We start from the raw sequence: 288,358 nt of genomic DNA on the forward strand, positions 1-288,358 counted from the left end.
GAGGAAAGAAGGGTCATTAGCCAAGGGGAGTTGGAAAACCAATTCTGGAACCACCCAAGCTCTTGTTCTCCTTTTCTTTTTCTCTTTTTCTAGTCCTTTTCTAACCTACCATACTGACTACCCCGGTGTGGTCTGTAAAGAAGCAACATTCCTCTTTGAGCACAGTACAATAAATCACAACATCTGTCAATTCCTGGGCCCTGTCAGCTTGTCAGCATTATGATTTTTGTTACAATAAGATAGTTGTTGTGGGAGTTTGTGGGACCCTCAGCTGATGGGACCCTGCTAGAGGAAATGGTACTGTGAGGGGTGGGTCTCAGAGATTAGGGCCCTGCTTCCAGTCTGCATTCAGAAGCATTCGCTCCCCCAGTCCCCCACGGCCTCTTTTATCTAGTCATAGAGATGTACGACATCCCAGTCATATGCTCCCGCCACCATTAACTCCATCATGCCTTCTCCACCATGGCAGACTGGGCCCTTAAACCATGAGCCAAAATCCATCCTTGCCCTCAGCTGTCTCCTGTTCTCATTGCTACCACAGGGAGAAAAAGGTGAGTGACACAAGGCTTAACACCGAGTCTTTTGCTTTGAGATGTTGGACATCTTGTACCTTGGCAGACATGGTACTGCATGCTTGTGATGGTAGCTGTCATAGCTGGGCTGAGAGGGTCGTTTGAGCCCAGGAAGCACGGTGAGAGCTCCAAAGCAAGAAAACAAACAATGGACAGCCCGTAGCTTGCCGCTCCATCCGTTTTACACCTGAAGTCACAATGTTTTTATACTAATGGGTCAGTCAATGAATGCTTCAGGAAAAACGAGCTAGACGTGCTGGAGGTTGGACGGTAGGAGGGCTCGAGGTAAATTTTCCGGAAGATTGGAAACTGTTGGCCTTCCGACAAACTATTCTCAACTAAAGGTTAGTCAGCTTCCTGACATTGTATCAAACACTCAAGATAACTTGCAAAGAGAGAAGGTTTCCGCTGACTCGCAGTATTAGAGTCCTCAGTTCAGCGGCCATCTGCCTTTTTGATTTGGGCCTGTGATAGCACATGGTGGCAGGGTTCATGGAGAAGAAAACCCACACATTTCATCGTCAGAAATTGAAGAAGCCTCTTGGAAGGTGCTTGGGTACCATTATCCCCTGCAAGGGCACAACCTCAGTGACCTGAAGACTTCCCACTAGGCCCCAAATCTTAAAGTTGCTACTGCCTCCCTTAGTGCAAACTAGGGTCAAGATTTCACTCACACACACTGTGGAAGCATGAGGCTTCCACACCCAGTGAAAATTGACTATAATTTCTGAGTTTGATGTAATGATACAGTGGTAACTGAATATAATTTGGGTTTGGTTGGCTTGATATCCTTAACCTTTTTGGGATCCACAGAACTGTCTCCCTGAGATAATGTAAACTATATATATATATATATATATATATATATATATATATATATATATATATATATATATATAAAGATTTGGTCAGGTGGTGATGGCGCACGCCTTTAATCCCAGCACTCGGGAGGCAGAAGCAGGCAAATCTCTGAATTCGAGGCCAGCCTGGTCTACAGAGCGAGATCCAGGACAGGTACCAAAACTACACAGAGAAATCCTGTCTGAAAAGAAAAAAAAGAAGAAAAAAAAAGATTTGTTAATAAACACTGTAATTCATATACAATTGTGAAAAGCTGACCTGCCTATGGATTACACAGTATACAACAACAGAGAAGAGTGGATCACCAGTAGTGCTGGGTATGCACACACACACACACACACACACACACACACACACACACACACACGCACATACACACGCGCGCACACACACACACACACACACACACACACACAGAAGGGGGTGGGGAGGGAAAGAGAGAGAGGAGATCGATTCTTATGTCACACGTGTTTCCCTTCCCAGTTCTGTCTACTTGCATTTAGAGCTGGCTTGTGCTGCTGCCTGCACAGACGTCTATCAGCCGACCAGTGGGTTTTCAGTTAACTCCACATTGCCTCCTGACATGATTCTGAGAGCAGGCTGAGTGCCGTTTGTGCTTTGATGTGTGGGTTTCCTTTCAAGCCAGGGAAGGTCTGTTCCATTACTGCAGCTAGAAAGAAGAGATTTCTTTTTCCACAGGAATCAGAGTGGCCTATTGTCCCTTTGATACTGCTGGAGTTTTCTTTCAGGGACCTTTCTCATTTTAGCACCATGTTCCTTTCCTGCCCCAAAGATCAGCTATTTTCTAAGCCAGTATCTCCCTTAAAAAGACACGCTACAAATCTAACACATTAAATGAAACACAATCACATTAAGTGTTGAACTGTACTATTAACATCCGAGTACAATGGTCAGTCATATAGCTGCGCTTTCTTTGGCAAGTCACACCCTGCAGTTTATTTAAACTATGTGTCTTATCTGATGCAAGGCTCTGGAATCGAATTGGAAGCAGGCTCTGGTTTGTGGGCTTCATTCTAGTCCTGGGAACTCCTCAATGTTAACTTGATTATTGCCCTCTAATTTCCGAACAAAGGTTGATTACAATATTGATACGGTCTGTAGGGTTTTATTGTTCTCTAACTAGCAATAAAGATCCAATCATTCTAGTTTTCTTTTGTGTGCTGGTTCTCTCACTCTCCCCCCTTCCTCTTGCTCTTGCTCTCTCTTAGCAGGAAGAGACTGTTGTGTGACAAAATTTTCCTGGGGAGATGTAACACAAACATCTGTTTATTCCAGATAGGAACCTCACTAAGACTGAAGTAGGGATACCACCACCAAAGTCCAGTTTGGTGAACCAATGAGTTTTATTGCGGTTACCTACATGACTATAGGTGACAGATTACTTGTGGGAGCAGAAATGGCTCAAGACAGCTGCATCACCAAGGTCTGCCTCAGCGTGGATGATAGCTCACAAAAGCTGGGAACCTAAAGCACACTGCACAGCCCATAGTCAGCTCAACAGGTTAGAGTGTCCTTTCTAAGTGACTCGGTTGGTCTAAACCTCTTCCAAGCAACTTGGCTGATTTCTGCTTCTTTCAGACGGCTGGCCTGATCTCTTTGCAACTTGGCTCCTCCACATCTTGGCTTGTTTACTTTGGCGAAGAAGGGGGCTAGAGGCTCTGATTGGTTTCAGGGACCTCCTGAAACTGTTTTGAGATATTTACCTTCAAGTTTAAGGAGGAAGAGGCTCTGAAGAATGGAATGTTTCAATTCCCTAGGAAATTGTTACACAGCAGCCACCTGTTCAGTATGACTGTGCTGGGCTTTCAGTCCAGTCTCCTGACCTTATACTACTCTGAAACACACATATATGTTGGCTCTATTACCTAACTTCGTAGCAACCACCATTCCTTCAATTGCCAATCTGAAAACCTGCCCAATCTGATAAACCCAGGGCTAACTGATCTCTGTCAACCACCACTAACTCTCATTTTGGAATGATTTTCCTGGTTATGTTTATCCCAATTTACTCATGGATTCATATATTCAAAATATATATCTGAAATCCCTCTTTTCACCCCAGGAGTAAACCCATAATCCAGGAGTCTATGATAATTCCATCTCATCCTTTATACCAGCTAGCATCTCAGCTCATTGCCACTCATTCTTTCTAGACTATCCAGGTGTTGGCACATTTGAAGGTAGGGCTTACCTGATTGATTATTAGGGAATATTTCACTACAGCATAGAAACTGTTGGCATGAAAAATATTGAAATGTGATGCTTCAACAGCTTAATTTTCTCAGTGTCTTGAGCTTCTGAAGATTTTAGCTAAGCATTGTAGAAGCCTAAGAGATAAGTGGGAATAGTGAAGAAAATTAATCTGATATCTTTACCTCATTCTAGATTGTTCCTTGACTCTCTTCTTGGAATCCTGGCCAATAAGCAGATATTACCCTGGCCTGCCCAGCATCCCAACATCATCCTACATTTCCATTCCCTTTAAGAAAGGACTCCTCTAAAAGCCTGCTCATGCACCAGGGATGGATCCTGATCCAACTGCCAGAGGCCCCTTAAGCAAATCAAGTTACACAACTGTCTTGCTTATGCAGAGGGTCTAGTCCAGTCCCGTGTGGGCTCCACAAGTGTTGGTGTGAAGTTCATGAGTTCCCACTAGTTTAGTTTGGTTGTCTCTGTAGGTTTCCCCGTCATGATCTTGATGCCCCTTGCTCGTAGAATCCCTCTTCTCTCTCTTCGACTGGACTCCCGTAAAAGAATATAAAAAAAAAAAAATCTTAATAAAAAAAAGGACTCCTCCTGCTTTGCTCTCTCTCTTTCCCCTCTCCACACAAGGTAGCACATACTTCCCCTCCCTTCTCTCTCCCTCCTCTCTCTCTCTCTCTCTTCTCCCCCCTCTCTTTCACTCTCCCTCCTTATCTCTCTTTTTCCCTCTCTTTCCCTCTCCCCTCTCTCTCCCTGCCACCAAATAAAACTCACCACTGAGTGCTGTCTGCATGGTATCTCTTTCTCTCACCTGCTGTGGGGCACCTTGGCTCCACCCATCAAGGCCTCTTGCACACCATATCCCAAAACTCTAACAAAGGGCATTATTTGAACCTTTCATGAGCTGCAGTGGCCCTCATTCCTTGCTACTCTATCCTAGATTCCTGGCTAATAGTTTGACCATTTCCAAAATGTGTCTGGGTCAGTGGGTAAGGGCAGATACGGCTCTTGTAGTGGACTTGAGTTCAGATCCCAACACCCACATGGCAACTCACACTTACCTATGACTCTAGTTCCAGGGAATCCAATGTCCTTTTCTGAACTCTGTGGCACCTGCATTGAGAGGGTCGGGGAGCTAGACAAGGGCAATGATGGGCTCCTAGCAGCCCTGCCAGAGATCAGGCTTTGGTTTCGGTTTACTGGAGCTGGCTGGAGCTGAGCAAGTAATTCTTGGGACAACTACAGCTCAGGGACAACCAATCATCAGGCACCCCACAGCCTTCTGGTAGCTAAAGATAGCTTTCCCCCACCCTGCCATTGGAAAGTCCCTAACCACTAGAGCCACCTACCAATCCTATAACAACCTGTAAACTTGTTGTTTAAATCCACCAATCAGCCCCCAGACTAATCTCTCCTCCCTGGAATTCCCCTAACCCTGCTTAAGAGGAGCCTGTGAGCTTCTCTCCGGGTTGCTATTTGCCACTTTGTCAGATGGTTTGACCCCAGCATGCTGGTAATTCTTAATAAATGCTCTTGTTGATTGCATACGTGATTGGTGGTCTTTTATGAAACTTCTCACAGATCCTAACACATTCATGTGCACAGAACCACATATAGACATACACATATGCACAAAACTAAGAAAAATAAACATAAATCTTAAATAAAATGAACTTGGAAATCAGAACTTGGTTGTTTTTGTTTTAAATCTTGGAACAGCCTTTTTCTGTCCCATAATTGGGAAAATGCACCCTTTCTCATTCATATAATCATATGAAGTATCATTTGAAGGATTGTTATGAGAAAGAGGAAGATCAAAAGAAATCACATATTCATGTTGTGAAAGTGTCAGTGGAACTAGCCCATTTATGTCAGGGCACTTACCACTTCATGCAGGAGCTGGTCATGTGACTCATCTCCATATTGGGCCAGAAAGTTCTTGAAGACAGACCACAGATCTTATTTATCTTTATGGCATCAAGGCTGGCATGATGCTTGGCATAGCAGGAAGGCTCAATCAGTGTCTATTGTCAATGACTACCTGTCTTTCCAGGTTGACATAAAAAATGAAAAGCATTTCTTCTTTTCACACACACACACAAATGTCTCTAAAGGAGTAAAAGACTTTTTTTCCCAATTCACTTTAAAATACAAAAAAACAAAATCCTTTTAAGAAGGCTTACTAAAATCTAAATTGAATTTATGTGAATGACTCTATTATTCTGTAGTACCATAAACACACCAATAGTATTTGGCAGATAATTAATCATTTGGAGCAACCTGGATATTTCTAATTTTATACTTTGTTTTATTTCTTCTTGACTATGAAAAACTAAATTTAAGTTATAAATTTACTTTGCCAGCTTGTACATAATGATCAACTGCTGTGATAATCACTAGCAAAGGTTAGAAAATCAAAATTAATATTTCCATGTAATATTTCTATATATTGTATTTTACAAAGGTATTTTCCATGCATTAAAAAATATCTTAGAATATTTTTAAAGCTAGTCCTGCAGCAGATCTTTATCAGGCCATGGTGGAGATGAGAGTGAATGTTGACAGTGACTCTTGGCTGACATGTGGTCACTTCATTACCAACCAGTATTACTGGGATATGAATTCAGGGCTCCTGGCTCCCGACACTTAGCTTTCCAACCCACTATACTCATTCTGGCTACTTACAATCCCATTTAAATAAGCAGAGCAATGTGTTTCTCTTTCATCTGTTCTAGTTTCCTTCTGTTGCTGTGATACAACACTCTGATCAAGACCAGCTCAGAGGAAGAGAGAGTTTATTCTATTTAACACTCCAGGATGAGGAAAGATGTGTTAGTTACTATTACTGGGATAAAATACCGTGACCCAAATCAACATATAGAATGAAATTTATTTTGGTTTTTGGTTCCAGAGAAAGGGTCCTTAATTGTGTGGAAGCATGGCGGTCAGTGGCAGGCAAGACAGCAGAAGCAGGAAGCTGATAGATCACGTCACAACGGCACAAAGAGAGCAAATGGAGTGAACTAAATGTGATGAGAGGCAATAAACTTCCAAAGCTCACAGCCAGTCATGTGCTTCCTCCAGCAAGGCTCCACCTCCCAAAGATTCCATAATCTTCCCAACAAAGCTACCAAGTAGGGACCACGTGCTCAAATATGTGAGCCTATGGGGACATTTCTCCTTCAAACCACTACAGAAGGCAAGGTAATAACTCCCGACAGGAAGCTGGAGGCAGGAACCATGAGGGAATCCTGATTGCTGTCTTACAATCAGGCTCATGCTCATGTATCTTTTTATACAACCCAGGGTCACAGCCCTGGGGATAGTGCTTCCCACAGAGGACTGGTCTCTCCTCTATCAGTTAGCAATCATTGGCATTCTAAAAATAATATGTATAAAATGAATGTTTGTTATCACTATTATGACATTCAGCTGATTTACCTGGTTTCTCTGTATCTTTCTCTCTGTGTGTCTCTCTCTCTTTAATTGTGATGTGCAAGTTGACTTCAAACTGGTGGTCCTCCTGCCTCAGCCTCACAAATTTTAAGATTACAGGCATAAACCACCACACCTAAGATTATTTTTAACACATCCTTTAAGCATCTTAGTGATCACTGCTCTGTACCTCCAATAATATGAAGGTAAGGTATAGATATGCTAAGCCTTCTCAACTAACATGCTCTCAGAGTTCTCTTCTCTGCTTATTGCCATGACCAATTAGGTTCACAGCGCAGTGGTGGGATAAATAAAGGGGCAGGAATCAAATTTTAAGTTTTTTGACATGAATTGAACTAGGGACCATTACTTTAGTAAATGAAGGAAATTCTTTGTATTTGCTCCAGGAAGATTTTACGTATATACAAACAGTCAGGAAACCAAAGGCTGTGAATGGTGAGCTGAAGGTTGCATTTAATTTTGAATACATTAATAAATATTTAATATTTAGACACAGAGATGTGCATTTTGCATAAATCAGATGAGTTTCCCTTCTCAAATCTTGTATTTCTCACCTCTTTTATTTTTTGGACTTCTTCGCTTCCCAGTGTTTCTCTATGTGAAAGCCTAGTGAGTTTCCCTGTTAGCTTTCCTGCAGTCAGTAGGGCAAGCACAATCCTCCCATGCATGAATTTATTGCTGCCAGTGCTAGGTCATAACAATAACTGCTGCTGTGAACACCTTTCTGATATTCTTCAGAAATGTCTTCCTCCCATGTCAATCTGCACCCTCACCATAATGTTTACAATGATTCCATACCTGATTTCTACAAAGCACCAACAACACATGAAATGATAAAAAAAGAAAAAGAAAATCTGCTCCTTCCCCAGACCCCTCCATATCGTCTTTGTGATGGAAATGGATAGGTAGTTTATTTGTAACACTACAAAATGTTAGTTGAGTAATCCATGTTTCCCAGTGTGACATTTTCTTTATGCTATTTAAGTGTGCGTCTTCTCTCACGTACACCTCACCCTCTCCTTCAACATCTCAAATGTTGCCCTACAATGCTATTTCTTTTTTCAATGACTTTTTCCCAAGGAGTTGTCTGCTGAGAAAGAAACATTTCTTTTCTCAAAGAGAAATTCTTATTGGTGGTTTTAGTTTGTGTTACTACTCCTCATGATAAAACAGCTAAATTACTAATGTCAAAAACAAACTAATAGGCATTCATTATGTAGTGACTCACAGAACCTTCTGGAGAACTGAAAAAAATTACTTCTCTATTTTTGAGACTGTTGGTGGCAGACAACCCTCAGTTGTCAACTCTCTTCCAGGCTTGTCCCCACAGATCAAAAATAATCCTAGAAACTGTACGTGTTCAGTGGTTGGTGAACACGAAGCTATCAGGCATTGCCCTCTTGGCCTCCATTTGACATAAAGCCAAAGAAACCACTGTAGCTTTCTAGCTTCCTGACATGTCAACTTGAGAGCACTTGATGATGGTCAATGACAAGGCTTCATCTATTCCTGGCCAATCCAGCTCCTTTCTTCTTTGATAAACTTTCTGCAGGCTGGTCTATATCTCCACCTGTTTCCTTTGGAACCCACCCCGGGTAGGCTCTTAACTAATATCCTTCTAGACATGACCAGATGAATCAGATAAGAACCTCTCAACACTTTTAGGTAAATTCAAATTACTTCTTCTGTTGAAAATTTCTGCTTTGTAGGTTCAGTTGCTCGGACAGTGGTCTTAGCATGGAAGCCAAGTGCCAGTATTTTCAAAATATCTGCAGAAGCTCCAATTCAAGTAAGTTTGGGGGGCTAGTGGTCAACCAACTTGACCATTCTTCATTATGTCCTTCTACTGTCCTGGGTGTCTTTGTCTATGAAAGTATGTTTGCTAACTTTTTGAAGTTCATTCTTGTCTCTTGGAGTTCATTCTTATCCTTTGCTGCTTATCCCAGGAGCCAAGGTTTTCCACTTGGAGTCTATTCACTGACTTCAGGTTTCCTGAGTGTGGTTACTATTCATCTGTCATTGAGGCTTCTGTGATTTGGATTTTTCACATATCGCATGATTCTTGGAGGATTAGTTAAATTAGAATGTGGCATGGCGATGGAAGAATCAACTTAACAAGCAGAAAGAGCAAGACATAGTATCCTGCAAAGGACACAAACATCAGCTGGCCACACTGTTTAATAATTCTATCCCCTGGTTAATAGGTCACAATTACAACAAATCATTTATTTATTTTTTATCTTACTTATTATTGTTGTATTATGGAGGGTGTGGGTAACATGCACATGCCATGGAACACATGTAGAGATCAGAACAGGACCTGGGGAGTGGGCTCTCCTCCCACCATGTGTCCTAGGTATCAGGGTTGTACAGTGGGCACTTTTACCCACTGATCCCACTTGACAGACATAAAATAAATTATCTGAGGAAATAAAGTGAACAAGCAAAGACAAATAGATGGAAAAATACTTCCATCCCTGTCCTCTCTCTAGGTTGTGGCAATTCTGTACTCTGAAAAAAATGTCCTACTTGTTCCATCTATAACCAAATTCCATTACCTGCAGGGAACAATCCAAAAGGTATACAAAGAAATGAAATTTGGCAGATGGATGTGTTTCATTTTGCAGAATTTGGAAGATTAAAGTATGTACATCATACCATTGACACCTATTCAGGCTTTCAATGGGCAATTCCTATGAGTTCTGAAAAGGCTGATTCTGTGATTACAAACCTATTAGAAGTTATGGCCATCATGGGAATACCTGTACAAATTAAGACAGACAATGCCCCAGCATATGTCTCCAATAAAATGAGACAATTCTTTGCTTATTACAAAGCATGTTATAGGTATACCACACAATCCCACAGGCCAAGCAGTCATAGAAAGATCCAATCGAACTTTAAAGGATATGCTAAATAAACAGCAACAGGTAACAATGACTCATAGAAATAGATTGCATAGTGCTTTATTAACCTTGAATTTTCTCAATGCTGATGAGAAAGGAACAACAGCTGCGGAGAGACATTGGACGACAGACAAAACTCCTGAGCTAAACCAACCGGTTTATTTCAAGGATGTGCTGGCCTCAGAATGGAAACCTGGATATGTTCTATGTTGGGGAAGGGGTTTTGCCTTTGTTTCTGCAGGAGAAGAAAAGTTATAGATACCAACAAAATTAATAAAAATTTGATTTGAACAGGAAAAACCCCTTGATGAGGAGAAGTAAAAGATCATCCACCAATGTGACATCTCTACAAGTTGTAAGAAAAATTTAACAATCAAAGGTTGGGGTAGGGTTCTGTTTTTGTCTTTCCAGGATAATGGAAATACCCATCTTCCAAAAATCATAAGGCCTTGGATATTCGGACGTTTACAGCAGAAAGAAAGAATCTATTGGTACCAATCTACACATGGTAAAATCTCACTGTCGAACATCTATCTCTCTATCAATCTAGAAAAGTTGTGGTTCCAATTCAATTATAAGCCAAGCTGGCTTTGGAGATGGAATTGGCTCACTCCTTCTCTAAACCCAAGCATATTGCTAAAAGAAAAGTTTGAGAGATTCTTCAGTCCCATATCAGAAGAGCCCTCTGGTGTGGGACAGAAGGAAACCAATAAAACGGGGCCATTGTCTTCTAGATTCTAATTCTCTCCATGCTTACTCTTGATTTCTCAGAATCCTTTCTTACATGTTATGTCCTCTTTAAATCAAAACCTTCCATTTTGATAACAAATAAGTTTTTCCAATAGCAATCTTGGAAGTCTCCAGAAGGAAGATGGGGCCCCAACAACAACTCTACCCAATCCAGAATGATGCCATGGTAATCATCATCATACTACACTTCTTGCCAGAATTTCAGACAATCTTACCCATTACTCTAAGACTTGTTGCAGAACCTTCAGTTAGTCTAACTGAGATTTAACTATCTGAGCTTTCTCACAGTACCCAACAGAGATAACATCACCCCCTAAACAGCAGGAAGGACGCCCCTTCTCCCTTAGGTTTCATAATTCTCAGGGTTATGGATGATGGTTATAGGGTTGGGGGTGTAAGAAAATATTAAACTCAGTATTTAAAAAAAAGAGAGAGAGAGGAAAAAGGGAAAAGAAGAAATGGAATGGATAGGTATAAGATATTATGGTAGATTATTGTATATACTAGTATACAAATTTAGTAAAATAGCAGCCTTAGATAATTTGCACTGTAATTTGCACTGTTATGGATTCCTATATGTTGATACAAATATAAACTATTTTTATATTCCTGTTTAAGATAATTTGTATATTGATACAAATACAGAACTATATTTGTTAATAATGTACATATATTTCTACTCTTATTTGAAATATTTGTATATTGATACAAATGTAAATTTATATCTGTCATACTTTATGTATGTTCTACTTCTGTTTAGGATATTCGGTATATTGATATATATTTAAGATTATTGTCATATTGCATATCGCACTATATATTCTACCTCTGTTATAAATATCTTGTGTATTGTCACAATTTTGAAGTCATCGTTCTTTACCATACATTTGCTTATAGACTGTTTACCTTGTTTATGTGAAGCCTTAGTCCTTAGGTTATTTCGGTAGATAAGACTTATAGATTTATAGTCACCTATGCTTGTCATCTCTATAGTTACGTTAGTTAAGTTATCCACATTTACGGATACATAGGTCAGATGGACAAGTAATCTTCAAACACTTCATAGACCTAGAGAATATGGCATTTAAATAACTTAGAATTCTGTTGACGTGAGACACAATTGCTCCTGGCTGCACCAATTTGATCCCAAGAGAATGTTGGGCTTCTAAGACATTTCCATTTGGAAGTTTGTCTTCTTGGCACAAAATGGCCTACTGGGCAAAGAACTGCCCTTGCCTCGATGGCTGACAGTACAAATGTAATGCTGTCCTTTCTGGACAAGCAGGACACAAAGAAAGTGACCACTGTACTCTGCCAAGACAGAGTAAGATGGTCTTTCAGGATTCCTGCTTCTGAAAATGGTCTGTCAGATACTTTAGGCCTGTAGTAAATTTGAATGCACCAACAATGCTGAGAAACGTTAGGTGACTGTCCAGGCTGCCAGCTGTCTCGGTCTACTCTTGCAAGATTCCCGAAAGTTGCTTGCATCCATCTACCATTTCTCAGGTACCATTATATTCCTTCTCAGGTCTTTGATGGGATTGAAGACTAGCAGTTATAGTTACAACTTAGTAGATAGAACATATTAAGTATTAGATTCAGGTTCTTTAGGATAGGACACCTTTTGGAATGATCTTTGTAACATTCCATTTACCTGTGCTCTATACCTCTCTGGATTTTAGTATGTGTTTCTTGCTTGATATTGTTTGCATTGGTTGTAGTTCCATCTTATCTAGGTGATTATCCCTCATTATTCCTGGACAATATTTGATAACCATTCCTTTGTATATAGTCTTGTATTAGGTTAGAACTTTCTTATTTAGACAAAAGGGGGAGATGTAGTGGGTAGCTATTCCAGCTTTGATCTGGAAGTTCCAACCCCCATTGAGACTTCGGCAACTGTCACGCCTACAAGGCAGGGCCAAGGGAGGTGCCTGGAGACCCGAGATCTGGATTGGCCAGCACTCTCTCTGTTCTGGGACCCTGGACAGTAGAGGTGGGCCAAGCAGAGCTCCAGAGAACACCGCTGGACTGTGATACACCTTCCCCAGACCCCGCGACCTACTTATCCCTTAATTTGTAAGTTATGCCATTAAATAAATCTCCTTTTAACTATGTGGAGTGGCCTTAATAATTTCACCAATATCAAATAGGAGCTTTCAGGAAAGGAGACATGCATGGTTGAGACTTCAATCTGTAGGACACCATTTTAAAGAAACACATACCAAATTTTTCTGAGTCATTAATACTTAATCCTTAGCATTTATATAGCACTTCTGAGTTTATAATGTATCTTTATATCAGTTATTTTATTTCATTGTCTTTACTAGTGTGAATAATTCACTAAAGTGGGAGGTACTGTGTGGTTGATATATTGTGTACCCTAATAAATTTATCTGTGGGTTAGACAACAGAACAGGCACTAGATTAGACATAGAGGCCAGACAGTAGTGGCACACGCCTTTAATCCTATCTCTTGGGAGACAGAGATCCATTTGGATCTCTCTGAGTTCAAGACCACACTGGGAACAGAGCCAGGCATTGTGGCACACACCTTCAATCCCAGCACTTGAGATCTCATGTCTTTGCTTGGAAAGGACACACACCTTTAATTCTGAGGCAGGAAGTAGAAAGGTATATAGATGTGAGGTATATAAGCAGCAGTTCAGCTGAGACACTTTTGGTTGAGGACTCAGAGGCTTCCAGTCTGAAGAAACAGGATCAGCTGAGGAGGTGTTGAGGTAAGGTTGGCTGTGGCTTGTTTTGCTTCTCTGATCTTTCAGCATTCACCCCAATACCTGGCCCCATTTTTTTTTAAATAAGACTTTTTAAGATTTGTGTTACAGTACTGGTGTTAAGTTCTTATTAAAATATGATTAACAAAGACAATTTGATGTATTTGTTCTATGATCAATATATAAAGTCATTAAAGTTTAATGTTACATGATGACCTAATTTTTAAAAGATTCCTGTACACACAGTCAATGGGTTTAAGAGCAATGGTGCTATTAAAAATGAAAATATTAGAAAGTAGATATAGAATCAGGTGAGCCCAGCTAAAATAAATGATTCTGTGAAATAGCAGAGTTATTAAGTCTACATTTTGAACGTGCAAGCCCATATGGAAAATCTTCAAAGTAATAAAGTTTGATTTCTTTAGGATCTATCATTTCCAGGCAATTTAATCAATTTTTAGCATTTTTATGTTTCCAGGTTTCCTGTATGTACTTGGACTTTCTTCCCAAACTGGCAATTAAGGAAGAGAAGACGATAAGTGTGGAAACTTTCTGGCCTCTGGTGCCTGGAATCATGCCTAGCTTGACTCTAATTAACCTTACCATGAGGGCCAAATTCTTCAGAACACATTAATGCTGTTTTTAATAGTGGTGTATGTTTGAAAGCTGCTTTTTCCTTGCAATTTTTGATTTTAAAGACTTATTTCTCTTTGTGTGTATATGTCTGTGTGTGAATGCATATGCACGTTAGTGTGCACATCTGTGTGCGTGCGTGTGTGTGTGTGTGTGTGTGTGTGTGTGTGTGTGTGTGTGCCCAGAGTCCTCCTCTATCACTCTGCATCCTCCTTTGAGGCATGGTCTCCTCTTGAACCTAAGGTACACATTTTTTCAGCTAGGCTCTTAGCTAGCAAGCTGCAGTGATACTTCTGCCTGTGTTCCCCTAGAGGGTAACATAATAAGCCTGGGACCCCTGGCTTGTTAGGCCACTTCTATGATCTAAACACACAATCCTAATGATTGTGTAGCAAGCACTTTTACCCAATGGGGCATCTTTCCAATGGTTTCTTCATGTTGACAAGTGTTTCATGTACTCTGGGCTAGCCTAAAACTTGCTCTACAGTTAAGGCTACTATATTCCTTATTTTCTTTTCTCTGCTTCCCAGTGTTGGGATCACAAGAGTGTGCCACCAGACCCAGATTTGGGAATTTATGTTATAGAATAATAGAATGTAATGGTTGCCTTTCTGAATAATGAAACCACTGCTTTGTTAACTAAAAAAAATAATTTTTAGAAAAAGATTAAGAAGTAGTTAGTTGTAACCATGTCACTAATTTCAATATTTGGGAGGCTTTGAATTCCTTGAGTGGCTGAGACAAGAAGATCTCATGAGTCTAGGGAACCCAAGCTACATCATGAGACACTGTGTGAGGGTAGGGCATGGTGGTACATGCCTTGACTCCAGTACTCAGGAGGACCTCTGAGTTTGAGGCCAGTCTGTTGTACAGAGTAAGTTCTAGGATAGTCAGGGCTATACAGAGAAACTCCATCTTGCAAAACCAAAATAAATAAATAAAAATTAAAATAACTTATGAAACAAGAAAATACTATGAGTTTCAACTAGCACTAAATATAGTAATCATTTAACATGAAAATAAGCTATACCTGGGGCTATTGTTTTCTCCCTGACCCTGGATATTAGTTAACACTATAAATACCTTGACCACACAGAATCAAAAACCCCATGAGAAACTCTATAAACTTCAACTTTGCTCTATACAAACTGTTCCCACAAAGTCGATTCTGAAAGAATAAAGTCTCACTGATGACTTCATGAACCCACAAGACAAAGACTGGCACTCTTAGATGTGAAAATTTGTATGCAAAACCAGTTAGTTGTGGAGAAGATCAAACGCAAAGCAACTGATAGTTGAAACTGGCATCATTAAGTAATTCAATTTAACACGGTTTTTCAAGCCAGAAATAATCTGAAGTATTCATCTTGAGATCAACACGTTCAGACTTTCAAAAGAGGAATAAATGAATCTACTACATTAAATATATATTGATACAGACCAACAGAATAACTTAGACATGTGTCCATCACACTTCTGATTGATACCAGTGTTCCCAGTCCAGAGAATGTAACACCAACCCTGTCCCATCATCTGAGATTAGGTATAAGATATAACATTGTAGTTCTCAAGTGGACTTACATTTTTATTAAAATAAGTTATAAAAAGGAAATGTATTCTCAAACTTATGTTTACACAAACTCATCACAGGCGTTTGTTGTAATAGCAATTAAGGGAATTTGAATTATTTTTAATCTATGCATAATATTTTTCAAAAACATTTTATAGATATCCCTTCATGTTATTCTCTACTCACTGGTTAAAAAAGATGTATTCATTTTTAATTTTTATAAGAAGGAGGATTTGTTGACTTATGTGTTTGTTGTAGAGATTATAGCAGAAACTTACTGCCTGGTATTCTATATTTGCATTTTATCAAACACATCTCCTATCAGTCAAAAAGTGACAGCTCAGGACACCAGTTTTTCTTCCAGTATTTCTTGTAAATATGAAAATGACACTTTGGCCCCAATGCAGAGCAGCAGCAGTAAATTCCACATGAAGCCTTTGAGAGGTAAGGCTCCCTAGAGGCAGAGAGGATGGGGCCTGGTACCTGGAAATGCCTTTGAGTTTTGCAGTATTGAGGTCACATCACCTGCTGGTGGCCTGGACACACCATGAACAAGGTGAAGACACATTCTAAACACAAGATTGGAGGTCCTTGATTTCCCAGCACCAGATTTGTCCAGGCTGGTGCGATTGCCAATCCGCTATGATATTGCCTGTTGGAAAACGGCATTTGAATAATTTTGTTTTGCTTACAAAGACAGGAAACAACAACATTATCAGAACTTCATTTTTGTTGTGGATTTTGGTTGTTGTTGATACAGGGTCTTGCTATGTAGCCCTGGAACTCATTATGTAGACCGTAGTGACTTTAAACATTCAACAGTCCCTCTCCTATCTGCTCTACCACATCCCACCAGCAGATCTTACTAGTGAAGAGATATGCTGAGTTTAATCAGACTAAAGTCAAATATGCCTTTGGTAAAAATAAAATAACAATAAACAGAACACTCAGAGAAAGAAAACAGATGTGCTTATGCTGATATCAAATGAAATGAAATTTAAAGTTAAAAGCCCTGAATGTCACCCAGAAAGGCACCTTCCATTGATAAAAATAATCATGCAATGGTTTTAAGCATATTTTCCCCTGCCCTGGAAATACACAGATCCAAAGTAGTGTCAGGGCCACTAAAAAACCCCTGGGAACTAATAACATAATCTAAATAAAATTCTAGTTATTGTAAAATAAACTACTAGGCTGAGACAGGTCATACACAAAAATACTCAAATGATCAGATCTCCACACTGCTTAATCAAAAACCTTCTAACACAATACTTTTTTCATTGATAGTGGCAGTTGTTTTAGAGACACGGTCTCAGTCTGTAATCCATGCTGGCTGGGATCACACTCTGTAACTGGTCAGCAACAAAATCATGGCAGCTCTGCAGTTACAGCCTCCCAAGTGCTGGGATCATGACCAGACTAGTAAAAACAAATTTTGGTACTCAACTGAAAACAAAAACAAAGGGTTCTGGGAATGAGAAAAAAATCCTCAAGAAATGAGGCAGACTATTCAAAGATAATGCAGAGTGCAATTTTCTGTCAAAATAGGTATGTTTGGAAAAAAATGCAAACTGTTAAAATTGGTCAAAAAGAAATATAACAACTGAATTATTGAGAAATAATTCAAGTACTTACTGAGACAACCTGATCCAACAAGGGAAAAATTAAAGATTACTAGCAAAATTTTTCATGAACAGAAAAACATGATCTATATAAAATATTCTGGGGCATAGTGGAAAAGAGACAATCTTCCAAAGCATTTATTTTAGGGTAGCATAAGTATATATTTTAGTGTAGCATAAATCTGGGACTAAAACTTAGCAAGAATCATGAGAATGAGAGACACATAGAAAAGTACATATAAGGTGAGTCTTTGTTCTTGTAGCTGATCATTCCAGGCTCTAGGCTTTAGGTCCAGTAGCACAACCAGTGCCCTCATACCCTCACCCATTGCAGCTCCAGTTGCAGGTCAGCAGGGAGGACTCCTGCAGAGAGGCCTGACTACCACTATTCCCCACTCGACCCTGTAACCTACAAGCCCCACTCTACCCCCCAAACCTACCCATCCTCCGAGACCACAACTGCTCCCTGAGACACAGACTCTACCAGCTCTGATTGAACCAAAAGCTCCAATTGGACAAAGAGTGCTGACTGGACCAAGAGTGGCTCCCTGAGACACAGACACCATTTTCACCAATTGGAGGAAGAGATGGGTAGACACCAGTGCAAGAATGTATTCAACAACATAAAGAGCAATATGGTACCACCAGAACCTAGTGGTTCTACATCAGCAAGACCTGAACATCCCAAAGTAGAAGAAGCAAAATAAAAGGACCTTAAATATGACTTTAAGAAGATGACAGAGGCCTTTAAAGAGAAAATGAAAAATTCCCTTAAAGAAATTGAGAAAAAGACAAAAAAATAAAAGCAATCAATAAATCTATTAAAGAAAGCCAAGAAAACCAAGAACAAGCAATCAAACAGGTGAAGGAAAGAGATCAAGACTTGAAAACTGAAGTAGAGGCAATAAAGAAGACAGAAACTGAGGGAAGGCTGGAAATGGAAAATCTGAGTAAACAAACAGGAAATAGAGATGCAAACATAACTAATAGAATGCAAGAGATGGAAGAGAGAATCTGGCATTAAAGATACAATAGAGGAAATAGATTCGTCAGTCAAAGAAAATATTAAAGCCAACAAAGTCATAATATAAAACATCCAGGAAATCTGGGACACAATGAAAAGACCAAACCTAAGAATAATAGAGATAGAAGAAGGAGAAGAGTATCAACTCAAAGGCACAGAGAACATATTCAACAAAATCATAGAAGAAAACTTTCCCAACCTGAAGAAGGAAATACCTATGAAGATACAAGAAGCTTACAGAACACCAAATAGACTGAATTCAAAAAAGAAGTTCCCTCGAGACATAATAATCAAACTACTAAACATACAGAAGAAAGAATATTAAGAGCTGCAAAGAAAAAGGCCAAGTAACATATAAAAGCAGACCCATCAGAATAACACCTGACTTCTCAATGGAGACTCTGAAAGCCAGAAGGTCCTGGACAGACGTTATGCAGACATTAAGAGACCATGGATTCCAGTCTTGACTAATATACCCAGCAAAACTCTAAATCACCATAGATGGAGTAAACAAAATATTCCATGATAAAACCAGATTTAAACAATACCTATCCACAAATCCAGCCCTACAGAAAGCACTACAAGGAAAACTCCAATCTAAGTAAGTTAGATACCCCCACAAAAACACAGGCAATACATAATCCCACACAAACAAATCCCAAAAAAAGGAAACACACAACACTACAACCAAAACATAACAGTAATTAACAATCACTGGTCATTACTATCCCTTAATATCAATGGACTCAATTCACTATAAAAGGACACAGGCTAACAGAATGGATAGGAAAACAGAATCCATCCTTCTGCTGCATACAAGAAACACACATCAACTTCAAAGACACTGCTTCAGAGTAAAGGGTTGGGAAAAGTCTTTACGTTCAAATGAACTTAAGAAGCAAGCTGGTGTAGCTATCCTAATAGCTACCAAAACAGACTGAATTCAAACTAAAATTAATCAAAAGAGATCAAGAAAGACATTACATGTTCTTAACAGGAAAAATTCATCAAGATGAAGTTTCAATTCTGAACATTTATGCCCCAAATACGAGGGCACCAATATATGTAAAAGAAACATTACCAAAGCTTAAATCACACATCAAACCCCATGTACTAATAGTGAGAGACTTCAAGTTCTCACTCTCACCAATGGACAGGTATGCCAGACAGAAACTTAACAGAGAAATAAGGGATCTAACGGACGTTATGACTCAAATGGACTTAATAGACATCTATACAACATTCCACCCAAACACAAGAGAATGTAACTTCTCATCACCCCATGGAATCTTCTCTAAAATTGACCACAAACTCGGTCACAAAGCAAATCTCAACAGATACAAAAACATTTGAATAACCTCCTGGATTTTATTGGACCACTGTGCCTTAAAGTTAGAATTCAACAATACCACAAATTATAGAAAGCCTACAAATTCATGGAAACTGAATAATGCTCAACTGAATAATCACTAGATCAAGGAAGAAATAAAGAAATTAAAGATTTCCTAGAATTCAATGAAAATGAATGTACAACATACCTAAATTTATGGGACACTATGAAAGTAGCACTAAGAAAAGTTCATAGCTCTAAATGCCTACATAAAGAAGTCGGAGAAATCACACACTAGCAATTTAACAGCACCTCTGAAAGCTCTAGAAGAAAAAGAAGCAAACTCACCTTGGAGGAGTAGACACCAGGAAATAATCAAATTGAGGGCGGAAATCAATAAAATAGAAACAAAGAGAGCAGTACAAAGAATCAGTGAAACAGAGTTGGTTCTTCGAGAAAATCAACAAGATAGACAAACCCTTATCCAAACTAACTAAAGTCAGAGAGAGAATATCCAAATTAACAAAATCAGAAACGAAAAGGGAGACATAGCAACAGACACTGAGGAAATCCAGAGAATCATCAGTTCATACTTCAAAAACCTGCACTCTACTAAATTAGAAAATCTGAAAGAAATGGACAATTTTCTGGATAATACCCAAATTTATACCATATACCCAAATTTAATCAAGACCAGATAAATAATTTAAATAGACCTATAACTTTTATGGAAATATAAGCAGTCATTAAAAGTCTCCCAACAAATAAATAAATAAATACATAAAAATAAATAAATAAATTCCCAGGACCAGATGGTTTCAACGCAGAATTCTACCAGATCTTCAAAGAAGTGGTAATACCAATAGTCCTCAAATACACAATAAAAACAGAAGGAACATTGCCAAACTCTTTCTATGAGGCTACAGTTACCCTGATACCCAAACAACACAAAGATGCAACAAAGAAAGAGAATTACAGACCAATCTTCCTCATGAACATTAATGCAAAAATACTCAATAGAATACTTGCAACCAAATCCAAGAACACATCAAAAAAATCATCCATCACAATTAAGTAGGCTTCATCCCAGAGATGCAGGGATGGTTCAACATATGAAAATCTGCCAATGTAATTCATCATATAAACAAGCTGAAAGAAAACAAAAACAAAAACACATGATCATTTCATTAGATGCTGAAAAGGCCTTTGACACAATCCAACACCCTTCATGATAACGGTCCTGGAGAGATCAGGAATACATGAAACATACCTAAACATAATAAAGGCAATTTACAGCAAGCCAACAGCCAACATCAAAGTAAATGGAGAGAAACTCAAAGCGATTCCACTAAAATCAGGAACAAGACAAGGCTGTCCACTCACCCCATATCTTATTTAATGTAGTACTCGAAGTTCTAGCTAGAGCATTAAGACAACAAAAGGAGATCAAGGAGACACAACTTGGAAAGGAAGAAATCAAGCTTTTGCTATTTGCAGATGATATGATAGTCTACATAAGTGACCACAAACAACTGACAAACACCTTCAGTAATGTGGCAGGATATGAGACTAACTAAAAAAAAAAAAAATCAGTAGCCCTCCTATACACAAATGATAAATGGGCTGAGAAAGAAATCAGAGAAACATCACCCTTTACAATAGCCACAAATAATATAAAATACCTTGGGGTAACTCTAAGCAAGCAAAAGACCTGTATGACAAGAACTTTAAGTCCTTTAAGAAAGAAACTGAAGAAGATATCAGAAAGTGGAAAGATCTCCCATGCTCATGGATAGGTATGATTACCATAATAAAAATGGCAACCTTACCAAAAACAATCTACAGATTCAATGCAATCCCCATCAAAATCCCAACACAATTCTTCATAGACTTTGAAAGAACAATACTCAACTTCATATGTAAAGATAGAAAACCTAGATATCTAAAACAATCTTTTACCATAAAGCAACTTCTGGAGGCATCACTACCCTTTACTTCAAGCCCTACTATAGAGCTATAGTAATAAAAACTGCTTGGTATTGGCATAAAAACAGACACGTGGACCAATGAAATCGAATTGAAGATACTGACATTAATCCACACACCTATGAACACCTGATTTTTGACAAAGAAGCCAAAACTGTATGATGGAAAAAAAGCATCTTCAACAAATGGTGCTGGCATAACTGGATGTCAATATGTAAAAGATTACAAATAGATCCATATCTGTCACCATGCACAAAACTCAAATCCATGTGGATCAAAGATCTCAACATAAATCCAGCTACACTGAACCTGATAAAGTAGTAAGTAGCCTAGAATGCATTGGCACAGGAGACCACTTCCTAAATATAACACCAGTAGCACAGACACTGAGAACAATAATTAATAAATGGGACCTTGAGAAGCTTCTGTAAGGCAAAGGACACAGTAAGTAAGAGAAAATGATAGCCTACAGAATAGGAAAAGATCTTCACCAACCCCACATCTGACAGAGGGCTGATCTCCAAAATATATAAAGAACTTAAGAAACTAGACAGCAAAATACCAAACAATACAACTTAAAAATGGGCTACAGATCTAAACAGAGTATTTTCAACAGAAGAATCCCAAATGACTGAAAGGCATGTAAGGAATTGCTCAACATCCTTAGTCATCAGGGAAATGCAAATCAAAACAACGCTGAGATAGCATCTTACACTTGTCAGAATGGCTAAAATCAAAAACACTGATGACAGCTTATACTGAAGAGGATGTGGAACAAGGGGAACACTCCTCCACTATTGGTGGGAGTGCAAACTTGTATAGTCACTTTGGAAATCAGTATGGCGGTTTCTCAGAAAATTGAGAATCAATCTGCCTCAAAACCCAATGATATCACTCTTGGGCATATACTCAACTGCTGCTCAATCAAACCACAAGGACACTTGCTCAACTATGTTCATAGCAGCATTATTTGTAATAACAAGAACCTGGAAACAACCTAGATGTCCGTCAACCGAAGAATGGATAAAGAAAATCTGGTAAAAATCAATGACATCATGAAATTTGTAGGCAAATGAATGGAACTAGAAAATAAATCATCCTGAGTGAGATAACCCAGACTCAGAAAGACAAACATGGTATGTACTCACTCATAAGTGGATACTAGATGTAAAGCTAAGGATAATCAAACTACAACCCACAGCTCCAGAGAAACTAGGTAACAAGGAGTACCCTAAGAGGGATGTACATATCACCTTGGTAAGGGTAAACAGAGGAGATCTCCATGAGTAAACTGAGGATGAGGGGGTGTGACAGAGGGGAGGGGATGGCGGATGAGAACTACTAGCTACAGTGATTAGAGTGCCTGAACTGGCCTGCCCTGGTAATCAGATTGGTGAATATCCTAACTGTCATCATAGACCCTTCATCCAGTAACTGATGGAAGCAGATGCAGAAATCCAAAACCAAGCACCATGCCGAGCTCTGGGAGTTCAGCGGAAGAGAGGGGTGAGGGATTATATGAGCAAGGAGGGTCAAGATTATGATGGGAAATCCATAAAGATAACTGAACCAAGCTCAAAGGAACTCATGAACTTTAGACCAACAGCTGTGGAACCTGCATGAGACCAGACTAGACCCTCTGTATAAGAGAGACAGTTGTGTAGCTGGGTCTGTTTGAGGGGACCATGGCAGTGGGATCAGGATCTATCCCTGGTGCATGAGCTGGCTTTCTGGATCCCATTACCTATGGTCAGACATCTTGCTCATCCCTGATGTAGTGGGGAGGAGCTTGGTCCTGCCTCAACGGAATGTACCAGGATTAGCTGTTCCCCCATGGGAAAACTTACCCTGTTGGAGGAGGCGAGGAGAGGTAAGGGGGAAGATGAGGAGGTAGGGGGAGTGGGAGGAGGGATGAGACAGGGATCTGTGGTTGGTATGTAAAATGAACAAAAAAAGAAAAGAAAAGAAAAGTGTATATATTAAGGTAAAATAACAGCAAACACATCAGTCCATTAAAGGAAAGACATTATGACCAGCTGAGTTCATGCCAGGAAAAGTTAGATTCAATACTAGAACATCTAAGAGTAATAACATAATTCAGCAAATTAATATATTAATAATCATCTATGTAAAAGGAGATAGTTTAAACAATTCATCATGCACATTTAGAATCTGTTACTATCTATAGTAAATGTGAAATACAGTTTTCCAACTACAGACAAGAACAATAAAAATAATTATTACCATTTTTAACAGTGCAGGGGAAAGTCCAATTGTTAGTCTTGGAAACAGGAAAAAACTGTCAATATTATGTTGGAGTATTGAAAAGAATCATCAGAAAATGATTAGAAACTAGTGGAAGGGTAAACTAAGGCAGGAACAGGAGAGATGGAAGTCAACGTGCAGAAGAGCAACGAGAACTGGTCAAGAGGCTGCAGTGTGAAGGAAAGTCCTTTCTAAGAATAATGCAAAGAACCAACAAAATACAAAAATGAGACTCTTAGTAAAACTCTATGGTATGCAAGTATGTAGAACTGGATGGGAATAAGTGACTTCGTTCATTTTCCTACAGCTCAGTAAAACCTGAAATGTCTGTTGTAGTACTTGACAAAATATTTCTGAAACTCATGTGAAGAAAAATTCATCAAAAATATAGAAAAGCTTTCTTGACAAGAACAGCATGGGAATAGCTCATCAAAATGACATGTTAGCATCAATCAGCACTGTGAATCAGTGAACCAATGGAACAGACTAAAATACTAAGAAGTAAATGTATAGGAGGAAGGTTCCATGTCTCATGACTGGGTCGAGGTTCAATTTTTCAGAAATGATGTCTGAATATCAGACCTTACATTTAGCCATTTTGTTCAGAAGGTGACTTCTGACATGGCGATTCTTGATGAATGAAAGTACTAAATGTCATCGTGAAAAAAAATTTCAGAAATCTATCTTTGAAACATAACAACCCCCACAAAAAATATGAAAAATTTCTGTGCTACAAAAACACTGTAGTGACCTCAAAAGATTAGTAAAATTCCAGGAAAGCAAGAATGTGAAGAGCATTTACTCATTAATTGAAAAAAAAAAAAAAGGCCTGAAAGTCCATAGGGAAATGGAAACTGACCTGGAGGAGCACAGATGGCATGTCCATGCAGAGAAAGAACAGCCTCTCCAGGCTTCAGAAGGATCTCTTGATGCCCATGGAAAGGGCAAAATTTTGAATTATTTTTATGTATTGTTATTGTGTGTGCATGTGTGTGTGGTGTACTACTGTACATGTAGAGGTCACAGGATGATGATGATGATGTGTGTGTGTGTGTGTGTGTGTGTGTGTGTGTGTGTGTGTGTGTGTGTGTTTACTGTACATATAGAGGTCAGAGGATAGTTCTATGGAGCTAATTCTCTTCTGCTATGTAAGGGTTCTGGAGATTTGACTCCATGTGTTTGGCAGCAAAGGCTGATTCTTGCTGGGCCATCTCACTGGTTCCCGCCTGACAAACCTTTAAGGTGCATAACATCCAGACTGCTGTGAGTGAAGGAAGTGGATTCTTGTGATCCATTGTGATGGTATGAATTAGTGTTGTCTTTAACTAGGCAATTGTTGGTCATGCTGAAATTTATAGCACACATGCTTTTATCCCACTTTATCCCCTTTACCACGGGGACTCCCTCTTCATGCATGTGCTCACTGCTCACACTGCAGCCAGACCCGAGTTCCCAAGGAAAGCCAAGGAAACTGTGCTTCCGGATGGGGTCCAAACATGACACTCATAAACAGGATTTTCAAGGCTTCATTGCATTCCCTGTGTACGCCATTTTCCAGAACACTTGAAGCTACTGCCAGGACTTAACTCCATGGCTAATTTCCACAGGAAAGGGAGGAAGGCCTTGGTTAGATCATCTTGCATTCTGCTGCTGCCTTTTGGTGAGCTGCTTCTTTTAGCTAAAGGCTCATTCAAGTAACACTAAACATTTATAATTTTAGCCATGTTTAATTAACTTCCCTTTGGTTTCTTGAATCGTGTAATTCCATCTCCAAGCTTCTAATTTGGAAAAATACTCCCACATGCAGAGGCTTGCACAAGTGTGTTTACTGTGGAATCATTTTTAATCATGAAAAAAGGAAACAAATTAAGAAACGATTCAATAAAACTATTAAGTCCATATTATGGAATTCTATGTAGCAGTTAAAAAGGATGAAGTGGAAATACATATATAGTAATATGGAAAAAAAGTCCTTGATAAAGTGTTAGCAAAATAAGAAAATCACAGAAAAATACATAGTGTGTAAACCCCATTTTCTTGAATATAAATTAAAATAAAATCTATATGCAAACATGTGTATAAAATAGCTTGGATAACAAGAACCATGAACTATAAGTAGTTGAATAGAAAAATCCATTTGTAGCAAAATGAGACGACCATCTACTACTCTTCACTGCTTTTCGGGAACTTGTTTTAGAAATGCTTTTATAGAGGACCACAGCTGTAAAAAGGAAAGTTTTGAAAACTATTAATTAACTCATGTATATATAAGGGTGGTTTTTCTTGTTTGATTGATCTATCTGTCTATCTATCTATCTATCTATCTATCTATCTATCTATCTATCTATCTATCTATCTGACTACCTATCTATCTATCTATTTGGGGGGCATGGTCTTGCTATGCAGCCCTGGCTGGCTTGGAACTTGCTATGTAGATCAGGGTGGTCCCTAATTTGTGATGATCCTCTTGTCTCTGCCTCCAAATGCTGGAATTGCAGATGTGCACCACTATTTCCAGATCATTTGAAAAAGTATCTACTTGACAGAAATTTTACACGTTTGAATTTGAAAGTCAGTTCAGTTTTCATTTAAATGTACAAACAGCATGGGGGCACTGTCTATGAATCCATTTTAGGCAAAGCTGATCCAATTTAGTATGTTTTCATTATGGAAATTCCCAGAGCCCTAGCACCTAAGGATCAGAAAAGGGACAAGGAAGAATTGCCAACCAAGTCAGTCAACAGAAAAGCACATTTCACTGTGTGTGCACAATAACCTTTACTTTATGTTGAGAAGAAAAATAGCAGATTTACTTAGAGGAGGTATGTTGTATGTGTTTCCTAAAGTCTACACTGTAAGAATATGTGGTGCTGTGACTATGAATCAGATAGAAAAATAGTGAGAGTTCCTTCCACTCTCATACAGTTCACTTATGAATCACAGCAGGATACATGAACAGTTTTACAAAACTTAGCATGACTGTTTCTCTCTCTGCTCCTCACACAACACACATAACTTAAAGGAAAGGTCGAGTTAGAGTCAGGAGCCGAGCCTGAGCATCCTTCACTAGGAACACAGAGCAATGGCTGCAGTGGGGTATGGGAGACCCAGCAGGTGTCCACTGCTGTTCCCAAGGCCACGCCCACCACCCACTTCAGCATAATCAACAGCTCGGGTGGCATCAAAAGGTGAACTAGCAATTTCATGGTGGCCAATGAAGTTCATGACGTCATTTTTATACCATGGCCACCGTGTTCCTTTCCCAGTCAATTGATGTCTTTCTTCTAGGCAGATGTAAGGTTTCAAGTGGCAGTCGCCACAATGACAGGCATTTCAGTGGGAAGGGACTAAGAGCAAACACATAATTTGGCGCTGCTGCTCCCAAGGATCCCCTAGCTCTTGGGGTTTCTGCGACACGGAAAGCAGCTCCATAGGAGAAAGAAAAGGTTCAAACCAGTCACCAGATCCAAAATTAGCATTTTATTCAGAACGCTGGGGTCAGAGGTGTATTGTTTATAATCTGGTACACAACACAGACGCAAAGCCGTTGTCAGGGTCTTTCCAGTTTAAAAGCTTTTTTTTCTTTTTTCTCTTTTTATTTATTTTTTTGTTTGTTTGTTTTGTTTTTAAAAAACACACACTTGCTAGTGCTGCCAGTACCAGGCCACCCCTTTTTACTTTTCTTTTCTTTTTTTTTGTGTGTAATTTTTTTTGGTACAAATTATGTAAAACATTTGTGCTAAGAACTTTTATCCCTCCCCCAAACAAAACAAAACAACAACAAAAAAAGAAAATAAAAAAGAAATTAAAAAAATTAAAAATTAAAAATTGAGTATTCTAACTACAGCTCAACAGTTGAATCAAATGTCACTTTGTTTTGTAAATACTTTATCCATAACGAAAGATATTAACATGCAAAAAACCTGAATCCAAAGTCCAAATAATACATACACATGTTCCGAGTTCTCTGCACTCCTCCATAGTCTATGCTGATAAAACATTATGTACACACACCATTTTTACAGCGAGGTGGAAAAAATACAGGAAATAAAAAAGTGTACATGGATTAAGACCAAAATGTGTCTAACATTCTAGTTTATGAAAAAATTCAATTTTGCTACAAATTGGTGATATGAAAACTCCCTTTATCTGCAACCAGCTGCGTAAGTTTTAAGATTTTAGTGGAAAAAAAAACTAAAGTCTAAAACTAGAAGTAATGTACATTTTTCCTATCTCATGGTCTCACCCCCCCTCCCCAAGGTAACAAAATCACTCCATGAGTTAATTTTTTTAATCTGTTCATTTCATTCTGTATCTTAACAAAAGCAAATGCATTGTAACAAAAGTGTGTTGAAGCATATCACGTTTAACTTTCTGCTCCCGCCACAAAATATTTTGTCTTTTCCTTATTGTTTCAGAAATCAGTACCATTAAAGCCTTAAACAGAAAACTAATTCCAATCTGAAAAAGGTACAAAAAGGCACATAAAATCCCAGTGCTTCTGTACTGTAAAATTCAAGTGTAGCTGACAGTATCGGATCACTGATATTCCCTGGGAGCCCAAACTGGTTCGCAGCCTACGCCAAAGCCTCCAGCAAGCACGGTGCTAGTGACTACAGAGTTAAAGCCTAGCTTCTGTATGCTTTTTGGGAATATCAGGTGAAACTGTTCGTACTTGTCCAAAAGCCAAGTCCGTCCCGTCCTGCCGGTCGGTCAGTCGTCGCCGCCACCGTACATGTCGGCCAGCTTCTTGAAGCGGGGTCCCCAGTCATTCAGGTAGTCATAGTCCTGGTCCCCGCCGCTACTGGAGGAGTTGAGAGAGCTCAAGGAGCCGGCCGTGGAGCCGCTGCCCTCGTAATCGAAGACCAAGAGCGAGTCGTACGGCGGAGCTGTGGGGTCGTTGTCAGCAGCTTTAAGGCCCTAGGTTGGGAGAGACAGGAAGGAATTACTGCAGGGTTCCAGGTGCCAGAGCACAAGGTCACCCCAGAGCCCTCGAGGAATCACAACTTGCTCAAAGGTTCCCATTGGCAAGATCACAGCCATTTCAGCACACAGGAAAAATAAATGGGTGGAGGGGGGGGCAATTGGGGCTTCGAAGACAGACAATTATCTTTTTCAGGGAATCAATCCTAAGGGTACCCGTGACATAAGAAGAGGGTGGTGACCGGTTGGGGCGTATGTTTGACAGATGGAAGAAAGGGGTCATTTGTTGGTAGCTGGTAAGAGAAGATCTTAAATGATGTGATATATGGAGACGGATGGCTAGGTCAAAAGAAAATATTTACCAAAATGCAACTTAAATTTTAAGGTGGTAATTACTACGAGAACAACAAAATCAATCAATCACTGAACATGAACAACACTTTCCTTGACAGAACATGTAATAAATGTGACTAAAAGTCCATGGGATAAGAGCAGTTTTGAAAGAGTAATTTAACTTACTAGTAGATCAGATAATATGAAACAAACACAAAGGTCCTTGTGATACATGGACCTGGAGAGGGATTTTTTTTTGGGGGGTGGGGATTAAGAAGATGAACACAAACTACTCGTGTATCAAAGAGGACATAGATAAAGAATCAAGTGGTCCTTGGCCCTCTGTCTGTTCAAAATGTACTTTAGAAGGCATGATCACACCAGAAAGCACATGACAAATATCAGAACTATGAAATTTAGGCAAACACCAGGAAATTGAAAAAATGAAAACTGAGATGACCACGAAGACCGAATTCACGGAGAAAGTGACATTGACCTGATTTTGGAAGACTATCAAAGGATGACTGATGAGAGGTCAGATGTGACACTACACAGAGAGTCACATCAGATCACCTTACTATTGGAACATAATTAAGTGTGGAGTTAATTGATAGAGGGTGAGAAGATATGGCAACTTCTAGGTATTCTGTTCATAGCACAGGGGATCCACCCAGAAATAATCACAGAAATTAAGACAGTCTCAGAAAGACAAATGTGTATTATCTGTAATTTGTGGTTCTTGGATTTGATGCGTATATACAAAACTGCGTGTGTGTATTTATACACACGAATTTATGGTATGAAAGTAGAAGTGAATGGCTGTGGAACAAAGACCAATGGGAAAGAAGAGAGTAAAAAGGGTGTGGGTAAGGGGTATGGGAGTAATATGCCCAATGCACAACATATGCTTGTATGAATTGTCTTATATAAAACACTACCATGTACAATGATTGTATATCATGAAAATTTAAAAGTAGTTTTTTCAATAAGAAGTAAGGTGACATCTAGCTTTCATAGGCCACAGAAAGCCATGACTCAATACTTGTATATAATATAAATATTGGGGAAGGGAGAAATTTTGTCAATCTAAAATGAAATATATATATATATATATATATATATATATATGAGTCTTAAGAATAAAGAACAGAAACTAAGGAGGCAATTAGCATCCACATTCTTAACTCTTGCAAACAGGTGCTTTTAAATATGCAATTGAAGTATCTACAGCTAATTGTTAATTATGCACCACAAAACATCAAAAAAAAAAAAAAAAGCCTTAGGTCCTTTGGGAATTTTCTCAATTCTATTCAGATGCTCCATAACACAGCAACAACAGTTTTCAAGCAATTAGTGTCTTCTTAGAGCTTCGGCTCAGCAGAAGCTGATGGGTGTGTGGTGGCCTCCTTTTCTCTGAGATGTGGAGATTTGTCATAGATTTTCTTCCTTGAGAGATTAGTCTTTACAATCCATATGTTTTCCAGTACATATTAACTTATATAAGTGTGATGGTTAGAGTCAATGGTCAATTTACAGAACCCATAATCAATTGGAAGATGATCCTCTGGACATGTCTGTAGGGAAATGATCTGCTGTGGGTGGCACCAGTCCCTAACAGGGATCCTGGACTGTATAAATGGAGAGGGAGGGAACTGAGTAGCATGCGCTTGTTCCTCTCTCTGCTGACTGAATGTGGTGACCCAGCTACTTGAAGCCTGTGCTTCCCGCCTAATGGGCTATACCCTCCACCTGCAAGCCTGAATAAGTCCTTTCTTCCTTGAATTGCTTCTGTCAGGGTATTTTGCCACAGCAATCAGAAATGAAACTTAGAAAAAAGAAACTTTTTTACAAATGAGAATGTTCAATCCTCACAAGTTTACAGATAAGGAATAAGGAAGAATCAGGAAAGACTGGAGTCAATATGCTGTAGTGTTTCTGAGACTGGATCTGAGTCAACACCTCAGCTTTCACCTTGAGTCCCCAGTATCAGCTTATGTGAGACTGTAACAAGGTTATCTGAAGATCAAAAGAGACACGAGGTTCAAGCCTTCACCACTGTTGGCCACAGAAAACCTCAATGAGCACCAGTTAATATTTTAATGGTTACTTTGAAAGAAAAAAATCTTGCATTGACATTTGAAATCAAAGTTAAGACATGTTATTTTAAGAAATAAAACTGCAGCTGCTAGACTCCCATCAAAAACCAGAGCCAAAGCCTACCAACCCTCCCACATCCAAGAATTTCTTACCAACAATCCTAACCACTTATAATTAGGCACAACTTTCCCTCATATCATGTTATACTATTTCCACCCCAGAAAGGGCTGTTAAATAAAATTTTAAAAGTCTTCAGCAAACCACTTCAATATGTAAAACAAAAATAATTCTGGACGAGACTTTCCTTGCCTTATTTTTAGAATAAGCTACAGTGCAGTCTTGCTAAGACTGAGAACCACAACCTACACTTTCTCAGGATCCCTGTCTCCTCTCTGTGGCAGATTGGGTTGCTGTCCTCAGTGATCCCCAGGGGAGCACACGCCCAAGATGCCACAAGGGCCTCTCTAGAGTCCCAGTTTACTTGCTCCACCCAGCTGTCGGGCTTGGTTATGGCCAATGCAGTGTGAGGAGCAGGAAGAGAGGCCACTTGAAGGGCTCTGCTGTGCTGCTGATAGTCCTTTCTCTGGTCAGCCTGGAGGATGGTCTGTCACTCACTCAGCCTTTACTTTCCCCCAGTCCTTGCAATGAAAACTACATGTCGATACAGAAGGAGGGCCACCGATGGACTTGGGACTCGTGCAGGAAGTACAGCCATCACTAATTCAGGTCAGCAATAGCTATCGGTACTACAGCCCCAGGTCTGCAAAAGCCGAAGAATTCACTCTCATTCATTTTATGTAGTTACTGCAAGGCACGCCGGTTCGGTTTCGGTAACTCTAATGCACTGGAGACCAGGGTGTGAACAAACTGGATTCAAACCCCACTTGGGGTTTACAGTCACTCAGTATCACCTCATATTCCCCCCTTTCCTACAAAATCTACCAACTACAAATACAGTGAGTAAATGAGTCCTCTAGTTCAGCACCGTCTAGCTTTGGTCTACACATGAAATAGACCCCAGGAGAAAACCGAAAAGCTTCATGGAAATTCCAAGTACAAAGGACTTCCTGAAAACAGGTATTAAGATTTTATTATAAAGAGATGGGTTGGGGGATGCTACACAGTTGCTAGAGAGCTTGCCCAGCATGTAAGAAGCCCTGTGTTTGATTCCTCAACACTGCCTTAACTAGGCGTTGTGGTACCTACCTGTAATCACAGCACCCCACAGACAGAGGTGGTAGGATGGGATGTTTAAGGTTATTCTTGGAATGGCTGCAACACCAGTTCAAGGAGTTCAAGGCCAATCTGTGATATACAATACCCTATCCTAAAAGAGTCAATGGCAAGGTGGTAGAGTGTCAAGTATATCTGGATTCAGGGATTGAAAGGTAATGACATAGATTTCTGTGTCAAGTGATTCATGCTACAACTCTCTGGTCCTCACTGGTATGTCAGAAGACTGAGAATCTTCAGCAAATTTCTTAACACATTTAATTCAGCACTCTTTAAGATCAGTGTAATGCTTGAAGGAATCGATCCCATACCTGGTGCTGAGAATCTTAAAAATATTCTTCTCATCTTTAAAAATACACATTTCAGCTTGTATGTTGGTCTTTTGACCACCATGGTAGTTTTGAATTTGTTTTCTTTGCTTTTGCAAAGGAGTTAAGGCTATAACATGATAAGTGAGAGACAACTGTGCCATGTAGGGCATGGTGTGTTGTCTCTGGGTTTACAACTATGAAAGAGTGAAATCACTGACCCGGAAGAACTCTTGGTGAAGCTATCATTTCAGGGAGGGGTCAAGAACTTTAAGGCCCTTTCACCTGCTTAGCATTGGTTTGTACTTCAGAACAGAATGGGATAATTCTGAATGAGGAACTTACTAAGAAGATCATAGCCAAGCTGAGAAACCGGCAATTACAACCCTGTGGTCAGAGACGGCAGGATAAATCTGGGGGAGCAGAGTCTTCTGGACCCCTTATGGATTCCTTTATTCTTGGATATGGATACTGTGTCACTTGATGTATAAAGTAAACCGTTACCAAATTTACAAGCCAACCACGTGTTTCTCCTCTCCAGGTTTGACTCAATTTGGAAAGGTGTGCTTGGTTCCTTGGTTCACCTTTCATGGGGCAGAAGATCTTGAACTCTAGATAAATTTATCTGGGTGCCTTTATCAGTTTTCTGCAGTCTCGGGTCCTCTGCAGAGTACAAGCTGTGGCTACTTCTTGCTGAGCTTGTATTTATAGATTTTGGAGCCTATGCTTTTGGGGTGGAGACTCACTTTGATGGGAACTATAAAGACACGCTGCAGAGAGGAACACAAGAGGGACGGAAGGAGAAAAAGCCACTGATCTCCTGACATCGTCCTCTGTAGTCTTTGTCCTAGCTTTACCTCAGCTCCCCATGTCCTGCCTACAGCCGAGCAACGGGGCCTTCTCGCTGTTCCTCTCATCTCAGAACTCCAGCTCCTCTCCTTGGATGAGTGCTGGTCTCTCACTAATATGGTTTCACTCCCTGTAGGCAAAACGTGCTTTTTAAGGCCTGCATACCTAAGGGGCAGGTTTACCCAGGGTTTGAAAGACAGTGTTCCATAGGTGAACAGCCACCTATTGGAAAGAAAAGCAACTGCCTTTATTTAAGAAAATTAAACTTAAAATTGATTAACAGTTTAAGTAAATAATAGAAGAGAGAAGCCGAGATAGAAGAATTAGATGGTGTTTTCCCAAGGCCTAATTGATGTCTGGGTAATCAACAAGACAAAAAACAAATCTCTGTGGAGAAACACTGTTTCCCCTCACCTCAGCCTGAACACCCACACCTGAATGGAGCACCAGTTTCCCAAACCTGGAAGTGGAACTCTGCACACAGCGTCCATTTTCATGTTCATTTCCTTCTAGCTGCAGTGTGACTGAAATGCTTCTCAGCATATTTCTATATGATTACCTTATCCACCCATTTACAAATCATCTACCTACTCATCCATCCAACCATCGACCTATCCAGCATCCATCTATCCACTCATTCATGCATGGAAATGCTATTTCTGCTGTTGAGTTTTTCTTCTCCAGCCATGGGAGTCACACCTGTGGTCCCTCCAGTCACTTCTTGCATCATCTTGTTTGAATCACTGCAGAGTGTGAGGCCCCTTCCTGCTGAGGCTGTTTTCACGTCCTGCTTTTCGGGACAATGTCTGAGTTCCAGCCTCTCTTCTACAAGAAATCTTTTCCCTAATGCTCCAGACTTAGAATAGATTAGGTCTGTCACGATATCTACTCTGTTAAGAGGATCTAAATTTAAAACACAGTTGGAGCCAGGGGTGGCGGCCCATACCTTTAATCCTAGCACTCAGGAAGCAGAGGTCATTGGATCTTTGTGAGTCTATAGCTCCAGTACAACCAGGACTACATAGAGAGACCCTGTCTCAAAAGTGAAACATAAATAAATAAATAAAATACAGGTTGACATAATAGTACACCATTTTACATTATATATCTACGCTAACATTACTAACCTCTTTGGTTATAGAGAATTTAATTTAAGATGTGATTATTTTTATAACTAGAGATTTAATTGTTTTATTTTCAATTAAAAGACCATTGGGAATCTTTTATTGATAAAAAATTTTGTGCCATAATCATTACTGCATTTTTAACAATTCAGAGACTCTATTGTATGACATGTACATTTTACACATATCGTCTAATTTTGTAGTTGTTTTGGTTTTCAAGACAGGGTTTCTTTGTGTAGCCCTGCCTGTCCTGGAACTTGTTCTGTAGACCAGGCTGGCCTTGAACTCACGTAGATCTGCCTGCCTCTGCCTCCAGAGTGCTGGGATTAAAGGTATGTGCCATCACACCTGTCCACACATGCCATTTTATTAAGCTCTCATAACAACCTTAAAAGAAGGTTCTATTTTATTCCATGCTTACAAAAAAATTTCTTAATTAAAAAAAAAAAGAAAAAAGAAGACAATTGGAAACTCAGAGACTAACTGCAAGGATCTGGACCTTGTACCAAAATCCCAGTGCTTTGAGATGAGCTGGATTTGAACTCAGACAAGCCCCTCAGTCCTCTAGGAGTGAAATGATACACTTTAAAATAGACAAATTAATGTAACTAACAAGAGAAAGAGGCAATTTAAGCTTTAGTAGTTTTAACAAATTCTTCTAGAAGGCCTTTCTGGATGTTTTAAGCAATGTAAGTCAGAAGTCAGTCTTTTCACAGAAGGGCACACATGATTTTAATTCCTCTAAGATAAGGGCATGTGAGATTAATACAGTTATTGGAGATATGCTAATATCTACTAAGGAGCTGAGATTAAATGAATTTATTTCAATTTTCTCACCTACTGAAGGTCGTGTTTAAAAATGCACACAGGATAAAATTCTAACTATAATCTGAAAACAGGTGTTTTGTTCTACTCTTCCTGCTTGACTAGAAATGAGTTCTCTTGTGAGATTCAGGGCAACGTTCATTCATTATTTAAATAAACAAACTAGAGAATGTTCTCATGAGCTTCCCTACTCCTTATATCTGTAAAAGCGCTCCAATTATAATCACCACTATATTATTCTTCCTTTGGAACATTTGGTCCTCTGCTAAATCAAATAAGACCTGGAGATAAATAAATTTGTATGTATTTGCAATGTTTTCACAAAGTGTGCTGGAGTTCTTTCCAGGTGCCTTCCTATGTTTCAAAATACATGTATTTATTTTTGTTTGCCAAGTTAATGAAAGATATTGAGCGAGTTGTAATGGTTACCTGGGATGGAAGATTCTTCATGGCGCTTCTGAGAATTCTGTAACTTCTAGGGAGTATTGGTCTCGACTCCTTTGCCCACAGAACTAACTATTATATCCTGGTACTCTCTTTTGTTGCTTTTGAGACACCTTAATCTGCTTGGAGTTTTCTCCTACTTCTAACTGTAGGACTATTTTGCTGTCATTGTTTCGGGTTTTTGTGAGACAAGGTGTCCTTTAGCTAAGGCTGATATGGAAACCATTATGTAGCCAAGAATGACCTCGAGCTGGTGCTCCTGCCTCTACTGAGTGCTGGGACTATAGGTGTGTGCCACCACCGACAGTCTAATGTGGTGCTGGGGATTGAACTCACGGCTTTGTGAAAGCTATAGCTACAATCACTTCACTGGTCCTTGGACATTTCAAGGCCTGTTTGTGGTTACCTTTCTTCTTTCTCTGTATCTTGAGATAATACTCAGTTTCACAGATTTGCTGCTATTTTGAAAATGACTACAAATGGGGCCCTTTCATCCATTTATTCATTCATTAACCAAAGTATCTTGCACTACCCCATCCAATCACCCCAGGAATAAGGACCCATTTCCCGGGCCACAGGAGACCTCAGAGGGAGGCTGAATGGAACTATAAATGGTTTTTAATGAATGGGGTAAGCCTCAGGTAGTGTTGGGGTGACACTGGATAGTATCTATCTCTACTCTGTGTCCTGCCCCTTTCTGGCTTGGTAAGGCCTCATAAAGGAAAAATGAGTTTAAATCTGGAAGAACAGAATCCAATTACAAGCCAAGGGTGCAAAGCACAAATAAAGCCCCCCTTCAATGCTCTGCAATATACAGGCTGGTGAGGGACCAGAGGTGGAACTGGAACATGTACAGCCCCGGCATGAGGGGCCGGCTGTGCATGTGAGCATCACGTCAATACTGAACAGAGGCTCCTTGACTGAGGATGGGTGGAGTCATGTCCCCACCAACACACTGACAAGACTGTAAGTGAAAACACACTTAATACATCTAAAGTACTGAACCTCACAGCTCAGCCACACAGAACAAGAAATAGCCTTTGCTCTAGAGAACTACTCATATACTCAGGTGAGAGACAAAAATATTGACAGTTGCACCCTCAAATGGAAGAGAGAATATTGACATTCACACTCTTCAATGGCAGACAGGATATTTACAGTCACACTCTAGGCAGCTGGGGAGGATTATGTCGGGAGAGGCATCATTTGGTCTTTCCAGACATATCAAGGACAGTTTCATAGACAAGGTGTTCGCACTGGATCCTTATGGCTACAGTAGCCTTGCAGATCAACAATGTGTAGGTTTTTCCTGTTCAAAGGGTCATGCTTTGGGGGATTGCAAACATCTTAGGGCTGCAGTGTAAGAAGAACTTGGGGAATGAGGGAAATGGCAGGAATCAGGACGTGATTAGCCTTATAACTGCACTTAGTGCTTGATTTTTATTTCCAAGAGAAGACTATCAGAGCTGAGATTGACTCCCACAGTGAACTGATACCAGAGGGCCACACAGAAGCACCTAAGCTTTTAAATTCTACACATCAACTCTTGATTGCAAGGAAATCCAGTTCTCACACCTAGAGTTCTAAAATTCATTATATCTTAAAACTCAACAACCAAGAGGATAATTCAACCACATTTTCTCAGAACAACACACAACAAATCCAGACACAAGCCCATTGGGTATTCTTACATAAAGAAAAACCTCTAAAGCTGTTCATAATTTCCTGCAATTGTCTCTAAGCAGGTCTATGTGTAAGAACAGGGCAAGTTGGAACATAGATTATAGAAAAAGGGAGATACTGGCATTCTTTTTTTTTAACCTCCTATATAATCTTAATCTATAGCTGCCACAAATTAACCTGTTACCTACTTAACAGAAATCAGCATGTTTAGAAGCAGCCTCTTTTCACTCAGGAACAGACAGCAATAGAAAGTTATACATGCTGTGAAATACTCCAAATCTGTTTTAAAACTTGGTCAAATAAGTAATTATTCTCACACTTTATTTATTGTGTGTGTGTACATGCCACTGTGTTCATATGGAGGTGAGAGGACAACTTGTGAGGATCAGTTCTCCCCTTCTACCATGTGGGTGTCAGGATCAAACTCAGATCATCAGATGGTGGCATGTGCCTTTATCCACTGAGCAAAATTGCCAGTCTCCATTTCAAAACTTACTACATATGCACCTCTATAGTAGACTGCTGACATTTATATATTTTATAGCGATGCCAATAAAGCCCAGGAAACAAGAGGCTCATGTTGTGGAATATTACTTTAAGTAGGCAAAGATGTGTTACATTTGTTTTTGTTGCATTTGTTTAATATGTGAAGATGTGTTGCTACTTCACCTTGCCTGCCTAAGGCACCTGACTGGTCTAATAGAAAGCTGAACAGCCAATAGCTAGGCAGAAGAGGGATAGACAGGCTGGCGGGCAGAGAGAGTAAGTAGGAGGAGGAATCTAGGTTCAAAAGGGAGAGAAGAAGAAAGAACTAGGGAGACAATGGGACCAGCCAGTCAGGCAGCCATCAGCCGGCCAGACAGGGAGTAGGATGTACAGAATGAAAGGTTAAAAAGCCCCAAAGTCAAAACGCAGATAAAGAGAAACAGGTTAGTTTAAGTTATAAGAGCTAGTGAGACAAGCATAAGATAAGGCCAAGCATTTATAACTAATATTATCTCTGTGTCATGATTTGGGAGCTGGTTGGTGGCCAAAAGAAAGCCTGCTACAGGCTCATCAACACATGACTAAAGTCACATGCAATGGCCACCTTGCACGTTGTGATGTATGGAGACCAGTGTTGACTTTGGAGTGCCCAGCATCTGAGCAGTGAACACAGCTCCTGCTACACATTCTGTCAGTAGCAACAGCCATCCCTGTCTTATATGAACAATAAAAATCCTGGGAGAGAATTTGAGTAAAAGCCTGGCCAATATCTAAACAGAAGAAGCACAAGTCATTCTCTGTCAAAACTTTAGTATCAGCCATTGGACTCTTGGGAGCAATGAAATAAAGGAACGACAGAGAACTCTGACATCCGACAGAGAATTCGCTCTCTTACGCAGAGGCTTTTAAACTTCCTCCGCAAGGCCAGTGTTCAAATCACATGGTATTTAACTTAGCCACTCTTTCAACTAATGCCATGTGATGAGTTGATGGGGATGTGGTGAATTTTCAGCAGCTATGGGTTCAAAGGGTACAGTGTAGAAAAAGGCAAAGAGAACTCCTGTTAGATTACTAATACTAATAAATGAAGTTAGAGTGCAGGGCAGTACTAGTCTGTTTGTTGCTTGTAGTCTAGAGGAAAAAAAATCCTTCTTGGAGAGAATGGCTGCTACTTCTAATGTATGATGAATGTCATTGTACAATGCAGCTTGATTGAAACAATTCAGGGTGCTGGGAAGACAGTTCAGTCTATAATGTGCCTCCTCTGCAAGCTTGAGAACCTTAGTTTGATCCTCAGTGTCCACGTGAAAAAAAAAAGTCAGTCAGTCTGGGTTGCATATGCTTATAATCCCAGCACTGGGGAGATGGAAACAGGCAGATGGTCCTTGGAGCTTGATGGCCAGCCAGGCTAGTCCACATGGCGAGTTCCAGGTCAGTGAGAGATTCTGTCTCAAAAAATCAAGACAGACAGTGCCTACGGAATGTTACCCTAGGTTGTCCTCTAGTCTCCAAACAGGTATGAATGTAGGTTCACACATACACCAGCTCATACATGTACACCTTGCACATACATTAAAAAAAAAAAGTTTGCTCTCTGTCATTGGAGTCATATCTGTTTTCAGATAAACATAAACTCAAAAATAATGATATTTTAATGAATTGTATTCAATACATTCAACACATGTGTCCCAAATGTGTTGCTCACAGAGACCTAACATTAAGCACACAATAAAATGCTTTACAAGAAAGTGAGTCATTTTCTTCAAAGGTGTAGCCCCTGGTTAGTTGCTAATGCTCCTATATATAACGCCCAACTCATGCCATGTAACTAATCCTAATTAAACACTTGGGTTCACCACAAAGAAAGACATGAAAGCAGAAAGGGACTGTTTGGGAGGAGGAGGGGGATGAGTGAGTGGGGGGTGTGGTCAAGAGATGTAATGGGGTGAATAAACAAAACACATTATACATGTGCATACAATATCATAATGAAACTGATTCTGTATAGTTAATATGTGTTAATGAAATAAAATTTTAAAAAAGAAAGCGAGTCTCTGCACCTCATTGATGAAGTCCCCAATGTCCCCAGGGTGTGGGGCTGCAGATCGGACAGGGTACTGTGGCTCGGCATGGATGGGCCTCTCGTCTAGCCGTCTGATCCCCACAGGCTTGATGGCATCAGGCTCTACAGTATCTGGTTGCTGGAGCTGGCTCAAGTCATAGTCCTGCAAGGGAGGGAATCATAAATCCATGGGAGATGAGCACCAAGAAGGAGGAAGATTACAACCTTTGTTTTTAAACACATATTCGGAACGCATGGAAATGAGTGTAATTTAACATAATGGAAAAGTTGCCACTAGGAGTTTTTCATGTTATGATTAAATATTTCTTTCACACAGCTCTTTCTTCTGTGTTTTCCATCTCTGCAGTCTGTGCTCCATCTGTTTTAAAGCACTCCTCATCAGCTCCCAATGGGAAACAGCAGTGTGATGAGGTCTCACTACAAGATGACTAAAGATCCAACTACAGCATGCCCTGGATTAGCAAGGCACTAATGTCTTCAACATCAAAAACAATGGGGTATATTTCTCTGCTCTCTGAGAAAGCACTGGTGCATCAAGGTTGAAACCCAACCTTCCATCTCTCCCTTCCTTCCAGAGTCTTGAATTTCTTATCCATAAATTATGGTCTATGGGCCAGTCTGACTTGTGCCCTAGTTTTCCTTAAGAATGGCCTTCATATTTTCAAAGAGTTACTTAAAATATCAGACAAGAAAAATAAGCCCCAGGGACTCTGTGTAGCCCACAGAACCAAAATACTTTCTTGTCTTTCCTTTAGAGAAACAGTTTGATCTAGGCGTGCTAGGCCAGGATGAGTCTGGATTCCTTTCTATGTAGCCCTGTAGAATGTTCTGGAGAAATAGCCTGTGCATTTGCAGAGAGGCAAGGTGATGCTGTGAAAAGGGTCCTCTGGGCATAGGCTGGGCTCTCCCAACTGTTTTCAGTTAATGCACCAGCCACCTGCTCAGGAGTACACAAGGAAACCAACTATACATTGAAACAGAATCCAATTCCAGTTTGGGCAAACACTGCAGTTTTCAAACCTCTACATCAGTGGTTCTCAGCATGTGGGTCGTAACCCCTTGGGAGTCACAGATCAGATATTCTGCATATCAGACATTTCCATTACAAGTCACAACAGTAGCAAAATTATAGTTATGAAGTCATAACAAAATAATTTTATGGTTGGGGGGGTCACCACAACATGAGGAGCTGTATTAAAGGGTCGCAGCATTAGGAAGATTGAAAAATACTGGTCTACATTCTGATTACAAAACGACAAGTCCTGAGCTTACCCAAAGTGCTTAACCATTTAACACTGACACTCACAGAAAACACCAACTTTCTAGTATTGGTTCAGCCTGTGCTGCTTTGTTTAAACTCAGCTTAAATGCTTTCTAAGTATCTTCACAGTGGGTCTGATTTATTCAGAACTCAAACAGTTACTATGTCTGGCAGTGTGCTAGGTGCTGTACATATGTCTGCTCATTTAATCTTTTTAACACATTTTATCATCTCCGTTTAAGATATGAAGACATAGAGTTGCAATGAACCCAAGTCACCCACCCATGGTCCTGGAGATATTAACACACAAAACAGACTTGGACTGTGGATGTGTTAGATTCCACAGCCTGGCTCCTTTCACAGCCTACGACAGTGAGTCAAGCCCAAGCTACAAGAATGGATTTAAAGAGAGATGAGCTGCATAGATCATCTGGACAAAGAAAGGAAAGCCGAGGAACAACTGAAGTATCCAGGGACACAAAGGGGAGTTCAGAAAACCTCATATCCACAATGGGCCAGCCACTCTGCCAGGCTCTTCATGAAGAATTTCTGCCTGTCTAATTATTAACCAGTCTATGAAGAATGCTTCATTGTTGCCTTTCTAGATTGTGGGTGACAGATTCTGAGGGGGCTGAGTAGCTTGTTCAAAGTCACACGGTTAGTAGGTCAGAATGCAAATTAAAACTATGGTTCCTATCTTCAATGTGTCTGATTTTACATGTAACACTAGGCCATTGGAGAAGTATTTCTCACAACATTATACGCTGAGTAATTATTTACCTACAGTTTGATGCAGCTGTGTGGGTAATGGCCCTGGGGTAGGTGGATGGAAAGCCACCTCGACCAGGAATGTGCCATGTGGTATATGGAGAAGGTCAAGCCATAGAGGGGCACAAAGGGTAAGACAGGAAGGTCACAAACTTTGAATATCACTCATGTTTAAAAGATCCAGTTGGACAACTGGCTTTAGGTGTGAACCTTGAACTACATGTTGGCTAGAGAGATAATGTTGTGGAAGGAGACGAACAGCATGAACGATGACGTGGGAAGGATGCCTCAAGTCATCCATAAACAACCAGGGAGAGAGGCTTTAGCAATGACGTGCTCCAGTTTCAAAGTTAGAGAATTTATGAGCTATCGAGTGTCTTAGAGGTCTAGAGTGACATGCCTTGAGGAAGTCTTTAAATCAGTGCAAAGAGAGAATGATTTCAAGAACGTTAAATGCTTTCACAGAAAGAAATGAGGTTTTCAGGCCATGTTTAATTGTTCAACTAGTGAATGCAGGAGAGGCCAGTGAAGCAAGGGTATCCTCAATCAATACAAGGGTATCCTTGTCCTAGAAAAGGGAAGGGAAGTGGTAAGAATATTGGCAGCTAACAAACGCTTCTACCCTCAGCATGAAATCACTTTATTAGGAAGTCTTAATTACAGAAAAACAGGTTAATCTTATGTTTAAAGACGGTCTTTTATCAGATGATAGTCCCTGATACTCTTGGATGTATCTCATGATACTTTAATGTGACAGTAATGAGAATATACAGGATGTGGTAGTTTGATTAAGAATGGCCCCCACAGGCTCATAGGTTTGCATGCTTAGTCATTGGGAGTGGCACTACCTGACAGGTATTAGAACGTGTAGCCTTGTTAGAGTAGGTGTGGCCGTGTTGGAGGATGTGTGTCACTGGGGGTGGGCTTTGGGGTTTCAAATGCTCAAGCCAGGCCCAATCTCTCTCTTGCTCTTTCTGGAGCCTGCAAGTCTGGGTGTAGAACTCTGGGCTCCTTCTCCTGCACCATGTCTGCCTGCATGCCACCACACATCTCCCCATGTTCCCCACCACAGTGGTAATGGACTAAACCTCTAAAACTGTAAGCAAGCCCCAAATTAAATGGCTTCTTTCTTTCTTTCTTTCTTTCTTTCTTTCTTTCTTTCTTTCTTTCTTTCTTTCTTTTTTTTATAAAGATTTATTTATTATGTATACAGCATGTATGACTGTAGATCAGAAGAGGGCACCAGATCTCATTACAGACGGTTGTGAGCCATGTGGTTGCTGGGAATTGAACTCAGGACCTCTGGAAGAGGAGTCAGTGCTCTTAACCTCTGAGCCATCTCTCCAGCCCAAATGGTTTCTTTTTTAGGAGTTGCCATGTTCACGGTGTCTCTTCACAACAACAGAATACTGGCTAAACCTGAGGGGTTTCTTTTCTATAGCAAATGAAGTAAGCGTGATGGTTTAACTTATGATATTCTACCATTGGACAGGCCCCTCTACCCTGACTTCCCAGCAATGTCCACTGTATCTTTAGGTTGCAAATTCAAGCACATTTCAACTGGCTAGCACCACTTAAAAATACTCAGATAAATCGCTAACCATTAGACACATTTCTGATAGGAAAACTGAAAGCTCTATAAAATAGGGGAAAGCTCCCATCCTTCCAGGGTGACACACTGCAGCAGCTCCTGCCTCAATAGCACTGTCTCCTGGCCAGCCTCACTTACAAAGCATAGGTACACACTCAGACAGCAGGTTACCAACCTGCAGGTATTCTTTTTGAAGCGCTGACCTACTTCTGTAAGAACGAGAGAGTAGGATTGAGGAGATGGCTCACTGGGTGAGAACATTTGCTGTGCCAGCATGAGGACCTGAGTTCAGATCCCCAGCACCCACACCAACAGCTGTATGATGCTGTCATCTAAGTGCTGATGTGGGTGCAGGTGGAGAAAGGAGGATTGCTGACGCTGGTTGGCTTTCTGTCCAGCTTCAAGTTCAGTGAAAAACAAAACTGTCTCAAAAAGATAAAATAGGACACGCCTTGTCATCCACTTAGCTCAGCATATGCATACACACACACACACATATATACATACATATGTGCATACACTACAAATGCTCATACATACAACACACACACACACACACACACACACACACACACACACACACACACACACACACACACCCTTTTGTCCAGGCTTATAGAAAGTGTTGGTTGGAAGCAAGTGTTGAATATAATTGCAGGGATGATGTTCACGCCAGCTATCAAAAGAACAGCTGATTCAAGAGACGTGACTTGGATCACATTACAGTCCTTGGCAGTAATTCACAATGGGGAAGGAGAGACAGGACCCCAGTCCTGTCACTGAGAACAGTGCCAGGGTGACTTATCTCCCCATGATGATAAAAACCTGGTAAGTTGTTCAGTTATAATGGGATCAAAAAGAATCAGAAAGCCCTTGATTTACAGCAAGCCAGAAGCTGGGTTTCAGGGGAGACTTAAGAGTTTCTTTGTTATGGCTTCCTCTGGTCTATGGCAAGGGCACACTATAAGCATCTGGTGGCAGGGAGGATGTGGCAAGGTCTAGGGGTCAAGGGACAGGCTTTGATATTGATGTCATCCTGTGTTATATGGCAAAAAGTCTTGCCCTGAGGGTTCAATTTTAGACATTTTGATAAAAGCTCACTCTATATGAATCCCCTAAATTATATATCTTTACAATCCCATCATGCTTTCCTTAAACACAAAAATTATAGCATGTAGGATAAGAATTAAAAGGAGAATTACAGAGACCCCAAATTCTCTACAGGTCTTTGGGGTCCGTAGTCTTAGCCTTGACGACTGTAAACAGCGAGAGAGCTTGATTGCGATCCCAGAACTCTGGAGGCTGAATGGCTCGGATACTTGTCTCATGACTGTCAACTTTTACAATGTGAACTTCTCAAAGAAATTTGATTTTCACATGGAAGTCAAACAAAATTGTACTTCAGTTCACCTCTGGGATGCGTGTTAATTGGCAAGAATCATTAACAGTAGGCATGGAGTCAGGCCTTTGGACTACTTGTGCAGTATTAATACTTGCATTAAAGAGCTAAACCTTTTTTCTCTCTTAAGATTCAGAATGCTTTAAGGGTGATTTAATTTTGGGAAAGTTAGTGGGAGGTTAATAGCAGCCGAGGCTCTGGCTCTGGCTTCTGTTGTTAAAATTCCACTGACTTGTAATGATTTATAGTTGATTCATATGATAATAGCATGAATCTACCTTAAGGCATATGGTTGTGCTAATAAAATAAAATAAAATAAAATAAAATAAAAAATAAAGCAGAACATCAGAATATATAAAATTCTAGGCTTTCAGGCATATATTGTAGGGAAGTAAATCCCAAAAGAATGTATAGAATTTCAGCCTCTTTGGGGGAGTGATGGAAACATTCATCTGGCATATTCCACAGAGACTCAGGGAGCGTCTACTGACTGCCAAATGCCATTTTTAGCTCTAAGAAGATAAAAGAAAGAAGTCACCCTTCATCCCGTGGTCTGTGAAATCACATTAAGTTGTCCCCATATGGCATCTCATATAACCAAACAGAAACTTTTGAATGATGCTTTTGTTCAGATTCCATTGATTTCTGAAGCTCAGCAAGGTCCATGTTTGACCAAGGTCACAGACCAATCTGACTAACTGTAAGACTAAGGCTTGGAGGCAGTGGAAACACTCAGTAGGTCAAGTGTTGCCATGTGAGCAAGAGGACCTGAGTTTCACTCCTCAGAACTGCATAAAATGTTGGGCATAGCAACACTGCCCAGAATCCCAGTGCTGGGAAGTGGAGACAGGGGGATGTCCAATGAGTCTAGCTGAATTAATAAATTCTTGATTTACTGAGCATCCTCATCTCAAAATTCATGGAGAATGAGCTAGGAAGACACAGGATGCTGATCTCTGGCCTCCATACACACTTGAACATACATGTGCATGCCTTGCATGTACATATGAATATGGTCATGCACATATCCATCCCTTACACACAGATAAAGCCCTTAGATCCCACAAGTATCTGGATATAGAGAAGTTGGAAAATTTTTAAGTCCATGACCAATGATCAGGCCATTTGGTCAGTGAAGAATTTTGCCCTGACCTAGGCCAGGCCTGTTACTAGAGAAAGCATGTTTTTTTATTAGAGCAAAATGGCTTCAGGATGGCAGGACAGACAGACAAAGTAGGTTCAGGATGACAGACAAAGCGAACACATTGTTTCAGGACCAAGTGACTATGAGAAATAAAACAAACGTCCACGTGAAAAACTGAAACTCACAAACTGAAGAGAAGCTGACCATGGCATGGGTGAAGCAATCTCCACACCAACGTGGAAAAGAAAAGGAGACTGAAGAAATGCGCATCCTTCCACCACCCACAGAACCTGGTGCTAAAATAACCAAGGCAGTCACAAGGCGTTAGTGCATCACCACGCGATGTCTGATTCCCGTGCAATCGTTATGTATAGGACATAAGAGCTGACCTTCCCCAGCCGGACAGTTAGGATAGGCACCATACAGAGGCCAAACAGCGCTAACAGCTAAGCAAAGCCCATGGGTTATTAGGTCTCACCACATGAAAGGTTTGCTAAAAGCTTTTCTGATTGAATTGTAAACCTACTAGAGATCAAGTAATGGTGGCATATTTTTTTTTTTTTTTTTTTTTTTTTTTTTTTTTTTTTTTGGTTTTTCGAGACAAGGTCTCTCTGTGTAGCTTTGCGTCTTTTCCTGGATCTCACTTGGTAGCCCAGGCTGGCCTCGAACTCACAGAGATCCGCCTGGCTCTGCCTCCCGAGTGCTGGGATTAAAGGCGTGAGCCACCACTGCCCGGCGGTGGCATATTTAAAAGACACTCTCCCTTCTCGTGTTCACTCCAATCTCACGGGGTAGCCAGTGTGGCATTTCTCACTGGAGAGGCTAAGTCCCCACTTTAAGGGAACGCATTCACCACTCCCTTTTCCTTGGCTTACTGGGCACACTCCTGGCAGCTTGGAGATGCTGTGTTTCCAGAATTATGAATGAGTTGACACTTCTTTCTTTAAAGCGCTAATCACCGTTTTGTTGCAGAAACTGGTTTTGGTGAAATTTTGTCACAAACTGTCTCCAATAGTGAAATTTGACATATTTTTTTTGGCGGGGGGGGTGGGGGGGGGAGTAAAGCAAATGTACAACTGGACTCAATAAACTCTTTTGAATCACAAGTATGGTTATTGAAGTCATAGACTATGTATGCACATGTGTATGTACGTATGCATGAATGCATAAGTCTGGGTCTCAGATATCCCTACACTGGTCTTAATTTAATTTGTATCTGACACTGGCTTTGAACTCATGATCTTTTCACTCCACCTCTCAAGTGCTAGCACGACAGACCTGCTACCTGGTGCTCATCTATCATCTAGTCTAATGCCTTTTATAAAGATATTTATGAATTTTGAAAAATAAATTTTCTACAGATGCATGGAATTTCCTGTTCTTCCTATGAAATGTGGTCATAGGCCTACAGACATAAATCACTCCTTACCCTCTAAGTCTTGTCTGTCTTGAGAGGTAAGTGTCACCACTAAAACTGTCTTCTGTTCCGTATTTTCACCCCAACCTACAACTTTTTACAAAAAAATAAAAAATTTCACCACTCAGATAAACATCAGAGTGACCTATTCTTGGACCTTGGAGAAACATAAAAACAGCTAAAGAAAGAGCAGTATTAGCTGAGGATATGGTGAGACAGACTTGAAATTCTTCCCTCCTTTCTATGCACTATCTTGGAGTATCTTAAGAAAGACTATTCTATGTTTCAAGATGAATTTATGCATAAAGTCATTTCAACAAAGGAACCCTAGTATTCAACTTTATAACTCTGGATTCTGAAGTCAAGTGATTTTTGTTTAGATGTTGGTTCCATCACAGCTCAAATATGTGACTAGAGTAGATGACAAGCATATAATTAATACTGGGCATAAATTAATACTCAGAATTCAAACTCTGTAGGAAGAAAGAAGGATGGAAAGAAAGGAAGAGAAATAAAGAGAGAGAGAAAAAGAAATTGACCTCAAATCGACAGAAAGTTTTATTAGTCACTGAAATAGCCACAAAGGGCTAGACAGTAAGTATTTCAGGATGGCTGGGCACACAATCTCCTATAACTCCTCCGCTCTGTTGCTGTTGTAGTGGGTATAAGATACAAACAGAGGGACTTGGCTCTTGGCTGTGCTCCAAAAAGTCTTCATGCATTAGAACAGGCAGAGGGTGGAGCTGGATGCTGGCCACACTCTGCTCTACAGCATTTTAGCATCATATGCTATTAGTCCTTTTTCCTCCTCTTCCACTCTCCCCTTCCTTTCCTTCTTCCTTTTTAGATCAGTGCTGACATTTCCCTGACATTCAAGTTATTATTTTCTATTGGTTATTGATACATTTCATTTCCCCTATGTATAAAATAGTACACTTATGATTAGCCATAAAAAATGAATATTAAAACTAACTACATAACATTTTGTGTTCATTCACATGAAATGACAGGAACAGAAAGGTAGGAAACATACCAATTACATGTACATTAAAGATATTCAATGAGCAGAAGGAGATAGATGGACACTGACCAGTCTGTATCCCATGCTTTCCCTAGCCCAGGAGTGTGAAGCTGCCATCAGTGGGTTTCGAACAGCATGGCAAAAGGGACTAAGAATGTGCTGATGCCATCTCTGATGATGTACCTCTCCTCCTGTGAATTCAGGTTTGCTCTTAAAATAACTAACATGTGCTAGCATTTGCAGGTGGGGATCCACTGATGGGTGACTTGGAGCCTCGTTAGGAGGGAGCTTAGCCAATGATAAAGATGCAGAAAGTGGTCCTCACAGTCATGTCCAGATCCTGCCATCTGGTAGTTTGCTTATGAAGCAGAAAGATTTTGTAAGATAATGATTTCAAGGGACCAACTACACCACGGTTAAATAATACTCTAGTTCCGTCAGATGGTCAGGCCTGGTTGCCCACGGAGACTCCCTGGCACAAACAGAGAAAGGGCCTGGATGGGCTTCAAGGGGTTTTCTTGTATCTGTGTCCCATTGCTATGTCTAGGCAGCATGCCTGGATTCTAGATTTTCCTTCTTGTCCAAACTGTATATTTAGACTTTGTGTTTTCAGCAATTTGGTTGGTCATATTGAGTCCCTGGTTTTTAAACTTTGTGTATGTACACAATTTTGCAAGTCACATTTAAACATTTAATTGGATCTTATCCTTGGCCTGCTCTAAAGACTAACGACCAGTGACTACCTACTATGTCACTAGCCTTGGTGATCATACACAGGCGCACTCACGAAAACATTACTGTGTCTGATCTCCAGCACAGGGAATAAGGGCAGGTCTCACAGGCCCGGGTCTGAACCTGGAGGAAGCTGCACCACCTGCTTCCTAGGGAGGCAAGCAGTGCAGTGACTGACAGGGACAGGTATTCAGTAAGGGTCAGCATTTATACACCAGATGTCAGGATCTCGTGTGATGAAAGAAAAGTTATTAGTGGTGTTGAACACGTCTTGTTGGTACAAACTAGGTTAGCAACTAAGGAAGGAGGCCCAGTGACATTCCTGAACCAATATTCTGTGAGTGCTGCTAGATGCCATGATGGGAATAAACAACAACTACGAGAAGTCTCTGCTCTTCCAGAGCCCAGGTTCATTGTTAGGGCCTGGCACAGGAGCTCTGTGGAGAGGAAGACCTGAAAGCTGGCAGGACACAGTGCATACACAGCTGATTCAGTCAGGATTTCCAAGCTAAGGGGCCTTGAGATGCTTCCTGAGGGGTAAAGGTAGACAGGCTGGTTACAAAGCATGCCAAGAAGTACACTGTTTGTGCAAGTCAAAGTACAAAGCTGTGGGGTGAAGAGAGGAGAAATGAAGCTATGGGATTCATCACTTCCCTTGGTCGTGTGACAAAATGTCTAACAGAAGCAACATAAAGAAAAGTTCATTTTTCACTCAAAGCTCGGGCATATAGTCCATCTTGGGGCAGGTGCATGCAACAGTTGGCCACCCTGCATCCACAGTCAGGAAGCACACAGCAAAGAATGCTGGTACCCAGCTCACTCTTTCTTTTCATTCAGTTTGAGACCCCCAAACCATGAGATGGTGGACCTTGCCTCCTCAACCCAATCTAGAAACAACTTTATGGATATGCCAGAAAACTGTAAATCTGTTTCCACAGTAATTCTAGATGCCATCAAGTTAAAAATCATTACAGGATTAACAATTAAAATGTCCATACCAAAAAGCCAGATCCCAGGTCATGGCCATGAACTCTGCTGAATGCACTTTTGCTGTTATGGAGAGGCTGAGTGAGAATCTACTCCAGTGCTGACTCAGCAGATCTAATAATTACTTTTGGATCGTTTTGGTGCTTGAGACATGAGCTACTAAAGGAAGCTGATCACGACTGCCTGCACACATCCTGAAATTACATGTGATTCTTAACACAATTGGGTCATACTCAGAGAGAGAATTCTAGTCTGCAGAGAAGATCAAGGCTTTCTCCCATAAGGAAAACTGGCCTCCGCATTCCTGGTGCACTCTGCATACAATGCTCATCTCATCTACATGAGCTGCACTATCTGCTTTGTTTCATCTGTGTGCAGGGATGCATATCCCTGTGCCACGTCTGCTAGGCCAGATGTGTGCAAATTCTCATGAGTAGTGTCAAAACTGACCATACAGAACACATCAAAGATTTTCCAGGCATAAATACCTAACCTGCTTTGGCAAAAGGCCAACAGATTTCTCTAAACCCATTTATTACTCTTCCCAGGTATATGGCCCAAGGAATCTTCTTAGGGATTTGGGAGCATAAGTGATGAGTCACCACTTGTAGGCCTATACCTTAAACCCATATAAATTATCCTTCAATATGGATGCCATCAGTGACTGCAAATACATGTGGTCAGGCGAGTGGAAGGCACATGCAAAAAAATGGCAGTACTGTGAGCACACTGGGTCCTTGAGGAGTGAGACAGGCTTCCCTAATCCTCTTCACATGCTCACAGCCTGACGCTCAGTTACTGTTAAGGAAGCAAGAAATACATTTTATTGAGGCTTCACTAGTCAGAGAAGTCATTGTGTGACAGAAGCAAACTTCTTTTCAGTAATCAATCTGTGGAAATATATTGGTGGGCTTTCTTTCTTCTAAATTCAGCAGTATAGAAAGCTATCTTATGCCTTCAGAACATAATAGAGCCTTCTCATAGAAATCTGGTTTTGTTCATCCAAAGCCCAGTAATTAACATATAATGTAATCAGGGTCTACAGAAATAATCATCCACAAAGTACAGGCTAATGATATAAACCAATAAAGCTACTCCAGTACAAAGGAGTAAAAGGAAACTTACTAGAACATGCTCAGCTTGCTTAGAGAAAAGCATCTAGTTTCTAGTGATTGTTCCTGTCAAGGGTGGATATTTCCAGATTGTTCCATTTTCAGGAAAGATCAGGAAACAAGAACTGCAAGTGGTTCCCTCCTCCATGGTTTTATATTCTTCAGACTCATCAAAACAGCCATGAGTGCAGGGCATGAATTGATACTTTACTTGGTGAATGATCCACTGTCCCTCAAGCCATCAGAGTTGGTATTAGATGTTTTCTAAGAACAATCTCACTGTGCTTAGCCACAAACACAATGTCTATATCACAACACACACACACACACACACACACACACACACACACACACACACACACACCCCTAGGAACCATTGCAGAGGAGGTGGAAAGATTGTTAAGAGCCAGAGGTCAGAAAGAACAGGACTGAAACTGTCATCTGGACATGACGGTACCATGGCACTCATGGACTCACAGCAGCTTTGGTCAAGATCAACCCAGTCAACAAGCGAGTATGGAACTGGAAGGCATTAATACCCTTAACTGAGGAGCTGTTGATGCTCAAAGGGTTCTTGGGGAGGGTTGTCTTTTTTTTTTCAAGGATATGGTCCCTGATAGATTGACCAAGTCATTGGGTTATTTAAAAAACATACAAACAAAACTGTGGAGGCCATAGAGTTGGGAGGAGACACTGTGAGAGCCAAAGTTATATTTTAAGTTTTAATTACTATGCCTAAGAGATCCATGAAACAAAAGTGCCTCTAATCTGTAACCCCTTGCCTAAGAACAGATATCTACTGAGATGCTGAGATTATTGTTTATGGGAGGTAACAAGTCACATGTTTTTACTCCCCTAAATAAGTTTGTTTGACCCAACTATGCTGGATGTACTTGATCACATGTGGGCAGGAGGTACATGGGCAAGAAATTCGTCAGGATGTATGCTTGCCCCTGATTGGATGTGATGGGAAATGTGGTGAATTGTGGGTTTGCCTTTCTAAGCCATTTCTAGGAACCCAGAGATGGACCTGGCCAGAGTCCATCCTCCTGGCCACTATTTAATTAAAGCTTGCTTCAAATTTGGCTTTAAATTGTGGTAGTGGTCTTATTCTTGTACAGTGGGATTAACAATAGAGAGGAAAGGGTGTAGAGCTGGGAAGAGCTGGAGGAAGAATGGGAGCTAATATGATAAAAATGCATCGAAAGAAATTCTCCAAAGTTAATTAAAAATTACCACATTGAAACAAACAAAAAAGTCCCATCGAACTGATGCCAACAAAACAAAACAAAACCTAGCTAGCTCCCAAGCTGTCTCTAAGATCTAGGAATTCACAAAGAGTTGTTGATCACGGAAAGTGAAGACTCAGTGTGTGCCAAGCCCATGGTGCTTATCATGTGAGCCACAGAAGGGACAGAGCAGCTGGTAAAAGTATAAGGCAGACCTGGAATATAGTGGGCAATGAGAGCCAAGAACCCAGTAGTTAAGAGAGACTAATGTTGACTCCTCAGTTCTTACCAGGGCCCTTGCCACACCCTGCTCTGGCCCATGTTAGCTAACTCTGCCATGCTCACTGGGGCTACCCTTCAGGGTCTGGTGGGTTCTGGTGACCGGTGGGCATTAGTGATCTCCACCATCACCCCTTCTTACAGACTGAAAATGCCTGCAGCAACTGTGGCCCTGAGTGAGAATGGCAACTTTTTCCAATCAAAATTGAGAGAAGAGGACACTGAGGTTTTCTGTAGCCCAAGGCAAGAACAGGACAGCCCACATAACATAACATAATGTAGGGCAGTATGTTAGTGGCCTGGATGATCATAAGCTTTGTGGAATATGGTATGAGGTAGGTAAACCTTTCATCTTCCTTGTCCTCAAATAGACATTTAATCCTACTTCACTACTTTCCAAGGCTGAATGTCTACTCTGCCTTACGTTCTGCATGAGAGACTAATGAGAATACAGTCACAAACCACCTGGGTTCATGTCTAGCACCTATCATAACAGTAGCTTAAACACTATATTGATACACATGTGACAGCTTTTACTAAGGTGAAGAATAAGGCTACCTAATAACATGATTTGGGTAAGAGAGCATCAAGGATGCTGTAAACATAAGCCACACTCAATAAATGTTGGCTTTAATGAAAGAATTATCATAGAAGAGTCTAAGCCTTAAAGAGTAGAAAGCATCTGCCCTCTATGGGCGGGGGAGGGGAAGGGATACAAAAGGGAAGGACCCAGGGGAAGTGAGAAATATCCTGCATTGTACATTCGTCCTGATTTTATTAGAGATGCTAGAACTAGACAGAGATCATTGAAAGTGATACAGGATCTGCAACCAGCTTTGCTGGCCAAAAGGGCACTGAAGGACATTAACTAATGAGGGTAATTAAACATGCCTTGATAACCAGCAAAGCCTGGCTGGCGATAGCAGTGAGCCAGATAAAGAGGGAGCCTCACCCCAGGAAAAGAGACCAGACAGTATACTAAAAGGGTCTGTCCACCAGCCAACAGCCCCAGGCAGAAGGAGATAATAGGCCTGTCAAAACACAGGGAAGGCCTCTTGCAAATGCAGTTTCAAATATGGCCCACTCTGGCCTTGACCATGACCATCCACACTGGGGCAGAATAGCTACAAGCTCCCTTCAATGTCTCCTCTTCCTCAGATAAGGAAAATAGCACCAAGTTCCCGGTCCCCGCTTTCTTCTCTTAGGTCTTTCTTAATTGTTAAAGAAATCAGCAATCCTGGCAGAGAACTTCAACAGATAGCGATGGCAATCTGAGGAGATAAGACCTGCCCTTGTGAAGGGCTACTTTGCTTTGATTTCTTCCTAATCAGCTAGCTGCCAGGAAGAAGGCTGCTTTGTGTCTGTAAGAAGAGCTAGAGCCTGGGTAATCCAGCCACAGGCTAAATTTAACATACCTACCCTGTAGAAACCAGTCTGTTGTCTCTTGGCTTCCACCCTCTAGTTGAAAGGACATCTCAGACCTCTAAAGGTGGGCAGGTAATATGTGGTGATTTTGCTAAGATAAGACAGATAGCAAAAGCAGCCTGAGACTGCCTACCTAAGACAAACTGTGTTCACTTCCAGAGGTACAATCCCCACTCACACCTCCGGCAGTATACATGCTCCTTAAAATGCCTCTTTCCTTGTTATAAAAAACAAACAAACAAAACCAACTAATACTTGTCTCAGATGTATCAAGGCCCCAGCTCCATTTCCAAGGTCCATCTTTGTCAAGATCTATCTTCGAGCAACTAATAAAAATCATGACTCCGACTCTATTGCCCATTCTACACTCTAAAAAAGCATTTCTAACAAGGACCATGGGAGAGCTATAGAGAAGAGAAAATGCTTTATTTCCACAAAGCCAGGCTTCTTACGAACTGAGCGTGGTTTTCATATTTGAAGTAAGAGCACCTTGGAATTGAAATTGGAAGCATTTGCATTAAATACACTGTAATAGGAAGGCCATTACGTACTTCTGTTTTTCTTAGGGACAGAGACAAAGAGTAAAAGAATCCATCAAAAAAAAGAGGGCCAGCAAGATGGCTCAGTGGGTAAAGTTGATTGTCACTAAACCTGATGACCTGAGTTTGTTCCCGAGTTGCACACAGTGGAGAGCTGACTCCTGCATGTTGTCCTAGGCCTCCATATGACATGTAGGCATGTGTATGACCCCATTACCCTTAATAAATACATGTAAACCAATGTTTTGGAAAATAGTTTTGGTATTTATTTTATCAGATAGCAAGACATTAGAAAACAACAGTAATTTAAGCAACATGGTAATAGAACAAAGACAAACAGAGTAAGTAGTGCAAAATAGTGGGGCCCCAGACCACAGAACTACACACACACAATCATCTGCTATGAACCATGATTATCTTTCATTTAAGTTAACAGAGGATGAAAACAGAACATCCTGATCCACATCTTATACCCAACAGAAAATCAAGCACAGATAGATCATAAGTGTGATTGACAAAATCATAAGTACCTCTCACAATTATGACAGGTAAAATGAGAGCTTCTATAAAGGCATACAAAGTTGTGTTTGTGAGAGTAGGGTTCATTATAGTGACAGAAAAGGTTTTCTAAATAGAATACAAAAGCCTTACCACAACAGGAGCAATGACAGGCTGGCTGCCATTAAAACTAAAATTCTGCTCATCATAAGACATCATTAGGATACTCTTAAGAGCAGGCTATGGGATGAGATGAGATCTGCAATTAACTTATCTGACAAAAGCTGTGTCTATCACGTATAATGGTTCCATCAGATCAATAAGGAAAAGACAAGGCTATAGAAAGAAAAAAGGCAAGTTGAATTAAAGCTTCATGAAAGAAGATACAAGTGGTCGGTAAGCCAGCAGGGAGATCCCAACTAAACAGAACGAGACCCACTGCAGCAGAGGGGCTGAAGTTTAAGACTAGAGAAGTCAAAGTGATGATGAGATTGAGGATGCCGGGTAATTAGCATCCATACCGTGGGGATGTGAGATGTAAACTGCACAGCCACACACATGCTCACAGCAGACATATTCCTAACACATGCCAAAGAATGTTTACCGAGGGTTTACTCATAATACTCAACTGGAGGCCAGGTATGATGGTGCATACCTTTAAGTGCAGCATTCGAAACTGTGAATTTGAGGTTAGGCTGGTCTACATAGAGAATTCCAGGCCAGCTAGCCACACACAGTGAGACCCTGTGTCAAAACAAACTGGAAACATTTAAATTTAAGTGCAGTAGAGCAGATAAATAACATGCAGATGTTTCTTACAACTGAACGCTATTTCTCAATGGCAAAAAGAACCACTTCTATACTACATGGGTGGAGGTTACAGGTCTACACACAGAAAGTATCTAATGTATGTTGTTTGTTTATATAAAGGTAAAAATAAGTTGAAAAATAAGTTGTGATATATTGTGTACTCTAATAAAATTTGCCTGAAGATCAGAGAGACAAAGGAACAAGCCACAGCTACCTCTTACCTCTAGGACTCCTCAGCCTGAAAAAGCCTCAGTTCCTGTCTCCTCACGCCTAATATATCTTTCTCCGCCCAGCCATCACTTCCTCCCTAGTGCTGGGATTAAAGGTGTGTGCCACCACTGCCTCGCTTCTATGTTTAATCTAGTGGCTTGTTCTGTCCTCTGATCTTCAGTCAAATTTTATTAGGGTACATGATATATCCCTACGTTATATAAGGGGTGAGGAGACAGGAACTGAGGCTTTTTCAGAATGAGGAGTCCTAGATGTAAGAGGTGGCTGTGGCTTATTCCTTTGTCTCTCTGATCTTCAGTCAAATTTTATTAGGGTACACAATATAGCACCACAATAAGTATTGTTAATCTATATATCTATATTAATCTATTATGACAGAAGTAAAAAATCTGCTTTTTTTTGTACCAGTCACCTGGCTTGGTGAAATGAGAAAGGGGGTTTCTAGAATGTTGGAAGCGTTGTTATGGGGGGTGGGTGCACTCTTAAATCTGTAGGGAACCTCCTCTTCCTGGCAGGCTACTCAAACTTTTGAGACTAGTATTCACGTTCTAATGTCAAGAGTAAGTCAGATAAGTGAACAGGTCACAGCTTCAGAAACGCTACGCTGAGAACAAAGTGAAGCCTAGTTCCATGACAGCAGGAACAGGTAAGCCTTTTTTACGAAAGACCCCCCATAGCTGCTTTTATCTCCCCACTCCCCCAAGTAAGAGGATGCTATACAGAACAGCCATCAAAAGGATACATCCCCTGACGTTTGAGGGAGACAGGAGTGGCCATGAGAGGATCTGCAAGCTGAGGGGGCTTGCTCCTACCACCAACTCCTTCCCTGGGCCTCTGCTCAGAATACACAGGGGGTTCATCAAACATGGTGTGCAGTATTGTTGAACTGGGAGCAAGGGAGAAGTTCAGATTTAACTGCCAAAGCGAAGATGGAGGTATTAAAGGGACACGATGCCTGTTAGGAAGCTCTTGCAAGGCAAAGGTAGCAACCCTGGTACAACGTTAATACTGGATCCTGCGGGCACTGGAGCCTCTGATTTTATGAAACTACTTTCGGTTACTACTATTCTTTTTCTACTGAAGCTTTGCTGAGGTGGTTTTAGGTTTACACTTCCAAAGGGATAAACGGGCTGGAGAGATGGCTCAGTTGGTATGAGCACTTGCTATGCATGTATGAGTACCTGAGTTCAAATCTCTGGCACTCATCATAAAAAAGCCAGGCATACAACTTCAACATTGGGGGCCAGAGACAGGTAAATCCTGGAAGCTTACTGCCTGGGCAACCTATCTGAAACTGCACTTCTCCTTCAATGTGAGACCGTGTCTCAAAGCAGGATGGCAGAGAACTGTAGAGTTAGGTACTCAACTCGACACCTTCCTCTCTGGCCTCTTTCTTGTATGCATAAGGGTACACACACCTGCATACTTACATGCATCACACACACATACATGAGAGAGAGAGAGAGAGAGAGAGAGAGAGAGAGAGAGAGAGAGAGAGAGAGAGAGAGAGAGAGAGAGAGGGAGAATCTTTGACATGAAACGCCTAAGAACGAAAGCAGGCTTATGAGAGGATGTGATCAGTAAGTGAAAAGGTAGATTAATTAAGAATTAAGTCACATGTGAATTTTTAAAACCTAAATACATTTATGTAAGTGAGAAACCCTGGGGTATATTTACAGAGCCTCTTTAATTAGTCAGTATTCAAAACAGCTTTGCACACTTGAGTCAAGTTTTCAAGACATTTTAAACACGCCTCTCTTCTAAATGAGAGTTCAGAGTTTGTAAATCACAAACAGAACCTGCAGTTACCAGTTCAGCGTAATTGACACAACTTTGTAAATGTGCAAAAGGAAAGTCAAAGATGGAGACCAGACATGGATGTGCTCTGCTACACAAAAGGCATGCACCAGTTCTTAAGAGGTGCTGGGAAGTGACAGGTTCAACTCAGGTCCTAGAAAGCAAAGCTACTCTTAAACAGATTAACCCACCACCAAACACACCCAGGCAGAAAACAATTTATTTATGATATGAATCCCACGAAAGCCAGGTTCTTTTCAGATTACTATTTCTGACATGTTTCAGAAAGTAGAAATGGCATAACTATACTATCAAATGTACTGATGAAATACCTGGTGTGATTTCTTGGGAAATACTTCGTTGCATTCCCGATCATTTCAAGATGAACTATTTGTATGGATGTCTGAAATAGGCTGTGACACCAGACAGATCTAGACTCAAATCCTCCTTCTGTGACCTAACTCTTACACAACTACCTAGAATCCAACTGTCATCCAAAGTGGAGATGTTCTCAGGAGAACTGCAGATTATATATTTGAGAGATATTTAAGGTTGTGTGGCCTAATGCCTAGCATGCAGTAAAGAACTAAATTGCTCCTACAATGTCTAGAAGGCTGATTCGGAGCAAAGCAGGACCCATGTTTTCCATGTATCCCTTACTCGTTCTCACTCTTGGTGTGCTATATACAGCTCTGTATGTACATGGCACACAGAAGCAAACACTATTTAATAGCAAGAAGAGAATCTTGTCGTCTATTGAACAACCACTATAAGCCAGGCACCAAGACAGACACTGCAGATAAATAAACGAAGTAGACGTGGTCTCTAAATGCAAGTTTTTCTCAATAATAAAGACTCTCAGAGGCAAATATTTGCTGGCTCTGCCCCTTTTATGTCACCAGGGATTTAAGTCATTCCCTAGAATATTGAATGTGCCTGGGAAGTATTTACAAAATAAGCAAACAGTGCTTTTTATACCAACCTTGTGTATCTAGAGCCCAATATAGAAATGAATTTTACTAATATTTTAAATATCCAATGGGACAAAAAAAATACAAATTTAAGTGGAACTAGATTCAAGTTGTATGCTTCCTAAATTAATGACATTCACATAAAATATTGATATTTTATAAACAGCCAAGAAATATGTGACTTTATAATTAGAATACACCAACTAAATGATATTGAGTTTCTTAATACCTAAATTCTGAAGATTTAAAACACTGCTCACCTGGTCTTCTTCTCCTCCACCTTCTTCATCATATTTCAAAATATTATCTCTTACATCATCTTCTGGGTCAATTAAAAGCTGCTTGGCCTGGCGCTCTTTATCCCGGCGTTTCATCCATACCACAAACATGAGGACAAGGACTGGACAGAAGGAAAGTCAAAATGCACACTGCTGACATTCTGAAAGCCAGACGTATATAACCTCAGTCTTCCACATTAAGGGTCATGATACATGATTCACACTGGTACTGATTGTGAGCCACACCCTGGCCACTCAGAGCAGTCCTTCGCCAGAGCACAGAGTGAAGATCTGGACTCTAGTCTCCAGTGTCTCGTGAATATGCTGGGTAAACCTTTTTGTCCTGTGAAGTATGATCTACTGAAGGGACTATATGGTTTCTGTCTTCATCTTGGCTTGTTAGAGGATCAATATTCTAATAGAATGCTTCATAAACCCCAAAGACATAAGACAGCAGTGAGTTAACTGTGACATTGGCCAGTCACCATTATACTCCCAAATTCCCTGAGAAAGCATTTCTCCTGGGGAACAAGTGTTTGTTTAGATGGCTAGGGCAGGAAATGAAAGCTGGATATGCAATTGGATTCTGGGTTGTTTTTGACTCACAGAGGCTGGCGTTTCTCTGTCATGCTATTCTGCATTTTTTTTTGCTACCTCGCTGCAGCTATGAAGGCATGGGGATTAGTGTGAGCACTGAAATAATATTAGGCTTTCATCCTTCACACTCAATGCCAGGTCTGAAACCATAAATTCTCCCAAGCTGATGTTAAAATCAGTGCCAATTCATTTTCCTTCAAAATGCTAGTGTCACTTTGTCATGGCTGAATCTATCATCCCTAAGTCTGTCTCGATAAGGTTGGCGTACACGGCATATTTTGGTTGAAAGTGAAATGCATCCCTGAACACACATCTAGAAATAAATTCTGTCTAAAATCTGAGGATATCAGTTTACATCCTGAAACAAAAAGATTTAATGACTCCTATTTGAGCACATTTTTATTATTGGCCATAAAAGTAAATATCCTCCTTTTAAAGCCAGATATGTGATCTCATTTGCCATTGTTCAGGGCTAAATCTAGCAAGTGGATTATTAGTACGGCATGCAGGTTTCAAGTTATAGCCAAAGCAGTCTCCACACAGGAAGGGAAACATGCTCAGGTTTCTATAGTAATTGCTTAGAATAAAGGGACAGAATTCTAAATTACCCGAACACTTGTAAATGGAGAAAACATAAAAGAAATGGCCAACATTTTCAAGAAAGTGATTGGTGCATAGCGTGATCACACAATAAACTGAGTCCTGCTGCTATTCCACAATAAAACACTGGGCCCAGGCAATTTATTCTTTTAACCTGAATGCTTAGAAGTGGTTCCTAAAGTACTTTCCGGTGGTTAATTTCTTGCATTCCACTGAACCAAAGATTGCAAAGTATCTTAAAAGAGGAGAAATTCCTTAATCTATACTTATGCTAAAGACAGACAATTTATTGAGCTGTGTAATCATTTCTACTATCCAATGTACTGTATATGAAGTACAATCTCACAATTTTGTGCAGCTCTTCAGAAACAAGTACCTTGATCCTCTCAGGACTGGAGCAGGCTGCTGGCTGCACTTTACAGGCAGGGAAGTGAAGGAAAGCAATACACCTATTTTCCGAAATCATCAGCTATGTGCTATAAATTCATACTCAAGCCAAGATAAGTGCTCGAACGGAGGACTGTTTAACATTTCCCTGCGGAAAGGGCTTCCTGTGGCCTCCAGCAGTCAGCACCAGAGAAGGCATGGGAACACAATCCTAGGAGCTTGCTGAAAACACAACGGCACTCTAGCTGATGCTCATGGTTGTTTTTCGGCTAAGGGGACCCTGGCTGCCCGCATGTGATGGACAGCACGGTGCTCAGGGGTCCAATAGTCTCGCTCAGTTATTTTGAGGCGGTCCCTAGCTGAGCTTCCCAGAAGTGGGAAGACTCACAGGCTGCGGGACGCAGTACTCACTCAGCAGGATGATGATACAAAGCAGAATCGCGATGATGGCGCCAGTGCCGAGCCCTGCCCCCACAATCCGGTCCACATCTGTGCAGTCTCCATTGGAGTCACACTGGCAAACCTTCACACGCAGGATGGAAATATTGGACTTGGGAGGATTCCCTGAATCTGTGATGATGATGGGAACTTCATAGATACCAGCTTCCAAAAACTTTATCTTCAAATTGAGTTGAGCAAAATCACCTACACAGAAAAGGGAGGAAAAGAAAACAAGTTTGACAGTCAATACCTAATAGGATTTAATGAAAAAAAAAATCCATTACTTTCCAGAATATATTTCCCTATCTAACTGTAGCCCATCAAACAAATCACAATTATGCTGTATTGTGAAAAGTTGTTTGGGGTTTCGAGGGCTTTTAATATCTAAGTTATACCCTTAAATAGCATTTACAATATATTTAATGAGAAGATTATGAAGAATGTAAAACTAATTTCCCATTCCAGGGTTCCAGACTACTCAACTACACATCCGTTCAAACAATTAACCTGTTCTTACCATTAAGCCGGGTTATGGTCCAGTTTCTTTTAATAGTCACCGGAGATAAAGGAAGATCAAAAGCAAATGGCCCAGCATTTGGATCGATGTCATAATCAAGTGCTGTGATGTTAATTGAATTGGGTTCTGGAGTTTCACAAGTCTCAGCCTCTTGAGGTAACACCTGAGGGGCGTTGTCATTGATATCAAGTAAGTAGATTTGTAGTGTTCCTGTTCCACTCATCGGAGGGATGCCTAAAAAGAGAGAAACATCACAGCTGAGGGCAACAGTTTCTCAGCTGAGCCTCAATTGTGGTATTTTTCAAACCTCTTGTCCCTATCCCCATATCATATGGTAAAATGCTCACTGTCCCAGTAGCTGAACGGATAGGTTTTGGAACAAGTTCACTTCTTCCCTGTTACAGTTGGTCAGAGCTGCTGGTGCAGCTATGGGAGCTGACATGGATCTCATGTCTTCCCTGCTCTAGCTGTCCATCACTTGGGGCTCATGAGTACCCCACTCCTCCACAACAGAGGGAAATGCCAGAGAAGCACAGCGACTCATGAGACTATGAGCCCCAGCCTCTTGATGGAGAACCAGGACATGTACATGTCTGCAGGAGAGTTCTGAAAGTTCTGATCCAGCTGCAACCATTTCAACCATTTACAGGCAACTGATAAAAGACCATATACTCTGGAGGAGAAAAATGGGTTTCATTAATCAGCCAACCACACACATGAGAAAGAACTGGGGCTGCTCTTTTTACACTAATTCACGGCATTACTATGCAGTAGGTTTAAATATATGAGGGACCCCAGTCTCTGCAGACTGCTCATGGCCACCACGGGCTTTTCTGCCCACTGTGTAGACTATACAAAACTGTATACAACAGTTCTGCCTGACCTCAAATCTGTTCTCGTCCACCCTGAAATGTCATCTCTCCCAGCTCATGCGATCCTTTACTCTGGCTTCTGCTGTATTATAATATTCACATATATCTAAGAAGTTTTATGCACATGCATTTATATATCTTTTTATGTGTATGTGTTTTATAAACTAATCCCAGGTAGTTAAGTGATATGGCTGAAGGTCATGAAACTAGGAAGGTGTACACATCTACAGTCCTGAGAAGGAAGTGGATAAGGAAAATGGGGAACACAGTGGATCAGAGGGCAGGAGCATTGGAGGGAAGGGTGTTTTACTCTCCTCACACTTTCATTCACACCATTTGCTTGATAGCTTGAGTAATGTTTACATGCACTACTGCTTTAAGATTACTTGCCCAACTCATTACCACTTTACAAAGCGGCCAACAGTGAAGCCATTTCTAATAAGGAAACTGAGGCACAGAAACTAAGAGCTTGCCCTTCCAAGTTCTCTCTTCAGCCTTGTGATTTGTAAAGTCCATCTGTGGGGCTTCACAGCTCCAAATGGCTCACTTCTCTCATCTCAAATATTCCTCCAATTAGAAGCAATACCCCTTGGTGAGTGAGAAGCCCAGTTGTGCCTCAAAGCCATCCTGTGTCCATGTCACTTCATGACTCTTTAAGTCTTTACACGATGGAACTTTAAGTTCCAGTGGAGAGGAAAGGGGTGTTTCCCTACATCCAGGAATCCTTCACCATCATAGCCTGATGCTTTACTACCTCTGTGGCAGAAGCTGGTCCTACAGATGTCCAACACTAAATGACCAAACAGAGTTCCTGTATTAGAAAGGATACAAAATACTGCCTTGGTCTGTTGCTAAACACAGTTTTTGATATTCGTTCATTCAGATGGGTCTCATCACCACACTGTTGTAAAACTGCACATCTTGACCACCAATTTGAAGTTTGTAATTTTTTTATTAAGCAAACACATCCAAAGCCTAACACTAAAATATCTAAAAAACATGCTTGTGGTTCCATTTTGAAAACTATTCACAATGACAGAAATATTTCTGTGAATATTAGTCTGTGCCAAGTACTGGTTTAAAAGCTTCATTTGGACAATTACATCTAAATAACAGTACAAATTAGCTATTAATACCATTATAGCTTTATTTCACAACAACAAAAAAGAAACAGGGTTGAAACTGTTTTACTAACCCCACAGAAAGAAGAACTGGAGGATGGGCATATGTGACAGCTAGCAAAGCTCCTACTAAATACCTCTGACCCAACTGAGATCAGATGTCAAAATATGTTTTAAAACCAACACCTTCATAAATTGCCTAAAATCACTTTCTGTAGATGCACAAAAATAAGTTTCCTATCACATTACAGAAAAAAGACAGAGAACAATCTCAGAGAAAGGAGTGACTAAAAGAAACACAAGGAGAATAAATCAATAGCACATTCTGGGAACACCTATAGCTCATACTCATAGGGCATCCATGTATGTCAGGGCTGGAGAAAAAACATGGAGAGCCATGATCTCAATACCAGCCACAGCCACTGCCTGTGTGCAGACAGCACAGGCACTGCGTGTGTACAGAAGCACAGGCACTGCGTGTGTACAGGCGGCACAGGCACTGCGTGTATGCAGACGGCACAGGCACTGCGTGTGTGCAGACGGCACAGGCACTGCGTGTGTGCAGACGGCACAGGCACTGCGTGTGTGCAGACGGTACAGGCACTGCGTGTGTGCAGACGGTACAGGCACTGCGTGTGTGCAGACGGCACAGGCACTGCGTGTGTACAGAAGCACAGGCACTGCGTGTGTACAGGCGGCACAGGCACTGCGTGTGTACAGGCGGCACAGGCACTGCGTGTGTGCAGACGGCACAGGCACTGCGTGTATACAGAAGCACAGGCACTGCGTGTGTACAGAAGCACAGGCACTGCGTGTGTACAGAAGCACAGGCACTGCGTGTGTACAGGCGGCACAGGCACTGCGTGTGTGCAGGCGGCACAGGCACTGCGTGTGTGCAGAGGGCACAGGCACTGAGTGTGTGCAGACGGCACAGGCACTGCGTGTGTACAGACGGCATTTCTTAGAGAGGGTGAAAAAGAGTGCTTTAGAGAAACTGGTGGGAAATGGGAAGAAGATTCAGGACTCCACAACGAAACTTTGGAGCCTTAAAAGAATAAAGATCTGCAGGGCAGTGGTGACACACTCCCTTAATCCCAGGACTTGGAGGCAAAGGCAGGCAGATCTCTGTGAGGATAGCCTGGTCTACAGAGTGAGTTCCAGGACAGACAGCCAGGGCTTTCACAGAGAAACCCTGTCTGGAACATACACACAAACACACACAAGAAAGAGAGAGAGAGAGAGAGAGAGAGAGAGAGAGAGAGAGAGAGAGAGAGAGAGAGAGAGAGAAAGGGAGGGAGAGAGAGAGAGAGAGAAAGGGAGGGAGGGAAGGAGGGAGGGAGGGAGGAAGGAAGGAAGGAAGGAAGGAAGGAAAGAAAGAAAGAAAGAAAGAAAGAAAGAAAGAAAGAAAGAAAGAAAGAAAGAAAAGATCTGCTTTCCATATAATTGAGCACTGCAGAAAACCTCGATTCCTACATAAGCACAAGAGGTTCTACTCTCTTTAACACACGAGGATGATCCAGCAAATGTATTTAATTACATACCATTGTCAGAAGCAAGGAAGGTAGCATTATATATGTTGTTTTTTACATTTGGTGATTCTCTATCCAAAACAGCAATTGTAGTGATCTGCCCATTCACAGGATCTATTTTCAGCCAATTGGCAGGGTCAGATAATTTTGTGTACCTACAAAATGAAAGCACAGTGACAAATATTTTTATAAGAAACTTAACAAATAAAGCACATGTAAACTTTTACAGGTTTCATTACAAAAAGGCAAAACCTTCATTAGAGTTTTGCATGGCTGTAGATGATGGCCAGAAATAGAATTTTAACGTGGAGAAACATTTCTCTGGCAGTGATTTTAGGATGTATGTAAAGGCCATGTTCCATCTTACTTTAGGACACTCTGCAAAGGTTTAAGGAGTTAGACAAAGTGCACAGTCTCCCTGTGGTAGATTTAACTGATCTCAATTTAGGCCCTTGCCTACTTTAACACATAACCTATGTGCTGATAATAGGGTTCAAACACACTTTCTAAGTTAGAGCCCTATCCTCCAGAACCTGGGGGAATCAGAAGCTAAATTCCACATCACAAGCCACTCCTAAAATGCCTCATCACCTTATCATGGCGGAGACGAAGCCTCACCAGAGAGATCCCATAAAATCCCATTCCTACCAGGATCCCCCTGATGGGGCTAAGCCTCAGAGCTGTATCCTCCAAAGAGTCCCACAGGCTTTCCTCTCTATTAGCAGATTCATATGTTTAAACTCCTTTTTAAATGTGAGGTGGGCTGAAGTTTTTAAACTCAGATAACTAACACATAGAATGGAGACACTATGGTATATTTTGAGAGGTAAAATCTACAAGATTTTAATGCACCTATTAATTAGTCATTTAACTATCCTAGCTTCCATGTATGGAGAACCAGGGATCTGAGCAGTTATCTGTTAGCAGCCGATCCGAAAGCACTTAAATAAATTACGAATTAATTTTAAAAATTATCTTCAGCTGCTACGAGAATAGTCACATGGGGTATGCCCTCCCAGTCATCCAGTCCCGCCTCAGGATGAATTAGGGTTTGCTGAGGAAGGTTTTCATTTTTGCTGAAAGTTTTTACAAATATACCTTATGGGTTCCTTGCACAGGTATGGGGTACATCACTAGCTGCCCCATTTTGGACTGGCATGAGTGTTCACTTTCCCGGATATCTGGAGAAATGAGGGTTTATAATCTTCTGAAGGTTTGTGTCCACTCACTTTGTTGCTTTTTGATGTGTTTGTTATAAAAGCAGAGGCTAAATAATTAATACTTTTAACTAAAAAGACAGAGTGGTAGAAAGTTTTTTCTTCTACTAATACATGAACAGACTCATTCTTAGCATTTTTTTAAAGCTAATGAAGTCAGGGATATCCTGAGAAGAAAATACACCAAAGGGTTTTTAATTATTTTGGAAAACACACATGTCACCATGTGACCTTTCTATGGGAGCTGAGGAACTGAAGAAGCCTATTTTTGTAGAACAAGATTCTTTTAATCTCAGAAAATATAGGCTATTTTCTGTACAACATGGCAATGTTAGAATGAAATCATCAGTTTTCTTTAGGAATGCAGCCCCAGGTAAATTACTCCTGTTCCAGAGGATGAGCCTCCACCCACGCATTTTTAGATAGAGCCAGCTGGACCCAGTGGTCATAAAACAGTACATTTAGTTGGGAGAGTAAGGTAGTAGAGGAACCTGGAAGGCAGTGGAAGGTGGGGAGCAGGTATGGATTTGAATATATGCATTAAATTCCTAAAGAGAAAATAAACATTATATTCAAAATGAACAAATGAGAAATAAAGTCATAATATCTTCCAGTCATTACTTTTAGTTGTAATGAACATTTCTTACAGGGTGAATTTAATAATGTGCACACAGGGCACAGAAGAGAATCTAATCTGGTACCACCGTGGTATCTCATACCTGATACTCTGCTGCATATATCGATCGGGGTCCTGAGCCGTGAGTGTGGTCAGCATGGTACCGGCGTGGAGGCCTTCTTCTTGGCGAATGATTTTGGGATTTGGGGCAAAATAAGGGTTTTCATTGACATCAATAACTGTCACAGACACAGTAGCTGTCGACTGGGGTGGGTGCTGAATTCCCTTCGCTAATGGCACTTGGTTTTCTGCAGCTACAGTAAGGACAAACATCCTATTCGTTTCAAAGTCAATTGGCTGGAAAAGAAAAAGAAATGGAAACCATATTTTTGCAGAAGTAAGAATGTTTGCATTCTGTCACTTGTCGTCTTGGAGTCCTGTTTCCAAAACATTAGCTTTTATCCTTCAGTATAGCATAACGCTCTTCCCCAGTTTCTGGAAAACGTGCAGGAATGTCTCATCGAAACATCCCAACAGAGAGATTTATGTTTTTCCAAGATTGTATGTGATTGCTGCATGGACTTGTTTATTTAGATGGCTGTAGAAACAACTATTTTTTAAAAAATCAGCATGGAAAACAAAAACTACTAAATAATCTGAGGTCAGGTAAGAACACAAGGATTTATACTCACAAACACTGGGGAAAGGACACCTCTCATGCAGGGAAACTTCTACCAGTTAGTGATGAATTGAAAACAAAATCGCTCCCCCCTTGCAATTAAAGTTATTAATACTACATGATTAAAAGATACCACATAATTTTTTCTTTAATGGGGTTAAAGCCTTCTTCAGTTTGGCAGTGTCTCTCAGGGCTGCTAAGATGGTTCAGTAGGTGAGGTGGCTTGCCATCAAACCTAACTGACCTGCACGATGGAAACAAGTTATCCTCTGATGTCCCTCCCATGTGCCTTGGCACTCAACTCCCCCCACCCCCAGCACATACCTCAATACAACCAATCATCACTCAATGTAAATAAAAGGTAGTTTTCATAGATAAATACAGACTGTGGAGTGAAGCCCAAACACACACACACTCATCTTAAAATAAGAGTTCTATAGGTAGATTTATGCTTCTTTCTCCTTACTGGGCAAACTGAAAACCTGGCTCTCTTCCATAACGATTCTGAATATTTTGCAGGTTTTTACAAACTCCCACATGAGAGCACTCCAGATGATTAATGCATTGCACAAATAACCCTTTATGTACACATTAACTGCGAACGTCTCACTGAAGCCTGCTGTCACCACAATGCCATAGGGATTTCGCTCTGATTTCCCCGGGTGACTTAGTAATGGAAACGGTGTGTCGGAGGGTGCCTTGGGTTGCCACTGGTAGTCTAAGACTGACCAAGAGCTGAAACTATGTGATTAGTACAAAACGTAACAGTATCCTGCCCTAGACATCCTCAAATCATCAAAGCCACTGCCGTATGTATTCTCTTCTTCTAGAACCTTCCGTTCAGCATGCCCAGGCAGGAAAGTGGGCAATGTGGCTGTAACATGTTGAATGAGTGAAATGCCCCTTAGGCACATTTACTCATGTTAGTGATGTACAGGCAGTTTGAGTCCTTTCATGTGTATCTATCTCATTTGTCCTTCACAAACGTGTGAGCACTTGGAGGCTGTACTCAAGCCGCACTTTTGGCAGGAGAAAGCCGAGGTTCTCCAAGGCTGAATGAGTGATGATAGATGCACAGCTTTCCGGGGCAGAGCTGAGCTATGAACAGAAAGCTCAGTCTGGGCTGGTACTGTTGCTGACTCTTCCACGTGTGTGGGAGATGATTTCCAGCCGATCTCTTTCCCCTCATGTGCACATAGATCAGAATTCCCGGCAAGAAGCACGTCGATTGACCATTTCCCTGTCAGGCAGACACGTGGGTTCACTTAATCAAGTGTTTTGGTGGTTAAAAGGCTGGGACACTCACTTGGAAGGCTTTCACAAGACTGTTAGGCGTTTGCCGCCACTGAAGAGCTTTTGCTTTGTGCCTGCCACCATACTGTTCTGTAATTGAATATCGTGTGGCAATTAAACAGCAGAACGCTAGTTTTGTTGTTTGTTTGTTTGTCTGTTTTTGTTTTTTGAGAAAAGGTTTCTCTGTGCAATCCTAGCTGTCCTGGAACTTGCTCTGTGGTCCAGGCTGGCGTCAAACTCAGAGACCGGCCTGCCTCTGCCTCCTGAGTGCTGGGATTAAAGGTGTGAGTCACCATGCCTGGCTAGGCTAGAAAACTAGTTCCTTAAAGTAATGAAAATAGAATTTTAAAATAGCCATGTAAATGCAAAATATTTATAAAATGTAGGCTCTCTCTTCTGCCTACTCATTCCATTTCACTTCTGTGATTTTTCTTTTGTCTTTTGAATCGTTTACTATCTGCCCAAACTCCATGAGAATAGGAAGCATTGTACCCCTTCCTTCCCCTCTCTGACTCCTCCCACTGCCCCGATGGGGACTGGACTGAGAACCTGGTGTGTGTTAGGCAAGCACTCCAGCTATCAGCCAATGGTCTAACCTGCAAGATGCGAAAGGCCTTGAATACATCAGCTATATTCACTCCACTTTGCTGAGGACCCCCATGTCTTCAGATGGATCAGTCTGTCCAAACTGATTTTAATTGTAGTGATAATGGGAGAGAATTTGTGTTATCCTCAATTTCAACATAAATTAAACAGTAATACATAATCCACTAAATAGTTAGGAATTCCAGACTGGGAGGTATTTAAAATAAAAAAGCTCCCATGATTCTACAGTAAAGCAATGGGAGAGGGCACAGGCTGGTGCCCATTAAGTAGCTGTCTGAGGTCTGTGGTCCAGGGGATACTTACTTTTACCACAGTGACCAGCCCATCGTTGCTGTTGGGGTCTGTCTGGATGGCAAATCTCCCCGTAGGGTCTCCACCGCTGATTCTGTAGACCGCATTCCAAGCTGGTGTGTGGGGCTGATCTTTGTCAGTGACGGTCAGGTTGGCTACAATGACATCCACTCTGTTCTCAGGGACTTCGCCGTAGAACTGCAAGAAAGACCAACCTCAGTCTGAGGTGATTGTGGCCCCACTGAAGGACAGGCTGCCTAATGACCACACCACCCTAACTTTACTGCCCCATTAAACTTTTATGGTCTACACTAAACAAGGAGATAGGTATATGCTGATAATCACTCACTTTATGTCTCACTGGGAAAAAAATGCTGGGATATTTTTCAGCCAGCCAGTGGGTGTGGGTGTTTTTTTTTTTTTTTTAAACATTTATGCTTCAGTTTCATTAGCATTAAAATTAACATCCATTTGTGAGTATCAGTGTGATTAATGTGAGGTCCATAGAAAGGACTTATACACAGGAAATAATTTGACTTGGGATCTAGGTAATTACACGCTGGAAAAGTAGCACAAACCAGGCATGTATTTCAGGCATTTGGAACATCAGAGGAATTCTGTTACCACTGCACCCAGCTACTTGTCGTAGGCAGTGCATTTTAACTTCTTTAACAGTAACTGGAGGGTGCTGAGGAAGTAAAGTACTCCGATGCCTGCTTTAAAGCCCACATGATAGAAACATCAGTCAGCGGCCATTCCACTATCAGAGCAAGTTACATTTCTATCTAATGCATTTATTATTCATAACAAAACTTCTTCCCCATGGTGCTGAAGTCCTTTGAGTGACAGGTTGTCCTTACCGTCATGGCCATAAACTCCGGAGGATTGTCATTGACATCTGTCACTGTGATGACCGCCGTGGCTGTGTTTGAAAGGCCGTAAGTGGGATTGCCTTCCATGTCTGTGGCCTGAATTATTAACGTATACTGTTGCACTTTCTAAAAAGACATAAAGATAACAAGTTAAATGACGCTAATTCCTCAAGAAGACATAACAGTTGTTTGGCAAAGGGCTCTTTATTACCCACTGAGAGCACAGCGTCCTTCATTCTGATCAACATGACTTGCAATTTCCCACATGGAGTTTACTTTAACTCAGGAAACACGGGTCTGGTTCTTGTCTGGGGAGCTTTAACTGTGTATATTCACTTTGACTCCCAAGAAGGAACGCACTGAACATATTGCAGATGTGGGAAATTCATAGCTGAGCTGAATCCTCCATCTGGTTTCAACCTTTCCCTTTTGCTACAAGATCACAAGTTAGTATTCAAGCCTTTTGGTATCTCATATATTAATTTCTAAGTTTAGGACAGTAAAGACAACATGGAAGCCAAGAGAAGAGGAGGAAGCATATGTAATTCACAGATTCACAAAGTATGTCTGCCTTCCCCTAATAGTGTGTGTGTGTGTGTGTATTATATTATCATATTATTACATATATTCTTTCTGTTATAATTAGTTAATAATATTTCTCCCACTCCTTATTAGTACTAATTGTTCAAAATTATGTAAGAGATATATGGTCTTTTAAAAAGATCAAAATTGGAGCTGAAGACATGGCTTAGTGGTTAAGAGCGCTTGCTGCCTTTGCAGAGGACTGGGGTTTGGTTCCTAATGCCCACAAGTTGGTCTACAAACATCTCTAACTCCTCCAGTTCAAGGGGACTGGGTGTCTTCTTATGGCTTTTGTGAGCACTAGGCATTCATGCAGTACACATAGCATCATAAAGACAAAACATTCATATACATAAAATGAAATAAATAAATCTAAAAATGTTTTAAATAAAAATTTAATTAAAGGGAATACATTTAAATTATTAGTCCTGGACTATAATAGGTCAAAAATTTAATTGAATAGGTATGTAATGAACGGATCAGTACTGAGATACAATAGAGTGTCTATTGTTTTGAGCACCAATGTATCAAGGATATAGACGCAGACATTTACATTCAGGTGTTTTTTATCAGGCAAGCACCCATTACTTGAAAAGTACAGATTAGCTCTGTTAACAAGGAGCCAATTGAAGCTATAATGCATGTTCAGTGAAAGTCTTGAGATTATCCTAGAAATCTAGACTGCCAGCTGACAGCATTGTATTTGCAGAAAACCTAACCAAAAGCACTATCTAAAGTCATTTGGAATCTCTGTGAAATTTGGCACAGAATAAAAAGGATCATATTCCTAAATGCTAAGCCATTCTGAACAACAAAACTCTCTTCTTCATACTAAACAAAACAAGTGTCACTGCGAAGTGCAGTCCCCCCTGGTTCTAAATATAGCTGACATTATAAACGGCCATTCTTAAGGGATTCCTGCAGCTTGGAGGAAAGAGGCACAAATTGTGGCTTTTGATGTAGTCATTAGAAGGGAGAGTGAGGACCAGAAAGAAGTCAGATGAAAGGCCAACTTCACACATGAGAATCTAACTGTCCAGTTGATTGAATGCCAATCTCTAGCAGATATTTACTCTCGTTCCCTTATTTCTTCCTAAAAGAGAATATGCCATACTTTTTAATTAGAAAAACTTCCAACACACAGTGCAGGATGAACCATTTTAAGATTTTATAACCCACATTTCAATACAATCCAGAGTGGGCTGTATGTTTCCTCAATGGCTTTCCTTCTCAAGACTATTCCTTTGTAGAAAATCTCATGGGGTCTGACCTCTGACAATGAACTACAGACAACTACTGGCTGCTAGAGAGACAGAATTAGTCTCTCCCAGAGATGAGCCCTCTAACTGGTTACCTGATACAAAGTGGTCAACCCTGAATCATATACATACAGGTAACACTAATGGACTCAGCAGGTTGTATCTGTGTTTATATGTAGTTAACAATAACAATTAAAGAAAGAGGCCATCGATTTGAGGAATGAGGTGAGGAGAAGAGAGGGCTTGGAGGGAGGAAAGGGAAAGGGGAAATGATATAATTATGTTTTAATTAAAAGATAAATCTTTATAGATGTTCATTCAGTTTCATCCTTTTGTGGCTACTGAGAAAACTCAGGGGGACATTCAAACAGCTTCCCAACTATGAAAATAAAAATGTACTATGACTGAGGCTGAGAGACAGTTAAGCAGTCAGGAGCACTGAATGCTCTTCTAGAGGACCTGGGCTCAAATCCTTACACCTACATGGCAGCTTACAATTGTCTATAACTCTAATACCCAGGTCCTGACACCCTCTTCTGGTCTCTGAAGGTACCAGACATGCATGTGGTACACAGACATGTATGCAGGCAAAACATTCATGCATAGAAAATTAAGTTATATTTTAAAATTGTATAACAACTTACGAATTGCCATTTGTAGAGCTACTACAGTTCTGTTGACAATGAAAAATCCAAGTTTTCCTTTTAATAATGTTATAAAACATACAGTGTTTCCTAATGTTTATTCTATAAAAACTATTTAAAATTATACAAGCATCAGCACATATAATTTTGGATGGAGCTGAGATGTTTGGATCAATTACTAATCTTTGGAATTTCCTATTGCTTCAAGCTAGTTCTGAAATGTTTTAAGCTTTACAAGAACCGTGTGTGGGTGTAGTGGTGTGCACCTGTCAGCCTAGGACTTGGAAGCATGAGCCAGGAGGATTGTTGCTAACTTGTAGACCAATCTGGGCTATAAAACGAATTCACAGCCAGCTTGGGCTACAGAGGGAGACCCTTTCTTGATAACTACAAAAAGTCAAAACTCTAAAAAAGGACATTGTTATTTCTTAAATACAATGTCTATTAGAATCAAAGTTACCCACTTGATAAATAACATAGTCTCCATTTTCAAATGCCATGGTGGTAAACCGATCTTGCATTTGGTAAGGAAGTTGTGGTGGCTTATGATTTTAGCAATTGAACTGTCCAGAGTGCCTTGCCTGACTTAGTCATGTTTGTCTGATGCTGATGGGTGACATTTCAAATCTCTGCAAGGAGTATGGCTTCCCACTCTCACAGTGCTACACTGTATGCAGGAACCCTTCACTTCCTGTTCCAGATGACATAAGTTCTTTCCTCCTTTGCTTATTTCCACCCACTGCCTGTTCCATTGATACATCAATTCCTCTGATTGTATCAGCAATTCTCCACCAAGGTGACTGTGCCCAGTGAAAAGCTCTTTAATAATACTTGGGAAGTACCATTGGCATATAATGGGCACTGGCTAGGGATCCCGTGGATCATGCATAGGACAGACCCTACATCAAGAATTAGTTCAAAGTATTGGTAGTGCATAGTTGAGAAACCTTGTCCTTGAACAATGGCCTTTCTTTGTTCTGGACCTGATAGTTGAATGGCTTGAAAGTCAACTAGTTCAGAACTTCTGAAATTTCTTGAGGTACAACTGTGAGGCAAAGCACCCCACAACACATTTCTATCACTATTTCTAACTTTTATGTTCATTCATACTTCAATTTGTGTATGCACCCCCAACACATATGCACACACAGGAAAAGTGTCTAAAACTATTTTTACAAGGAGTTGCATATGGTTGTTTGAGTGATGGGCTTTATTATTCCAAAGTGGGAAGCGAGGGATTCTGGAAGGTTTAGGCCAAGAAGGCATTGCAACCATAGCCTTAAAGGGTCTGAGATGCCAAAATAAAGAGCTTTGCCTTCATGCTTGGAGGTGTGATGAGCCATTTTACCATTGAGGAGACACATCATGTTTGCAGATTATAAAGGGGGCTGAGAAGAAGGAAGAACTGAAGTCAACAGCAACTGGAGACCACACACCACACCAAACAAGGAGTCCAGGGCACAAGTATAAGACGTATTTGGCCTAAGAAACAGCAAGCATTGGTTTTTCTCTGCCAGGAAAATATGATGCTGTAGAATAAAAGTAATGGACAATGCTCAATCAGAAAAAGGAGCTGCCAATTATGCCAATGGGGGAAAATGGCTGCAAGGACTTACTGGGCACCATGTTTACTGAATGTTTCATGTACCGTGCTACATTATCCTTCCAACCCTTTCGTGATATCCCTGTTACAGGTGTGGAGGATGGGGTTATAGGTTCATGACAGTCCAAGAGCGCACACCAAGCAGAATCCCAGATTCAAACCTGGTAGAGGATCTATGAGAGGTGCTGTGGTTTTAATGTGAAGTGCTTCCTATAGGTTCATGTGTTCAAACAACTGGTCCTCTGGTGGTGGCACTGTTTGGCAAGACTGTGGGACATTTAGAATGTACAGCCTTGCTGGGGGCAATAGGTCACTGGAGGTGAGACCTAAGGCTTTAGAGCCTGGGTCCTCTTCCTGTTTCTTCTCTGCTTCCTGGCTGTGGATGTGAAGTGACCAGCATCCTCCTGCCACCATGCTTTCTTCACCATCATGGGCTGGAGCATCACTTCGAACTATGAACTCAAACAAACGCTTCCTATCTTAAACTGCTGCTTCTCGGTTATTTTGCTGTGGAAGTGAGGAAGATAACCGCTACAAGTAATCCAGAGAGGGTAGAGGATAGGCATGAAGACAAAAGGCTAGAGAAGGTATAAAAGTCAGGAACAGCCACCAGCAGATAATGGAGTTAAAGAGTCGGGAGTACATAAAAAAAAAAAAAAAAGGCTGATGGGGGAGGGACAGTGGCTCTAGATTTCCAGACCTTAAAGAATGGACGTTTTTTAAACTGCAGATTAAAGAAAAATTAAAAGGTGACTCTGGTAAGCGTGTCAACGGTTAGAGGCTCCGTCTCTGAAAGGTGTCATACATCCTGAGAGAATGATAGTGAAAATTACTTTCTACAAAAAGGAAACTGTGAATTTTAATAGAAATAAAGGAATTCAAGCCTACATAAAAAGTCAAAGTAATTTATGCCGGGCCTCGGGCAGAATTACCATAAACCATCCAAGATAGATGTATTTTTTTTCTTAGAGAAATGACTTTCAGAAAATGGAAGGCTTTCCATAATTTCCTCTGGTAACTCACTGTTGATTTTTAATAATTCCACTGTCAAGAAGTGATTCCTCATATCAAATCTAACCCATGATCCCATAGCTTCCATCCATTTCTGCATTACTGTTATCAAGGGTGGTGGATGGCTTCCCCCATGAACTGTAGGATATACTTAACTACAATTACACCCCACTTCAAGCTTTTATCCTGTAGGCTAAATATAGTCTCTGTGATTTTTAAACATGGTTGGTCTGCATAAGGAAAATTGTCTTTAATTCTTTATGGCTCTTTCTCCTTGTGAAATAGTCAGGATAAATATGAGGGGAATTTCAGGGAGAAGCCAAGAGAAGCCCTGACTTCTGTATCTCACAATGGCTGTGTGAGTGGAAGCAGAAATATTACAGTTGCAACCTGCACTAAGTCGTCTTGGTCTGACCAACCTCACCCTGGAGGGAAAATACTGAAACAAACTCCATCATCTCATACAAAGCATGGCATTCATATTGAGTCCATGGGTGTCTGAGTGTTTCATACTACAGTGGAAGAAGCAGGAATACTCAGACTATGAACTATCTTTTTCTGTTTTTCTCTTTTGAGTATGGGTGGTGTACACATGTGCCTGCGCAGATACACACCCTTGTATAGATCAGAGGAGGATGTCAAGTATCCGTCTACTACACTCCATCTCACCCTCTTGAAACAGGGTCTCTAGGCTGGCACTCAGCAAGCTCCGGTGATTATCCAGTCTCTGCCCCTACATCGTATTGAGATTATAGAAACCTGGCAATGACTGGCTTTTTATGGAGATTTGGGGATCTGAACTCAGGTCCCCATGCTAGCACAGTAAGCACATTTATCCACTGGGCCATTTCTCCAGCCCCCTGAACTTTGGAAGTACTACAAAAACTAAATTCATTTTTAGACTTCTGAACGTTTTCAGATGCAAAACATTTTTAGAGAAAGAACCACCAATAGTGGAAGCCAAGGGTTAAATGTCACAGGTCATACCTAATTTCTAAGTAGACTTCACAGGCATAAATGAACTCATCCTGACTGGTTCTGTTACTTGATTATAGTGTTTCTAGAACAATTTTGCTGATGTAACTAATAGTGGTGTGTCTTCTCTTCAATTCATGCCAACATTACTGTTGCAGAGAAAGCATCAAACTCAACTTCTCACATCCTTGTCAATAATATACATTGTGGTGGACGTAACGTTTCTGTTTGACGTAATCTGAAGTTCAATTACAGCAAAAGCTGGCTCAGCCTGAAAATTGCAAACCACAGATCTCTAGGTGTTGTCATTTGGAGAATTCACTTGAACAATGATTCTGGATGGTCAATGATCTTGAGAAGCTGTAAGACAACTTCCGGGACACAGAACAGAGAAAGCACGTGAAAGTTTCCTGAGGGTAGAGTTTCAGAAGGCACAAGGAAGTTGGAGAATGAGAGGGTTCAATGTCTAGACAAACAGACTCATAAGGCCTTTTCAAGATGGGACCTCATGAGCAAGATGCTGCAGTGCTCAGGACTAAACATCCCCTGGCACTTTACCAAACATGCATATTCTCTCACACTGTGACGCTACGTGGTGGTGTTTAATGCTGTCAGTATTGATGTTTCAACAGAATATATTCCGGAAGTGTGATTCTCTACATCACCAGCTTTAAATGCTCAATAGCAGAATTAACACAGTTACCAGTGTTCAGAAATGGAAAGTAAATTCTCTTAGAATTCAGAAGCAAGTTCAAATAAAAGATGATAATTGCCTGGCGCAACACTCACCAGGCAATTCACAGAAGCCCCAAACACCTGACCACATATGCATTATCTGTAGTCTCTTAAAATGAATTCACATACATATCACTTGACTGTGATGTCTAACTTGGTTCCCCACAAAAACCTTTGACTATAAAGAAAAAATAGGAGGAACCTTAAAAACTTTACAATTGGAAGAGAGTATTGGCTTAACTTAGTCAAATATCACTGAAGGTGACATTACCTTATGCCATGTGCACACATCATTTACAACATGAAGGTCTGTGAAAACTCCCACTGCTGACCAGTGAATGGAAAGGAGCATGTGAATGAGAGTTTGAATCCACCCCGGGCTGCCTCTAAGACTATGCACACATTCAGAACAGTTTTGGGTCTGCTTACCTCTCGATCCAGACCAGCTGCCACAGTGATGATATCCCCAGTCTCATTGTTGATTGTAAACATGTTGGGTGAAGGCGTGCTGGGAGCCTGGGACAGGATCCTGTACCTCAGCATCCCATTCTGGGCATTTGGGTCATCTGCATCAATAGCAGTGACCGTCATCACATATGTCCCTAGAGAATGAACAGAGAAGGAGGACCATCATCCTTCATCTCAGGGACTCTAAAATCAGGCATCCTTACTGTGTTGGCATGTCTCATTTTCACTTTTCACACACAACAAAAACATGTTAAGTCCTTCAAACAAAAAAAAAAATTTTAAATAATCAAACATGGCAGTGCAGAAGCCAGTCAGTAAAATGTTTGCCATGCAAGCATAAAGACTAAAGTTCAATGCCTAGAACCACGTTAAAAAAAAAAAAAAAAAAGCCAGTTCCAGGAGGTGTGTGCTTCTATATCCAGTACTATGGAGCTGGACACTGGCAGATTCCCGAGGTCCACTGCATAGCCAAGGCAGCCTAGTCTAACTGATGCCAATGAAAGATCCAGACCAAAAAAAGATAATATGGGCTGTTCTTAAAGAGTGATACCCACTGGTCTTGCATGCATGTTCATCCCCAAGCCCACACACGTCATCATAATAAACATAACCTAGATGTAAAAAGAAATTACAAAATACATATATTTATAGACTCAATTCTTCCCACACTTAGAAAACAAATCTACTCTATGATCCCCAAAGGACTCATGGCCAACTTTAATTTCATAAAACGCAAAGGACAAGAAATACAGACGCTATTGCAGGCATATTTTATGGCCACCCATTCTTCTCTCTGATTCCACAGTAGCATTTCATGGGAGCTTGCTGGGTGTAGTTCTTCCCAGCACCCAAGTCAATTTCTGACAGTGAGCTTTGTGAAGGGCACTGCCCATTCCACTGCCTCGGGTCAGAAGGAAGCATGCTAGGCAGTACTGCTCTGCTACACTGGGCAAAGACTTGGCACTGTGCATTATTATTTCCTTAAAGACTGGAAGAACACTGTCACTGGTCTGGAGACTTTAACCCACTGAGTATTTTACAAACTAAATTTGGAAAGCAGAATATCCAAGCAGACAGTATGAGAACCCCAGTCACTTTTAGACTAGTTTGTTTTGTTAGATCCACTTAGAACAGAATGAAGAAATGTCCTGTGTCTGTCTTCTATGATATCCAGAGCCTGGGTTTACTTTAGAAATGTAGGAAATTCACCCCAGAACTGGCCATAGCTTAGCTGTATTATTCAAATGTCTCTTTAGAACTTGTTCCTTTCAACAAGATATTCTGTCTGATTAAGCAGCATCTCCACACCTTACTATTTTAGACACTTTATCTCACAGGCGTGAGCTCACTGGCTTTCCCTTTCTCTCCCCTGCTAGACTGAAGCTCCTGCAGGTAGGTCCCCTGGCACTCCTGTGGCCAGTGCCAGGGCAGAGCAGAGCACACAGGTCCTGCTAAGCTGACACTGTCTGCATATATGAACAGACTGTTCAAACACAGCTTCCAGTTTCAGAACCTGGAGTCAAAACGCTGATGCCACAGTTTGAGTTAGCCCTGGTTGCAAGGGTGCTTCCAACCCCAGGGAGTACGCCCTGGAGACTCCAGCCCTGCCTGCAATGGTGCTTCCAACCCCAGGGAGTATGCCCTGGAGACTCCAGCCCTGCCTGCAAGGGTGCTTCCAACCCCAGGGAGTACACCCTGGAGACTCAAGCCCTGCCTGCAAGGGTGCTTCCAAACCACAGGGAGTACGCCCTTGAGATGGCTTTCTTTACAGTGATCACTCAGAGGCTTTAGTTAATGGGATGCTTAACTGGAAACTCATGGTCAAATGTGCAATAAATATAGTTTGAATGGCTTATTTCACGTAACAAAGCTTGCAAAGAACTGTATTATCTCAAGCTTGCAACAACCAAACAGACAGGCAAATGATACTTAACAATAAAACTTGTGTAGTCAAATTGCCCAAAGTTTATTTATATTGTAGGATATTTGCATGAGATACATGTTATTTACTTACTTGTATGTTTGTGTGTGCGTGCATGTGTGTGTGTGCATGTGTGCATGCACGTGCGCATGCACGTGCGCATCACAGCATGCATGTGGAGATCAGAGGACAACTTGTAGGACTCAGTTCTCTTTCTACCAAGTGAGTTCCAAAGGTTGAACTAAGTGCTTAGGCTAGCAAGTGCCTTCGGCTGCTAAGCCATCTCGCCAGCTGCACGAGATCCATTTCAGTAGAGATCTTCTCCATATGCTTTCATGATATTGTACTTAAAATGGGTAAGACTGGAGGGCAACAATGTCTGAAAATGAGTCTGAAGGAGCCACAGAGGACAGAGTCCCCTCCATGCCACTCCCTCCCTCCAACTTCTCCCTACACCTACCTCTCTTTTTCTCTGAGGATATAGAGAACACTTGGGCCTAGAGTTTAAGGCATAGTTGTTTCTACCCACAAATTAGCTGACGCCTTAGGGAGCTGCAGACATTGGTGGGAGAGCCAAGGTACTACCAAGTGCAGTTTTAAAGGCTGATATTTTATAAAACAGAATAATTAAATTATCTCAAAACACCAAATCTGCCCAAGAAAGCTGGCTAAACATTTACTTCTTCACTCCTTTATTGACTGAGTGCTTGGGTCTGCTGGGATTTCAGACTAAATAGTCCTCTCTGGCCTGGCTATTCTGTGACTGAAGCCCTTAGTTTCCAGGACAAGCCTCTGAAACGTCAGTCAAACACCACTTCACAACGGCAAGAGCCTTTCCACAAGGGCTGCCTCAAGGCCAGGCCACTTTCCTTATGCTAGCTGAAAGAGGGTTGTGGAGGACATGTGGAGGGGCACTCTGGAAGTAAATACCCAGAGTGCCACAGCTGTCACCAACCCTGCCTTGCTTGTGACCTCACTGCCTGGTCACAGGCACCCACCACGTAGCTTTCGCTGGTGCTCTGTCCCTTGAGAGGGAATCTGCACTCTGTACACCGAAAGCCTCTCTCAAGTAGCTCTCTCACTGTGTCAACTGCAAAGCAAGGAAAGACCACTATAGATTCTGTAGGTTCTGGCTTCCAAATGAGGCAAAAATCATGCAAAGATATTTTGTGGCTTTCCCTCTTCAATCAGTTTTCCCTCAAGCTGCTTCCTTTTGCTCCAAAAGCATCATAAATGAAAGATACGTTAAAAGCTACTGTGTACCTTTCCTTTTTTGACTGCTATAACAGGGTCAGTTATAAACATTGTTCTTTATGAGGAAGGATATCTGGTAGAACAGGTTGGCCTTGAGCTCAATACAGCTTAGGATAACCCTGAATTTCGGCTCCCACTGCTTCCACCTCCCAGCTGCATGGATTGTAGGTGTGAGCCACCAGGCCCAGGTCCACTTCTTAGTCGGTAAGTGTTAGCGATCCAACTCAGTTCCTTGTGTTTGCTCAGCACGCATTCCACCCACTGGGCTACATCACCAGCTACTACACAACACTTCCTTAAGTCATGAGCATACGACTATTCTGACTTACCAGGCTTTGATCCCTCAGGAACAGACCCATTCCAAACCTGGTGCAGAAATTCAGGTCTGTTGTCATTCATGTCAATGACATTGATGACAATGTCGATGGGGTTCTCCACTTGATTGCCATTGATGTCCACTGCATGTGCCCTCAACTGCAAGAGCAACCAGAGGACAGAGCCACTTAAAGATCTGTCTGGGAGAGGTACAACATGTGCTCACCATGCATCCACAGTAGCCAGAACATCTTGAGGACAGGCGTACAAGAGCTGCTCCGGTCCCCCAACCTAGATGGAGCTAGCCCAACTCTGAGATGAGCGGAGGTGCTGTTGCAGAAAGCCAGGCATCCTCTAGGAGAGGCTTCGTGCTTAGTATGCAGCTTTGAACTCATTGGATCCACAGACAGAGCACCAGAAATCCAAGAAACAGAGCTTTGTGACTGCCACATCGCTCTTCGCGGACAGAGCCCAGGTCTAAAGCTAGCTGTGTCCAGATCTACAATATCTGTTTGTTAAATGCAGTAGTGTTGGTAAATGACACTTTTTTTTTCTAAGTTTAAGGTTATTCAAAGCAATGGAAAAGGCACGTGCGTAGAAGACACTCCTCACTGTAGCCCTAGAGGTTAGTATCAGTGGTTCTCCTTGAGAAATTTTATGTTGTTTTTCACTGTAAATACAATCACTCAGCTACTCTGGACTGACTACCTTCCTAATGATTTCTTCTAGCAAACAGCCATTGCATCTTTTTCAAAGGCTACACATATTCCACTGTACTGTTTCTTTCTAACTGGAATGCTTTCACCGTTTCCCTGTAATCTCTGATGCTGTAGGCTACTTTAGGGTATGTTCTTATCCACTGAAAGCAGCATCAACACTTCCTTTTGATTTCTAGATTACTAAAGACATAACACAATGTAAATTTTATTATCGCTTCTCAATCCTTTTAAAGATATTTTCGTCCTGATTTACTTAACACAATATATTCCATTAACAAATTTTTAATACTGAAATTTAATTATAGTTATGTAAAGTAATGAATCTTAATGACTCTAAATACTTGCAATTCTGTAATTAATTCTATTTTGCTGGTGTTGCTTTGAATGCATACGTACCAAGCATTTGAGGAATAATTTGCTCCAGTCTCAGCTGAATGTATTTATTTTCTGAATTTTAACCACAGGATCTTAGATGGAGAGAAGTCAAGCAAAAAAACCACACTGGTGTGTTTGCTCCTGTGTTCATGATCATCAATAGAAACTACCCTAACTAGAGTGTTATATGCTACCTCAATCCAGCTTCCCCAATTAATGCTATGTAGTCCGTGTCAAAGACTTTGAAGTATTACTTCCATTTTTGCATGTTAGAACAATATAAAAAAATTAGAATCTGCTGTTCCCTCATGAATTTTAATACGATGGGCTTGTAAATAACCAAAGTAATGATTGAGTTCTGAGTCACAGAACTCACAACACATTCAGCTTTTCACACACTGTTCAGTTCTAGGGGAATCTAGTGTAACTGTAGGACATAAGTGATTTTAGAGGTTTCTGCAGGAATCTAAACGTCATGTGGTGAGCAAATTAAGACTCCAGTAACGCCATGCAGGGGGGAAGGTGACTGAGTGATGGCAGCCTACAGGAGAAGACAATGTAAGACTCTAGTAACGCCATGCATGGGGGAGGGTGACTGCGTGATGACGACCTATGGGAGAAGACAATGTAAGACTCTAGTAACACCATGCATGGGGGAGGGTGACCAAGTGATGATGACCTACGGGAGAAGACAACGCAAAAATGGTGTTGGGTAACAGGATGGCCAAAGCCAACCTGGGTCCAGATCCTCTCCCCTTCCATTAAAATAATTCCATGGAGGTTAAACATTTTAAATACAAAAGGCAAATATGATAGACAAAACCCGAGAAGATGAGCGAGCAGCTTAGGTTAGGGAGGGTCCTGATCAATATCCCTGGAGAGCTGCAATTTACATTATATATGTACTTGAATAAACTGTATGATGCAAAAATAAAGTAACTGATGTCTTTAAACAAACAATAAAAAAGAGGAAATATGGGAAGACTAGGCATGGACACCCTATTGAAAAAGTTCTTCGTAATGGAAAGAAAAGAAAAAAGAGGCAATCTGAAAGGAGATTCACCATGAAATATAAAAAGGCTTGCTGTGATTACAGCACTAGACATGTACAAATGCTGGAATCTGGATCTTTACGTACTGCTGCTCTGATCCTGTCCATTCAAACCTGTTGTAGTGGGCTCTCTCAGCCTTGTATCTGAAGGCAAGTACTGGTGTTTCAAAAGTAACGATGTCTCAGGCTGTTTCCCTTTCTTCGTTGTTATTTTGGTATTACTTATCTTACAGCATGCATCAATCCCATAAACATACTTACTGAAGGAAGCAGAAAGCCTACAGATACATTTCTGGTGTTAAATCTTAGTGGTAAAGCTATGGGAGTGGCACAAGCCAGTGGAAAACTATACACACACACACACACACACACACACACACACACACACTCTGAGGACTAGGTACAAAGGCTCAGCAGCCGGCTGGAAGCTTACATGAAACCGTGCTATCAGCTCGCGATCCAGAGGCTTGGTGACAGACAGCTGTCCTGAGATGGGGTTGATAATGAAGATGCCCGTCGGAGGCTGGTCAGCTCCTGGCCCAGTGACACTGTACCTCAGGGACAGATTTTTATCTCTATCTGATCTGATCTGGGGGTCAAGAAAACAATCACATAAGCAGAAGACGTGAGCATATATGTTATGGGGTATACCACATTTCTGATCCTTGCTTCATTCCCCCATAGTATCACTGACCTCTCCCAGGTCATCCCTTCCTCTTCGTTCTTTTCTGTTTGTGTGTGTGTGTGTGTGTGTGTGTGTGTGTGTGTGTGTTGTATGTGTGTCATGCATACACGCATGTGGGTGTCTTCTGGAACTGACTTCAACCTTGTTTTTTGAGGCAGAGTCTCTCTGTGAATCTGGAGTTCACTGAATCATGTTGATGGGTTAGCTAGCAAGCCCCAGGGGTTCCTGTTCCTGACTCCGCAGCACTGAAGTTACAGATGGGGATCTGAACTCACGTCCCCACGCTGCATGGGAAGCACTCTATGACCATGCCATCTTGCAACTCCGTTCTTTGATTATTGATGATGGACTTAAGAAGAGACATTACTTATCCCCAGAAAGACTTGGGGGAACCTTTTCATCTAAAAGAACACTAGCTGGGACACATGCAAAATATCAAAACTTAGCAGTGTCCACTTTTAGACAAAATTGCCAGGGTAAAATATTTACAACAGAGTAACAAGTGTCTAATTTAATACAAATCATAGTGTCTTCAGACATCAGAAATGGTAAGAAATAATAATTACCTAGCCACAGCTTGAAATAACCTTACGGAGGACTCTGTTATTGGGGACAGCCTCCACATCGGCTTTCTTCGCTTCCACTGTCCTGACTCAGTGCAGCCACAGCTTCCTACATTGTTTTCAGGTGGCAATGAAAGCTGCCGTTCTTTTCTCTAACAAAGCATCTCAGAGAGGTTCCTTGGGTATATTTTATATATATTTTATACCCCTAACCAAAGGAAATCATGTCAGAGCACAGCAGGTTGGAGAAATGGAGTAGGGAAGAGAGGCAGAGACAGAGAAAGGGCAGGCTGGGCAGTAATACATATGGATCTTTATGTACTAGGGAAGTGAAATTAATCCATGCATTTGATCTAGAGATAGTTCCGCTTTCAGTCATATTTTGAGTGTTGATAAAAAGCAACTCTATTAGGAATTGTGTTCATTGTTAAATTGAATTATAATACACATTACAGTAGAATATACAATACAAATAAGTGACTTATTTAAAAAAGCTCACAGCTTTTGATGTACGTGTTGGAGTGCTAAAATAGTCATGGAAACATTTGCATTTTAATAAATGGGCATATGATGATCCATATTATTGTATCTTTAAATAAATAATACCCTGTTGATTTTACGTGCTTTTTCCCATGTCTGATGGTATGCGATGTAAGTCACTGCAGAACTCTCCCTGCTCAGATTTGAAAGCCTCTAGTTTGCACCGCCCCAGGGATTCTGTTAATGGTGTCACAGATCATTTTTTCCCTTAAAAAAAACTATCAAGTGCACTTGGTGCTGGCAGTTTTAGCAATAATTGCCCTTTATTTTTTTCCCGTCTGTCCCAAACTATCTTTAGAGGGCAGAGATCAACATGGAAAGTCCTGGATAAGACTACGGTTTGAAGAGTGAGAGCTGGTAGGGGAGGGATGGAATGACCTTAGAGTTCATGAATTCACAAAAGCCCTATCATTCAGTGCCCAGGACCCAGGAGAGCTGTGTGTATAAATAATCCAAGCGATAACAAAGGTAAACAAATGAAGCTTCTTAGGAATTCCACTCCCACTCAGATTCAATTGCGTGTATACATGGTATACTTCGTATTTTTTAAAAAAGGCAAAGCCATTTCTAATGTCTCCTAGGCAGAGAAATAATTACAATGACAGCTTCTTACCCTGACAAGTTCTTGAGGAAAGGGTCCTCTGGAGTTTTCTGGCAAGTTGATTGGCGGGATGACCCAGTCTCTCTTCTGCCTTTGGAGGGAACCACTGTGCTTGGCGAGTTGTCTGGGGAATACTATTTCTTCGATTTCATGTGGGTCCTTTGCATTAAAATACAAGAAGACATTCCTGAGGACTAGGAAGAGCACTCTCTACGATCATATCAATATTAATGGATACCTATGTGTGTAGGAACCACAGTGTATTACAAACAAAAAGAATATCTCAGGAGGCCTTTTCCTTGCTCCTGTTCAATAACAAAAAATGCCATAAAGTATATGGGTTGCCCTATTCACTGAAAATTGAATTAGAAACAATTTATTATATAGTCCAGTTGAGTAAACTACTTGCCGTTTCTATAAACCATCTTAGAAAGTAGTTAATATTAAACAAAGTTTAATAGCACCCTTTTATGTATTTCTCATTAGTTTAGACCACAGTTCAGGTAATGTGCCTACTGTACATTAAAATCACATCTTGATGTGCTGAGATATAATTTGAATTCCAAGAGAAGTTTAATACATACCGCTAAAGAATGTCTCAAATATTTATGACCCTATTAAATCCCACAGAATTAATGCTGTAATTATTCTAAACCTATGTCAGCCGTGATGGATGCAGTAAATGACCCACTTTGCACACTAGGCATTAATCTCTGCTATGTGTCAACATTTTCTTCTGTTTCTCTCGATGTCTGTGGACATCTTAGCCATTAGCCCTTGCTGTCTCTGTGCAAACATCCAAGACAGGTTGCTGGAACATACAGAACCAACAACAGATGCATCTTCTCACCCCATTAGGTACCAGCCTCCCACTTTATATATCACTCAAGTGGCTTGAGTCCTTTCAACAGTTAATGACTTAATACATTGTATTTTACATGATTTGAAACCTCAACTCTAGTATAAGAGAAAAGCAAAATATTTTTCCTAGTACGAATATGTATGCACACTACATTTATAAATAAATATCAGGATGGCCTGTGCTCTTATCTGTGACTGTAGCATACAACACATAATGGTTTAAAGCCATGGCTTTCAAAGTATATGGGTGTGTCCCTGAATCTTTGTTTGAGTAAACTCAAAGAACCTGGTATTTATAGGATTTTTGAAGTCACTATTCCATCTCATTTAAAATTCTTATGTAGGTATTTTCACAGAATAAGTGCTCAATAAACATTTACTGAGCTGAACAGGTCTCTGTTGGAAACACACTTCATTTATTTCACCCTGGCTCACAACTGCTTCCACGAGAGGGAGTATACCACTCCCCAAAAGCACAGTGGCAGGATGGATACTTCATGCTCCCCAGTTTGCTCATGAACTAGGACAAAACTCAACCGTCGTTTCCACAAACACTCTCCTGTCCCCACTGTACATCGGCACCTCCCACCTCATAAATGCGACTGGTGACATCTCCCAAAGATGTGTTTATTTTGTGGTTATACTTAACAGCTTGTAAAGCATCTCAGAAATGTAACAGAAACTACTTCTAATTTGAATTCAATTATAAATCTCAAAATATAAACAAACCTCTCCAAGGCAATTTCTGGTTGCTTGAAATGCACAGACTATCATGTTAGAAACACAAGAAAGTGCCACTACAGAGACTGAGGTTGATAAAAATTGAAATACTGGCCATCCATTTGTAAGGTAAGAATTAAACCTATATTCAGTCAGAATCATAAAACGAGTTGCTAAGCATCAGTTGCAAAGTCGTTTGTGGTACTATACCTTCGCAGGCTCTTCAGTGAGGGTTGGCTCCAGGCTCAGGTTTACGGCTACCTGCCACTTTTCCTGGGTCTCTTTGTCTTGGGCATATATCAGGAACTTTGCCTGCTCTGCGGTAAGAGGGAAGCTTCTCACAGCATACACCGTGCCGTCCTCATCCACCTTGAAATCTGCTGGCTCGCTGCTCTCATACTGAACTTTCCTTTTTCGATTGCAGTTGCTGAATTTCACTGTAAAAGAGTGTACATGTCTGGTTACTCCACCAAGGGGAGCGCAGCTAATGCCAGATTTTGTTAAATGATACAATACAGCAGCTTGAAGACACAGAGGCTGAGCCTCACACTCAACTAGAGAGGCATCCCAATCCTAGGTTCCTTTGCTGTCTGTAACCCTGCTCACCTTCCTTACTTCCTGGCATGAGACCTTATGTGTTATTACTCTTGGACAAATACTCAAGAAAGGAAATTCTGGGCATCTTCATCAATACCCATAATATGTACCCGGAAACTCTCATTAGTGAAAGGTGGAAACTAATGATTTCTATTCCTTAGGGTGTTTATGTACTTTTGCTTTCTTACTATAAATCATGAACATAAACATGTATCTTGAAAGTTTTTAAATAAAAAAAAATTAGTGTCTTAGGATGAGGATCAAAACAATTTCAGTGTGTTATTTATGCCAGTCATAATTGTGTTGGCTTAAAAATGAGGAAAAAAAATCAGCATTTCATACATGCAATGCCAATCAGCCTGCATCTCAACAGATAAGGAAAGTTAGATTCCACGTTTACAAAGAGAATTGAACATGTTCAAGACAAAAAGAAAGAGCCTCTGAGGAAGACCATTTCCTGTGCAGTCTGCCTTCCATCCTTCTGAACAAACATTCCATAGGAGTGGCAAGTGAAGTCATCACATAAAAAAGAGTTTTCATTTCCCATGTCATTGATGTTGCAGCCTGGCCGTGATTATATAAGATACTGTTTGGCAAGTGAGAAATAAAAACATCCACAATAAAAAGTGCACTCACAGGCAACTTTCATGTTTCCCAAGTATTCAAGTAAAAGCTTTTTTTTGTTTGTTTGTTTACTCATATTTGTTTTTTTAGTGACAGGGTCTCCTATAGCTCAGGCTACTCTCAACTGACTTATGTAGATGACAGTGACCCTCTACCTCCTGAGTGCTGCGATACCAGACTTGCATGACCCAAGCTTAAGAAGTCCTCTGTGTCACACAGTGACTGAAAACTGTCCTTTCAGCTCCATTCATATAGATTCACTGAGACAAGCAAGGACTATAGCCAAGTTCCAAACTTGCTCATTTTTCTTACTAACCATAAAATATGTGATAGAAGTAATCAAATATTTTAAGTACTGGAGATATAACTTTTCACATAGTGCCATGTAAATCATCCTTCAACTTTCAGTCATTAAAAGTGAAAATAAAAGTTTTAGCTGCAACTAAATTATGTTAAAATACAACATTGGTCGTTGGAGTGTAAATATCCCCAACGATACTTAGTTACCACAATCTTTCATTTGACTTAAAGTATTTTCCGGAGAACAATGGCATTTATGTTCTTTGTAAGTTAAAAACAAACAAAGAAAAAATTATTTTGGGGACCTTGCTGAGAAGTCAAAATGCAGACTTATACCATCTTTTATTAACAGAAGTAACTGGTTTTTGGTATCACAAAAAGGAATTCATGACACTTCAGCTGGATCATAGATGTTATCTGGTCTCCTCTGCATTTTCCTGTATTTCAGCATTGCAGCATGAACCTCCCAGGCCACATCTGGATTGCTGCAGCTGTGCCCTGTGTGGTCTTCTCCCAGCTGAAGCCCACCCAACGCTAAATGCAGGCTGACTTTATCATGCCTTCACAAGTAGCTTCTGACACTAGTCATACAGTGTTTATCAGGCCTTTATAGTTAAGCTAGGGCACTAGTCATACACATGTTTATCATGTCTTCACAGACATGTAACCAGGGACAGTAGTCCTACATGTGTCTTTCATGCCAGTTTATAATGGTCCTAACTTCTTTTTTAATATTTATTTTTAGTTTTTAAGATGTATGTGTCTGCGAGTGTCCACTCTAAATTTTTAATGCAGATTTTAGAGAGAAGTTGCATTAACCCTGTGCCCATTACAACAATCATTTTAATAAGTACCCTATTTCTTAATGGTGTCCTATGACTATGCCTTTTCCTCTTAATAAGACACTAACTTTTGAGTTTCTTAATAGGGATCCTTGGTTTTTGTTTTTCTGTGACATCTAACAGTGATGAGAATTGTACAGATAAGTGATCATAAATATCTATCAATACCCTACCACTTAAAAAAAAGTAGAAGAAGGAGAAGAAAAGAAAGAAAATGGTCTCGAAACTTAGAGAATTTCTAAAGTATACACAGCTGGCTATATCAAAAAGCTATAACAAAAGCCAAGGATCTATGCCAATTCAAGTCCTTCAAAGAAGCTGTAGTGAGTATTCCTATTTAAGCTGCTGGCAGGAATAATTTCAACTATTTGTTGATGGTGAAGATTGTGAAGCAGAGTTAAAGGGGGAGATGGCTCAAGGGCTTCAAGCATAAGGACCTGGCTCTGGATTTGGGTGCCAACATAACATGCTGATGTCAACACCTGGCCTTCACATGCCCGTGTACAAACACAAAAACACATGAAGATGGGCACTCATGCACCACATATGTTTTAACCTCAGCAGTGAACTTCTATGTGAGACTCATTATTCCTGCTCTGCAGAAGAGGAAGAGAGCCCCCTCCTTGCCCCGTGTCTATGACCTCAGGCATTTCCCAGCAAAGGTGTAAAAGAATCTGACTGCTCAACTCACTGAAACCTAAAGTTTCGATAAACAACACAATTAGATGACCAAGAAACCCAATAAATGCCAGAGAAGAAAATAATGCCAAATTTACAGCTCTGAGAGTCCCACGGCAAAGTATTTTAAAAAGTAATTCTTAAGTCAAAGTATTGCCCCAGTGTCTACAGAAACAGGAGCTGAGGGGAAAGGGTGTGGTCAGTCAAGAAAGAAAAAATAATAGGTTTTTTTTTTCAAAGAGTCAATGTATTTCCTATGAGTAAGAAGAGGTTGGTCTCTGAGAATCTGACACTGGAAAGAACGACTTGGAGGGAGGTGAGGGAGGGAGGGAACAGTAATTTAAGGTGAGCCGGTTAGCTGTTCCAGTCCCGGCCTCTAACTTAGAACTCTTGTGAATTGATTTAATAGACATTATTAGTATTTGTGGTTTTGGTTTTTTTGTTTTTTGTTTTGTTTTGTTTTTCTGGAGTTTCAAAACAAACCCTAATTCTCATTTAATCTAATATTAAACAAGGACAACTTCTGGTTATCATTCAGGTTTGTTAATCTACTTACCTGTACTAGGGACTGAACTCAGGGTCTCAGGCACTGTAAAGCACATACAGTACTATGGAGCTGCATCTCCAGCCCCATTCAGATGGAAAGGAATGTATCTCTGTGGGGCTGGGCAGATGGTCTGGTGTATGTCATGTAAGCATGAGAACCTGAGTGTGATGCCCGGCTAGAGCTTGTAAATCCAGTCAGTGCTTAAAGGATGGAGATGGGTGGATCCTTGACTCACTGGCTAGCCAGGCTGTCAAGATTCAGATCAGTGAAGAGACACTGTCTCAAAAAAGTAAAGGTGGGGAGAGGAGACACACACACACACACACACACACACACACACACACACACAGAGAGAGAGAGAGAGAGAGAGAGACAGAGAGAGAGACAGAGAGAGAGAGAGACAGACAGACAGAGAGACAGAGAGAGAGACAGAGACACAATGACAGCAGAGACAGACAGAGAGACAGAGAGGAGAGATCTGATGTTGAATTGATGAATTCTGGCATACATAATCACATGAGTTTGCCAAGTACGCACACATAAACACAAGAATACACCCAGACCAACAAATCTGCATACCACATATACAATGTTTCATACACAATTTGTTTAAAACATGCACTGTGCCAAAAATTAACACTTTAATAAAAAATAATGAACAAGAGCTTCAGTGGGAAATAGTCTCCAATAAATGTCAGTCCGGCCTCTGGCTCACCATGTTCGGCGGGGTTAGCCACCTTGTATTATTTTAAGTCATACACATTAAAATGCCTCCTCATTTCCAGGAGAAATGTGTGACTTCCATTTGTTGCCACCTAGTCAGTGTTCACTGCCTGCTGTCAGGCTTGCCTTGGGCCTGGCTGCAGCGGCCTGGCTGCAGCTAAGGAGATTTTCTTCAGCTTGACAATGTGCTAGGACCAAGAAGTGAAATTTACACTTCTGTATTTGTATAGAAACTGTATCACTAAAAGTAGAAAAGTGCCAGGCTTGGTGGCACACGCCTTAAATCTCAGGAGGCAGAGGCAGGCAGAGCTCTATGAGTTAGAGGACAGCCTGGGCTACAGAGTGAGTTCTCAGAAAGCCAGAGCTACATAGATAACTTGTCAAAACAAAACAAACAAAACCCAAAGTAGAAGAGTAGGAAACAGCAACTATGGTATTTATATGGATAATAGACTATTGGGGGGGGGCAGGGGGTGTTAAAACAAAAATAAGAACCAGAAAAATCATTTCAAAGGAGTAAATAGCCTACAGATATGGTTTAATTGTTAAAATTAGAATTAAAATTTACCTTTGAGGATGAAGGGAAGAAAGCAAACGTTATAGACCTTGACTTGTGTAAAACATACATACATATACATATATATATGGACACACATATATGTATATATGGACACACATACATATGTATATATGGACACATATATGTGTATATACAAACACACACACACACACACACACACACACACACACACGTCAATTCCTCTGGAGCCACCTTGCTCTTATTGTAAAACATGTTTCTTATGAATAGTAGATAGATCAAATAATGATTGAGAATTTAACTTATGTTTTCAAATCATGAAGCAGTTTTACCACAGTTCATTATGCAACTTTCAGAAAATGTGGTGCAAAATTTATCTTAACCTTTAGGAGTGAAACATTCTTACATATTTGGGGTGGATGAAAATCCTCATTTTTTTGTCAAAACCTACTGAAGTTCACAACTTACAGTGAAACTTACTGTAAGCTATAGACTCTAGCTAATACTAACAGGCCACCGTTCACTTACCAGTGATAAAGAAGGTGTGACGTAGACATAGGATGTTACTAGTAGAGGACACTTTGGGGAAGGCTAGATATGTGTGTGTACCTCCGTAATGAAATTCCAGCTTTTCCCTCAGCATGAAACTGCTATGAAGAGTCAGTTTTACTTTTTAAAGTTTTATTTTTATTATTTTTAATTACACGCGTGCATTTCTGGGGGGGGGGGCATGTGCACTGGAGTGAAGTGCCCACGGAGGTTGGAGGCATCAAGATGCCCCAAAACTGTAGTTACAGGTGATCTTAAGCAAAGCATTGTGGGTTCTGTGAACTGAATGAGCTCTTCTTCAAGAGCAAGAAGCTCTCTTCACTGCTGAGACATCTTGATAGCCTCCCAGTTTATTTTTTAACAAAATCTTTCTTATAGATGATAGCCTAGCCTTCCCCATTGTAAAAGACATGCCAGGCAAGGAGAGTTGTGACTGTCCCCAGAACCATCCCAGCATTCCAGTGAAGCATGTCCATCTGACATCACTAAGAACTGGATGATACAACTCATCAGTAATTTACAGAATGCCAATGATGAAAGTCATAGCAATTTATCAGACAAACGGAATAAAATTGAAATTCTATTGTTTTATTAACAATCAAAGGATCTGACTTGAAAACTTTCTCTGATCATTCTATCACCCATATACTGAAATATTAATTTCACTTAACTGCTCAGACAAAACTAGAAACTGTGGGAATGGAGCATGAGAGGAAAGGAAATGCATTAATTTAGGTAAAGGGAAGCATAAGTTTGGCACCAAGGATTCATCAAACTTAGTAAGTTTGGCTACACACATCATAACACTAAGCAGGAAAATGTAATTAGAGCACTGTATAGTCTTCATATATAACAGGGAGTTACTGCATTCTAGCTTACATAAAACTTTGTAAACATGATTAATATAAAATTAAACACTGGGGAAATAATTATTTTAAAGTATGTTTTTTCTCTTCAAGCCATACCTCATGTTAATGGTAACCATAAAGCCATAATATCCTTATAAAGTATGAACAGGAAACCACAGATTGTACGTATTAAATGTATTAGCAGTTAATCGTCCCACATAAATGCAAATACAAATGTATAAATATTCACATGTGGTTTACAGTTTTTCTTCAAGAAAAACATCACATCATATTTAGAAGCAATTATAAGAAAATATTCTAAAATATTTTCATGCTTAAATATGCTTTTTGAATTTCTGTTAGATTTTTTTCTACTTTAATAGCTACTTTTGAAGGCCTATTAGGAAAAGATTCTCAGTGAAGACTATAATATTTCCTCAAACAAATGCAATAGATTTCAAATCCCATTATTTTATGAATAGCCTTAGCTTAGACTTGACTTGAAAACTTTTTCTGACATCTCTACCACCTGTATCTTAAAATGCTAATTTCATTGAAGTGTTCAGACAAAACCAGAAACGTACGGAACTTGCCCTGCATGGGCGGAGAACACTATCTATTAATGAAGTATGCATCTGTGAATGAAGACGTGAGAATGAAGGAAAGTGGGTGGAGGACTCACTTCTCCATTTTGCAGTGTTTGAATACATAGCCTGCAAGGCAGAATGCTTCCCAAGACACAGGTCTCCTCGTAAATCTGAAAAGTTTGTTGCAAATTCTTCTTGCCACCCTAGGCCATCCCAAAAGACTAATTTCAGATTTTTTTTTCTTAACAGTACAGTAGCACTTCCAGAATGTATTCATTCTGAACAGATGCATTCATGATGAGATATGTTGGGAGATGCTTTAGGAATGACCATGGATAGTTTGTTAGAAAACTTATATTTACTTTAAACATAAAACTATGTAAAGAAAAATAAAACATGGAATTTAGGCAACGCATTAAGTAATATTTAATACACATGAATCTTTCAATGGAAGTTGTTTTTCTTCTCCCGAGATATGGTTTCTCTCTATACCAGCCCTTGGCTGTCTTGGAACTCTCTTTGTAAACCAGGCTGGCCTTAAACTCACAGAGATCTGCCTGCATCTGACTCCCGAGTGCTGGGATCAAAGGTGTGTGCTACTACTGCCCTCTCAGGAAATTTTTGTTTTTTGTTTTTTTTTTAAAAACTCTCAAGTGATACATGAAGCTTCATGAAATCCCCTTTTTTTTGTAACACATTTTATGACTGAAATATCAAGTTATTCATTGCTACCAAAAAAAATCATCTACAAAAGCTGGTGTTGACAAAGGATAGTATAGTGTTTTATTTTTTCCTCCAAATGTTGAGAAGCCCTGTTCTGTCACAGGCCGTAAGGGATGAGTTTATTCAACTTCACATTTCTCCTTTTCCTCACCCTGGCAAATGCAACGCCAGTATTCCTCATGGTTTTGAAGAATTTTCTCTGAGGATTTCAGAACACTGAGTGAAGCATTACCTCGGGCACTCACAGCTACCGTTCTCCTGGGCTTAATAATTTCTCCCTGGGATTTAAAGCATAACACCACCTAAGAACCACAAGTCAACTTGATCCTCTTCTGAATGCTGGATTTTTGCTTCTAAACTATGTGCTCTGTGTGTGCAATGTTTCTTTACAGGCTTTAGCAGTTTTCAATTAAGTTCATTCAGGTGCTCCGAATGCCAGGCTACATTTTCAAGTGAATGACTCTCCTTCAACAAATCTCTAGAGAATAACATTTAAACACACCATTAGAAGTGGTGGCAGGGGGTGGGGTGTGTGTGTGTGTGTGTGCTCTCCTAGGGTAACTTGTGCACTTTGATGTATATCAGTTTCAGGGTACCCCAAAGCCTTATCTTTGCATAAACTGCAACCACTTAGTTTCCCATTTTCTTATAAATTTATGTGGAAATAAAATTAATGAGCACACTTTCATGCACAAGAGATTTTTAATGGGACTAACAGTTCATCTTAAAGTACAAAAAGAAGGAAGAAATTAAACCAAATGAATAGAGGGGGAAGTGGGGTAGGGGGATAAGGAATTGGAATGAAACAAATGAATGATTCTGAAAGCTGAACCAATCAAGAGATGATGAAACTTATGTGCACTTTGTTTTAGAACTAAAGAGTGGACTGACTATATGAGCACACTTAAACTCAAACGCAAATTAAGTTGAAATATTAATAGAAACTCATCGATTCTAAGGTAATGATCAGGTTACCTTGTAGGATTTGGTGGGAAAAATATGAACACTTGGGTCCTCATCCACCAGCACATTTTGTAGTGGAAGGGTAGGTGGTGTTATATGAGAGACCTGCCCTGAAACTGGCCATCCATGTCTTCCTTAAAACACAGCAGAGTGTCTACATAGAGAGCTCAGTCAGTCAAGGCTTGCTCTGCAAGCATGTCAACTTGAAATCAAATCCCTAGAATCCACTGGAAGGGCAGCTGTGCCAGCAGGAGCCTATAACCCTAGTGCTAGGGAACAGCAGCAAAGCCCCAGAGCTCAGTGGCCAGTGAGTCCAGTCAATAGTGAATGCCAGCATTTGAGAGAACCTGGTTTTTAAAATAGGGTGAAGAGAAATAGAGGAAGACACCTGACATGGACCTCTGATTCCCCACACTCATCTACCTAAATGTACATATACACCCACATAATTAAAATATAACTTTTCAACTGCAAGAAGGTTTGGGAGACACCGTAAAGGAGTATTCAAATATAAATTCAACTCTTTTTATCATAAAATGGTTAATGCTACTAGAATGTCTAAGGGCAGCTGAAAACCAATTTGAAATCATTATTCTATTGCCTAGCCAGTGTCTTATTCACTGGGGATGGGATTCTAATGATTAAAGCCATTAAACTTCACTTACGAGTAATACTGTTGGACAATAAACAGCTTTATCAAGAAGCTAGAAACCTGGCTTGAGTGAAACTTCAAATTGTAGAGACGGAGTCATATGCTGATAACCCAAGCTAGGGCTCGGGCATGCTGTGTTTGGCTCAAGCTGCACATTCAACAAAGTCTGTCCATGCTCTAATTAGTCTACCTCCCACGGGAGGCCAAGGAAGAAACCTAAGGCTCTAGTGTGCTCAGAAAGCAACACTAGTGAAGTTTTCCTTTGTCCTCTACTGTTCATTTACCCCTCTCTAGTCTATCAGAGGATAGAGGTGATTTGGATCAAAAGGCAACTATGGGCTGAACCAACTAAGAAATTGTGGTGCCATCTTTGGTAAATGGCAGTGAGTGCTATTACAGAGAGCCTTCTCTGAACCATACAGGGATGGCAGAGGTGACAAGGACAAGTATACAGTGTCCTCTTTAGGACATCCACACCTGAGATACAGTCCTTCCACCTAGAGACCACCCTGGAGATAGTACATGATTCAGTGGGGACAGGCTCTTGCCACCAGGTCTGACCACCCAAGTTCAAGTCCAAGAGCCTATGTGGGAAGGAGAAAACTGACCTCTGACCTCCACACACCTGCCTCAGTGGATGCACTCACATATACACACATATGCATGTGTGTGCATACACATACACATGCACACAATAGATACAATAACGGTTAAACTGAAAGTTTAAAGATGATTATCCTTCAGGTACTTGAGAGTTGCTCTCTCTGCACGTAGTGCTCCCTGCTAAACACTGTGTGTGTGTGTGTGTGTGTGTGTGTGTGTGTGTGTGTGTGTGTGTTGGGGGGGGAGGTAATATTCAGTAGAGATACAACATGAGCCATTTCTGTTGTATGCCTACAGACTTGTTATAAAGATACAATAAGGGCCTTCCAGATACAGCTCAAATGGTCATGAGCATGACTGTTCTCGAAGAGGACTTGAGTTTCAGTCTAAGCATCCATTTGGGTTGCTCAGGCCTGCTGTTTAACTCCAGCTCCAGGATACAAAATGCCCTCTCTGCCCTCCGCAGGCACTGCACTCATGTGCACAGAGCCACACACATATACACAATTAAAAATAAAATATATCTTAGAGGGGGAAGAAGCTTCCAACAGTGAAACAATCAGAGGCAACTTCGGTGTCCACTGATGACACTCCACGTAGGGTGTGGTGACACAATGCTCAGTGATTTCCAAGGCATCCCACCTTTGTAGACATCCAGAATGCTAACACACGCCTTTCGTGATACCAGACAATCTAGGAGTTGGAGTAACACATATCTCTTTCTAGCAAGGTTATCTGGGAATTGCTGCCCTCTTCCCCTGCTGGTACAATTATGAAAGAACATGTCAGAGAAAGGTAAGACAGAATCAAAGCAGGAATAAGGGAGCCAGTGTTCATCTTGGGAGGAGCTGCTGGAGAGTCAGACCACACACAATCAACTGTGCAGGGATGAGGAATCTGTGTGGGTGAGGGAGCTCAGGAAACCTGTATGAATATTGTTGCAATCCATGCTAGCCCACCATGTCACAAGAACGAAATAAACCAGAATCAACCCTATGGTAGGTAGAACTCAAAGAATTGAAATATTTAAACATCTCTAAACATTTTGATATTTTTCCACCAAAAGAAAATTTTTATTGTGGTGTCCTAAATGTTACAAAATCTGTTAGGAAAAGCTTTATTTTTCTTTTCTCAGCTAAGGCCAGTCATGTAATATTAAATAACATCTCTATATATAAGTCAACAAGTGTAAAAGAAGAGAATGAAGAAGCCCCATGGTATTCTGGAGAAGGAAAATGAAAAAAATCTAAACTGCAGCATGGATGCTACAGAAATAATTATGAGATCAAAATATGAAATTTAGGTTTCTGGTGTTTTAATGTTGCTATGCTTACACTGTTATGTGTTAAATAATTGGAAAGCCAACAGGATTCCTGCCCTCTCCCTTCTATGTATCTTAGTGACTCAAAAGATGCTTCATTGATGCTCTTTCCTCATGCCATGAAATTATATCAATCCCTTTTTGTGACAAATCAAGCTACAAATATGTAACCTTTTTAGCACTCAACTAAGTTTCTCCAGGCTCTTCTCTGTCACCTTCCTTTCCCTCTCACCCCTCAACATGACCATTAAGAAATTACATTAAAATATCACTAATTAAATCACATGAAAAGGGTATGGATCTTAGCCTCTGAAACTTGATGCGGTAGTTCAGCTAACTCCATATTTCAGACTACTTAGGTTGACAAATAATTTTATTTTTTTTATAATAGGTTTTTATCAAAAGTAAAAGAAAAATAGGAACGTCCAGCATAAACTTTACTGTCTTCAAGTGAACCATAAGAAGATAACATTTAGACTAAACCTAAATTTTAATCAGTTTCAACAATGTGGCCTCAACATGTGGCATGGGAATAGTTAAGAGAAAATGTGTCCTCAGAGTGCAGCACTCAGAGGTACAGAAATGACCAAAAATTGTTAAGCTTTTCATGAAACTTGGATGAAAGGAAGAGACATAAAGAACAAACTGTTCATTAGGAAAGTTTCAAAAAGCACATCGTATCAACAGATAGCAAAACCACCGAAAGTATCACTACCTCCCAGACAGTGAAGTTAGAAAACAAATGTTTATTCCTTTACTTGATCAAAGGAGGAAAAAAAGTATGATCGTGTATGAAGAACTACTAATTCTACAATAGATCTCTTGAAAATTTGTCATGATATGAAACTCATTTTAAAAGCCAAACTCCCAATTTCTACTGCTAATCTGCCAAAAATGCATAGAGACTCAGTAGGGGCTAGAAGGACCTTGGTAAGTTGGACTATTCATAGAAAGGCAACTATAAGCATTCACCAAAATAACAGTAGAGTCATCGCACTTAAAGTTGCCTCCGCTTTCTGAATATTATCAAGATGATACATATATTAAGCATTTAATACATAAATTCCACAACAAATTCAGAAATACTACTCTATTTCTTCAAGGCAATGAGGTTAAAACTCCTAAACTGCTAACAGAACAAGTAGTGAAAAAAAATGCACACGCTTAAATGAAACATCATATATAAATAAATATAAATTTATTAATGCACTAATAATAATTATTAGCTAAGAGATATCAAATAACTTGGAACATACAGCCTCATGGTACATTTTTATAACTGTGTTTGCCTCATTCTAGCTTTCTATAGAATTACTACGTAAGTTCTAGGAAGTGTCTGTGATACCAGAATGCATTGTTCCAACACCTAATGGGACAATATTGCTCATAGCTGGTTTGAGTCATTCCAGCATGACATAGACACAAGGAATATAAGGGCTTGTCATCGACAGTGCATAGTAAGATCTGGGATAAAATGTTTAATATATTACTACCACTATCATCATCATCATCATCATCATCATCAAAGCTTATTTTAAATTAAGTGATTTCATATACATGTGCAAATGCTTAAGTTGAGTTGTGTTCTTTTTAATGCCAGTTAATTACATTTAGGAATTATAAGATGTTAACTAAATTTTTAATATGGTATCCTATAAATAGCATTTATGTCATCGCTAGGAGAGAGAGAGAGAACAAAAGAACCAGTATGTCTCCTACTTTTTTGCTACCCAAAATAGACGCATATCTTCAAACACACCAACTTAGCAAATTCAAAAGCTGTTACTTCAAGTCTGGTGCTTCTATTGGTGATGACAAGTCCTCTCTTCATTGCTGGGGTGACAATTCCACTTGGAGCTATGACTGTACCATTCTCATTAATTACATCAATGTGAATGGGATTACATGTCATACCCTATAGCATTATGGCCATCTTCACATCCTCCTACTCTGCACCCTGTGTTGAACCTGGCTGTCTTAGAGGTACTCTGCTGCTGGAGTAGTCCCACTCTCCCCCACATGCTAATGTGGCAGAAAGCCTGGCTTTTAGGTGTATGAATCAAGGATTTAAGCATCTTTAAGTACTACAGTGATAAGGATTTTTCCATATTTAATAACCCTACTTAAACACACAAGCATGAATTCTGGGAGTTCTATTGCATTAACTAAGATGATGTCAAGGCAAGCATCCCCCACACAGGTAATCTGCTTCTGATGTACCATTTCCCACTCTGTATGTGTTAGTTGTTTTTACCTGCTAAGCCACCATTTTGATTCCATATCTTTTTTCAAACTAGCACTGGATTATTAATTTCTAGAAGCATGAAATAAAGGGAGGCACAGAGGTGAATAAATGAGTCCAAAGACACAATAAAAAACAATAGAGCACAAGGTATTTAAAAAAAAAAAGAAAGAAATGGAGGAGGGGGTGAAGAGGAGGCGGCTGCAGTGGCTAGTCAGACCAAGTAGATATGAATATGTATATGAAAATGTGGACCAGAAATAATGGACAAGTATGAATTGTCACCTGGATAGAAAGCCAGCAGGGGCAGCTGAAAGTTCAGCCTCAACAGGCTTAGTAAAGGGACATGTGAGGTGAGGGTAGAGGTAGAGAAGCTAGTATGTAATCTGAATACAAAGAATGGAGCAGAAGCTGAGCTTGGCTTGGGGTAAGGACAGAATGAATGATGAGAACAAAACTCACCCCATCACAAGGCACCCCAAGGCCAGAGGTCAGCCCACAAATCAGCACAGCCTCTAAAGCTCTCCAGGTAAGCCTGACTCCAGGGAGCACTCTGGTGTTTGTCCATCTCCTTCTGGGCCTTGGGATTTATCCAAAGACCTTCCTTCCTCACACCCTCAGCCTAGGTAATTTTAACCAGCCCTCAGGGTTGAAACATCGCTGTTTCAAGTAACAGGATGAATCTTGAGCATTTATGACCAGATTTTGGCCACTAAAGTAAGATCCAACTGCCTCCTTGAAATCTCCTCATAGGTGTGTAACAAGCATCTGAAATTGAACAAAAGCAAAAACAAAAAAAACAAAAAAACAAAAACAAAAACAAAAACAAAAAAAACCTGTAGGCTCAGCCCTACCTTTTCACCCAAGTGCTTGGGCCATACTCTGAGTCAAATTTGACTCCTGTCTTATACCAAATACATTTGTTCTGTTTCCAAATCATATCAGCTCTGCTTTCAAAATACATTCCCTATATGGCCATTTGTTATCACCTCCCAGCTACCATCTTACTATCATTTGTTATCTGGGGTAAGTCACAGTCCAAGCCCATTTCACTCATCAAAACACCTCAGGTTGCCTTTTAAACCTGTAAGGTGACTCATGTTCAAATGGTTCCCACTTTATCTAGAGCAATTCCTTAGCAAAGCCTATGTATGGTTTAGGCACCTCATCCTGTCTCCTTCTTCTGGCTCACTAGGTCTCTCACAGGTCAGAAAAAATTCAAGGATTTGTTGCCAAGCCAAGCTGGTTCCCACCTTAGGTATTTATGCATATTTGAAATATGCATAATAAGAGTGCAGAAGAAAGAATAGAAGGCAAGGAGACTGGAGAAACCAAGCAGGGGGTGTAAACAGCTGTGTGAATAACAAGGGTCCTTGGTTCGCTCTCATCTTCTATAGCTGCATGGTTAAAATTATCTATCATCTGCCTCCATTTACTTCGTTTCTTTCCTTTAGTAACATGGCTATTTAATAGATGATTAGAGTTGAGTTTCTAGTCTAACCAGATGATAAACACAGACTTACTAGCTGGTTTGAGCAGAAAGGAGTGAATACCGTGACACTTAGCCATGATGCTGTAGTCGACTCAGGCTATACTGGTTCTATGGAGCCTCACAAAGCCAACAACAAAGGTCTGGTGCTGGGCTGGCGGACACTGATGCTAGTAACAAGCTATGTTAGATAAACACAGGTGAGCCCATTGTTTTATCTGTCATGTGTCACCCTGCCTCCATGGAACATGTATGAGACACAACATAAGGAGACAGAGGGCAAAAAGAGATGTTGCCCTTACTGTCCCAGATTAAATGGTGGCTATGAATGCAGGACATTAACTCGGTTTTTTTTTAACTCTCTTATCTATCTTAACTTTCTTATCACTTTGCACTTTGTGCAAAAGTGAAGTCATCAAATACCACTCCCATTAGTAATGCTTCTGAGTCAGGAGTTGGGAATTAGAATGTTTGTTATATAGCATCTCCTCTGGACATGACCTATAGCCTTCCTATTCTTTCAGGTATGTGTGTACTTGTGTATTCCCATGGTTTTGCTACCATTTCACATGGGCAAGTGTGTGACACGTGACACATACAAAATTGAAAGTGGCATGTGCTCAAGATTTTGAGGGCATCCTGGGAAACACCTACTGCATCTAGGTATCAAGGTAAACAAAGTAAAAGCAACCAAATAAATCTTTATCTGCCAAGGTCCCCAGTCATCAGGAGTTTCAATTTAGGGTTGGAAGATCTTTTTTTTTTTTTTTTTTTGGTTTTTCAAGACAGGGTTTCTCTGTGTAGCTTTGCGCCTTTCCTGGAACTCACTTGGAAGCCCAGGCTGGCCTTGAACTCACAGAGATCTGCCTGGCTCTGGAAGATCTTTAATAAGTAAGGTTTAACAAAAGTGTTTGCAAAATATCTAAAGAGAGAGATCACTGATGACTGAAAGATCTATCAAGTGGCTTTGGATGTGACCCCAGAAGGGGACAAGTTAGGGGACCATTTCAGCAAGAAGGGGATGGTAAGGAGGCAGGGCCAATCCATCCATAACAGCTTGATAGAAAGGGTAGTGCTGGACCCTCACCCCTGTTCTCCATCTAGTGCTTTTGTGGAGGATGGGAACTGGGAAAGGATTTTCCCTCCTTGAGGAAATTTGTTTAGAATGGTGTTTTAAAGATACATTATCTTTATGGGGATGGGGTTTTATGGACTAAAGTGTCTTACTGAGAAAAGCAACCTCCAGGTAGGCTGAAATCCATTAGACTAAAAGGAAAAATGTCAACAGAGGTGAAAACTACAGCACTGGTTATGGATGTGTGTGTGTGTGTGTGTGTGTGTGTGTGTGTGTGTGTGCGCGTGTGTGCATGCATGTGCATGTAAACATGTAGCATACTCTCTGACAGGAGGATTGAGAGAGAATGCTCAAGTGCTACTACAGTTTGTCCAAATGGCTATAGTATTGTGCCTCTCCCATGTCCTATGAGTTTGAACTATTAATACAAGGAACATCATTAGTGGTACCTTTTAAACCAAGAAATTATTCAAAAATACACAATATAATATGCAAGATGTGATTATGAAGACATGAGATTGATTTCATGAGTCACTGAGAAAAATAAGATTCATTCTATAACAATCACGCCTTGTATAAATTACAGTCCAGTCAACAGGGACACCAAATATGCACTTTAATTTGGATTACAGTACAAAAGTAACTTCACTATCTAATGAGATGAATTATTAATCAATGCTAAAAGATACTTTTAAAAAGCCCTGCTTGAATAAAGGCCAACTCTAATCTCATGTATTTTACAAGTAATCTTCAGCAAGCCATTATCATTTTATTCTCAATTAAACCACACCCCTAAGTAGGACACTTTTTGTAAGTTAGAAGTTGTATCAAGACTGGTGGTGCAGGCCTGTAATCTCAGCTACTTGAGAGAGTGAGGCACAAGGATTGCAAACTCAATATCAGAGTGAGTTCAAGGCCAGCCTGGGTAACTTAGTGAGGCAGTGTCTCCAAAGTGAAAGGGTACAAAGACAGGTAGGGACACAATTCAGTACTGCTTACATATCTCCAGGAGGCCCTGGGTTCAAACCCTAGTACCACAGGAGAAACAAAAGGAGCAACTTGCATCAGTAATAAAAATTTTGCAGTTATATTCCTGTTGGGTGGAAAGAATTTAAAAAGCAGTATGCTTTAAGAAAGGGAGTCCAGCCTGCAAGATCTTCAGCAGGCAAGAGTGTTTGCCACCAAGCCAGAAGACTTGACCTTGATCTGTAGGACCCACATAGGAGGAACAGTCTGCGAGACCTTCAGCAGGTCAGGGTGCTTGCTACCAAGACACATGACCTGAGCTTGAAACATAGGCCCTACATAGTAGGAGTTGTCCTCTGACCTCCACACAGAACCCCCCCCCCCGTCTCTCTCTCTCTCACACACACACACACAAATGAGCATAATGACAATAACCAAGAGAAATTAAGTCACCCCTTTGGATATTCATTGCCTGACATGTAATTGGAGGGAGTCTCAGTGGATCACGATTCTGCTGACACTATGCACAGCATGAAACATCTATATAGCCACTGTCTGGAAGTCTGTGTTTTAACAAGTTCCTAAGCCAACAGCTCCACTGAAATTTGAGCTCGAATTCTGATTGGCTTATTGCAGTTGACCAGGCCCTGTGAAGTACACAGTGGCTTCTCTGGGACAAAAAGCAATAAGGCAGAAGAGAGAGCACATGCAGTAGCGTGCTTGCTCTGAAAGCATGAGGACCTGACTTTGATCACTAGCACCCATGTAAAAAGCTGGGCATCGTCTCGAACACCCATAATGCCAGTGCTTGGGGGCGGGGAGACAGAAGGGACTCCTTGGCTAGCCAGCATAGCCTTTTTGGTGAGTCCTGGGTCCCAAAGAGAGAAGCTGTCTCAAAGGCAAGGTAAATGGCTCCTGGGCCATGATACTTGAGGTTGACCTCTTGCTTCCACACATGAATGCCCGAATTAGACCATGTACCCCCCAACATACACACATAGGCGCACACCACCTCTCTCTCTCTCTCTCTCACTCACTCACTCACTCACAAGCATTTAAGAAAACTTATGGAGTAAAATTATTTTAAATCTATGTTTCTTGATTTTAAAAGACAATTAATTCCTAAGGTTAAATCCAAATATAATATTCCAGGAAACTATAGAAGAAAGGGGCAACAATAACTACAGAGATAAAAATGCCAGTTATTCAACTGTCAGTCTTACTTGCAATTATGCACATGTTAATGAGTTACAATTTATAATGTAGGTGCCTTTCTTTTGCTAAAATTCACATGTCATCACAGAAGCAAAAGAAATTCAAGCTCTGCTTGAAACTCAAATACTCCTAGAATAGATCAGATCAGTCACCTTTTGTGAGTGAAATGCATTTCATTTCAACAGTCATTTCAACACTGTAGTGTCACAATGAGTTTACATCCTTGAAGATCAAATGATGCCACACCTACCTGACATTCCAAATTCTGTGTCTCATGTCTTTTAAAAGCAGGGGATGTTAAAAGGAAAAGGAGAAATTCAAACCTTTTGGAATATACTTCTCTAAAAGGGTGCCTCATAACTACTTGGCAAGGAATAAAGCAAGTGGGAAATGAAGCCACGCATGGAGACACTTAGGGACGCAACTCAGAATGTCTAAGAAGTTCACATGATGGATACATGCTGTTCAGGCATGATAAACTAGAGAACATGGAAGTTTTTAAAGGTACTGGAAAACCACCATTAGACAGTATGTTAGGTCTGAGCCACAGATGAGTAAGCTGTAACGTCATTGTTACACAGTTACTTCCTTTCAAGAGATTCTAATTAGCTCCATGACCTGGCTTATGCACACAGGGCAAAACAAAGGAGTACTCTGGGTTTGAAAATAGCCTGGGTTACATAGGGGGAGACTTGTCTTAGCAAACCAAAGGGAGAAAGGAAGGAAGGAGGGAGAGAGAGAGGGAGGGAGGGAGGGAGGGAAGGAGGGAGGGAGGGAGGGAGGGAGGAAGGAAGGAAGGAAGGGAAAAAATGAGATTCTAAAAGTATATGAACTCAGTATTTGCCATATTGGAACTCTTCTTTCTATGTTAAGTTTTCTTACCATAATGACTCTATCGATTTATCTATCTATCTATCTATCTATCTATCTATCTATCTATCTATCTATCTATTACCTGCCAATCATATCTTCATCTAGCTATATACATTCTACTACAACTTATGGTTCTTAATAAGTACCATTTCTTTCCCTCAGGTTCAAAGTCATTTGCTTTATTTTCTCTTTTATATGCACACATTCCCTTTTGATAATTCTTTCCTAGTTTACAGTTTAGACTCTACAGCAAGCAACTTTGCTGAATATCTTATTGTTTTTCTAGGCAGTTTCAAACCCCCTGATATTTGGCAAATTGTTACAAAATTAATGAGGTTAACCTTCATTTTTGGACTCTCAAAGTTCCTTTATGTTTTCATAGGCCTCTCATTTAAAGATCACTCACTCATACTCAAGAACTTTTATGTTTGACTTAGAAAATATGGCTAAGCTCAAAAGAGACCTTTTCAAAGGCAAAGAAGGATGTAGCACTTCCTTACCCTTAAGCACACTCACAGGGCAGGTAAAAGATAGGTTCAATCCACTCAGAATAAATCAGAGTGAGAAAATTCAAGACCTCTGAATTAGAACTTGGAGAGATAGGAGGCTGCCTCTCCTTTTGATAAATTTTCTTTTCCTATGTGCACAGCAGCAGGCATCTTTCTTGTTTTTATATCTGACACAGTAATACAAATGTGACACCCGCTTAACCATCTTGGTCTTCTATGTGAATTTCTTCAGTAAATTACACAAATGAGACTCAAGATCTACTTCATGGTAATTAGAGGATGTTAGTCCAAGAAATTTGGAAGCTAAAATTGACGTTTTGCAACGTAAAAGTATCACATCCAAAGTTTGAAATTTTCCACGTAAATATTTAGTTTCTGAAATGTTAGTGGGACTGCAGTTTGCAGAGAAATGTCTTTCACAGAGAAAGCAGCAAATATAATTAGCTTGTCACAACGTGTTACCAGCTAGGTTTGGAAAGGTTGTACTTTGACTGGAAATACAAATAGGCGACCTAGTTGAAACCTACAGTTTTTCAGAACGCAAAAGAGAAACACAGTCGCCGAACATTCCTTCCCTAAGCATCCCCTACCCCCAGCAGCTGCCTTCAGAGAATACATTTCCAGAGGATTTTTTACGGTGCATGTGGTTATCCTTCAGTTTGATTTTCAAGTAGCAGAAAGTGCCTGGCCCACTGGATTTCATGTTTAAAATATAAAGCGTACTTTGTGCATAAGCCTTCTCATTTTATTCTACTTTGTTTTCTAAGTTACCCAAATCATTCCATTAAAGGGAATGAGCAAAGCACTTTAAAAAAAAAATTGAAAGGAAAACACAACTCTGCCTGGTTCTTTAATATCTCTGTGAGAATCTACTTTGCTCCTTAATGAAAACATGCCATCGAATTTCCATGTCTCATACTTCCTCCTGGTCGGGGGAACAAAGTCACAATAGGTATGTCACAATGAAAAGAGGGATAAAGTTCTTCAGAGCGGACGGAAATGCCTGTGCAGCTCTTTCTAATTGGAATACTGACCGTCAGCAAATCAGAGATTTGATGGCTCAAACAGCCCATATTACATCTGACTCACTGATCCCTTTCAAAGTCTTGCCCCCAACCTTGGGCACAATACAAAACCTTACTGAACCCAGCCGGTTCTTTTGTCTATTTGCAAAACAAAACACAACCCGAAGAAGAATAAACTTTCAGGGGGAGAAATAGCATTTACATCGGGACAGATCTCTGCCTTCTGTTTGTCTTAGGTGCATATTCTTTCTACTTTTCCTCACAAGAAACAGTCCCTTGTCATTCAGCCATCTTAGCAAAATTATCTGCAGTTCCCCTAGCTCTCTAATAAATTCAATAAAATCATGTGAAATTCAATATAAAAAAGGTACAAAATGTGCTTTGTGCACCCATCAGTATTGGAAGTACTTATGAAATAACTGTGATTTAGTAGAGCCCTTTGTTTTATTCTGGTATGAATTCATTCAGGTATGAGTTCAAGAGTATTGTCAAAAAAATGGATCTGAATTTGTGCACTAAAATACAAAAGTTCTTATCTAATGATGAGCACCAAACATTAAAAGAAAGATACAAACTATGCCAAAAATATGACTGTGCTGATAGGTGCAAGATTTTTTTAAACAAAGATTTAGTGGTGTGTGTGTGTGTGTGTGTGTGTGTGTGTGCGCGCGCGCGCGCGCGCATGTGTGCTTGCGCATGTATGCATGCAGGAGCCAACAGAGGACAAAGAATCCTTGAAAGCTGAAATTAACAGACATTTGTGGAATGCTTCAAGTGGGTGCTGAGAACCAAACTCCAGTCCTCGGGAAGAGCAGCAAATGCTCTTACCCACAAAGTTTGTACAGAGTGCTTTTTTTTTTTCTAAGCAATTACAGATGTTAAACAAAGTGAAACTCTGTGAGGTTTTATTTAGCCACCAGCCTAAAGGTAAAACATTTTATTGGATTTCTTGTTTTTAATCATTTCCTCCTCTCAAACAGTCTGCTTTCTAGTTCATACCATAACTGAATTGTTTTGTATTATACAAGAATACTGTGGGAAGCAGTGTGAAAGCTCAGAGAAGTTCACTGGGGCAATGCTGAAACTCACGGTGTGGTTCGGAAGAAAGGCAGCTCCTTTCAATATCATAAATAATAGAGCATAAGAAAAGGAGCATTGATATGTCCAAGAAAATGCAAAGCCAGCATTGCTTATGGTACAGAATTCACATAGCCAAACAGTGTATGATACACCCACAAACTGAGAAGTTTGCAAATATATGGGCGGTGGGTACTCTGTGCAAATGGAAGCAGTGTTTCAGAACCAATGACAGCTTAACATGCAGGCTGGACTTATGAATGAAAGAAAACCCACGACTCTCAGAGCACTAAAAAGGTTACTGTTTGAAGATGAATGAAGGATCTGAGCCAGAATGATGGGAACAAGAATCCCTAAAGAAGAAATCTATACAAAGGGCTGGTACAGGAAGAATCTGTGGGAATTAGTAAGTAATTGGATAACTGACGAGCTGGGCCGATGACGGAAAGGGAAAAGTCTAAAGGATTCTGGATGATTGGTGGAAGGAGACTGCAATTAGGTAGAATTTGAGGGATGGGGCTGTTTCATGAGGAAATGCTTTTCAGAAGAGTTGATTTAATTAAAATATATGAGTTGTGTATTCTCTGAGCTTGATATTAGGCTGTGTACAGAGGACTCATAAATTATCAAATAGGCCTTGCCCTGCAGGAGCTTATAGCAACCCAAATAGAGGAACGGACAGAAATTATTTGTGTAGTTGAGGTCCCAGAAATGAGGCAAAATGTCTCAGGGAGAAAGTCATGTTTAGTCTAACATTTTCCTGCAGAGATTATCTAGTTATTTGTCTTATTGGCAGAAAACAACCAATAGCCCCTTCATATGCAGGTTTCTCTTCACAATATATTAAAAACTTACTGATGCCAGCCTTCATATTGACTTCTCCCTTTATTGAACTTATTTATTTATTTCCTCTTGTAGGTTCTCTCCTCTTTATTATATTCTAACATTATACTACCTATTTTTGTATTACTATTGATATAACTTACTGCAATCAACACTTGAGCACTGAATACAAAATACTTTTCAACCTTCATAACACCTGTGAAGGCTTGGCAATTTCTTGCAAGAGCTTAAATACCTTGGGAGTAGTTAACAGTAACTGTGCAACCCATGTATCTCTGGAATTGAGCACAGAAAGGAAGCTCTAAAGGAGTCGATTCTGGTTCCTTGCTCCTTATTCCAGCAGACAGGGTCTCACATACAGACCAGCGCAGGCTCTTCATTTCTTTCCTTTCCACAGCCATTCGGAATTATTTTCCTACAAGCTTATGCTTCTTTGAATCTAGTGTGAATCCTCAAGAGGTAGAGCTGGGCTATACGATGCATGAGATGTTGGGTGTCTGGGGTCAGATGCTGTGGCACATGTATTTTTTTGCTCAGCTGCATTTTTGGTGGAAGTCTGCAGGGCCTGGATGGATACAGCAGCGATTTCACATGACCACTTCTGATCCTTGCAATTCCAGCCAGAACAGGCAGCAACTCTTATTTCTACTCTATAAAGGAATTAATTATGGCTTGAGGAGATGGAGTGATTTTTCCCTAGGTCCCACAACTGCCAAACAGAGTAAACCACCACCATGAGGCACCAAATGAATGTATGATCATTTCTGTTTTCTCTCACAATTAGTTACTGGCTTGTTATAATTACCCATTTTCTGCACTCCCCCAAATCAGGATCTTATGATCTGCATCATGTGTTTTGTTGTCAACTTTATCTCATCACTAACTTGTAAGGAGAATTATTTTCCAGTGTTATGTGTTGCAGAATAGTATGTTTTTGGCATGAAGTGTGCCCCACCCCCTGTCCATCTCAAAGTCTCATATATTAAAAGGTTGGTTGCTAGCTAGTGACACTATTTACTCTTGTAACTTTGGAGTGATTTTCCCTAGGTCCCACAACTGCCAAACAGAGTAAACCACCACCATGAGGCACCAAATGAATTTATGATCATTTCTGTTTTCTCTCACAATTAGTTACTGGCTTGTTACAATTACCCATTTTCTGCACTCCCCAAATCAGGATCTGCACTCCCCCAAATCAGTGTATCCTAAACCACATACTGATAAAAAAACATAAAAGCTGGTAATACTGGCAACAACTGACCAGCAATGCCCAAACCAGATACAAATGTCTTCCTGGCTAACTGAATAAAAACACAATTGTATTATGTAACTTTGGGGGTTCTACCTAGACAGAGTATGTCACTGGAGGAAAAGTACTGCTATTGTGCTCCCTGCATTCTGCTCACTGTGTGATATACACACTGTGTGGTGTACACACTGTGTGGTGCAGACACTGTGTGATGCAGACACTGTGTGATGCAGACACTGTGTGGTGCAGCCATTGTGTAGTGCAAACACTGTGTGATGTAGACACTGTGTGGTGTAGACACTGTGTGATGTAGACACTGTGTGGTGTAGACACTGTATGGTGTAGACACTGTGTGATGCAGATACTATGTGATGTAGACACTGTGTGGTGCAGACACTGTGTGATGTAGACACTGTGTGGTGTAGACACTGTGTGATGTAGACACTGTGAGTGCAGACACTGTGTGATGTAGACACTGTGATGTAGACACTGTGTGGTGTAGACACTGTGTGATGTAGACACTGTGTGATGTAGACACTGTGTGGTGTAGACACTGTGTGATGTAGATACTGTGTGATGCAGACACTGTACTGATGTTCTGTGTCGTCAGACCCAGAAACACTGAGCCAAGTGACCATGACTGAACTCAATAGAGACTGTCAATAGAGACATATCTTTCCTCCTTCAAGTTGATTCTGTCAGGAATTTTGTCACAGTGATGCAAAGAGGTATGGTAGGTAATTCCACAGGAGGAGAGTGCTTCCTGGCTGTGCAACACATCCTGGTCTTTCAGCAGGGGCTAGAAATACAAATGGCAAATGAGGCTCTTTCGACCATCATGGCTCATAACAAGGAGGACACTGGGCATGCAATAATCAGTGTATCCTAAACCACATACTGATAAAAAAACATAAAAGCTGGTAATACTGGCAACAACTGACCAGCAATGCCCAAACCAGACACAAATGTCTTCCTGGTTAACTGAATACAAATACAATTTCAAGCAGTTGTTATTATGATATTATCTTATTATGGTGAATGTAAAAAACAAATGATTTTTTTCATCTAGAACCCAACATCTAAGTGAAAACTGAGAGCATCATTGTTTAAAGGGCCTTAGGTTAAGTGTCCCACAGCTGTGACTCCGCTTCTGATCTTTAGCACCTTCACTGCTTTAGATTCTACCCTGTAGTAAAGAAAGCTATCCCAGCTTTCCTCTCTAGTCTTAAGCTACAGAGCATGTGAACAGTTAAAAACTGTCTTCACCTAAGCAGAGGGAGAATCAGGATTCTTGCCATGGCAATATGCCAAAAACTGGAACTCCCTGGAGCCAAGTCCACAGCACCAGAAAAATAATTAACTCACTTCCAAAGAGAGAATACTCCACTACGAACAGACAGTATTAGTTGTCTCAGGTCACTGTCCTGACAAAAGTCATATTCTTATGATACGCAGTCAACACAACACCCCTCAGCATCAACTTCTGTTCACAGAAATGTCGAGAAAGCCATCTTTCATAGTAAAAGTGGCAACTGCCTGAAAAGTATCAGATGCAAAGAGCAGAGAAAATGACATAAAGTGAAAGTTGAACTAACAGAGTCTATCCAAACTTTGATGTAGAATTCTGCAAAGCACCATCCCCTAGTGAATATCAGTTTAGTGCCTGTAATACATAATAAATACAGAATATGAAGATGGGGAGTGCCAGGATTAGACCTCTAGAGAGTCTCGATGTACCTTCAAGGATTTGAGTTCATTATTCTCACAAGAAAGATCACTGGCCCCTGGCTCAGTGATTGTGTCAGATGCAATCTGTACTCCTTAATGTAAGCCTAGAACTACAGCTAAGGTAGATGATGATGGAGATAAAACATACCTAAGTCATAGGGAGAGGACTGTCTGGCCTAAGGTGACCTGGCAGTAGAACTGATGCTTGCACAATGCTGTGTGATTTTCAAAAGTCTATGTGGCCTTTTAGTTACCGGGAGAGAAATACACATAGGTGAGTGATGAAATGAGACATGAGCTGTTAACTAGTAATACAAGTATTTTTCCTGGGGCTGGAGAGATGGCTAAGCATGTAAGGCAGGTAAAGTGCCTGCCATACAAGCATGAGGACCTGGATTCAGATCCCTGGTACCCATGCAAAAGCAGGGTGTAGTCAGTCATGCACATCTGGAAACCTAGATACTGTGGAAAGGGTAGGCAGTGGCAGATGGATCCCTGGAGCACTCTAGCCAGCCAGTCTAACCAACTGATAAACTCTAAGTTCAGTGAGAGATCTTGTCTCAGAAGATAAGGTGAAAAGGGACTGAGAAAGAGTTTTAACTTACAGCCATGGCCTTCAAATGTATGGGCACACATAAACACTCCCCCACATATATATCCTATACATGCATACACATACATTATACATACTAAGTATTTTCCTTAGCATAGCACTGGATTACAAATTTATAAAATAATGAGATTCAGTTGATATAATCTTTAAGCAATCTCTCCTAATTAACAAGCTTATAAAAGTGATTTCCAAAGTAAAAAACCTGGCTACTATAAAATAGGGCAACTATAGGCACCTGGGCTACATAAACACATTAGTCATTTAGCTCCTGGAATCACACATCAGGTTTCAAGTGAGTTAAGGAGAAGGGGTTTCTCCTGAATACTTTGTATGTTAATCAAAGAGTGAGATCAGACTCAAGTCCCAGCAGGCAGCTCGCAAGGATGGATCATCAGTAAGCATCTGTGTGCTTTCAATGGATGAGTGTCCATGACAACAGCAGAAAATGCCTCAACAGTGTGAGCACCACTGTTAGCAGACCCGGAGATTAGGGATGGAATTAGCCTAGCCATCAATCTACCCCTTCTCCGTTTTTCTTACAGACGGATCATCATGAGCGGAAGGGAGAAGCATCCCAGGATGCAGGAATCTGCCCTCTGTTGTATTTCAGCCCTGCTCCTGAGCTGATGGAGAACTTGTCTCTAAGTGCTACCAGATGGAACAATCCGACCTTTATTCTACCCTCCTTAACCTGAGAAACAGCTTCTCAAGTTCCCAATAACTGTTATAAGTACATGAATATATAAATAAAGAAACACATTCATTTTCTAAAAATGAACATGTAGAAGGGTGCCATTCCAGTGGCATGTTTCTAATTACCTAAAGAATTTTACTTTGATATCACTTAAATATAATTTCCTTATACAAGAAATAAATTAACACCAGGGAATAATTTTCTCTCTAAATACCTGTCCTAACTGCTATTATGTCATCTGTAGTTACAATTGAGTAACTGATGAAATCTAGGAAGGCAGTCACCACAGTAAAAACAGCAAATAGTGTAGTTGTAATTGAAATATTTGAAATACCAAACTGCTAATAAGCACTTTTCATTAAGTGTATGCATTTTTCATTTTATTACATTTCATTTTTAAAGTTCTTTTGACAATATGAATAGAGGAAACAAAGCCAAAGTCTGCTCCAAACAGTTTATTGTTTTCTGTTTATTCACAGACAAGCTTTTCTGCTGTTAGAGTATTCAATAACACAGCATAGGAATTACTGGAATAATGCTCCATTATTTTACTTTGAAAGCATTCCAGGTTAGAGAAATTCATCCATTGAAAGCAGATTAACCTACATCAGATGACATTTAAGATGCTGTTTGATACTCATATTCATTCTTGGTAGATGCTATTGCAACTAGTCCATCTATATGGGTGGTCCGACATTCTGCTCTGAGAACACTTACAGATTTTAAATGTTGATAGATTTTGTTTCATTTTCATGTTGAAAATAAGGACATGACATATCATGTTAATATGTCTTACAAAAATCATTGATTCATTCCACAGTTACACACTACAGACTTACTATTTACCTGGCATTATGAACTGCAGGGATACAGCTCTGCACAACAACAAAATACAAACACACATGTTAGATGCTAAAGAAAATGTAGGGTGGTATTTGGCAGTGACAGAGTGAATTATTGAGAATTAAAGATTTAAATGCACAGTGTCATCTTTCTTTTCTTCAAAGTCTATGACATGAAGGGGTTTTACCACAAGCCATTAAAGAAAAACTGAAACTATTAGCTGGAGATAAGAAACTTGCTATCCATAAACTGACAATAGGCCCTATTGATGAAGACAACACTTACATATCTCACCAAACACAGAGAAGTTGAATTGGTGCCTAACTAGAGGCTTCAGCCCTACTGAGTAGATGAGTTCATGGTACTGGAGGGAACTCTGTATGCTACCACAGGAGAAAAAGTAATCATCAATATAGCTACAAACTCTGCAACCTCCAACGATGACCTGTCTGCGTGACACATCGGTCTAACAGTGACACAAACGTAGGAGTAACCAATCACACTCTGATTGGAGGTAAGGACCACTCCATGAGATGGAGTCCATGCCTCACACTGTAGGGTGGCCAACAGACTGCACAGGCCACAGGCTTAGCGGAAAACCAATACTATTGTCCTGCTAAACTGGAACACAGGACAGCTGAGAGCAGTTTTGGGAGCTGGACCATTCCTTAATCTCAGCCTTCTTTCTCAGCCTCTTGGGCTTCTGAACAGGACAGATAGATGAGAACCTGTAGTCAGCTCTCCTCTGGGTGTGAAATTCCACACACTACTCCAAATCTTCACCTGTGGTCCCAAGAGTTTCAAATAGGGCCAAACGTACATTGTGTGTGTGTGTGTGTGTGTGTGTGTGTGTGTGTGTGTGTGTGTATGTATGTGTGTGTGTGTGTTTACAACATACAAAACAATCTCATAACACATACTAGATAAAGCATAATACATTAACAGCAAGGCCTGACACTGGCAATGTTTTTGATAAAAGCGAGTCATGATAATTTAATTATGACATAAAACCATAACTATATTCTAGAACTCTACAGGACTGAGTCTATTTCTCTAAAATACCTCCATTACTTCTTGATGTAGACAGACCTCAGATTCCAAACTGAAACAGGGCAATCAACCTCCAGTTTTCTTTCCTTTACCTTGAATAATAACACTACCCTACACACTCTTTCGGCTCTATTGCAACCCCCCCCCACAAACACACACACACACACACACACACACACACACACACACACACACACACACACTTCTCTCTCATCCATGGATCCTCTCAACTCTCACCAGGCTTCTAACTGACATAGTTTAGCTGTGTTATAGTTCCCAATTTCACCCTCTCAACAACCTCTGCATAAGCCTTTGCTATAGCTCCAAAGCTGATCAGTTTGATTCTAAGAATAGCAGTCTATCGATCAGAGAGTGAAATCTGTTCTGCTGACTGGGACATATGCCCTTCAGGACCACGACCTTGGCCTAGATGAGTTCTCTCATCATGTCTTGTTAGTAAGCTCCATCCTGATCATAGACTATTGCTATCACATCTAACTGTCTCAGGTTTTTGTGTTCCTATTAATGCTGATCCATCTGAGTTGAAGACCCAAACTTAAAACATCTGAGCAAGACTCCCCATGGGAGCCCCTACCCTTTTGGAGGAGGGGATGGTGTGGGAGAAAGACTGGGGGGTGCTGGAGGAGGGATGAGAGGGGGATCTGTGGTTGGTATGTGAAATGAATTAAAAATTTTCTTAAATAAATAAAAAAGGAGAAAAACCCACCTCAGCAAATGGCTACTCATCATTCAAAGATTACTTCCTTTACGAAGACAGGACAGATACAATTCTCTCTAGTATTTGTGCTCCCGCTACATGCCTTCGCAACTTCCATCACAGCATCAAAACCTGAACTTGACACACTTGCTTACTGCTCTTCTCAAATAAAGCCAGTGCTGTGCTGTATTTCTTCACAGGCTCTGGGATTTAGCACAAGAATGGCACAAAATGGTCCTTCATAGATGCAGAGTCTGAGGCTAGACCGGAAGACAGGGGCAATGTATGGATGTAGGAAGGGGCAGGAGCATCTCACAGTGGAGTCTGGTGGAAGCCTCTTCCCGACTGAGAAGCCAGAGTTCTAGCACAATGAACTGTTGAAGGCTTTCTCCTTCCTAGCTCAACACAGGCCGTTCTCCAGGACTCTCACCCTGTACAGCTCTGGGGACTCTGGGTTTTTTACCTCATCGGATTGTGATTCCATCCAACGCAGCTCAGCAGCTACCCTCCAGTCTCACTTATCAGGAAAGAAAAGGAAAAACTTTTTTTTCAGCAACCTTTTGAGAGGTAACTTGAGAGCCATCAAAATACCATATAGTGAAGCTATGATGCTTCATTTTGAGTCTCCCAATTCGGAACCCCATATCCACACTCAGGGATGCCTTACTGTTTCCTGTGCTTAGACACTATGTTAAAAATGTCCTTCAATAAACTGTGACACTTCTTTGAGAAGCATGCACACTCTCACGTGTGCTTTTGTTTCCTTGAGTACTTTTCTATTTTTAATAAAGCACTAACTCTGCTTCATCCTGGTAGGTCAAGGTCCCTAAAACAAGAAAGGAACTCCTCAGGCTACTCAGTGTGACAGTGTGGAGCTGTGCCTATATCCCCTCACCACTAAGAAATACATGTAGGTAGGTATTCAAGAGAATCCTATAATTAGAAGCCGAGATGAAAGTATGTTTTAGAGCCTCTTGTCTATCACAGAGCCTACAATAATAACAAATAAGATACCTTCATCATTATCATTTCCACCTATCAAGAAAACACAATTCTATGGGATGTCTTATGTAAGTAAAATCTTCATGAAGCCGACACAGTGCTCACAAAGGAGCCGAGACAAGCCTTCCTTATAAAGTGGCTGTCGCCTCCTAAATGACAATGGCAGAGATGGCGTCAATAGGAGGCTATGCTAATAAAGTGTTCTGCACATTTACAGGACACATGCTAAGTAATAAATATATGAAATTCTGTCACTGGCCCGAGGAAAGCAGATGCAGCTTTATCAAGACTCAACCCTGTCAGTAAAATATCTAAGGGGAAGAAGGAATGGGCATTCTGATACTTACAGATGTGTTCTTTCAATTATGTTCTTTCACTCCCTCTCTTCAAAAAAAAATGGCATTCCAACTAACTTCGCTCAGTAAAACTGTAGCTTTGCCTTTGAAATTTCACTGCTGTTGAACTGGAGGACTGGTTAGAAGTGACAGGAGCCATGAATGATCACACACGCACATGTTAGCTTTGTGGAATCTAGTGGAGAGTAGACTATGAATTTCAAGAATCAAGCATTTCCAGAAAGTGCTGGAAGCCAAATGATTGCATTTTCCATGATTCCCAGGGGGCTACTTTTACACTTCACATCATCTGTAGCCTCGTGCTCGGTCGGGCTCCAGGCAGTTCATAAACAAATTACTATCACTTCCACAGGAACTGAGTTCTTAGCTGTGGGACAAGCTACTACATTACCAAAGAGGGCAAAGAGATTTAAATACCTTCAAGCTTCCTAAAAGCCAGGAAGAAATGAGAAGGTGATAAAAGTCTGCTATCTATCACAGAAAAAACCCTGGCCCTCTACATTCATGTCTGAGCAAGACAACTTATCAAAAACCTCTTCATTTTCAATCCTAAGACGTTTTAAGACCAGAGGGGAGTACTGGTCTACAAAGATTTCAAATCTTCTTAGCTAAAATATTGCTATGCTTAACATTTTACTTTCTTAAAATAAAAGAAACAATTTGTCTTCTAAAGATGTCCTAGAGTTTATTTGGTTCACTAGCTGTCAGAAAAAAAAAAGCTATTTTTCAGCTGATTATTAATGTTTGGGTTTTTAAATTTTTTTTATTATTAAGAAATTTTCTATTCATTTTACATATCAACCACAGATCTCCCCCCTCCTCCCACAACCCACCCCCCCACTCCTACCTCCTCCAAGTCAAGGTCTCTCATGGGGAATGAGCAGAGCCTGGTACATTCAGTTAAGGCAGGTCCAAGCCCGGGTTTTTCTTCTTTTAACCATTGAATGCATGGTTTTGTGTTTCTGTATGTGCACACAGGTTTGCATGTCATAGAGCACACATGGAGGCCAGGGAGGGTAACCTTAAGTGAGTCCCTGTCTCCCACCTTGTGGAGAAGGCTCTCCTGTGTTCCCGCATGCTGTGTCTCCATATGCTAGACTAGCTGGTCCACAGGCTTCCGGGCATTCTCCAGCACCTTACCTACAAAAATATCGTTCTAGCCCCCGAGTTTGGACATTATAAGAAATAAGACTCACGTACACAGATCATCTCCCTGTGGAGAATAGGGACTTTTAAAGTTTGAATGGGACACATTAAAAATAAAAACAGGAAAACCTCTAGGGTTTGTATTAAAAACAACCAAATTAATAGTAAGTAAATTGGACAGAGACCAAGGCAAATTTTTCTGGGACATTTTTGTTTGTCACTTACCTGTTTTACACTGAAAACTATGCCAGAGATTTTACTGCATTAAGAGTTTTCCTAATACCTGGGGACTAAGCTGAGTTAATAAAGTGTGCTTGCTACTCCAGCATAAGGACCTCAGTTTGGATCACGAAGAACCCACAAGAAAAACCAGACATGGTGGTGTGCACTAGTGACCCTGGTGCAGAGAAAGTGGATGTTTGGGGCTCACTGCCCAGCCGGGCCAGCCTACTTGGCAAGACCCTTGCCAACAAGAGATGCTGTCTCACAAAACTTTGGTCATGTCCTCTGAGGAGTGACACCAGGTTGTCATCTGACCTACTGCAAGTACACACACACACACACACACACATGCAAGCACGCAAGCAGGCACCTAAAAAGAACCCTCCAGAACTACACCTCACAGGAGTGGTAAAAACTAGATGGCTTTTATACAGAACCACTGCATCTGATATGTAATGTGGGTCAAATGCTGCCGAAGCACAGAAAGAAGCATTCAAGTTTGTTGACATTTTTTTTCAGGACCTCAAAGTTATTCATGGTGTTGCTTCACAGCCTATGTGAAGGTGTTTCCATTTAAGAAATTGGGAAGCATCCTAACCGTGAGATGAACGTGAATGGGAGGGAAGACTGCTGAGCCCCTAACTACATGCAGCCGCCTCTCTACTGTGCAACAGGCAAACGCTGCCAGCAAAAACAAGCAACTAAATTTCTGTTGAAACAAAAACGGCAGAGTGTGAAATAGCAGCCTGCCATCAGACACTGGGAGTTTGATTTTCATCAATGGCAGCTGAAACAGCCCTCGCCTCCCACTTCACTGTGGGAAAAATGTAGCATGAAGTAGACAATGCCATCTGCAAGTAAGTAGGAGGACTAGGCTTATTGGTCTGCTCGATACCTCCAGCACAAAATCCACAGCACCCGGATGCCTGTGTGGGCTCTCCTTCCTTCTGGGAACATACCTGCTGCTCCTAGCAACTGTGCATTCAGGGAAATACACAGAGAGTTTTTAGAAAAAGATTCTACAGTGTGATGTCATGTTGGAAAACTTCAACCTGAAGGTTTCTGACTGATTTATTTGGGTTCACAAGGAAGTAAAAGGGAAATTTTGGGACAATGAAAAGATAAAGCCAGCAAAGTGTATCGGCACAAAAATGCACTGTGAAGGTGGAGTGCGCCCACCCGAACAGCCGTCACAGGGTGCGACTCAACTACTTGTAGTTCACCTATTGGCGATGTTAAGCACAAGCCTGAAACTCTCTACCTCATGTAAGAGGTGAATGTCTCACAGAGATGGAGTCAACAGCGCAGATATACACTGTGATAGCACCGAGGAGAAACTGAGGTCTAATGAAGCATATGAGCTGACTGAAGTATTACTAACTCTGAAGAATCACCCGTGGGCTTGAAAGCTTTTGTGGGAGTTGCACGGAGAGTCAGGGTATTGATATGACTAAGTAAATGCTGCAATGTGCTTCACCACAGAAATTGTCCTCTTGGAAGATGCTATCACCAGGAAAGGCACATGTTCTTCCAACCCACTGCATGAAGAAAGAGGAAGTCCTGAGAAGTGGGTCTCGACAGCCTGCACATCGAACGGCTGGAGTCAGCTGAGCACCGCCCCACCCACACACTCGGAAGCAAGGGAAAGTGACTACTGCTTACAGTTTGGGAGTGGTCGGTAGGTAGCATCACCATGGTAACACCTGAGCTAACAACAGTGCCTAAGTATCAAACAATTAGTGCAGAGAAAAACTGAAATAGACATTTGAGTACGGACAACACACATGGTTTATCTTTTAACTAGCCTTTGCTACCACTCGATTGTGTCAAATTTATCCTGTCGGATTTTTCTTCCACCACATAATCTACTGCTTCTCTTTATTAATTATTGTCTCAGGCCCAAAAGCAGTCTCTATTCACCTGACTCTTAAAATAATTCTCATACTGTAACTGCCAGACCCTCTACCCACAGCTACTCTTCTGAGATCCCAGAGCTAAGAGAGCAGCTTCAGGTTTCAGAAAAGGGTTTCCTTAATACTTTCCATATTTCAGGACATTTTTTTTTCTATTTAAAAATGCTTAAAGAGGGAATAAGCAGGCTCCATAGGAGCGATATTATGTCTGTTTCCCGTTTGTTGTTCTGCAGGGACTCATCCAACACTGAAAGAGCTCTCCATCCCCAGCCCCAGATGGTCCACTTGATAAGGAGAGGCCTCTGGGGAAGCCAGAACGCTCTCTCCTCGCAGAGGAGAAGTACCAGCTACAAAATTCCTAGCACAGCCATAAGTTTTAGCTCAGGAGATTCTTTTCTTGGTGTTGCTTTAAAGCTTATCGCTTGCTACGCATGACCACCACACTGATTCAGTCCTGATAAGGACGACACAGGGGAACTGTTCCCCCAAATTCCCAACGTATCCAAGACTAAACACTGACAGACTTAATTGTCTAAAATAACTTCCTATCCGAGTTCTAATCCATTACATTGTTAAAATAGGTTAACTCTGAACTCTGAGCACTTTTGAGGTCACACAGCTTATGGAAGACACAGATGCAGGCATTCTCTCCAAACACTCCATAAAATGATCATTAATATTTCTGTAGCTCACACACGCTGTCATCAGAGGTTTTTCCCAATATTTTAGGGTAGCTAAGGTTGTAGAGTTATCTTATTTTTTGTGTGTGTGTGTGTGTGTGGTTTTTTTTTTGTTTGTTTTTTACAGGAATGTAAAACAGAGCTTAAAATACATTAGGCAAAAATCAAGACTTTGAGATGTGGCAAGATCACAAACTAGACATAATAATTAGGAGTAACAATGACCTTGGGAAAATAACAAAGGCACTCATGAGGAACTGATGCATAATTAATAAGATGAAATTATCATTGCAGTCAGTACTATGAGACATGCAACAACAATAACCAAAAAAAAGGGGCTATTCACCCTGAGAAATACAGTCTACAGTGTAAGAGGTTCAGAAACATGACAGGCTCCATGTCACTCACAATCATTACTCCTTGTCAAGACCACTTGACTTTTAAAACTAAGGTACTGAGGGTTGATCAATTTAAATAAAAATAAAATAACTGAATCATTTACCCAAATGGACTATACTAAAATAAATAAATAAGTAGCCCCTTGCCAAGTATAGAGCCGCCCTGCCCTGGATAACAAGACTTGCTTATGAATGAATTTTCCAGCATCTCTCCTATTGATAGTGTTTAGAAGATGGTTAGAGATACCTCAATTGGAAAATTAGACTATACGGGAATCAACCTCCTCAAGTCATTAAATATTTCATATTACACTATGTCCAATAAATAATCCTATGCAATACTAATAATTTTGTCTGTACTAATGCTACTAACAGTGATTGGAAAATATACAGGAAGAGATACTAGTACCAGTTATTCTCTGGACAATTACCAGAATGCTGTCACGTATTTTTTTTTTTTACCTATATTCTTTGCTTTAGTTGCATAAGTATTTTTAAATATTATATGCTACTTATTTATTATGTATACATGTGTGTGCATGCATTCATGTGTCGCCACATATATGTAGAGGCCAGATACCAACTTTCAGGAATCCTTTCTCTCCTCCTTTCACCCTGTCAGTTCTACAGGTTTAATTCAGGTATTCAAGCTTAGAAGCAAGTGCCTTTCCCTGCTAAGTCATGGCCCTACTCCATGCTTAACATTTTTAAGGCCAATATATCTCCCATCGGTATGTGTCTCTAACCATATGAACACTTTCTGAGAGGCATTTCCATTAGAGACCAAACACAGTTCCTGAGGATGACGTGCTACCACGGGATCACTGGTCTATGAAAGCACAGGAAGTTTCTTCCATCATAATATATTGAACAAAGAAAATTATTTGTATTTCCCAGCTCTGCAATACTTTTCCAAAAGGAAAAATAAAGAAATGAAAAATAATTAGAAGAGTTATAATTTTCATCTTCATTTTATTGCACGTGGGAAGTAATTTGTGTAAGGGAGGTGTAGCTGAATGAAGGCTTAGGAGCAGCACTATATCAAATTTATAATTAAGCAGATGAAGGAAGAGAAATCATTACTTGAATTTTAGTTTACAAGCTCCAATAAGACAAATGAAAACTGAGTTTGAAGTCTTCCATCTGCTTAGTCATTTAGAAAAGTCCACAGACTTCTGCAGAAGACCTTCCTCTCCTGTTAAACCAGCAGCCACAAGGTGTGGCTGCTTGTCTCCAGGTCTTCCTCCTATTTGGAAAGGCAGAGTATCAAAGGCTGCAGAAGGGGTTCAAGGTCACTGCAAAACTCTAGCTTAGTGTGGCAAATTCTTCAAAACTACCAATATTTGGGAAAAGAGAGGGAAAGCATCCTATGGGGGTGGGGATGGAGAATCAAAAACTGCTGAAGGGTAGAACTGAAAATGTATGTCCTGATAAAGTGGCCAGACGGACTCCAGGTGCAAGCTAATCACTCAGCATCAAGAAAGAACTTTTTGGAGACTCAATGACCTCTCTTCAGTGATTGGTCCTCTTTGACTCAAATTATATTCCATGTATTATGGGGTGAATAGTGATCCCCTAAAATTTACACACTGAACTCCTAACTCACAGTACTTCAGACTACAACTGTTATGTGGAACTAATGGCTTTAAAGAGGTGATGGATGCCCTGGAGCTGAGCTTACAGGTGGTTATGAGCTACTTGACGTGGGTGCTGGCACCCGAACTGGGGTCCTCTGAAAGAGCTGTATGTGCTCTTAACTGCCAGCCATCTCTCCAACTCCAAGTTCTTCCCCACCTAGGGGACAGACAAGGTTACGCTGGTGCAGTTCAGTTCAATCACAAGGGTTTAGCAGACTGATTCTCTCTGTGTCATTCATTTGTCTCACAGCCTAGATCCACTACTGAATCAAGAGACAGAACACGGTGGTAATTTCTGTAATTCCTCCACTCATTAGCTCAACTTTTTATAAAGAAAAATCTGCCTGTTTTTATCTATCCATTATCCAGAAATGTAGTCACTATTAAAAACAAACCAAGCACTTAACTCCTTTGCTTTTTAAATAATTCTCAAACTAGTGACCTTTTATCCTCCACTGCAGTTACTGACCATGTGAAATTGCTGGCCCTGGATGCCCAGCCCCGGCTTTTCAATGCCTGACTAAGCTGGCAATCGCTGACTGTCCCTTTTTCTGTCGGGACAAGATGACCTCATATAAGTCTGACCCTGTTCACAACGTCAGCCATTTCTTGGAGTCCCAGCACCTTCTGGGAAGCCCAGAACAGACTGTGAAGGCTCTCCTACATGGGCATTGTTCTCAGCCATTTTTTTCTAAAAATGGATGAATCTATGTGATCAGTATTTTGAAAATACACCCATCATGATATTTTGCATTCAAATTAAGAATTTCAATAAATTTACTTCATCACACTGATCTGACACTTCTTCCTTCCAACCAAAACATTCATTCAAGCAAAACACGCGCACACATACACACACAAACACATACACATATACACAGACAGACAGACACAGACAGACACACACACGCACACATGCACACACACTTTCAAAGATAGGATTACCAGTAACTATGACTGTGAGAAGCACTAATATTTCACCTTTATTTAAAAAATGTTACAGTGACTCTCACTGAAGACACAGCATCAAATTTCTGGATATTAATAGCATTTAAATATTCTCTATGGGACTGGGAGTAACAGCAACCTGATAGTCAATGAGATCTCATTCTTTGTATGGACTGCTTTTTAACTGGTGTAAATATGTGCACGATTGTTCTGAAGACCCTATGTGGTGGTTTGAGGAGAAATATCTCTCAGAGGCTCAGGAATTCAATTAGTTTGTTTCCAGTTTGTGGTACTGGATGAATGTTGAGAGTTCAGTCTCACCATACTTAGACTTTACTCTCTCTCCTTCCTGCTTGCAGTTAAAGATATGATCACTTGGTCTCCTGGCTGCCATATTGTCCTCATCATTATGGATTCAAACCTCAGGACTTGTAAGCCAAAATAAAACTTTTCTATTGCTGCCTTGGACACGGTGTTTGATCACAGAGAAAGACAACTAACCAACACCCCGCCCCTCAATAAAGCTGTAGTAGTTTATTAAACACATTCCTCTGCTGTAACACTTTCATTGAGTAATTTGTCTTAGCACAGCAGGACATAGCTATTTCCTATCCTTTTCGACAGCTGCATCGTATCTCCATAGAAGAATGTAGCACAATTCATTCAACCAGCCCCTGGTACAGTCACTCGGTTTGTCTTGGTCATTACATTTTACTAACAGCCACAGTGAATAGCCTTGTATTTTTGCAATAATCTTGCAACACATTTAACACTTTCCTATCCATTCATATCTTTACATTAAAAATTAAAGTGAATAGTTATTTCTCAAGAGGATATAATTCAATAATATTCAGCTATTTGTCCACTAAATGAGAAACTTTTTCAACTTTTACAACTGAAAATATGACTTATTTAACTAAACACTTTTATAATCTAATACATTCAACGTGAATCAATATCTAGAAGATCAGTTTTGCCTATTTCCATTATTTTTGTAGCACAACATAGAAGAAAACTTATTCCCAGGCCCTTTTTTTTGCACTTCATAATAGGTCAAACAATCTACATTTCGCAACTGTGCTTATGATAGGGATATTAACCACATTTGTGTGTTGCAAGAGCTACAGGTGTGAAAACTTTCCAATTCTTAATGACACAACACTAAGAGGAATGGAAAAAAAACACGAATGGAAAAGTCACATTTAACAAAAGCTTAACGGGTTCCTGGACTTTTCAAAGTATGTTACAACCTCATAAAGAGTTACCAGAGCTTTCAAAGCAGTGCATGCTCTCAAGTCATTCCTCTCAAATCATGTTGATTTCAGAAAACAACAACAAACCGCATATAGCCTCATAAAATCCTATTTGTTTCATTTAAAACCGTGGAGAGGCAAATCAACATACCTAAAGTTATTACAGAGGACCAGCAACGTTTTTCATAGTTTTTGACATCTTGAATATTGACCATTTTCTGAAGATCCTTACGACTAAATGCTTGCTTCCAATAATAGTTCTTGTTTTAAAGGAGAGAGTGAGCAAGCAGCCCAGCAACCAACAACCTGGGAAGAACTTTGACTAGAGGAGAGCAGATGGAGAGGGAGCCTCCTGTCAGGACTGCTCTGAGAAGATGTGGCGAGCACTCTTCTCTTCTCGGGAGACTCTGCTGCTCTACTGATGCTGCCTTGAGCCCCCCACTTCATCAGCTTGCTCTTGTCCACTACGCAGAACACCCAAAGGGGTACTGATAGGGCCTAATAAAAACTTTTCACTGGGACTCCTTTCTAACCTATGTGCGAAACTAAATGTCAGCAGGAGGCCTTCAGCTTCAGGAAGTCATCTAGGAACAAACAGCAGCAGGGTGTCTACATGGAGGAAGCCTCTTGACTGGGACAGGTCCTGAAGAAATAGCTGAGCAAGCACGTCAAACTTCACAGGTGCATTAACATGCTGAAGCTACACAGCCCTAGGAAAGCACCTTCTGCCATGCTTCAGTAAGCAGCAATGGCTGCTCTCTATTTGTTCTTAAAGGACTGTGGTTAAGGATTCCTTAGCCATCTACATCTTACAGTTTTCAAAACCCACCAGCAGCCCAGAGCACTGTACCCAACCACTTTTATTCTGCCAACGAGATGGGCTCAGGCACAGGAAAAGGTAATATAGCATTTATTACTTGCTTGAAAGGAGTTAACAACCAAAGCATGTTAAAACATATGCTGTCTCTCATTTATTTCTCCAGTCACATCTGATGAGAAACATCTGGAAATCTCTTGAAACTATGAATTCTTCGATGGAGACTGAGTCGGGTTTCACTTTCCCCTATCTCAGGAAGGAACCCCATCTCTGAACACAGCTTTTGGATAGAAACAATCTGCCAATTAGGTCAGTTTTCTCTCCCTTTCTTTGCTCAGGATCTGAAAGCTTTATTTTCCAAAGGTCACCAAACAGAGCATGTGGAGATGTACAAACTGTGATGACAAAGGACAGAAGAAGGAAGGAAAGAAGGAAGGAAGAAAGGAAGAAGAAATTAGAGCTAAGGCAGAAGGTAGGCCTGATACAGGCATGTGATCACAGCAACTCAAGAAGCTGAGGCAGGAGCATTGCAAGTTCAAGGCCTACCTGCAGTACAGACAGAGTCAGTTCAACAGTTCACGGTGAAAGCTTCCCCCAAAGGAAAAAGTACAAAGAGGGTTAAAAATGGGGATGTCAGGCTTAGTGGTGGGGTACTGACCTAGATGAGAATGTGCAAAGCCCTGGGAGACGGAGGGAAGGAGGGAGGGAGGGAGAGAGGGAGGGAGGGAGGGAGGGAGGGAGGGAGGGAGGAAGAGAGGGAGGGAGGGAGGGAGGGATGGGGGAGGACAGAGAGGGAAAAGGAGGAGAGGGAGAGAGAGGGAGAGACTAAAGCAGAATAAAGTTAATCATGTTAGAAGCTGGCTACGCTTACTTCCTGAGAAGGTTTAAGGAAAGGTTGGGGGAAAACAAAAAGGATTCAGAAATCTAACGTTCAATTCAAAATGGTATAAAATTATAAATAAACTAAGCATTCTCTTAAATGAGCAGACATCATCTTACTAGGGACTTGAGATATTTACGTCCCTTTGTTTTAGGTATCAGGTGATTTTAGCTGTCTCCTGGTTTCTCCTCCCTCTCCCCTGAGAACTCACGAAAACAACTCCAGCAAACTCATTACCGACCTGAAAGTTTAGGCCCTCACCTTCAACTCCCAGCTTCATGACAAACCTGCTTGTCTCTTTTCTCTAGGCCTATTCTCTGCAAGAACTAAGAGTTTCCAACTACCTTCTAGTATCCACGTGCCGTGCCGTGATAAGATTTCTCTCACCTAACTAAGTACGTCTCAAATTCAGGTGTCATGCTTGGTGGCTACGAAAAGACTGTAAATCCTCAGCGCCTCCAGCCCGGCTGGCTGCTCACTTTAGCACTCTGAGTCCCAGTTATAAAGGAACAGCTCTTAGGAGCTGTGCCAGCAGTTCACTCACCAAGGCGCTTTATCTCCTGCTGACACTTCATTGTTCAGCCAGCTGACAAGATCGAAGGCAGGGTCCCAACTCTATCAGGCTCCACAACAGATAACACCCAACTATCAAGGCTCAGGAGTAGGCGGAGTAAAAGGAATGTGTGTTCAAATCAGAGTTTTAATTAAAAATAAAAAAAAAAAGACCCGATCCATCTTATCTCATGTTAAGAACACTGCAGGGCAATGTCATAAAACAACTTTTCAAAGGAACCTCTATCTTGAACTATATATGTACGTATATCCCAACATATCTTGTGGTGGTATTTTGTTTGTGATCTAACAAATAAAGCTTGTCTGAAGATCAGAGTGGGGAGCTAAGCCCTAGTTAACCACAGAGGCGAGGCACACACCTTTAATCCCAGCACTCGGGAGGCAGAGGCAGGCGGATCTCTGTGAGTTCGAGGCCAACCTGGGATACACAAGACTGATCCAGTCTAGAAGAGAAACAGAGCCAGGCAGTGGTGGCACATATCTTTGATCCCAGTACTAGAGAGGTGGAGACAGGAAGTGATATGGCTGAGCAGAGAAAGGAATACAGGAGCTCAGTCCCTTTCAGTCGGAGGATTCCTAGAGGTAAAAAGTCTTTCTAGTGGCTGGCTGTTCTGCTTCTCTGATCTTCAGGCAAGCTTTATTTGTTAGATCACAAGCAAAACATCACCACAGTTATCTCCTTATATGGAAGAGGAATTGCTGTTCAACATTTTTTTCAGATGCTGTCTCAAGGACCAAGAATTCAGGCTACATAGATATACCAGTCATTGTCAACCTCTAAGGACACCCAGGGTCACCAGCTACAGAATGGGCTTCCTGTTTGCCCATAGTACTGACATTATCAGACATATTACATCGTCTGCTCCTCACTGTCCATCTCCCAACATTAAATTCTACAGAAGACCATGACTGAGGATGTCTTGGAGGTCTAGAAACCCCAGCAGTTTCCATTTGCCAAGTGAGTAGTGACTCAGAGGCCCAAGACAATCATCAGCTTTCATTATTTACAAGCAAATCAGACTGAAGTAGGGGGTTCAGAAGATCCTGAGATTAAATAGCTCTCATTATTACCCCCAGTGATAAGCATCAGCTTTGGTGAAGAAAGTGACCTGGGGCTTTCTGATTATGTCAGCCCTCTTTCTGTTCAGGGAACATCCAGAGCTTGTTTGTCTTAGGACTTGCATGTCAATTTACACACAGTGGTCTTCCACAGCCACCATTTGAAAAGCACTGTGTTCCAAAAAAGTTGTTCATCTTTTAAAAAAGTATTATGTAGAATTACATAAAGTCACTTTAATGTAAGGAATTAATGTAATTTGCACACATTTACCCCATTTTCAACTGCACTGCGCTTTTCTCCTCCACTCCCATCAGCCCCTCCTTCCCCTAGGCAGTTTTACTTCTACTTATCATATCATCTAGACCTACACAATTATATGTGTGTTATCAGTAAATGTATATATATGTATATGTTTCACATATGGCCTAATCCCACATAGTTATATGTGTGTGTTTAGTATATGTATGTATATATGTATATGCTCCACATATCATTTAGTCCTACATGACCATATTCATGTGCTTAGTATATGCATGCATATATATGTATGTATGCTCCACATATGGTCTAATCCTACACAATTATATGTATGTGTTTAGTAATATGAATATATATGTATATGCTCCACATATCATCTAGACAAAGCATGACCATATACTTGTGCTTAGTATATGTCAGTGTACATATGGATATGCACCACAAAGCCACATTTCCCATTATAAGACTGACTTAATTAACTTAATATAATTGTGTATAGGTCCACACACACACAAAATTGTTCTTAAGAATTTTAACTGTTTTTCTGAAAAACTATAACTCAGCTGGTCTGAAGTGTGTACTCCCTATACACAGGGAGAAAGAAAAGCCAAGCATTGTAGTGCACTCAATATAAAATGATATTAATTACAGACAAAAGTCAACATATGGGCATTTCATGAAGGGAAAACTGACTTAATCATTAAAGTACTAGGAACCAGTTTCTAATCGGAGTATTTTAAGGTGTTTTTTAAGTTGACAACCTTCTGTGCGATCGTTGTAGCTAACAAAGACTTTCCTGTTTCTTGCATCAAGAATTTGCTAACAATTCTCAGTAGGAATGCATGGAATTGTATTGACAGCCCCCTCCTCCAAACAGACCCCTTTTCACTTTTCAAAGGCAAAACTCTCCTTTTCTTACTGCCTGTCAAACAGACAAGCATGTAATTAAAGCCATTTTCCTAATTCTCTTCTGAGTTTAGATGCCACTGAGTACATCACTGTTTGAATAATGATTTCTATTCTAGTCAAGCTGAATCCAAATTTCAGAAGGGTAAGTTTTACCAGTGAATTGGACAAAAATTATGACAAAGGTTTTATTGTCAGAATTTCAAATCCACAATCTGAGCACACTTATTATGCCCTTAAGTCATTTAAGTATCTATCTCCTTCTCCAACGTGGACTGAGAAAGCATGCGAAACTCACATAATGTACAAACCCAGCTCAATTTTAAGTAAAACTCAAAATAAAAACCTTAAAATAAGCACATGATGAAATTTAGCTTCCTTCTTGGATTGTTCCTCTCATAAACAGCGAGTCTGTGAAAATAAAACTTCATAGAATAAAGAGAAAACAAATTGTAGAAATGTACTAACAAACAGCTTGCAGGAATTCATGTACTCCCAGAGAATGCTGATAATCAGTGAGCCAGAAAATCCCTTAAGGACTGAAAACAAATGTCTGCACACCCCTGATCAGTAAAGAATATACTGGTTCCAGGGTTTGGTTAGCTCTCTAGTACCATTGCAAAATATTAATAGTTTTATGGAGACATAATTCACATACCATAAAGTTCATTCATTTATATTGTACAATTCAGTCATTTTCAACACGTTCACATCTACTACAAAACATAATTTCAGAATTTCTCCTTTACCCAAAAAAAAGCTTTACACGTTTGCTCTCCCCACCTGCTCCTTATGCCCCTCCATTCCCCCACGTACCACCCTGCTACCCCCCCCCCACACACACACACAAGCCAACTAGTCTTAGGCAACCACTGAACAAGTTTTTAGAAATTTACCTATTCTGGACATTTCATAGAAATGAGTGAAATCAGAAAAGTCTAAAATTATAACAGGTAAAAAAAAAATCCCAAAGTACAATCCTAGAAAAATAATTTTAGATTATTTAAAAGCAATTTACGACAGTCTTAAAGTGGCCTTATTTGAGAAGCATAAAAGGCTAATACAACACTTCATAGTTCACTTTACAACACAAAATGGGCACAAATGATGAACGTCAGGCATTTCTACAAGCATAGACTCAGGTGTGCTAATGACACATGGGCATAGACATTATACGAAAAAGGAAATGATAATAAAAGTTAAATGCATAAATGTGCATCACTTTGGTTGGTAGTAATTTTCATCCAGATTTATAACTGTAATCAGAAATGTAATCAAAACTGTCATTCAGAATAATAAACTATATTTTGAAAGTCTTACATTGAGAGGAAAGGTTGGTTCTTTGTTTACACTTTTCTTTGTTTATTCTAGTTTTGAAATCCTTCTGTTTTGATGTATAAGCACATGACAACTCATTGGAGTCCCAGTCTTCTGTACTAAGCTTCCACGCTGCGTTGGGTGTGGGGATCTCATCCTGCACACCCTTGTATCTAGACCACCAACATGGATAGGACAGTGCTGACCACACTGCAGAGCTGCTGTGGACCTCCTCTCCTCTGGACACAACCCGCCGACTGCCTCAGGCAAAGGAGACTAACTCCTTAAAGCTCCTCAGGTGCCAGCAGCAATGGAAGGCATGTCGAAGCAGACAAATGACACACACTGAAATGCAGATTTTGTTTCTTCTAGAATTTGTCTATCCTTTTTCTATGGCCCTTCCCATCCTACCTCAAACTCCTTAGAATTTTCATCTTCAGCACTGGACTTACAGCATCTATGAATTTGGTCTTTTGGGATCACAAGTTCTTAGATTTAGATGCTAAGAATTTCAGTCTAAACCTGGGGTATTTGAGACTTAAGGGAGTTATTGTTTATTTTTATCATGGTATTGGTGATTGTGATCAGCAGTGATGACTTTCATTTTATGGATAAATAACATTCTGTTCAATGGATATATCACACTTTACATATTCATTCATTATTTGGTGGTCATTTGGATTATTTCCAATTGATCATTTTTTTAAAAGTATGATTTCTTATCTATTTTGACATTCTTCAATATCTAAAGACATTCAAAACTCTATTAAGCAATATAAAACACTTTGCCTCCAAGGTAAAATAATTCATTTTCTGCTTCATGATTGTGGTCAAAAGTTCTGAATATCCCTGGAAGTTCAATTTCAACATTCATGAGTAACATCTGTCATCTTATGTGACATTCCGTTTTCTCCTTTTCAAAACTGAGAAAAGGAGATTGGCTTTTTGCACTGAGATATGAGATTATTTGTGTTTATGGTTTTAAAAATGTAGAAATTGATGCCCAAAATTAAGAGTAAAGAATTATCTAAATAAAGCCGAGTAAAACCACAGATGTAGCATAGTAACATTAAAGTCGCCCCACCAAAAAGGAAACGTGAAGAAAGGACATCATTCCTCTGCCCCCATTTGGATCTCTGCCCAAAAACTCGATGACAGAGGAGGACTCAAGAGAGAACCTACACAGATCATCCTTCTAGGACGACTCTGTGCCCCTCAGCTCTACCAAACAGCACTTCTAACTGGGAAAGCTAAGTGTCAAAGAGAACATAAAAACTATCAGAGCTTCGTGCTGCACATCTCAATGTTATTAGCATGCGTAAGGTTAATTACAAATACAAAGAATGTCCAGACAGCCTGAACAGCCAGGCAGTATGCATTTCTGAAGCTCAATGAAGACTAAATCAGAAAACAGACACACACATAGATGTGCATGTACATACCTGTCTGTACACACACACACACACACACACACACACACACACACACACACACCTCACACGCACCACATGTCCATTCACAATATACTGTCAAAACATCTTTGAACACTGAGATGAAAATGCAGAGACTGATGTTCCTAACTAGTACACAACTTACTAACAGGTTAAAATCAATCAAGTCTCCTCTCGCGGTAGGTATGCATCTGCTCTAGCTCAAGAAGCAGACCTGTAAACAGAGGACCAAAACAGCTTCATTGGGCCTTGTGTGATCCCAACACTGAGGTTCATACACAAAGATAATAACATTAGCTCGTATCAATTAGTACCAGCAGATCTGAGAAGAAGCTTATTCCTTCAGGATCATGAGGAGTGCTCTCTAGGTATAGAGCTAGAGACTCTGCTACTAACACATCTGAGTGAACTAGATTCTTTGCTATTTCATTAACTAGTAACTGATTTGACACAACTTGTAACTGATTTGACACAACCTGATAGGTACCTGTCAGGAAAGCTAATGTATTTCAACTCTGATCTATTTAGTGACTATGAAAACCTCATTTTAAGTACATAAGGGACAAGCTGTTTCCTACCACATAGTAAACCATCTTTACTCCTTTCTTTCATTATGCATAGAGAATAGGAAGGCATATGCTGGAGTTGGACCCTAATTCAAGCTCAGTGTCCTGACACTGAATTAGGCAGATTTCTATTTAGCATATATGGTAGAGTCATCATCAGAATTAACTTATTTCAACTACTTTTAAGTATAATTATAAGTATAATCCTTTTACAGTTTGTATTTGGTGAGATACATTATTTTCAAACTTCTGTACAGAGTTTTGTACATTCCTTCATGTGGCAGTATTTTCAATTTTGGAAATCTGCCTGCACCGTAGTGCTAGCCTTTCCTTGCCTTGTCTTTGGAGACTCTGGCGTGCTTCTCCAAAATATCTCTGAGTCAACCTTCTGAAAATCTTAGCTTTATTATTTAAGTATTAAGATTGTTTGTTTGGTTTTTTTTTACTTGAACTCCATTATCATCACTACTTAAAGAAACCAGATTTCCCTTTTCCAAAGGAACTACTCTCTTTCTTTTGATTCTTTTAAAATGCTAACTCCCTTTTGTTTTTAATTTCAAGTTTCAGGTATCCAGAAGTCAAAACCAACTCATCTCCACACTGCCTCCTGGGATATCTCACATTGACTCTTCTGCTCTGGAATCCTGAAAAACTGAAGAGAACATTCCATACATCATTTGTACGTTTCCTGGAGATGGCCTGTGGTTCCTTCAGGCTTATATACTTGTATGATTAGCACACACAGTTAGCTGACCCACCTGGATGTCAGGAAGACATCAGATGTATTACATGTGGCAGATGTAGTCACAACGAGTGACTGTGACCTGGAAGGACAGCAGACACTCCAGCCTGTCTGCTTTTATCTTAGGAACTGGTTGCTTAACTCCCCAGTTACCTTGAATGGCCAAGGACACCATCTCTCTGGGAACTCCAGACACAAGAAGTTCTCTCTAAGTGTAGAAGTCTGCTTTAAGATATCTAACATGTCAGTGTCCACCAGACTCCTGGCAACCAGGCAGACAGAAGGGCATCAAAACAATAGGGAACTCAGGCAGCAAACCAGATGGTTAATCCATCTTCGCAGAGTCACGGATAGGGTGGCAGCTGAGATATGGTGTGTTAGCGCACCTTTAGGGACTGTTGAAACTGTGCAGGCCAAGCAAACTTGCGCTAAACTGACATCCCACCCTCTCTATACAAACTACAGAGAATATATCTTTTCTGTCACTCTTCTGCCTATTTATTAGCCCAATGAACTGTTGCAATTTATAAAATGTTCCTTTACAGTTAACTCATCTGAGTCATTTTACAGCCTTATGAAGTAGGTTCAATATCCTTACTTTAACTGTTGGGACGCAGAAAAGTCAATGGAATTTGCTGAGGAGTCAAGCAGGATTTACACACTATCCAGTTGCACGTGGAAGCCTCTGGAAAAGTTGGGCACCCTGAAGCCAAGTGGCCTGGTCCAAGCTCTCATGGAGCTCCTGGCCTCACTGGAAACAGCAAATCACAAGGGGCTAGGGGTGTAGCTCAGTTAGTGGGATGCTTGCCTAGCATTTGTGAAGCCCCGGGTTTCATTCTCAGCTATGAATAAATGAAGTCTGATGACACACACCTGTAATTCTAACACTTGGAAGGTGGAGGAGACAGGATGACCAGAAGTTCAAGATCCCTCAGCTGCATAGTAAGTCTGTCTTGGGCTACACGAGACTTAAATCACAGGGAGAGACAGTGTGGCTGTGTGAGGAAGTAAGATAGGAGAATGGGCCAGGGAACAGGAGTAAGCATACTGGCGGCCTCACCAAGCCTACCCTGAGCAACCCTGGCAGTGAGCGGATTCAGATCCAATTATGATGCTACTTTCTTGATTTATGATTCAGGAGACATTCTGTTTCTCAATTACTTTTTTTTTTTTTTTTGCCTTCACATTAGCCCACTCATTTTTAAAGCCCAAGCATTAATTTGATTTCCCGCCAATAATTTGGAGATAATGATTTGTGTTTCAGTTCTGCCTGCATGGATCTTCCTCTGATAATTTGCAGAGAAAATGATGTGTATCTCCCCTGTTTTCCCACAGTGGCCTTGGGGATTCTATGCACCACAGGGGTGGGGGGTGGGGGGCAGGGCCTTAGCTTTTCTGACAGACTTAGGAACCAGGAGGTCAGGAATCTGGAACTGAATAAATCTGTGGAACTCATTCTCTCTCAGGGTTTCTGCCAAACTGTGTTTCTCCTTCACCTGCTCCCCTCATCCCTGCCTTTCCACGAAGGAAGTAGAAGGAATGAAAATATATATGTGCTTGCTCCTCAAGAGACAAGTGGGGGGTGGGAGGGGAGAGAAAAGAAAAGAAAAAAAAGTGCTACTAAGCAAAACTTCAGGTGCACATTCATCTGAAGGTCACTGTGTTCCTTGGAGATGAAGCAGGAAGTCAAGACGGAAATGTGTGAGGGAGTGAAAGGAGGAAAGAGAACAGAGAAGGCAGGTGGGAGGGACAATCTGTCTGTCACTGTCACCATCCTTATAGCTGAGGACAGACAGCAGACATCCTCCTTCCTGGGGTGGCATGACTCCGGCCTCCCCCAGCCATGTCTTGTTTTCCCATTAGCCGGAAAGCAGGGAAAGAATTAAACCAATTTTATTGTGAATGGTTAACAAACCACTGGCATTCTGACAAGCTGGTATGCATTCTTAATCAACAGCTGAGTAATTTTATTTTTCAAGCCACCGAAGACAAACCTTGTCACTTAAATACTATAGATTAGCCCCTACCCACTGTCCCATTTCCTTGAAATTGTTTGAGCATCAATTTCTGCTCCTTTGCTCTTCCCTTTAACCCAATGCAGCTTGTTTTACACTGAGAGATCACATTAACACTGAAGGTGGTAAGAACATGCTCCTCGCCCCCTCTCTAATCTTTTTTTGGTACAGGTGTGTTCCTAGGCTATCTGGTTGAATCTTGTTTATTTAACACAAAGAGCTGTTTTCCATCCAGGGTAACCAACCACTTCTCCCAGCATCAACCACTATACCATACAACTTCCATGAGTCAAAGGGTATTGTGGCTTCTGCTTTACACTGGCCTTGTTCTCTTCAAAACCTGTCTCCACTTCAACAGGCTTTCTTAATATTGAAATTGCAACTGGCATGGTTCCTCTCCATCTTCTCGTTGATTTATTTTCTTCAGTGGTCAGCGACTCTGACCTTCTTGTTTATCACTGTTTTTACACTAGACTCTATCAAGCAAACAACCATAAGTCCAAACAATAAAACAGCCTAGAGCATCACACCTAAACGACAGAGACCCAAAACAAAACAAACCAAATAACAATATTCCATGAAATTTCACAAAGGAGGAACAGGAAGACTGTCCAAGCTCCACGATCTATTAACAAGTATGATCTATACTTCCAATGACAACATTAATAAAAACTATCTTAAATAGTTGTCTATATATGAGGAAATAATTTCTGCTCCATTCCCTATACTATTTCAAGATGAGCAATATCATGCATCCAAAAGAAAAGCACAGGAACCCTAGTTGGACTTGCAGAGGCCTCTCCTGGCCTAGTATGCATGCAGAAATTGAACGTTCCTAATCCAAAAATCCAAACTCTAATGTGATCCAAAATCCAAACCTTTTGAGCACTTATGTAACAGATCCTTAGTGAATGTTGTTTGTTTGTTTTGTTGTTTTGTTTTTCCAGACAGGGTTTCCTGGTGAAGCTCTAGCTGCCCCAGAACTCACTCTGTAGACCAGACTAGCCTCGAACTAAGAAATCCACCTGCTTCTGCCTTCTGAGTGCTGGGATTAAAGTCGTGTGCTACCGCCACCTGGCTGTGAATTATTATGATGATGATTATTGGAACATTTTAGATTAAATTCTTCAAATTAGGGCTGATAAACTTGCCAAGCACATATAAGCACTGGAAAAAGTCTCCCCTTGAACATTTTTGTTCCCATGTACTTTGGATAGAGGGTGTCCAACTGTAAACCTATAGGACATGCAAATACACACTGACAAACTCTTGCTGGATGGTTCTTACCAGCACGTAGCCCTCACTGATGTTCTGGCTGTATGAATAAACTGTCGATAATGTCATATAAATTATTTAGATGGTGACATAGAGTCATTTAAAAAAAACCTTATGATTTTAAAGATGCCTATGAGCCAAGGGGCACTGTAAGAATATCAACGAGCTTCATTATGCCCCTAATTTGGATTACATTTCCTTCAGATCTCTAGTGTAAACAAGTCTTCCCCCAAATAGCCCTATTAGTAAATGAAATATTTACTACATCAATAAAATTGCCACAGAATTTGCTGACCAAAAATGTTTTTAATGTAGAAATGCTCATTTCACAGGCATTTACTTCATAGCTTTTGTCAGGGTTCATGGAGCTTGGAGGCCTTTAAGAGGCTCCTTTGTCTAATGACATGCTTTAAAGTTTCTATTTATAAAAGGTATAAATGTAAATACAAGATCTCCTAGTAGAGTATTTTTCTTGGAAAATTAGAAATCAAGCTGTAGGAAAATGAAGATCCCATTTTACATCCTACTTCTCTTTTTACACATGGAGGAGACTGAGAGTAAGGGTGACCTTGACCGTTCCCTCTTCTCTAAAGGAGATGAGAGCATCTCTTCTGCTGAGATTGTTGCAAAAACCACTACACACAAGAAGCATTGTGTCTGTTACACCAGATACGTGGGAGGGCAAGTTATGAATGAGAATAAAAACTACTTGGGGAACTCAGGGTCTATCACAGCCCCTGGAGTAAGTGGACCTAGGATCAGCTAGGTTTTCTACCAGCCAGGTGTCCTGGGGAGCCATTTATTTAATATGTCCTAGGTTCAGTGCCCTTATCTGCACAAGAGGCCTAGCAAACAGGACTTCTGGCTCTTGGAGTTGCTGCTAGATTCAATGAGATAATGCAAAGTCAGCTTTGCACCCTGGCTAGTCATTCCATTATCTGTTTGTTTCCATTGGGTCAATTTCATTAGCATGTGGGTCTGTGCTTAGGATGCAGGGAGAAATGTGAAGGGGATTCTAGGAAACTTTAAATTCTCTATTTGAATTTGCAAAATTGCTTTTTGGAGTTTATTCATATGCTGATTTTTCAACACAGTAAGAGTATTTAATGGACACAAGTTCACAGGTACAAAGTAGATGTGTATGAGAATGTTATAACACTAGCTCAGTTTACAGTGTTAGTCTCAGTAAATCATTCACAGTATTACACTAATTCTCGAATTCCAAATATACTGTCTCCTTGGTTAAATGAGTAATTAATATTACTTTGCTTTCACAATTATATAAGGCCAACATTATAAGAGGTTTTACTACTTTATAAACTTGCATGCTAATATGCTATAATTTAAATTCTAACTGAAAAGGGCCCTTTCATGCCTCAACTTTAAGGAAATGTGCTGATGAACTCTTCCATGAAGCCATACCTAAATAACTCTCCTATTCTCTGACTTATGAAAAAGCAAAAACTGAGAAAATTAAAGAGCACAATACAAAGCATCCTCATACTCAGTTATCACCATCCTCATACTCAGTTATTATCATCCTCATACTCAGTTATCATCATCCTCATACTCAGTTATCATCATCCTCATACTCAGTTATCATCATCCTCATACTCAGTTATCATCATCCTCATACTCAGTTATCATCATCCTCATACTCAGTTATCATCATACTCAGTTATCATCATCCTCATACTCAGTTATCATCATCCTCATACTCAGTTATCATCATCCTCATATTCAGTTATCATCATCCTCATACTCAGTTATCACCATCCTCATACTCAGTTATCATCATTGATACAAGAATAAGATGCACAAGAGCCACGATTTGCAGTAAATGAAAAACTGGTAGTAAATGTTAACTTTCTCTTTCTGTTTGTTTTGTATACTGACTGCTCTTTAAGCCTAAAAAGCTGGTAAGAACCAAGCAGTGAGTAAGAGAACACACTGTTTATAATCTTTGGAGTAATGAATGAGTGGATTACATCAGAAATTTATAGATTCTCCAAAATGAAAATGCTGAAAATTTACACGGGAAGATTATCGTATCAGAAACTAAAACAATACTTAGAGAAACTCTTTAATAGTAAAAATCACCAGTAGTAGAATAACCTAACATTCTTGGTTCCATCAGACCAGTGATATATGAAAAATCTGGAAATATCATTATTTTTAAACTCTAGACGCCCTCCAAAACTTAACAGAAAAATTTATACTGATCCAAATGAAAGAGAACGGTGTGTACCAATAACATTTATTTTCCTTCTATAAAATGAAAACTTTGCAAAATTCTAGACACCAAAACAAATCTGTGGCTACTTCAAGAAAGTCAGTGTTTGATCAAATTCAAGACTGATTAACCTCTGCTGAGTGCACCAGACTAGAGCCCAGGCTGTAGCAGGAGACCAGCAACCCGTAGTATAAGTTCTGGCAGCACACAAAGCAAAACTCTCTCATCTCAACATTCGCTTTGCTTTTGCAGAAGACTAGAGTTCAAAGTTCAAATCATACAGTGTGCTTGTTTAAGACCATTCTGTGCTCCAGAATTTTCTAGACTAACTGAAAAGATTCTCCAGTCAAGAGAAAGTTCCAGATCAGATAGACAAGCAGCCAGTCTGACTTAAACACTACACAAACCATGAATTCATGTACGGAAAGTTATAAAAAAGGGAACGGAGTCCTTTCCATCTCCATGTTGTGAACCAAAGAGGGGAATCTAAACTTCGGCATGAGGGAGGAGGGGTAGTGTGTGTGGAAGCTCCTAAGACAGGGGTACAAGTAGCGATCTTAGAGACTAACTAGGAACACCATCTGGCTGCAGGATAAGTGTCAGCTCAGTAGCACAGCAGGGAGTCTCTTCCTCTGCCTACCTGCCTGCCTGCCGCCTCCCCTGTACTCTAACTGGATATTCTGTCCACCCTAAACTTTTCTATCCAATACACTGTGCTTTCAAGCTTTAACACATTCATTTCTTCTACCTGAAAAGTCTCTTTCAGGCTGAGAAAGACATACTTTATCTGTCAAGACCCCAGGAACACATGTGCACAGATGGAAAACTTGCTCTACCCTTCCCCCAAAGCAGCTTAATCCTGGGCTTTTCGGCATCCAAGTCACGCCCCTCACTCTCCGCTGTGAGCGGTTTATTTCACAATGAGTTAACCATTGCATTCCTGGTAATGGGAAAAAAAGGCTTTTCTCTGAGTGTTAATGACATCATTCTTAATCAGGACACCCTACCTTGAACTGTGATTAAAGGCTTACCTTGTTACTTAGCAATGGATTCAGTTTGGCAAACCTTCAGAAATTTTTGTAATTTATCTCTGCATCTAGCAAATTGGTAAACGCTCCACAAATATTTCTCAAACAGAATAGTAAAGCAGTCTAATATTTATCTCTCTGAATTGTCTATAATTCCTTCCTATGTTTATCTTTGCTTTTCAAAATGAAGCTACCTATTTTCATCAGTGGGTGGTGATGGATGGTCAGGGTTTCTCACCCTCCTCCAGGTTACATAAACCCTTTCTGTCTGGTCATTTCTTCCTACTCCTTACTTTAATCTCTTCACTAATCCTTAAAAGAATGGCACTACTGGGAACAGGTAGTGATTCAGGAAATGGGTTTAAACACGTTTTTTAGGATTTTATCTTGGGTCTTGTCTGTCTTTCATTATAATGCATACATGAATGTATGTGAGTGTCTCCAATTATTTTTTTCTCTGTAGTTGTTTATTTTTCCTCAATGCAAATTATTCAGTTTTTCAAGAGATTATAGCTAAAATCCCATAATCCCATTAAGTATCTTTTTTTTCCTTTGTGAGATACATTTTTAAAAAATAAAACAAAGAAAAAGAAAAGAACAGGCATTATGTGGTCAAGAGTCAAACATGGTAAGGATCCCCAACCCCAACCCCAACTCTAATGCTACTATCAAATTGGAAGCAGGAAGGCACATCCTTGAGAAGGAGCCAGCACATCAACAAGACCTTTCTGAAACCACAGATCTGCACCATCCCATGCGGCCCATGACAAGAAAAGCAAGTTATGCCAACACTTTGTGTTAGCCTTTTGTTGCCATGACAAACACTGGAGAGAACAACTCAACTGGAGGTGAGTTTCAGTGTGGCTTATGGTTCAGTGCTTCAGCCTACAGTTGGCTGCTTCATTGTTGCATGCCGGAGATGAGGAAGAACATCACGATGAATGGGGCTGAGTGAGCAGCTGTGCACCTCAGTCACACAGCAAGGCAGAGAGAAAGGAACGCAGGAGCAGATACATGGAGAGGCCTACTTCCCCCAATTGCTGCCCACCCCTAAAGATTCTACTGACTTCCAAAATACTACTACCATCTGGAGACAAAACTGGCAAAATGGGGCTAAGGGGGACACTTTCTATCCTGTGGCCATAGGAACTTAATTGATTCTTTAAAAATGGCCCATGCGTGTATTAAGCAATAATAATTTAATCAAATTTTAGGAAGGGAAACAAGAGGCCAGAAAAACATCATCTTGCATCTAATGCATATATCACAATTCCCTACAAGGGCTTTAGCAGAGTATGATCTGGGGACCCTGGGAACTTTCTGTGGCTTCTCAAGAAGACTGAGGCTGAGATGCAGAGTAACTCTCATCCCAGCGATTCATTTACCTGAATGTGCAGGAGAGACAAGACCCTGAGGAGACAGCACAAGCCCAAACACCTATGCCTAGAGAAAAGAAAACTAGTAATGCCTGGTGTAAGTCACTACCTAAAGCCCCAATACAAGCCTTGAGGCTTCATGGGGCCAACCCTGAAAAGAGAGAAACAATGGCACATGGAAATCTGTGTTTTAACTTCTCATTTAATTAGGTAACTCAAAATATTCCTTATCCTTCTCAAAAAAAGTTAAAATTCCACGGGAATCAGATTAAAACATATTTTCAGTTCTGATATTTGCTGTGAACATGCCTTACCATCTAAATTCTGAAGATACCATATGGTAACCCCTATTTAATAGCTGGGCTTTTCCAATTTTCTCCTGTGGAGTAGTCAGTGGTGAAGTGTTCACACTCATGTAAATAAATCTACGCTCAATGGGGTGAATAGTATCAAAATATATTATAGATATGTATGAAAATAATAAACTTATTATTATTATAAAACTAATATAAGCTAAAAATGTAAACATACAAGTATGTCTCAAGAATTAATGAAGCACAGGGCAAAAAGAGGAAACTGTCAAAAGTTAAAGTGAATGTAACACTTTTGATTATTAAAAGTATGTTGAAAAAATATCATATCGTTGTCTCAAAGTTTACACTTACTTTGTCCAAGCTTACAGCTTACAGTAAAATCATGCTCAGGTTAAAATCTAACCAATGGGCCAACCTGATTTAAGTACCACACAGGAACCTGGGAAAGTGTGTTTTGCTTCACTTACTCAGCCAATATTTCCATCAGACTATTCATTACAACTGGCTCGTGTTATTTGTTTTTTGGTGTTTGTTTTTTTTTTTACCTCTATGAACAAAACATGTTTTCACCATAGGAGGCTTACACTTGTGATTGCAAACTTTACTTATGTGACTCCCCTTAACCCTCAGAGTATAAAATGTCTGATACTGTGAGTGAAGTTGGCTTTTGCATGAGACATTAGTCCACCTCATTTATAGGCTCCACTTAGGTCCCGCTGTCTCTGGAGCAGTAAAGACAAATCCAGTAGCACAAGGAAAATATCTGTGAATATTCAAAAAGTCCCAGGGCTAGGAAGGTGACTCTGCAGTTAAGACTGAGACTGCAGAGGACTAAGCTCAGTTCCTAGCACTCATGCCACAACTGGATAGAATTTCAGCTCCAATCCAATCCCCTCTTCTGTCCCTCGTAGGCAACGACACTCACGTGGATAAACAACCACAAAAACAAACCTGCATACGCATAATTTAAAAACTTTAGTGGATCTTTTAAGAAAGGGCCATGACTCATCTTTACCAGATATCCTGGCAAGTACAAGCTGCGTTCCTTCTGGTCCTCACTCCTCCTACTTACCAGATAGCGCAGTTAGTGCCCGAGCCCTCTTCTCCAGCATTGCCTCTGCTTTGAAAATTTAGTTTTCTCAGGACCAGGTATACTCCCTACCTCCAGCAACCAGGCCTCAACACACACACACACACACACACACACACACACACACACACACACACACACAAAATGTTGAAAATTCTTGCCATGCACAGAGGGCCTAGCACTGTCCTGGTGCACCACAGAGATCAGATATACAGGATGAATTCATCCCTCAAAATCTAGCCCAAGATGATAGGCAAGCCAGGTATGGTGGTTCACACCTTTACTCCTGGCCCAGGCATATCTCTGTGAATTACTGAGTTCTAGGCCAGCCTGGTGTACATAACGAGTTCCAGGCCAGCCTGAGCTACACAGTGAGACCCTGTCTCAAAAAGTAACAGAAGCAACAACAAAAGGATGTAAGGCAAGCACCAAGGCGGGGGTAAGCTCTCCTTCCCTGACTTCCTACACTGTTTAGTAATTACTTTTCAGTTAGTTATTGGTTTATGATAGTAATTCTCCTTAGCACAATTTCATATCTTTGGGATGTATAACAGACTCCGTCCTATACATTGAAAATATTTGTCAAAGTAATTATCCACTGACTCACTGACTTCCGAAGGCCTGCAAAATGGCTTGTTATTTTTGTAACTTTTAAAATGTCTTTGCATGTGTGTGTGCATGCGTGTGCATGTATATATGATTACATTATGATTTTCTTCCTTGATTAGTGTCCACCTTACTTATCAAGGCAGGGTCTAATGAGGAACCAGGACTCTATAATCTGCCTAGTCCTGTTAGCCAGCTTACTTCAGGGATCTCATTGCTGCTTCTGCATGCTGAGATTACAGGTGGATGCCTCACTTGCCTGGGTTTTATATGGGTAATGGGAATCAGGCAGTGTGCCTGAAGTCAGGACTGGTCGCATTCTCATCATCTCATCATCTCATCTCAGATTCTCATGCTTGTAGGGCAAGCTCTTAATCCACTGAGCCATCTTGCCAACTCCAACAGCCTTGAAACAATCTTGGTATCATTAACAACTTTAGAAAAGATGTTTTGTAATGACAAGGAATCCTCTACAAACAGGTTATTTTGACTTCTTTTCCACAGACTAGCTAATGTTTAGCTATTTAGCTAAGTCTGTGAGTTTGTAGATCTGCTACAGAAGTAGATGCCATCCATTACACAAATAAAGCACCATGTTAACTGCATTAAATATCTTATGATGAATAGGGATGCTTCATGGAGAAAACTCTCTTGGCCTCACAGAGCTCTTAAGACTGCTGAACAAGGATTATAGCACATTCATAAGATTTATCATTTGCTATGCTACAAAGATTATCACGGGTTGGCAATGGCCATGTGGATGCTGAACCTCATATATAACTTAACAAGAATGTAATAAAATAAGACTAAATAATGCTTGCCAAAGGTGAAATATTTTTCAACACTGTACTTTGGTTAAAATACATATCACAGGGGCTGCGGAGGTGACTCAGTGGGTAAAAGAAGTACTTGCTTGTGAAAACTTCCTGCATGAATTAAAAATTACATAAAAGCCAACGTTGGGTCTAGTATTTGCCCCAGGAATCTCTGCATGGAGGAAGGGAGCAGACACTCTGAAGAGCTTGCTGTTGTCAGTTCAGCAAGTGACTCTGCTCAAGGCAATGAAATGGAGAGCAGCAGAGGAAGACACCTGATGTCCTGCTCTGGCCGCCACATTCATGCATGGGTGTAGATGCTCACACACATGTGTACACCACAGAGCGCACACACACACACACACACACACACACACACACACACACACACACACATACACACTCTGAATAGCACAAACAGATAAGGAAAATAGAACCTGCCATTCCCCTCCTTTTTTACCCCCCACCCCCACCTTTCAACACTGTTGTTTTTCAAAATCAGCTCAAGACTGATGACACTCACAGCCATGTTCTGCTGTTAGTACTCGGCCAATCCAAACATCTTCTTCTTAATGTGAGGACCAGAACCAAGACGAGGATTCTAGGTCCTAAGATGGCAGCATGATGTTAGAGACACCGTGCTAGCTACTTCTTCACTGGAGTCATCTTTAGAAAGTGGTGTGGACCGAAAGAGTATGTCAAGTCCTTAAGTATCTTTGTCACACCAGAGATTTTAAAAAACACCTCCACTGAAAATTTACATACTTTTTTGCACAAATTGCTCAGAGATTCACAGAACCATTCTCCTCATCTCATTAATCCTCTTTTATATTAGCTGATAAAACGGTACATTGTTCTTGTTGCTTTATGACCACACGGCTGTTCTTTAAATGGTTGTTGTTTTAATTGTACTCAAAGCCTCAGTTTCTTGCATACATTGGAAAACACCTTTTCATCTGTTTTGAGGGGCTGAGGGATAGAAGTGCCTGTAGCTCAATGGTAGAGTACATGCTTAGCTTAGCAAAGCCCTGGGCCCAACCTCCAGTACCGCACGAAGGATTATTTAAGCTACAAAAAAGAAAGGCACTCTGAAGAGCTTGCTGTTGTCAGTTCAGCAAGTGACTCTGCTCAAGGCAATGAAATGGAGAGCAGCAGAGGAAGACACCTGATGTCCTGCTCTGGCCGCCACATTCATGCATGGGTGTAGATGCGTAGAATAATAGCAAAAATAAACATCATTCCATCCTGTCCCTCCTGCATTACCCCCTCGTATTAATATCCAGAGCTAAGCGTTCATCTCACCTCTTATTGGGAGTATTTCAGAAACCCTGTAAGCCTGGACTGCACCACCTAAAAGGTTCCCCCATCTCCAATTTATGACCACAGGGCTAGGATTAGTTGATCCTCACAGTAAACTAATCTAATGGCAACTAAAAATAGCCATGTGCAGTCTAGAAGCAAAAAGGAATTCATGCCGATAGAGCAAAAAAGAATGCTGATATTAAATTTTCTGCCCGTGGACTTCCTAGGGGAGAAGACCTGGTGAAATGTGTGTTGCTGTTGATCTGTTTGCAGAGCTGGGCCGTCAATTAGCTACTGGAGACTTGGATAGTATAATTAAGTAACTAAAGATAACACCCCCAAGAAACTCATTTCCAGTATCAGGGCCAAGGTGGCTACAGTATAGTGCCCCAACTTCACGTTTTATTGTCCCAGCCTACCGCATGCTAGAGGTACTAATGAAAAGACTATAATAAAGTCACTTGGTAAATAAAAGGCCAGGAAAACAAGAAGCCCTTCGATGCAGCAGTGTGGTGAGCTACAGCTGGACCACAGCACTGTGATAACAGGAATAAAAAGATGGAGGACACACTGGATAGAACACCGAAAGAAAGATTAGGGTTACTCAAGGCACAATCGGAAAACGCAAGGCTTAGTAAGTGCTGGGAAGGAACTTCATGGTCTTTTTACAGCTCAGGAAACTCAGACCTTGAAAGACACTTCCTGAGGTCACAATGCCGAACAGAGAAAGACAAACACTCAGATATTTCTCATTGGAAGGTGATGCCAAGTCCTCGTCCTTTGCTAGTTTGACTTGAATATGGTGTGCCACTACAGAAGGAACGATAAACACCAAAGTTGTTTGCAAATATAAGCACACAGTGTAGTCAAATGAACTAAACCAGGTTTGAAGAATGGAAAGAGGCAGTGTGCCTGAAGTCAGGACTGGTCGCAGCCCTACATTCTGTCCTGGAAAACCACTCTCCAGTGGCTCTGAGCAGTCCCTCCCTCACACTCATTCCTGAGTGTGAAACTGATGGCATAGGGTGCATTTGGTTCTGCCTCTGCCTCGCTGAGTTCAGCAGAGAGCAGTTTTGCTGAGGACAGGAGGCCCTGCTCAGCGTCACTCACACTCTGAAGCCTGCCCAGATCCCTAGTGAGCCGATCAGCTATGATGGCTTTTCTCTGAAAAATTTGAATAATCAAATACTAACAGAACAGGACTCAGGACTAGCAGCTAGCACCTATGAAGAATCCTATGTATTTAATTCTCTGTGTATCTATTAGCTTCTGAAGTTAGGCAAGCATCACTCAAAGACAGCATCTACCATTCCTGTGTTGTCTAAGACCTGGAGACAAAATGAAGAACGGCTGCTTCTGTAGAAATCATCAAGGTCTAACGCAACGAGGGGGTAATGCAGGAGGGACAGGATGGAATGATTTTTATTTTTGCTATTATTCTTTTTTGTTTTATGAGCAGACTCAGCATGGCAGGATAATAGAAATAGTCAGAACTGCCAACATTTTAAGACTGGCTTTTTTTAGTCAGCATCTTAGCCAACCATCTGAGAAGGGAATATGGGACCTGTCTCTTTAGACATTTTCTCCAGGCCCTGGGGGAGGGGGGTGAATTCAGTGCTAACACTATTTCACAGAGTGGTAGAGAAAGAAGCAGTATGGCCATGAAAAATAAGAAAACACACACACACACACACACACACACACACACACACACACACACACACCACTGGAGGTTGAACAACCTAACCTATTTATTCACTGGTACACTGGCCAGCTAAAGCATTGTTTTCCCTCTGGCCTGTTCCTTTAACCTGTCCACTCAGATGGACCCCCGAGGGAAGCTCTATACTACTGCAAAGGGCCATCTCTCAGTGAGATGCAGGAAGCCTTGGGGGGCGGGGGATCTGGGAGCTCAGCCTTCAGTTGTAGCTGTGCCACCAGAACTCAGGAAATGGTTTGTCCTTGTCCCTGTCGTCAGTCTCCTCAATGGGGCTACTCTGATTCTGGTCCAATCCACAAGGGGATTCATTTCTTTTTCTCCTGGGAAGACAGAGGCTGCCTGTCAGGACTCAATCCCTAGGATTTCTAGTAAGGGTATCCACATCCAGTCACAGTCAACACTAGCACTGTGCTGGAGGAAGGCTTTCCTCCTGCTGCAGGAGAACAGCCTCCCTGGGAGTGCCCTTCACTCCAGCTCCATCTAGAGACGTTTGTCCCGTCTCCTCTTCCTCACTGTCATATTCTTCTTCCTCAGTTCGCCACTACAGGACTCAGCTCCTCTGTCCCTCTTGACAGTCTGCCTCTCTTATCTCTGTGTCTCATCTCTACTTTTTGTCTTTATCTGAGCTGACATCCTGCTCCCCTTTTAAACCTGGGACTTAAACCTCTACCTACTACTCAAATATTTTTCAATTATTTCTTTTCTTTTTTTTTGTATCATAAATACACCACTTCTCCTTTCCCTTTCCTCCCTCCAAACCTTCCCACGTACTCATCTTTTCTCGTTCATAAATTCATGGCCTCTATTTTTAATTAATTATCGTTATATAGATATATGCACATATATTCCTAAATACATGCATGCAACCTGCTTAGTCTGTATGTTATTTATATGTACTTTTTCAGAGCGCCCCACCAATTGGTGTGCTGTTCCCTGGGGGAGACTCTTTCTCTTATCTCAGCATTCCTTAGTTGCTTTGAGCTCTTTGTGCAGGGCTGAGCTCTCGTGGGTTTTCTTCTGTCCATTTTAGCAGGTCTATTATTGTTGTCCTTGTTCAGCACATGCTTAAGCAGTCACGCTGGTGAGATTTTATGACATTACTAAGAGACACAGTCACACAGCCTGATCCTCTGGCTCTTAGAGTATTTTTGCCCTCTCTTCAGTAATGTTCACTGAGCTTTAGATGGACAATTTGTAGACGTATCCATTAGGATTGGGCTCCACAACTCTCTGACAAACTGCACTTGGTTGTGTTTTTCTGTAATGGTCTCTGTCTGTTGCAAATGGAAGCTTCTTCAGTGAGGGATGAGGACTACGCTTACCTGTTGTTCCTCAAATCTTTTTTTTTTTTTTTTTTTTTTTTTTTGGTTTTTCGAGACAGGGTTTCTCTGTGTAGCTTTGTGCCTCTCCTGGAACTCACTTGGTAGCCCAGGCTGGCCTTGAACTCACAGAGATCTGCCTGGCTCTGCCTCCCGAGTGCTGGGATTAAAGGCGTGCGCCACCACCGCCCGGCTGTTCCTCAAATCTTAACTCTTGGGTAATATTCCTACGTCAGGGATCCTGTTACTTATTTGTGTGATTTCATTCAGAACTGTACAGTATGCTCAAACAGTTCCTCGCTGACTCCTACACCAGTGCCTCGCTGACTCCTACACCAGTGCCTCGCTGACTCCTACACCAGTGCCTTCCGGTCTAGAAAATCATGGTCAAGTACCTGCTTGCTGCTGACCGATATTCTCAGATTTGTGGACATCTTAAAGTTGAGCATCTGATGGAAATCTTCAACTTTCTTCTAAATCTTGTCCTGTACTCTCAGATCTACTCATCTCATACTATCTGATCTCCACACAGTTGGTAGAGAACACTACTAACATGCCTGAGGCCCTGGATTCAGTTACTAGCACCCCATCAAACTGGACATAGTGGTACTCTTTTGAAATCTCAGTTCTATGGGGAGGTGGATTCAGGAGGAAGAGAACTCCGAATCACCCTCAGCTCTGTAATGAGTTTGAGGCTAGCCTGGGATACAGGAGACCTTGTATCAAAAACATCATCAGTCCCCTTTTCTACCCCAGAAGTCATAGGAATCTGAATTCTGGGAGCAAAGCAATGTCTAAGGGTTTCTAAGTACCTCACATGATAAATGAGTGAACTGATTAATTCAGTAACTATAACATCTTATGAAATGAGCCCTTAGGTCTCATAGAGTCATAGTTTGATGTTTAATGGGCTAGGGTACAAGTAATATACTCCCAGGTTACTCAGCTTCTTGAAAAATGACTTAAATTATCACCTGTTAGGACTCATACTAACCACTGGATTATAAGCATGTTTTTAAAATCAATGATATTTTATGACCAGAATATGGGACCTTTGAAACTGTATTAATGTCTGCCTTATACAAAGGAGAACCTCAGTTTTAACAGGTACAAAGGGTGTGACACATTTACTCTGGAAAAACTTAGTTTGTAACTGAGAAGCTGACACCATTAAGAAAATGTGTGTACACACTTCCCGAGGACATGTGAATATGGTTAACTATTTTCTTGTCCTTGTGAGGCCGTTTCTCAGTTCCAGAGACACCATACATCGCCCCACACCGCTGTTAAAATTCTACACGATCCTCACGACACTGAAGCGGTTCCACTATACCTGATCAGTTCTCTACATTTCCAAACTTTCCCAATTTCCTTTACTTATAAAAGCTTCATTGACTTTATGAAGAAAGTCCACTTGCTCATCCTTCAGTTGTATTAGAGGCCTTGCAGGTCTCAAGAAGGAAGACTGTACATGTGACAAAATTCTTCAGTGTAATCAGGGTGAGAAATGAGATGTTTCCCAGGATAGCCTCACATCCTGTCAAAATCAGATCCCTCTGATATCTGGGAGACATTGATCATGGCTGGAAATAGCATAAGAAGCTAGACAGCTAATGTATGGTTTTGCCTTGTGCTCATGGCCAGGCCAGGCCAGGGAGGCCTCCCTCCTTGAATGGCTTCTTGTGTTTGCTCCCTTTCCCAGCCTGTGTTCTCATCTCATTAGAATTTCTGGATCCTCTGGTCTTGCAGAGTTCCCTTCACCTTCTTTTGTATCAGACAAAAGACGGTAATTTACTTCTAATTAACGGAACTGAGTCATAATGAGTTCTTCTCTCTTAGACAGCATTTGAATGTCCAAAATAACCAGAGAGATTGGGCTTTTGAGTCTTGCTCCAGCCTAAGGTTTTAGAACACAATGCTCTCATTCAGGCCCCCTGCTTTGCATACAGTCAGAGGGCTGGAGGTTATCCACATTGTGAAGTTCTTTGGCCAGTTATGCTGATTTAACAGCAAGCGGGCATTTTCATATTTTCAGCTAAGAATAAGTCCTAGAATAGTCAAGCCTACCACTGCATCCTTTCTATGTCTCCAACTTAGACTTCAAGTGTTGATGAATCTGATCTCATTTTTTTTTCTGAGACCAACTTCCTTGTAAAAAAAAAAAAGACAGAAGAGGCAGAAAGAAGAGTTTGATGCAAACACACACAGAGGGCTGTATATCTGCATGAAGAAAATGGAAAAGATGAGAGCAGAGATTTCCCCCAGCACTGGAGCATGGAGATGCAAGAATGCCAAATCAGCAGGGCAGCAGAAAGAAAGCCAAGGCACATGTTCACACCACTACTGGGTGACTAAAGGCATCTTCTGGCTCTCTCACACGCTACAGTGTTTAAAATGACCTCTTTACACGTCACATGCCAACACAAACAGACCACCGTGTCTGGGCTCCCTGGCATTGCGCCCTGCTGCAAACACTAGTGAGCCACATGGGTTTTTCTCTTGGGATGGTTTTCATCCAAGCTCTTCATTGCATTGGGTTAGAAGGAAAAACAAATCTTCCTCTTTACATGTTGAATGTTTCTGAAAACCAAATGTGTTCCTTTGATAGAGAACTGTTATTAAAAAAAAAAATAATAAAGAAAAAATTGTGGTAAGACCTGGCAATAAATGTCACATTTTACTAAAGGATACAGTCACCCCAATCTAATTTCTATAGACTCAGCCACTCAAAACAAAAACAAACAAAATACAATATCAAAAAAACAAGGCTGACCAAATTTCTACCATGTGAGGCCTGGGCAGGAAAATTATAGCCATGCTTTGCGGAAGGAGGAATAGATATGAACAGGCTCTCAGAATTTTCATTTGTCTTATAGTCTGTGTTTTGAACCTCCCCCCTCTAAGAGCATAGAATATAAAACTGAAAAGCACAAGTCCTCTGCAAATGCACTTGATTTATGAAATGGAAAAACGACCCCTCACTAACTAGGCTGCTTGATGGACATATTAAACCAGACAGTAAGTCGGAGAAAATTAAATATTACCTTGATTAATTAGACTTAATGGATGAGAAGCAACTCATTTATTACATTAAATTGACAAAAATAGGTTAAAGTAACAGGTGATTACCTGATGTTTCACATCAGAGTGAACTGTAACTTCTTTTATGGTGGGGGTATAGGGATGAAGAATATATTAATATGCATAATCAGCCAACTGCATTATGAGTACATTAACTAAAGTTATTATGAGCACTTTGAAGCAACTGTTTTTGCTTTTAGAGACTGATAACCTAATGTAAGAAAGAAAATATGCATAAAAATCCCCAAGCATGCAAATCCATTTAATTCAAAAACAATTCTTTACACTCAAGCTGAACTGGAAGTCATGTGGACTTGTCCATGATACTTCTGATAGCTTTTCAAAACTGGAACATGGAGAATGCTTAACTCCTGGTCCTCACAATGCTGCCTTTCAGCCTCATGTCCCTGGAACTAGGCAGATTCTCAGCATGAAGTGTGAAGGTGACCTGGGTTATAAGTTTATCCCCAGTTGGGCCTAGAGAACTGTGTGTCTTCCAAAGAGGTGGATGGGAGGAAGGCTGTTCAGCTTCCACAGCTCCTACAGGGTGTGAAAAGGTTCCTACAGGGGTGGGACACTTGGTGTGGCTGCCACATTCAGAGCAAGTGAAGTGTTTCTAAGTAGGGCTCATCTGTACCCAGCAAAAGATGGCCATGAGAGGAAACAGCGCAGGTGCAGAGGAAGGGAAACAGATCCTGCATGTGAAAACTACAGCGTGACTCGTGTAGAAGTCAAAGGATTGAAAAGATTAACATCTAGGTTAATGCTCAAGTATAATTATGAAATAACCCCTGGAAAAGAGCTACGAAAATATATCTGTACTTGAGAGCTAGTTTTGTTCATTTGTTCTTCTTCTTAACTGAATATTAAGAAAAGAAAAGAGCCTGGCATAGTAAAACAGATGGGTGAGCCCAACCTTCAAAGGCCTAAGGCATGAGGATCATTGCAAGGTCTAGAATATCCTGGACTGCATATTGAGTACTAGGCCAATCAAGGCTACTGAAGAAGACTGTATCTCAAATCCACCCAATCCTCACCAAAAAAGAGAAAGAGAAAAGACAGAGATCACAAGAGAAGTGAAGCAGCTCTCTTTTCGGGCACCTCCAACCATCCACGCTCCAGGAGGAACACTCACACAGAGCACACTCCGAGCTGCTCTGACTAGAAGGCAGATTAGGAAACGATCATTGACATCTTTAGGGAAAAAGACTTTAGGGCCCCTAAGTAAAATAGTCAGAGACACCAAGAAAGTTCTTCCAGATAATAACTGTGGAGAGCACAGTGATATTGTCACCACTTAAAAAGGGCAATCAGGTGCATGCATTTCTCCATACATAGGTGTGTAATTTACATCCTCCAAGGCTCAGGGAACAGAGCAGAAGGGAGGACAGAAGGCATGTTGAGAGCTGGAAGATGGAGAAGAGTGCTGAGAGAGACTGTGTCGGCGCAGAGAGCCTCTGCATCTCTTCTTCCGAATTCTGGGCAGTGTCGCTCAGACACCTCAGCCATGGCATCATTCCAATGACAGCCTGACCCACTCACAAGCGTAAGCTGCCAGTCACTGGCAATGCAGGCATAGTATTAATTCTACAGATACGCAGAAATTCAAGGGCTGTGGAGACAGGGTTTCTTCTACCTAGATTTCATAAGGTTTTGTAGGCACACTGGCTCATGTAAGGGCATGTCACAGAAGTAGGATCAATCCAGGGAACCTCCACTAAGATGGTGCCGACTAGAGCTGGCACGATCGGTGACCCCTGAGAAGCCAGAACCATATTGCCAACACGTACAACGTGGAAGTGGTCTGGGCACATGTCTTGAACACAAGAGAATTTAAACTCATGGCTTCAGTCCATCACGGCATGAAAGGCTTGACCCATCAGAGAAGAAGCAGAGCTAGCTACAAAGGAAAAAGTAGGGACTAGGGAAAGAACACAGCCCTCCTAAGGACACTGTTCTCGGCTACCTTCTCCACACAACAAGCCTCCACCTTGCACTGCTCTACCACCTACCAATAGTGTATTCAGACTTTTAATCCATCAGAGACCTGGGTCGGTCCTCTTAGTTACCGTTTCTAGAAGCACCCTCAAAGACAGGCCCCGGGGTGTCCCTTACTAATCTAGGTGTTTCTCAACCTAAACAAGTGGACAGTCACAATTAAGCATCAAAATTTGTAATTTTCTTCAAAGTCTAATTATCTTCTGCAAACATGGGTTATTGTCCCATTGTTGATCACCTAAGTGGTCATATCTAACTTGTTTTCTTGGAGCTTATCAACTAAAATTAAAATCAGCCAAAGTCATGATTAATACCATTACCATTTCTTCTTTCAAGGCATACATTTAGCATTTATTGTAGGCACCCAATATCTTCAACAGTTACATGAGTAAAGCAGGAACAGTTGGGGTGAGACAGGACCAGATTCCCAGGGAAATGAAACTCTCTACATTTCAGATCCAAGTCAGCTGCCAGATGACCTTCAGCATTTGTCCCACACTGGGCTTTTATAGAACTCTTTGTGTCCTCTTAACCAAACGTTGAGGTAACAGTGTAAGAAATTAAAGAGTAGCAAGTCCCTATGTTGTTAGGCCCTTGTAGATCAATGAGTTAGGCTGTACCTTTCACTGAATACAAGGACCAATTTTCACTTTATAAACAAAACAAAAAATGCACAGAATTATTAAAGTCCCTCCATTTTATTAACATCTATTAAGATCTATTGACAAAGATGGTACATACAGAAATAACTGCTTTTAATGTAATGTTATTTTGGATGCATTTGTTTTACATTGGCCTCAATAACAATACATTAGTTAAAAAAATCGGTGAGACACATGGGGGCATCAATTAGCAGGCAGATCTGTGCATTGAGCAGTGATTCTGAGACCTCTTAAAGGAAGAACAAAAAAATTCCATCCATCTCCATCATGTCATCCTTGAACTATAACAAAAGGCTGAATATTCTCTAAGTCAGTGGTCCTCAACCTTCCTAATGCTGCAACTCTTTAATACAGTACCTCATGTTGTGGTGACCCCCAACAATATTTTCATTGCTACTTCATAACTCTAATTTTGGTAATGTTATGAATTATAATATAAATATCTTTGAAGATAGAGGTTTGCCAAAGGGATTGTTATACACAGGTTAAGAAACACTGGTCTAGGCGGACCACAGGGGATCAGAGTTTTCACTGATATGGTGTCCACATGTCTGCAATGGTGCTCCCACAACCTTCCTCTCATAGAACACTATTCCTCAGCTACAAATTCACAAATGATATCCACATTCTCCCAGCATGCTTTATGCTGCATCTAATAAACTCTTGGTCATGCTGTTCATGCACATTCCCCTCCAAACTCATAATAGATAAGAATGCAGTAGACGCTAAGACACAACTTCAGAACAAGAGACAAATTTTCTATTATTGTACAGTGGAACACTGTATCTATTGTGGCCTAAAAAAAATCCAGAAGCCACTGAAATATATAAAATATGTAACATGCATCTTTGTGGTTTGGGAGAAGAATAGAATTATTTTTTATTCCTCTTGCTCTGGTAGTAGAGATTAACCCTTTAATTTCTTTGTCCAAATGTGGGTGTGTCACAAGAGGACTGGAAAGACATTTACAACCTAATATTCAGTATATTAGCCCTGCGGGCAATTTCTGTTGAGTTTACATTTAACTGTATGGTGTAAAGTTCACATAGTTTCTAGGACAAACCTGTCAAAGTGAAAAAAAAAAAAAAAAAAGAAAACCCTGGATATACTGTGATACGAAGCCAACAACAATACACTTCAGAGTTCTGGTTTCTACACCTACATGACTACAAATAATTTTCATATTTTGTTTTTTTTCTGGTAGACATCAACACTGGGAATAGTAAACTAAATTTAGAACAGTGGTTTTTCTTACATTCTCAGTTATTCCACCCATCCACCCCTGATCCTCAAGCTACTTTGAGATAAAAAAAAGAAGGAAAGGTGGCATCTCCCTCTCCAGCCCCAGAAAGCAAGTAGTTTCCACTAACTCTGGGACTTACTCAGCTTGATTCCCTTTAGTTCAGCTCCTATCATACTTGGTACTTTGTTCTGTCTGGAAAACATTTCTCAATTTTTTCCATATGATTTTTATAGACTGGCAAAAACAAAGGCCTTTCAAGCCTTTCACTTGCCGTTTACGATAAAGACAATTTTGAGAGGATGACTGGCCTGGTTTGAAAGGATGGTTGGGCCCAGTGATCAGCTGAAGCCATATTTCAGCATATAGCTTTCCTGAAGCTTCATGGGAAAAAAAAAACATTGAAATATCAATGGTTTTAGGATACCTTTCTAGGGGTAATACTGGAAATGATGTAAAGAAAAGAAATCTGTGATTTAATATTAAATTTCAAAAATAATATATTATCTATGTCCAAAGAATAGAGACACCTTTTCATTTAATGTACCCATCCAATGACTCTGTAACAAGCTCCAGTCCCTCTTCCCACAGTCTGATTAGCACATTAGGTTACTCATGTCGCCACAACAAAGTCCCAGAGGCTGGAGTGCTTAACTACAGAAATGGATTCTCTCACATTCATGGAGGCCAAACGTCTGAGGTGGGGATGTTAAATAGTAGGGTTGGTGATCTCTTTGATGCTGCTTTCCTCTAGCTTCAAGATGGTCTCCCTCTACCTGTCTTTTCATATGATGTTACCTTATAGGACCCTGTTTCTTTACTTCTTTCCCTATGAAGGTCCCAGTCATTGGCACAGGGCCCGACCTAATGTTGTCCCTGAAACCCAAGTGTAGATCCTGTCTTCAAACCTTGTCCACTTCTGTGCTTCTGTGGGTTTGTATTTGATCAGTCCCTAACCCCTCACTGCTGAATGGTTGTGGGTCCAATTTCCATGGATTAACATCTACCTGCAGCCTTTTTTTTAATCTTTGAAGAAAGGGCACAGTAGGTCAGAGAAAATACTGACCTGGACACTAAACTAACTAGCCTCTGATAGCACTGGTCTACCCTGAGCTATTTTCACAGAAAGAGTGATCACCTTCAATAGCTCTGAAGCTCTTTCTTACAAAGTGAAACAAATCAGAGAAACCATGCATCCCATAAACTTTAGCTGTCACCCAGAGAAGCTCAGGTATTAAATAATAGTCCATCTAATGGGTGAACTTCCCTCAGCAACTTTTCTCCACAAATCAGAAATAAAAATATCACTTACAAAAAAACCCCAGAAAAACAACATAAACACGCGAAAAGTATCCAAAATTTAAAACTCACAAAAGCTTAGAAGATAAAAAAATCTAAATACACAGCATTATTCTGTAACACACAAAATCTCAGAAGAAGTCATAGCAAGAAAGGAAATCTGTAACTGAGGAGTGGTACCAATTGTGTCTTCAGAGTTCCTGCTATATTTTATTTACCTTTCTCAAAATGAATAAAATTAAAATGGAATAACAGAAATCTCTACCTCTGTCCTTTACTTTTAATATAGATGGGCAAGGTTTACCAAGAAGAAATGATTGTCTTACCACCCAGTCGGAATAAGTCAATATTCAAGTCTAAGACATCAATAGTTAAGGTAATTCCCAAGACAACTAATGAATTGGGGACATTTTCCATGCTCTTTGAGAAGTCACAGCAGAGGGTAACACTGAACTAGTATTTCTGTCACTCTGAAGGCCCTGCTAAAAGGGATCATGACCCAAAGGAACTGTCATTCTCTAAGTTACCACCACCTAAGGGCTATGCACAAAGTATGAGCGGTGCAGCTTCCTGTGTTTCGTTCAACTGCATGATTGAAAATACAAGTAATGGTGCCATACACCATTCCTGTGTGAGTGTGTATGTGAGCGTGTATGTGAGTGTGTGTTTATATGCACACACATCCAGAACATTAGCATTTCAGGGAGTTGGGAAATGGCCCTATACGATACTGTAAAATGAAAACTTCTGACTCATTTTTCCCCTTTAAGTCAACATCAGGAGATGCTAAGTGTTCTCTGGCTCCTAAGCCCTACTTAATGAAAAGTGTTCTCATATAATAAATAGTCTGAGTGGTAGTCCTTACCCAAGATTTTCAAATGTAGTGAGCTTGGGATATAGAGTTTCAAAGGTTCCTTTCCGTCCTTTCTACCACCCTAATTCCATATAGTGGCTACAGTGGCAGCTTCGTTTGGGGTGATTACAATAGATATGCCTTTATCTTCTCAAGTCTAAGCAAAGGAAAAGGAAATCTAAACACTTGAATTATTTCCAAAAACATAGTAAAAACAACTAGGATACAAGGTTCAGATGCAACCGACTGAAAACTTCTGTTACTGCCTGTGGGGTTCACGTCACGGCTTCCTCAGCTTACCGCATCTCGCTCTTTTCCTTACTATGCTCATACTGATAGACTAAAATGCAGAACTTATTACAAATGTGTGCATGCTGTCTCCACAAAAGGAAGCACAACTCAATCCCAACAGGAGACTTTAATTTCACTTTTTGAAAAGCAGAGTCTAGAAATCTAAGAAATCTCACATCACTCAGTTCCTTGGGGCATTTTTGGAGTTTTACAGAAACAAAGAGAAGTGAGATGCAGTTAGTGAGCAGCAGAGTCAACTGGAGATGGCCCCCATATGCAGGAGTCCAAGTGGTTTCTGGGTCTGATTAAAAACTCTTAGACAGAGGGGTGATGTAAGGCATAGAATATTCTCTGCTTTTACAAGGAAATATATAGCCTCTGTGATTCTGAAACACTAAGCATTCCTCTATCAGATTGGGGAAAGCTATAACTGATGTAGAGCTCAATTTCCTTAAGTATACAAGGGAAACTTTGGTGGGCTGGAGAAATGGCTCCCTCGTTGAAAGCCTTTGCTTCTCTTCTATCGGACCCAGGCTCAGTTCCCAGGACCCACTTTAGACAGCTCAGAACAACTGCAATCCTGCTCCAGGTGACGTGACCCCCTCCTTTGGCATCTCTGGGAACCAGCACACATGCTCTCATAAATATTGATAGACATACACATATATAAATTACATAAATAAAAATTTTAAAAGGAGGGTTTAATCAAGTTTCATAACACATTACCGGGACTTCACATTTGAAGTGAATGAGAGCAGGGACTCAGAGCTGGCCAGGTTAATTTAGCTACAAATCTATAAAGTTTGGGGAAACAGACTTTAGAGAATTTTATAACACATGGTATGACATATTTTCCAGTAACTTCTGATCATTTCTGCCTTACAGAGAGAGTCTCAGCTCATATTTTGTGGTGCTTAAAGTCCTCTCTAAACTCTGAAATCAGATTTCACACTCTGTCAATTATCTAGGGACTCAAGGTTTTCCTCCGTGGCCCGACCTTCGAAACTAGGGCCTTTTCATCTTTATATACTCCATGCCAGTGAGGCCTTGGGAACTCAGACTGCAGTTAAATGCCGTGTTCAGTGAGTGGACAGCAAAGGTCACAACATACCTCTGTGCATTAAGCATGAGGAGCTAAACAACAAAGGCAATGACTCCGAGTGTCAGGAAGAGTTCAGAGCAGGCACATGTGCATACAAAACAGAATGAATGACAAGGCGCTGTGACGGAGTTCCACAATGGAGAGTATGTGTGGGAGTATGTAATATCAACACCAAGACAGAGGAAGGAATTGGCACAGGAATGATGCTGTTACTCAAAGACATGGCTGCATTCCAGAATCACAAAATAAACTGTGTGAGAATTATAGATTTTAGACTAGCCCCACTTCTTTATAGGTCATTCTGAGGGTGGTTCATACATTTTTTCTTCCATGAAATGTCTGTTGCCAAGTGAGAACCCAGTAACATGAAAGGATATTCCCTCCACACCACTGGACATGTAAAGGTACATCACAAACATTAAATTTTACTTGCATACAAATATTTAAATTGGAGTGATTCCATAAAGAGTAGACTGACCTAAAATCAGGAAAAAATGCCTAAGGGCAAGTATTTTTTGGTAAAAATGCATAGAATAATATTATAATATGAAAATTTTATGTATAAAAAATTTTTCCTAATAATAAATATTAGAGCCAGGCAGTGGTGGCACATGCCTTTAATCACAGCACTTGGGAGGCAGAGGCAGGTGGATCTCTGTGAGTTCAAGGCCAGCCTGGTGTACAGAGCGAGTTCCAGTACAGCCAAGGCTACACAGAGAAACCCTGCCTTGAAAAAACAAAAAACAAAAACAAAAAAACAATAAATAAATAAATAAATAAATAATATTACAAAAAACTGACCTTTGTCAATAAAACTTCAAAAATGTTAAGGTACAATTTTATGTTTGCTTAGAAAGTAGACTTTAATAAACATAATATGTATAACATACAATGATGTTGGAATACTGCTAATTAGCAAAACCTATATAAAAAGGAATATCAAAATATGCAACAAAAGCAATGGGGTAGTTTCATGTGATTTTGCTCTTGAGGAATATTACCACCCCCCCCAAAAAAACCCCAGAAACAAAAAGGAACCACTCCACAATAAATAAAAATGATATAAGCATTAAATTATTCACTTAGTATTAATAATTAAAAAGCAAGGAGGCTGGGGAGAGAGCCCTGAGTTCAGACCCCTGGTGTGAATGTGAAAGCTGGGTGTGAGGGTACATTCTGTAACGCAGTGTGAGGGTGGGGTAGCTGATGCAGGAGGATCCCCAGAACTCTCTCAAGCACCAGCTTAGACAATTAGTGAGCTCCAAGTTCAGTGGGAGCTCCTGTCTCAATAAGTGAGATGGGGAACAATACAGGAAGACACTGTACATTAGCTTCTGGCTTCCACATACACATGCTCTCACATGGACTCAGACACACAAATATACCCCACACCCAACAACCAATTCAGAACAAATGCAAATGATCAAATTGGGAAGAATGACTAATCAGAATGTATCAGCACGTTCGAACATCATATACTCCATGTTTGATGACTACAATGATGTTGCAGAGCAAACAAAAACACTGTTATGAGAATATGTAAAAGCTACGAACTATCACATGTGCTCCATAAATAAGAATTAAATAGCAAAGATCAACATTTACTTTTACCAGCATGCTTAAAATAATGACATGCTAGGCACGCTCCCTCCTTGAGAAAATGCTCATGATAATTACAAATCTGCCAATGGAGTAGAAGTATGACAATCTGCAAGCATTAGATAACCTTCCCAGTGATAATTTTCAAGCCATCTTTTAACGTCTAATGCAGACCACATTGCTCAGTCACCTCATTCTCAGGGAGAGTATTATCTTCCCCAAACTCTGCACTTACAGTGCATTCTGCTTAAAGTGTCCCTGAGGCATTAGTCAGGAGGCCCCACATCAGTGGGTGGGGGCGTGCCTGGTCTGACCTATTGGACAGGAAGAAGGATATTAATCCTTCACTTCTGCTTCTGTGCCAATAAAGATTTACACTTATTTTTATTTTCTGAGTTTAGTTATCACAAACAGAACTTTAAAAAAGACCAGGAAAAGGGGATGGAGCGACCAAGAGCAGTCCTGAGTTCTTTTATACATTGATGGCTGACATGTTCCAAAGGCAATAAGGTGTGTTCCTTTTTGAGGGGTGGGGCAGGGTCTGTGTAGACAAGGCTGGACTTGAACTTTCTATGTAGGCAAGATGACACTGATCACCTGATCATTCAATTAATCAAACCAGGCTGAAACCTTATTTTCCAAAAAGAAGACTTAAATACATTAGAACAAATTCACTGTGGAGGCCACTGAAATATGAGATAAAAATAACTTTTATAGTATTTCATGTTCTTCTAAAGTTTTCAAAAGTTGATAAAATAGTTATTTGATGATTTCCTTGTTTTTTGTTTTTGTTTTTTTGTTTTTTTGTTTTTTTTTGGGTTTTTCAAGACAGGGTTTCTCCATGTAGTTTTGTTGCCTGTCCTGGAGCTTGCTCTGTATACCAGGCTGGTCTCAAATTCACAAGAAATCCACCTAGCTCTGCCTGGGATTAAAGGCATGTGCCACCGCCGCCCAGCTGATTTCCTTGTTCTTAACAGAAAACTCAAAAAATTTACAAACAGTTGAAGTTTGGACTTGCAAACTGTATGCCTCAAAGAAATTTCATTGGCAAAAAGCGTGTCCCAAGGAAATACATAATCATGAATGTAGTTGGAAGTTTTTCTGTGTTCCGCCTGGCCTGCAGTCAGGACAAATCTCTCTTACCCACTGGTCCTGCAGGCGCTCAGACCCAAGTAAACACACAGAGGCTTATATAATTTACAAATTGTATGGCCATTAGCTCACGCTTATTACTGACTAGCTCTTACACTTAAATTACCCCAGAATTCTTATCTATATTTAGCCATGTGGCTTGGTACCTTTTCTCAATTCTGCCTTCACATCTTGCTTCCTCTGTGTCTGGCGGGAGACTCCTGAATCAGCCTTCCTCTTCCCAGAATTCTTCTTGTCTGTTTATCCCACCTATACTTCCTACCTGGCTACTGGCCAATCAGCATTTTATTTATCAACCAATCAGAGCAACACATTTACAGCATATAGAGCGAGGTCAGCTATCACATGAATGTGATAAAGATTAAGCCACAGGATGTTTATTCCATAACTTTCCATGATAGTGAAGACCTCGGGAGAAGGATTAGTAAATGATCTATAAAAAGACTTTTATTAGATAAACAAATAACACGTCTGTAGTCTGTATTGCTACATTAGACATTAAAATCAAATTGAAGATTTAATGACAGAGGAAAATATTCAAAATACACCATTAAGAAGAGAGTTTAAAAAAGCATGGTGAAACTCAGCTTTAGAAGGAGATCAAAATCAACAGTGTTTTTTGATATTCTGACTTGCCATGATCTGAAAGATGCAAGAAAGAAACTCACTTTAAAACAGTACAGAATAAAGGTCCTGTGAACCTCTAGTTACTATGTTAGTTGCCAATTTTTAACAAATGTGTCACTTGTATTTCTATTTAAAACACATAGTTTAATGTCTATTGTTGGCCCATAACATTGAACACACACCAACAGCTCCACAAGCCCTGAAGACACAGAATTTACCTACCACACATCTTTTCTTAGTGTGTTTCTAAGTACATTAATTTCTTCCTGCACTTAGGAACACTATTGAGTAGTACATCCGAGGGCCATTTTAAGCAGCAAAAAACAACAACAACAAAACCACAAAATTCCAACAAAAGGACTAAAATGTGGCATTATACGCATCTTGGCATGGATAATTGTTTACAAACCAAGACATGAAGCAATCTGGGAGAATCTCACCTTACTGGACAGCTGGGAAAGGGTGTCAAGTAAATCAACCGTGTTCTTAACCAGCATCCACGAGCAAAGGGCCATGAGTGTTGGCTAGAGTTACAATTCCTACAGAATAAGTGGATTCACAAATTCAGCATCCACAGATATGAAAAGTTCTCAGTAGATATTCATAAGCCAAGGAATGAACTTCATGGACACGATTCATCCAGAACTCCAGGGATTACAGAGGCCTGCTACAAGCATTATCTACTTATTTCACTCACTTTCTGTTTGAAAGTAAATCTACCAAGCTTCTTTTTTAAAGTATACAATTATTATAATTTTATAACTATAATTATAGAAATCATCTGATAATGTCTTGATTATGGAAAGAAAATTGTTACCTAGAAGCTCTTTAAAAATAGAGCCAGTGAGACAGCCAGCAGGCAAAGAGCTTGAGATACAAGCCAGACAAACTCAATGTGACCATCAGAACCCATATAAAGGACTCTAATAATAATAAGTAACAGTAACAACCACAATAATAATAAATGTAATGAATACCCATGTCTTTCAAACTATTTACAATGTTTTTTTTTATTCTACTTGAATTAATCATGTCCACTAAACACTGATAGTATCTATGTTTTAAGAGCCAAGATGGACACAGGTCAAGAATTTATAATGAAGATAGAGAAAGAAAAATAGATTCACATTATACAGTTAATAATTCCTCTTCAAACATACAGGAGGTGCTTCAGTTTTAAAACATAGTCAGTTTCATTAATACGACTTTTATACATTATAGTATTTCATTGAAGACTTTCATATCTATCAAAAGCTAAAAATGTTATCTCTCCATAGTAAAAATAAAGATAACTGGCAAGAAGCCAATGAAAAGTAGGTTTAATAAAGGTAAAATCAACCAAAGTAGAATTATTAGTGATCTAAAGAGAGACCAGAATTGCCAGGTATTAAGACAAACATTATTTTGAGTATGACTTTGAGTACATCATTTACATTTACAACTGTGAGACTGAGAAGAGCAGATTGTCTTCCCTAATGTGGGCAAATGCCCTTCATTCAGCTAAAGCATTCTCTAATAATAGTCTAGTCTTCCTCTGAGTAAGAGAGAACTCTCTCTGCCTTCCAACTGAATGGTCTGCTTTTTCTTGCCTTTAGACTTGAACTTATGTTCTTGGGTTTGAATGTGCAAGTCCTGAGACTAGGGTTGTATACATCAATTCTGTCATGTCCAGTTTGCTGACTCATCCTGCAGGTCTTGAAACCTGTCAGATTCCATGAGCCACTTGCTCTCAAAATATCTCTTCATCTCTAGACAGACTGATATAGAAACACATTAATAAATCAATAATTTTGTTTTTCTGGAGATACTGAACTTGTCACCAGGCTAGATTATTAGCACATACATAAAGAACTGAGAGTCCTGAATGTCTCACACCTGATACATGCCATCACATCCGCAATCTTCAATGCAGCCTGCTGAATTTCTCAAACAAGAATTCTCATATATGAATTCATCACTCCCAAAGTTTTGCGAAACTTGTGGCAAAATTTCAAATTTTTTTCGACCTAGTGAGAAGGCTCAGTGGGTAAAGGATTTCAAACCTGCTGACCTGAGTTCAATCGTAGATACTATGTAGAGGGACAGAATGACTTCCAAAAGTTGTCCTCTTACACACTCACTATTGCACACATGTCGCACATACACAGTAATAATTACAAATTAAGTTATAGTTATTGGAATCCTCACAGTTCCTGCTCTATGGCTGGAGATCTATATCACAGCACTGTGGACCGCCATATGTACAGTAGACAGGTGCAGTAGTTCATTGTCATTTTATAAAAGAGGGTTATTTATCTCTTAGCTTTAGAAGATGGGAGTTCAAGGTTAGGCAGCTGCATCTTATCAACCTCTAGGAAGAGTTTCTTTTGCAGGATCATGTGATGAAAAGCAGCAAAAGAGCCATCTGCATGCAGAAGAGGCCAAGCATATGGGGTGGCATCACTGCACAGAGATCTACTCTGGGAAGAGCCAACTCATTCTGTGAAGTGGCATTAATCCCCTCCAGGGGCATCACCAGCGATTTACCTTACCTGCCTTACCAGGCTGCACCTCTGAAACAGCCTGTCATCTTTCAAATTGCCACACCAAGGACCACCTCTCTGGCACATGTGTCCTTGGGGATGCACTCAAGCCATATGCAAACAATAGTTCCAACCTGGTGACTGAACCCTTAAGTCTTTGTATCCTACTGGGTAAGAAGGCCTGAATGTAGGAGAGTCAAACCACATAAACCAGGATTAACAAGAATGCACTCAAGTATCCTTTCACATAATGAAGTTTTTCAAAACATACATCAGTATCATCTCATTGGGACAATTCATAGTTGCTTTCATACTTTCTAGAACTTCTAGTAGAGAATATAACATTAAGTGTAGGGATATAAAATTTAGGCATGAAATCCAAACTCTAACACAGCTACTGTGAATCACCAAAATTAATGTCAGTGGTTTAAATTATTGTGTAGATGCTTTGCATTTAAAATGCTTTAGGCTGTTTGTTTCCTATTTAATATTTTACACATCCAATCTATTGTTCAAGGATATTTCAGTGCTTCCGTGTTACACCTTTTTGTGGAGTGTGCAAGGTCTGTGACTCATTATGTAGTAAAGGCTGGCCTTGAACTTCTGATCCTCCAGGCAGCCACCTCCTAAATTCTGAAATTACAGAGATGAACACTCACACCAGGCTCCCCAGTTTTAAACTACACATAGAGGTCTATCTTCATTTTATGGCCAAGCAACCCCAATAGATATTTATGTGACTCTCCTGGCTGAACACAGCTCAATTTTCATGTACCATAATGAAGTTAGTGGTAAATCTCCCTGTCTTTCAAAGCCATCTGCACCTGTATGCGTTTCTTTAACATTACCCGATTTTCTCTAAAAGCCACCTGGGGACTTGACTCTAACCACACCTGTGATTTATAAACAAACACACCCTAACACACTTGGGAATCTAATCTCACCAAGCTTATTTAATACCCATTTGCAATTTATTCTAAGCAAAATGCTGTTTGCCTGAAATAACAGTTCTTAGGGATCCTGAGTTTTTTAAAAAAAGGATGACTTGATTGAAGTACAAAAATACACTTTGCCACATAGTCCAGTGAACTAAATCGCATAGCTCGGAGCACACAATAGATTACAAAAGCCTGAACTGGATGAGAAAGGGTTTCTAATTTAGATGATTACTTACAGACTTACAGGGAAAAGGACTCCGTCTTCCCATCTTCCAGGATGTCCTGCTGCAGTCAAAACTACCTTGAAAGCAAAAGCTACCTCCTGTGCCCCTGTTTCATTTTCTTCTGCCCCTCCATCTCTGGCTTTGACTTCCATCTCTCAACACTCAGGAGGGAACTATGAATGCTCCTCTGTTCCCAGTAGCTCTCTATGAAGAAATGGCCACATGCTTCTTTGTCACCACTGGAAAAAGAGGCTGACTTTGAAGCAGGCCTGTGTTCTGGCCATGTCTTCAAACCAGAAGAGCAGAAGCCCATGGCTGCTCCAACTCTCTCTTCTGTGTTTAACATGAACCATGGAGGCCGAGGTTAATTTCAGTAGGAAAAAGAAAACTTCATAACTGTTCTTCAATGAAGAAATGAAATGCCCCAATGTTTAGAACTGACTGACTGACAAATGCCTAAAGACTTAAACGAAAGTTTAAAACACAGCTGGGGTATCTTGATCCATCTTGGAAGAATTATCTCTTAATATGTTTTCTTTTTAAATTGCAGCCAAGGCTGTGGGCGGGGCATATGTGATCTGAGACCTGGACCCCACTGTGAGTTTCCAACTGAGTAACAGCGTTCAACACCTTAAGACTGCAATGCAGGTTATTTATTTTGTGATGAATATGCAAATTACTCCCTTGCCTTTTGAAGTCAAGTTTAGTCAATTATTGAAAATTAAATACTGAAACTCCTAAACCTCCTCATGGAGTTTGGACAGTTACTGTCACCCATTGACCCTTATTCATCTGGCTGACTCGTGAGCTAACCATCCAAGAGTGTGGGGAGGTAGACTAAACTTACTCACCAGACAGATGAAATGGAAATTTAAAAAAAAACACACATAAAATGTGAAAAATAGGTTATGGGCCAGGGAGATGGCCCCAGGAGTAAAAGAATTTGCTTTCACAAGCCTGATCCTCAAAACCTCCATGAAGGTGTTAAGAGACCTCCACGAAGTTGTCCTCTGACCTTTACACATGCAAGCAGCCTACATACACACACCATTTATGCATACAGGGATGTAGTTTCCAGGACTAAAAATAGGTTATACTGTAGAGTGAGCAATGCTTCGTTCTTAGGAATCCTATAATAAATTTAGAGTATACACTTGAAAATAAGGTAAAATGCTTTTTACATGCCCACGTACACCAGAGCTGATTATACTCATCAAAGCATATGATTCCCTGATGAAAGCTCCATGTTTGCATTAGTTACTTAATAGAAGTTACTCATAGTAGGCAGGTGTCCAGAATAAAGCCAGGGGAGAAATAAAATGAAGTAAGAATCGTAAGTCTAAACAATCGATTCTTATTTATTACCAATTTCTATGTGCAAAACAAAGCCAACAGGGTTTTAAAATGCTGCTTAGAAATCTGGGGTACAATCCTGTGAAAACGGGCTCACAATGAGATCACTAATGACCCAGGAGGAATCGGATGCACTTCTGGCAAACTCTATCACTGTGGCCACTGACACAGGCTCTTGCATCCCATCCTCATAGTGACTGGCCCTGTCTGTCTCCTGTTTGCCTCTCCAACACAATACTCGGTATTAATTCCAGTGGGTAACATTTGGTTCTTAAATAATACAAACAACACATGCCCAAGATACTGTTGGTTTACTTTGAAGTATGATGACCATAAAAATAGTGACTTCTCTATTCATGAAAAGGTAACTGAATCCTTTGCTGAAAAAAAAAAAATTAAATCAAATATGTTGGTTATAGTTAGGATTAAAATGCGCAGGTGTTTGTCCTCTATTAGAAAATGCAATTACATGAAAATTAAGATACATTCTGCATTCTTGAAATGAAGGATTATAAACAAACAATATCAATATTTAATTTTTACCTTTCTTCAAATCTTTTTTTTTTTTTTTGTAAAATTATGAAATAGGGGCTGGTGTGATGGCTCATTAAAGAAAGGCCCTTGGCACCAAGGCTAATGACTTGCATTCAATCCCCAAAGCCCACACGGTAGAAAAAGAGAAGCAACCAATGAATGCTGTGCTCTGACTTCTACAAGTATGCTGTGGTTTATGACCATCTTCACACACACACATACACACACACATACATACACACTCACACTACATAAACATACTAAATAAGTAAATAAATGTAGCAATAAAACTTCCTTCTAAAAACATGAAATAAATAATATGAACTTAAAATTTTACATCTATTTCTGATTCCTTTCTTATCTAACAGAAGTGTTACTACAGAGCAACAGTCCTTAAGTTGGGTCTTGAGCATAAGGAAAATTATCCCTACCCAAAACATAGTATCTTCAGCCCCATCATTAATTCACAAACAGTATCAAACACATTTCAATGGGCAAAAAGATAAAAGCATTTGATTATGGAGACACTGGTACGAAAAGATGTGTACACATGTGTGAACATGTGTGTACATATCACCATTAATAAGTACCTGCAAGTGCACCCCCTTCTAGCCTTCACAGTATGATTTTCTGGAAATCCTGTACCCACTGAAGTGCTCCCCAGGGTAAATCACTTGTGGAGGACGGGGGCCTGGTGACGGTCCCTCCTGCATCTAGCTTGTGTCTTTGGATGTGTCATTGGATCTTTCTGGAACTCATTTCCTTTAACTGCACATTGAGAAGCCTGCGGTTGCAAATCTCTGAAGTTCCATCCTGTTCTAATAACCTGTGAGACTGAGAGAAAGTTCATAAATATTCCATAATCCCCCTTTTACCAAAATGTTACTTCCAAATATAGATAACCTTTCATGACACAAAGCAAATGTTATGACAAGGTACCTTTCAATTAATGCAAATTTTAAAGTTACTATTTAAAACAATTCAAAAATAGAGCAGACTCTATCAAGATGTTGTGATTTCAGGGATTTCAGAACACAACACAGGGATCGGATGCCAATCAAAATAAGTCTGAATGAAGCAAATTACTAAAAACGAATGTTAGTGAGTTCTGGAACGTTTCCAAGTTCCCGCTGTCATTTCAAAATAATCTTACAGCGAGAAATAAAATCTCAACTAAACGGAATCCACTACCTATACGAAAATTTAAAAATCATTTTTTTTATAAAGTCTTCAAAGACAAGTTCAATTTGATGACAGAGCAAACCTTTTCATTCACTCTGCAAACTTTTTTTCACTCTCTTCTACCTTCTAGGCCATGTCCTATATCATAAAATTCCAAAATAAAAATTTAAATTCAGAAAGATATTCATCAGTATCCATGGATGGTCCTTAATTAAAAACCAGTTCCATTCATTGAGTGTCACAATAGTTGTGCTGTCCCAGTATGTGGTATAGAGGTACTTAGAAGTAAGGCTTGGAGCTAACATGCATTACTGGTTAACCCCTAACATGACTCAACCAGTGCAATAGAAACCACACTACAGTGAGGACTGTTAATTGAGGATTCACTGTAAAGTAGTAAGTAGAAGTAATTGATAGGAAATGAGCAGAATGCCTTCCTTTTGGTAATTCACAGCTCCTCTGCTCTGCAATGGTGAATGTGAGATTCTTGGAAAATTTTAATTTCCTGCCAGCAGTCAGTCTCCATTAGCAAATGTGGGACCGGAAAGTGTTATGTCTATGGGCATCCACTTACCAGGTGTTTTTCTTGTCCTCCCAGATGAACGGTTTGAGCTTACGTTTTCATCAGAGAATAAAACAATTACCAGACTACCAATGGCAGTTATGATGTGATTTAAGTATCTCACACAGCATGTAGCTGCATAGCATGGGGAAACCCACGAGATAAGTGACATTTTTGTTTCTGAGTTTAAGTTCATCTGTTTCATTTAATAGACCTTCGTTCCCTGATTGAAAACTATGCTGAAATGTCTTACCATATAATGGCAAATACATGCAAACATTTTAAAAGCTTAAAAATCACATCTTTAAAATGATTTATAAGCTTGGATTAGTTACTTTAATTTTCTTATGTATATCACAAATGACACAAGATATTTGCAGCTGATTTAGTTACACAAATGTTTAGTTAATATTACCTGGGCTGGGGAGATGGCTCAGGGGTTAAGAGCACTGGCTGCTTTTCCAAAGGACCCAAGTTTGATTCCTGTACCAATATGTCAGCTCATAACTGCCTTTTAACTACAGGTTTAGGAGATCCAACACTCTCTTCTGGCTTCCTCAAGCACCAGGCACATAATGTAGTATGCAGATATATATGTAGGCAAAATACCCATATGTGTAAAATAAAATAAAATAAAATTTTAATTACTTGGGAAACAAACAAACATGAAAATTATATATAGAATCTCAACTCAATTTGGCATTGGTTAAACACAAGGAGCACATACAATGAGGCACTTACCAACTCCATAGCAGATACTTTGAGTGAAGATGAAAAACTTGAAAAGAATAAACCTAAAAACCCCAACGAAATATGCAATTCAAATCACAACAGGCTGATGTGTGGAATTACAGTACATCTGTAGAGTAGCATTTAAAAAGATCTAGCACCAATTTAAGACTACAAAACAAAGTCCATTATTTCCTGAACCAAAAGTGTTACCTATCTTCACACAAGAATAATTGTATGTTATCTGACGTCATGAATTAAAAAGCAGGTTTGGATCAGTAACATGCCCAGGTGCCCAGTACCTACTGGCAGTGTCTGGGCCAGCACATTTGAGAGTAAGCAGATTCTTGGGGCAAGAGAAGGTCTGCATATTAACGTGGAAACTGTTCAGCTGGAGACACATTGTGCTACAAGACTCAAGAGGCAGCCTTATCTGAGGAAGGTGACTTAACAATGACACAAGTCTGAAGTAAAAAGAGGACAGAACAAGAGCTGCCCTTGCTAGGTGGCAAACAGTCCCGTGAGTCTTGCATTTGCAACTAAAACTTGTACTGATGCTTGAAGAGTCACAAATAAGTTTATTAGAGTTCCTCTTCACTACATAAAGAAGCTGTTGATACAGTTACAAAATAAGTGACAAAGGTATCCGGGAAGGATATAAGATTCTGATGTGTCAGATGTCCAAAGAAGTCCATTTCCTTTCAAGGAGGAAAAAAGTAGGTTTTTATGCATCTTAATTAGCCAACAAGGGGGGAAAGAATCAGGTGAAGCCAGCAAAGAGGACTAATTATCGCCTTCTAGCCCCCACTAATAACTTGTGTTAGAGCAAAAAAGGCTGAAATAATTACAAAGGTAAGAAAGAAAGACAAGCACCCTCAAGTCCAGGCCGTTAAAAATAAATAAATAACCATTCAGGGCTTCCTCCACCATCTTTCCAGCAGCTATTGACAAGATTTATCTTCAAAGGACTTTCTTGTTTGCAATGTAAACCTTTCCCTCTGTTACAAATTAAACCCAATTACCTAGCCAAACAGCTTCCATAATAAAACCTGGTAAACAGAGGGAGCAGTTACCTTTCTGTCCTCCCCATCTCCCACTTGATAGCCTGCAGGTTTCAAGAAGTGAAAACCACTCTTATTTATCCCATTAACACATAGATGTTGAGAGGGCAAGAAGACCCCTGGAAAGATAAATGGCCTCATTTTGTTTGGATAGGGCTTTGGAGACAACTTCCAAAGAGCTGAAAAAGTGCTGAAAACTCTGGGTTGCTTATTTGATCCATAAATTTAAAACCTATGACAAGAGACATAAAATTCTACTGAAAAGCATCATTAACTCTTTCAGGTCAGTGGATTCTTCAGTCACTGGTAGATTTCATCATTCCTGTAGGACAGACTACAAACCCTCAAGAGAAACAGATCTCTCTCTTAAGACAGCAAAGAGATCAAATGGAACCTAGCAGACTAGAACTCAGCATTGTCCCTGTGACAGTCAAACACAGCTCCCATCCAATGAGTGGTCAAGCATAGCACCCATCCAATGAGAGTCAAACACTGCACCCATCCAATGAGGGGGTCCAACACAACACCCATCCAATGAGTGGGTCCAACACAGCATCCATCCAATGAGGGGTCCAACACAACACCCATCCAATGAGAGTCAAACACAGCACCCATCCAATGAGAGTCAAACACAACACCCATCCAATGAGGGCGTCCAACACAACACCCATCCAATGAGTGGTCCAACACAGCATCTATCCAATGAGGGGTCCAACACAACACCCATCCAATGAATGTCAAACACAGCACCCATCCAATGAGAGTCAAACACAACACCCATCCAATGAGGGGGTCCAACACAACACCCATCCAATGAGTGGTCCAACACAACACCCATCCAATGAGTGGTCCAACACAGTATCTATCCAATGAGGGGTCCAACACAACACCCATCCAATGAGAGTCAAACACAGCATCCATCCAATGAGAGTCAAACACAACACCCATCCAATGAGGGGGTCCAACACAACACCCATCCAATGAGTGGTCCAACACAATACCCATCCAATGAGTGGTCCAACACAGTTATCTATCCAATGAGGGGTCCAACACAACACCCATCCAATGAGAGTCAAACGCAGCACCCATCCAATGAGAGTCAAACACTGCACCCATCCAATGAGGGGGTCCAACTTAACACCCATCCAGTGAGTGGTCCAACACAACACCCATCCAATGAGTGGTCCAACACAGTATCTATCCAATGAGGGGTCTAACACAACACCCATCCAATGAGGGTCAAACACAGCACCTGGCCAATGAGGGGTCAAATACAGCACCCATCCATATAAAGGATCAAACAGCACCCTATCAATGATGAACTGTCGCAGTACCCATTCAATGAGGAACTTCAGAAAGCAAAGATTATCCTAAGTCTCCAACACATATGTGTGCATGCCCCATATACACATTTCAATCACAGACATACAACTTCTACCTCATTCTATGAGACTGTTGCAATAAGCAGATGTCTTAGAAGGCGGGAAGGAAGAAGAAAGAGAGAAAGAAAGAGAAAGAGAGAGAGAACATCTTTGAAGAGAGAGGTCCTTGCATTAGAACACAATTGCACTTCCCGAATCTTCTTAACCTGACCTAGAAGAAGCAGAAACACTGCCCAAACAAATAAAAATGCTTTCTTCTCTACCCTTCTATGATTTAGAATTCTATTTATCTGGCCAGTCAACAATGGCAGAAGAATGAAACTATTTTCAGTTGTACCTCAATGGACTTGGCTTGTGTTGAACGTTAAATACCACATTGACACCTAATAAGTATTTTGAAAAACTCCCGTGGTAGTGGGTTTCTCAGCCAAATAAGCCAAATCAAACCAAATTAAAAGTCCAGATTTAATGAGTAAAGCGCTCCCAGGTGCTCTCAGGGAAAGAGGAGAAACCATAGGGAAGATCTACGGACTGGACTTTAAATATCCTGTAGGCATGGTCTTGAGGAGCTCCTGGGGGGTAGCACCTCTTGGTGGGTTTTCTGAGGCCGAGTTTGGAATGGGAGGAGTGGGGTCTAGTTCCCAGTAGAACATCTGGGTGGGGTTTGGAATGGGGTCCAGTTCCCAGTGGAACATCTGGGTGGGATTTGGAATGGGGCCAGAGCTGGAGATTGCCAACAACAGCAGCACTTTCTTCAATATTAAAAGACATATGATTAATCTCAGTAAGCCAGACTGTGAGCCATGGCCACCATGCCATGGAAAATACTCAGACTGCTAGTAACATATTACATGTCTACAAAGTCCTCTGCCAGGTGCTGATAAAGAACAAAATATAAAACTTATTCTTTGGATGACCAATGCAAATTAAGAACACAATACTTATTGTTGTCTTTTCAAAGAAGTACATTTTTGGTAATCTAGCCTGTGCTCCTAAATAATATTTTTTTCTGTTTAAAAAACTTAGCACTATGATGGCAGAAATTGTGTGTGTGTGTGTGTGTGTGTGTGTGTGTGTGTGTGTGTGTAAAACCCTGACAAAAATAAATATCATCCAATTTTAGGTTGGTAAATCCCTGTGCCCTGACATATTTAGAATTAATGAATAATGGTTTCCTCTTGTCCCAGAGATTTAAAGGTGAAGACTCATAGCACAAAATGAAAACTGAAAACTGAAAGCTGAATCCTTTGGCTACACTGTCTTTCTGTATTTCACCCTTCCCCTGCTTCTCACATATGTGCACACGTACTTGTTGTGTGTAGACCCATGTGCATACAAGCAGTTGTGGCACTCAGAAGACAATTTGTGGGAGTCAGTTTTCTCTACCACATGGATCCCAAAGATGGAGCTTAGGTCCTCAGGCATGATGTCTTTATCTGCTGAGCTATCCTCTGGTCACAGATTTCCTTTCACTTATGATCATGCATTTTCTTTTACTTATGATAACAATAAGTATAAACAGACAATATGAGGAGCCCGATATGGAAAAGTAATCCACACAAGATTTTTAGAACAGTTAGTATCAAGAAGTGGGGAATTATTATGGCAAGTGTCAGTACCAACCAAAACAGCTTCAAGGTGATTTCTCAAATAGCTGGTGTCAGAATCTCTTTGATGCTTTTCCCTTGTACTTAAGGATATGAAATGCTAAAAATACATAGCTTTCATGTACAGATAATCTGAAGATCAAGAAGGACGCTTTTCCATGCAGCTTACAAAATTATGTATCCTTATTAAAATGAAAGGCACATCCTCACACACACAGGGGTTGTTACTTCCTGTGCCCTATGCCCAAACTGTAGTTTCAAAATGCATACTTGTCAATAAATACTAGCTCACTTTCGGAATGAATGACCAAGAATTTACATAGCCTACTTCTGGGAAAAATCACTCGTGACAGGAAGAATTGTCATGGCAAGAGCGTACGAAACACAGCGCCATATGGTGCCCTTTTAGGAGATAGCAGGCAGTAGGCTGACACACTCAGGAGTGTATTCCCTTTCTGAATTAAGAACTTGGCGTTACCCATGTTAATACAGGAAATGGAAACGTGCTTTCAGAGTTCTAATTACACAGGAGGGGCTTCGCTGTTATCTCTGCTGCTAGGCATCGTCCCAGCCTTAGTTCTGCTCTGTTTTATTTACAGCCAGAGACTGACACAACAAAGCAGTGCTTCCCTACATGGGATCTTCTGTCGGCCACATTCCTGCACTGCACAAATTATTTCTTGAGAATGAACCTGGACCCAGCGAGAGATGCAGAGTGGGGTCCAGAGGAGTGAGAGGCCCGTGGAGCCACCTCAGGGGCGAAGCCAATCAGAACCAAATGCAGGGATCAATCAAATGAGGGCAGAGGCAAGAGGAGGCAGCTGACCACAGCCAAAGGCTCATGGCCAGGAAGGTCACAGGGTACTTTTACATTCCAAAAGCCTTGGCCTTTGTCCCTGGAGCCTGAAATATCCAATTTGTTCTGGATGTTAGTGAGGCCATTCACCTTCACAAGAGTCGGGACATGGATCATGAATGTGGACACTCTTCTGGCATGCAAAGAAGGCAGGCGTTGGTGGTAAGCACAAAACCGAGGTGTCACATAAGTGCTGATGTGGCTTCATTATCCACTACAACAAAAACCACAAGGACAGCGGGCCTCCCGACCACAGGCTACAACTGAGGCCAGACCAGGAGGCAAGTCTTGTCCAACAGGATCCACGTGGCTGCAGTGAAGCTGACCCTGGAGCACAGAGACGCTCAGGGTAGCCTAGAGTGCTAGTCTCTGCATCCCAGGTTGTTCTCCAATCATATTCTCTCAGCGGTGTACTTCACAGACTCAGCGTGAGTTAGAGTAAATCAAGCTGAACGAGGTTAATAAACAAGAGAAATGAAAGCAGATGAAAAAGAAAGCACAGACCTATCCAGAAACTGGAGCATGCAAAGTCCCAGACTGTGGGCCCTGCCTGCTTAGTGCCACAGGGGAGACGGACTCTTATCAACTCCCAAGGCTGACTGACCTGCAGAGGCTCCCTGGCCTACTTACAGACAGGACAAGGACAGAGCAAGACTTTTATTATCAAATCCAAAGCCTTGACAACTGGGACCCAGTCTCAACTCTCTCCTGGGGCCCTTCTGCTGGCATCCACGGAGACAGCAGAGAGCATGTGGGCAGTGGCACACAGGGGTAAGTCTACCCACCCAAGGCCCCAACTCAAGTAGCAGAATCTCATCTGTATTTTAAACATCACTTAACATAACCTAGAAATAGAAGTAGCCTTTCAAAACAGTTGAAAACTTGAAGTAATAATACTGTCTATGTTTTAAAATGAAAAGGAACAAGCTCTACGCTATATGCTGTTTTTGTGTGAGCAGAAAAGAATATGAGACATTGAGAGGGTCAGCGAGGCAGGTGATGCCTGCCTTACTGAAATTAAAAGTAGAATTTTCAGAAATCTTGAAGCAATTTTAATGGAGAGTCAAACACTGACAGAAACAGTTTTAAATCAAGAGTTAGAGAGTCAAGCCCTGGGCTAACCCACGCTATCAGCTAGCTAGCTCAGAGCCTCTGAATGAATACAACCTGCGTTGACGCAGCACTTGAAATGGATCGTTTCTCAGCGATTCTTCCTCTTTTCTCAGAATTAAAATTCAATGACTCTGCTCCAAACTGAACAGAATGAGAGCAAAGCACAGCTGTGCAAGAGCAGCTAAAATGGTTACCTGCTCTCACAAGTGCTAACTTAGGTTCTCATAGACCCTCCTCCCTCGCTTCGGCTGCACTTTTCATAGCTTCAAAACCAGAAGGGCAGTTTGACCCTAGCCTTTAAGGGCAGCAGACAATGAGCCTAACAGACAATTAGCTGTGAAAGGCTGGATATGTTTAGCTATCAGTGCACTGAAGTATTTGGAAAGTTTAGCCATCCGGAGATAGAGACTGAATCATGCCCATGTCACCAGCAGGCTGCTTATCTAATCACTCCAGTATAAATGTGAGGACTCGGTGACTCCAGCTCTGGTTTGTTTCACATTTCAGCTCCATGGTCACAGACAATTTCACTGAACCAAAATAAAACCTCCGACTCTCTGCATTCACTGTCCCAAAATGGTCTGGTGATGCCTCAGCCTGTGGAATTCCACAGAGTAATCTTAATAAGCAGAAAGGGATCCCAGGCAGTTCCAGCAGAGAGGAGACCAAATGGCTGGTCAGGAGGCCAGGCGCAAATTCCTTTGAAGGAGGCAATGAGGTGATGAATTCAGCAGAAGCCTGTGAAGTCCAAGAGAAACTTCACCTAAGAGTTCAAACTCTAAAAATAAAGGGGAAAAAAATTAAAAAAAGAAAAGCAATTTCTTAAAATTACCTTGAAGTGTCTATTGATAATCTCATACCACAATCTTTCCTCCCATACAGTACAGTATATGGACTTTTATAGATGGCTCAGAATTGGTAAAGTTGATTTTAAAAGAAAACAAACAAAACAGAAACTTCCTGAGCATACCCGCTGACAAAGATTTACACAGCTATGCCCACAGATCAAAGCACAAACCCAAATGCCCGTCACTCCACAGGCTGGTGAACACACAAGGGCCTGGGCCTTAGGAAGAGCATGTGCTAATTCTCTCACAGAAGAAAGCTCAACAGAGACAAGCAGGGAGGAACTCAGAGATCAAATTAGTGAACTGAAAATAATAACAACAATAATAATCAAAATTTATTTTTGGCTAAACCTTAAGACTTCAAGGGAGTAAGATACACATATACTCCCCAAAGACTGAATATGAGTACTCTCTGTTGCTTGAGAAGGTGAAATCCACTGGGCATGAAGGAAGTAAGTGTGGGTGAGAGTTAAGCTTGGGGTAGAATTTCATAACTGTTAAGACCAAAACATTTCTGCTGTAGGCAAGGGTACAGAATCCTCTGGGAAACTTTATAGGCACAGTCTTACAATCTTACAAATTTACAGGGAGTCACCCTTCAAAAAAGACAGAGAAAATGCAAAAAGACTGTTAGATGCTCTCATAAAATTTGAATGACAACCCCCAATGTATATAATGCTAGCCTACAAAAGAAGACGGAGGAATTTTTACATACACATAATGGATATATACACTTAACATCTAAAATTCAGTAGAGAATCATGATAGAACAAAAACAGTGACGTGGAAGGAAATCAACATCAGTGTCGGCATTAGCATCTTATAAGTGAGAGGTTCAGGAAAACTGCACCCTGCTATGCTCCCTTTTATTTCAAGCTCGTATACACAGTATAAGTTAGGTATCAATCAGTCTTTACACCACTGGGAAAGAAACAAATACTAAGTTCAAAAAAAAATGTGCATTAAACATATTCTACACAGAGGGCACTTAAGCTGTTATTTTAATCTATTCCTAAGTTGACTTAATACTTGAACAAATTTACAATTTATAGTATTTACTGTAAGTAAGTATTATGTGCTTATCCTTTAAAGTATATGTCATGGGGCTGTCAAATACAGTTTTTAAAATAATGACTCACCCATCGAGAGATAGTTCTTGCTCCATGCTGGCTGGTATCATGTAGATCTGGTGTCAGTAAAATACTAAGGTTATCATGTCATGAGAGATCTCAGTTGTCATGCCTACAGATTTTGAAGATGTTGATATGATATTAACATACATATTGAAATCTTTGGTTCAATCTGTTCATGCCCTCAAAACAAAAATAATAACAAAAATAGGTGCTGAACAGATGGCTCAGCAATTAAGAGCGCATTGGATGCTCTTCAAGAGGACTAAGGTTCAATACCCAGCAAATGTCTGCAACTCCAGTCTTTGGAGATTTTGGCGCCTCTGTAGGCACTAGGCCAGATACGCACACATGCAGGCAGGTAAAACACCCTTATACATAGAATTTAAAAAAACCTGAATGATGTGTCACTATACCTCATAATTATGAAAATAATATAAAACAAAAGTATCACTTTTTATCTAAATGGTGGGTTGCCCACAGAATGGAAAACCTGTATGTGAAAACTACCATAAACAGTAGTATAGCTTATCTCTCATTTTTCAAAAATGTGTGGGCACTAAATAATGGTGATCAATCTTTTCCCTGGCCAATATATCAAGGAAGTAAAATAAATTCCAAAGAGTATCAAAGACACAAAGGTGAGTTTCAGTGACCTCTATGGGGGTAAGAACATATCCTGGTGTACTAAAACATTACAGATGTAGCTCAGTAACAGAATCTATGCTGTGCACAAATAAGACTCTTGGTTCCACTTTTGATGAGAGAGAAAGGGAAAGAGGGAGGGAGGGAAGGAGGGAGGGAGGGAGGGAGGGAGGGAGAGAGAGAGAGAGAGAGAGAGAGAGAGAGAGAGAGAGAGAGAGAGAGAGAGAGAGAGAGAAACTACTTAGGGTGCTTCATTTGAGTCCAGGGAACCAAAGTGCCATTCTCTGAAGACCAAGACTTAGAACCTGTCTCCTGGAATGGACCTTATGAAGGCTGAGGAATGTTCTGAAACAGATTCCTGAAAAAGACTCCCTTTCCCACAGGGTACCACAGCAATGGTTTCCAAAAGAAATGTCATGTGGGTGGAGACATGAGTCATATCCTTTTAATCCCTGCCATGCTCTTGAGACCCACCAAACAGAGATGTCGGAATGTCCCCAGCACAAAGCAACAAGCTCTTCTGGGGCTTTACTGTTTCAATGCACACTTGTGACTTAGAAGAAAACCATCTCATCAATGCAGACACAGGCGAGGCAGCTGCTTTCTCCTGGCTGGTGATGAAACTTTCACTGATCCCTGGCATCTTTCTCAGAGAAATTCCTGATACCAGCCCTTCAGCAGCCCAGAACTGAGGCTAACCAGAAATGCCTGCAGCCTGCGTGGGACCCATACTAGAACCACCACAGACAATTAATCATAGGCCTGTTTTGAGATGCATCCAAAACATTCTTAAGCCCATGAACTGATGTTAAAATGAATGACTACTCCCACTTGTACAAGCATACTTAATGTAAATTAGAATTTTCATAAGTTTTTAAAGTGCCAGAACCATTGAGACCACTGAATTGTACTTCACTTTGCGTTATCTGGTCTAGATCTGCCAGCCTGTATCAAGAAAACAAGCAGAGTCAATAAGTCTCATAAAATTTTAATACTGCATTTTATTAGGTCGGTCTAAGTTTACATCACTATACCACGTATCACACTGGTTTTTAACAGTGATCAAAAGTGTTTCTTTCTGTGTTTAGAGCATTGTTCTCAACCAGGGATGTCTCTGCCCTCCGGGTGACACAGGGCAGGCTCTGGAGTTATCTGTGGCTGTCACAAACAAATAAGCCAACTGAAGGACATAGGTCAGGGATGTTTTTAAACATCCTACCATGCAAAGGACAGCCCCGTGAGGTAAATAGTTACCTGGTTCAAAATGTCAGTAGAGCCAAAGGTAAGAAACTTTGGGTAAATGATGTCTTCATCAGGTACATTTTGTGTATGTGTGAATTTTTTTTTTTAATTAAATTTGGCTTCACGGTAAGTTTCAAGCCACCAAATTAAAAAAATTAATCTTCAAGAAGTTTTTGGAAGAGCTAACTGAAGCATCTATAATAATAATAAATAACACTGAAATCATTTTTTGAACTTTGCTAACATCCTTATGTTCATCTTCTCAGCTGGTGTTAATTTGAGGGACTTTTGATGAACCACACTGGGTTGAGCTATGTGGAATCTAGCTTAACACAAAGCAAAGTTTTGCAATGAAATAACTCAGTAGAGACCATTGTTTATCACTGTGAGATTTTTAAGTGCAGAAAGAATAGCTAGATACCTGTTTACTTTTAAAACAAATTCCGGAAGGGGAGAATAAGATAGAGGACACCAAAGGTCATTGACATTCAAGGTTTTTACATGAACCCAATTAATACCTGCCATTCTCTGCCTGGTCTTTGATCCTCAGCACAGAACCAGTGTGAGACAATGTTTGAACCCAGTTCTAAGTAAGAACTCCTGACTGAGAGAACTAAACCAAGTCTTCTAAAAGTAACAGAGGCACCTGACTGAGTTAACACCTATGTTTTCTACAGTCTACTGCCAAAGTGCTTGTTTCCTGTAATAAGTACTTGTCTGAGGATGAAGAGTGAAGAATTGCTTTTTCATCAGGTACCTAGAGTATCTGACCTTAGTAGGTGGGCTAGGATTCATTAAGGAACCTCATCTCCCACAAATGTGCCTGCAATCTGGATTTGTCCTCTCTCTCACTCACAAGTTACAATGTATTTGAAATAAATCAGTGAACTTTTGAAAGCTGAGAAGTGGCTTGCTTATCACACTCAATTTTTAAGTTGCTATTTAATATGCCCTTCAAGTGAAAATTGATTGCAACTACCAAAAAGCATGCAATGACCTGTGGGGCAAGGTCCTTTTGCCTACTAACAAATGCCACAACCTTCTAAGTAGTACTGATTGAGACTGGAGTCACCAGCCTTAAATTAAATAAACTAATCCATATGGACGGACCTAGGATCCAATGGGAAAAACAAATCACAGGGCTGGGACAAATGCCCACAGGCAGCAGGACACAGCTATCCCTCTGAGGTTGGACACCTGGCCTAGCACCCCTCAAGGACACTTGTCAATCAGGAGGGCTGCTCACCCACAGCTCTGCTTCTCAGCAGCTTCAGAGATTGTATTTAGATGTCCCTAGTATCAAAAAGAAAAAGGCTTCGAGTTGTAATTTAGGGTCCCAAGCCAAACACAACTAGGTTAAAAAAACCTACTCACATAGTTTTAACTACCAGGGAAAATACACAGCCTTCAGGTAACATGAATTACGTAGATGTATATACAAATCCCCCTGTGGAGAACATGGGTTTAAGAACTGCTGATCTTTTTTTGTTTGATCTTACGGTGCTTTTAAGATGAAAGTGGCCAGAAAATGACCACGGCAGACCTAAAAGGAATCTTGGCGGAGACATAGTGCAAACTCTGCACTTTCCAGTGGGGGAAAGGGCATCCAGAGATGCTCCACACCATGCTGAAGAAGTCCGGAGCTGAGCCCAACTGAAAATCCAAGTATGGGGCTGGGTCGGTAGCTCAGGCTCTGGAGCGCTTGCCTAGCATGCTCAAAGCCTGGATTTGTTCCCCAGGGCCATATAAACTAGTAGTGTTGGTGTACACCTGTGGTCCCAGCATGTTGAGGGGGAGGGAGGATGCTCAGAAGTTCAAGGTCATGCTTAGTGACAGAGTTTAAGGACAGCCTGTGCTACATGAAAATGTCTCAAAAGAACCCCCCCCCCCAAAAAAAATGAAAAATGAGCTTCCTAACTGTAGACAATTAAAGATTGAGAGGAAGACATGAAGGGGCAGATAAGCAATAGGGAAAATCAAATTAAGGACAAATGCTGATTTTGCCACAAATATACAAATATACCCTCTCTAGAGCCAGGCAAAGTGCTCAATCTATTATGTATGAAATTTAGTGGCATCAATATTGACCCTCATTTTTTTTAAAGTGATAGGATAATCAAAGAAAATAATCAACTCTTCTGCAAAAAATACTGTTTAAGGACCAATTCCAAAGTTCTTAAGAGAACAACACACCTTAAAGTCAAGCTGAGAGAGTCAAGGACTCCTGGTTAGTATCCTTGTATAAGGCACCCATTTACACATAAGGTTTAATTAGTTTGTGTTTTGTTTGTTTGTTTGTTTGTTTGTTTTTAGCAGAGATAAAGATAAAGAGAAGGAGGGAAGGAGGAAAGGAGGGAAGGAGGGAGGGAGGGAGGGAGGGTGGGTGGGTGGGTGGAGTGTACATATGGGGACTGAGTGACCTCACAAGCATGCACTTATTTCAGGAACACTCTGGTGGCCATAACAGGTTTTGTTGTGTTTGGAATTTTAGGAATAAAAATCCAACAATGCACCTAAGGAAGGCTGAGCCAGCACACCTTAATATTTATAGAAGTGCATAAGTTTTCTATAAAAACCAGTCTTTTATTTCATAAGATTGCTCATTCTACAAAACCCAGATGTTATGATCTGACTCAACGGGAAAGCCAACTTTGAACTGCTTAAGGAAGAAGAAATATATAATTACCAACTATTTTGTTACACTAAAACTTCTTGTAAATTGTGAAAAGCACCTAAATGAAGCTATTTTCTACTCTATTAGAAAATTAAAAACCAGAGAGGAATGCAAAGAACATAAAAGAACTTTAATTTCAAAAAAATATGCTACAAAATAGCCATCAGGACCAAAGCTGGATATGTTCAGGTAATGTGAACCAGATCTGATTTTGCCAGAGGGAAGAAGAAAGGCCTCAGCAACGCTTCCTGTGGCTTTGAGCAGCTCTGCCACTGTCCTCAGGCCTGCTCTGTGAGTCTTGTTGTCTCCTTTCTGTTTTGTCCTGTGCTGAGCCTGGGAGGGTTGACATCAATGAGTAGCTACAGTATCTGAGACCTCAGCAGAGACTAACCCCATGCTGGTACACACACATGAATCTACAACAGTGATTAAATGCCGTCTACTGCACAGATCCCATGGAGAGTAAGTTCTAGAACTTGAGAGTAACAAGTTTTCAAAATAAAGATATCTTGGGAATATTCTGTAAAGCATTGTGTCTTAATACTGAATCATATTGGGTAGACTTGGAATAGGTGAACAATAACAATGTGGATAATGAGATGTTTGCTCTTCATTTGCACCAACTCTACTACAACCAGACCAGCAACTGTAATCCAATATCCATTCTCATCTTCTTCCATAGTCAAATATGGTAAGTGCATTCCCTTGCCTCTATCAGGTTATTTATTGTTGTATGAAATCTCTGGCCAATGACATACGAGAGTAGGTTATTAACTCCCAGATATTGGCTTTGAAAAAAAGGGACAGTTTCTGCCTGCCAACTGCTAAAGCAATGACCTTGACTGCTGGCTGTCTTAGACTGTGCAAATAAGACTGAGACTCTTAGAAGGCAAACTGATGAAGAAGCAATGATGATTGCATAACATCATGGAGTAAATCCATCCCATCTCCTTTGTGATGATGGCCTCCTCATTGTTGGCTTCTTTATTGTTTATACAACTATTTTTTTACTAATTCCGGTTTTATACACCTAAATCTATATCTTACTTAATTCACAAACTAAACAATACTTACTGTTTTTAAATTATTCCTAAGTATTTTGGCTTAATTATGTCACAAACACATACAAATGCCTTTATCAGAAGTACACATTTATAAGTTGTGTGTGTCCTGTATATATGTCACATGTGAGATATATATGTAGGTCTTGGTAATTTACAAATGATGGGCTATGTAGACAGGCCAAAGATTTCTTAAATTCCTGTTCCCCTCAATGTCATCCTGGAATGGATGCTTGAAAATATGGTTATTTGAAATCCTGTACAGAGAAGTTACAAAATATGCAACAACAGGAAATATTATGTGTGTCAAAACAAAAAGAAATATAATATATAGATATGTAAGTTATATATATACATATATGTATATATAATTTGTATTACAGAAATATCTTAGCTATGTAAAAAATGTTATTATTGGCCATAGAAGTAAAAAAAAAATATATGCCTATCTATGGTACAAATTGATATTTTACCCAAAAGTGCCTGTATAGAAAACTTGTTTGTATTTAGAAGAAACAACATGACCACAATAAAGAAGACATATGAGCCGCAATACAGAAGAGATAGATATGAACTGAAGACATATTTATGCCTAAATCAGGCAGAAAATATATGACACTTCATTGATCCCTTTCCTTTATCCAGTAATAAATTGTGAACCTGAGTGAATGTATAGTATTAAAGAAACAGAAATCTCTCTCTCTCTCTCTCTCTCTCTCTCTCTCTCTCTCTCTCTCTCTCTCTCTCTCTCCCTCCCTCCCTCCCTCCCTCCCTCCCTCCCTCCCTCCCTCCCTCCCTCCCACAGCTGTCCATACTATCAAGAACATGCTGGCTTGATTTCTCAACTGTAAACTCAACTTGGTGAAGGTTTCTCTGCTTCTGTCGACACAGTTTAGGCTGTAGGTGGCCTAGTTTCCTTATGGACTTTGACTTTACTCACAGGAACTGTTGATACCTTATAGCTCACAGGCTTATTCTAGGACAAGGACAGTCAGAAAAATCCATGGGAACCATAGGGAAACACTAATGTTTATCTATGCAGTTTCATATAATTATCCAACACTTAAAATATGTTTTACTATAAGTAGCTTTTAGTCAACTAACACGACCACAAGAAACCCTCAGCCTTCCCGTTACCCAGGGGTGAAGGGTCAATGGAGAGCACCTAAATAAACCAAAATGTCAAACGTATCATTACAAATGACATGTGAAAACATGTTAATGTTTTCATAAAGAAACACAGATTTTCATCTTAACCACTCTCTTGAAACTACCCTCGCAGGGCCTCAAAGCCCTCCCACTCAACACTGGTGAGCTTGTCATTATGCCTCATTTTCCTTGGCCTTCTCCCAATTTCCCAAGTCACTGGCAATTGCTTAATGCTTGAAATTTTCTTTGTACCTAATTCATAATTTTGACTTCTCCACTGGCTTCCTTCAGCCCTACTCTGGGTCCCACACTCCAGTCCTCAGTATTCTTCTCTGTTCCCTCTAGTCTGCCTTAACATAACCAACTTCAATCATTCAATCCCAAAACTCTTCCCTAATTCTACATCCAAATTCCAGCTGTTGGATGGTTCTGACCTATTTAGCTCTCCAACCGATGCTAATCGTTACCCTCATTCATGCAACAAAAATATGAGTATTGATATAGTACCAAGGAGAGGGTTACCAAGTCAAGTCACCCTAGTCACATGAAATAAAAGTCATGGTACTCAGACTTTTAAACAAAAGGAATGTCTATAGGAAAAGGCTGGATACATGAGTAGCTACTGTGTGTACACACTGAGGCACAAATGTAAATAAAAACAGTTCTTCTCTCTGTAAGAGTTCCATCAAGTAATGGAGCTATGTGATACAAGTGCAGACAGTCTGTATCCTAAGAGGTCTTCAGCAATGGCTACCGTTTGTGTGCTGGAGAGGGAGAAGACTTTCAGAACAAGTAGTTTTTGAGCAAAGTCCTCAAATCCAGGTATAAATTAGATGAAACCCAGTGGGATTTTCTTCATCGTGCTTCTTGGGTAAGGATACCAGAAAGAGAGGAGCCTAGGAAGGTCAAGGTGTTGAGTACAAATGATGAGAAGGGGGAGGAGGGAGGGCTTCACTGCCAGGCATGATGAGGAAGTATCCAGACAATGCACAGGGTGCTCAAGAGAGGTACTGTGCTTCCTAGCACCCCCAGTCCCAGCTTCACAGAGGGAGGACCTGAAGTTCCTAAGGGCTCAGCCATGTGCTTCTCTCCTTATCACTCACACTGTCTCATCCCGACCCCACATCACTGGCTTTCACTGGATGATGTCTCAACAACCTAATTTTATTTAATTAGCAAATTCAGTATAAGTTACCTAATTTGTAATTATTAATTTTTGAGACTTGCATAGATTGTGTTTTGAACCTATTTATCCAGCTCCTCCCCCAACAGCTCCCATAGCCACCACACCTCATTATTCATCAACCTCTTATCCTATATTTTTTCTAATAACCCATCCACTCCAACTGAGCACCACTGGAATATGGTCCATATAACAGGAGGCACACCTTTAAAGAAAATTGACTCTTTCTCCCTAGATGTTCTCGATTGTCCATAGCTCCTCAGTTAGGGGTGGCTATTATGAATCTCTTCGTGCTCCATTTGAAAATGTTGACTGGCTTGACCTTGGCCATGTCTTGTGCAGATAACCACAGCTCCTATGAGTCCATGAGTACAGTGGCCCTGTCATATAATGCTTATCTATCTATCTATCTATCTATCTACCATTTATTTATTCATAACTATGAATTCCATGGTAGAAGGGCTATGTAATCTGAAAATTCCTTCTAAATATAGAATTCCACTAGCTTTCAACATCATAAAACACATTAACTAAAGAAAAAGTTAGTACTAAGATTTCTAATTATAAAAGTGAAGTAAACTCTTAGACCAATACCTTATAAGGCAATTCCCCGAAACTTTCTTAAACACAACATTTTTAGAAGGCTAGATGCACTTCATTCTTAATGCCCAAGAGTATAAACATTTAATTCATATAAACATAAACATCTTCTCTTACTTAGTGAAACAGAGTAAAGAAAACAAAATTCTTCAAGGGGACCTCAAATGAATTATTCAATAGTTTCATATGTAAACCAAATAATTTTTAATAACAAGAACCATTATGAAGGTAGATTTTTTCCAAGAAAAAATGCAAGACTTTTTTTTAGGGGAAAATGAAAATATGTAAAAGAATGTATTACATTACAGGGATTAGCAAGGTGACATCTTATTTTAATATTTTTCATGGAAGAGGTCAATTTCTGGGCCTTTATTCAGCCTGTCTGGATGCAAGAGTTGGAAAATTTATATCCCAAATATTCTCTTACTACTTAAATACATAAAAATAAATATTTTAAAGTCAGAATTAAAACTATTGAAAAGTCATTTGCGAACAAATCCTGATCAAAACATTGGAACGTGAAGCAAAGTATAAAATAACATACATTGTTTCATTCATTCTGCATACAACTGCATCTGTGTTAAAATTCCAGTTGACAGATGACCATGCAGATACCACCATCATCCATGGGCTTTCCCTAAGGGTGCTGCTAACCTGTGGGAGTTTACTAAAAACCACTTAGCAGCAACCAACCTCAGAGGATTAACACATAGACATTACCTGCCACAGCTTTTTCTGACCTATTTTCTTTTTGAGTTATATTTCTGTTTGCTATTCTTCATTATAGAGGACTTGTCTTTGGATGTCCATGGGAGTGATATTTGTTAAGCTTGTTTGGAAGGTGCTCAAAAGTGTTCCTCTGTCTTAAGAAATCAGAAGGGGGAAAAAAGCTACACATATAATTTTGATTTTGTTTTTGAACAGAAAAATAGACACCTTCTTACCCTAACAGTGGTTCCTAAAGGGGAACTGGAGCACAGACTTCATTATACTTTATTGATCTCACTAAATAAAAGGTTTTGCATGTATTGATCAGCTCAGAGTAAACTCCGAACTGTGTGCAAAACCGTGCTTGGTGTGCAGCTCAGATCACTGAGGAAGAACAGACAGCGCTTGTTCTCTGGCAGCCGCAGATACAGCAAGCAGTACATTAACACGATTAAAATAATAGACAGCATTCAGTCAGAGCACAGGGAGGGAAACAAAACCCTCATTAGACTCAAAGCTCTCCCATTTTTAAAAATGATACAGTAATAAGTTCAAGGCAAAAACGACTTTAAAAAGTAGAATATTTTCTCTGCATATTTCAAAACAAAATGACAATTTTATCTCTTTGAAGTTGCTCCTTTGAACCCCAAAATATATCTGTAGAGACGTTTAAAACCATCCCCTGCAGCAGATTCTTCCCACTCTCCTGTCAGTTGATGCCGGCAGGGAGGGGGAAACAGGAGATTAATCTGAAGGTTCGTTTTCTACATCTGCTCATTTTCATCTCCACTGGAAATGACACGATTTTCTTCAGTCAAACTCAATTCTGATTCAAAAGAAACCCGATGACGCTATGAATCTTTTTATTATCACACACACACACACACACACACACACACACACACACACACACACGATAAATAAACAAATAAATAAAAGAAAAAAAGAAAAAGAAAAAAAAAAACATTACTGCCAAAACTTACAGGGTCTTTCATTCACCACAAAATCAGAGCCCCTCCCATTGCCTGAATTTTCAGAATGCAGGTCAACCATGTTTTCCAAATTTTGTTAGTGTTCATCTTACACTATCAATGAGCTCTAAATCTAAAACAAACTAGAAAGATTAGGCGTCTCTCTAAACATCAATTAAGGGAACATTTCCCAAAAGCCTTCCATCTCATTTTCCACACTCGGGCGTTAAGTACTCTGGTCTACTACTACTCCGCCTTTACAATATTTGGGTATTTAAAAGAGAAGGCAATTATTTCATATTAATTCACATTAGTCTCTCTAATATTTCTTAATTCTTTGCGATCTGAAAAATAAATAAATAAAGGATTTGATTCCAATTCAGAGGAGTAAATCTGGAGCACAGGGATTGTCCTCAAATTTGAGTATAATCCACAAACTGGCTGGACCACTGAAGAATACAGGATCCTCACCAAGCATGGGTGTTTCAGCTTCAGAATTACAAGGACATGATTCTCATTCACTGGGTCAGCTCATTTGAATAATGAAATGTGATTCAAAATCCACATTGAGCAAATATCTGAGGGCTGGGGTGATGATGGTTCAGTGGATAAGGAGTTGGGATCCTCAATAGCCACAGAGAAGCCAAGGGTGGGGGAGGGTGGGGAGGTTCTCTTATAACCTTAGCACTCAGAGGCAGAGAAGGGGGATTCTCATGGGCAAGCTGGCTAGCTAGCCTGGCTGAATGGAGAGTAAGAGACCAAGAGATCCTGCCTCAATTAACAAAGGAGAGACCAGTCTAAGAAGAAACAGCCACTGGCTACCTTACATACTTGCACACCTACACAAATACAAGTGTGTGCCAACACATGTGCACACATACACAAGTGTAACATACACACATGCCCACTCACAAATGAATCATTTATACAATTTTCTAGGATCGCAATTCTAATGTTTTTACATCCACTCTTTCAGAACAACATATCATTTATATGCTAAAGACTTCTCAGGTGGGAGAAGGAAGATTTCACCTCACAATTTATCTTGCAACCTATGAGTGTCTTCCCTGAAGGTCAAAGAGCCAGAAACCTAGTATGTTACTGTACCATCACTGATCACTTAGCCAGTATTTAAGAGGTGACCAGGATAAACAGAGCAGACAGTGCTGACCAGAGGACACTGAATGTAAGAACTAATGTCAGCCTACTGTGATGGTAATGAGGATGAGGGAAGGAAAGGAGGAAGACCTCCAAATTACACCTCTAAAAATCTGCTTTCTTCTTGAAACAGGGGCCAGGATTCAGTGGAAATATATTATGAGGAGTAAGGACAAACTCAATCTGAAATTTCATTTTACAGGAATGGGTTCATCTACCTTGTGTTCCATACACTCATATAAACATGTAAATATGCAAGAAGTCTACGTAAACTTTTGAAAACGTTTCATGTTCAACAGTTATGGAAGGAAACTATGGAAGACATTGAAAGAAGATATTTATTTAGCATTTAGTGAGGACTAAGTTTGTTCAGAGTGCTCATCTGAACAGGCATGTAAGATCTACCACAAGTGTTAAAACCAGTGGAAAGGGTTAACTCTCAATTACTCTTCATGATCCAGTGACCACAGCGCCTGGCTTATTAAAAAAAAAAAATGTATGCTATGTTAAGTTTCTCTTCTAAGGAATAGTTTGGGTGTAGAAAATAAGCCAAGTTTATTTTTCATTTTTCATAATTTTTGTATTGAAATAGTACAAAAGTTAAAAAATCATAAAAATTTACCTCCAGGTAATATTTATAGAAAAAAAAGCCAATCATTAAGGGCATTATCTAGTATTTTGACCTGCTCACTCTGGCCAGACAGTGGTTCACATTTAAAGAAAAACAAGCCAATATTTAATAAAATCACGAGACTCTTAGAAGGTCATATATGTTGAGTCTATAGCATATACTGACACATACCTGCTTTAAAATTTTTCAAATATATTCATTTTGAAGACTGTTGCCTTCCTGAAAAAGCATGTACATGAAATGACATTTAAGTAGACTAATGGGGACCTTAAAATGATTTGGTTTAATTGTATCTCATACACCCTAAATCAAGGAAGATGGTTTACAACCTTGGAAAACATGGAAACTCCCATCAACTAGCTGGGTGTTTGCATAATCCATAACTTTTCTTGTTCTGCTTAGTGACTCCTTTCACACACACACACACACACACACACACACACACACACACACCACAATGTTATAGACTGGTTGTACTCATATATTGGGGTCCTGTGGCTGTAATATGTAAGCTGATTCATATAAAGACCCTAACACAGTATATGTCTAGGTATTTGGCTGACTTATATAGCCAACAGATCTTTAATCCCTTATCAACGATCTTTTCAAACTTCATAATTTGGGGCAAATCAGTCTCATTGTCTAGTGTCTTAAGCATGGAGAGTAAACGAGTATTACACATTATTTATTACAGACACTTGTTGAGAGAGCCGTACATGGCACACAAGACACAGAGGAAACTCAAGCAAGACTTCCAGAAGGTTGAGGGAAGGTGACTTCCTAGAAGTGACAGAGGGAAGAGACAGCAACTGAGCTCCAGAGAGACAGATCAGTGGAAGAGATTTATCATGATGTGAAGTGGAGGGACCCTGATGGATGTGTGAGTCCTTTTAGGCAACCTAGTCACATGGGCCCCACCAGTGAGGAGCCCATGTGATAAGTAGACACTATCCTGAGATCCAAATGAGTGTAGCCTGGCTGGGGTTCCTGGGCTTTCACTGAGACCTAAGTAAGAGAAAGACATCATATCTGCTTTGTATGAAGAATTTAAACAGCAGGATGGAGGGTATCTTGAAGAATTTATATATAAATATATATATATATATATATAAATTAAGAATTTATATATTTATATATATGATAAGCACTGTAGCAATAATATCTTTTGTAGAAGACAGGAAAAATAAGCCGGGTCATTGTACTCACTAATGTGATATAGACAAAAAAAAAATACTAAGATCTACAGAGCTTTCCTTCTAAGCTCCCAAAGGAACAGCTGTGGTTTCCATCAATGGAGCCAACCTGTAAGTGCCTTATAAATTTATAAGCTCCCCCATAATAATAGCCAACTCCAAATTTACAAGATTCCCACGAATAACAGCCAACTCCAATTCTGGTAGCCATACTAACAGGATGTTCTTGTCTCATCTGAGGTATAGGAAGTACCCAGGATCTTGATGCCCTGAGGCAAAGGGAAAAGACTTCCTTTATAGTGAACAATCAAATCCACTTACCTACTTAAAGCCATCCTGAAGAATCTGTTTAACAATATTAAAATAGCAAACATGAATTTCTAGTTACAAAACACCAAAGCTGATGGCCACTTGCGCCACGGTTTAAAAAAAAAAAATCAAACATATATGAATAGCAGCTAGATTCATTATGGTGGGAAGTAGAGATGCCTTGACATATACATTAGTCCTTCGACACTAGTTCAGTAAAATAGAATTTGAAAACTCATTTACCAAGGAACAGAAATGTGTGACATTTCTCTTTCCATTGGCCATAAACCACTACAATCTACAAACTGCACGATTAGCCCATTGTGAAGCCATTTACACACAGGCATTGAGTGATTAGCTGATAGCAGCCAAGGTCCATTTTTCACAAATACTTTGCCAAACTTAGCTATCAAATGTTAACTTACAATCATCAAAGAATGCTGAGGGACAAAGATTTGAGGTAACAGATGAAAGGATAAAGGAATAATCAATGACAGATTGGCTGTCATCCTAGGATACCACCAATGTGCTCAGGCCAGAGGCCCTAAAGAATCAGCAGAATGGCTAACATACAAGGTCAGCAAGCACACCATGACACTTTAAATGTCATTGATGGTAGCTCACCTGATATATATTTTCTTTCAGTTTTTATGGATTTTATGCTACTCTATAAAAGTCTTATCATGACAGTTTTATGTATTTTTAAATTGTGGTATTCTGATAATCTTTAAACTTTAAACCATTAATTTGATGTTTGTAGGATTCCAGTCATTCATTTGATTTTCCTACAGTTAACTGTGGGAGATATTCAAATATAGACTACCAGGATATGTCATTAGGGTCTACAAAACTTATAACCAAGTCTTGTATTCGATTTATTACTTATATAAATTATCAGTATGCATCAAGAACTGTGTGGGGAATGTAATGTACCTGAAGTCCCCAGTGGTTATTTCTCACAGTGTGCATTGCATGCCTACCCTCCAAAGAAGCTTAGCTGCCTGGCTACAATATTGAAAGTTTTACTCAACTTCAGAGAATGACCAAGTTCAAGGAAGGCCACATTTCGAACCAGCCACAGAATCAGTCTCACAGAAGACTAGGAAACGCCTCATGATGAACTCAGCTGTACCCTCAACAAGCACATGAATTATTCCACTCTGACTGTGGTAAAACGCAGAAGCCAATTTGAATTTGTGTTTTGCTTAGATTCAAATACCAACTTGGAAAATTAATTTAGATGCAAACAATGGCAGGCCCCACCCCCAATATCCAATGACATCAGACCTTCATCTACAGTTTTACATCTATCCTGGAATAATCAAAAGAGTAAAGCGCCTTACATTAGGTGACTCCTGTCCTGTAATCTGCAAACAGACCCTAGAATGGTCTCTATGTCACTTCTGGTTAGTAGCTGCCCAGATGAAAACAATTATTTGCATTCCAAAATAGCATTGAGATAAAAGCCAACGTTTTGCTAAGGCTGAATTACTTTTCTCTACAATATTTTAATACCATCACTTTAACATTCTTAAATCATAGCTATAAGATTTTCAAGCTTGCAAATAAAACACAAACACTTGCATATAAAAATCTACTTACAGCTTAAACAATTATATTTTAACTGTGATAACTGTCCAAAAACAATTAAAGGAAGTCTGGCTTGGTAAACAGTTAGTACATGGAACAAACTAATATTAAAATTGTGTTTTACTTAAGGAGAATCTGGCTTAAGTTATTTTCTAGTCCATGATTTGGAAAATAGAAATTAATAATATTGTAAAACCTGAGCCCTATGTATCTTAGCAATTATAGGTGAGCCATTTTAGGGGATCCAGAGTTACCCAAAATGTTTTGCTAAACAATAAAGCAGATTTGCTAAAATAATGGGACATTAAGCTCAGCTACTTCATAGGAAGAGTGATGACGCTCTCTTGTCTCATGGTTTCAGTTTTCTTTAATAAACAGATGGTCACAGCATGTATACCTCTCAGGTGATGTAAGCAGTCAGGAGTCAGTCCACACAAAACATCCCAATATCCAGTCAAAAATTACGTTGCTTGCTCAGGGGTACAGAAAGCGATAATCCTGCCAAGACTTCAAAAGCAGAGTGAGACTGAGAGGATAGTTGATCTTCCTTTAACATGGTCTAAAAGAGAAAAGCACCCCAAGCCATAAGCAGTAAACATGAATGATCTTGAGCCATTCGCATTAAATGCATAAAGATGCCAAGCCACAAGCAATCCCACCTTTTGATGGGCTAGCTGCTCTCGAAAGATTGAGTTAATTAAAAATTTATAATCAGACACATAGTCACTCTCACACACTCCTCTGCTCACCTGAGTCAGACACATAAAGAATACTCTGAGAAAGCAGATGCTATTCAAGGCCAAAAAAAAAAAAAAAAAAAAAAAAAAAAGCCTTATAATTTGTTGACCAAACGGCCTACATCTCAAAGGTCAAACGAGCATCCTAAGCTAAAGCCTTTAATAGTGGCAAGTTTTTCTTGCCTTTGTTTTGTTTTGTTTTTTTGTTTTTTGTTTAGAAAAGCCTATCTCAAGTGACCCAATGCATCGACTTAAGGAAAAATACTGAAATAATATCTTCTGCTAGGAAAAGGGATACTTTTCTTGAGTAGTGATTTTTCTGTCAGGCTTTTAGTCTTTGGCACCAAAAGACTTCACTGTGACTTATGAAAACCTGGGCCTCAGGAGTGATGTTCCCCATTGGCACACCACTGCTTTTTTTGGGGGGGAGGGGGGTTCGAGACAGGGTTTCTCTGTATAGGTTTTGGTTCCAGTCCTGGATCTCACTCTGTAGACCAGGGGAACTTGAACTCACAGAGATCCACCTGGTTCTGCCTCCCGAGTGCTGGGATAAAAGGTGTGCGCCACCTCCGCACGGCTGGGACACCATTGCTTTTTAAGGACAGTTCCTCCTTTCCATCTGAGCCAGTTCCAGCAACCCTTGATAGCATCTTCAACTTGGCACTTGACTCACTGACATGTAAAGTTTGTATTAAGATGTGACTTAGTTTGAAAATGCCTGGAACTTTATTCTTTATAATTTTATAATATATTTTACAATAAAACCAAAATATTTTGGAAGACATTTGGGGGAAAAAAATCCATTTGGAGAGAGTGAAAAAACAAAGGCCCTGGCAGCGAAAAAAACTGTCCCCGGGGCCTTTTTATGACCTGAAAGAGTCCTTACAGCTCCAGTAAAATCCCCTTTTACCTAATACCTTCCACCCACTTGCGAACTAGCATTATGCTTCTGTCTTTCATCTTTTCTAAATTTCTAAATTCTTCATATTAAAAAAAAATTAACATTTGTGTCTGGAATAACAAATACTCTGATGTAATTGTCTGCTTCTCAATGAATTACTCCATTTATATTTACACATTTATTTCCTCTACTCATTAATACCAAGAAGCCAAGGTTTTCTGGTCATTATGATAGGTAGTAGAGGTGCTGACCAAGAGAATGGCACGGTCCCAACCTTAGACGGCTGATCTTGAGCAGAGCAGCACAGCAATTCAGTCCCCTAACCACAGCAACTTTCTGTATTCCTACCATAATACTTTCCCTTTCCGACTACATCTCACGAACCAGCCTCTAATTCCCCCAAAGGCTCAAAGCCTGTGCTCACAACCTCCTTGAGACCTTCTGGGGGACCTAGTATCAGTTAGGGTGCAACTCACTGCGTGCGACAGAAAACTCATCTCACGCTGCCTTACACAATCGATGGAGCTTATCAGCTAACACGACTAGAGGCCCAGGGGTAGAAAGAGCTCCTGGATCACATTAATTCAGCAGTTCAGTAATTTCGCTTAGGGACAGATTTCTTTCCACTCTACTAGGAAGTGTATGGTTGATGAGGACTCCTGAGATTGCTTCCTCGTCCCCAACCAAAGAAGGAGATAAAGACAGAGGGGAAGGGAGACGCTGATGCTTCAACTCTGGAGGCAGAGATAGACTTAGCTTCTGAAACTGAGCAAAGCAAGCGTCAGAACACAGCTTCTCAAATACTCACCGGAGGACAAGCTCTCTGGGGAGACCACCACAATGCCCACGATGCATATGATTTCCACAAAAACACACAAAACTGTTCACAACTTTTGACATGAACATCACTCAAACCGCCCTCTCCACAAACCCACAGAGGACTCCCAACTCCTCACCTAAGGCAACTCCTTCCTTACTGAGTCATTCAAGTACCTTCAGGACTTGGTCTACGCTTTGGGTAACTCTCTTCTAACAATAACAACCAAATGCAACTTGTGGGAGAGAGCTGGTTAGAGATGGCTCTGTCTTGCTGCCCTAGAAGAGGACCCAAGTTCCACTCCCAGCAGCCACATAAGGACAGCTCATAACCACCTGTAATTCCAGCTCTAGAGGGCCTGACACTCTTTCCTGACCTTTGTGAGCACCCTCACACGTATGGCGCACACATACATAGTCATAAATTTCAAAAGTAAACATAAAAAGCCCACAGTCTGAACTCATACACACACTGCTTATCTTCTGAAATTGCTCTTCTTCAGAGACCACTTCTCCGGTCTTCTCTGAAACATTCATCTTATCTTACAGGATCCCTCACTTACGCCAGGAGTCATCACAGGCACATCTTGTGGAAGCTGCACAGTGTATCAGTAAGATTATAGGATGTCTAGGCTCAAATCCTGACACCTTGATTCCTGAACACTACACTTTTAAAGAAGCAAAACTCAGTGTGTCTGAATGCCCTTGTCTACATTCGCACTTTTGCTGGGGCATATTAAAAGTTAAAGATCAATCAATCGTGGGAATTTGAACCACGTAAATCACTGATGAATAGGATATTATCATTATTAATCCATGAAATCTCTCACTTGATTGGCATGCATTTTTTGCTGCTTTCTACTGCTCTCATAGGCTATAACCTCAGTATTTCATGGCAAAAAAAGTGCTATTTGTCTGTATCTATGACAAGTTGCCAGCCATCCCCTATGTACTGCACAAGAAAGCATTGCTCCATGCGGGCCACATGTGTCCTTCTTTACCCTCCACAGAAATGAGTTTATGCTCCTTGAATAAAGATGGGTGGATGGCTGGAGATGTGAGCTACTTGGCCTTTTCTATGACCTTTACCCTAAGAAGAAATAGGAGTTAAAAAATAAAACAAAGTAAAAGCCATCAGTGTACTGAAAGGTGGAACTGCAGCAATGGTAACCACACACAACCTTGAGGGCCCTCAGCAGCTTCTCCAGTTATCCACCAAAGTCTATGTGATCACCAGGCAAAGGCATGGGAAAGGGACTTTGCACCTTGCCTGTCAATGTGGATTTGAAAATCTAACAGAGTGAGTAATGGGTGTGAGTACCAAGCAAGGTCAAGGTCCCCAAAGTGCTCTCAGAAGCAAATTCTGTGGACTCGGCATTGTATGGAAACACCCATGTCCAGATCGGCCCGACTTGCAGAGCTCAGGAACTAAATATGATGCAGGAAGTTGTTCAGGAAGTGTGAGGCACTGTGAAGCTGGAACACACTTACAGTGACTGTTCAGAATGTCAAAGGCAAGGTGTTCCCTGCAAATTTTTACACAGAATTGCTGACATGTGTACATGTGACCACAGAAGCCATCTATCAACAAGCAACCCCTTTTGAGTTGTTTCCTTACGTGTTTGTTTGGAAAATACTGCGATAATATTTTTCAGATTAAGAAGTATTTAAGATCCTTAAAGTTAGAACTACTAAAACTGGGAGCATGGGGCACTGCAATGGGTTGAGAAACCATAGTATCTACTAATTAGTAAGTGATGATGAACCCCATGCTGGGGCTTTTTCAGCTGAGTACCAATTATCTCAAGAAGGACCATTTCCCTACAATATAAATGCAGTAAGATGCTTCAATGAATTTATTTGTCACACTGAATGAATGACAAGTCAACAAAAGATGCCAGGGTAGATCTAAGTGACTGAACTGATGGAATAATTACATATAGGCATAATTCAAAAATCTGGAGGATTTAATTTTACAAAGGAATTAAGATGACAAGTATTAGATTGCGTGGAGATTCTCTGCTATTTCATTAGGGTATCCCATTATTTTTTTGGCCCTTTAAAAATCACATAGAAAAGCATTTAAGGTAAATGGCCATTACAAATTATTAGTGTTTTCCTTGCTACCACAACGCATCAGTCTTGTCTGGACAATGACATTTTCCAAGCAATTTCTTCATATAAAGAAATTTGTTGAATGAATCTCTCCCTTTTTTTTAAATTTATGTATTTATTATGTATACAGGAGAGGGTGCCAAATCTCATTACAGATGGTTGTGAGCCACCGTGTGTGCTGGGAATTGAACTCAGGACCTCTGGAAGAGCAGTCGGTGCTCTTAATCTCTGAGCCATCTCTCCAGCCCCTGAATGAATCTCTCTAACACAAATATTTTCTAGGCCCTGAGAATACAACTTATCTTCATCCCTTTCTTAAATACAAATTCATGCTAAATTTGAGACTAATTCATTTTGATATTACTTTTGAAATCAAAGTCTAAATGATAATCAATGGGTCCTGGTGTGGAGGAGCTGAGAATATAAGGTGACAGAGTAATAACTAAGGCCAAGAACTGAGGAGAAAGAACCTCAGGAAGACCAGCTGATGGCCAGTCAGATGTTAAAGGCAGAGTGATCAGCTAGGTGCTGCCTCCCTGCCAAGAGTGCCCTTGCTCTGACTACAACTTCTGCAGGTAAGCAAAGCAGCCAGGGTAGTGGGATGCTCAGTGCCAAGAATTAGCTGACATCGAGGCTGGAGAGATGACTCCACGGGTAAGAGCACCTGCCCTTTCAAAGGACCTGAATTGGTTCCCAGCACCTACATCAGGAGACTCACAGTTACCCAGCTCCAGCTCCAGGTAATCCCAGACACTCTTCTTAGCCCCTGTGGGTACCCACAGACTTGTACCATACATTCGTTCAGATACCGACACATAAATAAAAAGAAAATATTCCTTTTAAAAAGACTGAGAAATAAAACTTATGGGCCATTTTCGTTAGTTTCATCCTTTTATTATTATTGTCACAAGGTAAGTGAAGAACTGGCCTTCATTGATTTAACGCTTTCATTTAAACTGCCTACGACTTTTATTTGAAAGGAGTCAACATTCGGATGCTTAAAATCAACAAAATTTATTAAGAGTGTATGCAAGATTTCATTTGATCCAGATGTTAGGAGAACCCATTTCTCCAAAGATAAAAGGCAGTTCCTGCATACAAGGCAGGGGGATGAGTCTACAACACCCAAAAGCTCTGCTTACACATGTGGGCTAACATGATTTGACATCCACACATCCGTGATCTGTTTTCTCTGTTGCTGGAAGGAACTCTAAGGCCAACTATGTAAGTGTCAGTGCTGACACCTTTACCAGCATCACCCTCAGAATTCACCTGAAGACATGTCACCAGCACCCAAACCTCAAGCCAAAGGTAGTACCACGGGAACCAGCCCTTCAATATACTCCAGCTGTAACTCACATACTCTGAAATTTGAATATCAATGGTACTGCAATTTAAAAAGCTAAAATAATGGAACTTTGGGAGAGTTACTTCCTGTGTTTTGTTAATACCAACTTTAGAAACAAAAATTGAACCAAAGAAAGTAAAAAAGAAAGCTCAGACTCCTGTAAGCATCAGGTACTGATGGTTACAAAGAAAAATAAATGTGTTCATATCAACAAACACAATCAGGAATTCATCTTTGTTTTATATTGCTATTTAAGGAGACAAACATCTATTGGTATGAATGCCCTCTCAATGGCCTTTATAATACCAATGCATGTGCTTTTTAAAAGAGCTGCACCATGAATATTTATTGTGTTTTCATCCAAGTACATATGTGTGTTGAACATATTACTCCCTTGCCTCTGCTCCGGTTGGTCACCTTTGCTCCTTAGAAAGTTTGGTTTCTGATTCTAATTCCATGTCATATACACATACATGACTTTATGTATCTACATAAAATCCTAAAGCCACATTTGTTTTCCAACATGTGTGAGTCTTGAAAAAGGGTCATTTTTTCTGTGTCACAAAGAAAAGAAAAAGTGGGGAGCAGGAGGAGGGGAGGGAGGGGGAGCTGTGGTTGGTATGTAAAATGAAAAAAATTAAAATAAAAAAGAAACAGAAAAAAGAATTTCAAAAAGGGGTCTGAAATGGTAGAAACTGAGCCACCCCGACTCTGCTGCTTCTGCCTTCATACTCTAGCTGGAGGCACACACTTTCTCCATTGCCTGACATTAAAAAATTCTATTTTAAGGAAATCATGGGCCAAGAATTGAAATATAGTCTCAGCAAGTGGTTTGAAGGTGCTGTAAGCTGAAATCCATCAGCCTCTTCTTGATCATTTCATGACTAGAGAGGGAGGGAGGAGAGGAAGGGAGACCAGAAAAGGGTTCATTTCTTCAAGTTGATTATGTCACCTAAACTTGTTTATTTTACTCTTTGCTCCTCTATTCAAATGGTCTTTTATAAAATAATTACAGGCATCTTTTCCTAGGGCCACTGAGTATCTGACATGTCATGGGGTTCTCTAGATACTGGGAAAGCTAGGATCTTTATTGAAAAAAACTCAACTTATAAGCATAACATTTGTATTAGAAATAATTGTACCAGTCAAGATGGAAATCAGCATGTTTGGGAGTCAGTGAGGGGCTTGACTTAATTTCACCCCTAGCCAGAGCCAAAACAATAATGTCACCATAAATAATCCAATTCCTACCCGGGGTTGCCCAGAAGAGCCAAACTTGCATCAAAGGCAAGAGGAATGCTTCTGTCATACGCATCAGGGCACATGGTATTAAGTTCAGTTGAGGGGAAAACCTCAGTTTCCTCTCTTTTAAAGAAGAGAGTAATCTAAAGTGTTGAAATACCACCGAGGAAACTGTTTGATGTTCAGCCAGGGACCTGGGGGAATGAAGGAGCCCAGGCAAGCATGCCCATGTATGCTGAGAATCTGGACTCCAAGTTGCTCCAACAAGGATTTTGCTTTTAGGTTTACTACCAACCTGTGGTTTCTTGAAAAGGGACTATTGTGTGTCAAATGTTCAAGAACACTTTTCAGAATGAAAAAAAAAATGATTAAAACCTCAGAGAAGAGGGGACTGCACTAGTATAATGTGGGGGTCAATGGTACACTGGGTAACATTTTCAGAAATATGATTCGTTAAACTTGTTGAGAAATCACTTTTTTTAAAAAACAGAATACTCCAAAGATGGAACTGACATCGTTTGGAATGATTTCCTCCCCGCCAACTTCAGAGGAACGAGTGGTGGCAGTATTCTGGTAGAAGCTGGATAACCATCTGTTAAGGGTACTCTATCCATGAAAATACTGTTTGCATCATGGAACACTGCTAAGGTTTTATTTTTATCCTCTTTGCCATGTCTGTAGAGGAGACCTTCTGAGATAAATCAGACGGCTGGAAGGCTGGAATGAGGACTTGGAACCATCTGAGGCTTGGTAACAAAATGCCTTGCAATGGGTCCAAATGCAGGTGTTTAAAACACCTGCAGAGCCGGTGGCAATACAGATTTCTGAGTTCTGCCTCATCTCATTTCTCAAGCCAGATCCATGTTGTCTGGGCAACTGACTACTGTCCTGTGTACTGTGACGTTTTCCTTCCCACTGGACTCATTTCCTCATCATAAAAACATTGAAGAACCTATTTAGAAATGACCCCCGTGTGCAGCCACTTCTCCTTCTAACTTCTGCTCAAATTCTCCTTTCTTCTCATGGAAAATGTAATCTTTATTCGACGTCCCTCTTCTTCCTGACTGTACAACACACAGGCAAGTCAAGCTTTTGAGCATTGTCTCTGAAAGCTCTCATCAAAGATGTGAGCACTTCTCCACTGTGGATCCCAATGGAGGTATCTCAGTCTTCCTGTGAGCAGATATTTAGCATATATGAACACTCTGTCGCTTTGAAACGCTCTCTCACGCCCCCTAGAAGTCATCAGACCCTCCTGGTGCTTCTCCTTCCCCACTGTTCTTCTCAACACTGGACTCTTCAAGTGTGTCTCCTCTCTTTTCTTGGTCTCTCCTCCTCCTATCAACTCTGTAGTGACTTGCTCTGAGTCATGGCTTTCTATGTTGCAAGAACATGGAGTACTTTCCATTCATCAGCCCTGGCCTCTCCACTAAGCCTCCAAATTCCATGTGAGTGTCTCCCTGGCTTCTCAGATCATCTCCACAGATCAAGCCAACCTCCTGATGCTCTACCACAGTGAGTAACAACCTATCCAGGGCTCAAACACCTTGGAGCCTCCTTCAATTCTCAGTTCTCTCACGGGAATATACTCAATCCATCACATCCCAGTAGCCCCCCCATATGGAAATGCACTCAGAAAAAAATAAAAGCAGAGGTTTGGTTGAATATTAAAGTTTTTTATACCACAAAACTCTTAGACACACAGTAGCAAGTCTTGATGGTCTTTGATTCTGCACTGAATTCTTAGATACAGCACCAAAAACTAAGAGGAACAAAAGGAGAGAAAAAGTAGATAAGCTGACTTACATCAAAACTAAAAATGTAATCAGGTGGGTGGACATACATGTAATCAGGAGCACAAGAATTATCAGTTCCAGGCCAGGCTAGCTTTTATATAAAGAACAAGTATAGTTGTATCTATATAGCAAGACCCTGTGTCTAAAACCCAAGGAAGGGCTGGAGATGTAACTCAGTGGTAAAACACTTACTTAACATATATATTCAAGGCTCCTAAATACACACACACACACACACACACACACACACACACACACACACACACATTAAAAATAGCAACAAAATGCCTGTGCACCAAAGGACATATTCCAGAAGGTGAGAAGATCACTACTGTGGTCTCAGTGTTTATATCCTTCCACCCATCTCAAAATCCACATGCTGAAATCCTAACAGACAATATGATGGTATCAGGAAGCAGGCTTTGGAAATGTGATGAGATCACAAGGACTCTGCTATTATGATTTTGGTCATTGCTTTTACAAAAGGCCCCTGTGATAACTATTCTTGGTTATCAACTTGACTACATCTGAAATTAAATAAAGCCCAAAAGGCTAGGCACACCAGGGAGGGATTTTTTTTCTTAATTAAATCATTTGAAATGAGAAGACCCACTTCTAAACCAGATCATTGGGGTGGGAAGATCCACCTTTAATCCAGAGCACACCTTCTGTGGGCAGCCTGTATAAAGCACATAGAAGAAGAAAGCTTGTTTTCTTTGCCTGCTCGCTCTCTCTCTCTCTCTCTCTCTCTCTCTCTCTCTCTCTCTCTCTCTCTCTCTCTCTCTCTCTCGATAGCAAACCCATTCCTTCACTGGCATCAGAGCTTAATTCTCCGGAATTCTCTGAGATTCTTCTCTGAAGTCCAACTGAGACATCCAGCCTCTTGGACTAAACAATTATTGAATTCTTGGACTTCCTGTTGGTAGACAGCCATTGTTAGACTAGCTGGATCATAGCCTATAAGCCATTCTAATAAATTCTCTCTCTCTCTCTCTCTCTCTCTCTCTCTCTCTCTCTCTCTCTCTCTCTCTCTCCCTCTCCCTCTCCCTCTCCCTCTCCCTCTCCCTCTCCCTCTCCCTCTCCCTCCCTTCCTCCCCCCCCCTCTGTATATGTGTGTTTCATTCTATGAGTTCTATTCCTCGAGAAAGCCCTGATTTATACTTCCATAGAGAGATCCCTGGCTACTTCTGCCATGGGGCCACAGTAGTATAAAAGAGGGCCTCATAAGAGAATATAACCTGAAACCACATCAGCACAAACTCTGAACCTGGATATCACAGCCTTCAGAGGAATGAGAAATAAATTTCCATTGTTAATAATCATTCAATCTATAATATTTTATTATAGTAACCCAAATAGACTAAGGCAACAGCCTACAGACAAGACATGCCTACAAACCACATATCTAACAAGGGTTTGCTCTCCAGGATTCCTTTCTCTCTCTCTCTCTCTCTCTCTCTCTCTCTCTCTCTCTCTCTCTCTCTCTCTCTCTCTCTCTCGTCAGTGTGTCTGTATTCCCATGACTCAAAAACACAAATAGAGAGCTAAATTTCTGCAAATGAGCCAAGGACCCGAATAGGTATTTCTTCAAAATTACACACAAATGAAACATTCAAAAAAGATGTCCAACACCATTAGTCATCAGGAACATACAAATCAAAACTATAATGAGGTGCAGCTTCATACCCACCAGGATGGTTCCAATAAACATAAATGTAAAATAGCAAGTGTTTGTCTGTGAGAATACTGCGTCTATAGAAAGCATTTCATAGGTGTGAATGACGTAAACATAGAAACAGTACACAGTCTCTTCATTTCACTCCCAGGCATACATTTGAAAAAAAAAGAATGTATGTGCTGTCTATGAATGTTCATACTAGCAGTATTATCAGTGACCCATAAGTGAAAATATCTATTTTGTCTATCGTGTGTGTGTGTGTGTGTGTGTGTGTGTGTGTGTGTGTGTGTAACTTATGTGCCACTATATGAGTGAATGGGTCCATACAATGCATACCATTCACCTATGAGAAGGATCGAGGTTCTGTTGACACAAACCAGAGCTTCAAAGAATTTCCTGAGTTTGTGAAAGAAGTGTCCCAAACGTTTGTGTGCTGTATGGTAGATGACAGGAGGGGCGGTGCTTCTTGGGTAGGACCCCTTACTTTGACGTGGTAGAAATGTTTGGAAGTGGAAAGAGCTGGTGTTTGTTCCACTCTGAATAGACTAAGTGCTATCAGACCCATCCCTTTAAAAGGGTTAATTTCACATTCTACGACTTCTACTTCACCTATGTTTCCTGGAATAATCTAAGTCCATGCACTGCTCTCAGCCTCCTTAGCATCACCGCGGCCCCTCACCCTCTGACACTGCCTCCCATCTGGTCTCTCCTCCTGTCTTTTCTCAGTGTCACAGCCAGTGTGATCGTGTTTTGAAGTCAGATCATGTCCTCCCTGTGCTGAAAGCCCTCCAAACCTCTTTACCTCTTCTTAGGCAAAGCCAGCATCCTTACACTGGTCTACAAAGCCTCACACAAAGTGGCGGGCTACTATGCTGACCTCATTTCACCTCAGCCCCTTCCTGTCTCCACTCCAGTCAGCCAGGCTCTCTCCCCTGGGGCCCTAACACCTACTGTTCCCGGTTTTTAACATTATTCCCCCTAAGTAGCTGTAGCTTTTGGGTCAACACAATATTATTTTTTAACTCACTTTTCTCTTATGCTTTGATTGTCCTACTTCAGCGGCCAAAACGCACATTCTCCATTTCCCTTATCTGCCACATTTCTCTCATGGCAATTATTTCTGCCCAAACACATAGTCCCTGACAGATGCTGACCACAAGGATGGACAGAAAAGTTTTCTTTGATCTTACGATGGAAGATTTGTAAAATATTTGGGAAGCTGGTCGTTAGTGTTTGCAAGTGACAGACAAACCATACCTGGCTGTCTCTAACATGTGTCTCGTTACGTGCTGGTGAAGGAACCAATCTCAGCTCCTGCAAATTTCTCAAGCCTCGGAATACCTGCAAAAGAAGCTAAAACAGGAAGTGTACACCCACACAGGTGTGTCTTCCTTTGTAGCACTGGATTAAGAAAGCAGGACCAAAAAATGCATTCAAGGGGTTTGAAAACTTTCTAAGTGGGAAATAATGTCTGAATGAATATAAACCAGACAAAAGTGCCCAGTTCTTTTATTTATTATATAGCTACATGTACTGTTCAAAGAAAAGCTTACCAGGGCCTGTACGCTGGCTCTGCAGGTCAGAGCACTAACAATGTAAGCCTGAGGACCTGAAGGCAGAAGAATGGGGCAGAGGTTCAAGGGCCAGCTAGCCAGGAGTGCACAGTGTGATCGAGATAAGACAGACACTGCTTCAACAGGTTGGAAAGAGAGAACCAAGTCCAGCAAGTTGTCCTCTGACCTCCAAGCATGGTCCATGGTGCAAATGACCACACACACACACACACACACACACACACACACACACATACACACACACACACACACACACACAGTGGAGGCTGCGAACACATAAAATAAAAAATAAATGAATGGTTTTTAAAACTATGTCTTTTAAAAAAAGACCCTGACTTTAAAAACAACAACAACAACAAACTACTGCTCATGAGAACATTTTGACAAGGAGGCACCCAGCTGCTTATCAACAGCACAGAGCACAATCCCTGCGTTTTGTGCCATTTCCCACAACCCATCAGAAGCCAGTGAACTATAATGGCCTACTTGGCTTTATCAACAAGAAGTTTATAAACCTACAGTTCAAATATTTTAAAAAATTTTACATGTTAAATACAAACAAAATTTACCAAAATAATTACAACAGATTTTCATGATCAAGTCTCTGTTAAAATTCAGTGTGACATATCAGACAAAGGCACTTACATTATTTAAAAAATAGTATAGCATGTGCTAGGGGAAGTGGCTCAGTCAGGAAAAGTGCTTGCTGTTTATATACAGGACCCAGCTTTCAATTCTCAGACCTGTTAAAAGTTGGGCAAAGGGCAGGGGAGCGGTTGTTGCTCGCCGTTAATCCAAGAAATCTCAAGGCAGAAGCAGGTGGATCTCTGTGCATTTGAGACCAGCTTGGTCTACAGAATGAGTTCCAGGACATCTAGGACCACACAAAGAAACCCTGTCTTGAAAACAAAAAGCAAAAAACAACAACAAAAAGAAAGTTCGGCCCTGGAAAAAGCAATCGTAACAACAGCAGGCAGAAACAGGTAGATTCGTAGGACGCACTGGCCAGCCAGTCTAGCTCAATCCGCCAGCCTCAGTTCATGATGCTACAATGACCAATGGGGAAAACAGCTGAGGCAAGCACCCAAGGACAACCTCTACATACATGTACACATGCACTCCCATATACATAGCCCCCACACACAAGAACATGCAAACACACACATAAACAGCACAGTGTTTTAGTTGTATAATCCTACTAAACTAATAAAAACTATTCAGTCATGTCTACAGTTACCATCCTTCACCCCCCCCCCCACACCCCCGTTAATGCAGAACAGGCTCAATCAGCAAGCAAACTAATCTAAATTAAATCCCATGGAGTTGAACATAATCATCATGAGCTGGCCAGAGGTTGTGCATCAGAATGGATTACTGAAAATACCCATGGTAATTGCCAGTTGCTATTTATGTTAACCAGATCTGAGGAGTTGACTTGGCGAAACAGCAGGAGGACAACCAATTCAAAACACGCAAGGACATCCCTTGCCAGCCACACTGAAAGACCCGGGATCCTCTGCAACCTTAGAGTGGTGGCTGCTGCTGTATCAGACACTGTGAACACAGGACAGAAATGTCGATGGTAATTCTTTTATTTTCAAGTAAAGTATTTCCACAATCGTTTTTTCCTTCTCCTAGCTTAGTGGAGTATAAGCTAAATATTAGATTCCAAAGCCCTGTGTTTTTCTACTGGTAAGTAGGCATGTATAAATGATTAAGAGTAAAGACAAATAATATATATATATATATATATACATATATATATATATACACACACACATATATATATATATATATTTAATTGGAAGAGGTATTGTTTATGTGATGGTCCCCAAATCTTCCCAGTCGTATGTCAATCATTGTGCTAAGTGAGAAAGCTTTGCACAAGACATCTGGATATGTGGACTAAGACCTCCTGCATTTCTGTGGTGGACTTTTTTTTAATTATCAACATCATCAGAACTAGGTTAGGAAAAAAAAAACAACACTGAGTTCTAATTCCAGGTCTGCAGCTAGCAGACTAAGGAGCTATGTAATCACGGGCAAGCCTATAATCTCTCAGAGCTCTAATTTGCTTGTCTGGAAAATGAGAGAGTTGGTAATAAGTGCTTTGAAACTGGAATAGGAAAATGTAAGGTAAAAATCACTGCCTAAACATGACAGATCTGATCCTACTTCACGAAGGCAAACATATATCTTGCAGGATTAAAAACTGCTTTTCACCAGAAAGGAAAGAACAAATCTAGAAAACATTACAAAATTACATGGTGATGGATATCTTTAAATGAAATAACATACGTTTATGATTTAAAGGAGGGAAGGAGAAGGGAGGGAAGGAGGGAAGGAGGGAGGGAGAGAAGGAGAGAGAGAGAGAGAGAGAGAGAGTGTGTGTCTTTTTATCTTACAAAGAACATTTCTACAGGGTTGAAGACATAGTCCAGTGAACAGAGTGAGTGCCAGGGTGTGGACCTGAGATTGGATTTCAGAAAAGAAACACAGTAGCAGCATGTGTAAACCCAGTGTTTCTGCAAAGAGATAGGAGGAGGAGGAGAAGCGGATTCCCTGGACACTCACAGGACAGCTAGCCCAACTTACCAGCAGTAACAACAGAAACATGTAGTCTCAAGCAAGGACCGACACATGACCATGACGTTATCCCCTGGCCTACACACACATAACATGACAGAATACACACACACACACACACACACACACACACACACACACACACACGAAACATTTCTACCAAATACAAATCCACAATAAACATCCACTTGTCAAACCCTGTATTTCCTTTCATCTACAAATTCTACTTTTGAACAAATTCCAGAAGATGGTGTCTCTAAAGAAACATCAACTTTCTCTAGAATTTCTATAGCAGCACTATACATCAGAGAAGAAAATTAGAACAACCTGTATGTTCAAAAATAGACACACAGCTAAGAAAAATCTGGTTTTGCTAACAAAACAGAACTGAGGACTGTACAGCTATTTTAAAATGTAATGGACTCTCTTCAGTGAGTCAAAGTTATGACATAACATAAGAGGAGAGACAAAGGTTGAACATATGACACATCACTCCTTTATGATTTTATGAAAATACAGACTGATGAAATCAGCAAGAGCTGCTGGATGGCCTATAATGCACTTCTAAGGTTTGCTATCTCAGGGAATTCCTGACAAATGGAGAAAATGAAAGGGAAGTTGAGGACAGGCTGCTCCGTAATGACTGTTCAGGCCATGTGTGACGCTTCTCTGTGGCTTTCTAATGCCATCTTACATCTTCAATGAGAGTTTCATAGTTCCCAAGCACCTTCATGAAGATTACTGCTCACCTGTTAAAAATGATCAGCAACCCTGGTCCTAAATACCAAAATTTTCAACTCCTTCACAAGGCTGGGCATGCCACATGCATCCTCTGACACCACTGTATGCAACAGGTGAGCCACTGGCCTCTTTAAAAATGTTATCAAAAGGAAATAGCAAGAATAATGTCTTATCTTTTCAAATAGAGTGAAATAGAGAATTAAAATGACTGGCTAGGATATGAAAACTGATTCTAACTGGGAAAGACACATAATGCTGCAGGATTGAGAAAGGAATGTTGTGCAACAGAGGGGACAGCAAAATGGGAAAACACGATGAACTCCGTGGTGGCAACTCTAACATCACCCTTCATATGGTAGAATACGCCAAGCAGCTGGTAACTTGGGAAGGTGCAGAAGACTGCCATTATTTCCTTACACCCTACGGGCCACTAGCTCACACCAGAAACAGCCAGCCTCAGTGACTTAGCAATGTGGTGTGTATAAGGTGGAATGAATTATTTCAGTATCCAAACTCATGCACAGAATTATGGCATGGCATTTTGCTTCCATGAATGGCATAGCGTTGGATTATTATCCTACAAAAGGTGCCAAAAATATATAAAAGGTAAAAGCGTACGATCATTTAGAGTCAGGGCTCTGACAGGAACATTAACCAGTGACACTAAGACTAATGCTCCTCCTGGGAAGTTGGAGTGAATTTTCTTTTTTCCCCAAAGTTACTTTTTTCCCCTAGTGGGTGTTTTAAACAGCGTGTCTTGAGCTTTCGTGTGCTGGTTTGTCCTTTAACATTGTCTAAGAAGGATAAAGAAAACAAGTAATAGTATGTCATGTGCAAAACACACACTATCATCTATTCTTCTCCCAAGATGGATGGCTGGAGGGAAAAGCCGAAAATATTTTGAATCTTTCATAATCACAACTTCAGGACAAATCACAAGTGTCTAAGTTATACTAAAAAGATGTAAGCGAAAAGTTAAGCCCCATTTCTCGTGTTACCAGCATTATGGAATAACTATAAAATGAGCTATCATCTTTAAAACTATTCAAAATCTCCAAGTAATTAATCTTATGTCAATGGTTTCTGGTGACAGACTATGTGCTTATTTGTAATAAACAAATTAAAGGCTCTTAGAAAAAAGCATTAGTCATTTAAAAAAAATGAATCACAAAAATACAATAAAAAATTGCAACCAATTACCCTAAGATTTTTTTTTTTGCCTGGTAGAACTATTTCTTAGAATCATGTCAATATATTTTGCACACTCAGGGGGTACTTTCCTACTATACAGGTTCTATACTGCATAGTCATTTACAGATTCAAAGAACCTGGAAAGTTTGTAGGACGTCAAGATTCTCTTTGAGATTAAGTTGATATCCTGTGATTTGAATTAAAGCACCATCAAGTCAGCCATGACCCACTAGATAAGAGAGTGATTCAGTGTTGAGACAGACCAACTCTGTCATGCACTCATTAAAAAAGCATGTAATGAGCAGGGGCAGGAGGATGCTTTTGAGAAAATTGGAAATCAACTTCTGAAAGACCACATAGGTGGGAAGCAAATCATTATTTAAATAGAAATTAAAATAAAATGTAAGTTGCACCAAAGAGCTTCCCTAGCTAAGAGGCCATTTACATTTCAAAGTCCTCTGCCTCCAGTATTCTTAGGTGTTTGAGCACTGGGTCTGTCAGCACTGTGGAGACACTTCAATTAAGGCTATGTGGTAGAGCTCTGTGCAAATTAATTAGTGGAGGTTAACAGATTTTCTAAATGCAGCTCTCTCAGACAGCTTTAGAGATGTGCAAGATTTGCTGGGAAATAAAATTTAAATATGATTCACTGATCAATTCTTGCTTTCATATTTCAATAACACACTGTGCAACGAAAATGTGTTCATGACAATACTAAAAGGCTACTAACCAAAATTTTGTTCATTTCCCACTAGAACTAAAGCAACGGGCTTTACATTTTGCTTTAGATAGGTTTTATTTCTGATTTCGGTCTAGCTTTGTTGGCAAGAATTCTCATATAGTAACCACAATTAATTTGATCATATTTACATGGAATGTGTCTATAGTTCCAATTCACGTATGTTCCACATAGACAAGCTTTCTAGAAATTTCTATAAACAACATCATAACAAAAGCACAGATTTCATGGCCCCTCCTGATATTCTATGTGTTAAGTTTGTTTACTATAATTTTGCCAAATATTAAAGTTGAGCGTGTTTTAATCCAAGTTAGTATTTATGAGTTCCTTTCTGAAATTAGAGGAAATAGTTTTTGACCCTTAGAATCAGATGTCTGATAAGTACCATTCTTCAGACTAAGTAAAATAGATGCAGGAAAAGCAGTTGTGTGAGGTTTCTCAGTATAAACTGAACAAGGAGGAAACTTGGACATTTCACAAGGCCGGGAGTTTCCAACAATGTACATAGGAACTACAAGGTCTTCTCTGTAGTCCCACAATAAAGTCCCTATGGTCTCATTATGGAGACTGAAAAACTCACACTTGCTAGGCCCCAGACAGGAGTCAGAGACCTTCTGAAGAGCACGCACACTGTACAGACAAGAATTGTTTTGAAGATACTACCATTGAGAAGAGGCTGTCCTTTGTGCACATCCTTCGGTAAGACTGCACTGTAAACATCTTCAGGAAATCCAGTCTTGCATAATGCAATTTCACCAGAAGCCTCCACAGACGCCTGGAACACAAGAGAAAAATGCAGGCAATGATTGCTGCCTCCTTCAACCAAGAAACCATCCACTTGGCATCCAGCCCCATTTTTTTCAACTATCTTGTACAAACAACCTCTGTTTCTGAAGGGTTACAATTAGAATGCAGAGGGCAAAGGGTTAATCTTTTTGATAATTGGAGTTGAAGAAACAAATCCCACTTGTCTAGTCCTGAAAAAAAATCTACATAATACACATTCCAGGTTTTTCTAAGGACTGACCATTTCCATTAAAATGGCCTTTGTGAATGAAGAGGACCAAGTAGGCATGGAACTAGGAGTCAGCCAAATAGTCCTAGGGGCCCACATATCACCCACAGTAACGAGAGAGCTCATGGGGGGAAAAAAGTATACATTCAAGTGTATACATAGTTTCATATTCTCATCTAGTTCTTCATGAAGTTTGCTTCCACATGCTTTGTTCATAGAAAAAGTTATGATAAACTTACTGCATAATAAACAGTACATGCCAAGTCAAACCAAACAATGTCAAGTATATAGTCTTTAATTCAAAGAATATGGTTATATTAAAAACTATTAAAAATGATCAATTCAATTAAGATTCTTTTTTTATACTTAAGAAAGTAACTACAAGCCTTTCTGCATCTTCCTCTCTGTCAACATACACAGTTACTCACAGGATACTTAAAATTTAGTCACCCCAAGGGTTACTGAATTATCCATCAACATTTGCATGGTTACTTCTGGCTTCACTGCTTCAATCTCAGGATGTTTAGACCCTATAGTATTCTCTATTAACTATAGGACACTCTACCCTAAACTGATGAAAGTTCAAACACAGAAGGAAGAGGAAGAATACATAAAGTTCACCAAAGGGAGCAATTTCAATCACCAGAGTGTTAGGACCAGTCCCCAAAGACACAACAAATCAGAAAGAAATGATCACTGACCCATCCCTACCCCCAAAGTGACAGAACTCAGAACAAGTAGTGTCTGGATGAAGCAATACAATGCTGCTTCTTAATTAAAGGAATCCCTGAATTACACACATGAAGTTTAGAAATAATAATGTTGCAAAAGGCCACTCATCTAATAGCTAATCTGCTCTTTCCATGTCTAAGGGAATAAAAACACAAACAAATTTAAAGTGTATTAAATATTGCACAGTATTTAATATCAAAATATTATTAGGAACTACAAAAGAGATTGTAGTTTAGCCTTATGGAGGTAGACTTTGAGTGTCATCCTGACAAAAATGTAAAGTCAGCTAGGGGATGGCCATAGTACACTTTTGAGCGAATCTGTGAAGACATTTGCAAAGAGGACCAACTGAGTGGAAAGACCCATGCTGAGTGTAGGTGGTACCATTCCATGAGTTAGGGTCCTCCAAAAGTAAAAGAAGAAAGAGGAGACAGGCCTTCCCTTCTCTCTGCTTCCTTTCAGCTGTGAAGACCAGCTTCAGCCACAGAGGACACCCACATGACACTCTGTCCAAGTGTATGGGAACAGTGGCAATGGACAGGCACTTAGGAAGCCAGGAGCCTACTTAATATTGCCTTCACCCAGTTGCTTCTGTCGGGTATTTTAGTCATACAGACAAAAAGTGAACCAATACAAGACCCACAAAATTCATGACAGGTTTCAAGTCAACTATATGTGAGAAGAGAACATATAAAATCAGGGACACAGAGGGACCCACCTCTTTACCCAAGAGTAAGTGTACAAACGAGACTACTTTGGCAAAGTCTGCTGAGGATGACTTTGGCTACCTCCTTCCTACACTGTACTACATTCCCAGAGAAGTTCTCTCCTTGGTGCCCTAGTAAATGATGGAGAGATGTTCACTGAAGCATAGCTATTGTCTTGGGATCTACAGAGCCCCTACACATCCACCCACAGGAAAATGGACCAATATATTTTCCAAGACTCAAGAAGAGAAAAACCCAACATCATTAACACTGAAGACCTGGTCTGCATGTATCCAATAGGCAATTTGTCAAATGGACAACACAACAAGCAAAAATAGTCAAGGCCTTAAAGTTATACACAATGTGGAAGCAGAAATTTAATTATCAGTCAAGCTCAGGACGAGCATTAGTTTAAGTACCCCAAAAACCACATTTGTGTGGCATTCCAGATTAAAACTGAAGGCTAAGCACATGGCACTACAAGTCACTCTTAAAAATAAATAAATAAAAGATACGAGTGATGATTCCATTTTTACAAAATTTAATCACAAAGATAGCCAGTGCTCTGGACACACACAAATAAATAGAAGGAGAATTTTAAAGCAGCCAAGGCAATGAGAGCAACCACCTCCAGGATGGGAAGGTGAGACATGCAACAGGAAAGATTTTTTTTTTTTTACAGGTTGCTTCAAATGTATCTGTAGTAGCTCATTTCTTTGGTAGAGCAGGTGAAGCAGCAAAGTAAGATGTGAAGACTGGAAAAGACATGTGGGTACACTCTGAATTATTTCCAGTATGTCCACATGCTACCAATTTCATAATAAAAGATAAGTAATTTGGAACCAATTAAGAAGAAGAGATGTCCCCCATACTTGTGGAGTATGAGACACAGAAAGGTGTTACCATACTAGCCACTTGAGATCCCAGTTACATGCACCCTGATACAGGGAAGGCACTTGGTAAAAGGAAAGCTTTAACTTTTAGCTCACGAAAACAAATGAAGGGAACTCCCCATCTGACACATTAAGGGGACTATAAACCTGTGTCCCACTGCCATGTTATGGATTCGCTTCTTCACCCCTAGCACAAGCTTCAAAACATGGTGGAGCTGTGACAGATTCTTGTCAAAATATGTGGGTCAGGGCAGAGCTGGGAGGATGACCAGACAGAGCAAACTGTGAAAGACTTACAAAAAGGCGCAATCTCATTTCAGCTGGACACTGGGAGGGTCAGTGTGCAGCTGCATGGAGAAGCTCTCCATGATCCATGAATTCTTAAGACTGTGGACTAATGGGTGGTTTTGCTTCAATTCCAAGATTAATGTGTTTAGCTAAGCAGAACTGGCACCAATAACGACCTGGTCGAAACTTACAGGAACAAGATCACAAGGCTACCTCAAGGCCATCAGGAATAAGGTGGATGTTGTCTTCTTATGGTTTAAGTCTCCTTTATATAAAAGGAAGAATTTCACTCTGTAATCCTTTATCTAGTCTCTCTGCATACACCGTCCTCAGCTATGCAAGGGTGCCTGCCTGCCTAGACTGACCATGAGAATGCAAAGCCATAAAAAGTGCATCCCACACAAACCCTGACTGCTCATAATAAACACCTGTGAGAGCCTGTATGACTGTGAGGTTTTTATGTCCACCTCAAATAACGACTTATTATTCTTCCCTAAGACAAAAATGGAGCCAGAAAAGCATGGTGCTACTAATCCATGTTAATATTTGTATTAATATATCTATTTCAAGTTGGACATGGTGGTACATGACCATAATTTCAGCACTTGGAAGGTAGAGACAGGAGGATCAGGAGTTAAAGATCACCCTCAACTACACAGAAAGTTTGAGGCTAGCCTGGGCTATATAAGCTCTTGTTTCAAAAATTATATGTAATATCTAACTATATATATAATACATAAATGTGTGTTGTGTTATACATCATTCTTTTCCAATTTAAACTATCAAAATCAACATGTCAAACTAACAGGCAGCACTCAAGTAAATATAATCTAGAGAAATTATGTCTTTCTTTATTTCAGGTACTAGGTTAGTAAATCCCCTATTTTACTGTATTCTCCCAGGCTCAGACTAGGCTGTTATCAGCTTTGAGACTTGTGGAGACTAACTTGTTGGCAAGCAGGAACTACCCTGGCAAGGTGAATCTACTCCTGAAGTCTCTTGCAGTAAAGAAACAGCTTCAGAATGTGGAAGGTTCTCTAGTGTAACCCAGACTTGATGATGGAATGTTCTACATTAGTGTTTTTACCCCATAATGTATCCTCATATTTTAGGCTATCACAGCTTGGAGGGGAATGCTGGTTTCTAGAGGGGAGGAGACCAGGGGTCCCGCCAAACACGGTTACACCCAAGACAGGATTCATGATGAAGTACTAACCTAAATACCAAACAAATAAACAAAACACCCACCAAAGTTGTATGCTACATGGAAATCCACAAGAAAGGAGTGTCTCTTCACATTTCCCTTCACATTTCCATGTGTGAAGCCCATGATCTCAGATAACTCACTGGACAACTTCCTCATCCTAACCAGGTCTGGGGTGAAACTCTAAAAATCAGATTCAAGGAATGGAATTCTCCCACAAACTTACTGTACATGACTGAAAGGAACTGTGACCTAAACATATTCTTGTGAACAGAACATACGTGAGTGGTGCTTGGGTGAGCAGGCTTTTTTTTTTATATATATATATATAGGTCAAGCAGCAAGCATTTTTAGGCTCTGCAGGATCTGTTTCCAGTCCTTAACTTTGCTGCTGAAACTCAAAAGCAGCTAGACATTTGGCAAGTGAATAAACAACACTACATTAATTCCAAGGAAACCTATCTGTGGACACAAAACCTTGATTTTCTGCATAAGCACAGTGAAAAATATGGGAATCACTCTTGACCAAGCAAACACACAGAACTATCAGCTGCAGACCCTTGGGATACTGTTACGTTTTAGACAGCATTGGTATCTCACTTGATTCTCCTTAAGCCTCTCTGGGGCTGGAAGAACATCAGCATTTTACAGGCAGCAAATGAGTTCTCACAGGAAGTGAAATACCCAAGACCACACTTCCACACACAGGAAGAGGATGAGTTCTAGCTCTGCTGCTCTTCCAATTACAAAACAACATTAGACCCTTTGGAAAAGCGTGTTCTGAGTGTGCATTTGCCGCTGGAAACAGAACGAGGCCCAGGCTTAGGAGCACAAAGCTTCAAGTAGGAAGTGTAGAAGTGCGGAGCCCCAGGGGATATGAAGGCTCCTGGGGTCCTGAGGTCTCCCCAAAGGAGGCTTGTAGTAGCAAAGCAAAGGGGCCTGGCAGGGAAGCTGTGGCAGGAGTTCACTGTCTGAGCTAAAATGAGACAGCAAGAAACAGCACATGCCTAGGGAATGACAATGAGCTCCCTGTCAGGCAGCCCAAGAAACAAGGCAGGAAGTCAAAAGTTGAAGCTGGAGAGTTACACAGGGTCAAGTCATAGATGGCTGGGAGCCTGGGGTTCACCTACTGGCTGGGCCAAGGAAGAGGGTGTTGGGGACCAGGAGTACACCAGCAAACTGTATTTGATAGAGCATTTTCCAAAATGCTTCATGGGAAATGGGGGTAGGTGAAAAGTGGCAGCTGGGAGACATTATAGCATACAGACTTCATTCGGGGCTGGGCATAAAGAATGGGCGAATCCTATAAACGTGCCCTCATTTAAAATCAACAGGGTTTAGTGGGAACCAGGACCCAGAGAGGGAGGGGGAGATGACTTTCCTCCTCTTTCCAGCTGAGTGAGTTTGCCACAAACTGGAAAAGATAGTCACAAAATTACAATGCCAGGAAGACAGTGCTAAAGAAGCAGAAAGAATGGGATGATAAATCTACCTATGGAAGTCAAAGAGGACTCCACAGCACAAGTGACATTTAGGCCTTGACTTTAAAGATGATCAAAAATTTTCCAAGAGTAAGTGGAAAAGAACAGCCCAAGCTAAAGGTACAGGCAACAAAGATTAGTGCTGATCTTGTAGCCCATCACACCAATACAAGTCAGGCCTTCTTTTCCTAATATCTGAGGTTGATTCTGGACTACTGGGAGCAGTTTGTTTTTACATTTAACACTCCAAAATTAGATTTCAAGGAATTAATCATTCCAGCTGGCTTCTACAAACCCCCATGTTTATACATCAAGGAACAATCAGGAGACTTTCCAAAGTCTTGATGAAGCCGCAATAATAGATGCTAGAGACAGTCCATGCCAGATGTCCAGGTATGGCTCTGCCTTGCTGACTCAGGGTTGTGAGCCAAGCTCTTGAAAAGGGTATGCATGTTTCAACATCGAAATGTTTGAAGCATGGAATTTCAATGCACCAGACTGCCTGACTTTCTGTCCCCACCAACTGCTACAGCCTGTGAGCCCCCTAAAACATCCTAATTCTCCATGGGAAGAGTGAGAGATCTAAAGACAGCAGCCACTCACAGGGCAGATATGAGGATTAGCTATTAGTCAGAGTGGTATTAACAGGACTAGGCCACCAGGCCTCTGACTCACGGTTCATCTGTTACACAGACCAGCAGTCCCGAAGCTGGTTCAGCTTGGCACACCATCTGGCACCTTGGTTTAAGAACAGATTCTTGTAACCTAAGGCTCACTACCCCAGAATCTCAAAGAATGTGAGTAGGTATTTAACAAGTGGCTGTTTCCAGAATCACCCCTCGACTCACATCTTTTGGTTCTAGTCCTCAAGATTAATAACTTAGCAACAAGAAAAGGGAATAAAGAGACAATTATTTTTATGTTCTTATTTATATTCCTTTTAAAATTGTGTGTGCATGAACACGCACATGCGTGCACTATGTGAATGCTTTCTGAAAGCTATAGAAAGAGGCTGAGTGCCTTCTAGTACTCTCCTTATTTCTTTGAAACATGGTCTCTCGATGAACCTGGATTTAGGCTGGCAGCCAGCAGGTCCCGTTCATCCTCCTGTCTCTGGTCCCAACAGTTACAGGGTTATAGACGTGAATGCAGCCATACTAGATTTTTCACATGGATGCTAGGAATTTGAACTCAAGTCCTCATGTTTTTAAAGCGAAAGTTTTTATTCACTCAACTCTCTCTCCAGAACTCTTTTCACAGTCATCTAGTCACAACACTGTTGCATTCCTGTGAAGAGACACCGTGACCACCGCAACTCTTACAAAGGAAACCATTTAACTGGGGGCTTGCTTAGAGTTTCAGAGGTTTAGTCCATTATCATCCTAGTGGGGAGCACGGCAGCAGACCTGGTGTTGGAGAGGTAGTTAAGAGCTGAATCCTGATCCACAGGCACAGAAAGAGAGAGAGCCTAGGCCTGGCCTGGCATGGGCATTTGAAACTTCAAAGGTCAACCCCAGTGACACAATTTCACCAACAAGGCCACACCTCCTAACCCTTATAACCCTTTCAAATAGTTCCACTCCCTGGTGACCAAAGATTCAAGTGTATGAGCTTATGGGGGCCATTTTCATCCATATCACCACAACTCCTATTTCTACTCCTTAGAACATGATTGTGAAAAAGCATTCTTTGTTTTGTTTTGAGACAGTTTCTTACTATGTAGCCACAACTGGCCTCAAACTCACTATGTAGACCAGGCTGGCCTTGAACTCCAAGACATCTGCCTGCCACTGCCTCCCAAGTTCTACCTGACCCGAAAAACAATCTGCAAGAACAGAATAGAATTACAAATTCCCCCTTAGGGTACAAACAGCCTTGACTGACTGCAGTAGCAAATTAAGAGTCAATTATCATTCCTGGGGCAGTGTCCATAGATACTATCGCTGTCCTTCCAAGAACAGACTAAGTTTTATAGACTACTATTGCTTCACCTGATTCTCTTCAGGTGTCCTCCAAGGGGGGGCAAAAATACCAGCATCTCTGTTATTTGGTTTGAAAATGACACTTACTTGATTCTGTTGTTTTGCTATTAATAGAGACATCAACTCATCCCCCACCCTGTAATAACTCTTCTGCACCACTGCTCAAAAATGACAAGCAGTTGGCTAGTCCTCTCACACTACCAGAGCAAAATTCACACTGGCCAGAGGATCTGAACTCATTCAGTGCCGCTCTGCGCTCTCACACAATCAGCTCACCTATCTTGAGTTTCAATTTCCTCTTACAAGTCTTAGCTCTACTCTTCCTGGGCTGAAGATCGACCTCCTTGTCTATAATGGCAGAAGTGTAATAGGAGTTGAGGAGTTCGGCTTGCCTATTACCATTAGTCTCCAGTCTGATTCTGAACTTGCAGCACTGTGGCTTTTCGACCTTGTTAAATTTCTCCACTGTCTCCATACCATGAGCTTTAAAGCTCAAATCTACTTCTTTAAGTTTCTGTTCTGATCAGTTTTTACTCTCCGCTGGGTCACTGTATCTGCTTTCCAATTTTCTCCACGTCACTCTTGAGTCTCAGCTATTAGATATTCCGTGCAGACACAGTGAACTGACTCTCCAGTCACCTCATCTCTCTGTCTTATTCTCAATCATTTATCATGATTGCCTAAAAGCTTCACATCTGAACACGAGCCCCTATCTTGAAGAACCACTACATTTTCTTTCTAAGAAGACAACTAGTGTGTGTTATCATAAGTCCTTAATCAATTGGATACTTCTCTCCAAGTTTTCCTTTTTAACCCATCAGATTGCTGTGATTATAATCCATTTGGAAGACTGTAGGAATTACCACATGCAGATGGGTTGATACTTCCTTAAAACACACGTGTTCCCCTACTCTTTCCAGAATGGACAGCAGTCATGTGCATAGTGTTGACTGAAGGCCTGCATCAAACCTACAAAGGCTCAAATTCAGCCCCATCCTCCTACTTCCCGATGTTGTTCAGCTATATAGGGTCATCTATGATTCAGCTTCCTTCTCTGCAATAGTAATAATAATAATAATTAATAATAATAATAATAATAATAATAATAATAATAATAATAATAAAACTTTTGGCCTTTTAAGAATGTAGTAAAAAGCAACAAACAGCTTAAAGATAATTGTATATTCACTACAAAGCCACTCCCTATGGGCCAAGCATTCAAACACATGAGTCTATGGGGGCCATATCTATTCAAACCACCATAATCGGAATAGGCACTATCTATGAGTGTGGCAGAATATCATTAGGGATAATTTTATTTATTTTTTTTAGACCGGTAGTGTTTGACTTTACCCTATGTCTCTGGGCTATCTAGTCTCTTGTTCTTGATTACCTAAGCAGTGTTGAGTATGGGTTCTTGTGGAGTGGGCCTTAAGTCAAATTGGACATTGGTTGGCTACTCATACAAGTTCTGTGCCACTATTGTCCCAGAACATCTTGCAGGCAGGACAGATTATAGGTCTAAGGTTTTGAGACTGGGTTAATATTTATGTTTCTCTTTTGGTAGCCTGAAGAGTGCCTTGCCTTCCTGCACTGAAAAGACCAGAATGTAGGTGAAGGATACATGTAGGCAACTCAACTTCTCCATAGTCAATTAATTGTGTGGTTATAGTCATCAGCATTGCTGTTTCTTCCTGCCCCACCCATTGTCAGTTTTCAGAGAACGACCCTTAACCCTTGTCTTAGTAACAGCCTTGGAGATTTGTTTGAGGACTCCAAGGGACCCCCTTGGACAACAATTCAGTTGAAAGCAGTCCAATCCTGCCACTGGAAGCCTTGCCTGGCAATAGAGATGGCCAACTGACACTTTGAGACATTCTTTAAAAATACAGGGTCCGGGGGCAGGTTCAGTAGCTACAGCTAAGGTTTGATATACATACACAATGCTGAGGGCTCCACCTCCAGCAACAAAATAAAACAAAATAAAAAATTAGATACAAAGGCTGTAAAGAAATCAAGGGGACTAAAAACAAATTCACAAAAAGAACAAAGGAAACAGAGTGCCACTCCTTTTTCAGTATGTGGTTTGTGGGTTAAAAGGTGGGGACCAGAGAGTGGGGACATGACTATGATAATATTTTCATTATGCTGCTTCCAAATTATGTAAGCAAATAGGAGCAATTAATGAAGACCGCGTTAAGGTGGTTAGATAGATGCACAATAGAATAATGGAACTGTTAAAAGACAAATTCTGGATGACTGGATTTTTGTTATTTGCTAATCCAATTTATAAGAATATCAATGCACTTGCCAAATTCCTTATATTTCACGGGATTTCATCCCTGGTGTTGGGAGCTACGTTAAGAAGATTATTCAAAAAGCAAGGGTGCCTGCCACTCTTTATGCTCTCAGTGTCAGCCACGTCGCTGATGCCACTTTGAATTTCATATCTCTAGAACAATGTGCAGCTGAACTCTGAACAATGTCAATGATTTGTTTTGTGATGTACTGTTCTTGAGGAAGCATTCAGCATTTTACATAGGCTCTCTCTGTGTGTGTGTGTGTGTGTGTGTGTGTATGTGTGTGTGTGCATGTTCATGTATGTGCTGATGCACTTGTGTGTATGAGGGTATGCATGCACATGTAGGTCAGAGGTCAACTTCAAGTGCTGTTCCTCAGCACACTGTCTGTAGTCAGATTTTCTTTGGGCCAACAGCTCACAAATAATGACACAGAGACTTCTTATTAAAATGAAAGCTCAGTCTATAGCTTAGGCTTGTTCTTAACTAGCTCTTATAACTTAAATCAACCCACTTTTATTAATCTATGTTCTATCACATGGTGTTACTTCTCATCCATCTTGCACCTCCCATTTCCAATCCGTGTCTCCTGGCATGTCCTGGTCATCTTGCTTCCTCTTCCTCTCTCTCTGCCCAGAAGTCCCACCTATACTTCCTGCCTAGCTATTGGTCAGTTGGCTCTTGATTAAACAAATCAGAAGACACCTTAGCAAAGACACACCTTTACAATGTAAACAACTATTCCACAACCATTATCCACCTTGATTTTTGAGATAGTCTCTTCTGAGGACCTAGGCTTGCATATTAGGTGAGGCTGGCTGGCCAGCAAGCTCAGGGATCCTCCTGTCTGGACTGCCCAGCACTGGGAACACAAGTGTGCACCGCCATGCTGAGGCTTTTATGTGGGTTCCAGGGAGCAAGCCTGAATCATCAAGTTTGTACACCAAGTACCCCAGGGTCTGAGTTGTCCCCCTGGTAGTTTCCACTTGACGATTATTTATTCTTTCATTTCCTTCATGATGTTCTGGAGCAGCTCAGGTGCAAAGAACATCTGTCCACGGCCTTCATTGCTCGTGACTTCCTACATGGCTACAGTTGTATTATTAAGATGTGTCTTTGAAAACCTTTAGTATTGTTGCTTTGCTTCTTCTGATGTCTTTCTTTTAATCACAAAAGGACAATGTAGAATCAAACAGTAACTTTGGCATTGGCACAGGAAGCTGCAAGCCCTACAGAAAATGAACTATCAACCAACAGTCAGCATTACCCTATAACAGCTTAATCCAGGGAAGTCTGAGTCCACTGTACCAAAATGTGCTTTTACAATGTCACCATGCCAGGAGCTGAGCTTTTCATGGCTTGGGACAAGATACAAACATTATACCTCAGGTATTGTTCGTGTGCATCTGTGCAATCCCAGAGAAAGGCTCCACAGGCCTCCAGGCTGGAGGTTAACATTAAGTGTACTGCATGGTTAATAGAATGGGTAACAACAATGCACCTATATATTTAGCTGGCTTCTGTAAAAGTTCAACACAGTCATCAGATGATGGCACAGGCTGCTGTTGAATTAAGCTGCCATTAAAAGTTTCAGAAGTGCCTAAGGCAATTCCAGAAGAGATGGTCAATCCCAGCTTAGATTGATTCTGCCCTATCAACTCATTACACTCACCAGAGACAGCAACACGCTTACATATAATATTTAAAATGTCAAACAGCGTAGTACTTGGCATTAGACTGAATTTATAATCAACTTGGGAATTCATTCAACTAAATACACTGAATATCAATGAAGGCCAATATCTAGTCAGTGCTTACTATGGAGCAGGAACTGGGCTAATATGTCTTACAAGCCTGAGAACTTAACTAAGACCACAAAACAATGCAATGGGATAGGTATTGGTAGTAGGGTATTTTTCAGACATGAAAACTGAGAGGAAGCTTAATTAATTAGTTAGCTTAACTTTTTACAATTTCCCAACCCCCTAAAGCATCCTCTATGTAATGGTGACATATACCTAAAACAAATTTAACTGACTGGGGGATATAAATAGCTCAGCAGTTAAGAACATTTACTGCTCTTCCAGAAGACCTAGGTTTGATTCCCAGAACACCCATGGCAGCTCACAACTATCTGTAACTGCAGGTCCAGGGGATTCTATGCCCTCTTCTGACATCCAGGAGTACCAGGCAGGCATATGGTGTACATATACACATGCAGGCAAAACATTCATACACATGAAATGAAATAAAGAAATCTTTAAATAAAATCATTTAAAACCCCTTATCAACTGAGACCAAGAAATATGCCTATTCCCATAATTAACGGTTCCTAAAATACGACACTCACTTATGATACATGCTATTTTACAGGGCATGTGATAATAAAGTATATTATTTATGTACCATATGTAAAATAAAAGGACGTGTGATAAAAATTCAGTGTTCACATAGGATATACGAAATAAGACAATAATAAAATTGTTTCCATGCTTCTATTCACTATGAAAAATGCAGAGAAAAAGACTATTCCTAACTTTTAAAAAAATATCTTTCAAAATCAGAGCTCTACTTACTTCCATACATTTCTGGGAAAAAAAGGTACACACAGGAAACTATTAGTATAGTCCTACCATGGATTCTGTGATCTCCAGTTGTGATACTGATGAAAGGGAAATGATAGTCTACTAATCCCTGCTCTTTGTGCCCTCCAGAGTCCCTTCTCTTCCTCTACAACTCACAAAATCTGCACCACAGCTGCATTTTTAAGATGGTTACAGATATTTACAATCCCCATAACTCTGATTTCATTTGAATAGCAAACCATAGTGGTGATTTTCCTAATTCTATATTCTTCATAAGATAAACACCACCCAATTATAACATTATTCTTGTAGGGAAATAATATTCATGGCATAGCTTCCAGAAACATGTAGCAGCCGAAGAAGGGGACCATCAGTAACTAGAGAGCAAAGCCCTTTCTTCCTCTATCTGGAAGCAGCATCCTGCCCAGAGTCCTAACCTATCACACTAGAAGGGGTGAACGCATGAGTCTTGCAGGTACAAATGGTTCCCAGCTACGATTCCCAGATCCAGTTTCAACTCAACAGCCAAGTGTGAGCTTCTAGAAAGGACGCGAGTCTGGCATTTGGGTGGTTTTGGAGTAAGAGTTCTAGAGGGGAAGTGCTGTTTTTCTGGAAACTCTAAGAACTCTATCGCTCCCTGCTCTGCCCACTCCACAAATCAGTTTGACTTGAACGATAAGATTAAAGTACGGTCCTGGCCGAGACTTTGAGGACTCTGAGATCCTTTCCAGGGCTCTGCAGAAGCCAAAGTACCTCTGTCACATCACAACTTAACTTGTCATTATCACTCCCAATTTCTCATAGGAGTCAGATGGTTTTTCTCAGAGGCTGTGTGACACCATAAACGCAGGTGCATGGGAACAGATGAAGAACAGCACCATCTCATCACTAAGCCAGATGTTAAAGTGATGAAAAAAATTGAGGCACGATGTTATTTTGTTTATTTTTTTCTGATTTGGAAAATGGAGGCATCTTTTTATATGTATTATTACTTATGTTACATAGACAATGAGTTAAATATTTTTAATGAATTAATAAAAAGCATCCAATTTTCTGGGGTTAATTTCTCAACAGTAAACTTTGGTATGCATTACCCACATTGTAAAAGCTCACCAGAGCACACAGTAATCTGTAAGTATCACAGAGTCCTGAAACGAAACACTATGTGTGCTCACGCTCCAGGAAAGAAGAGAGGGACAAACTCAAGTTGCCCGAAGGCTGCATATGCACCAACAATCTGAGCAGCTGGTGCCCAACCTGTCCTCTGTCCCTCCCATCTGGGAGTCACTAGCCCTCAGAAAACAAGTGGAGTGATCTCATCTTCCATGCTGGGAGCTCACAGATTCCCTGCAGGATTTAGGGGAGGAGTGTGTCTGCAATTGTGGGATTGTGGGACTCAGTTCTAGCAAGGAAGACATAATCAAGAGTCAGGGTCATGCCCTCTGACTCTGCACTTATGCGGACTCTTGCTGCTGTTTTTCAGTCTCGCCAATTGATTCTTCAGGCTTACATTTCACATGGATCAGAGTCCAGCAGAGAGTCGAGGTCCTATTTATTGGGAAACTTCAAAGACTTCAGCATTTGGTAAACTACACTGGGACACTGACCAAAAAAAAAAAAAAAAAAAAAAAAAGAAAGAAAAAGAAAAAGTCAAATGTTAGGGAATAAAATACCCATGAGGAGCCTGGCCTTCTGTAAAAGGTTCACTTTCCAAGCCCTGCACACATTTAAACTTGGTGGTGTGCAGGTTTGATTATGTAGTGGCTGGTTTTTGTACTTGGGCAGGTGGCTTTCAACATAGGAAGCTTTCATTCATAAACCACACGACGTTTTGATCTTGATATGTGACCACAACTTGGTCCATCAAAGTAGTTGTGAGAGACAGAGGGCTTAGAGAAGAAAAAAAAATAACAGTTGACCTCAGGAGATGGCACCAGGCCAAGGGATTCAGAAAGGAACCAGGATGCACAGTGACCTAGCCAGCGCTGCACACTCAGGGGGAAGGGCTGCTACAGTTTGGCTTTGGCAATGATATGAGACAGTGTGGGATTTCCAGGGGTTCCCATGAGGCTCAGCCTGAGCAAGTAGGAGCCACGGAGGGACCAAAATGAGATTATTTCAATATCTGCTGCCTGAAGTCTAGCAAGCAGTACAATATTTGCTATTTTTAAACGACAGTGAGCTCAAGAGTCCTAGAAAGGATCTCACTTTAAATTATTCATGACAGACCAATGAAAGCTGCACAGGATTGGCCACTTTTGCCTCAAATTCCCCTCCACATTCAGGGGCACAGAGGGCACATCCTGGATTCTGAAGGTTGGACCAAAAGCTCAAGGGTCAGCCCCAACCACATGATCTGAATGACCTTTACAAACGAAAGGGAAATCTACCCTTGCAGGTGGCCTGTTTTGGCCAAAGCAACACTAAGAGTGTCATAGTGTGTGGCGGGGTGGGGAGAGCTTTGTGTCAAGAAGCTGAGGACACCTGATCCCTGGGTAGTTTGTTCACCACCAGACTGAGCCCAGACTGGTGCCAGTACTAGCTGTCACAATCCAGGAACCCTGAGGGAGTGGACCTTTGGCTGTACTGGCTATAAAGTGAAACTCCTCTAGGAGAGGTTCCTGCTGGGAGGTTAAGATTAGCAACTGGGCCTTGGGGGGTGAGGTACTTACTTACCCATGCATACTGGGTTTTCCTTGAGAGCACTGGCATTTGATATTCAGCCACCTTCACCTAAGGTTTTGAATTGTCCAGTGGCCCCATTTTGCACTAGTTCTTCCTTCTCATCTAGTATGTCCGATGCCATAGAGTCTGCGTCTCCACCTATGTATGCACTGTTTAGTTCAAGGGTTGTAGAGTACAGATCAGAGGCTCAGAGAGCCTCACATCCATAAAGAAAAACCAAAACTCAACCTTCTTCTCAGCCCACTCACAGGCATCTGCACACATCACAAATTCACTGCTGTGGCCTTTGAAATACAAAGACGGGCTCTGGGGAACAGTTCTGCCTGGCATAACTCTTCCCAGATCGGGGCCTCGTTTGCTTTCTACCACTGTAGGCTGCTAAGATGTTTGCATTAATCATCTTACATGCCCCACTCGGGACTCTAAAAAGTAAAACTATAGACCTGCTAAGACATAATGGAGCTAGGGGCAAGAGCCTACTGGCTGATGCCCACTTCCCCGAGGGGCTCGGCATACTTCTGCATGAACACACACTGGATAGTTAAGGACATGGGCTCCATGGTATACTCTGAGACCATTTTCATAGAACCTATATTCTCTGCTTGCATCAAATGGAGTTTTGCCAGCAATAACACCTGTGGGTTCTCTGTACTTCTCTGGCAAGTTTGGATTAGTCAACTGGGCATACAAACCCCAGCTTCCAGTCCCTTAGTCAGCTCTTTTCTGTGACAAGCAGCCCATAGTTAGTCAGAGCCAATACCATTATCACGCTGGACTTAGAGGGCGAATCCCCCAGTGTGCAGGTCAACTTCATTCTACACTGTCAAAGATGGGAAGAGATGGATAACTCATTTGAAACATTTAATCCACCTTTCCCAACCTAGCGTTTATCAGTAATAAAAGTTATATCTTTTTTTCTTCAACTGCTGATTCCTTCATCTTATTTGGCCTTAGATGGATGAGACGCATTTTTTTAGGTCCTCAGAGGACAACAGAATTACCTATAAATATGTAACCTTGCCAAATGTTTAAAGATCAAGGGTAAACATCTAAAGGTCATTTTTTGGCTGAGGATGTAACTCAGTGCATAGGGAACAGGGTTCAATTCCAGCACTGTAAAATGGGTGTGGGTGGAGTCAGACCAAGTAAAATCACTATATCATCGGGAAGACCACAGCCACATGCTCACTAGGTGGTGTGATGCTGAAGAGCTGAAAGCAGGCCATCAGGACTGAGCTATTGATTGGGGGAATCAAGTACTGGGAACAGAGAGCTGCAATGCCCTGGGTTACTGTGTGAGTTCAGTTCAAGACTAAGCTAGTATAATGTCAGGAGAAAAGAAAAACTAACAGTTTGCGGAAGGAACAGCCAGCCTCTTATCCAATACTAACATCTATTTAAGTTATCGCCAACAGCGACTTGGCCAGTGACAAACACCTATTTCAAAAGTCACCTATCCCATGTCTGTCTCAGTCTTTTAGATCTCATTTAAAAGGCCAAAATTTGCTCCTTGAAAACAAAATCCCTTAAATCCTCATTCTAAAGTTCAAATCCCACTCCGGGTAGTAAGTCTCCAAAGTCCACAAGAGACTTACCTTGATCCCCCTGTATCTACTGCATTGCCTGAATTCCTGAAGTGGCTACCAAGGAGCCAGAGCTCCATCAGGTTCCATTCAAGACCCACCCACCACCTCATAGCAGTGAGCCTTCAGGTCCACAGGTTAAGCCAGGCTCTGCTTGAAGTTTGTAAGATAGAAAAGGATAAAAATGCCTAATATTTGCAGGAGAATTGATGCAAGGGTTACAGGAAACAGTACAGGTAAAGTGCTTACGTGACCCAAAGTAAGTACTCTGCAAATATTACATTTAATCACATCTTCATTTTCAAGAAAGTCTCAAGCACATTTTCTTACAAGTCCTAGGTGACAAGTAGCAAGGCCAGACAAATGACCGGGACATTCTGAACTTCATCCTTCATTCTGGAACAGTCTCAAACTCAATCATAACCAGTAGCACTCAAATTTAAGCCAAAAGGAGTCACTAATATCCAAATCATCAGATCTTAAAATGTTAAAGTTGGACTAAAACAAAGGATGGGAGAAATGTGTGTATGTTACTTGGTGGACTTGTCTGGAAAACATTCTTGAATTAACTGGCAAAATGAGAAGGTATGCCATTTGCAACCCAGCAATTCTACTCCAAGATGCATATCCCAGAGCAGAACAGCAGTCTAGCACCCAAGAGCTTCCTAGGCGCACAAATTCTCAGATCCGCTGAGGACTTATACAGAATCAGAAACTTGGAAGTAGGATTTGTTTCAGCAAACTTTCCAATGAATCTTACATAAGTTGAAGTTTGGAAAACACAGTCCTAGGGTATCTCTGGCATTCATGCCTAGGTGGCATGAATAACACTGTTGACAGGGGGAAAAAAAAACAGGAGCTACACTCTCTGGTCCATCAACCACAAACCAAATAAGTAAATTGTACCATATTCATAGCATGTAATGAGCTACATCGTGAAAATGAACAAATTATAGCTACAAAACTCAACTGAATGAATCTTGCTGACATAATAAGCAGAAAACCAAGTCACAGAAAAATATATTATATATACACGTGCATAATACATCTATATATCTACTGAATGATGTATACAAATATATAGAGGTTACATATACATAATCAATGAATGAATGTATAGAGGATGAGTTATAAAGGAAAGAATAAATATTAGAAAAATCAGGATGGGTTTTGTATTTGGGAGAAAGGAAGAGAATGGGACCAGAATTCTGAGAAATAATGAAGCTATTCTTCTTTAGCCTGGCAAATAGTTATACTGAAATATTTATATACTTTATTTTTAAAATTAAGACTGACAAGATGGCTCAGCAGAAAAAGGCACCTGCTACCAAGTCTGAGGACTTGAGTTTGATCACCTGAACCCACATGGTAGAGGTGCTACCAAGTCTGAGGACTTAAGTTTGATCACCTGAACCCACATTGTGGAGGTGCTACCAAGTCTGAGGACTTGGGTTTGATCACCTGAACCCACATGGTGGAAGGAGAACATAACCTCCCAAATTGTCCTCTGACTTATCACATGAATGTCGTAGAAGCTGGCTCCCCTACACCCCCACAACCCCACAAAAATAAATAAAATATAAAGTATATATGTAGTCTTTATATGCTCCTCTTTACCATGCCATACTTGCTAGCAAAACAATCTTTAAAAAATAATAATCTTCAAATAATTTTTTAGAAAGGGGGATAGCTGTCCTTTAATTTTCCATGTATTGATGTTCTAATACATAGTTTGTGTTGTTTTTTGATAATTCAGTGAATTAATATAGTTAATATATTTCTTTTGATTAGTGCCTAGGTGGGACATAGTAATTATTGAAAAATAATAAGCTACAATTACGACATGATAGCACTGAAGTTTAAAGTAAGATACACTACATCTAACTGTCAATAAATCATGGGCAGATAATGAGAACAATGAATCTTACTCTTCGCAGGAACAATTATAATATGACATTATAATATGACATTCAATTACTTCTATCGGGTTCTTGTGTTAAGGTATTCAAAAGATGAGTATGTCTTGGTCCAGGCTAGTTTTAATACAAACATGCACATGCTTGTATTAAAACATACATGTATATGTTTTGCATGGGTCCATTAAAAGAAATAAATCAAAGAAAGAAGAGATGATCTGAGACCCCAGAATGGCTCCTGTCTGATCATCTCTGGGTCCAAGTCTATCCCTCATAGAATCATACTCTCTTCTCATGCCTTCTAATTATAATGGTGGTGGAAGTCTATCAGCATGGTCAATACCTGCTAGAATTTAAGGATGATTAAGAGATATGCCTTTCCATTCTGATTTGCAAGTGCAGTCTTAGGAATGCTGGGGGGAGACTGCCCATATACAGCCACAAATTAACTACCATATTATATAGATCACAGCCATGCACACATTAAATGTTCAAACTTTTACTCAAATAGTTACATTTTCTCTTGGCTGATTTTGCTTATGTAACAGAACTAGGACACAAACTCTTTAGTCAAGGATCTAAAATCGTACTCACTACACGAAGACACTTTCTTTATACACATACATGCTCTTCATAGTAACTTATGATGAAGAGCATTTATTACCCCCACTTTACAGATGGACATACTGACGAATAGAAACCTCCTGTGAGCTACCCACATTCACACTACAGAGAAGGGGTCAGAACCAGGGTGCCAATATGGACTGACAAGCAGCTCAACAGTGAGAACTCTTTTATTTACTTATTTGCTTGTAATAACAGGTGTTGTTGACAGTTTCATACATGCATATAATCCATTTGATTCCTTTTCGCCTTCTGTGACTCATATCAACCCTTCTTTTCCTATTGTAACTTTTCTTCTTTTCAAAGGTCTTCCTCTTACTTTCATGTTCTTCCCCCCACCCGTGCATGTACATGTGTGCATGTGTGGATGTCTGTGACTAAGTTTAATTATCATCATCTGTGTTTGCTCATATGTAGGTTATAGTCTCAAGGCTTTAGACTTGTGTGGTTTTCCTGGGATACCTGTAGAAACCAGGAAACTAGACAGGAGCCATGGAGAGGGGAGACAGATATCATGGGAGAGAGGATAGGAGAACACAGGTAGGAAGGTAGAGAGGAGAATATTGGTGGGAGGAAAGTGTAGCTGGGGAAGACGATGGAAAGGAGGGCAGTGGAGTGGAGGGGACGATGGAAAGGGAGTGGAGGTGGGTGGGGACACCGACGATATGAAGAGCCATATGAAAGCCTAGACCCTTATTTCAAAATACAAATAATAATAACAATAACAATAATAAAAAGCTTGAACGTAAGTAGCCAACATGGAAGGGACAATGCACTTCCCTTCCCGGAAGCCATAAGTTACTAAATAGCAATCCCAGTACCAGGCAAGAGACACAGTCCTACAAGCTGTTGGTCAGGAAAAGTCCTGGAACTAACTCCCCACAATGTCCCCACAATGTGGTCCATTGTAACTGCTCTTCACTGTCTGCCTGGCTTTAATGGTAAGCTTTACCCTATTGCTGAAGACATGGCATATTGTGGTTACAGAACATGGAGAAATCAAGCTAGAAATGACCCAGAGGCTTTCTCTTTGTTGGCTGGCTTTCACAGTACAACAAGGCACCATGCTGGCTTCTGGGGGAAGTGGACAAGTCACCAGTGTTGGGAGTCCTGCAGCCTAGTAGTTTTGGACCAGTAGATGAGTGCTTGTCCAATGAGTCTCTAGATGAGGCAAAAGCCCACGGGGACTGTCTCACTCAGCAAGGACCAATGGACTTCTGGAAAGCTCAGAATATTGCTGATACCGCACGGCCTGCATGTTCTCTTCTCTCTTATAATATTTGAATCTCTTGGCAGTTTTAGTGTCATTTTGTCAATCGTGCATGGGACAGATGTGATCATTCCTGGAAATCCTGTTTTTTTCTCAAATATCTTCCCCTAAAATTCTTTGGGAGCTGATGCTTCTCAGGTTTCTTGTGTGGGGATGCCAGCCATCACTTCAGACCCTGGGAACTGTTCTGATTCAGTGCTGACAGGATTGGAAGAAGATCACCCTTATTTCTATAAATATGTTTTGAATGATATTATTCTTGAAAATATGTGCTTATGTTTATCACCTTTAGTTCTTCAAAGACAGAATGTATTTGATGTGATATTTAGCCAAATTAGCAAAATGATGTGGTGTTTTGTGTTTAAAGATGTTTTGATGTAAAAGTTGGGAAAAACATATTTGATATATTTGTTTTTGCCAAGGATTAACATTGGAGGATGGAAAAAACTTGTTTGTTATTATGGGAAAACATGCTTCTTTTTGATGTATAAACAAAAACGGCTAGAGCTATTCTGGGCCAAACGTTTGTGTGAAGTTCATCTGGTGGTTGGACAGTTCATTTCTTTGCGCTGACACCCTTCCCCATCTCAGGACCTGAACTCAGGCTTCAGCTGGACCGTGACACACCAGCAGTCTTATCCAGTTATGGACCATTCCAGGTAAAATGATGACCAGTCTGGCACGATGTGGCAACCCTTGCACAGTAGTAGTGGGCGAAAACACCAGCTTTCTTGTTGGACTTAAGGCTTGATTTATAGAAGGAAACTCGTACCCAATACTGTACACTTGGCCAGGAACCCACGGCAAGGGAGACCTCCCTCAGACAGAACCTACTACTATTGTTTTGCTAAAAGGGCGTGATAGCAAACTTCTTTCTAAATACTTATCTTTACCCACAGATTAGTTCAGTCCTCAGAGAAGCTTTTTTTTTTTTTTTTTTTTTTTTTTTTTTTGCCATGGATGGCACTTAATGAAGACTCAGAACTGACAAAACTTCAGAAACCAAGTGACTTTGGAGTGCCAGACCTTAAAGAGGACATCTGAATCTCATCCCTCTCCCCACCCAGGCCTTATGGACATTGCAGCAGGGGCAGGGGCGCGGGAAGAGGATTCAAGCCAGAGTCTGAAGGAGGATGCTGAGAACGTGTCTTCTGGATGTGACTCTGCCTATATACTCGCATACTCTTCTCTAACGACCTGCACAGGACTTGCGTTTTCAACATTTCTTCAAGGAAGAGGGAAGGGCTCATGAGGTTTCCCATCCCTCCTTGATGAGCTAAAGACAGAGGTCCCTGGGGGAAAAGGTGTCACCCCTTCAGCGGTGTAGCCTAGATAAAGTGCCCCGCTCCAGTTGCTTATGAAGAGTGATCATTCTCAATCACTACTCCACAATGCCACTCAAGGCTACTAATTCGGTGCAACTTAGTAAAAGATAAAGACAGGCCAAAAGCCGGGCGGTGGTGGCGCATGCCTTTAATCCCAGCACTCGGGAGGCAGAGGCAGGCGGATCTCTGTGAGTTCGAGGCCAGCCTGGTCTCCAAAGCGAGTTCCAGGAAAGGCGCAAAGCTACACAGAGAAACCCTGTCTCGAAAAAACCAAAAAAAAAAAAAAAAAAAAAAAAAAGACAGGCCAAAAAAGCTGTAGAAAGGTTATATTTAACAAAGCAAGCATTTAAACCCAGAAGATTTGACAAATGAAGAAAAATATATTAGCATATGCATGTATGCTTTATACATACATACACACACAGATAATCTGGGGGAAAATAACACAAGACACACTAGTTCACACTGCATTTGAATATAAACTCTGGTGTGGTATGATACTGAGAAAGTTGTCAGTGTGTATGTTGGCTCAACAGCCAAAGAGACAGATGCCCTTTACATGTGTATATATTTTAAACCCTAAAATGTTTAAACCCTAAAAGCAATCTCTTGAGTGATCCATTGTACTTACATTTAAATATGACACTGTCTCTCTTTAAAATACGGATCCACCAAGAAGGCTTTGAAACAAAAAAATTCATAAACTCAATCACAGCTTCATGTACAGGAGATTAATTCTAAATTTGTATGTAAATTAAATCAATGGTTATGCCATCCTTCTCCCAAAGTTCTTATTTACCTATTGAAGAAGATAGAGCTATAAATAAGCTTAAGATGAAAAACACAAATACTGTATGTGAATATTTATTTTTATGGTTAAAAATGTGTAGAAGCAACAAAAGTAAAACTCAAATCAATAAACTACGGTGACACAAAGAGGACAATCTTTTAACACTCTAACGTGAATTCCAGAGCTGGCTAGATTTCTCAGTCAGTAAAGTGTTTACTGAGTGAGTACAGGGGCCTAGGTTTGATATCCAGAACTTATGTACAGAATCTGGGCATTAGAAATGCACTTGTACTCCAGTGCAGGGCAGGAGAGTAGAAGGCAAATCCCTGGACCGCACTGGCCAGCTTCTGAGCACTTTGTGAGTTCAAGGCCTAAGGGAGACCCTGTCTCAAAAAACAAGACAGACGGTGCCTGAGCAGTGATACCTGGGGTTGTCCTCTGGCCTCCACACATCGGCACATCTGCACACACAGTTACATATACACACTCAAAATCCACCAGTAAGAGCAAAAATAAATTAGAGTTTCCCTAACCAAAATAAAATTAAAAAAGCAAAAACGTAATTGTGCAGTCACCTATGGAACCTGAGGTCTCAGGGAGTGAAGACTTGAAACTAGTGACTATACAGCCACTATGAAATGAGAGAGAGAGAGAGAGAGAGAGAGAGAGAGAGAGAGAGAGAGAGAGAGAGAGAGAGAGAGAGAGAGAGAGCATTGCAGTCTTCATGTTCAACTCAACTCCTTAACACAGGAGTGTAAAGTCCCCCGAACACTGGACAGCTGAAAACGAATGGTGTAGGCACAACACAGCCATGTATGTAAGCCTTTTCAAATGAAAAGTGAACAGGAAAACTGAGCAGAGGGCCTTGTTGAAAGTGGGTCACTGGTAAGCTCAAAGAAGACATTAAGACCCATCGCTACAAAGATCAGAATCATCTGTTTCTGCAGGAAATTTTGTGTTCAGGAAGATCATTCTTTGGTTCTATATTCCTTTTTAAAACTGAAGAGGAAAGAGACAAGAAGTACAGTATTGCAAACATCCCCCCCTACACACACACACACACACACACACACACACACACAAACATACTGCAGCAACAGTGCCTAATTACCAGGACTACAAACACAGCAATCCAAATGGGAAGATCCACAAAAGTTGGCCAGTGGACTGATACCACGAAGGTCCACGTGGCCTTTATCTGCAATGAAACAATCTGTTCTTCAGTCTCCATTTTTAATCGCCGTTAACCTATTTCAACAGCTATTTCTGTGAGTCTTTCATATTTCTGTGATTATATATGTAGATAACAAGATACATGGATGGCTTGTACCTACTGAGTCCAAGAGGGCAGGCATAAAAGGGAATACAACTGCATGATCTAAAAAGATACAAGAAAAAGTAAAAGACATCTATGTTATCACTCATCAAGCAAATGGTTACCACTGGGGGACAGTTAGATTGGGAGGGGCTGATACTAAGGTACTGAAGCTGTGTCTTCATCCAGTATTCTCTAACCAGCATCCTTACCTAGGAAGACTTAACAGAACGTACATGCAAACAAGCAATTACCCACATGCACTTAATGCTTCCCTACACTAAATGTCAGTGAGCACAGGTGAGTGGGAGTGTGTACAAGAAAGCAATCTGAAGCAAGCCATCAAAAGGTAGTCTTGGAAGATGACCACAGACAAGCAGCAGAGCCACGGGGACTACCACAGGCCAGCACTCTGCTGCACAGAATGTACTTTTCTTTATTTCCTGGGCTGGAAAACAACCAAGAATGAACCTAAGACTTTGGTGTCAACCATTTAATCCAACACAAAGCAAAACTAAGTAAACAAACAAACAAATAAATAAATTGGCCACATTCTAATTTATTAAGGTTTATGTTAAGTAGGAGTGGATTGGATAACTTCCCTTTTGTACTTAATAAAGTCAACAGCCTGGTAGTCATTTATCTCAGGTCTCCATTAATAGCTTCCCACTAAGAAATACAAATTTTGTACAAAATTACCAACAAGTCAGGTGTATCCACTCACTCACAAGGAGTCATGCTACAGGTAAAATATTTATAGGCATTCTCAACAGCAAACAATATATTCCACACAAAATGTTCACAGGAACTTGTTTGAGTCACACTGTTGGGATTCCTGCATATATATTTCACAAGTTTCCAAATAACTTCATTTGTGAGAGGAAAAAGTAGTTAAAACTATTCAAACATGGAAAGTGAGCCACTAGAAATTAAAACATTCTCAAAATGTAGGTGATGGAACTTTCCAGACTTATGGTCACAATGAAGAAATGTGGGGGGAAAGAAGTTTCCAAGAAATATGTATTTATAGGCTTTTAGAAAATATGTTAAGCTTCAAGGTTGGCTCAAAATTATGTTTTGTGTATTTGTTAACATCTTATTTGTTGAAGAGCATCCATGTGAAAAACTTTATATAACTGATGAGACACTTGGCTAAGATTTCTTCTTCTTACTACAGGAAACTGTATATAAAAAGAGTGACAATCTTAATTAAGCATCACATTTTGGCTTCAAATGCCAAAGAAGAGCAAAATATTTAAGGCTAAGATTAAATATAGGATGTAACATGGGAGTTAACTCTAGAGATGGGAAGATGACTGAGTCAATAAAGTGCCTGCCATTCAAATATGAAGAGCTGTGATAGATCTCCCCCAGAACCCACATAAGAAGACCATGTGATGATCTCTATAAACCTACTGTTGTAGAGGGAGCCTGGGTGACCTTGGGGCTTGCTGGATAGGCAGATTAGCCAAATCAACAAGCTCTAGATTTAACGACAGTTCCTATCCCCCAAGTAAGGTGGAGAATCACTGAAAAAGATAGCTGATATCATCCTCCATATACCATGCATGCTTTAGCACATATGTGCACAAGTGGTTTTAAGCATGTTCTCGTTCTCTCTCTCTCTCTCTCTCTCTCTCTCTCTCTCTCTCTCTCTCTCTCTCTCTCTCTCTTTCACACACACACACACACACACACACAAACATGGGTTAACTATCGGAAAAAAATCAAACCCATATATAAGAACTGAAATAATCTGATGTGATATTACTATGTAAAAAGGCGTCCAGCCTGAATCAAGGTCAACTTTTTATGATAGACATGATTTTAATTTGGGTTCTGAAAACTACTCAGTTTGTCTGGGTTTATCTCTAAAATAAGAATAATATTATCTATCCCGTAGGGTTGCATAAATATTTCACACAGTTGTACTAGTCTCTGAAACAAAAATATCTAACTTTTAAGATTTTTAAATACACTCTTAGATATTATGTAAAAGTTAGAAAAATAAAAGTCTTTGTAAAGTTGGCTGCAAACATCTAAGAGTCACTGATTTTCTAAGGTATATGAGCTCCTCTGGCCTGTTAGAATGACTTACTGTACACTCTAAAGTCTAAAACACGCAAAGAAAACCCTGGAAGCTCTAAGTATGGAAAAAAACTAAATGGCAATCATAACGACTCTCATCACAAGCAGAAAAAGTAAAAATGTACAAAACTCAGTGCAACAGAAGGAAGCTAAAAAATTTAGCTTCAATGATGAAAAATATCATTGGCTGACAATTCTAGTTCCAAAATTTCAAGAATAGTAAATATTTCAAACTATGAATCTTTTAATTTACTATCTCTAAATTCTTTAATTCATCAAAACAGTAAAGAATTTATCAGAAGAGGATATGGGAGTAGGAGGAATATCAGAATAGGGCACATGTTGGAATGCATGGTTTAAATTACAATAGTCTAGTAATTATTTTAAAAATTTACACAAGAAGCCTGGTGGTGGTGGCACACACCTTTAATCCCTGTACTTGGGAGGCAGAGGCAGGCCAGTCTCTGAGTCCTAGGCCAGCCTGGTCTACAGATTGAGTTCCAGGATGTCACAGGCTACATAGAGAAAACCCTCTCTTGAAAAACAAAAAAAACAAAAAACAAACAAAAAACATTCACACAAGACCATGTTAAAATTATAATTGCAGTATACAGTACCAAGTAACTGTAAGTGGCCTCTTTTCTTTCCCACTCCATTCCTCCAGCCTTCCTTCCTTCCTTACTTACTTACTTATTTAATAGTACACACAGGCATATTTGGTTGAGGGGGGCAGGTAGGGAGCTGGAGAGGTGGCTCAGTGGTTCACAGCACATGCTACTTTTCCAGAGGACCTTGGTTCAACTCCCAGCACTGACAACAAGGCTCACAATTGTATGTAATCCAGTTCTAGGATCTGATGCCCTCTTCTGGCCTTGTGAAGCACCACACACACACACTCTACACAGACATACATGCAGACACACACACGTAATTAAAAATAGACCAAAAAAAAAAAAAAAAAAAACCCTTAAGGACAGAGCATTGGGAATCTGAGTTAGTCTGCTCTATCATTTCATATTTACAATAGTGCCTTCTTTTAAGTAGCTCAAGATGTTTTAAAAACATCACATAACAAACTTTCCCAACAGACTTGCAAAAACCTAAGGTGAATCCCTTATCTAACTGAGGCAATCTGTTTGCCAGACTTACAACTCATTTTAGACTATATCTTCACCAACAGAATGGATGAATACTTCAATATTCAAGCAGTCAGGAGAATGTAAGAAATATCACAGTAGTTATTGCAAGCATAACCACTCATACAGATAACTCAGTACAATATGGTCCTACTATGAGGTCCACATGGATGTTTAACATTGATTTAGTTCTTTATCAGTTTCTCCCTGCTGCTGCAATAAAACACTGACCAAAGCCAGTCTGGGGAGCAAAGGTTTTATTTGGCTTATACTTCCATGTCAGAAAGGAAACCAGGGCAGGATTTCAATGCAGGAAACTGGAAGCAGGAACCAAAGCAGAGGCTGTGAATAAACGCTGCATAGGCTTGCTCCTACTAGCTTGCTCAGTTTGCTCTCTTAAGACAATCTTCAGGACCACCTGCCCAGGGATAACATTGCACACAGTGGACAGGGTTCTCCCACATCAATCATGAATCAAGAAATGCCCACACAAACATGACTTCAGGCCAATATGATGACGGCAGTTGAATGACCGAGGTGCTCTGTTCCCAGATGACTCAATTGTGACAAATGAACAAAAATTAACCATCCCAAGCTCTTCACCATCCTCATCAGTCATTCTCCGGACCTCTCATGTGTTGTTTCATCCAGTTTGAATTCTCTAATGTCAGTTTAGGTCAACTTCAATTTCCTTACCCTGTTTAGTTTTCTATACTTCGATTCCACCTTATTAGCCACTTAATCCTCAGAAGACTGTTAGCCCACTGATTATGTTGACAATATCTTCTATAGTTATTCTAGGTCTGTGGACTACTTTAACAACTCCAAAGGTGTAAAACTAAAATGTTTTGTTCCATATAGCAGGAATTCTCAACTCTGCCTGTATGTTATATCCCAAATTATTAAAACATGACTCACTGGAGGCTACTGAGAGACTAAGTGATAATCCAACCATTTCTTACAAACAGTGCTTCAATAACCATCTTCAAGCACTATATACAGGATGACTATGTCGTGGATACAGGAATAACCTGCAGAAAAATAACCCGAGGGATTTCTAGTCAAAGGGCTATATTTTTAATGCTGGAGTTATCACTCAATTCAATGATTTTCATGGGCACGTTGTTGTCCAAAGCAAATCGGGGCCTAAAAGTAATCTCTGTAACATTCGTCATATTTTTCTTTAAATTTAATTTCCTCTCATAAACGGTTCACTTCTACTGGCTAAAGAAGCACAGTCAGTGTAAGACATTCAAGTTTAAAAGGTAGGAGTATAAAACATGGAGGCCTTCTACGCTATTGCGAGGACAAGCCACTGTTGGTGGTACACGCTCGAAATTACATCTGCCCCTCTGAGTATCTAAAGAGTTTTAGAGTTTAGGTGTAAATTAAAGTTACTCTGAAACGATTAAAAACGAAGCATAGTTGAAATATTTTTTTAAGCAATCCCAAGAATCACAGTACTGGAAGAGTCCTTAGCAACCGATTAACCCAACAAGAGCCAGGGCAGGAGTGTTGAGGGAAATGGAATCACAGAGAAGAGACTCCATCTGGAGCAGATCAGATGCCCAGGCCTCCTGACCTCAATAGGAGCTCTTGCCTTTGACACTACACGAGAGTAGCTCATGTGTAAGGCAGAGTGATTACTCTCATGATGCTTCAAGTCAGCACCTATATGAAGTAATGAACCAACTACTGTCAGTGGATGTCAAACCGTACTGAATGCAGAAGGAAATACCTTTCTAGATACTAGATCTCTACATGTGTTACACGGTGTGTGTGTGTATAGATATATGTTGCATATCTGTACTTCTGTGTGTGTATACATACACATACACAACCCAAGGACTTAGAATGTTGTAAGTGCATTTGAAGCTGACACAAGAAAATAAACTGGGTAGTAAAGAATGACTAACAAGAAATAAGGAACTGAGCAGGACTTACATCTAACCTAAACTGTTCCTTAAAAAAACCCATTACAATATAAATCAAAATTTTTAAGCCCGTATCTTTCAAAAGACCTCATTTAGCTTTCAATTTCACCTTTTTCTGCCTACTTTGAAGTCATTATTTTTATGTTATAAGAGAGAACTATCTCCTGAATATTAATCTATGCATACCTCTTCCTTAATATGATGAACAATGTTAGTTAAAATGTACCATATTATTTAGTTGAATATAAAGCTAGCTTCTGTTCAAATAAACTGATATAATTTTCCAAAAACTTAAAACAAAAATAAAGTCCTAGTAGGAAAAACAGAGGATACAAGGTACAAATAATAACTTGGTATGCATTATATTTCAACTCACATTTCTTTACCAAACTTGGAAAGTACTTAGGTTCTAGATGTTCTGATGGCAGATATAAAATACTTATTCAAACAAATCCAAATTCCAAATCTATCATATTTTTAAATGGTTGATAAAATTCACTGCCAAGTCTCAGAAGTTCTTAAACTTGATTACTTTTTGTATTTGAGCCAAAAGAACAAATTTGAATAATGTTAACTTGGGCAAAATTGTGAAGTGTATACATAAACACTCCACTTCTTAAATAACAGCCCTGATTTCCCCTGAAAATCGCTCTTCTAACTTGAGAAGCTCCCCTTGAAAACAGGGCGGGGTCTGAGTCACCGAGAATTAGGAAAAAGCAGCAGCAGCATTTTAAAACAAGACTAAATGTGGTTTTAAGTCTCAACATTCCTTGATTAATAACCCCAAACTTTAATGAGGCAAAAACAGATTGATGGGTTGCAATTTTTTAATGTAAAAACGAAATTAAGGAAGTTTAGTACAATATACTATCACCAATATAACCTGCTCCAGGAAGGTTTTGGTCTCTACTTGTAAAAAATAAAACTAATAAAAGGGCATTTCCTCTTAAAGCTTCATAGAACAGACTTCTACACCGATATGGGAGTCAAACATCATACTCTCTAAGCACAATTTGAGCTTGAAACGGAGGCCAGATGTGTGATTGTGTCTTTTTTTAAATTATAGCCATAAGTATTTTAGGAGAGAAAAATGGTCATTCTTCAAATCACACTCAGTATATTTTTAACAGACTACCTCTTGGTAAGAACCTGATGCCCCCAAGTAAAAGGCAAAGAAAGACATAGTTATGCTCAGTGAGCAAAGTCTAATGTGAATCCCAACTAAGCAGAGTCTTCCTTTCACAAGAACCTAGCCTACAAGGGCACATAAAAATCAAACACTGAGAAGAAATCCTTTTTACACATAAAATGATCATCGAATCCTAGACTTCCCACTTCCTGAAACCAAGTTTAAGTATTGTGTGTTTTAAGTGTTGAATTTTAACCTTTGAAAAATCAATGTCTAATGGGTAGATGAGAAACATTCACAGTGTATGCAGTTCTTTCAAAATCCTCATCCAGGGCTGAAACCACATAGGATCAAACTAAGATTCTAGGTTTTTTCCCCCAACTTTAAGGTATTGTCTTTGATGCTACATAATGGAATCAAATGCACTGAAATTAGAACAACGGGCTGTGCAATTAAATTGTGAACTAGAAAAACAAACCAGATTTCTAATCTATTAATTACTGGGTTAGTAATAACAGTAAAATTGATTTCCCCCCTAACAATAAGTCTATGTAATGGTTTGAAAGCTACTTACATACTTTACAAAGCATGCTAATCATAACTTTGTGGCATAATGTCTCACCCCTCAGCCACTCGTTTCATGTTCAACTTCTGTTTCGTGTCATGTAAAAGACAATGCTGACACCTTCAACTGTAACGAAGGAGAAAAGAAAATCCTGGAAGGTGACTATCTTGTTATGTAAAATTAATCAGAATTACATAAATCTAGGTGGAAGCGTAACTGAGTAAAACCTAAGCAAGGCACACGGACTGTTCTGTTGGGAATCAAAGGGATACAGTGCTCTCAACAGTCATTGCTCTGTAACTGGTCTGAAAAGATAAGGTTGCTCTGTATTTACATTAATAGCCTGTCCCTTCTCTGTTCTAAAACCCTTGCTGCTTATTCTGCACTGCAAAGGGAAAAAAAAAGCAACTAGGGACTTTTAATAGCAGATGACTGCAGAGGAGCCACGCTCACCTTGCAGATGGAGCTTTGTTGTTCTGGAGTGCAAAGCAGACCTTTAGCTCAAAGTCATTGCTAATCTCCGGTGTACAATCCACATGGTGCACTTAACCCTAAAACCCATGAGGCAAAACCGGAATGTCTGCTCCTAGTGACCTTTCCACGTCCCTCAGTGTGGCCGCGCTCAGGACGTGGACGGCTGCTACACACTTGATGGCAAAGTTCTAACATCCCTTTTCATGACAGTCCATCCAAGTCAGCATCAGCACAGAGACAGTGAAAAAACATGCACGGGGAATATCAAACTTATATCTAATGTTTACAAGCAGCATCTTAATGCCTAAAGACAAAAAGGACATCCACAATTCAGATTCACACTGGACTTCATGATAAATCAGTAAAACAGAAAAGGAAATCCTCCATGCATTAACGACCAACGCATGCCCTAATAACTTCACTGATCAATATTCGATTAGAAATTACATTGTATTAAAAAGTTACTAACAAATCGTCATCTATAACTGGTACTGAAGCAAGAACAATCAGTGATGTATGAAAATCCTGCTTTGAAAAGTGAGCTCTTTTGATTTATGGCGTCTCCTTTGTTAATAAAGAGAAAGAAAATAAAACGTACACAGACAGGGCTTCTCAAGTTTGTCTTGTCTTCCCCTTAACTTCAAACACTGGAAGCAGAAAACTCTTTCACTCCTCCCCCTGAGGTCTAATCTCTTTCAAAAAAATAAAATAAAATAAAAAGCCGTTTTAAAAAGAAGAAACAATAAATGGAGTGACAGGGGGTGAAGGAATGAGGAGTGTGCCCAGGGAGAATAAAGGGCGGTTTTATAACAGGAGGTATTTTGTTAGCAAGTGACTGGCAGGTCTCCTCCAAGTTAGAAAGAATTCCATCCACTCTCCCAAACTGCAGAGGCCAAAAATGTCTAGTCTAATAGTTCTGAAATCCCAGAGTCAGGAAAGCCTGGGGGGAGGGCGGAGAACGAGTGAGTGGGGGAAGGGGGAGAGAAAGACCAGCAGGAGAAGAAAGAACAAAAGGAGAAATCCAAGAAAGGGGAAGGGAACCAGAGGACCCGGGAGGCCTAGGAGTGGGCTCTGGGGAGAGCACGACCCCGGGAGCAGCGAGGCAAGCAGGGCAGGGCCATACTCTGCAGCGCCGCGCACCATGGACAGGGCTCCGCGCGGGCGCGGCCCACACCCCTCTAGAGGGCGGCGGGAGAAAGAGCGAGCGACCCCGAGCTGGCCCCGTCCCGCTTCGGTGACCGCAGCACTCTCCGGCCCTGCGGCCCCAGTGCACCAGGCCCTGACCCGGGAGGGGAGCGAACAGCACCATCTGTGCCCATCTCTAGCTCCCAACGCCCGCGGAGAGGCACTTCCGAGCCTCGCCCGCACTTGGGGCTACCATCCTGCTACCCAACCTCTCCTCCGGATGGGGGTATGCATGGGGCTCCGGGGTGAGTTTCCCAGCCACGCAGCGAGGGTGGACACACCTCTCTCCCGCTGCCTCTATAGGACCCCCACCGCACATGGGCACCGACTTGGGACCCCCACCTAGACCCCGCCCAGCGCGAGGGTCGCATCCAAGGCTCCGTGGCGTGGCCAATGGGACCTGCTGGAGATCGGGACTGGGGTAGGGACATCTTCGGCAGGTATGCCCCAAGAAAGTTGGGCTGGGGGCCTGTGTCGCGGAATGGCAAGAGAACTCGGGACCTGCCTGGAGCAGGTGCTTCCAGCTGCCGCCAAGTCTCAAAGTACAGTCAATGCAAAGGCTTGCTGGCGCTTTCTCGAGAGTGGGAAAAGTGAGGGTGGCTCCAGGCAACTGCGTCCCCAGGACCCACGCAGGGCAGAGGCAGCGGTACGGAGAAAGAAACGTATATCAAAAAAAAAAAAAAAAAATGGCCAAGTAATGGGGACTTCTCGCCTGGTCTGGTACCAAGGATGAGGGACCAGAAGCGTGCTAAAGCTTCTGCCGGCAGACACTCAGTGTGGCAGGGGACCAGAATCGCTTTCCAAGTGGGGCCAACATAGAATATTGCCAGGGCAAGAGAATCCAAAGGCCAGAAGGCAACTCTAAGCTGGGATGAAGACAATAGGACATAGGAGCCCCTGCGCACCAGGAGGCGCGCGGGTGCTGGAGCGGGGTGGGGTGGAGGCAAGTCCTGTAACTAAGACACCAGAGTGAGAATTCCTAGTGCAAACTCGCGACCCCTCCCTGAAGAAATAAACAAAACAAACAAAAAAAATCGGATTAAAGTACAATGCGAGGGGACGAAAAGCACAGAAAACTACAAAACCTAGGAGTTATCCTGCCTCACCCTTCCTCGAGCTCGCCTTGGCCCAAAGGCGAAGCCAAGGAGACCCTGTGACCAAGGCTCGCAGAAGCAGGCGCGGTAGACCAGCTGGCCAGGGCGTCTGGCCCCGGAGTCCGACCGGGGCTTCATGCCTGTTCAGTTTCTTGGCCGCGCGGTGTGGCACCTCCCTTCCCGGGTGCTCAGCCCGGCCCCGCAGCGGCGCGGGGGAACAAAGGGACCCGGCGCCGCACGCCCCACCCCGCTTGCAGCCCGACCCACCCGGGACCTCTGCATACCTGAAGCAGGGCTGCCAGCAGCGGCAGCAGGGTCCGCGGCGCTCCCGCTATCCGGCACATGGAGGCGGAGAGGGGCCGAGCGAGGAGCCGGAGGCGGCGGCGGCAGCAGCAGCGGAGCACCAACAGCAGCGCGGAGACGGCTCCGGGCAGTAGCCACCCCTTCCCTTCCCCTCCCCTCCCCACCCCCTTCTCCGCTGCTCTGCGCTCCCCGCCAATGAGAGCGAGCTGGTAACAAATAGCGGGCCTCCGAGTCCGCCGGACTCGCACCAGGAGTAATAAAACAGACGGGAGATCAAGGAGCTGGGGAGGGGGCGGGGAGAAGGGCGGGCGTGCGTGCACGCCGAGCAATGTGTGTGTGTGTGTGTGTGTGTGTGTGTGTGTGTGCGTGTGTGTGTGTGCACGCGTGTGCGTGTGTGCGGGCCGCAGCGCAGGCGGCTGGGCTCCGGCCGGAGTGCAGCGGCAGCCCCAGAGATGCGGTGGCCCGGGGACCGAGGCGGATGGAGGATACGGAGGTGGAAGCCGGGCGGGTGGCGCTCTCAGGAGCTCCTCCAAGCGAGCTTTCGAACCCCGGCTTTTCCCTTCTCTGGGCGTCCTCTCCAGGGCCGAGCGGTGCGACAAAGCTTCCGGGGGTAGAGCGCCTCGGGGGAAGGGCGCTCGCGGCCGTGCGCGTTGCGCCCACAAAGGGCGACGGTCCCGCTGGCCAGGCCTCCGCGGCGCCCCCTTCCCTGCTCTCTGGCCACTTGGAGACTCTGTTCTCCCTCTGCGGCCGCGTGGGGGGGGGGGGGTTGTCACGAAGGAGGGGGGGGGGGATGCGCGGCCGCAGTCGCGATGGCCGTGCCCCTCGCCGCTCGCGCGCGTCGGCACTGGCCGCCTAGTCCTCGCCACCCGCGCGCACCGCGAAGGGTCTCGGTTGGCGCGACCCGGGCGAGCTGCAGCCGCTCTCCCGCCTGGCCGCACGCGCCGCCCGGGCCTCCCGGTCCCCTCCCGCCGCCGCTGCCGCCGCCGCCCTCGCCCCCGCCTCCCTCCTCCCGAGCCTCCCGCCCGCGTCGTGGCCAATGGGAGGCCACCGAGCTGCGGCGGTAGCGGGCCGGATTCACGGCAGCCGCCCGCCCCCGCCCTGCCCAGCGCTCGCTTTTCCTTCTGCTGCAGCCCGCGGGGGTCGCCCGAGGGGTAGCTGGGGTACACCGAGCGCCGCCCAGCAGGTGGAGGGCTGCGGGAAATAAAACTACTTGCGCAGGAACTTGCTTTAGCGGCGGCCCAGTGTTAGGTCCGCGGAGGGGAATTGGTGGCGACTGAGAATCCGGGGGGGAGGTGGGGGGGAGGAGGAAAGGAAGGATATCTCTCTCCTTGGTAGCCTAAAGCATGCGTTTTCTGTTTTGTCATTCTTTCGCGATAGGTTATTTTTCCTGGCACTGCCAGACACAGCAAAGTAGCAACGCAAGCAGAGCCCATCCTAGCCATTGTTGTCTGAGCATCCTGCCGGCAGGGGAGCCCAGGCCAGGCTCCTCTCTGGTGTTCGCACCTCTCCAGCCCCCCGTCATTGCGGATGTACTGGAATGACTCAAGTTTCTGTGTTCTTGTTTTGTTTTCTGCCCACCCCCCAGCCCCCCCGCACGTACACAGTGGGAATTTGAGAGTGCGTGCAATTTTATTTGAAATCTCTGCTTTTATATTTTTACCGGTTCCTGCCGGTAGTCACATTTCTAGGCTAACATTTACAGGGACTTTGATACTCCTTCCTGCAGCACTCGGCAGCAATTAAAAATAAACAGAAGCTCAGTGAAAATAGGATCGGAAAGATAAAATGACTGCTGCAGAATTCACACCAGATTAAGGATTTTTGTTTCCTTTGAGACAGGAACTTGAAAGTGTGAAACTTTACAAGTTTGGGTCACAAGCATTTTGTGGAATGGTAGGGGGCAGGGAGAGAGCGCTTGATTCTTGCAAGGTAATAAAACGGCTTTTTTTTTTGTCCCCCCAGAACCTTGGCTTTATGGAGATATTGAGGGGTGTTTGCTTTAGAGGTGAATAAAACAGCCTGTTTTATATAAGCGTTGCAACACATTTGAGATCAATTAGCTTATTTGAAGTAAATGAATATATTCTGTCCCTATTGCACTCTCTTCAGCTTTGGGCAACTGAAATATTAACCTTTGAATCTGAGTTTCAAGACACTGATCATTTAAGAATTTGATGATGAACCTGGAAAAATCAAATACTAATTTCTTTGACATAACTGATGCAGCTTTTAATAATGTACGATTGCTAGTTAGGCTTTTAAATTTTTAATATTAATTGGAAGGCTTATTCAATTTTAATTAAAACATAATATTGCAAGCCACGTTTTATGACACTAAATTTTTTCGTGGCTTTCTTCTCAAAAAATAAGAAAGGTCATGTTAATTAAATTTCAAAGATGAGATGAAGGGCTTGGGCTAATATAGTAATCAGGGCAGCCTGTTCGTTTCCTTTTTTTTTTTTTTTTTCTTCTAAATGTTATTGCCATAGGACTGCTAATGGGTAGTAAAGTTATCTCGCAATAGCATGTTTATAAATTCCATTTTTAGGGAGTCTCTCATACAGAAGACATCAGTCTGGGGGAATAGCTCCCATGTCCACACCCAGTGACTAAGCTAGGCACTGGCCTTGGGACCTTCCCTGCACTCCCTTCAGCTGTAACTCTTGATGTTTATTGCCATGATTAAAGTTACAATGGACTATACCTTGACTAATTTTTGCTTTAAACATCACAGCCCCCATAAATTAAGCTTTTTTAAAGATCCCCAAATCTACTTCTGAGTCGCTGTCGTGTTGGTCTCTTTCTCTGGGAACAGCAGTTCTGTTTTAGTTCATTTTTTTAATCGCTTGAGTAAGCACTCTAAAATCTAGTTTGCTTATCACTTCTCAGAAGTAGTAACTGGATTGGATTCTTGTCTGACTTTAAGTTGATCACCAGACCAACTAAACCGTTTTAATTGGTTTCTGATTGCAAGAAGGACTAGCCTGGTCTAATACCATGTTATTGAAGATTACGTGCATCCCTACGATGCTAATAAACTCATTCTAGTATCGACTGTTACAGCCACACAGCATTTCCTCTGTAACACTGTTCTCAGTATCATCCGACGTGCATTTCTTTCTCTAAACCAGTGATGGTCCCACCCCCAGACAACTATTCCCTGATCAGAATATTGCCCGTCTAAAGGCTAGTTTTCCTTCCTTTATTTTATTGAACTTCAAGGATACAAGGGGCTTGCCAGTGACCCAAAGAAACGATTGGGCAATATTAGTTTTGCTAAGATGGAGGAAGATTAGAAAAATGATACAAGTGAAGACTGGGCTTATAGACCAAATCAATCTTAACTTCTATTTAATGATCTATAGCTTATAATAGATACAATTAATACAGGAGGATGCCAAATGTGTATGTATGTATGCTTATCATTGTTGACAAACTAAATCAGTAGCGACTCAGTCTACAGAGGATGTAGATATCCACATGATTCATTTGCAAACACAATTTCAAAGCAAAATCACAACAAATCTTGCTTTGTGTTTTCTCAGACAGGAGACACTAAATGTGCAAATGCCTGTTTTTTCGGGGTTTTTGTTTTGTTTTGTTTTGTTTTGTTTTTTTTGTAAAAGGTTCTCGCTTTGAAAGCAAATGCCAAAGAGTAATAGTATAGTCTGTAGCTTCCTGTCCTCCATACATCCTCTGCAGACATGCCTTTAGGGCAGGGCTCCCATTGCCCAACAGAGTTCTTCCCAAACATTGAATAGAATCTTTCCCTCTCCTCCCAGACCCCAGGGGAAACTAGGTTAACCCTTTTCCCTTACAAAGTACCCTCAGATTTCACTTTTCTTCCCAGTTAACTTCAGTCTGAATTAAAGCTGACCTTCCTTGGGTAGCATCCCTTTCATGGAGTCCCTGAATGTTATATGTGAAGCTGTAGACCTGGTTTGTGCAGCCCCTCCTTTTGTAGACAGGGAAATCCGAGTGTAGGAGATGACCTCGTGCAGGCGAGGACTCAGAATGGCAGCCATATTATCCTACTGCCACTTTTAGCCTCTGTTTTGCCTTATTCTGGGGAGTCCCTTTAGAAAGGTCCACTACATGGGACAATCATTTTGTTTTTCAAAATCTGTATGAAATTGGGACTAGAACTCAGCTTCTTGTCCCTTGCTTCCCTCTCAGCTTTCTGGCATGATCTACCTTGCCTTATTTAGTGTGATTTTAGCGTTTGAAGATCCATCTCTTTGATAGAACCTGGCTCCTAAGCACATACCAGTGGCTCAAGCAGAGAAGTTATGATCTGTTCTGATACCAGAACAGAAACATGACTTTAAAAAATATGAAGCATTCTGGTTAAAATATATTATTTACCCCTTTCAGTAGTTGCAGATGAAACTCAATTACCCACATGGAAAATATAACAAAGTAATTTGAAGTACGCATGGTCAAGTGAGCTACGAAAATCTGATGAGCAGTTAAGCAGAGCAGAGTAACTTGCAAGCAACCCCTGGATTACAGCGGACTTCCTTGTGGAAAACAGAAGACATAACGCACAGACAGAACTCCACGTTCAAGGACACATGACTTTGAGTATGTTCCCTAACAGCCCAAAGGCTCTTGTAGTTCCTTATTTCTAACATGAGAAGAAGTCCAGTATTGTTTAGGAAATATATGAAGACAGAGGATCACAGCTGGACTTCTGCATTTAACATCTGTATATTAAATTTGATGACTTCCATGCAGGACCCTGAGGGCAGTTACTCAGGATTTCAGGTAATACTCTTCCCATGTCCCCAGTTCTGTCTTCAGTGTTTTTCTCTGTTGTGTTTCTTTTTAAGATTTAAAAAGAAAATTAAGACTGGAGAGATGGCTCCGTTGGTAATGCATGTGCCTCCAAATCTTAGGGACTAGAGTTACATCCCTAGATTCCATTTAAGCTGTGAGGATCCGCCATCGTAGGTGCAGAGAGACAGGAGACAGAAACAGGAATGTGCTGACCAAGTACTAGTGTGGTTGGCAAAACTGTCCCTATCTTCTTGAGTTCGTCTGTGCCCACTTGCAGAAGATCACCACAGCAAGACTTCCTATTAACTTCCCCCACTGAAGAAGGAGCAGGGAGGGTCAGAGGACGCTCACACAGATAGGCAGCTGTGGCCCCCAACTAGCTGTATGCAGCACTGATCTAGCTGCACGTGGTCCAAGGGAAGGGCTGGAAGTGTCAAAGCTTGGGAGGGCAGTGAGCACCCTTTACATGGGCATTCGTGTAGCCATGTTATGCATCCATGGGGACTCCTCATCTATACAAGACTTTCCAGTGTGGCTGCTTTAAAGCTCTTGACCATAACCCCATACTCATTGTTCTGTCAGAAAGTCTAATAAGCTCGCTGGTTCTCTGGGGTGAACTCACTGGTACCTTAGGAGGAAGGGTGGACATTGTTTATGTCTCCCTCCAGGGAAGGAATTTTAGTAATACCATGTCTCAAACAAAAGGTGGAAAGTATGGATTGTCTTCTGACCTCTACAGGCACTTACCCCCAACACACACATGTACACCCCTACACATGAATGCACACACACACAATTTTATTTAGTTTGTCCAAGCTTTAGTGAACAACAAAATCTGCCATATAAAAAGCGATGCTCAGTAAACATTCTATGAACCAATAGAAAATTGAAACTTTGGTGACTTTATGTAAACATGCAGAAACACAATTCTGGCTATATCAAAATATTCTATTGAAACAACAACACATTCATTATCTCTGTATTGATTTATATGTTTAAAAATTAATTCATTTTAAAATTGTTGCAAGATTTGACAAGTAACAGGACAGAACCAAGAATTTTTTGCTTAGACCCTTCCTTTTGTGAACCTGATTTTATTTATTTATTTCCTGAACCACTTCTTGCGTATGTGCTAATCAAAGGCAAATTGCAAACATAATCCCTAGAGGTCACTTAAAGATGAGCCCCATTTAAGAAAATGGGATTCCTTTGATACCCCAAAAAAAAAAAAAAAACCCTACTTTCTGTACCGCAAGCATGGGTATTTATTTATGGGGTGGGACCAGCACTCAGGTTACTTAACAGCCAGAGGGTCTATTTCTCAAGGCAAACGGAACTGGAAGAAATAAAACCAATCCCTCTGAACTCTTTGGTAAGGGTTAGTTGTGCCAAACTTTTGCCCTTGTGTCCTTTTAAAGGCAAAGATCTGCCTCCGGGAGAGTTCTGAAATACAACTGTCGTTGTGTAGTGAACAGTAAAATGTATTTAGTGTCTGGGTTTAACACTCATTATGCCCTTTCCTCCAGTGAAGATTGACGTAGTTGGTTAAAGTATTGGTGTGGACTCTGGAGACCAGATTTGTCTTCCCAAAGCTATGGCTGGTTGGATGATCTTAAGCGTTTCATTTAATTTCTCTGCATTTTCTTATCTACCCCATGGAAACAATGCTACCTTCCCTTAGGGAACACTGAGAGCAGTAAGAAAATGTCAGTAAAACCCATTTAGTTCTTTAGAGGAAAGGGCTAGATAAGGCTGCAGTATTCTTTAAGGCTGTGGATTTAACTGTAAGAGGAGTAATTCTCTCACATCTAAATTTAAGTCACACTTTAATGATGGGGTATCATCAAGCCAAGGAGTGCTTGCTAAATCATTCTCGTATCCACAAATGTTTAAAATAACATATTTGCCTTTCGAACTATAAAAGCAGCTTTCACTGATCGTTGGGAAAATCCATCATTAATTTACTGTATTCATCCACAGATTATGTTTCTTCTTCCTTATATTCTAGCACAACCATAGTAGGCATAGCCTAGGTTTAACTTTAAAATGGTAGCTGAAAAAAAAAAACATAAAAAGGGAACTGATGAGATGGTTCAGCAGGCATAAAGTACTTGCTATGTAAGTAAGAGAACTGAGTTCCTATCTCCAGCACCCAGGTAAAAGGCAGGCATGGTGACTCACACCTGTAACCCCAGCACTAGGAAACAGAAACTGGAAGAACCTGGGGGAAGAGGGCTTTCTGGCCAGTCAGTCTAGCCCAAATCAGTGGGCTTCAGGTTAAGTGAGAAACCATGTCTCAAACAAGTAAGGTCGATGGAGATTGCGCAAAAGGACATGAAAGAGACCAAATATGAGTGGAGTGAGAACAGACTTAGCAGAGGGATGGGGCAGGGGGAGGACAGGAGAACCATAAAACACACTTTGTTTTAAAAAAAATGTCACGCAGGATGGTGGTGGCGCATGCCTTTAATCCCAGCACTCGGAAGGCAGAGGCAGGCAGATCTCTGTGAGTTCGAGGCCAGCCTGGTCTACAGAGTGAGATCCAGAACAGGCACCAAAACTACACAGAGAAACCCTGTCTCGAAAAACCAAAAAAAAAAAAAAAAAAAAAAAAAAAAAGTCATAATGATGTTTAACATGTATGCTGGTTTAAAGAAAAAAAATGTAAGTTGGAAAAGTAATTGAAAAAGACACCCAATGTCAGTCGCTCTCCTCCATATACTTCTACATGGTCTAGCACTGTGTCTGTCTCTCAGGGTCTGTCTGTCTCTCTGGCTCTGGCTCACTCTCTCTCAACAATATTTCCCTTAATCACAGAATAAAATGTATGCCATGTGATCCATTCTTTATATAGCAGCTCAGAAGTGTTGAGTGATTATCACAGAGAATCATCATTTTTGGGAGCTCTGTTATTGTTTTTTTTTTTTCTTTTTTCACAAACATGTTTGCAAGAAATGGGAATATTCTCATTTTTAAACTTGTTTTGACAGCCAATAATAAACATGTTTGCGTTGAAAGTTAATTTATTAAAGCTAGATGAAATGTAAATCTTTTTAGAGAATCCTGGAAACAAGCAAGGACTGAGCTTATAGAAAAAGGCTTTTGAAGTGTCAGGTCATTAATGCCTTTCATCAGGGAGTGAAAGGGAGGGGCAGAGTCAAGGGCACATGGATACAACTGCCCAGCAAGGACAAAAGTTCTTGAGGATGCTCTCCAAAGCAGAAAGGGCTCATGAAGCCCATGGCCAAACTTAGGAGTGCTGAAGTACTCCTTATCTTAGAGACTGCTCAAAAAAATATTTGACCAGTTTTCAGAGTGAGTCACAAAGGAAAATAGGACGTGGAATTTGGACAGCAGCATGGGGTAGCCTTTCGGAACTGATAAAAAGCCTACAGTACAGGGCCACAGATACACAATCCTGGTATTTCAGTCTGTCCTTTCCCGGAATTTGCATGTTGCTTGATAAGAGCAAGTCACAAACAGAAAGGGAGTTTCTCACCAGATGCCTGCTGCTGTGCATTGAGTGGGCTATTCTCTGATCCAAAACTATGACTTAAGCAAGTCGTAGCTACCTACTCAAGCTCCCAGCATCCTACCGCTGACCTCTCAGCAGGATGTGGTCACATCTTGTCCTGGAGCTTTTTTGTCACTCAGAAGTGGACAGGAATGCGTTAATGGAAGCAGATACAAGTCGGATTCCTAATAGTTCTCTCTCTCTCTTTTGAATTCCCCTTTCTTCTGTAGATATTTCTAGATTGTTGATGCTTAATTTTCTTATCTCTCTCCTCCCCACCTTTGGCCTTCTCTTTCACAAGACTGTTCTGAAGATTCCTTCCACTCATTCTTCCCAGCTTTTTATTGTACATATGTGAATGGTCTTTATTTCCAAGAATCTCTGGTGGCTCACTTATGATTTCCTTTATTGAAATTGCTCTTGTATTATTAATGTAAGAGCTTCTTGAGTCTTCATATTACTCAAAGGAGTTTTTGTTCTGTTTTGTTTTCCTGTCTCCTGCTTTACCTTAGCATCTTCTTTGATGCTTTCCTCACACTGTAGTATTTTGTGTTCAAGGCATTCTTGGGGCTGGAGAGATGGCTCAGCAATTTAGAGCATTGGGTGTTCTTCCAGAGGACCCACACTCAATTCCCGGCACCCACATGGCAGCTCGTAACTATCTGTAATTTCAGTTCCATGGCATCTGGTGCCCTCTTCTGACCTATGTGGGTACCAGGTATCTACATGGTGAACAAACACACACATAGGCAAACACCCCAACACATAAAGTAAAAATAAGTAAGTCTTAGAAATAAAGACATTTCTGGTAAGTGGTAGGCAGGATTTCACTTAGTACCCCACCTTTCAGTACGGTACTACCTGCCTCGGCTTATTGGAATAATGAATCCAGAGCCTACAACCAGAGATTTCTCAAGTTTCCTGCTCCCAGAGTTTTCTTGGCATTTCTCATTCTCATGGGGAAGAAGCTACCAGTCTGCACCTCATGCTCCCTGGATCTATGTTCCTGGGGCTAGCTAGCTCTGTATTGTCAAGTACAAGAAGTTTCTCAGTTCAGACTCAAGCCCCTTTGATATAAAACAAATAGTGTCATAACCACAGATGACCTTTTCTCCATATCATTTTTGTAGTCCCTCCAGTTTTCATCTTTTGAAAAAGAATTAATGCATTTTATAATTATGTATTTCATATATTATAACATAATAATTATGAAAACCATTTTCAAAGTACTAGATATGTTGAAGCAGTCCAAGGAGGTACATTCACCTTAATGAGTTCCACTTGAGCTTGTTCTAACGAAATCAGTCCTCAATAAAGTACTTGTCTGCATAAAATGAAGAGATTTGTGTTTCTGGAAGATAGTAAGAAATGAAAACTCAGAATAGTAGTAGTCCAAACCTAAAATCCACAGTACAAGGGAAAGAAATACTTAGTGACTAAAGTATTGGATGTGATGATCTTCCAATCTCTGTTGTTGTGTCAGACTGTGTGTGTTTATATGTCCTAGGAATTATTTACTGGAGGACCTATTGTGTGTCTTATTCAGGGGATCCTATTCACCCCAGATGAGACAATGTCAGGCCAAAAATAGCATTCATCTTTCCAATGAGTTTTATTGGGATTGCTTACAGGAAGACCACGAGGGAAAGCTAACTTGTAAGAGCTAGGATGATTTGGGCAGCTGCATCACAAACGTGGCCCCAGGTTACCCGTTAGATGTCTCCCCAAAGCAGCATCATTACAGTTGCATGTACAGCTTTCAGGGAGCGCCTCCTGTGAAGATTCACCTGTTCCTGGAGAGCTGTTGACTGCTTATAGGAGAGCAAGAAAGGGTCTCCTAAGGCTTGTGAGATCATGAGCCCCATAAGTAAGTATCCCTTCTCCACAGGAAGTGTTTCAGCTGAGAAGAAACTACACCACAAAAAGGATCTGTGTGAAGAATATGGATCAGTAGATGTTTTTACTATCCATTGTCTCAAATATCCCTTATTTCTGTTAACTCTTGATATTAAGGATTGTAATTAAATAATTATTTGTTCTTCATTTTAATACTATAAACCTTCTATTTTTTCACTCAAGCATTGTGTAGTTGAATTTTATCATCTTGTTATCCTCATGGCATCACTTCCCCTAATAGGTAAGACTTTAATCACATGATGACTCCACGCTTAGAGTTAAGATGCTGAGACCCATTTTATAAACCCAGATGAATCAGTCAATGTTTCAATAGACATTGGATTCCAAACAGTTAAAGATGTGTCTCATGGACATCCTCTTTTGCCCTACAGTGGTGACCTGGCTACTGACAAGTAGATTATAGGAGAGAAAAGAAAATTTTAATTTCTATTTAAAAATACATTTCTTTAAGAAGAAGTTCTTCCAGTTTCTGTTTGTTTGTTTTAGTTTGCTTGTTTGTTTGCTTTTTACTGCTTATGTCCAAACTAAAACACTTAGCTAAGATTGAGAACCAACTGTGAGACCCATATCACACTTGTTTCCTTTACCCTTAGCTAGCTAGAAGACAGGCAGGCCTTGGAGCAGCTGTGAGGATTGTGGGGAAGGATTGTGGGGAAGGATTGTGGTACCAGCGAGTGAGCAAGAGCCAGATACCTGATGGCTTCAGCAGGAGATGAACTCGATGTGCCTGAAAGGAGTGAAGAAGTAGAGTTCTGATGGAAGAAAAAGCATCCTCAGACCGAGTGAGGAAGAAACCTCCCAGGTTGGTCAGCCCAACCTAAGCTATCCAACCCAAGCCTTAGGCAGAAGTCTTAAAGGTGGAACGCACTATATTTGTTTCAAAATAAATATGGTCACCTATGCATCGCACACCTGCAGGATCTCCTTCTATTTTTTCACTCAAGCATTGTGTAGTTGAATTTTATCATCTTGTTATCCTCATGGCATCACTTCCCCAAATAGGTAAGACTTTATCACATGGTGACTCCACGCTTAGAGTTAAGATGCTGAGACCCATTTTATAAACCCAGATGAATCAGTCAATGTTTCAATAGACATTGGATTCCAAACAGTTAAAGATGTGTCTCATGGACATCCTCTTTTGCCCTACAGTGGTGACCTGGCTACTGACAGTACACCAGAACTAGATTATCAACACAGGGAAAGTTACACAAATCAGATTTTAATAATCTTCATTGTAAATTAAAACAGCATGGTCACCCTAAATGTTTAAATAACCAATAGCATAGTTATTATTTTCCCAAAAATGAATTAACTCTGTGGCACTGGAGCGATTCAGCCAAAGGTCATGCACATGCTAGACTATCATTCTACCATTGCATCACATCTCCAGACCTGGATCAACCTATTGTATTGACACATGGTCTCACTGCCCAGGCTGGCCTAGAACTCCCACCACAGAACAGGCTGGTTTTGAAACTATAATCCTGCTTCCATCACTGAGACTGCAGATCAAGGCCCTGGCAAATTCTTACTTTTGCTTTCAGAATCTTGAACATGAAAATGACATGTTCTATCCAGTTACTATTATTATTCGTCTTTTGCTTTCATTTTGAAATACCGGGATTTGGCACCATTCTGCACCAATACGTATTTTTCTGTCTCTTAACCTGAGCTAGGATAATACTCAGGCTTTGTGATGGAAGTAATAAAGAACATTTCCATTTATGCTGAGTCACATTACAGTATCTTAAAAAACAAGCAAGAAAAACTGTAAGGAGGGAGTGCGTGACAGGAAGGAAGAAAAAGCTCGCTCTGTGCACTGATGCCTTCTCTAAAAAAGCTTCCCTTCCCGGTCAGCCTCTTAGGAGGGGTGGAGTGCTGCTCTTCGGTGCAGCCATCAGGAGGTGCTCAGAGTTTGGGACAAACTCTTCAAACCGTCACGGTTCCTTGTTGTCTAGTTTTTATGTCTTGTAAGGGTTTGTTTTTAATTTTAGAAATTTCATTTCACTTGAATTTACCACTTGTAAAAATTGAGAAGCTGACAGCTCTGGGAAGCGAAGCTATCCAATTAGTCCAAAAACACCCAAACGTTTCTGTGGCATCTATCATCACAGAATACCAAAAGGCCCTCTGAAAAACATATTGGGTTAAGAGAAAAACATGTACTCAGGAAGGGAAAGCTTCCTGGATATTCTGCGCCAGAGACAAAGAGTTGGTATTAACTGGGGTGAAGCAGGGGTCTTCAGAGAGTGCCCCAAGGGTTGTATCTAATCTTGTTAAATAGAAGGGCTCGTTTATGTTTTGAATATGCCTACAGGGTATAGGCATCTTTCACCTGGCAGGTTCACAACTATGTGTTATAGACACTTTCAGACTGGTAATTATTCTTTCTCTTCTCACCGTATTTTGTTTGGCTAGAAACTAATGTTTGGCTCAATGTAAATACACAGTGAAGAAAGGCAGCTGGGGACACTAGACCCTGTCTGTCCTTGATTGGTTTCCATTGGTTCCTACAGCCACGTTTGGGGCAAATAAAGGACTTTAGGTTGCTTATGTATATGAGAAACTGGAGGTTATGGGTTTCCAACGAATGCTACAATCATGAAATACTGTATCTTAATTAGTTAAATGACATAATGATCTCTTCAGAAACATTGTGTCAACTGTCAAGTTTAAAGTGACAAAGACTCACATAGATTAAAAAGGGAGTTTTATTCCATACTTAAAGAAACATATGCATAACTTTTAATGTTGTACAACTGAGAAAAATAGGAAAATACATATTTTTTAATTGTGATTGCTTAAGGTACATTCCTAGAAAATGGGAACATTTATTTTGACATCTTTTGCACCCAACTCTCAGTAAACCTGAAGTCCTAGGCCTGGACAAATGCAGCATTAAGCCTGTACTGAGCAGTGGAGACGGTGACACCTACTGGTGAGCTGGGAAATCGCATCCTAGATCCATAAGACAGTGAATGGTCCAGTCACCTATCTGAAATTCAAATATATGCTAATAGGTTAGCACTAAATCTCTGAAAAAGTCGTTTTGGAGCATGCCCATCAGTTTAGAAAAGCTAACGTGTATGATTTTTAAACATATTCCCATAAGTGTCTTAAAGTAAGGAAGGTTTCACTCTTGGAGGGCCACTATAAACTGCAGATTTTTAGAGGAAATGATGAGAAAGTGAAAATTAAGTCAATTATATAACACCATCATTTATTAATATCACAATGTGCAAAGGTTATCAATGAATAATTCTAATCTTACCCAGCGATTTGGAGTGTTGTCATATATTAAGGTCTATTTTAGGATGTCTTTTCCTATCCATTGATAAGTTGGTTTTTTTTTTTAATTTGGTATTTATTTATTATAGCTTTACAACACACTTGTTAGATGCAAAAACATATATTATTATGATTATTATTATTCAGAACTTCTCTGTTATTCTTTCCTGATTCTTTTTCCAGAAAAATGTTTACAATTGTTTTGTTAAAGCACCTCATACCACATTGGGTTTTTGTTTGAATCACCATTAAACAAAAAAATTTAATATGATAAAAATTGAAATGTATAAAATATTATTTGACCTATAATTTCTTTAGATATCTCAAACATATTTGGAATTTTATTGATAAGTCAAGATATATCAGGGATGTTTATATGGAAATTGTAACCTGAGACTTTACATTTTTGATACAACAAAAATAAAATAATTTTTTATATGACTATATTTCCACATTTGAGAATACCTGTATATAGGTATACCAATGTTTTTGTGTCTTTGTGCTTGTAATAAATAGAATAATTGTCGTACATTTCCCATAGAGTAATGTTTTTCATTTTCTTTAGATGCAATTTGCAGTTGAACTAAATGTGTAGTGTGCCTCGGCTCTTCATTTTTATCTTAGTTCTGAGGTCACTGGGTGAAACATAATCATGTTTCATGTAATTACTACATTTTTCAGATTTAATGGTAGCCGCCTGTGGATTTTACCATTTGAAATATATAATTATGACAGTTTTCAAAAAAGTTTATTAATTTTGGAGAATTTCATTGAATACATTATTCATATTAATCTCCCTTCCCCAACTCCTTTCAACTCCTCCCACACCTCTCTATTCACTAACTTTATGTATGCATGCTCTGTCTCTCTCTCTCCCTTCTCTCCCCCTCTCTCTGTGCATTATCTCTCCTCTGTCTCTCCCCCCTCTGTGTGCATTATCTCTCCTCTGTCTCTCCCCCTTTCTCTGTGCATTATCTCCCCTCTGTCTCTCTCCACCTCTCTGTGCATTATCTCTCTGTCTCTCCCCCTCTCTGTGTGCATTATCTCTCCTCTGTCTCTCCCCCTTTCTCTGTGCATTATCTCCCCTCTGTCTCTCTCCCCCTCTCTCTGTGCATTATCTCTCCTTTCTGTCTCTCCCCCTCTCTGTGTGTATTATCTCTCATCTCTGTCTCTCCCCCCTCCCTGTGCATTATCTCTCTTCTGTCTCTCCCTCTCTCTGTATTATCTCTCCTCTGTCTCTCCCTCTCCCTGTGCATTATCTCTCCTCTCTTCTCTCTCTCCCTCTCTGTGCATTATCTCTCCTTTCTTTCTTCCCCCTCTCTCTGTGCAATATCTCTCCTCTCTGTCTCTCCCCCTCTCTGTGTGTATTATCTCTCCTCTCTGTATCTCTCTCCTTCTCCCTGCCTCTCTTTCAGTCTCTTGTGACTGTTAGTCACATTGATAGCATAGTCTGTGCTGATGTCACTAATTATGATGTGAATTTTATTCAAGGTACTTTTTAAAAATGTCAATGATCATGTTTTTCTTAACTGATTTAATAATTTTATAAATTGATAAATTATATAATACCGTTTCCTTCTGGATTCTTGAAATCTTGAAACTAAAATGGGAGTGAATGAGATTTGTGGGGTGCTGTGGGATGTTCTGTATGCTGTGAATGTGTTGCTCTGATTAGTTGATAAATAAAAAGCTGATTGGCCAGTAGCCAGGCAGGAAGTATAGGCAGGGTAAACAGACAAGGAGAACTCTGGGAACAGGAAGGCTGAGTCAGGGAGCATCATGTAATGGTGCACAGATAAAGCCATGGAACATGTGGCAACATATAGATTAACAGAAATGGGCTGAGTTTAAGTGTAAGAGCTAGTCAGCAGTTAGCCTGAGCTAATGGCCAAGTAGCTTTAGTTAATATAAGTCTCTGTGTGTTTACTTGGGTCTGAGCAGCAGTTGGGATCAGGCAGAACCAGAAAAACTTCAGCTACAGTGGAGGATCTGAGCACCCAGCTCAAGAGAATGACATTGACTCTTCTGTGCCTGACAGCAGAATGCCAGAAGATGAAGGAAGGATTGTTGTGGGCTGTTTGTACACTGTGAAGATGTATTGCTGTGACTGGTGTAATAAAATGCTGAATGGCCAATAGCTAGGCAGGAGAGATAGGAGGGACTTCCAGACAGAGGGAGAATGTTGGGATGAAGAAATGCTTAGTCGCCAGCCAGATTCAGATGAAGCAAGATGGGCAGTACAAAGTAAAGGTAACTGAGCCATGTTTAAAAAAAAAGTAGATCAAAAGATACGGGTTAATTTAAGTTATAAGAGCTAGTTAGGAACAAGCCTGAGCTAAGGCTGAGCTTTCATAATTAATAATAAGTTTCTGTGTCATTATTTGCGGGCTGGTGGCTGATGAGAAACTACTATGACAGCAGATGATGGCTTCCTCTCTTGATGCTGACATTTATGACATGATTCCAGAAGCCCTGGAGATAAGCTTCTCCTTACCTCTATTGGAAAAGCCTGCTACAGTGGGATCTGCTAATATTCCCTGATCTCTTTTGTACCCTTTCTTCCTTCCTCACATCTCTGATCTAGTTTTCCACTATAGACTAAAACCCATGTATTCTAGTACAGTGGTTCTTAACCTATGGGTTGTGACCCCTGTAGGGTGGGTCGGATGACCCTTTCACAGGGGTCACCTAACAACATCAGAAAACACAGATATTTATATTACAATTCATAACAGTAGCAAAATTACAATTATGAAGTAGCAATGAAAATAATTTTATGGTTGGGGATCACCAAAACATGAAGAACTATATTAAAGAGTCACAGCATTAGGAAAGTTGGGAACCACTGGTATAGTGCATGCAATTTTTGAAATAACCAAAACATACTCTGATTATCCAAATAAAGTGTGATATGCTTGGTGGCTTCTAGAAGAGAATTTTTTTTTCATTTTTAGATTTAAGTTTTTTCTGTGTTTGTGTTTAGTGCTGGGGATTGTTCCATCCAAGGCTTCCCACATGCTAGGTAAGCACCGTGCCACTGAAGATCTCAAGTCCAACTTTTACGTTTCATTTTGAGACAAGGTCACTCTCAGTTGCCCCGTCAGAACTCAAGCTCTCCAACCTCATGCCTCTGTCTTCTGATTAGCTGGCCTGTGCCTCTCGAACCGGCTCCAAAACTACTTTTTCTCACAGTTCCGGGTCTTGAGTTCCGGCATTAAGGTGGTAGCACTCACTCTCAGGTATGAACCAGGGCTCAAAGCCAGAAAGAGTTCTCAGTTAATGGATACTGTCTCTTCTGTGTGCTTACATAGGCTTTCTGCGGGGTATAGGTACAGATAGACTTTGTTTCCCCACCACCTCTTCGGTCTCCTCTAACTACTCTTTTTTTTTTTTTTTTTTTGGTTTTTCGAGACAGGGTTTCTCTGTGTAGCTTTGCGCCTTTCCTGGAACTCACTTGGTAGTCCAGGCTGGCCTCGAACTCACAGAGATCCACCTGGCTCTGCCTCCCGAGTGCTGGGATTAAAGGCGTGCGCCACCACAGCCCGGCTAACTACTCTTATTATAGCCACCAGTCCTATCAGATTAGGAGCCCACATAAGGTCTGGTGCCTATTGTCTCACTCTGGAGAGGGGCATCCTGTTGTCTGTGCTGTTGGTGTTTGACTAGCCTTCGATCAGTATGACCTCTTCAACCTCCACCCCTACTGTTGGGTTGCTTACAACCATGAGCTGTACCCAGCTCAAAGTGAACCCATGAGTAATGCTGGACAAACTCAAAGCACAGAAATCAGATAATCCGTGTAGAGTGAGGTACTGAGAAAATTTAGGGCAGCCAGGAGCCAACTCTGCATCAAACTCCTTGACCCCCAGGCTTTTCATGTCCTTGGTGGTCAAAGCCACACATACATACGAGTTGATGTCAGCCCAAGTCCCTTCCAGAAATAAACAGTTTGCAAATGAGTAACAATTTGCCACAAAGGATTTGACTCTGCAGTCTGGCATCTGGGACATTGTGCTGTGTAGCTATGCTGCCCAGAGGACAAATTCTTCATAAAGAAGCAGAAATCGGTGTAGCAAAGCTGCCGGGGGTCTTTAGGGAATAATATTAGTCTCCCCATGCAGTCTTTGCTCATAAAAATCTCTCTGCAGTAAAGGAGGCCTCGTGGTGATAAGCATGACTTTAATAGATTAAACAGGGAACCGTGACCCTTGAATTTAGCTAGAAAATAATAATAAATTTTGGACTCTAATATGATAAAAAAGATTTGATGTGCCTTTTAAGAATGTAGAAATAGAGAGGTAATCACCAGGCTAATTATCTTCACCATTGTTTTGTCTGTTGTGTGTGTGTGCGTCATCAGAAAGGGAAAAGATGGAGGGGGTGGGGCTAGGCGACATGATTTTTAGGCACACTTTTCTTTCAGGAGCATACTGAACTCAAATGGTTTGCTCTTTTCTGATTTAAAAATAATGCTAGACCTTTGATCAACAGCTTTTCACAGGATGCTAAACATTTGGGGTGAAATGAGACATTCTTGCATATACTTAACACAGTTGCTCTTTTAGAGGGCCTGCTAGGATTTATTTTTGATGCCTGAATTGCATGCTACTTTCCCAATTAAAAGCTCATGGAATTGCCACAATAACACTCCCTTCCCTTCCTTTCTGGAAGGCTTGCTCTCCTGTTCTTCTGTCTCCTGGTAAATTCCTCCTTCACAGGACATGCCTAGGTTAAGACTCAGCCAATATAGTTGCCCCTGAAGCCCTGGCCAGTGCTGTAGGGGTGACAGTGGTGCAGAGGGAGTTTTGAGTGTCAGGCACACAAGCAATACATTAGAACCCTTACTATACCTGCAGCACACTCCCCTATCACAGTTCTCACTCCTAACCTGTGCTAACTCAACTCCCAAGCAAATCCGGCCCCAAAACAACCCAGCTTTTTCCAGCCAGCAGAGGGTGAGGGGAGGTTTACCTCAGCCAAGCATGCTGTCTGTTTGCTTCTATTGACAGTTCAAAGGTTTAAGCAGTTTTAATATAAAATGCCATAGTCTTTTAAAAGTCTACTTCTGTGCTTTTATTTTTCCATTTACTGCTATTAGTATATCATCTCTATTTTTAAAGCCTGTGAATAACTTACATGTATAAACTTTATACTTAAAGAACAGGGAAATACACTAACATTATAGAGAAAAACATTTAAGAGTCAGCCCATTAGTTTAGGATCTACTAAATAAACTTGTATATAAAATGGAATTATAATTATCATCATTAAACATTCTTTTTCTGGAACGGATGAATCTACTGACGATTGGTTGCTACTTTTCAATTTAAGTGAGTTTTGTGTTAGTATCTTTTCTTTATCCTTGAAGCTGAAATATTAAATAAATACAAAAGCTCTTGGGTCAGAAGGCCACTCTCACTGCAGACAGAAATTTTAGCTAATAAAATGGTTTCTTGTGACATAAAAGAATTGTAATTATGCTTTTTGTTTTGCAAACAAAAAGAACAAATTTCTTCAAAAGTTCTTGTCACAATATTAATTATATACTTTTATAGCCTTAAGATATATCAGAGAAGTTATTATTCATAGTTCCCTAAATAGTGGATTAACATAAAGATTCCAGTATAGGCAGATATTCTTTTCTATAGTACTACAATGATGACAAAACTCTTGTATACTTAGAAATGTTTCAAACTATGAACACACGCCTAAGCAGAATTACCTTCTTTGACAACTGAGCTAATTGTAATAGTTCTGTTACTCAAAAGCCTATTCATTGGATGTAAAGATCATTGCCAATTAAAAATGGACTCATATTAACTCTTCCATAGGGAATGTCTTTTACATACCTTAAACATAACTTTATTCTTTTTCATACAGCTGAATGTAGACTAAAAACTACATGTACTCTCAACAATACTTACACTGCGGCATTAGATCAGAGTGGTAGACACTGTGAAGTTTAGACAATCACATAGTCTTATTTCAGATTTTTTAAACCACCCTTGTCAGAATTAATATGAGTACAGTAGAGTCTCATTTCATCACTTCTAAGAGTGTTAGTTAGTCTTTGCCTCTCCTTTCCATGAGGCTCTCTGAGAAGCCAGCGCGTGGTTACCATGGAATCCTTTGCTTTTAACAGAGATCCTTTCTCTATAACCAACTCAACACATGACTATATGGGTAATTTTGAACAAGTGGATCTTTCTCCAAACTGAAAGGCTGTCAGGATGGAGAGGGAGTAAGAAAAAGAGAATTTCAGAAGGAGTCCCAGGGAACCACAAAGAAGGCATGAAGCCCCACTGTCCTGTACAATCCCCCAACAGAAGTATATTGAGGGGTGGTGGTACACTGGACATCCTTACATTGAAATATGACACCTTGTGCAACAGGTGGAAATGATTGTGTCATCAGAAAGAGCATCCAGCCCCTTGGAAGTCAGATTAAGTCTGCTGGAAGGAATTGGAATTTTAAAGCATTATTATTGCTTTTCCATCTCATTACAGAATTTCATGTTGCAATGAAATCCAAAATCTAGAAGATTAGAAATCAAAATAGGAACTGTCATCACAGTCTCATAGATCACATTTAATGAAAATCCTTTTGGACAAATATTACATTATACAAATGTATAAATGAATAGTTACTCTAAATTTAGAAATGACTATTTAATTGAATCCAAGGTGTTGGAATAAAGTCTTAAAAAGGGCTCGATCTTCTAGCCCTGTGAAATACTGACAACGAGAACACATCCTGGATCATATCAGAACAGTTACACTGCAAAACTAGAGGGAACCTGACTCTACAAATGACATTGAAAGTGTTTTCAGAGTGTTAAGGCAAAGGGAATAAAAATTTTGACAAATAAAGACAGTAACACTGACTATTCAATATGATTGTTGAACTTTAATAAAAAAGATGAAAACTAGACAAGCAATAACTATGAATATGGTGAGGAGTGGTTCTGGGGTAAAGGCAGAATCCCTATTGTAACAGCAACCGAGGGCCTACAGGGTCACTTATACCCAACAACCCAATACTGACATGACGGCTTATTACTATATGTAACTCCAGTTCCAGGGAATTACAAGTCCTTTTATGGCCTCTACAGGCACTGGACATATGTGTTCATGTGGGCAAAACTCTCATTCATATAAAAACAATAATAAAATTTAAAAAGAAGATAATTATAAGTTAAAATGTATCTTCTCAAAATTAGTTTGGGAGCGGAGGGATTTTAGTGGGATGGGGAGATTGAAACCAGAGTATACAACTAGAAAACTGTTGCCATATGTCTAAGCTTTAGCTGGTTTGTGACAATGCTTTGAAGTTTTTGTTTCTAATACTTTTTTTTTTTTTTTGGTTTTTCAAGACAGGGTTTCTCTGTGTAGCTTTGCACCTTTCCTGGAACTCACTTGGTAGTCCAGGCTGGCCTCGAACTCACAGAGATCCGCCTGGCTCTGCCTCCCGAGTGCTGGGATTAAAGGCGTGTGCCACCACCGCCCGGCGCCTAATACTTGTTTTTATTTTACTTTTGTGTGTGTCTTTCTGTGTATGTATGCCTCATGTGTGAGGGTTTTAACAGAGACCAAAAGAGTGCATTGGATTCCCTGGAACTAGACTCCCAGGGAGTTCTAAGCTAACATATATGTGCTGGGAACAGACTTCAGGTCCTGTGGAGAAACAGTCAGTTTTCTTAATGGCTGAGTCATACCTTTAGCATCTGTCTTAAAGTTTTTATTAATATGTTTGTTTTCCCACATATCCTTATGCTTCTTCTTCTAGTCCAGTGGTTCTTAACCTTCTGAATGTTGCAACCCTTCAATACAGTCCCTCATGTTGTGCTGACCCCCAACCATAAAATTATTTTGTTGCTACTTCATAACTGTAACTTTGCTACTGTTCTGAATCATAATATAAATATCTGCTTCTGCAGGATATTTGATATGCAACCCCCTGTGAAAGAGCCTTTCGACTCCCATGGGGTTAGAACCCACAGGCTGAGAACCGATGCTCTAGTCTATCTGAGGTTTAAAAGAAAGTTAAGGGAAGAATACAAGGAATCTATACGTGACAGGCTTCTGAGATATAAAACTGATATAGAAACTTAGTAAGAGTCAATTGTCATATATGTTAAGGCTTCCCAGACAAAAACAGATGACAGAGATGGAAATGATTTGGATACAGAATAATGGTCCTTTGGGTCAGAGGGAGATAGTCCAGAAAATAGAAACATTTAATGCCAAGCTGGGGGACATCCGTATGATCGCTGGTACCCACATAGCAGAAAGAAAGAATCGACTCCCAAAAGATGTTCTGTGACTTCCATGGGACATGATACCTACATTAAACAAATCAACTAACTAACTAACTAACTAACTAACTAACTAACTAACTAACTAAAAGAAGTCAGATGTAGTGGTGTGCATTTGTAATCACACACTCATAAAGCAAGATGTTAGGCAGAGACAGGAGAATGGCTCCAATGGTTATTTCCTAGAGTATCTAGCAGAGAAGAAACATCAATAGAGACACTGACTGCTTCAACAAGTTGGAAGGGGAGGAGAGACCCCTGCAAGTTTTCTTCTGATCTCTTCAGGAGCAAGGACTGTGTAAGGTGTGCACTGGTACATACACACACACACACACACACACACACACACACACACAAACACACACACATGCATGTGCACAGCGAACAGACAAAGGTTCTTTGAAAAGTGGTAGGTCTAAAATTTAGGTGCCTAAACAAAACCAAAACATCTTTATGGCCTGGAAAAAGAGAAATGAAGAGAGAGGAGAGAAGAACAAGCAATATTCAAGGAAGAGCTGGACCATCCATCTGCCCACATCTACTGTCAATTCCCGGTAAGTGAAGATGATGAAAACATCACTCATCGTGATGAGTGTAGGAGAAAAGATGCATTTCTGAGGTTCGAGAATATGGCAGGGAGACACTCCTGAAAAGATCAGAAGAAAACTTGCAGGGGTCTCTTCTCCCCTTCCAGCTTGTTGAAGCAGTCAGTGTCTCTGATGATGTTTCTAGCAGAGAGCTAGATACTCCAGGAAAGCTGGCCAATAACCATTGGAGCCATTCTCCTGTCTCTGCCTAACATCTTGCTTTATGAGTGTATGATTACAAATGCACACCACTACATCTGACTTTTTTTAGCTTGTTTGTTTGTTTATTCCAATGCCTTACCAGAGACATTCTGTATAAGGTGGAGCCTGTGATCTCAAGACAGATCTAAGACCGTCCTATAGAATTGCCAGTTCTGAACCAGGCAGAGAGAAGGAAAATCAGACACTGGTCAGGTGGAGGAAGCAAAGTGGTCAGGTAGCCAGTGAGCAGAAGAAGACATTTTAGTACTGGATGTGAACTGTGTGGAAGCTTAGTAATGATCATACTTCTTGTCAAACCAAAGTAGGAGGTGCTGACGGCTTAGACTAGCCTTTTCAATGCTAGTCCAACCACACAGCAATTTCATTAAAACAGATTCCTGGCCTCAGAGATTCTGAGGCAGTGGATCCATGCTAGGGCATGAGAAATGAATTTCTGGAAGGTTTCTGCAGGACACTGATGCTATCATTTGAGGACTTCAATTTTAAAAGCGCCATTCTTGGCTGAACTGTGGAAGATAGGATATGCAACTTGCTTTCTACTCCACCTTCATGTATCTACTCAGAGTAACCTATTCTGAAGGCAGAGGGTGCACACCCTCAGAAGTTACTGAAAAAGAGAGCCTGGCATCACACGTTGAAATATTAAGGAATTGCTAATTTTCTGAATGTGGAAAACTTTGATTTCCAAGAAAAAAAAATTACCATCATCAGAAAACAGAGCTTGAGAGTTCTGAGTTCAGGCCAGTTGTAGAGAAATAAATGAGTCTACCATTTGCAGAAACAAACTTTGTTGTTTGAAAGCTGGAAAGATTTCTATTCTAATAGTGAAGCTTCACTGGGCAAAGTTTTGCCTCTAAAGCTACATGAAAGTACGAGGTTTCTGTAATCCAGGTGTCTGGTCTGTGACTCACACCCTGGGCCTCCACAGATAGCAGGAAAACAGGAGTGTGTCGGAGTAGATGGCCCTTCTGAGAGCTGCAAGAACGCAGAACATCTGGGTGCTTCAGAACACTGCTCCCAGGTTCCGGGTTCTCCATCTGGACTTTGCATGAGCAGTCTGCCCCATTCACAACTCTCCCAGGAGCTTCATGTACCCACAGTAAGTATCATTCATAAGTGGGATTCTCTCCTCCAAAGATTCAGGATAAAAGGTAAGATCGCCACCCTCCAATCAGGTAACGCTTTCATTTAGGCATCCTGTGGGTTTTGCCTCTTCAATTCTGTACTGGTTTGCTCTTAAATTAGACTGTGAATCTTTACTTTTTGCATTTTCCTTTTTTTGACAAGATCTATGTCAATAATTTATAACTTTCACAACACTGAGCACACATTCATGAGATTTAGCTGAAATGAATGTCATGTATGTTCCCTACTCTCTGCATACCCTTCAGCATCTCAAAGCCAGCCATTCTCTGGCATGAGTCTCCACTGCAAGTAACCAATGGAGAGTCAATAGCTTTCTCAGAGCACATGTGTTTAAAGATTTGACCTGGTCTACACGTCTTTCTCTCAATTCTGAACTGTGGATTTTTACTCCCTGACCTCAACTTGTTGCCTCTATGTACCCAGCATTTCTTATTGTTCTCAATTCATCCTAAGTGCAGACCAAACACCCCATAGACATTTTCAAAAGAACTGCAATCCATTTGATTTCTCATTTTGTCTCCTACTGAGCACTGTAGTATGTTCTGGGTAATGTTTTAGCTCTTGTATGGGACACTAAACTTAAAAAACTTGTTTTTGAGATTGTTACTTGTACGATTATGGAAAATTTTCCATATCAAGGAAGTGGATGAAGGTTGTTAGCAGAAAGTAGTAAAATCAATTCTCTCCTCCTCCTATCTGTATCAGACACAAGATTTAACCCACAGAGGTTTTCTTCATGGGAATTGTCTGTCTCCTGAGGATTCCATCCTCTACCCCACAGCTAACTCCTGCCCTTTCTATAGAGGTTACTTTCTTTCTTTCTTTTTTCGGGGGGAGGGGCACGGGACACAACTTTCCTCCAAGTACAGGACCCTCCTTGAAAAATTTCTCTATTAAATTTACAAAAGAAAATGGAAAATTGATTTTTAAAAAAAAAACAAAGGAATTTAGCTTACTTTGTCTTATCTTATTTCCCCAGAACCTTGTATTTCAAAAATCCCATCTTAGTACTTTATTATTTTTTTTCAAGCCAAAGAGTCAAGTACTTTGGGCAGAACCCCTCACAGGTTGAGACATGTCTACATAAACCATGAAATCTTGAAAAAGTGCAACCACTTCATCACTTAGGGAGAAGACCTGCAAAATGTGTTTCAGGAAGGCTGAGTGGTCAAACTGTGTGCATAAAAATCACAACAGAAGGGCACATTGTTGACCACAGGTGACAAAAGGGTACACTTCTGCCCATGTTAGGGACAACCAAGTCCCTTGGCTGTGTTTGTTTACTCCATGACATATAGAAAAGATATTCTTTTGATCAATAGCTGGGTAACAGTTCTCAGTGGCACGTTAATTTACTTTGAAAAGGGAGCAGGCACATCTGGAACAGCAGCTGCAATTGGAATTATTTCCTGATTATGTTTGCACTAATTCTCTGTCTTTCTCCAAGCTATTTATTTTTGGCCATGGGCACATAATAAAATGGACATGATTGGAATCCTATATCTGATATATCTAGCATCTAGTCTTCCTTAGTGGAATGAATCTGTGCCACCCTCAATTTAATTTACTATTTGGCAAGGGGAATTAGTTCCAAAGCCTAAGAATCATCCTTTCCTAATATGCCCAGGGTCAAAACACCAATGTTGGTATTTGGCATAAGGAGGGACTTTTGTCCATTATGCCTTTAGAAATGCAGGAAATTGCTTCACTTTATAGAATTTCTAGTGGTGTTGTTGCCTATAAGACCTTTAGAGGGACCACTAGGGATATTTACAGTTTACTGTTTTGGCAAAGACAAAGGGAATTTGGCATTCTCTTCATTTCTGAGGATCTGAATTTGGAGATTAGATAAGAGGCTTTCATTCTCAATTGTACCATTAATGTATGAAGTTGTGAATATCAAGTAGTTGGTATGCAACTAGTTCAATGGGGATCATGATATATTAGTCCAATCCAGTGTCTCTGTACCTTAGTTACTTTGAGCTTTGCCTCAGCTGCTTTCCACCTTGGGGATTATGTACGCTTTGTCTTAGATCTTCAAGTTTAGTCGAGTCACTTGGCTTCTGTCACTTTCAAGGATCACGTTATCCTTAAAGGATTTCAGAAACACATTTCAATGGCGTTACTTCCTGCAATCACTCTTGTCTTCAGCAATGTATGCCTTAGCACTTTGGTGGAAGGATATCTTTTGAGTCTTTTCTGGTGATAATAATGATGGGATAAAGGACCAGATACACTTAACACATCAACATTAAAACTTTCTTTGGATATCTCCACTGACATTGTACCACAGATGGTCTAGCAGTCAATCATATTTAACCTTGACCACTGTTGAGTCCAGATTTGAGTTTATTGATCCACTAATCTAGTAAGTCATGATTGTTTTCTTTTGTGGGTGGGGGTTGAGACAGGATTTCTCTTTGTAGCTCTGGCTGTCCCAGAATGGTCTCTGTAGACCAGACTGGCCTCAAACTGAAAGATCCACCTGCCCCTCCCTCTGGAGTACTGGCATTAAAGGTGAGAGTCACTATGCCTAGCCTATGATTGTATTCTTCAACATCAAATATCTTAAATATGGATTGTATATGAAGTACAATGATACGAATGAATGCTTCTTTGTATAATCTCTTCTTTGTATAACCATAAAAATTCATTTAGAGAATTCTTTTCCAGTTTTCTGACAACAGAAGTTAGCTGAAACTTCCATTTTTTTCTGTGTGAGCTATCTCCTCCAAATGAGACTTCATAGCTATCATTTGATGTCTGACTCTAGTATTGAGTCTGGAAACACAAGGTAAATGCTTCAAGTGCAATTTTTCTGGCTCCTTCTACCTCCTTTAAAGTACAGTAGAATTTGGAGGCTAAATTAACTTGAGATTCACCCAAAATCCACATTGTTCACCAATAGGGCCTTAATTTTCATTTAAGAGGCTAAACAAGATTGTGGCTTCAATGTGTTTTATAATTTTATGATTCTGCAATGCACTTCGGCAGAGTGGAGTTCAGTGTTCAAAAGCATTGTCCCTATATTTAGCTGCAAGAATGAGACAAATTTAAAGAGCTCTTTGTTTTTAGATCATGCCTTGAGTTTAAAATTTAAAACTTGCACTGTTCGGCATCTGCATATGTAGTGGTTCAGTGAGGACAGAGAGCCACGACAGGATTTCTGCAAGCACCATCTACAATCAGATGTTTAATCACAGCATCCTCATTGTCTTCCAAATCTTGGTATTTCAGCAGACACTTCATTTAGGCACTACATCTGAAACAATGCTTAAACATACTTTTTCAGTTATAGCACAGACCACAAATAACTCATTCTTTACTAGCATTATTATTTTTAATTTTAATCTCTAAACTTAACAAGGCAGAAGATAAGCTATTGCAAATTTCTTCACGGAAACAAAATCTGTTTCTTGGGATCATTTTCAGTGTTAACCACTGTTTCAGGAGGCATTAATAGAAGAAAGCCATGATATAAACTATTTCAGACATGAGAGAATTTAACACAAGGTGCTTGGTGCTTCCCTAGCTGCTAGGGTGCCCTACCTAAGCAAAGGCCAGGGAATATAGAGCCAGAAGCAGCTTACCGAGGCTAGGGAACCCCTAAAGCCTCAGAAAACTGTCACCACTAGCCACACTGTCTATAAAACCAAAATATTTTTATAGAGAAACATTCAGAGATCACTACAAAACCTCTAACTTGTACATTGACATAAGTTCAGTGATACACATTCTGCTTTCTCCTTTCTGGCTTTCAAATGCCTCCTAAATACTTCCCATTGGAAAAGTCTCACCTGGAGTTCAGCTGACAAAGGATCCATCCACATGGATTAGGGAGGGTCAGAGGGAGGAAGCCATGCTGGGTGGCAGGAACCATGGAGAGCTTTGTCAAGGCGCTGGCAGCATAATGGGCCTTTCTGGTATAAAATAGTTTTATAACTTGGTTCAAAAAAATGATATATTATAGGTGTTTATATATTTTAGCTTCATAAAACACACAGTAGATGCTGATGAAGTGTTCTTGTTTCAAACTAACACAAAACAAGAACTACCACAGCCTAAAATACTCATTTTAAGGTTGATTTTTCCTCATATAATTTTGCCATAGGGGGGAAAAAACAATGAAAACCTACATCTTGACTGAGTACAATGATTAAAGAAATGCAGAATAGAATTTTGTGCATAGTAGCAACATTGAAGAAAAATTCAATGGAGCAGGAGTTTTAGAAAGATATCTTATTTTTAAAATTTTTCTTTAACTTGGAGAGATGTTTACATGGATATAATGAAATACTGTTGTACCTACACATCTATATAACTGCTTCAGCTCTCCCTATAGCATGATGCTACCCAACTTCATGTCTTGTTTTCAGAGTTAGTTCTATAATCCATCAAACCCAGTTAGTGCTGCCCATATGTGCATGGGCGTTGGGCCATGCACTACAGCATGGGTATTATATCAGTGGACACATCCTCAAAACAGAGTGATTGTCGTCTCTTAGGAACTATCAACTGCCATAGCCATTCAGGAAGGGGCAACGACACAGAATAAAGAAATAAATGTTGGCGTGTAAATGGAGTAAGAAGATGAAGCCTCTGATATTTGTAATTAGTGAAGAAAAGTCATTGTTCATTGGATATAATAAAAAAGTGAATCAAATTTCTTCTGGTTTCATATTTCTCTCCTACCTCTCAGAAAAAGGAATATTGAAACATGTTTGTGAGTAATAAGATGATATTCCATAAAGATCTAATTCATAAGTACTAATGCTCCTAATATATGTAAAGCTAATTTCATAATTCATAAAATCTTTTAAACCATGTGACATAATAACACAGTACATGAAAAGATATGCACCAAATAAATATTTTTTGAATTTATGAGTAATAATGTGGGCTTTGTATTTAAAAAACTTCCAACAAGTTACTAAACAGGCAAGCCAATGTTATTAATACCAAGTTAGAAATCAAGATAGAGGCAGCTAATTTTAACTACGCATACATCATTGTGGGAATTTGAGGAAATCTCTTCAAGTCTGTGGACTTTGTTTTCATGATAACAAATTCTCTTTTCTCTTACCTACTTTAGGGCCACCTGCAATAGTTTCTTTGGTTTGAGCTGTAGGAAGGAAACATGAGGGACAGAGAAGGTGTCTCCTCATAACAGTGCTAGATTCATAGTAACAAACAGGCAGATAATGTATTAGTGAGATCTCATTTTTAACTAAATTCAATCATGTTAGTATAAGTTTGGAGTCTAACAAATCTCCTGTCCATGGGCATTAAATATGGAAGACTGGGTACATATCTGGTGAGGCTTCCATAATGTTTTTGTGCTCTGTCTGTTGGGGAACATTATTTTAAGTGTATTACTTTTTTTATGTTGCATTTGTTTAACTCTGTGAAGCTGTGTGACTCTGCCTGTCTAAAACACCTGATGGTCTAATAAAGAGCTGAATGGCCAATAGTGAGGAAGGAGAGGGAAATAGGCAGGGCTGGCAGGCAGAGAGGATAAATAGAAAGAAAAATCTGGGACAAGTAGGGAGAGAAGAAGGAGCCAGAGAAGGAGGAGGATGCCAGGCACCAGCCACTCAGCTACACAGCAGGCCATGGAGTAAGAGTAAGATTTACAGAAGTAAGAGAATGGGAAAGCCCAGAGGCAAAAGGTAGATGGGATAAGTTAAGGAAAGCTGGCAAGAAACAAGCCAAGCTAATGCTGGGCATCATAAGTAAGAATAAGCTTCTGTGTGTGATTTATTTGGGACCTGGGTGATGGGCCCCCCAAAAGAGCAAAAACAAACAGCAACACTATCCATACTCAGAGTCTACTGTCTGCTATCAGAGTGGAGTCTGTATCCCCTTCTTGAAGCAGCTGTCCACTCATTAGATGAAGGTCAACCCTTTGCTCCCAATGGCCTCCTCCCTTGTTCTCGGCCTCCTGGCATTGCTAAGATGCCATCAACAGAGGTCTTTCTTTCTTGCCAAGTTTCTTATCGCATAAACACATTTTAAAATCTTCAAGCAATCATTACATGACTTTACAGTGATTTCCTTATATCTTTTAAACTTGTATACAGTGAGCTTGTTTTAAATTTTCTTAATATTCTCAGATCAGTCTATGTTAGTTGCTCTGAGTTAAAGTAAGGTCCTAGAGTCCCACTTAGATATCAATCTGATATTAAAATGTCATATGTAGTTTAAAATTCATAACCCTATTGTTCAGATTCTTCTCCTGTCCCCCAGCTGGTTCAGATAAAACTGGAAACATGCTGTTGGTGAAGAACATGTCCAATAGTTTGATTATATCCAAGATCCTTCTCCTTCAGGTATGAATTTGGATTTTTCTTAGTATGGGGTTATATCAGGGATTTCTGGGAAAGAGCTTCTTCCGCTCTTCTCTGGCTCACCATTCTAATGAATTTGACAGGACGCTGATTCAGTGTCTTTGCACTATGGTTGGATTGACCACCTTTAGAGAGCGTTTAGTTGTCAGACAGTACTGTAATCCCATCTCTAGCTCTCTTATGTATGTGTGACTGACTTTACCCACCATGTATCTTCCACTCTGCAGCAGCAGCTGGCTTTCTTCTTCTAGATAAACTTGTGGGTAAGGACAAGAGTCAGGTACAGTTTGCTCCTCAATTGCAGGGTCCTGTGTCGGGATGTTCGAAGCCCTCTTTTGATTAAGATGGATCTAATAGACATTTGATGCCTGATCACTCCTTGGGGACACTTGGGGCTCATGACACTGTTTCTGTGTTCTGGGCCCCATCCCATTATTTATGTTGTAACTGCAGCTGAGGCTCAGTTCGAAACAAGTTTCAGATCTTGAATCTGAAAAAGTTTCTCTTCCTCTGGAAGCTCGGTTTCAGACTCCTTGTCTGTTCATTTTGGTGCCACAATGCACCTCCAGCTTAAGACGCTGCTAGGTTTCCTTGCAGCAGGTAAGAGACACACCTCTTTTAAACATTCCAGATTTATGGATGATTAAGGTAAAATTTTGATTCTTGAAGACCCTGCATTTATGTCTCCTTACATACTCCTGTCTAAGAAAATAGAGCCATATGTTTTTTTTCATTGTTGATTTTCTTTTTGGAACCAGTAACTTTACTTGGAAAGTTCTAAAAGCTTCCTCTACTGTTCAGTTTCCAATGATTTGGAATTTCTGTGGTGGTGACTACATCAGCCGCCTAGCAGATCCTCCCACTCCCTCCTTCCCTTCATCCCTTCTTTCCTTTCTTTCTAACTTCTTTTTTCTCCTTCCCTCTCTCCATTCCCTACTCTAAGGATTCTTGTATTTATTTATTTTTACTTGGAAAATGGTTAAGCCCAGATATATCTGAATCATAAGGAAAGAGTGCCTGAAATTCCACACCCCACACACCTCATTTGTTCTGAAATGGAATTGGGCTATCCTAGATTGTTTTAACACTCTTTTTCCTGATCTAAAGGAAGGGTTATGTGACAAGTGTTGGGGAAGCCTTTTTCCAACTAGTAATCCTCCTCATTATACATATCCATTTTTACCTGCTCCAATGTGAACAGACACCATGCTATGTTTCATGACACCATTATTTTAAGGGACAACCTAGAGCAGACTTTCTGCCTCAGTCACTGAGGTTGGAGGAACTTAAATCATTAGTTATTGCTCAGATTTTCTACAGATCTGACAATCCAAAGAGTCTGTTACTGCCTGGATATACAGAATATGCTTGCTTACTAATTCTTTTCATTTTTAACTGATTCATAAAATTTAACATATTTATAGAGTGGTAAAATGCACGTGTTCATTGTATAATGCTCAAATTGAGCTAAACATATCTACCTCCTCAAACATTTACTTTTATGGCAAAAACGTTCAAAAATCCTTCTTTGTAGTTTCTTTTGGGGGGGGGGAGTTACTAATTTTTATGTCTTATCTGGGGACCTAGAAAACATGCTTTCTGACTAAACCTAGTTTGAGAATAACAAGTAGGCAAATCTACCTTAGGGTAGATTTTTCACTTAGCATGTTTTTGGTTTAAGATCAGTGGCTTAAACAGTGAAGATGATAGAGTCATGTGACTAAAGGAAAAGGTAATAAAGGTGAGAGAGAGAAGAGGGAGAGGAGAGAGACCAAGAGAGGGAAAGCTAGAGCTAGAGCTAGAGTTAGAGATAGAAAGATATTCATACATGTATATACACACATACATACATACATATTTGTGTATACAAACATATGTATATATATATACATATATAGAAATATATAGTAATCGATGATGGATAGATAGATAGATAGATAGGTAGATAGATAGGTGATAGATAGATAGATAGATAGATAGATAGATAGATAGATAGATAGAGTTTTAGATCTGTCTTCTGCCATGAGTTTGCTTTTTTCTCATGTAGACATCAGTGGCATGTAGCACTGTTTGTACCAAGGAGATACACTGCCATAGAAGAGAATATTTAATCGGCCCATAAGTCACATATCCACAAATCTATATGGCTTCAAATAATATGGATGTCCTCATTGGTGAAGAGGGACAGCATACCCAACAAGGCATCATGGCTACTACATAGCAAAGCAGGGATGGACCCCTTTTTGTCTAACTACCTCTACACATGGGGAAGCTTTTCCTTAAAAGTTCTTTGCATGTGTGTATGTGCATGTGTGTGTGTGTGCATGTGTGAATCACATGCACTGATGCTTTGGCATGTGTGTGGAAGTCTGTGGATGGTTTGAAGTGTTGGCCTTTGCCTTCCACACTTTTTATGGGTCTTCAGAATCCAAACCCCTGTTCTTACACACACGCAGCAAGCAGTTTATCCACTGAGCCATCCTTCCAGCCCCTAGACTTTTCTATCTCTTTATATCATAGTCTTATGTGAGCATATATCATTGAATGAAAAAGGAAAAGATTAAATCTGCTAGAGCATTTCAAAGCTACAACCACGTACAAGGGAAATCATTATGACTTTAATGTAGGCAAACTATAGAATTGTCTACAGTTTAAGAAAGCTGGATCTTTAAGGGGAAACAAAATGTAACTCTAAACATCATTATAACTAAGAGAGACACGACAAAAAACTTAAACCAAGCAAACAACCTGTTTTAAAACAGTCTGTTCCTCAGAAAGACCAACACATTAGTGTTTGTGAGTATCCATAGCTTCCCTTCCTTGTGAATGTGACACCAAGATTGTCTGTGAAATATGAGCCCATTTCATCCATCCCTTTTGCTCTCATTTATGGTAGACTAGCACATTTTTACAAGATGATGTACAAATTAACTTCAAATTTATTCATTTTTTGGTTCAATTTTTTAAAAGTGCTTCTTACCTTGGCTCATTTTCACTAGAGAAATATATACTGCTTATCAATGAAGAATGAAGAGATAATTATATTTTTTTTCTGAGAATAAAGGCACTCTAGTTAAAGGTTTGAGGTTTCTCCTGCTGTTAACTGGCACCTGTGTCTCTGGGTAATTAAAAAACAAAATGAATTTTAATATAATCTAGTTTTATGTACTTTCTTCCTCCTATATCTTTTTCAGTCATGTTAGTCAAAAGTTGACTTCTCCTTAAGGCTCTGTCCATATGAAACAAAATTTCTTCAAAATCATTAATTTAGATTTTGACTGATTTTTCACTGGACTCATTACATAAATAGTTATTTATTTATCCATTTCCATAATGCTATTTAAATAATTTAAGTGTTTTCTATTTAAAATTCCCATTGCTTTCTTGTTACTGTCCATTCTTTTTTTCTCATTGATTTTTTTTTATTAAGAGATTTTTCTATTCATTTTACATATCAACCATGGATCCCCCTGTCCTCCCTCCTCCCACCCCTCAGCTTCCCCCCCCCCATTCCCACCACGTCTAAGGTAAAGTCTCCCCTGGGGAGTCAGCAGAGCCTGGTACATTAAGTTGAGGCAGGTCCAAGCCCTCCCTCCCTACACCAAGGCTGAGCAAAGTGTCTCAGCATAGGCACTAGGTTCCAAAAAGCTGGCTCATGTACTAAGGACATGTCCCGGTCTCACTGTCGGGGGGGGGGGTCCCCTAAACAGTTCAAGCTAAACAACTGTCTCACTTATTCAGAGGGCCTAGTCCAGTACCGTAGGGGCTCCTCAGCTACTGGTTCACAGTTCATGTGTTTCCACTAGTTTGGTTAGTTGTCTCTGTATTTTTCCAATCATGGTCTTGATATCTCTTGCTCATATAATCCCTTCTCTCTCTCATCGATTGGACTCCTGGAGCTCTGCCTGAGGCTTGGCCGTGGATCTCTGCATCTGCTTCTATCAGTCACTGGATGAGGGATCTGTCATGACAGTTAGGGTGTTCGGCCATCCGATCACCACAATAGGTCAGCTCAGGCACCCTCTCGACCATTGCCAGTAGTCTATAGTGGAGGTATCTTTGTGGATTCCTGGGGACCTCTCTAGCACTTTGCTTCTTCCTATTCCCGTGGGGTCTTCATTTATCATGGTATCTCTTTCCTTGTTCTCCCACTCTGTTCCTGATCCATCTAGGACCTCCTGCTCCCCTAAGCTCTCTCTTCTCTGACCCTTGCCCTCCATTACCCCTCCTCACCTCCAGTTTGCTCATGTAGATCTCATCCATTTCTCCATTACTGGGCAATCCCTGTGTCTTTCTTAGGGTCCTCTTTACTAACTAGCCTCCCTGGAGCTGTGAGTTGCAGTCTGGTTATCTTTGCTTTACATCTAGTATCCACTTATGAGTGAGTACATATCATGTTTTTCTTTCTGAGTCTGAGTTACCTCACTCAGGATGATATTTTCTAGTTCCACCCATTTGCCTGCAAACCTCATGATGTCATTATTTTTCTATGCTGAGTAGTACTCCATTATGTATATGTACCACATTTCTTTATCCATTCTTCAGTTGAAGGGCATCTAGGTTATTTCCAGGTTCTGGCTGTTACAAATAATGCTGCTATGAACATAGTTGAGCATGTGTCCTTGTGGTATGATCGAGCATTCCTTGGGTATATGCCCAAGAGTGGTATAGCTGGGTCTTGAGGGAGATTGATTTCCAATTTTCTGAGAAAGCACCATACCGATTTCCAAAGTGGCTGTACAAATTTGCATTCCCACCAACAGTGGAGGAGTGTTCCCCTTGCTCCATATCCTCTCCAACATAAGCTGTCTTCAGTGTTTTTGATCTTAGCCATTCTGACAGGTGTAAGATGGTATCTCAGAGTCATTTTGACTTGCATTTCCCTGATTACTAAGAATGTTGAGGAATTTTGCCAGGCAGTGGTGGCACACGCCTTTAATCCCAGCACTCGGGAGGCAGAGCCAGGCGGATCTCTGTGAGTTCGAGGCCAGCCTGGGCTACCAAGTGAGTCCCAGGAAAGGCGCAAAGCTACACAGAGAAACCCTGTCTTGAAAAAACAACAACAACAACAACAAAAAACAAAAACAAAAACAAAAAGAATGTTGAGGAATTCCTTAAATGTCTTTCAGCCATTTGAGTTTCTTCTGTTGAAAATTCTCAGCCTTTTGGCTAAGATCAAGTATAGTATCTGTTCTTATTAATAATGTCCATTCTTATGGAAGGATAGCAAAACTCTTCATTATATACTTTTCCACCAATACCAAGGGGCTTAATTAAATATCCATATCGACATAGTCTGTGCTGTTATGTCAGTACTGTTTGGAAGCATCACTAAAGCCCCGCCTCTCCTCTTGCCCTGTCTAAAGACTTTTCCCCTTTATTTAGAAAAAGTAGGTCCTTTTATCCTCAGAAAATCTTTACTGATTATATTATAGAGAATTATTTTACACAAAATGGACAGTAATGACACCACTTCTCTACCTTGCTTATAGAACCAACTAGTTAGTATGCATAAATCTCTAATACAAGTGACTCACCTCATAACTATTCACAAATAGTTGCTATTACTGAAAGTCACTTGATAGGTGCTGTAAACTGCCAATCTACTTTTTTTCTGGAGAATTTTATAAATCATGAATTCCTAGAAGAAAGACTACATTGTATACATCTTGATTCCTCCCTTTAAAAATATTTTATTTTTATTTTTAATATACACATCTATGCATATATGTACAACACATGTATGTGGGTACCCACTGAGGCCAGAAGAGGGCATTGAATCTCCTAGAGCTGGAGTTTCAGCTGGTTGTAACCTGCTTGAAGTGGCTTCTGGGAACTGAACTAGGGTTCTCTGCAAGAGCAGTAAGCACATGTGGTCTTAATTGCTGGGCCACCTCTCTAGACACATGATTTTCCTTGAAATGCTGAATTTGACCCTAACATATCTGAGAGTGCTATTTTTGCATTTATAGGAAAAAAATTGCACCCAGCACCCAGCACAATTGAATCTGTACAGATATACAATGTTCATGGAGGCCATTGTAGAGATACGATTTAAGCTGACTATATGGAAATACATAGGTTCTAGTCTCAGCCTTGGTTTTCCTTCCCAGGTACTTTTTGTTTTGGGGCTAGGAATTACTTAGAACTCTGTGAGCTTCAGTCCCTATTTCTGTAAAAGTGATTATCCTATGTTATTTTGTGAAGATTAAGTGAAATAAAGTATGTAAAGGACATTGCACAAAGCTGGGTTTGCCTGTATAGTAACTATTGACAATTTTAATAGTGTTACTTAAATATGGTTATTTGAGGGCCAGATTAATTAATATGATTAACAACAATTTCTTCATCTATAAATGAAGCTAATTTTCATTTGTTACAAGATTAAAAAGAGGGTGACGCAATTCACAGAAAGTTCTCATCCAACTAACTGTTTTCACAGCGTAGGTGCTCAGGAAATGCTACTCTCATTTCCTACCATACTGTCCCCTTATCTCATTCCTTGATACCACAAATCAGCAACTTGCTTGTTCTTTTAAGTGAAGAATTTCGTGAAAGTCTCCTAGGTTGCATGACTCACGGTGTTATGGAAACTTTAACAAAATGAAAGCCTAAGGGCTTTGAGAACTTAGGTTACAGTAGTCATGAGAATGTGGGAATAACATTTACACATCTCCTGTCACCATCACCAGGCATCACTTTCTAAATTCCCCATGGGCACCTACAGCCTCAGAACAGACCCTTCAGCTCTTACCAATGTTATTATTGGGAGTCCTGAGTCCTCTTATACAAAATATCCCATATTTCGTTCCCATTTTTTTTTAGTGGAGCTGTGATTGCTTTGTCTGTACAAAGTGAAGGGGTCACGAGACAGAAACAAGCAGAGTAATGGCACCTTCCCTGACTTTCTGGAGGAAAAGAAGCCCTGGGTGCTTCCTTCTACAAAGTTCTGTAAATATGATGCAGACTTACACCTGGGCAGTGCTGTTTACAAGGACTGGGGTTTTCTATTAAGGGCACAATTTGACAGTAAATTATTATTATTATCTCTTTATTAAAAGATCAGGATTCAGAGTGCAATTTTCAAGCTTGCCAATTTGACCACAAAGTCCTTAGCAACACTGACAGTCCAATTACATTTGTGCATATTTCTTTACTGATTAGAATCAAGGCAATTTCCAAGGATGTGAAATCACTAAGGTACCTGTAAATTGACTGGAGCTGGCAGCCATTTCCCATAACCAGCAGCGGGGTTTGGGAAGTGTCTATACAAGACCACGTAGTATGACTACTGGAAAGTTTTGATGTTTTACTTGTATTAAAAACCCATAATGTTTTACACATACATGCACGAAATAGCTCAGCTGTAATCAGAACACCAGGGGATTACTTCCTTTACCGTGTTAGGGCTAAAGAAGCAAAGTACAGTGAGATAAACCAGTATCTGGTCAGTTCAGATTCAGAGTTCAACACACTGTGACTTATTGCCTCAGCAACAATCCATACTGACCCCAAGGCACGACAGAGCCAACGATCATAAAAACAATATTAAATTAGCTTTAGCATACAGTGTTTAGCAGGGCTACAAAGTGGAATAATGCATTTTGCAAAGATTTTTTTTAGCTACTAAATTTGAATATAAACAGACTTTTCTGGTAATTTTTTTCAGATAAACAGAATTCTATCCATGAGAAATTAACAGATCTTCCTTGATGATCCAAATGAGTGCAAGAATATTTTCTGTTAAGAATTTAAATTTTATCCACTAGTATTATATGCATTCTAAGAAAAGAGGAACACACTCATGATGGGCTCACTATGAAACATTTATTACGTAGCTCTAAGCCACAACTAGATAATGAACAGAATGCTAAGTATCTTCCCCCCCCTCTCCTTTTTTTTTTTTTTTTCGAGACAGGGTTTCTCTGTGTAGCTTTGCACCTTTCTTGGAACTCACTCTGTAGCCTAGGCTGGGCTCGAACCACAGAGATCCGCTTGCCTCTGCTTCCCGAGTGCTGGGATTAAAGGCATGCACCACCACTGCCCAGCTTGAGTATCTTTCCCTAAATGTGTGATGTTAACATCTGGGTGAAGACCATCACTAGAAGAAAAAGTAACCCCCAAACTCCACATTAACCCTTGCAAAGAGATTATAACTCATCCCTCCCTAGTCTCCCAACCTTGTACTGGGACTTGTGAACTTTAGTGAAATATCCTTATTATTAATTTTCATTACTGGCCGTCAATATTAATAAAATCACATTCTATAGGTTCTAGTTTAATTTACGAGTGACTTGCAGAAATGAGTTCATCTTGTGATACCCAGCCACAGCAATAAACAGAGATGATGCACAGGTGAAGGTCCACAGCCTGTCCTCTCATTGATTACCTCCAGACATTCATTTCCTGCCTAATTGCCTTGGTTGTCACTTTCACCTCTGTGGTTCTCACGCAGGCCTGCGGATCTGTTTGATCACAACTCTTGGGTTTTGAATTATTTAACACACAATCAGTTTTAAGAATGTCCTTCATATCCCATCTAGAGTTGCTTCAAATGAATAAATGTAGTGTGATACTTTACAAAGTGGATCTTAAATCACGGACCTTAATAGCTTAAGATCTTTGCAGTATTAAGTTATTTTCTTTGTTCATGAAACAGTTGCTTTAGTCAGATCAAAATCACCACACATACCTACACTACAACTGGGTTCAAAGAGCCATAGAAAATACCATGTGTAAAACGTGAAACTTTTTTGTTTCTTCATGAAGATTATGGCTTTGCACAATATTTATTCAATGTAACTGAATTTTCATGAATTTCTAATCTTAACTGTTATTTTATATAATAAAAAAGGTATATTAATTTTTTTCAAATAGATGTGTTATTTTGTTTAGGAATGAGTTTATATCACTTGGTTGGATCTTCTGGTACTGTGTAGTCATGGACTTTAGCTGCTCAGTCTTGCATTTGGGATATATATATATATATATATATATATATATATATATATATATATAATTACTTTAACCATGAAATACCATCCTGCCAACTTCTCTGTTATCCCTCCAAATCTACTTACTGCTTTTGTAATGGCAATATTGAATGTTAGTTTCATGATTTCTGTATTTAATTGAAACATGACAGTGTTCATTTGCTGTGTTCTGCAGATGAAAGCATATGACATCATTTGCTAGGCTTGTTTTCATGAATCCATTTAACTATCTCTTTTCTAAAAACTGTTTTATCTGAGGGATCAACTCTATTGTGAGATATTATTACTTTTCCTGCTACATTTTTCTAGGTCTCAGAAAAATTCCACTCTAATATATATAAAGACATCTCTAATATATGCAACTATAATGTGTAAATAAGATTCATATATACACTTCCATAAGAAGTTTAAAATTATTTTATGAGACCCTTATTTATGTAGTGGGTATCATTAATATAAACCTGACCAATATTCACATTTATCAAATACAGTAATACTAAAGTGATAAGATTGCTTTATAGAAAAAATTGAGCGGAGAATTATCTAGAGAATTTGTCAGATATAGTTAGTGTAACAATTGTCTTTTGTATGTACTGAAGTTACTTCAGTCAGTGTCATACAAATAAGTTTACTGTTTCATTTTTATAGACGTTCTCTAGTATTAATCAATTCCCTTTGGTAGTCCTTAAAAAGGCTGTCTTAATGTGTTTATAAATAATATTTACAGTTTGTGGGAAATGGGTGTAAGTTAGGCTATAAAAAAGTCTATAGCTGAGCAGCTACATGCTGCTGTTAGACAAAATGAATGGATTTCTCAAAAGGAAAAGGGGAAGAGTATAATATAACAGAAAGATAGAGTTTGTCACAATCCACTGCTATGGCCATTCAGTCTTCCCAACACACCTGTCTTCCCACAGAAGCTAGTTTATTCTAACCCTAGGCAAAAAGACTCAAGTCTCAACCAATTATCGAATCTAACGCAAGTCCAGGATCTGTGTTTGATGGGCTGCCCATTGCAAGAGGTTTCAAAGATGGTCCTTACGATCTGAGGACCTATAAAAAGTCATTATTATGACAGTAGCAGTAGCAATATTCTGTAGGTAAGAAACTGAAGATGTAGCCTGTGAGGGTCACTAAAATCAAAATGACAGATCATAGGAAATGTTAGTGAGACTGTCATAGCAACTGGAATGTAACTTGCTAATGAGAATGAGTAAGGACACACTTAACTGGACCATTTCTGATGAAATTAATCCAACAAAAGACTTAG

General features: G+C 40.5%; 1 protein-coding gene and 1 pseudogene across 1 annotated transcript; one reads left to right on the plus strand and one right to left on the minus strand.

Moving 5' to 3' along the window:
- Positions 1-28,283: 28,283 nt before the first annotated feature.
- Cdh2 (cadherin 2) lies at positions 28,284-222,152 on the minus strand. The gene is made up of 17 exons (XM_059246695.1): positions 221,954-222,152; positions 214,630-214,682; positions 214,039-214,150; positions 88,541-88,767; positions 86,762-86,908; positions 84,794-84,949; positions 82,230-82,374; positions 78,687-78,859; positions 71,437-71,574; positions 70,589-70,774; positions 67,811-68,064; positions 65,887-66,029; positions 62,353-62,586; positions 61,806-62,039; positions 59,793-59,932; positions 40,299-40,463; positions 28,284-28,853 (listed from the first exon to the last, which is right to left on the minus strand). The coding sequence occupies exons 1-17, from the start codon at positions 222,150-222,152 to the stop codon at positions 28,647-28,649; spliced, it is 2,913 nt and encodes a 970-aa protein (XP_059102678.1). The 3' UTR covers positions 28,284-28,646.
- Positions 222,153-283,244: 61,092 nt separating this feature from the next.
- On the plus strand, positions 283,245-283,347 carry LOC131896231 (U2 spliceosomal RNA; annotated as a pseudogene).
- Positions 283,348-288,358: the final 5,011 nt, after the last annotated feature.

The sequence above is a fragment of the Peromyscus eremicus genome, chromosome 19 (assembly GCF_949786415.1).
Source record: "Peromyscus eremicus chromosome 19, PerEre_H2_v1, whole genome shotgun sequence".
Classification (NCBI taxonomy): Eukaryota; Metazoa; Chordata; class Mammalia; order Rodentia; family Cricetidae; genus Peromyscus; species Peromyscus eremicus.

Coding starts and splice junctions, on each gene's coding strand:
- Cdh2 (XM_059246695.1), bottom strand. CDS start 222,152: ATGGAGACAGTGGAGAAATTTAACAAGGTCGAAAAGCCACAGTGCTGC. Junction 214,683..221,953: donor GAAATTGAAACTCAAGATAG/GTGAGCTGATTG, acceptor TTTGAATTAAAG/ACTATATACTTGACATTGTT. Junction 28,854..40,298: donor TTGGGGACTTCATCAATGAG/GTGCAGAGACTC, acceptor CTCCCAACCTAG/GGCCTTAAAGCTGCTGACAA.